Genomic DNA, 227,326 nt, shown 5'->3' on the forward strand with positions numbered 1-227,326 from the left:
TTTTGTTGATAGGTGATAATCTTTAAAATTTTTGATCAATAGTTGTATATTTTAAATAAAATTCTCAAAATTCTATTTTTGGAAAGTTTCATTTTTGTGAATATAGTGTGGATTTGGGGTTTTGATTTAGAAATTAGGATAACAAAATTTTTGTTGATAGATGGAGTATTCTTTTAGATTTTTTTGATCAATAGTTGTATTTTTTAAATATAATTCTCAAAAGTTCTATTTTAGGAATTTTCATTTTGGTGAATAATAGTGTGTATTTGGGTTTTGATTTAGAAATTAGGATAACAAGATTGTTTGTTGAATGATGGAGTATTTTTTTAGATTTTTTGATCAATAGTTGTATTTTTAAAATATAATTCTCAAAATTTCTATTTTAGGAAAGTTTTCATTTTGGTAAAATATTGTAGATTTGGGGTTGTGATTTAGAAATTAGGATAACAAATATTTTTTGTTGATAGATGAGTATTTTTTAGATTTTTTGATCAATAGTTGTATTTTAAATAAATTCTCAAAACTTCTATTTTTAGAAAGTTTTCATTTTTATGAATAATTGTATAGTTGGGGTTGTGATTTAGAATTTAGGATACAAGAATTTTTGTTGATAGATGAGTATTCTTTGAGATTTTTGATCAATAGTTGTATTTTTTAAATAAATTCTCAAAAATTCTATTTAGGAAGTTTTATTTTTATTTGGAAATATTGTAGATTTGGGGTTTGATTTAAAATTAGGAACAACAAGAATTTTGTTGATAGATGATATTTTTTTAAATTTTTTGATCAATAGGTTGTATTTTATATAAAATTCTCAAAAATTCTATTTTTGGAAAGTTTCATTTTGTGAATAATAGTGTGGATTTGGGGTTTTGATTAGAAATTAGGATAACAGAATTGTTGTTGATAGATGGAGTATCTTTTACATTTTTTGATCAATAGTTGTATTTTTAAAATATAATTCTCAAAAGTTCTATTTTAGGAAAGTTTTCATTTTGATGAATAATAGTGTGGATTTGGGGTTTTGATTTAGAAATTAGGATAACAAGAATTGTGTTGATAGATGGAGTATTCTTTTAGATTTTTTGATCAATAGTTGTATTTTTAAATATAATTCTCAAAAGTTCTATTTTTAGGAAAGTTTTCATTGTCTATAGAAAATGTAGATTTGGGGTTGTGATTTAGAAATTAGGATAACAACAATATTTTTTGTTGATGTATGAGTATTCTTTTAGATTTTTTGATCAATAGGTTGTATTTTTAGATAAAATTCTCAAAACTTTTATTTTTAAAAGTTTTCATTTTATTGAGAATATTGTAGATTTAGGGTTTGATTTAGAAATTAGGATAACAAGAATTTTGTTGATAGATGAGTATTCTTTTGATTTTTTTGATCAATAGTTGTATTTTTAAGATAAATTCTCAAAAAATCTATTTTAGGAAAGTTTTTTTTTATTTGGAAATATTGTAGATTTGGGGTTCAGATTAAAAATTAGAACAACAAGAATTTTTGTTGATAGTATGAGCATTTTTTAAAAGTTTTGATCAATAGGTTGTATATTTTTATATAAAATTCTCAAAATTCTATTTTGGAAAGTTTCATTTTTGTGAATAATAGTGTGATTTGGGGTTTTGATTTAGAAATTAGGATAACAAGAATTGTTTGTTGATAGATGGAGTATTCTTTTACATTTTTGATGAATAGTTGTATTTTTTAAATATAATTCTCAAAATTCTATTTTAGGAAAGTTTTCATTTTTGAATAATAGTGTGGATTGGGGTTTTGATTTAGAAATTAGGATAACAAGAATTGTTTGTTGATAGATGGAGTATTCTTTTAGATTTTTTGATCAATAGTTGTATTTTTTAATATAATTCTCAAAATTCTATTTTAGGAAAGTTTTCATTTTCTATAGAAATATTGTAGATTTGGGTTTGTGATTTAGAAATTAGGATAACAATATTTTTGTTGATATATGAGTATTTTTTAAGATTTTTTGATCAATAGGTTGTTATTTAGATAAAATTCTCAAAACTTCTATTTTTAGAAAGTTTTCATTTTTATTGAGAAATATTGTAGAGTTGGGGTTGTGATTTAGAATTTAGGATAACAAGAAATTTTGTTGATAGATGAGTATTCTTTGAGATTTTTGATCAATAGTTGTATTTTTAGATATAATTCTCAAAAAATCTATTTTAGGAAAGTTTTATTTTTATTGGAAATATTGTAGATTTGGGGTTCAGATTAAAAATTAGAACAACAGAATTTTTGTTGATAGGTGAGATTCTTTTAAAAGTTTTTGATCAATAGGTTGTATATTTTATATAAATTCTCAAAAATTCTATTTTTAGAAAGTTTTCATTTTTGAGATAATAGTGTGGATTTGGGGTTTTGATTTAGAAATTAGGATAACAAGATGTTTGTTGATAGATGGAGTATTCTTTTACATTTTTTGATAATAGTTGTATTTTTTAAATATAATTCTCAAAAGTTCTATTTTAGGAAAGTTTTCATTTTGGTGAATAATAGTGTGGATTTGGGGTTTTGATTTAGAAATTAGGATAACAAGAATGTTTGTTTAATGATGGAGTATTCTTTTAGTTTTTTGATCAATAGTTGTTATTTTAAATATAATTCTCAAAAGTTCTATTTTAGGAAAGTTTTCATTGTCTATAGAAATATTGTAGATTTGGGGTTGTGATTTAGAAATTAGGATAACAATATTTTTTGTTGATATATGAGTATTTGTTTAGATTTTTTGATCAATAGTTTATTTTTAGATAAAATTCTCAAAACTTTCTATTTTAGAAAGTTTTCATTTTTATTGAGAAATATTGTAGATTTAGGGTTGTGATTTAGAATTTAGGATAACAAGAAATTTTGTTGATAGATGAGTATTCTTTGAGGATTTTTGATCAATAGTTGTATTTTTAAATAAAATTCTCAAAAATCTATTTTAGGAAAGTTTTATTTTTATTGGAAATATTGTAGATTTGGGGTTCAGATTAAAAATTTAGAACAACAAGAATTTTTGTTGATAGGTGAGCATTTTTTAAAAGTTTTGATCAATAGGTTGTATATTTTAAATAAAATTCTCAAAAATTCTATTTTGGAAAGTTTCATTTTTGTGAATAATAGTGTGGATTTGGGGTTTTGATTTAGAAATTAGGATAACAGAATTTTTTGTTGATAGATGGAGTATTCTTTAACATTTTTGATGAATAGTTGTATTTTTAAATATAATTCTCAAAATTCTATTTTAGGAAAGTTTTCCATTTTGATGAATAATAGTGTGGATTTGGGTTTTGATTTAGAAATTAGGATAACAAGAATTGTTTGTTGAAAGATGGAGTATTCTTTTAGATTTTTTGATCAATAGTTGTATTTTTTAAATATAATTCTCAAAATTTCTATTTTAGGAAAGTTTTCATTTTCTATAGAAATATTGTAGATTTGGGGTTGTGATTTAGAAATTAGGATAACATTATTTTTTGTTGATATATGAGTATTTTTTTAGATTTTTTGATCAATAGGTTGTATATTTTAGATAAAATTCTCAAAAATTCTATTTTAGAAAGTTTTCATTTTTATTGAGAAATATTGTAGATTTAGGGTTGTGATTTAGAATTTAGGATAACAAGAAATTTTGTTGATAGATGAGTATTCTTTGAGGATTTTTGATCAATAAGTTGTATTTTTAAGATAAAATTCTCAAAAAATCTATTTTAGGAAAGTTTTATTTTTATTTGGAAATATTGTAGATTTGGGGTTCAGATTAAAAATATTAGAACAACAAGAATTTTTGTTGATAGGTGAGCATTTTTTTAAAAGTTTTGATCAATAGGTTGTATATTTATATAAAATTCTCAAAAATTCTATTTTTGGAAAGTTTTCATTTTTGTGAATAATAGTGTGGATTTGGGGTTTTGATTTAGAAATTAGGATAACAAGAATTGTTTGTTGATAGATGGAGTATTCTTTTACATTTTTTGATGAATAGTTGTATTTTAAAATATAATTCTCAAAAGTTCTATTTTAGGAAAGTTTCAATTTTGTGAATAATAGTGTGGATTTGGGGTTTTGATTTAGAAATTAGGATAACAAGAATTGTTTGTTGAAAGATGGAGTATTCTTTTAGATTTTTTGATCAATAGTTGTATTTTTTAAATATAATTCTCAAAAGTTCTATTTTAGGAAAGTTTTCATTGTCTATAGAAATATTGTAGATTTGGGTTGTGATTTAGAAATTAGGATAACAATATTTTTTGTTGATGTATGAGTATTTGTTTAGATTTTTTGATCAATAGGTTGTATTTTAGATAAATTCTCAAAACTTCTATTTTTAGAAAGTTTTCATTTTTATTGAAATATTGTAGATTTAGGGTTGTGATTTAGAATTTAGGATAACAAGAAATTTTGTTGATAGATGAGTATTCTTTGAGGATTTTTGATCAATAAGTTGTATTTTTAAGATAAAATTCTCAAAAAATCTATTTTAGGAAAGTTTTATTTTTATTTGGAAATATTGTAGATTTGGGGTTCAGATTAAAAATATTAGAACAACAAGAATTTTTGTGATAGGTGAGCATTTTTATAAAAGTTTTGATTAATAGGTTGTATATTTTATATAAAATTCTCAAAAATTCTATTTTGGAAAGTTTCATTTTTGTGAATAATAGTGTGGATTTGGGGTTTTGATTTAGAAATTAGGATAACAAGAATTGTTTGTTGATAGATGGAGTATTCTTTTACATTTTTTTATGAATAGTTGTATTTTTAAATATAATTCTCAAAAGTTCTATTTTAGGAAAGTTTCCATTTTGATGAATAATAGTGTGGATTTGGGGTTTTGATTTAGAAATTAGGATAACAAGAATTGTTTGTTAATGATGGAGTATTCTTTTAGATTTTTACAATAGTTGTATTTTTAAAATATAATTATCAAAAGTTCTATTTTAGGAAAGTTTTCATTGTCTATAGAAATATTGTAGATTTGGGGTTGTGATTTAGAAATTAGGATAACAATATTTTTTGTTGATATATGAGTATTTGTTTAGATTTTTGGATCAATAGGTTGTTTATTTAGATAAAATTCTCAAAACTTCTATTTTTAGAAAGTTTTCATTTTTATTGAGAAATATTGTAGAGTTAGGGTTGGGATTTAGAATTTAGGATAACAAGAAATTTTGTTGATAGATGAGTATTCTTTGAGGATTTTTGATCAATAAGTTGTATTTTTAAGATAAATTCTCAAAAATCTATTTTAGGAAAGTTTTATTTTTATTGGAAATATTGTAGATTTGGGGTTCAGATTAAAAATATTAGAACAACAAGAATTTTTGTTGATAGGTGAGCATTCTTTTAAAAGTTTTGATCAATAGGTTGTATATTTTATATAAAATTCTCAAAAATTCTATTTTGGAAAGTTTTCATTTTTGTGAATAATAGTGTGGATTTGGGGTTTTGATTTAGAAATTAGGATAACAAGAATTGTTTGTTGATAGATGGAGTATTCTTTTACATTTTTTGATGAATAGTTGTATTTTTTAAAATATAATTCTCAAAAGTTCTATTTTAGAAAAAAAATTTTTTGGTGAATAATAGTGTGGATTTGGGGTTTTGATTTAGAAATTAGGATAACAAGAATTGTTTGTTTACAGATGGAGTATTCTTTTAGATTTTTTGATCAATAGTTGTATTTTTTAAATATAATTATCAAAAGTTCTATTTTAGGAAAGTTTTCATTGTATATAGAAATATTGTAGATTTGGGGTTGTGATTTAGAAATTAGGATAAAAATATTTTTTTGATGTATGAGTATTTTTTAGATTTTTTTTATCAATAGGTTGTATATTTAGATAAAATTCTCAAAACTTCTATTTTTAGAAAGTTTTCATTTTTATTGAGAAATATTGTAGATTAAAGGTTGTGATTTAGAATTTAGGATAACAAGAAATTTTGTTGATAGATGAGTATTCTTTGGATTTTTGATCAATAAGTTGTATTTTTATGATAAAATTCTCAAAAATGTTATTTAGGAAAGTTTTATTTTATTGGGAAATATTGTAGATTTGGGGTTCAGATTAAAATATTAGAACAACAAGAATTTTTGTTGATAGGTGAGCATTCTTTTAAAGTTTTGATCAATAGGTTGTATATTTTAGATAAAATTCTCAAAAATTCTATTTTTGGAAAGTTTTCATTTTTGTGAATAATAGTGTGGAATTGGGGTTTTGATTTATGAAATTAGGATAACAAGAATTGTTTGTTGATAGATGGAGTATTCTTTTATATTTTTTGATGAATAGTTGTATTTTTTAAATATAATTCTCAAAAGTTATTTTTAGAAAAGTTTTCATTTTGGTGAATAATAGTGTGGATTTGGGGTTTTGATTTAGAAATTAGGATAACAAGAATTGTTTGTTGATAGATGGAGTATTCTTTTAGATTTTTTGATCAATAGTTGTATTTTTTAAATATAATTCTCAAAATTTCTATTTTAGGAAAGTTTCATTGTATATAGAAATATTGTAGATTTGGGGTTGTGATTTAGAAATTAGGATAACATTATTTTTTTTTGATATATGAGTATTTTTTTAGATTTTTTGATCAATAGGTTGTATATTTTAGATAAAATTCTCAAAACTTCTATTTTTAGAAAGTTTTCATTTTTATTGAGAAATATTGTAGATTAAGGGTTGTGATTTAGAATTTAGGATAACAAGAAATTTTGTTGATAGATGAGTATTCTTTGAGGATTTTTGATCAATAAGTTGTATTTTTAAGATAAAATTCTCAAAAATTTATTTTAGGAAAGTTTTATTTTTATTGGGAAATATTGTAGATTTGGGGTTCAGATTAAAAATATTAGAACAACAAGAATTTTTGTTAATAGGTGAGCATTCTTTTAAAAGTTTTGATCAATAGGTTGTATATTTTATATAAAATTCTCAAAAATTCTATTTTTGGAAAGTTTTCATTTTTGTGAATAATAGTGTGGAATTGGGGTTTTGATTTAGAAATTAGGATAACAAGAATTGTTTTGTTGATAGATGGAGTATTCTTTTACATTTTTTGATGAATAGTTGTATTTTTTAAAATATAATTCTCAAAAGTTATATTTTAGAAAATTTTCTTTTTGTGAATAATAGTGTGGATTTGGGGTTTTGATTTAGAAATTAGGATAACAAGAATTGTTTGTTTACAGATGGAGTATTCTTTTAGATTTTTTGATCAATAGTTGTATTTTTTAAATATAATTATCAAAAGTTCTATTTTAGGAAAGTTTTCATTGTATATAGAAATATTGTAGATTTGGGGTTGTGGTTTAGAAATTAGGATAAAATATATTTTTTTGATGTATGAGTATTTTTAGATTTTTTTTATCAATAGGTTGTATATTTTAGATAAAATTCTCAAAACTTCTATTTTTAGAAAGTTTTCATTTTTATTGAGAAATATTGTAGATTTAGGTTGTGATTTAGAATTTAGGATAACAAGAAATTTTGTTGATAGATGAGTATTCTTTGAGGTTTTTTGATCAATAGGTTGTATATTTTAGATGAATTTTCAAAACTTCTATTTTTGAAAGTTTTCATTTTTATTGAGAAATATTGTAGAGTTAGAGTTGTGATTTAGAATTTAGGATAACAAGAAATTTTGTTGATAGATGAGTATTCCTTGTGGACTTTTGATCAATAAGTTGTATTTTTAAGATAAAATTCTCAAAAGTGTTATTTAGGAAAGTTTTATTTTTATTGGGAAATATTGTAGATTTGGGGTTCAGATTAAAAATATTAGAACAACAAGAATTTTTGTTGATAGGTGAGCATTCTTTTAAAAGTTTTGATCAATAGGTTGTATATTTTATATAAAATTCACAAAATTCTATTTTTGGAAAGTTTCATTTTTGTGAATAATAGTGTGGATTTGGGGTTTTGATTTAGAAATTACGATAACAAAAATTATTTGTTGATAGATGGAGTATTCTTTTACATTTTTGATGAATAGTTATATTTTTTAAATATAATTATCAAAAGTTCTATTTTAGGAAAGTTTTCATTTAGGTGAATAATAGTGTGTATTTGGGGTTTTGATTTAGAAATTAGGATAACAAGAATTGTTTGTTTAATGATGGAGTATTCTTTTAGATTTTTTGACAATAATTGTATTTTTAAATATAATTATCAAAAGTTCTATTTTAGGAAAGTTTTCATTGTCTATAGAAATATTGTAGATTTGGAGTTGTGATTTAGAAATTAGGATAACAATATTTTTTGTTGATGTATGAGTATTTGTTTAGATTTTTTGATCAATAGGTTATATTTTAGATAAAATTCTCAAAACTTCTATTTTTAAAAGTTTTCATTTTATTGAGAAATATTGTAGAGTTAGGGTTGTGATTTAGAATTTAGGATAACAAGAAATTTTTTGATAGATGAGTATTCTTTGAGGATTTTTGATCAATAAGTTGTATTTTTAAGATAAAATTCTCAAAAATCTATTTTAGGAAGTTTTATTTTTATTTGGAAATATTGTAGATTTGGGGTTCAGATTAAAAATATTAGAACAACAAGAATTTTTGTTGATAGGTGAGCATTTTTTTAAAAGTTTTGATCACTAGGTTGTATATTTTATATAAAATTCTCAAAATTCTATTTTTGGAAAGTTTCATTTTTGTGAATAATAGTGTGGATTTGGGGTTTTGATTTAGAAATTAGGATAACAAGAATTGTTTGTTGATAGATGGAGTATTCTTTTACATTTTTTGATGAATAGTTGTATTTTTAAAATATAATTCTCAAAAGTTCTATTTTAGGAAAGTTTCCATTTTGATGAATAATAGTGTGGATTTGGGGTTTTGATTTAGAAATTAGGATAACAAGAATTGTTTGTTGAAAGATGGAGTATTCTTTTAGATTTTTTGATCAATAGTTGTATTTTTTAAATATAATTCTCAAAAGTTCTATTTTAGAAAAGTTTTCATTGTCTATAGAAATATTGTAGATTTGGGGTTGTGATTTAGAAATTAGGATAACAATATTTTTTGTTGATATATGAGTATTTTTTTAAGATTTTTGATCAATAGGTTGTATATTTTAGATAAAATTCTCAAAACTTCTATTTTTAGAAAGTTTTCATTTTTATTGAGAAATATTGTAGATTTAGGGTTGTGATTTAGAATTTAGGATAACAAGAAATTTTGTTGATAGATGAGTATTCTTTGAGGATTTTTGATCAATAAGTTGTATTTTTAAGATAAAATTCTCAAAAAATCTATTTTAGGAAAGTTTTATTTTTAATTGGAAATATTGTAGATTTGGGGTTCAGATTAAAAATATTAGAACAACAAGAATTTTTGTTAATAGGTGAGCATTCTTTTAAAAGTTTTGATCAATAGGTTGTATATTTTATATAAAATTCTCAAAAATTCTATTTTTGGAAAGTTTTCATTTTTGTGAATAATAGTGTGGATTTGGGGTTTTGATTTAGAAATTAGGATAACAAGAATTGTTTGTTGATAGATGGAGTATTCTTTTACATTTTTTGATGAATAGTTGTATTTTTTTAAATATAATTCTCAAAAGTTATATTTTAGAAAAATTTTCTTTTTGGTGAATAATAGTGTGGATTTGGGGTTTTGATATAGAAATTAGGATAACAAGAATTGTTTGTTTACAGATGGAGTATTCTTTTAGATTTTTTGATCAATAGTTGTATTTTTTAAATATAATTATCAAAAGTTCTATTTTAGGAAAGTTTTCATTGTATATAGAAATATTGTAGATTTGGGGTTGTGGTTTAGAAATTAGGATAAAAATATATTTTTTTGATGTATGAGTATTTTTTTAGATTTTTTTTATCAATAGGTTGTATATTTTAGATAAAATTCTCAAAACTTCTATTTTTAGAAAGTTTTCATTTTTATTGAGAAATATTGTAGATTTAAGGTTGTGATTTAGAATTTAGGATAACAAGAAATTTTGTTGATAGATGAGTATTCTTTGAGGTTTTTTGATCAATAGGTTGTATATTTTAGATGAAATTTTCAAAACTTCTATTTTTTGAAAGTTTTCATTTTTATTGAGAAATATTGTAGAGTTAGAGTTGTGATTTAGAATTTAGGATAACAAGAAATTTTGTTGATAGATGAGTATTCCTTGTGGACTTTTGATCAATAAGTTGTATTTTTAAGATAAAATTCTCAAAAGTGTTATTTAGGAAAGTTTTATTTTTATTGGGAAATATTGTAGATTTGGGGTTCAGATTAAAAATATTAGAACAACAAGAATTTTTGTTGATAGGTGAGAATTCTTTTAAAAGTTTTGATCAATAGGTTGTATATTTTATATAAAATTCACAAAAATTCTATTTTTGGAAAGTTTCATTTTTGTGAATAATAGTGTGGATTTGGGGTTTTGATTTAGAAATTACGATAACAAAAATTATTTGTTGATAGATGGAGTATTCTTTTACATTTTTTGATGAATAGTTGTATTTTTTAAATATAATTATCAAAAGTTCTATTTTAGGAAAGTTTTCATTTAGGTGAATAATAGTGTGTATTTGGGGTTTTGATTTAGAAATTAGGATAACAAGAATTGTTTGTTTAATGATGGAGTATTATTTTAGATTTTTGACAAATAATTGTAATTTTAAAATATAATTATCAAAAGTTCTATTTTAGGAAAGTTTTCATTGTCTATAGAAATATTGTAGATTTGGAGTTGTGATTTAGAAATTAGGATAACAATTTTTTTGTTGATATATGAGTATTTGTTTAGATTTTTTGATCAATAGGTTATATTTTAGATAAAATTCTCAAAACTTCTATTTTTAGAAAGTTTTCATTTTTATTGAGAAATATTGTAGAGTTAGGGTTGTGATTTAGAATTTAGGATAACAAGAAATTTTGTTGAGAGATGAGTATTCTTTGAGGATTTTTGATCAATAAGTTGTATTTTTAAGATAAAATTCTCAAAAAATCTATTTTAGGAACGTTTTATTTTTATTTGGAAATATTGTAGATTTGGGGTTCAGATTAAAAGTATTAGAACAACAAGAATTTTTGTTGATAGGTGATCATTTTTTAAAAAGTTTTGATCACTAGGTTGTATATTTTATATAAAATTCTCAAAAATTCTATTTTTGGAAAGTTTCATTTTTGTGAATAATAGTGTGGATTTGGGGTTTTGATTTAGAAATTAGGATAAAAGAATTGTTTGTTGATAGATGGAGTATTCTTTTACATTTTTTGATGAATAGTTGTATTTTTAAAATATAATTCTCAAAAGTTCTATTTTAGGAAAGTTTCCATTTTGATGAATAATAGTGTGGATTTGGGGTTTTGATTTAGAAATTAGGATAACAAGAATTGTTTGTTGAAAGATGGAGTATTCTTTTAGATTTTTTGATCAATAGTTGTATTTTTTAAATATAATTCTCAAAAGTTCTATTTTAGGAAAGTTTTCATTGTCTATAGAAATATTGTAGATTTGGAGTTGTGATTTAGAAATTAGGATAACAATATTTTTTGTTGATGTATGAGTATTTGTTTAGATTTTTTGATCAATAGGTTATAGTTTAGATAAAATTCTCAAAACTTTTATTTTTAAAAAGTTTTCATTTTTATTGAGAAATATTGTAGAGTTAGGGTTGTGATTTAGAAATTAGGATAACAAGAAATTTTGTTGATAGATGAGTATTCTTTGAGGATTTTTGATCAATAAGTTGTATTTTTAAGATAAAATTCTCAAAAAATCTATTTTAGGAAAGTTTTATTTTTATTTGGAAATATTGTAGATTTGGGGTTCAGATTAAAAATATTAGAACAACAAGAATTTTTGTTGATAGGTGAGCATTTTTATAAAAGTTTTGATTAATAGGTTGTATATTTTATATAAAATTCTCAAAAATTCTATTTCTGGAAAGTTTCATTTTTGTGAATAATAGTGTGGATTTGGGGTTTTGATTTAGAAATTAGGATAACAAGAATTGTTTGTTGATAGATGGAGTATTCTTTTACATTTTTTGATGAATAGTTGTATTTTTAAAATATAATTCTCAAAAGTTCTATTTTAGGAAAGTTTCCATTTTGTTGAATAATAGTGTGGATTTGGGGTTTTGATTTAGAAATTAGGATAACAAGAATTGTTTGTTGATAGATGGAGTATTCTTTTAGATTTTTTGATCAATAGTTGTATTTTTAAATATAATTATCAAAATTCTACTTTAGGAAAGTTTTCATTGTCTATAGAAATATTGTAGATTTGGGGTTGTGATTTAGAAATTAGGATAACAATATTTTTTGTTGATATATGAGTATTTGTTTAGATTTTTGGATCAATAGGTTGTTTATCTTAGATAAAATTCTCAAAACTTCTATTTTTAGAAAGTTTTCATTTTTATTGAGAAATATTGTAGAGTTAGGGTTGTGATTTAGAATTTAGGATAACAAGAAATTTTGTTGATAGATGAGTATTCTTTGAGGATTTTTGATCAATAAGTTGTATTTTTAAGATAAAATTCTCAAAAAATCTATTTTAGGAAAGTTTTATTTTTAATTGGAAATATTGTAGATTTGGGGTTCAGATTAAAAATATTAGAACAACAAGAATTTTTGTTAATAGGTGAGCATTCTTTTAAAAGTTTTGATCAATAGGTTGTATATTTTATATAAAATTCTCAAAAATTTTATTTTTAGAAAGTTTTCATTTTTGAGAATAATAGTGTGGATTTGGGGTTTTGATTTAGAAATTACGATAACAAAAATTATTTGTTGATAGATGGAGTATTCTTTTACATTTTTTGATGAATAGTTGTATTTTTTAAATATAATTATCAAAAGTTCTATTTTAGGAAAGTTTTCATTTTGGTGAATAATAGTGTGGATTTGGGGTTTTGATTTAGAAATTAGGATAACAAGAATTGTTTGTTTAATGATGGAGTATTCTTTTAGATTTTTTGATCAATAGTTGTTATTTTTAATATAATTATCAAAAGTTCTATCTTAGGAAAGTTTTCATTGTCTATAGAAATATTGTAGATTTGGAGTTGTGATTTAGAAATTAGGATAACAATATTTTTTGTTGATATATGAGTTTGTTTAGATTTTTTGATCAATAGGTTATATTTTAGATAAAATTCTCAAAACTTCTATTTTTAGAAAGTTTTCATTTTTATTGAGAAATATTGTAGAGTTAGGGTTGTGATTTAGAATTTAGGATAACAAGAAATTTTGTTGAGAGATGAGTATTCTTTGAGGATTTTTGATCAATAAGTTGTATTTTAAAGATAAAATTCTCAAAAATCTATTTTAGGAACGTTTTATTTTTATTTGGAAATATTGTAGATTTGGGGTTCAGATTAAAAATATTAGAACAACAAGAATTTTTGTTGATAGGTGAGCATTTTTTAAAAAGTTTTGATCACTAGGTTGTATATTTTATATAAAATTCTCAAAAATTCTATTTTTGGAAAGTTTCATTTTTGTGAATAATAGTGTGGATTTGGGGTTTTGATTTAGAAATTAGGATAAAAGAATTTTTTGTTGATAGATGGAGTATTCTTTAACATTTTTTGATGAATAGTTGTATTGTTAAAATATAATTCTCAAAAATTCTATTTTAGGAAAGTTTCCATTTTGATGAATAATAGTGTGGATTTGGGGTTTTGATTTAGAAATTAGGATAACAAGAATTGTTTGTTGAAAGATGGAGTATTCTTTTAGATTTTTTGATCAATAGTTGTATTTTTTAAATATAATTCTCAAAAGTTCTATTTTAGAAAAGTTTTCATTGTCTATAGAAATATTGTAGATTTGGGGTTGTGATTTAGAAATTAGGATAACAATATTTTTTGTTGATGTATGAGTATTTTTTTTAGATTTTTTGATCAATAGGTTGTATATTTTAGATAAAATTCTCAAAACTTCTATTTTTAGAAAGTTTTCATTTTTATTGAGAAATATTGTAGATTTAGGGTTGTAATTTAGAATTTAGGATAACAAGAAATTTTGTTGATAGATGAGTATTCTTTGAGGATTTTTGATCAATAAGTTGTATTTTTAAGATAAAATTCTCAAAAAATCTATTTTAGGAAAGTTTTATTTTTATTTGGAAATATTGTAGATTTGGGGTTCAGATTAAAAATATTAGAACAACAAGAATTTTTGTTGATAGGTGAGCATTTTTTTAAAAGTTTTGATCACTAGGTTGTATATTTTATATAAAATTCTCAAAAATTCTATTTTTGGAAAGTTTCATTTTTGTGAATAATAGTGTGGATTTGGGGTTTTGATTTAGAAATTAGGATAACAAGAATTGTTTGTTGATAGATGGAGTATTCTTTTACATTTTTTGATGAATAGTTGTATTTTTAAAATATAATTCTCAAAAGTTCTATTTTAGGAAAGTTTCAATTTTGATGAATAATAGTGTGGATTTGGGGTTTTGATTTAGAAATTAGGATAACAAGAATTGTTTGTTGAAAGATGGAGTATTCTTTTAGATTTTTTTATCAATAGTTGTATTTTTTAAATATAATTCTCAAAAGTTCTATTTTAGGAAAGTTTTCATTGTCTATAGAAATATTGTAGATTTGGAGTTGTGATTTAGAAATTAGGATAACAATATTTTTTGTTGATGTATGAGTATTTGTTTAGATTTTTTGATCAATAGGTTATATTTTAGATAAATTCTCAAAACTTCTATTTTTAAAAAGTTTTCATTTTTATTGAGAAATATTGTAGAGTTAGGGTTGTGATTTAGAATTTAGGATAACAAGAAATTTTGTTGATAGATGAGTATTCTTTGAGGATTTTTGATCAATAAGTTGTATTTTTAAGATAAAATTCTCAAAAAATCTATTTTAGGAAAGTTTTATTTTTATTTGGAAATATTGTAGATTTGGGGTTCAGATTAAAAATATTAGAACAACAAGAATTTTTGTGGATAGGTGAGCATTTTTATAAAAGTTTTGATTAATAGGTTGTATATTTTATATAAAATTCTCAAAAATTCTATTTATGGAAAGTTTCATTTTTGTGAATAATAGTGTGGATTTGGGGTTTTGATTTAGAAATTAGGATAACAAGAATTGTTTGTTGATAGATGGAGTATTCTTTTACATTTTTTTATGAATAGTTGTATTTTTAAAATATAATTCTCAAAAGTTCTATTTTAGGAAAGTTTCCATTTTGATGAATAATAGTGTGGATTTGGGGTTTTGATTTAGAAATTAGGATAACAAGAATTGTTTGTTTAATGATGGAGTATTATTTTAGATTTTTAACGAATAATTGTAATTTTAAAATATAATTATCAAAAGTTCTATTTTAGGAAAGTTTTCATTGTCTATAGAAATATTGTAGATTTGGGGTTGTGATTTAGAAATTAGGATAACAATATTTTTTGTTGATATATGAGTATTTGTTTAGATTTTTGGATCAATAGGTTGTTTATCTTAGATAAAATTCTCAAAACTTCTATTTTTAGAAAGTTTTCATTTTTATTGAGAAATATTGTAGAGTTAGGGTTGGGATTTTTGAATTTAGGATAACAAGAAATTTTGTTGATAGATGAGTATTCTTTGAGGATTTTTGATCAATAAGTTGTATTTTTAAGATAAAATTCTCAAAAATCTATTTTAGGAAAGTTTTATTTTTAATTGGAAATATTGTAGATTTGGGGTTCAGATTAAAAATATTAGAACAACAAGAATTTTTGTTAATAGGTGAGCATTCTTTTAAAAGTTTTGATCAATAGGTTGTATATTTTATATAAAATTCTCAAAAATTCTATTTTTGGAAAGTTTTCATTTTTGTGAATAATAGTGTGGATTTGGGGTTTTGATTTAGAAATTAGGATAACAAGAATTGTTTGTTGATAGATGGAGTATTCTTTTACATTTTTTGATGAATAGTTGTATTTTTTAAAATATAATTCTCAAAAGTTATATTTTAGAAAAAAAAATTTTTTGGTGAATAATAGTGTGGATTTGGGGTTTTGATATAGAAATTAGGATAACAAGAATTGTTTGTTTACAGATGGAGTATTCTTTTAGATTTTTTGATCAATAGTTGTATTTTTTAAATATAATTATCAAAAGTTCTATTTTAGGAAAGTTTTCATTGTATATAGAAATATTGTAGATTTGGGGTTGTGGTTTAGAAATTAGGATAAAAATATATTTTTTTGATGTATGAGTATTTTTTAGATTTTTTTTATCAATAGGTTGTATATTTTAGATAAAATTCTCAAAACTTCTATTTTTAGAAAGTTTTCATTTTTATTGAGAAATATTGTAGATTAAAGGTTGTGATTTAGAATTTAGGATAACAAGAAATTTTGTTGATAGATGAGTATTCTTTGTGGACTTTTGATCAATAAGTTGTATTTTTATGATAAAATTCTCAAAAGTGTTATTTAGGAAAGTTTTATTTTTATTGGGAAATATTGTAGATTTGGGGTTCAGATTTAAAATATTAGAACAACAAGAATTTTTGTTGATAGGTGAGCATTCTTTTAAAAGTTTTGATCAATAGGTTGTATATTTTATATAAAATTCTCAAAAATTCTATTTTTGGAAAGTTTTCATTTTTGTGAATAATAGTGTGGATTTGGGGTTTTGATTTAGAAATTAGGATAACAAGAATTGTTTGTTGATAGATGGAGTATTCTTTTACATTTTTTGATGAATAGTTGTATTTTTTAAAATATAATTCTCAAAAGTTATTTTTTAGAAAAATTTTCTTTTTGGTGAATAATAGTGTGGATTTGGGGTTTTGATTTAGAAATTAGGATAACAAGAATTGTTTGTTTACAGATGGAATATTCTTTTAGATTTTTTGATCAATAGTTGTATTTTTATAATATAATTATCAAAAGTTCTATTTTAGGAAAATTTTCATTGTATATAGAAATATTGTAGATTTGGGGTTGTGGTTTAGAAATTAGGATAAAAATATATTTTTTTGATGTATGAGTATTTTTTTAGATTTTTTTTATCAATTGGTTGTATATTTTAGATAAAATTCTCAAAACTTCTATTTTTAGAAAGTTTTCATTTTTATTGAGAAATATTGTAGATTAAAGGTTGTGATTTAGAATTTAGGATAACAAGAAATTTTGTTGATAGATGAGTATTCTTTGTGGACTTTTGATCAATAAGTTGTATTTTTAAGATAAAATTCTCAAAAGTGTTATTTAGGAAAGTTTTATTTTTATTGGGAAATATTGTAGATTTGGGGTTCAGATTAAAAATATTAGAACAACAAGAATTTTTGTTGATAGGTGAGCATTCTTTTAAAAGTTTTGATCAATAGGTTGTATATTTTATATAAAATTCTCAAAAATTCTATTTTTGGAAAGTTTTCATTTTTGTGAATAATAGTGTGGATTTGGGGTTTTGATTTAGAAATTTGGATAACAAGAATTGTTTGTTGATAGATGGAGTATTCTTTTACATTTTTTGATGAATAGTTGTATTTTTTAAAATATAATTCTCAAAAGTTATATTTTAGAAAAATTTTCTTTTTGGTGTATAATAGTGTGGATTTGGGGTTTTGATTTAGAAATTAGGATAACAAGAATTGTTTGTTTACAGATGGAGTATTCTTTTAGATTTTTTGATCAATAGTTGTATTTTTTAAATATAATTATCAAAAGTTCTATTTTAGGAAAGTTTTCATTGTATATAGAAATATTGTAGATTTGGGGTTGTGGTTTAGAAATTAGGATAAAAATATATTTTTTTGATGTATGAGTATTTTTTTAGATTTTTTTTATCAATAGGTTGTATATTTTAGATAAAATTGTCAAAACTTCTATTTTTAGAAAGTTTTCATTTTTATTGAGAAATATTGTAGATTTACGGTTGTGATTTAGAATTTAGGATAACAAGAAATTTTGTTGATAGATGAGTATTCTTTGAGGTTTTTTGATCAATAGGTTGTATATTTTAGATGAAATTTTCAAAACTTCTATTTTTTGAAAGTTTTAATTTTTATTGAGAAATATTGTAGAGTTAGAGTTGTGATTTAGAATTTAGGATAACAAGAAATTTTGTTGATAGATGAGTATTCCTTGTGGACCTTTGATTAATAAGTTGTATTTTTAAGATAAAATTCTCAAAAGTGTTATTTAGGAAAGTTTTATTTTTATTGGGAAATATTGTAGATTTGTGGTTCAGATTAAAAATATTAGAACAACAAGAATTTTTGCTGATAGGTGAGCATTCTTTTAAAAGTTTTGATCAATAGGTTGTATATTTTATATAAAATTCACAAAATTCTATTTTTGGAAAGTTTCATTTTTGTGAATAATAGTGTGGATTTGGGGTTTTGATTTAGAAAGTACGATAACAAAAATTATTTGTTGATAGATGGAGTATTCTTTTACATTTTTTGATGAATAGTTGTATTTTTTAAATATAATTATCAAAAGTTCTATTTTAGGAAAGTTTTCATTTAGGTGAATAATAGTGTGTATTTGGGGTTTTGATTTAAAAATTAGGATAACAAGAATTGTTTGTTTAATGATGGAGTATTCTTTTAGATTTTTTGACGAATAATTGTAATTTTTAAATATAATTATCAAAAGTTCTATTTTAGGAAAGTTTTCATTGTCTATAGAAATATTGTAGATTTGGAGTTGTGATTTAGAAATTAGGATAACAATATTTTTTGTTGATGTATGAGTATTTGTTTAGATTTTTTGATCAATAGGTTATATTTTAGATAAAATTCTCAAAACTTCTATTTTTAAAAAGTTTTCATATTTATTGAGAAATATTGTAGAGTTAGGGTTGTGATTTAGAATTTAGGATAACAAGAAATTTTTTTGAGAGATGAGTATTCTTTGAGGATTTTTGATCAATAAGTTGTATTTTTAAGATAAAATTCTCAAAAAATCTATTTTAGGAACGTTTTATTTTTATTTGGAAATATTGTAGATTTGGGGTTCAGATTAAAAATATTAGAACAACATGAATTTTTGTTGATAGGTGAGCATTTTTTTAAAAGTTTTGATCACTAGGTTGTATATTTTATATAAAATTCTCAAAAATTCTATTTTTGGAAAGTTTCATTTTTGTGAATAATAGTGTGGATTTGGGGTTTTGATTTAGAAATTAGGATAACAAGAATTGTTTGTTGATAGATGGAGTATTCTTTTACATTTTTTGATGAATAGTTGTATTTTTAAAATATAATTCTCAAAAGTTCTATTTTAGGAAAGTTTCCATTTTGATGAATAATAGTGTGGATTTGGGGTTTTGATTTAGAAATTAGGATAACAAGAATTGTTTGTTGAAAGATGGAGTATTCTTTTAGATTTTTTGATCAATAGTTGTATTTTTTAAATATAATTCTCAAAAGTTCTATTTTAGAAAAGTTTTCATTGTCTATAGAAATATTGTAGATTTGGGGTTGTGATTTAGAAATTAGGATAACAATATTTTTTGTTGATGTATGAGTATTTTTTTTAGATTTTTTGATCAATAGGTTGTATATTTTAGATAAAATTCTCAAAACTTCTATTTTTTGAAAGTTTTCATTTTTATTGAGAAATATTGTAGATTTAGGGTTGTAATTTAGAATTTAGGATAACAAGAAATTTTGTTGATAGATGAGTATTCGTTGAGGATTTTTGATCAATAAGTTGTATTTTTAAGATAAAATTATCAAAAAATCTATTTTCGGAAAGTTTTATTTTTATTTGGAAATATTGTAGATTTGGGGTTCAGATTAAAAATATTAGAACAACAAGAATTTTTGTTGATAGGTGAGCATTTTTTTAAAAGTTTTGATCACTAGGTTGTATATTTTATATAAAATTCTCAAAAATTCTATTTTTGGAAAGTTTCATTTTTGTGAATAATAGTGTGGATTTGGGGTTTTGATTTTGAAATTAGGATAACAAGAATTGTTTGTTGATAAATGGAGTATTCTTTTACATTTTTTGATGAATAGTTGTATTTTTAAAATATAATTCTCAAAATTTATATTTTAAGAAAGTTTCCATTTTGACAAATAATAGTGTGGATTTGGGGTTTTGATTTAGAAATTAGGATAACAAGAATTGTTTGTTGATAGATGGAGTATTCTTTTAGATTTTTTGATGAATAGTTGTATTTTTTAAATATAATTATCAAAAGTTCTATTTTAGGAAAGTTTTCATTGTCTATAGAAATATTGTAGATTTGGGATTGTGATTTAGAAATTAGGATAACAATATTTTTTGTTGATGTATGAGTATTTGTTTAGATTTTTTTATCAACATGTTATATTTTGAGAATTTTATCTAAAATATAACCTATTGATAAAAAAATATAAACAAATACTTTGAGGAATTTTGATCAGTAAGATGTATTGTTAAGATAAAATTCTCAAAGAGTCTATTTTATGAAAGTTTATTTTTATTGGGAAATATTGTAGATTTGGGGTTCAGATTAAAAATATTAGAACAACAAGAATTTTTGTTGATAGGTGAGCATTCTTTTAAAAGTTTTGATCAATAGGTTGTATATTTTATATAAAATTCACAAAAATTCTATTTTTTGAAAGTTTTCATTTTTGTGAATAATAGTGTGGATTTGGGGTTTTGATTTAGAAATTAGGATAACAAGAATTGTTTGTTGATAGATGGAGTATTCTTTTACATTTTTTGATGAATAGTTGTATTTTTTTAAATATAATTCTCAAAAGTTATATTTTAGAAAAAAATTCTTTTTGGTGAATAATAGTGTGGATTTGGGGTTTTGATTTAGAAATTAGGATAACAAGAATTGTTTTTTTACAGATGGAGTATTCTTTTAGATTTTTTTATGAATAGTTGTATTTTTTAAATATAATTCTCAAAAGTTCTATTTGAAAAAAGTTTTCATTTTGGTGAATTAAAGTGTGGATTTGGGGTTTTGATTTAGAAATTAGGATAACAAGAATTGCTTGTTTATAGATGGAGTATTCTTTTAGATTTTTTGACCAATAGTTGTATATTTTAAATATAATTATCAAAACTTCTATTTTAGGAAAGTTTTCATTGTATATAGAAATATTGTAGATTTGAGGTTGTGATTTAGAAATTAGGATAACAATATTTTTTTTTGATGTATGAGTATTTTTTTTAGATATTTTGATCAATAGGTTGTATATTTTAGATAAAATTCTCAAAACTTCTATTTTTAGAAATTTTTTATTTTTATTGAGAAATATTGTAGATTTAGGGTTGTGATTTAGAAGTTAGGATAACAAGAAATTTGGTTGATAAATGAGTATTCTTTGAGGATTTTTGATCAATAGGTTGTATATTTTAGATGAAATTTTCAAAACTTCTATTTTAAGAAAGTTCTCATTTTTATTGAGAAATATAGTAGAGTTAGGGTTGTGATTTAGAATTTAGGATAACAAGAAATTTTGTTGATGGATGAGTATTCTTTGAGGATTTTTTATCAATAATTTGTATTTTTAAGATAAAATTCTCAAAAAATATATTTTAGAAAAGTTCTATATTATTGGGAAATATTGTAGATTTGGGGTTCAGATTAAAAATATTAGAACAACAATAATTTTTGTTGATAGGTGAGCATTCTTTTAAAAGGTTAGATCAATAGGTTGTATATTTTATATAAAATTTTCAAAATTCTATTTTGGGAAAGTTTCAATTTTGTGAATAATAGTGTGGATTTGGGGTTTTGATTTAGAAATTAGGATGACAAGAATTGTTTGTTGATAGATGGCGTATTCTTTTACATTTTTTGATGAATAGTTGTATTTTTTAAATATAATTCTCAAAAGTTCTATTTTAGGAAAGTTTTCATTTTGGTGAATAATAGTGTGGACTTGAGGTTTTGATTTAGAAATTAGGATAACAAGAATTGTTTGTTGATAGATGGAGTATTCTTTTAGATTTTTTGATCAATAGTTATATTTTTTAAATATAATTATCACAAGTTCTATTTTAGGAAAGTTTTCATTTTCTATAGAAATATTGAAGATTTAGGGTTGTGATTTAGAAATTAGGATAACAATATTTTTTGTTGATGTATGAGTATTTTTTTTAGATTTTTTAATCAATAGGTTGTATATTTTAGATAAAATTCTCAAAACTTCTATTTTTAGAAGTTTTCATTTTTATTGAGAAATACTGTAGAGTAAGGGTTGTGATTTATAATAGGGAAAACTGTTTTTTTAAGAGCAAAAAAATGGTAACTATGTCCCTTTAGACTAATCTATATTTTGTGTCATATTTTCATATAACACCCTTTAATATTTTTGAAAATAAATTTAATAAATAGTTTTACAAACAAAACAAATTTGGAAAAATAATAACTTTTGATAAAATACCTATATGAACTTATTGATATTTTTTCCAGTTATAAAAAGTTAAAATTATAAATTTCATATTATGTTCTAAATAAAGTAGAAATGACATTCTACGAAGTAGATAACGAAATCCACTTTTTTCATTGAATCTACAATGTTTAGAATACGTGATCTACATAAATAGGAGTATTCTAAAAATATTTAGAATACACATTCCGCGCTTAACCTATCGTTCTAAAATCTTTAGAAATCAAAATCTACACATTAAAAATGATTATAATCAACTAAAACTGTTAAAACTCTCACATTCAAATTTTGTGATCCATGGTTTAAAATTTTTGTTATGAAAAAAATAAAATGATTACAAAATCATATAAGTAAAAAGTATAATTTAAATAATTATTAAGATTAATAAATATATATATATATATATATCATTTTAAATTAAATTATAAACCATATCAAATACATAAATATTTTAGTTTCAAAATTTAATCTGAACAATGTTTTGATAAAAGATTTGAATGAACATTAATAACTATATTTTTTAAAAAAAATATAAATTACTAAAACTATTAATCCCATGAAAATTTTGTTGTCAGTAATTTAAAATTTTTACTATAAAAGATACAAATAATCAAACAATCAAATGAGTAGAAAACATCATTTAATAGATATTAATATTAATATTAAAAATTCAATATGTATATTAATATCATTTAAAATTTAATTACATATCATATCAAACAGATTAAAAAAATTGTTTGGATTAATAAATTAATTTAATTTTATGATCTTACTAATTTAATTATATATTTCATAGTTAATGACTTTTAATTATTCATTATATAGTTATTATTTCATGTAGAAACATATAATATATATATAATTATTTATATATATATATAATATATATATAATTATTTATATATATAACCTAGTATAATCATTAAATTTAAATTCATATTTATATTTATATGCTATACATAATCTTTACGTGGTAGTTACAATATTCTAATCGTACATATACATATATTGTAAATATATTATTATAGATATTTAATTGATATAAAAAATATTTGTCAAGACAAAACAAAATTATTCTCAAAGCACTTGAAATAATATATATATATATATATATATACTAATAAAATAGACTTTTGAGTCTCCATAGAGCGTCAAAATCACCAAAAAAACTTCTCCAGAAAGATGCCACATGACATTATTATTAAACACAAAAATAAATAATAAGTAAATATACAATATAAGAAAAAATATATAATAAGTAAATATACGATATAAAAATAGAAATATTACATTAAACATATAACTTAATATTATCATTTGATATAAAAGCAAATTCTATACTAATAAAATGGACCTTTTGAGGCTCCATAGAGCGTCAACATCACCGAAAACTTCTTCAGAAAGATGCCACGTGACATTATTATTATAAAAAAAAATATACAATAAAAAAATACATAATAAGTAATTATACGATATAAGAAATATAAATATTACACTAAACATATAATGTAATATTATCATTTGATATAAAAGCAAAAAATTAGAATAAGTAAATATACAATAAAAAATAAGTAAATATACAAAATAAGAAATAGAAAAACTAAATTAAACATCTATCTCGAAATGTATAGCAAAACAATAATAGGTTAATATACAATTTAAGAAATGAAAATATTACATTAAACATCTATTCTAATATTAGAATAAGTAAATGTAAAAATAAGAAAAATAAATAATAAGTATATATATAATATAAAAAAATACATTAAACATCAATTTGAAAATTGTATAATAAAACAAATAATAAGTAAATATACAATATAAGAAATAGAAATATTACATTAAACATCTATCGTAATATTACAATTTAATATAAAAGCAAACAATCAGAATATGTAATTATACAATATAAGAAAAAAACAAGAAGTAAATATACAATATAAGAGATGGAAAAATTACATGAAACATCTATCTCTATAATATTATTTGATAAGTCAGTTTTTAATGTGTCACACTAACATTAATTCTCATGATGGTTGATTACGCTGATACCCTTAATGAATTAAAAATATTACATTAAAAATTATTATTGAATTTTTTTTATTTAGTTTCATTTAAAAAAAATCAAATAACATATATAATAAAAAGAAAACATTTATAAAGTTAAATAAAACAAATTTAAAAACGAAACTATATGTATATATAATATGATTCATTAAAAAGGAAAGTTCACAAAATAGAAATATTTCATTAAAAATATTTTAAATAATATAAAATATAATTTTGAAGTAATAAAATATTTCATTATATCAATAATTTTTAGATGAAAATAGATATTTGCATATAATGTGATTTCATAAAACAACATTCACACACATAATCTTGATATTAGAAAAAGAAATATTATTTTTTTAATACATAAATTTATACAATACAAAAGTATATATTTTCAAAGTAGTAGAAATAATTTATATATATATATATGTATCTATTTTCTTAGATGATTACATAAAATAATTAAATAATGAAATAATTGAGTCACATATGTTTAATTGAACATAAATTATTTATAACTAGGTCCCTTCCCGGGCTACGCCCGGGTTAATTATTTATAAACCTTAATTTATGAAGAATATTGTAGAACTTTCATGTGAACATATTACTCTTTTTACTGGGTGAATGTTACATATAATTTTTTCTTGCATTTTTATGTAACAAAAATATATATTTTTTAGTTTTCTAAAATACCAAAACTAAGTTATGAATACATAAATAGTCCGGATGATGTTGAGAAGTTGTTATTAGTTGTATTTCTTTGATTATTATCTCATGAGTTATAGATGGAGTAATTTCTTTGTTGTTGATAGAATAATTTCTTTGTTGTTGATTTATTATTATTTTTTTCTCTTGCTACTTCTTTTGATATCATATATGATATATTATCAAATTTTAGTTTTTTTTCATTTTTGATTGAAATTTTGAATAATCTATATTATTTCTGATGAAATGGATTCTTTTTAATAGTGTCGTGAAAATTACTAAACAAATATAATATATATCATATACTCAAGCATACAAAGAAATATTTTTACTTTACCATTGTTCACACTCTTAAAATAAGAAAATTATAAATGTTTCGTCTTAAATTTTTGATTAACTATTCACTGATTACATTATTATTATTTAACGTGTTGAGATTTTTTTATATATGGGTTGAAAATATGTCCCCTTATATTTATTTGATCAAATTTTTGCATCCAAAATATTATTGATACTTTATATATTGTAAATAACTAAATATATAAAATTAATATTTTAGTAATATATGTGTTGATTTAGAAGGGGGATCAAATGTATTTTAACTAACTTAGAAACGGTATAGGTTTAAATGTTCAGTGATTAGTACTCATAATATCATATTTTTTAGAAAATGTCATTTGATTGAAAATAGTAAAATACTTTTCTTTTTGAAACTATAATAGTAAAATACTTGGTTAGTAATAAGTTTGTAAGACTTGTAGTTTCTTTTTCTATTTCGTTAACATAACATTTCCCTTAAGTACAACAAAACTTGTATTATAACAACCAACTTTTAGTTTGGATTTTTGGTAAAAGATTGTCGAGGATCCATGTGAGATTAGCACACTCATCGAACCAAGAAAGGAATTCTTATATTGATCAAAGAGTACTATTACCTTTCTTCACAGTTTCACTTTTGTCTTTCTAGTGACTGGATCAAAAATATTGAATCAATATATAATACCAAGAATAATATTTGTACCAGTTGACTTTCAGTTATAACAATATATCAAACATCAAAACATGAGGAATGGCTTAGACATATATCTACAGCAGGAACTCCAAAACACAATGAATTATTATAATCTGGAATCAATGGTGGCAATGTGTATAGAAATTAACCAGAGAACAAAGAGTTGCGTGGACACTAAATTGAAGAAACCGAAGAAAAAAAAACAAAGCAAGGAATCACACCTCTGATCATGTTTCCGCAGCTTCAGGGGATTCATAAGAGCCTGTGTTACTTGCTCTGCTAGCCAAATCCGGAAAAGAGACAGCAACCAAGAATGAAAATGTTAAGCAACAAAGCAAGCTGTAACATTATTTGTGCTATAACATTACATTCATTTGTTTCTGAACAGTTCTTGATCTCTTTTTTGGTCTTCGAGGAGGTTATCAAGTGAAAACGTTATGCTTCACCTTGTCAAAACGGTTCACAGATTTCCAAAAGTAAAAGCTAATGTGAAACTCACCATTGTTATCTCATGTAGACAATACAGTGCCAAAGTATTTTGACGAAGGTTATTCTGTTTTGGTTCCTGATGTAGATAGAAACATTCAATATTAGGGTATAGAGAAAGATACAGTTCACAAACTGAAAGGAACAACAAACCAAGCAAACAGATCAGCGAAGAACCAATAAAACACAAACATGAAGAAGACAAAGTGCTGGTTAAAAAAATGACAAAGTTTAAAAACAACTGAGACTTTGAATAAATATCAAAACTCAGACTATCAATCTGCGGTGTAGCCGGCTTCAAATTAATTTTGTTTTTGAATTACAAACTCTGAAACGGATAAAAAAGAAACAAAGAACAAAAAAAAAAGATCTCTCTTTGTGTGAGGAACAATAACACAAAAAAAGGAAAGACCTTATAGTTGAGAAGATTGAACCGATGAATTTGATGGATATAACATACCTTTTTATAGTTGAGGTAATCTCCAGGATTCAGAGAAATGAAGTAATGGTATATGCATTCAATGATGGATTGCGTGAGGAGTGGAGAATAATGATTCAGTGTACTTTGTAACGTTTCTAGCATTGTACTTGGTGAAAGTTTTGGAGGATGTGTCATATCCAGCGTCAGCACCAAATGACTGGTGTATCTAGAGTGGCTGTTACATCGATCAATGGGTTCTGCTTCAAAGCTGCGGTACGGAGACTGCTGCATGGTCATGGAAGTACTGGACCTCAAGTTGTTAACAGATTTCATAAGTTGATGGTATCAATCTCAAAACCACTGAAATGCATACACAAAAGGGTTATTACTATTATTTTTTAAACCTTGCCAGAACTGTTGTCAGGGACTTTGAAAGAGACGATGGCTTTTGTCGACGGGAGGATCTCAGTGAATGTAACCGTTGTCAAAACCTGCCAAGCAAAGATTAAGTGAGAAATTAGTGACGGTGTTTTACAAATGTTTACTTACTAATAGTGAACCAAGTCGCACCGTCACTATCCTCAGGCTTGAGAACAATTGAGTAGCCACCTTTAGCAACTTAATCTTGTGTTGTCTTCAAGTGAGCAAGAAAAGGATCAAGTAACCTTGTAGCTATCTTCCTAGGATTTCTATCAGATGTTACCAACAGAGACACATGGTGACAAAAGTTAGCGATTTAACAGTCACTGTCACAAAGCTTAACTAAACATTATGGGATCAATAGCCATTTTAAGGCTTCTATTCTTATCAAGAAACATAAAAATGCAATCTTTTGACTTTTACATAACAATATTTTCAGAAAAGTTACAGTTTCGAACACAAAGTTGAGCATCCGATGTTTGTAACTAAACAATTTTGATCAATTACAACTAAAGAGAAAGAAGTTATTTTACCAGGTTTGAGTGTAAGTGAACTGAAATGCAACCAAATAAACTTATAAAGTCAGTGAGAAGATTTCATCGCAAATCTTGAAACTTTTCAGATTCCAGATCATCGGAAGAATAACCCACAAAGCGAAAATAAGAAAGAAACAAACATTGCAGAAATAGATGGTTCAGCTATGAGGAGAGGAGAGTAACAGAATTGATATACATACCATGATTCGACCCGCTTCAGAGACTGTTGTTTGACCGAACTGGATTCACTGGTAACGCAGCTCCGCTTCTACCAAGCCTGCAGATACATCACTGAAGAATTGGGTGATGGCTATGGTGAATTAGCTGAACCAATAGTAAGCGTATAGAGTCTGAGGGAATCAAATAATCTCATCATAGTTACGGGTCTATACCTGTAAGCATGCCTCTCTCGCCGTGATGTATTTGTCGTGTATGATGGTGGAGCATAGAATCAGAGGATATGTTTATATATTGTGAAAAAGGGAGTTGGAACCTGAAGAAAGGCAGACATGAACATATGAAAGGCATGTGTGTTCGTTCGATCTAGAAATTCGGCATTGCCAATGGCTACGGAAGACTTTCTGGTGGATTACTATCCATTGGGAGGAATGTTATAGAAATTGAGAGGAAGGAAGGTGAAAGGAAGACATAAATGGGATTTCTGGAGGATTCATTGATCAATTATGGAGTAGTGTGCTGATTGATCGACGAACCGTTGAGGAAGATGAAACGATGAATCTTTCAAAAAAAAAAAAAGATGAAACGATGAAGAGAGGATGTCGAAGAAATGATCAAGATCTGCGTTTTAAGGATTCTGGTGTATTGGGCTACTGGACCAAAATATCATATATACTAATTAATAACAAAACATGTGCATTAATAACTAATATAGCCTAACAATATTGTGGGCTTACGGATCAGCAACAAAATCAGCCCAATTAGAGTGTGACATGGCAAAAATAATGAATTCTGATTGGTTGATTATAATTAATCTGAGGAGCAATGTGGGAGCTTTATATGTTCCTTTTAGTATAGGATAGATTAGTAGTATTGAAATGTTTTATCTATTTTTCATATATTTAGTTGACTAGATTATCTTTCAATAAGAGCAAAAAATTCTATAAATTATATATTTTTCTTATATAATATGATTTTTAAAATACAATCACACAAATTTTTTTAAATTTCTTATTTTTAAGAGATATTAAAAAAATAATTAACAATAAATATCTTTTGATCAAATAATTACAAAATATTTTTAAATAACATAACACTATATACTTTAACGAGGTAGATTTATTATATTTTTATCATTATTAAAATTATTTGTTTTCAGAATATTAAATTTTCTTTTAAATTTTCTTTTTTTTATTTGTGGAACTTAATATGACTATAATTAAAATACCAAAGCAAATATGAAGTCTCATTTTTAAGATTATTTAAAATAAATTTTAATTTACCATTTCAGTTTAATTATTGTAAATATTTATATGTGTTTATGAGCTTCCAAAAATGTATTAGTTATTTATATATGTAATTTCATATTAATCATCACTTTATTTTCTAATATATTTTTAAAAAAATAAACATATAATTTGATAAATTTTATGAAACTACATTCATATTTAAAGGATAAATAAAATTAATATAATAATAAAAACAATTATACTTCAGTTTGAATTTGAAAAAATACATATAACTCAATATACTCACAACATGAGTTACTCGACTAATCCAAATTATATCTAAAATCATATATTTAACTGCAATAAGAATTTATAATTTTATAACAATAATTTATTTTATTAATGTAAATTATAGGATGACTCAAAACATATTACCAAATGAAAATAAAATAATTTAGTTCTTTTGTAAAATTTATATATATGCATGAGACTGTAGAATATTATATTTATATTAATTTACATAATTTGGAATCATACACTATATATCTTAAGTTATACATAATCTTCGTCGAATATATTTACATATCTAAGCCAACAATCAACGTAAATAAAAATAAGGAAATTAATCAAAATTTTAATATATTTAAAATAAAAATTATAGTTAAATTCAGAGAAATAGATGCAATCTAATATACCCAAATGATAACTAAATCGACTATAAAAAGAACACAATCGACTAGATATAACATATCTAAAATCATATGTCTAATTAAAGTAATATAGTATTATTAATACAAACTATGCATACAAATTATAAATTAATTTAAAATTAAAAATAAATAACAATAAATTATTATAGTATACTTATTTTGTAATTATTTATACCCGTGCATGAGCACAGAAAAATCACCTAGTCTGAAAAATGTATAGGTTTACAATTTTAATATTTTTATATGTAAATATAAATAAGAAAAGCAAGCATACAATATAAGAAATAGAAATATTACATTAAACATCTATCATAATATTATTATTTGATATAAAATCAAGAAAGCTATAATAAGTAAATATAAAATATAATAAATGGAAAAACTACATTACACATCTATCAGAAAGATTTATTGTTTTACATTTTTTTTATTTTTAAATATTTTTATAAGTAAATATACAATATATAAAAAATAAATAATAAGTAAATATATAATATAAGAAATATAAATATTACATTAAACATCTATCGTAACTAGAATAAATAAATATACAATAAAAGGACAAATAAATAATAAGTAAATATACTATATAAGAAAAAAAATTATATTAAATATATATCGCAATATTATCATTTGATATAAAAGTAATAAATTTTGAATAAGTAAATATACAATATAAGAAATGCTAAATAATAAGTAAATATACAATATGAGAAATAAAAAATTACATTAAACATAAAATGTATTATTTTCTGATTTTTTCTAAGGATATATGTGTAAATATACAATATGTGTAATTAGATACGTTTTGATATATGTCATTCCTTGTGCCATTATTTTCTATTTCAAGAAAAAAATAAATAGTTGAACACCAATATAACTTAGGTTAAGCACACGAACAACAACAAAACTGAAAGATCGCAAAGAATGCTCACATCTATATTATAATACAATAATTTTAACCTAAAAATATGAAAACTTTCTATTAAGCAAACCATAAATACAATTCCTTATGTATTCACACAAACATACAATTCAAAATAAAACGTCTAAAATAATAGTTATATAGTTAATATTTGAAAATCAAAATAACTCTGCGCGGATTAACTCCTAGTACTCTAGAAAAAGATTGCTCTGCAAAGCCGTATCTCTTAGAAATAATCTATTGCGGCTGTAGATTTCAAAAAGATAACCACAGCGTGATTGCTTTTTCTGTAGAAATGAGGCTGTGCACAGCGTCTAAACCTGGTACCAATCACCCCTCTCCAGGGCCTAGGATCTCCACATCTAATTCTTTGACTACAAACCCGATCAGATCCCAGTTCAAGCGATTTATCTATTTATCGGGTTTAAGCAACGGCTTGGGTCGTTTTCCATGTTCTATTTATGGGCCTTTGGGCCCTTAGAGTATAAAGGTGACGGGAATCTAGTGATCAAGAACGCAATCAGCGGCGGGATCAAGAACGCAATTTTCACTCGCTCTTAAAACGTCTAAGCCCAAGTTGACCAACCAACCTTAATCCGTCACTTGTTTAATGAATATTTTTTATAAAGTTAGTTTTACATATATGAAAATATAGATACTTTTATAATAATCGGGATATTTAGACCGAACCCCAACTATTAAAAAAAGAACTAGAATGATCTGCGCGTCTGCACGGCTATTGATTATTTCATTTTTATAAATTACTAGAGATTTTTTCCGTGCTTCGCGCGGATTGTGTCTTATAAATTTATTTTATTTATAATATTATTTATCAGTTTTTTTCTTTTACATTAACTTCTTGTTTTTCCAATGTTAGTTTTTCTTAATTTAAATTTATATGTTTATAATTTTTTATTTTTCTTGTTGTAGATGGAGAATTTTTTATTGATGGTTTTTTGTATGTGACATAAACTTTTTGAAATTTTAAAATAATGTTATATATAGTACGATTAACACATTAAAGAAGAGAACACATATTCAGGCACATTTTACACAGGTTTTATATGCATAATTTTAAACATTATATAAGTATATATTATAAGTTTGAAACATGTAAATGCTTTCTAAAGCTAAATACTTGTTCTGAGTTTACATAACTTATCGAAAGTTTTATCTCTTTTTAAATTCAAATTACAGAAAAAAATATCAAAAAGTTAGTATAGATGGGGTTTTTTTTGCTTTTAAATCAACACTGAAAAATTACATAAATCAGATAACAACAGTTTTGTAAACAACTGGATAAAATTTGATCGAGCCAAAGATTTTCACACAATATGTTCTTTCTTCTTCAAATTGCGAAGAGCCTATAGGCACAAGAAAAAAAATCATAATTTTTGCTTTCACTTATATAACATTTTTTCTCCTTTACACATGGAGTTTATTACACTGCTATAAGCAATGGAGAACTCTATTCATATAAGATTCACATTTATACATTTTGACAAAGAAGAATTTTAGCCATCTTTAGTTTCGGAATGACCCAACTTTAGTCATATACTCTATATTTTCTCTATGATTCAAATCTTACAATTTTAATATAAGTGCAGATTTCCATGTGAAAAAGCACGCACGCCATCTATCATTCAACCTATTACTTTTTCCAAAGTAAACACTATAATCCTCTTTGGTTAGATCCACAAACTAATCTCTTTGGATCAGTTTACTAAAAAATATGGATACTAATGTCAGAAAAGAATATAAACACTATCAACAACAAATATTGGCACAAGACTATTTGGTTCAAGGAACATATTCCACGTAATGCGTTTATATCATGGCTGGCTTTGCGGAGAAGACTGCCAACCAAGGATCGCTTGAGGCGTTGGAGGTTAAATGTCTCAGGAACGTGCGTCCTTTGTAATCTGGAAATAGAGACTCACCATCATTTCTTCTTTGAGTGCTCTTTCTCTCGCTTGATATGGGAGCCTTTTGCTGCTGAAGTTTGGATTTCTCCTCCGGCTGATCTACACTCTGTTGCAGCATGGATCAATCAACCTCGCGTCAACGCAGATACGCATGCTACTCCAGTCATCAAGCTCTACTTTCAGTCAGCCATCTACCTGCTGTGGAAAGAGCGTAATGCTTGTGTGTTCACAGCTGTCTCCTCACCTTCATCAGTCATCCTTGCCTCTCTCGACCGTATGATGCGTGATCGTCTCCTCTCTTATCCGGCAAGTTCTTCTTTCTCCTCTTCTCTACTTATTTTTATCTTTCCTGTATAAGACTTCCTTAAGGTTTTTTCTACCTTGAGTTGTTGTTGGTTGTTTTTGTTTCCTTGCTGTAATAAGTTGTTTAAAAACAATAGTGTAACCTTTCAGAAAATGATATTCTTAATATCTTACAAAAAAAAAAATAAATATTGACTTATTTATGTGAATATATATTTTATTTTAAATCATTATAGTGGAATAAGAAATCACCATAATTTGTACAATAAATTTTCTTAGATTCACCTCATCATACTCACTATTTTTCCATTTTAATTACATAATTTTACATGAGCTTCTTCACCCTCTCCAGTTATTTTCTTTTTATTTATAACTACAATATAAAGTTATAAACTATATATATTATAAATTAATAATTTATTTATCCATGAAGTCTAACGATTAAAAATAGAACATAATTCAATATAAATATATGATTCTATTAATAAATTAGCAGTTACAAATTTAAAAATTTTAGAAATATCAAAAGTCGTATGTTACGAATCAAATCAGATGGTTCCATTTCTCAATCTTTCGGACGTGCTCCTACGGAACCAAGGTCGAAACGATTGAGAAAAATCAGTCATTCACAACCACTGATGAAGGATTCCTCGAAAAGTTAAGGATTAGTCATCCGTTTTAGAAAGGATTCGATCTTATACATACGCGAGGAAAGTAATCAAAAAAGAAAGAAGATGAGTTCTTCTTTACTTTTATCACTTAGGAGCCGTGCGAGATGAATTATCTTCTAAATGACATCTATTTCTAATTTTTTTTGGATGAGAATATTTTGGCTGATGTGGATAGTCCCAAAAGTCTTGAATTTAGTCCCTTTTATATAGTAGGATATTTTTTTTATTATTGTTATATATTTTAGATATCTTGTCCTATAACTAAATGTAGTCAATAGATTAAGATTAAATTGGGTAATATAGTTGTTTTATTATATATATATATATATATATTAGTTGTTTTTAGTACAAATATTCTGACCTGTTTCAGATACATTGGTTATTTTGTTATTTTTAGATTCTTATACATCAGAACTGAATCTTCTAAACCCGAGTATCCATGCCTAACTGATTCTATAAGCAAATAAAATAAAAACTCTTTCTGTGTGTTTGGCTAAATTAAATGAAACAAAAAAAAAATTATTTAGTAAAATAGTTATACGATGTGAAAATTAAGTGACAATATATGTAATATGTTTTTATTATATTGATTTAAGTTATTATATTGTTCACATAAACTCTGTCTTTAAATTATGTATTTGGCAACATAATTTTTCACCGATTGAAATTAAGATAAAAATAGTAAAATAGACTACACCAATTTTTTAACCATTTGAAAAACTCAATTATTTTACATTTCAATTTTATAATTGGTACAAAGTTAATGTTGATTAACTAATAAATAAAATCTGCAATATTACTATTATTATAATATAATTAATAATGTGATGTATTTTTAAAGTAATATAATTAATAAAGTAGTCAAGATGAATTAAAATAAGGAAATAAAAGACGTAATAAATCTGTTGAAAATAAGATTAGTTTTATAAGTGAAATTACTAAAAAGACACTATATTTCTTTTCTTATATTGCTATACATGTTTTTAAACAACATTATACTCTTTTTATGCTGCTATATATGTTTCCAAACAATTTTCAAATATATTTCAGTTTTAATAATATAGATGAAATTACTAAAATGAATGTATACTTATTTTTTATACTGCTATCTATGTTACTAAAAAAATATCATTTATACTATAATCTATGTTTTCAAACAATACCAAAAATATTTCAATTTTAATATAGATACTGACAACTAGTCCGGCTCCACACCACACTTCTAATAAAGCATAAGACATGGTCACATATATGATATATGTCTGGCCAAACAATATCAGCTTGGTTTTTGGCATGATTCAAACTAAGAACTAATAACATCTTGTCCCAAATCTTTTCTTTTACAACTATGCTACGAAATTATAAATACAATAAAGTTTATAGTTAATTTTTTTTTTATCTACTGAGTTAAATACAGAAATTAATAAAATATATACTTAGAACTATAAATACCGTCATTTAATTTTATATTTAATTTAATAAAAAATAATATTAAAATATTAATAGAAAATAACAAAATATAAAATATTAGCAAAATTAATTTAAATATAATTTAATTTTTTATTGTTGCACATAGTGCATGAAAACACCTAATTTACATATATAAGTCTTGTTACTTAAAAATAATATATGTATGTAAGTACCAGTAGTAGGCTGGGTACAGATCAGATATCCGGGTTTTTGGAGGTATTTGTGATTTGATTCGAGTGTTACGAATATCAAATTTTTCTATTTGCTTTGCTCAGTAAAAATACAGATATCCGGAAAATATGTAGTTTTTTGCGGATATTTGCGAATACTTACGGATATATCCTTCGTTTTAGTTAATACAAATAATCTAGAAAAATCGAGATAAATTTGTTCTTTAGAATATTTTTACTTGATATATAAAATATAAAATTAGCAGTGAAATTATATGTTTGTAAATTTTAAAATTAGTTATAAGAAAAAAAACTTAATAAAATGTTATAGATATCATAATTTTTTTAATACTTTTATAAGTAATAATGTGATTAAAATTTATTAAATCATACGTTAAATAACAATTATATAAACTCATACATTTAATCAATATATATATATATATATATATATATATATTTATAGTTGCCGGAGCATACGGGATATTCGTTTTTTTTAATTTTAGCATTTGTGATTTGCTTTGTTTTCAACGGATATCGATTTTTAATATTTGCTTTGCTCCGAAACTTTACAGATATCTGAATTTGTCGGATCGAAATGAAGCAAATAACTGATCGAATCAAATTTAGCGGATAAAATTGCCCAACCTAACCTACAGCCATATAAATTAAAGTCAAAATCATTTTCTGGAGTCAAACTTGATTTAAAGAATACAGCTGGGATTATTAAATGCAATCCCGAAAAGAATTAAGGGTTGACTTCCTATTATTGAAATTTATTATTTATTTGTCACATTTCACTACATAAATGTATCGTAAAGCCAAAATAACATGGGATCGGAGTCTCGGAGAGCTTACCATAGATCTAGCTCTAAAGGCTGCCCCAATCAAACTTATATCTTCACAAAAGATCTCCCCATTGATAATAAAATACACAACTGTTAGAACTTAGAGTAATGATAAAATCCAAAAGTAACAATAGAATAAGAAAGCCCTTTGTCAAAAGAAATAACAATAGAATAAGTAAGAATTCAACGTCGGGAAAATAGAAACGGAAAGAAAGAGAATTTAAATTCGTAGATGCGAAGAAACTGATAGAAATAAGGGATGGTAATGTCGACACGTTGGTAGAATCATGTGTTCTCCCGTGCATGTGGCCCTTAATCTTGGCGTTAATCTATCTTGTTACCTAATGGTTTATATAATCGATGCTCTAGTTAAGGGTCACTAATCTACGTACGTACAACGTACTTTGATTTAACAGAGAACTTAATAACTAGCCATGAACGATAAACGATATAAACGAAGGTAAAGTTAACTGACAATCCAGTGATCGATTAGATCTCAACAAGAACACAAAGCCGTCAGACAAATATATATTTCGATCACTAAAAGAAAATTCTTGTATTGTGACGAAATTTCCTTGGAAACTACTATAAATTAATCAAATTGTAAAGATAACAAATGATTATAAGTAGTTTAATTCGGCACGCGTTATTAAGTCGTAGTATTACAGTATAACTTAGCAAATGGATACACAAATGATGATAATAATATATAAATGCATGTACCGACGCTTTGAAGTGTTGAAATGATAATACTGTAGAAGAGAGTGCAAGTGATCAAATGTTACGATGTTTTGTTTAATGAAAATTTATGGCTGTCTTGCGCTCCACGATGACAAGATGCAGATGCGGAGAACGCAAGTGACTATCATCATCTACGTTCACACTTATATAATATGATTGCCCTACACTATAGTATATTACTATAAAAGAATGATTCCTAGAGAATGTAAGTTTTATAGCCAGTTGGAGAAAATGATTGCGTTGAATAATACCATTAAATGGATCGAATTTACCAGAATTTCAGTAGCAGTGATTTATAAATGTAGCATGAAAACTCATCTTAAGTTAATAAGAAAACTAAAGAGCCAACCACGCATGGTCCAGTGGTATGGCATACTTGCAAAAGTGCTAAGCACCATAGATTCGAAATCTACCATCTCAGATTTATTCGTTTGTGTGACCATGCAACATGGATATTTAATTTACATTACGAATAATCAGGTTTGCCTGACACCAATAAATAGGTTCTTAAAGTATTACTCCGTTGGACCTTAGTCCACCGAATATTCTCCAATCGTAAAAATAAAGAAAAAAAAAACTAAGAATATTTTCACATCGTAAAAATAAAGAAAAAAAACTAATTAAAGAACTAGTTACACTTGTAATTTTGATTGTCCATAGCTAGTATGAAACACATATTTCAGGTTGAATCAGTTTAGTTTTTCAACAGAAACTAACACAATCGTTTACCAAAACATATTGAATAGTAAACTCATCTAAAGTGCTTTACATTAGAAAATCAAATAAGGGCCAAAATCGAAGATAACTTGACGGAGAAGAAACGGAAAAGGAGACGCACACAGCTTGGCAACCGCCCACGTTTACTTATTAACCCCTTGACACATTTATCGATGCACCTCTACTTCCACACACACACACACACATGCTCTTCTTCACCTCTTTATACACACATTCACACGCCTGCACAATACTATTTATATATAGTTACCATATACTCGAATCAACACCAAGTGACCACTTGTGAAGACCAAAACAATGATGTTGCCGTACAACGCACACAACAGCTACCAGCACCAGTTCCCATCGCCAGAGCTTGAAATTCCCGAGAAGTGGAAGGTTCCCTACGGACACGATGAGACTGCTCCACCTTGTCCTCGTTGTGCATCTTCAAACACCAAGTTTTGTTACTACAACAACTACAGCTTGTCTCAGCCTAGATACTTCTGCAAAGGTTGCCGTCGATACTGGACCAAAGGCGGCTCTCTCCGCAACATTCCCGTCGGTGGAGGCTGTCGCAAGAGAAGCAGGAGCAGAAATAACAGTCACAAAAGGTTTGGTCGGAACCAGAATCTGCAGCCAGATGGTCTTATCAACCAAGATGAAGGTTCCCAGTCAAGCCATGCTGGTTCTGATATTGATCTGGCTGCGGTTTTCGCACAGTACGTGACTAACGGGAGCCCTTCGAGTACAGATAACACTACCGGATCTGATCAAGATTCACCGTTAACAACAACAACCACTCATGCTTTAGATTCCTTGACTTGGGATATCTGCCAAGAAACTGATGTGAATCTTGAATTCTATGGGACCGAGAAGATCCAAGATGGTTTTGGCCAGTTTCTCCAAGAAGATGAAGAGGAGATGTTCGAGTTCCAAGGTTTACTAGATGACAAAGAGATTCAAGAGATCTTAGATTGCTCATTCACGGAGGAGCCAGACAAGTTAATTTCTCAAGGGAGCTTCATGATCGATGGTGATCACTGGAGTTCAACAGATCTTGCAACATTCGGGATTTGACCAGGAAGATCTTTCCTTTCTTTTTAATCGCATATACTTCAATTTATTACAAATAGAAAACGTACTACTACTAGTTACACTGAAACTTATTCTTATATATTGTTCATGAATTTATATCACACATGAACCCTCCCACGAGATAGAATCCGTGGAGTAGATTACTGTATATTTCTCTTCAAATAATGAATACAACTTACACTTTCTACATAAGTAATTTTACTGGCCATGCTTTTGAAATTCTTCTGCCTTGCCTTCTCTCCTTTCAGTTTTGATTGTGGAACAAACCTGTGTAAATGTTAAAACTAAAGCTTAAGAGTTCTACTTCTGGTTCTGGTAGAGAAGAAACGAACTTTAGTTGGTTGTGACATACTACAGACCTGAGTATATAGAACAAACAACTCGCCTGAAAATAATGTTACACACAGCCAATGTCTTAGCTCAAGATTGGGTTCCTGGATGCCACTTTATGCTGCAACCAACACTTTAAGAAATACCAAATGCAGGGGTCTCAGTAAGTTATCAAAGACTATAGAGATTGCAAACAAGGGATCAAGGACAAATATGTATGGGAATTTGGGAGTACCTTGGCTTTTGATTCGTTGGTATTGGTTGACAGCTAAGTGCAAGATCAATTGCGAGGCTTAAATCTCTGCGCAAAATGCAAATATAACATGTTAGGTTTTTTACTAATGTAAAAAACACTTATCTGTGATATAATAAGAACATGGAGAACTCACCTCCCAGTTACTGGTGTGTTATTGCTAGGCCGAGAATCATCAAACTGGCCGTGATAAACCAGTTCAAATGGCCTACGACCATCCTGATCGATTTGACAGGAATGGATGAGATAGAGTTCATAAACAAGTCACATTTTTCATAAAAAGAACGTGACATAGCTACTTCAAACGATAGGACCAAAGATTACCTTCTTATATAAGAAAAACTCAGGGGTACAGACAGCTCCAAATTCCTTTGCAACCTCTTGTGACTTGAGGAGGTAAGAGAGAAAAAGATCAAAACATGAGTATAATCAACAAACAAACAAAAAATGCTGGAAAAGAACAAAGAAGCATTGAACAAATAAAACTTACTTCATCATATAAGTAAGGAAACGGGTACTTGAACATTTTTGCATCTTCTGCCATGAACTCTGGCCCATCCTGCCAAAGTAAAACAAAAACAACAACCTTGTAGAAACCTCATCCACAACAACAACAAGCATTGACATTTGAACACTAGAGAAGGAGTCACACTAAACACAAACCTGAGGATGTGTTACTACAGAATTCGAAGATATTGCAACAACAGCAAGACCTTTCTGCAATAAAAAGAAGATAGCTCAGACTCGATCACAAGATATAGCTATTGAAAGAAGAAGCAAGTGTTTGGTACACCTTCATATAGAAATTGGAGAGCTTTACAATGTCTTTCTTCAAGTGAATCACAAACGGGCAATGATTACAGATGAACATAACCTAACAAAAAGCACAAAAAGGTTCAAACTTTATACACAAAACTACAAACGCTAAGATGAAAGATAACACACTCACCAGTAGACATGGATACAGCTCGAAATCATCTAATCTCCATACATTCCCGGTGAGCGGCTCCGGAAGCTCGAAATCCGGAGCCCTAGCTCCTAATTCGACTCCGCCTGACTCAATTCTGGCGGCGCGTACCACGACGCGCCTCGGCGAGAGTGCGTTGGCTCTCCGCTGTAGGTAACTGAGGTTCAGTCTTCTCGATTGCGAGAGTGAAGAGAGTCTATGGGAAGAGATGGCGAATGCGGTTCGTGGAGGGATTAGATGAGATGCTACGTGTGCGACGGCGGTTATGGCGGTGGAAACAGCCATTGTAAGTCAGTGAGACGATGTTTTCTTCCCGGAGCAACAAACCACACGTCGGTATCTTTTTGGATAAATGTAGATAGTGGGCTGAAATTTTTAGGCCCATCTCAATAACTGAGCCCAACAACTTAAAATCTTTGAAGAAATGAACCAAAATGCTAAATGGTATCTTTTATTGGTCTAGCCAATAAACTGATTAACGATTAGCAATGAAATGAACTTAGTTCAGTAAAAGGAATGAAATCTACTAAAATCTTCATAATATCTGAAATAGATAAACATCTACGAATTGTAGTGTTTTAAAGTTCATGATAACAATTTTGTATATTAAGTAATCCATGATAGTTTATTATTGAGTTTCTATTGATGTCAGAGGTGTTGTTAGCCGACCTTTTGATTTCAGATCAACTTGCAATAAATTTGTGAAATATAAATCACCACAATGAAGAATCTTTTACTTCACAGGAGGTTTTTCTTATTTTGACATCAACGTTTAGTAAATTGTAAAACTATGAAACTCCTTAAAAATCTCCTAGGATCTCACTGTAGGTTTTAACTCTTAACTAAGAAGGTAAATGAATCTATTGATATTTTTTTGATAAAATTAGAATCTATAGATAGTTTTTGCTTTTTTCTATATATAAATGCGTGGATGATGTGTCTTTTGGTCATGGACCTAAACGGACATCTTATGCTTTCAAGAAAAAAGAGCTGGTCCAAAATTAAAGCCTACTCGGTAATGAGCTTGTGCTGAGCTAGAAGTGAGTTTGTTACGGTGGGACCCGCGTGTAACAAACTTCATCATCTTCCTTATTAAAGCTTGTAGAGGTTTTACACAGAAATTATCCAATTACAGAGGAAGAAATCTAGAGAGAGTGATTACACAGAGGAAGGAGAAAAAAGAAGATCGAGATAGAGAGATCAACGTGAGATCGTAGCTCTTGAGATTACAGTGCATTCTCCGGTTCACGGTTGCGACTTGCGAGTCTTCGTCGTCGGAAGGCTCACAGGCTAACAGCGAGTCATCCTCATCGCAATCGCTGTGGTAATCCTTTCCGGTGTATGACTTGTATATGTTCTTGTAGTACCTGAGGAAGGAAGAACAAAGCGATATCAAGTTAGATATCACCACTATTGTATCACATCGATCTAGTGGAAATCATGAGAGTTTAGTTCTCTTTCCAGTCAGTAGGAAACGAAGACTAGGTAAACAATTCTCGTGTGTTCTTAATTATTGCTTTAGATCGAACTCAAACGAAATCAAATCAAGCGCAAATCGATTGAACTAGAACAGTTGGAATTGATCGAAATTGAATCTCGGTTCTCAAGATTATATAATGTTATTATTAGAATAAGACTGTATTTATACGAAGGTTCTATATATAGAAATCAGTCAGTATTTTGAAAATGCTAGAGGCAAGACATTCTAAATAAAGATAGCAATTATTAGCAAAAATGGCTACCTTCTTTTTATTTTATTAATTATGGTGTTCTTTCTTTTTCTTCTATTAATAGATGCCTATTAAAACCTAACCCATAGTGGTCGGGACTCAGGAGGACCATAGATGCTACTGTAAATTCAGGTTATAGCCTAATACAATTTCTACTACTATTATATAAATTAAAGTATGATTACTAAACGTGTTAGTGGCAAAAAAGAAATAAGACAACGAAAATGATCATAGACATCAAATAAATTATTCACCGGTAGGTTCAGTTTTGTCAATCGACGGTTTTACTCAGCATAGATGTTACTTTAGATGCATGGAAATTCGAATGGTGGTATACTGGTATGCATATACGTTGCCCAAAAAGATGGTACGGCGGGTATGTAAAGTGTGGACATATGATTGGATATCTTGTAGAAAACCTTTTTAATTATATACATTTTAAAAATTATTTTTCATAAATATGTTGTGAAAGATTATTTTTACCAACATTAATTCAAATACTACTTTGCATATAAAAATTATTTGAGGATTAGTTCTTTAAAATTAAAATCGTAAGAACAAATTTATTGGTATTTGGTATGCTATCAAGAAAACTTGTTAGGTTTGATAATTTGTTTTTATTTTGATAGGTGCGATGTATTTATAACTTATTAAGTTTTTCATGTTCACTAATAATGATTTTTACATGATCTCTAGATCAATATTATAACTTATAAGCAATGTTTGATATAGAGGGACACTATTATCGTATTGGGTAAGGTGATCTGAAGCCAAATAAAGCTTCAAAGGATTATTTAATAAACCGAAACTATATTTCTATCAAAACCTTACATAATTATTGGAGATATCTTTACACATTAATATATTTGTATAGTGGTGCAAATGATTGGATTCATGAACAAAGAGCTGACAATCCAAATGATTAAGAAACCGGGAGAAGATTCCTTTTATTTCATCCTTGCATGCCTTTATGACCAACCAGCACATCTAAACGGAGCCCTAAGCCCTTTTTAATCAAATATTATTAGTTTTTCAACGGTTAGTTTGATCGTTAATCTCCAGCTTTTATTTTATTTTTTGAAACCCTGGTATCGAGTACTTTTCTATTCTAAATTTTAATATAAAATTGATTGGTCAATTTACAAAATGTGGAATCTTTATATATAATGTGTATGTGTGTGTGTTAAAAGCGTCATTTTGCTAATTTTTCTATTTCGATTAGTATCTACTCCCTCCGTTCCTAAAAGATTCATGTTATAGTTTTTTCAGACTTATTAAGAAAATATTTAAAATTGTATTTTTCAATACATTGTTTTTTTTAATTAACTATTCCCAATAACTTTTAACCAATGAGATTTTATTAAACACAATTGTATTTTCTGAAAAATATAATTTTTCATTAATTAATATCTTGAAAATGTAAAAAATGTATATTTTTGAAACAAATTTTTTTTAAAAAAAATAGATCTATAAGGAACAGAGGGAGTATAACATTTGAAGTCTTAGAAAATTTATTTTGTTATGTAGGTATTGAAGATATAACCTCTGAACATAGTCTTCTTGTTTTTGCATCATTTTCTTAAATAATGAATGGCCAGATAAATTTGTAGTTTTGTATATGCACAGTATTTGTTGAAAATTCACAAATCATGTAATAATTCGGTATCATGGGTTACCCTACCCATCTGAACTTAAAGCCATTGAATGGATAGCAAATTACATTACTATATGTGTATATTACATGAGTGCTTGAATCTCCATGTACTCTAATAGATTAGAGCATTTCCGCATTTCCAATGTACATATCTATTTTAGAGGAAATTTAGAAGAATTCTACTTTTTGTTTTCATTAGAATAAATCTAGTTTTATAATCTGAATTTTTTATTTTAGAAAAAGATATATAGATGAAAATAGAAACGGGTTGGAGATGATTTTAAAGCCGCAAACCAAATCAGAGGTCAAAAGTGGATCACCATCATCATGATCTAAGGAATCTAAGTAATTATAGCTGATTAGTGTTTTCATGCCTTGCCGATAAACTAAATTAATATGTATATATATGCATACAAATGAGTTTTATATGGACTTAATGGTCTTTGCTGGTGAAGTTTACTTGTCTCCGCTTCTAACCCAAAACAATAATACTATCATGACGACTAACATATATACAACTATTAGTTAAATGCCTCTAATTCTTATTTTGTAATTCATATATCCCTTTATAATACAAAAGATATAACCAACTTGATAAAGTCAAAGCGATGTTTTGTACTTTGCAGTTTTGTACTACTAACACTATCTCTATATATATATATATGTGTGTGTACGCTCCAGATGTCTTGATTAAAGAGAGAAGAAAAAGAACAGGGAGAGAGATGAAGAGAAAGAGATACGAAATGGAGAAGAAGAAGACAGAGCTTCAAACCACCATAGAAGAGCTATCTCTCATCACAATAACTAAACCTGTAGATGACACTGAAATCACACATATACCCTTGAGGCCTCTTCTCTCCTTCTGCAACTTAATCATCCAAGTTCTTGGTATCCTATTTCATTTTTCGTGGATAATATTCTTAACTAATTGTTCCTTTTTTAAGTTACAAACGAATCTGGATTGTCTCAGCTTTTATATTGAGCACAACTCGATGACTGTCGTGAGCTGTTTGTGTTTGCAGATAAGATAGGACCGACAATGGCTGTTCTAAGACAAGACATCGATCAAAATATTCAGGTAACTGGAGATAATGTAACCATGCATATAAAAGACAAGACGAAACCCTTTATATCATTTTAATTTCTTTACTCTTTATTGATTGAAACTCATCAACATCATGTGTACGTAATTACGTATATATGAATGGTTGGTCTCTTATAATATATCTATGCAAAAAGACTGTTGAACTTTTATTCTGATAAGAACAGGCAATTGTTTCATATAAAGACAGTCCAATAATTAAATTTCAGCCTTGTGGTTCCTTATTTGGTTGCTTTCAAGAGTACTTTAGTCAATTTTGAAATGACTTTCTATAAAATGGATAATTCTTGTTTCCTATCTTTTTTGCATTTCATCATTTCAATTATTTATTCATTTGGGTGGTGTAGAGATTAGAGAAGCTTTGTGAAACAGATCCTTGTGTTTACTCCAATTTGGTTGAGATTCTGAAGAAAGAAAGGAACGAGGGGACATACAAGATGGTTGCTAGTTGCAGTAGAGCCCTTCTTTGGCTCACTAGGTACTCTCGTTGATTAAATATTTTATAATTCATCAACTGTCTTGTTACAAAAAATAAAATAAAAATTCATATCAACTGTTTTGTTACAAAAAAAATAAAAATTCATATCAACTGTTTTGTTTGAAGCTCGTGACAATAATTTTCATGCACAACAGCACTGTAGTCTAACTCATTGTACTTTAGGCAATAATTTACTTGTCCTTCTGGCATATTATCCCTCTTATTACTAGTTACAAGTTTGGACTATGTAGAACGCTAGACAAATACTAAAGAAGTATATGGTCATATAATGTCCTTAAAAAACATGTATCATGTATGTATTTCATATGTTTTTTGTACCCCCAAGTAGTCAGATCAAAATATGGAGAAAACACAGAGATGCGTTTAACAAATTCTTGATTACTGAATGTCAAATCATTCCCAAAATAATATATTCTTCAGTAATTAGACTTATGACTCTGTCTTACTATCTTCGAGCACATAGGACAATGGATTTTTCTGTGGGTTTGTTAAGATTGTTGTCCAAAGAGATGTCGTCAAAAATGGAAGAACTTGTAGAAGAATGCTACATCGCGACTTTAAAACCACACCATGGATGGATCGCGGCTGCTGCTTTCAAAGTATACAACATGATCACTCTCCTTCTAGCTTTATCATAATAGCATCGGTTTTATAATTACATCCCATAAAACATGTTAAGCTTTCTTGAGATTATATGTTTTGATATCGTGTTGAATATGTAATAATGAAGGTGTGCTTGAAGCTAGTGCCTGACAATAACACTTTCATGGACGCTATCGGTGCAAAAGACCAGAGCTATGAGACTCTTAGAGAAGATATTGATACATTAAGCTCATTGTTGACACCTATTCTCAAAGAAATTTCCATTCTTCTGGTAACAATCATCACAGATTTATCTTTATTATATACAACTAAAGTCTTCTTTACGTTTAAGTTCTCTAGGTTGACATATATTGATCTTTGTGCATGATGCTTCATTCTCTCTTTCAGGAACAATTCGGGTTGAACAGATTAAAATCGATGTAAAAGATGGATTCAGAAGTGATCTAATCATTAATTAATGTTTTTTGACATTTTGTTAAAGTGATGATTTATATTTTAACAAAAATGTCTATCTTTGTATGTATATATCAGTTGTTATATACAGTGTGTTAATTTAACAATCCGAACTAAATGATTTCGCCGTTCACCCAGACCACCTCAAGTTTGAGTAATAGAATGGCCGTTCGACGTCAAAAAAAAAAACTAAATGATTTCGCCTTTTTAAAAATTTTAGATTGTACCCAGTACATTAATCTGTAGAATTGATACACGAGTAGAACTTCGTCTGTATACATCAAAATTGTCTTGCGATTTTCGTAGTACTATTCCAAAATAGACATAGGAATATTGTATAATATTCCAAGAATATTTTATTTGTGTCTGAGATGTTTTTTGGTTAAATCAAAGAAGTGATGATAAATTTTATAGTTCGAAAGCATGTCTTAATAAAGTATCATTTTTAAGCCCATTACATTAAAATATTACATGGGCCCAGGTATACAGATCTGGGCTTCAAAGTGTTGAAGATCTCCTCCGTACTCTCTTCCTCGCTCACCTCGACAGAACATGTTTCTGAAGTCGTGTTCAGATCGTTAGCTGTCCTTACAAGTCTTGGATCTTTCCTCAACAAACACCACCAAACTCTCGGTCAACGGATTTGATGCAAAGCTTCAACATTTGGGTTGGATCAAAGTCTACACCTTTCTGGTAATTCTCCCCACTGAAACAAAATTTTGATGATCACACGCATTGATCTCCCTGAATCCGATCTGGGTAAATGCTTAATCTCCCTCATTGGTGTTCTCGATCCCTGGATTTGGTTCTGTCATGAATAAATATCCGTTTGGGTCGAGTAACAATCCTAACAAGGCATCATACTACGCGTACCAAAGAGGTAATAGTGACTTTGATCTAGAGTCAGGTTCCGTCAGAAAATCAAGAAAGCCCAAGACTTTGTTCGCCAAAATGCTCGGAACTCGCCTTCACCACTTGTTCAAACTTCACCCGGTCCTAGTTTTCATCGTCCTTGTCTCCTTTGGGATCACGGTTTTGATCTTTATATCGTCGATATACGAGAGCCAGTTTCGATCTGCGGTTGCTTACAAGAAGAACGATTTGGATAACGATGTGTATCCGTTTGCTAATCTGAAGAACCTCGTTATGGTTGCTGGACATTCTGTTTACACGAGCAGTAACTGCGGTAAGCTTGATAAAGAGGAGTCGTGGTTCTTGGAGTCTTATCAGAAGCATCCGGGGCAAGCTGCGACGTTTTTGAGTCATATAGAGGAAGGCGTTGAAGCTGCAGGTAAAGATGAGGAGGCTTTGCTTCTGTTCAGTGGAGGTGAGACTCGTAAAGAAGCTGGACCTCGCAGTGAAGCTCAGAGTTATTGGGCTGTCGCTGAGTCTAAAGGATGGTTTGGTGAGTCTAATTACTTACTCTTCTCTTTATTACAATTATGTTAATATTCTTTGGCTTTGTGGTAATGGACAGGGAAAGATGATGTGAGGTCAAGGGCATTGACGGAAGAGCATGCAAGAGACAGCTTTGAGAATCTTCTCTTTAGTGTTTGTAGATTCAGAGAGCTCACAGGCTCTTACCCACACAACATAACAGTAAAAGACCTTTTTACTTTTAAATGTCTCACTCTCTATCAGTATTGTGATGTTAATGTATATCCTTCATGCTTGGTGGATCAGGTAGTGAGCTATGATTTTAAGGAGGAGAGATTTGCGCATTTACACCGTTCAGCGATGGGGTTTCCGGAATCAAGATTCAGATACGTGGGAACGCCAGCTTCGCTTGAGTCCAAAGAAGGCGCTCTGAAAGGGGAGGCTATGGTTAGAGCTCAGTTTCAAGAAGATCCATACGGATGCGTTGGTTCGCTTTGGCGTAAGAAGCTGAAGCGTGACCCTTTCCACAGGACTATACCTTACCCTAATGGATGCCCTGAGATTAGAGGATTGTTCAGGTACTGTGGTTCAGCTCCTTTTCCTGGCTCTCTCCCATGGGACTCATCTGGGTCAATCCTATAACTAGACTTTGCTTAGAGGAACAGATACTTGGTCAAGAGCTTTTTTTTTTTTTGTTTACTTTCATTAATGTAAAAGAGAAACTTCACAATCTTTGTATTGAGAGAGAACTTTAAACTGTATTAAAATGCTATTTACCTGGAATATATTACAAGATCTCTATATTTATATAAAAACAAGCTTTTCATCCTCCATGTTCATCAATCAAAGGAAACAAGAACACAAATGAAGAAGAAGTAAAAAGAATGGTAAGAGAGTAATTATTACTAATGCAACAACTGGAGGTTCTGTCTCAAAACGGTTTTGTTGTTCTAATTGTTTGGTTTGGAGGAAGAAGACGATGACTTCCTGTTTTTCGCAAAGTCAACCAAGTCTTTGAAAAGGATATCCTCTGGTTTGTCATCTTTCTTTGGCGGTGTAGCAGCAGCAGTAGCAGAGCCGGTTGGATTCAGAGAAAGATTCCGGGATTGTCCCACGAGATCCTCATAAGAGGAATCAGAGCCACTGCTTGTGCGTTGAGGAACATTATTATGCTGGGAGTATTGTTGCCTCTGGCTGGTTCTAACGGACATTGGTGGTGGAAAAGCCCTGGTTCCTTCAGGATCCCATGGAGCACGAGGCAACTGCTCAGTTTGGTCATAAACTGGTTTGGTGAACAAAGCTTGCTCAGGAGATTTGCTCCGGGGAGCTGGATCGTCGAAAACAGGAGCAGAAGCGTCTCGGTCTGATGAATGGGTACTACTCGGAGGCTTTGAAGTCTCTGAGGCTCCTTGAGGTGTGTAGACATCACCACTGAGGAAGTCCATAGCACCAGATTCAACATGTACTGGCCTCATTGTAGGTGGTGGTGGAGGAAGAACAGGGTTGAAACTCACTCGTGCACTCTCTCTTTTTGACCTGCAGAGTTGAGTTTGATGAAGTTTTGGGATGCAATTGAAATGAGCAAAGGATGGTCATTAGCATTTACCTGTGAGATAGCTGAGAAAAATCATCATCTGACTCATCATCTTCGTCATGGTTGATGCTAACAAGCGGTATAGTAGGAGCTGTTGCAGGAACAGATTTTCCCTTTGCCTTATCATCATGTTGCTGAAGAACACGCTGCAGATTGTCGTTCAATGCCAATCCTTGACACAGAAGTTCCTCATCTCTGCAAAAAAGGAAGGAGACTCTCTCTCTCAACATTAGCGAATTCTATCAAATTTAGTAACGAACAGGAGGGTGAAGGAGAAAGCAAACGAATCCTTACGATGTAGTGTTGACCAGAGTCATTACACGTCTCTGATAAGTACGGCATTGCTCTACCAAATCAACTATAAGCTCTTCCTTTAAACCCTGTCACAACAGAAACAGCAGTGAGTGTTTCAAATCAAATCAAACAACAGAGACACCATGTCTAATCATGTAATAATATCTTACCTCAGGATGGCTTGGATCAAGAGCCCCAAGCATGTCCGTCAAAATATCAACTGATCCCTGAGCACTTTGAATCTCTTCCAAACTAGAAAAAACAAATACACTTAAAAGTCTACAACAAGCTTGAGACACAGAATATAGATGTATTTATCAGAAAAAAAAAGTAGAGAGTACCTGAGTGCAGAAGCATCATCACTTTGCAAAGAGGCCTGAATAGCAGCATCTTCATCAGACGCAGCAGCGTGAGCAATAATAGGCTGAGTCTGAGGTGGAGTAAAGAATGGTACACTGCTCTCGGTTCGAGGTGGGAACTCAATTCCAGCAGACTAAAGTTTCCAAAAGGTAAAACCGGTTTATCAAAACTTTGATACACAATAACAGAGTTTTGTATATACATACATAAAAGGCTCAAGGTACATACCCTGAGTTCATTATAAGCATTGTAATACTGAGGGAATCTTCCACCGCTCCCACCGAAAGCTTCTTGCCATGTATCTAATAAACTAAGTATCTTCTCCCTAACACTCAGGTCCGGCTACATAAGTGAGTTTGGTAAATTTCCAGAGTAAGCGAATTTCATAATAGAAATGAAATATAACAAGCTCAAAGTGAGGTGAGAAATGGTTTAGGGTAAGAACCTTTTTCTTCACTATCTTGACCATATCAGGCAAAATCTCACGTTCCACGATAAGCTGGTACACGCTCTCTCCACAATTCTTACTCAGAGTTTCCAAAGCCTGAATCAAAATCCACCGAGTATTCATGGATAAGAAGATCAGTACAATAAACGGAACCAAAGTGTATCAATGAAAGAGTGTAAAAAGAGGACTTACATAAAGAGCGAGAATCTGAACTTTAGAATTTTTACTTGCTAACCGTTTCTTGAGCACTTTCACTGCTTCTTTTGCTTGACTACAGAAACAAAAATAGCCTCAAGAACTTAGCCTAAACTCAATCAGAGATAAGTAATTTCAAAATGCGTTGTTATGAGAGGAAGAAGAAGACATGAGACGAAGTTACCTACCTAGGATCCATGTTGATAATGTCACAGAGCTCAATGTTGATAGCCCAATCAGGACCAATCAGCATATCATTCGTAGCCCTCTCAGCACAAGCAGCCGCGTTATTCGCCATATAGCAAGATTCGATCTTTCAATAAAAATCCTAAAAGTTTCAAGCTTCCTACAACTACCAAGTATAACAAAACATCATTATATAACTTCTTAATTATAGACTGTAATTCACATCATTGAGATCAAAGACTAATAAATAAATAAAGACAAATAGTAGCTATCACGACGTGTTTGTTTTACAGTCCCAGTAAATCCAATCAAGAGGAAATAAAACAATCAAGAAAGTAGGAATCAAATTCTTACCTGTCTGTGGACTCAATTTAATTGAGAAGGGGATGATAGACCGAGCGAAGATTTGTGCGTCTCACGATCGAGAAAACGAAGACAAGTTTATGAAGAAGAAGAAAAGTAATCTAAACTTGGTATGTGAACACGATCGGGCTTTTGTATCAGCAGGTCAGGTCATCATCATCGTCGTCATTAGCCAGCCGTCCATAAAATCAACTGCGTCTTCTTTGTTCTATTACTTTTCTTGCAAGATGCCAACTTCTATATCACTACTGCTAACGTAACGGTCGGTGACAGAAAAATATAATGAATGTCGATTATTCTTAAGTTTAGGTCGAAAGTAATGATCATTAGTCACTAAAATATCCTCATTTTGTTTGTTTGATTTCATTGTTGACTTTGCGTTTCCAAAGTCACCGAAAACGCGTTTCCAAACTCACCGAAAACGAAGACGCGCGTTTCGACGAGACAGCCACTGGACACACAAAAGAAAATTTTAAAACGCTACTTTTCAGGCAGAGATGATATTATTATTAGTTTTTTAGGCTTTTAATGCATATAAAGGAAGGATAATAATGTTAAAAAACAGGAAGAATAATCAAGTGGTAGACCATACGAGAAAAAGTTAAGCTACATATACTGTACATGAAGGATTCAAAATTCCATAGTTGAGAGAGACTAATCAGATCGCATTAAACTCTAATTACACAAATAAAACCGTATCCAAAACCATAGACAGGCTTACAAAAACAAAGCAAAAATTTAGGAGTGTCATCAGAAAAGTTTTATCTTCTTATAGTCGCACATTCAAAGGTTTTCATTCTCTCTGGTATCATCTCCTCTCTTCTTGGAAGATTTATTTTAGCCAAGAAGGGTCACCAGAGGGAAAACTTGTCTTTTAGTCTCGTGAACGTACACACCAGAGGAAAGACAACAAGCAGCTACTCTTTTTATCCCTGCGTTTAAGATAACATGGTTTATGTTATGATGCTCTATGAATCATTCAGACAACAACAGTCCTATATATTAACATTTAAATTCTTTATAATTTCTTTGGTATAATATAATCTACAGAGTTTCATTATTAATCTGACATGATAAAGAAGTCTTAAAACTAGACAAGAACATTTCAGTTTCCAATTAACACTTGACATGAAGAAGAGAAAATAAAAGATGAAACCTTTTCAAACATACCTTACGATGTTACTGCTGTTGCTATTGCTACTACCGCTCCTCTTTGTGCTCCCACTTCCACTAGACTCAGACAATCTATTCCACCAATCTCTATCCTCTGTTTTCACAGACTCATCCGAGATCGAAGGTCTCGGTGAAACCTGTGAATCTTTAACAGAATCCTTCCCCTTTCTCTTCTTCTTCTTCTTCTTGCTCGTATCTTTCTTAGATCCAAAGCTAAACGGAAACATCATTTTAAGAAGAAACCCACTATTGTTTCCACCACTGTTTCGACTCGGTTCAACTCGCTTGCCACTCTTCGTCTTCCTCACAACCTTACTTGTTCTCTGAGGCAACTCATCGAAGATCTTCCTCATGTCATTCTCTTCACTCCCCCTTGCTTCGACAAGATCCTTCAAGGAAAGCTCGTAACACGACTCGGGCATCTTACTAACCATCTCCATAAGCTCCCGTTGTCCACGAGCAATAGCCTGAGCCTTTGAATCCGGAGAAAGGCTCGAGTAATTTTCGGGACGGTGATGAGTACTCCTCGGTGGACTTGTACTCCACAGAGTGGGAGAACAGACGCCGGAGTCTGAGTGATCATTGGGAATACTTGGGAAACACAAGTGGTGACTGTAGGTTTTAGCTGAAGGATCTAACATAGCGATGTTGCAAGAACGAGAGAGACAAGATCCGTAAGTGAGTTATGTTCGGAAACAACTCGTTGGTAGTTACAAAAAGAGAGAGATATATGTATCTTGCTTGACCCGTTCATGGGAATCTGTAGTGGTATATACTTGAATATATATGAGAAGGGTTTTGATTTTATTTTTAAGTATGATAAAGTTTAGGTCTGAACATCTTTAAAAAGATTGTTGGCTTTAATTTGAATGTCACGTTGTAATTTCAGAGTGGTTAAGTTTAGTAGTATTTAATTTAATAGGAAGAAGGTTGTTGCTGTCAGATGGGGTTTAATATGATTGGCAGATCGTCACGGGATATCAGGAAGGTTAAGGGATTGGGACTCTTGAAAGTTGAAAGTCAAGCCCTTCTAGATTAGATGATGGATCATCCTCCTCAAAAAGTCTAGGATGGCCATATGATAGTTTTTTCTTTTCTTCTTTTGTTTCGTGGACTCAGAGGCCGTAACTTAGACAACGGTCCATCAAGCTAGAAAACGATCTATTTTATTTAAAATAAATTATATTATGATGTGACCGTAATCTAAAATGTGATCATAAGAAAGAAATTTTCGTATAGAAAGAAAGATAAGTAAAGCCCCTTAAAACAAAAACAAACAGGAAGATGTAAGTAAGTAGTATTCAATGAATTTGTAAATTGTAATTGGTTGACAACATAAGAGTACAACAAACAATTCGTGGCATTTGAGATTTGTGCGTTTCGATGAGCGTTGGCCTTTGTATATTTAGTCTTTTAATGTTTGTTAAAAGCATGCTTGATTAAGCGTGTGTAGTATAATACAGAGAAAAAAGCGTAGTTCATTAGTTTATTCCTTACAAATCCAAAACAAATCTCTTAAATAATCACTTACTAATCAGCAGTGAAGAAAGAAGGACGGGGAGATTTACCAACCATGAAGCATGCATGTGAAGTGCTTGTGAAAGTATTCCTTCTCCTGGACTCGGTGAACGCTAAGCAGGTATCGAGCTTTTTACATACTTGGTAGGCCGTTTGGCTACGACCAATCTGATGAATATCATCATCATCATATAGTCCATCCATTTTTTTCTGCATTATAAGGGAAAGCTAAATATCCTTCACCAAACATAGCTATTCTTTTGATTCATTGCGTCTAAACCTATGTTTGTGTAGCTAAGTAGCAATTTGGGTAAATCAAGTAGTATCTACACCGAGAATGTTTTATGATATGTTTCATAACAACAAATAATGAATTTGCTCAGAGGAAGACATTACAGAAAAATCAACAACAATCCGAGATTAGTTAACTCTGTTTAAAAAATTTCTTCATAAAAAGCTCAAGGATATGATATGACACTTACGTTATTCTGTTAGTTCACTCCCTAGGCTACTAGTGATGGGACTAGTCTAGGTTAAGCCATAGATCTGCGTTAGGTTCAAGAAGGCTTTCTTGGGTAGGCTACTTGTTTTTTTTTTAATCATCAGTAAATCTTGATTTGGGATATTCCAAATCGTCATCATCTAAAAATAGATTAAATAATATTTGGTGATTGCTGTGTAACCTAACTAATCTAAAAATGGAAATATTTTCACGTGGTGTCAAGATAAATCTTCTTTTTCTTCACATAGAAAAGGTTTTTGTTCACGGACGTCATGGTAAATTCAAAGAAAAGACAGAAATGACACGCAACCAGGTGACTATACAACTTGGTATAGTTGGATAAAGATCAAAAGCAATTAAAAGATGCATAGTACAGTTTGGTTTGGTGGTTGAAAAAAATCTTGAAATGATTTTCTATGTAGGTAACGCAACTTCTCTCAATATAATTCGTTTAATTTATTTTAATTTTCTTCGATAATATTAATCCACTATAATTAGTGAAGAAACTAATCCCAAAAAGCGAGGATGATGATAATTGTTAGACGTTTTAATACTTGAAAGAAAACAAAAAAAAAATTGGAGATGGATACGAATGACATGTCAAGTCCGACAAGGAACTACATGCACTTGTCGTCCTTCTAATCCATTGCCCACAAACATCGTTAAAGACGCAACTTCTTTCTTGTTTCTTCTTCTTCTTCATTACTCTTCACCATTTTCTTCTTGTACTTTTTCTTTTGCAGACATATGGCTATGTTGTTTGCTAGATCCAGAAACCTCGTTTCTAGCTTGAGACAGAACCTAGGTCTGTCGGCGATTCTCATCAAGCGCAATCACTCTTCTCCTCGCCCTGTTTTTACAAACTATCAGTTATCTTCGAGGGTGTTTTTGGATCCCTCCACGAGTTTCCGTCACGAGTCGACGGCAGTGGAGACACAGCCTGATTTGGTTCAACAGAGTGATCATGAGGATGATGCGCAGGTAATAATACTTTATTGGGTTATAATATTTATACTAGCTTTCACGTGGTTATACATACTTCATTATAAAACATTTGGATCTAGCTCATAAAAAGAAAGAATGAATAACGATCATTTCAATTGTACAAATCCAAGGATTTAATTAGTTCTTCCAAGGAGACGTTAGTTTTTCTTTCTTTCTAAACTAGTAGATATTTTCGGTTTAATGGCATTCAATCCGGTTTAGTTTCCTCATTTCAAAATTGACGATTACTTGATTCATGATTCATACTAAATCCAAAATCAAGGTGAAAATGGTTTTCATTTTGGCATGTTATTATATTAGTAATTTAGTATCAAAGATTTCTACCGTAAGAAAAATCAAAAATATCTTATCTGGTGTCGGTAAGATCCGGTACGAGATCCCATACTTCACAACAACATTTGATTCATAGCCGCACAAGTCATGAGTAAAAAAAAGTGGGGACCACTAGTCATACGTATGAACAATTGAATGGGACCATTCTAGTGCTGTGCGGGTCCCACATGGGGCCGTCTGATTAAGTACGTGTCATTTATGTAATAATCCATTCACAGACTCACAGTGCGGACACTATTTACAACTAGGACCCCTGTTCTTATCAAACCTTTTTACATATGCCCCAGTAGTTTTTATTCTTCACACATTTAAGAGTTGTAAGTATCATATACCGATTACTATCTAAACCGTATTTTGAACTTTACCAGGAATTGGATTTTCCGGGCGGCAAAGTCGGTTACACATCTGAGATGAAATTCATACCGGAATCATCTTCTAGAAGGATTCCATGTTATCGAGTTCTTAACGAGCACGGAAAAATCATCTCCGATAGAGATTTTATTCCGGTACAGTTTTGAAAATGCACATAATCAAAGTTGGTATAGTTTCGGTTTAACGCTGACCGATACATTTTTTGTTGAAGGTGAGCGAGAAACTTGCGGTTAGAATGTACGAACAAATGGCGACGCTTCAGGTGATGGACCACATCTTCTACGAAGCTCAGCGCCAAGGAAGAATCTCCTTCTATCTCACTTCCGTCGGCGAAGAAGCCATCAACATCGCTTCCGCCGCCGCTCTCAGTCCAGAAGACGTCGTGTTACCTCAGTACCGAGAGCCTGGAGTGCTTCTATGGCGCGGCTTCACGTTGGAAGAGTTCGCGAATCAATGCTTTGGGAACAAAGCTGATTACGGCAAAGGCAGACAAATGCCTATCCATTACGGCTCTAACCAACACAACTACTTCACTGTCTCCTCTCCTATCGCGTAAGAAACCAATCTTTAATTCTTGTTTTGAATGGAGCATTTTGCTGACTCTGTTTTTATTTGTTCAGTACACAGCTTCCTCAAGCTGCTGGAGTAGGCTATGCTCTGAAGATGGAGAAGAAGAACGCGTGTGCAGTAACATTCATTGGAGACGGAGGCACAAGCGAGGTTTCTTTAATATAATTCTCATTTCTTGCGTAAGGGGCAACCTTTCAAGAATTGAAAATTTATATATTTTTTGGGTTTGGATTAAAATGTATAGGGAGATTTCCACGCCGGGTTGAATTTTGCGGCGGTGATGGAAGCTCCGGTTGTGTTTATATGTCGGAACAACGGTTGGGCTATCAGCACTCATATCTCAGAACAGTTCAGAAGTATGAAACTAAACGAACTTCCTCTGTTTTTCTTTTTCAGACTAAACAAATCCTCTGCTTTTTTTTTTGAGTGAGCTTGTGTGGTTTGATTACAGGTGATGGAATTGTTGTGAAAGGTCAAGCTTACGGTATCCGAAGCATCCGAGTGGACGGTAACGATGCACTCGCGGTTTACAGCGCGGTACGCTCGGCAAGAGAGATGGCTGTAACAGAACAAAGACCTGTTCTCATCGAGGTAACTAGAGAATTATCACAAAGTGTACAACTTTTTCAATAGTAACGTGTTGGTGAAGTTTGTTTTTTTGCTGTTCTTTTTGCTTACAGGCGATGACATATAGAGTAGGACACCACTCTACATCAGATGATTCAACCAAGTACAGGGAAGCCGATGAAATCCAGTACTGGAAAATGTCGAGAAACCCAGTGAATAGGTTCAAGAAATGGGTGGAGGATAATGGATGGTGGAGCGAGGAAGATGAATCTAAGCTAAGATCTAGCACAAGAAAGCAGGTAGAGATTCCTGAAACACACACTACATTCTTGATGTTAGGATTGAAGTTATTTAGCCGTTTTTGTGTGTTTGTAGCTGCTACAAGCGATTCAGGCGGCGGAGAAATGGGAGAAACAACCATTGACAGAGTTGTTTAACGATGTGTATGATGTTAAGACGAAGAATCTTGAGGAGCAAGAAGTTGGTTTAAAGGCATTAGTAGAGAAACAACCTCAAGATTATCCTACTGGTTTCCATATCTGAGTCTAGAGGAACTGTGAAGTTGAAGATCTCATTCTCATGTATGATGTATCATGTACATATTGACTTCTCATCGCAGGCTATTTATATCGTTAAAACTCAAAATTACGAGCCTTGAGAAATGTATTTTCGTCATTTAATAAGATTTCATGGTTTGTCCTATGTTCATATTTGACTTTTGACTCTTATCCAAATTTCAGAATCTTCTCTTAACATCTTGTTTTATATTTGGTTCATCAGGCAGGATCTTCTCTTAACATCTTGTACTATTGTCTCTATCCAAATTTCAGAAACTTCTCTTAGCATCTCATTTTTGTTTTAATGAACCTATACTGCCGAATAATAATCTATCTTCCAATACATTCTACCCCGTAGCTCATTCACACACGGGTTAATATGCAAAATAGACCATTTTAGTATTGCGTTGTTGATGGCTATGAATGTAAATCGGAGAACAACCGGTTGCCCTATGTACGCTAAGCAGCGGCTTTCATTTGGATAATCTTGTTCATGTGTGTGTCTTTATCGACAATATTTAAGATTTTGGCTGCTGATGTGCATCATCAACACTTTATTCGGCCTCTGAATCTTCTTTCACATTCCTTAGTAATATATATCTTTTAGGATCCTGAAGAGAAATGTAAAACATCAACCCTTCCCAAATTCTGGCAAAACGCGTAGCTGCGCATATGAAACATATTTTTAATTTCATTTGACCATAGTAATAAGACCCATAACACCAATCCTTAGACCAAACAAGACGGCACAACCATCGCTACACAACGAAATCCCAAAATCTTAGCTCACTGCCTTAATTAGGTGTTCACTATGTGAGCTAGACAATAAAAAATAGAGGTCCTACCGGGAGTCGAACCCAGGTCGCTGGATTCAAAGTCCAGAGTGCTAACCACTACACCATAGAACCTGTTGGTATAAAACTCATACTTTTCTTTAGATAGCCCATTTGAGAATACTAAGACACTACTCCAATTTGGGTCCGGTTGATTCAGATTTTTGAATTCTTTGGTACTATAATAAGTCTCATTCGATATTTTTACTAATTTTGGATTAGTTTTGATTCTTTCCAATTGGATTTGGATCGAGTTATAACCAATATGTGATATAACTTAAAAACATGAAAAAATAATGAAAGCGATAAAAATACTCACAACTAGAAATAATTCAAAAATCTAATTATTAACTAGTTAAACTACCTAAGCTTTAAAAAAATTGAATAGAAAACTATACTACAAAATCTCTAAAATACTCTAAAATATCTAAATTATCTTGACATATGTAAGAGATTAATAAATTGAACTAATTTTAGATACATTAGATCCTACTTCAGATTTTAATTTGAGTTATTCTTGAATCCAAAAGAACCTAGTTTTTAGACCCGTTATGATATTTTTAACTGTTAAGATCGAATTTTAATTTTTTGGTTTGATTTCGGTTCAAATTTTGGATTTAGCTAAAATGCCAAGGCCTGCTTATTAGTGAACTACCTGAGATAAATTGAAATGGAACCTTTTTATTTAATTACTTTAATTGTTTGTAGAAAAGTTTATTAATTTGAACATCCATTTGAAGCTACTTTGCTCTGTTTTTCTTTTAATTAATACTCCCTCTGTTTTTTAATATAAGTCGTTTTAGAAAAAAAATTATGTTCCAAATTATATGACGTTTTCGGTTTTTTATGTAAAATTTATTAACAGTTAATGTTATATGAACAATGATAATATATATTCTATTTTATTATTGGTTGATTTGTGGTTAGGTAAATAATTAATGATGTTTTTGTTTAGAAAATGTAAAAAATTAATAATTTTTTTTAATTTGTATGCACAATTCTAAAGCGACTTATATTAAAAAATAGAGGGAGTATATCTTAAAAAATGCATAATAACAAAAATAAAAGACAAACTTCGTTCTTTGGTCAACACGTGATTTTAAGTTTTTGATAGACAATCAGCTTTTATCTTGTTGATAGCGATACTACCAGCTAATATGACATATATTGAGTTTTATACAATAGGCCTTACTATTGGCCAACGTTTGTCCAGCCAATTTGGTTAAGTGTTATCGCGGTGATACGATAATTACGCGGACTTGAGTTGTAATTAAGATGCTTTCAAGTCCCTATTAACGAGTATAATAGATACCATGATTCACCTAAAGTAGTTTTTTCATGTAGGACGGTCATTAATGAACACTGGCTTAACACTTAACAGCTTTGAATGTCAATCTCAGAGGACACTAATAAAAACCGACAGTAAGCAACACTCTGTCTCCTAATCATTGTATATCCCTACTTATAGTCATATAGATAGAGCTTCATTTTCCGTACATATACAACTTTTTAATGGTCTCCTGGATATAATTTCCTTAAAAATAATTAACTGAAAATGTAATTAATAACTAGTGAGTAATTAAGGAAAGCTTAAAATGACGACCGTGTGTTGACTCAGTTCAAGATTACTTCCACATAGCAAATCACTTACCATAATAGCAAAAACAACAAAGACTATAAGCTTGCCAACATATCCTATGATTCACTTCTTAGAACTAGTCAAACTTATAACTTAGGAATGTACGTAACTCCAATCATTTAATCACCCAAGGACTTTCAGTGATGTATATATATAAAGCACACTCCAATCCAGTCCTTGACAGTACAGCATTGCAATTGCGTTACACTACGACACTAACAAAAACAAAAATGGAGAACGAAATGATCAAGACTCAGGCTCTCATAATCGGTGCAGGACCAGCCGGTTTAGCTACATCAGCCTGTCTAAACCGGTTGAACATACCGAACATAGTGGTGGAAAGAGAGGAATGCAGTGCCTCTCTCTGGAAAAGAAGGTCTTACGATTGTCTCAAGCTTCATCTCGCCAAGCACTATTGTCAACTCCCTCACATGCCTTTCCCTCCAAACACTCCTACCTTCGTCTCCAAGTCAGGTTTCATCACTTACCTTGACGAATACGCCACACGTTTCAACGTAAGCCCTAGGTACAACCGCAACGTCGAATCCGCGTATCTCAAAGATGGTAGATGGATCGTGGAGGTGGGGAAAGGAGCGGAGAGAGAGGTTTACTCGGCGGAGTACTTGGTCGTGGCGACGGGAGAGAACAGCGAAGGCGTGATCCCGGAGATTCCGGGGCTTGTGGAGAGCTTCCAAGGTGAGTATTTGCACTCAAGCGAGTACAAGAACGGTGAGAAGTTCGCCGGAAAACGTGTTTTAGTCGTCGGAAGTGGAAACTCCGGGATGGAGATTGCTTATGATGTGTCCAAGTGGGACGCTGATGTCTCCCTCGTCGTTCATAGCCCTGTACACGTGCTGACGAGAGAGATCGTACGGATCGGTATGTGGCTGCTCAGGTTTTTCCCGGTAAAGTTAGTCGACCGTTGGTGTCTCTTACTCGCGAAGCTGAGGTTTGGTGATACTTCGAGATATGGGCTTATCAGGCCTACTAAAGGCCCATTTATGAACAAGATTGTCACCGGCCGGTCGCCTACTATCGACGTCGGCTGCGTCGACGAGATAAAAGCCGGCAAGATTGAGGTTGTGCCCTCTATTAAGCGTATAGAAGGGAAGAAAGTGGTGTTCGTTGATGGAAACACCAAAAGAGTCGACTCTATTGTCTTTGCAACAGGTTACAAGAGCAGCGTTTCAAAATGGCTTCAGGTATGTTTTTTTGCAACTTAAGATAAATGTCTTAATGGCTTGGCTACAGTATGTTCTTGTTTTAATGTGCTCTGATGTGACTACAGGTTAACGATGGAGACTTGTTCGACGAGAATGGGATGCCGAAAGGAGAGTTACCGGATCATTGGAAGGGGAAGAACGGCTTGTACAGCGTTGGATTTGGGAGACAAGGCTTGGCTGGTATCACAAGAGATGCTCAGAACGTTGCTAGAGACATTGCTTCTCTCTGATTTTTAAGAGAAGCGTGAACAAGCTCTTCAACTAAATCATAACTTTTTAAGTTTTAAAAAAAGTCAAGACTCTTCTGTAATTCTTAGAAGAAGTTGACATTAGTCTCTTATTAAAAATATGCTAACAACATAAAAGCATAATGTTATTACATAGCAAGTGAAAAAAAGAAGATTAACATTATTGATAAACACACACGAATCTCATGGTTTAGTTGTTTGTGCCAAGAGCGTTTCTGAGGTTAGAGTACTTAGTTTCGAGCTCATACCATTCACCCAAGTTAACCAAACGATTAAACTCCTCGAAAGTAATCATCTTTTCCAAATGGTCTTTGGTGGTTCCTTTTTCCTTGAGGATCTTGAGGACGTCCACAAGAGCTCGAGTTGATGCGTAGAGTGAGGTAAGCGGGTGAGCGATCAAATGAAAGCCCATTTCTTTAAGCTCATCAGGTGTATGCAATGGCGTGCGCCCACCTTCAAGCATGTTACAGAGTCTGTAACCTTTTGTTCGCTTTCCGATCTCCTTAAGCTCATCGTCGTCTCTTGGTGCCTCAACAAAGGAAGCATCAGCTCCTGCCTGCAGATTTATCCATTATATCATTTTAAAAGTTAAAAGCTTAGAGTGTTATCAACATAATATGATTAAGTGTTGACCTCCATGTAGAGATTAGCACGGTCAATGGCGTCTGAAAGCCCTGTCTTTGCAGACAGAGCACGCGCATCAGTCCTAGCGATGAGGAAAAAGTCGGAATCTCCAATGGCGTCTCTGGCTGATGCTATTTTAGCAGCGTGCTCCTCTGCAGGTATGACCTGTTCTTCCCCCAAGTTAGAAGCCAAATGTCCAGAACTTAGAACCCCACATCTATTAGGAATATAAATAAAACCATCTGCACTCTTTGAGTTTTATTAGGAGCAAAGGATGAAAGTGAAACCAATACCTCTTTTCCACGCATATGTCCTACACGAAAGACAATAGAGAGTAATATAAAGAGTTAATAGCTTATATCTATGCGGAGAGAGGAAGAAGAAGAAGAAGATGATGATGTCTCTTACCACACCTCTTTGGCCATGCCTGATCCTGCACAATAACACCCCAAAGTAACATTAGTAAAAGTCAAGACTGACAGAAGGAAGAAACTGTCTCGGGGTTACTCTAATGAACCCCAATTAATATATCACAAGAGAGTAACAAAAGACGACTATATATGACCAGGCTAATTAACATTAAAAATACATTAAAACATAACAGAGTTAGAATCATTAGAGATTCATTCAAACATCACTAGAAGTTTGAAAATAGTTTTTACCTCAAGGAAGCAACCAGCAGCACCAGCTGCGATTAAGTCCTTAACGGTTCTTTGAACATTGAGTGCATTGCCTCCACCAGTATCTGCAAAAAAATGTCAAATAACCAAATCTTTAAAAAACTCTCATGAATAACATGATACAACTTCTCATATATAAGCATTTTAGATAACAGCTCAGATATAATAAATAAAAAAACATATTTTGTTTTGATGTTTCAAATTCTAAGACTTGCCTGCATCTGCAAGGATGGGTATGCCTGGAGCAGCGGAACAAACCGATCTAGCTGCTGCTGCCATCTCCGGCGGTCTGTCAAAACGACAGAATAAAACAAATAAAACGACAGAAGAAGTAGCTTCGGTCTAAAAAAGACAAGTGAGTAACTAAAAAGGCAGAGAGGCTTTACGTTATCAAACCGAAATCCGGTTTTCCCAAAATAGAGGCGGAGAGAGCGTAACCGGAGATCAGCGCGGCGGAGAATCCGGTCTGCTGCACTATAGCCGCCGACAATGCGTCGTAGACACCGGGAATGAGCACTGCGCCTTGCTCTTCGATCAGACGGTGGACACGCGACTGCATTCTCACCGTCGGATAAGCATATCTGACGGCGCGTGGGTTTTGCTTGGTTCTGGACGAGATTGAAGGGTTTGAGTAGCAGAGCTTAGTGGATTTAGCGGCCATTAACATCGACATTGTCCAAGGTTTTGATTCTCAGTGAAGAGTGAGTGAAGACAAGAAAATCAGTATCAACAAGATAAATAGGAAGAAGGATAAGTTACTGTGTCTGTAATGACATCACGTGTCGCATGTTTGTTAGCCTCTTAAACCATAGTTTAAACAAGATTAGCCTTGTGATTAATGTTGTTGGAAAAAAGTAATTAAAAAGCAGCGCTGCAGAGTCTATGGTTAGGTACGCGAACGCACGTGTGCTAGTGTTCATTTTATGGATGGTTGTGGTGGAGTTTTGCTCTCAATCACGTGGAGTAATGAGAAGTTAGTCTATGGGCCGAATATGGGCCTAAGAATATGTACCATGGAAAATTACAAACCAAAACCCAATACAAATCTGGTTTAGGTGAGAACTTTCATGTTTTCAATTTCTTACATACTTTAAACTTTGTATTCATTGAAAGACAAACAACACCAGCACTACATCTCACAACAACCGTTCTTTTTCAATCTAAAATATACGGTAATGATATATTTATATGTATATGCTTCTTCTTTGTTCTGCTTTTCTTTCTCATCTGGTTTTGGTATTGAAGAATAAGTTCATTTGGAGAATGAAGACGCGGAAACTTTAGAAAAATAGATAAATGAAATTCTATGTAGATTTGATAAAAAAAAAAGGTCTATGTAGACAACAGGCACGTATTTGGATTTTTCATAAGTTTATCCAATCGACTAGTGCAAAATTTACGTAGATTTGTCTTATAACTTTCTGCAAGTATTATTATATTAATAATGACTAAATTATTAGAGCTTTTGAAAATCATGGGACATGCTGTCCGGAGACTAATGAATATGAAACCAAAGCACAATTTTTTTTACATAGCGCGTCCGTATTGGCATGTGTGTTTAGGACCAAACATCCCACTCCTTAGTGAATATCATTTCTTAATTCATTAAACTAAACAGGAAGAAATAAACCTTATTAGCATGTGTACTAGTGTACCACCCGTTTCACTTCAGCATATTACCTATAAGGTTCGATTAGCGAATTGGTATCGTCTCCGTAATTTATCAAAGACTTTTCTTATAAAGTACAAAAATATCTGAACGTATGAGGCTATAGAATTGGGTGAAATAACCAAGATTTAATACATAGCTACAAGTGAAAAACTCAAGTTGAATTTATAACAAGCTATCCAGCAATCTTGAATCCTAAATCATACTTTTGTTAAACTTCAGTTACGCGTGTAAATGAATACATAATTAAACTGCAGAAGATTATTCCATCCACACTTTACTATTTCGTCAAAAGAAAAAAAAAACATTCATCAGCCAACTAGCAAGCAACATCATTTGCTTAAAGAAACTTCCATTTGAATTCCAATGGTAATAATCACACTATAGCACAGGAAGCACATTTCGTCAATGACATTTCGTCAATGGAATGTATAATATACAGTGCTGAGATAATAGTAATTAATACAATATATATAGTGGAAATTAAGGTTATATTGTAACAATTGGAAATAGAAGTTACGTAGTGGATAAGATTGAGACTTGAGAGAGAAGAAGTCTTCCTATGTGGGTATTGCGAGGATAAGGTTGATAAAGACCTTGTCAATTGTTAAGTAACTTCACCATATTTAATTTTAAATACACTATTCTTCTTCCTAGTAAAAAGAAAATAAGCAAACTGTGATTAGATTCTTTACACATTGATTTACGATCATTACTTATATACGTTAAACGAGGCATCTCCTCTGGAGCCCCCAAATATAAAAAGGCAATCTCAGAAAGATACCTATATTAACAGAAAGATAAATATTTATTTTTAAAATCGAAAATGCGGAAATGACAAAAACCCTGGAATAAATGAAGTATTTACAAGTTGTACAAGGGTATAACCCATCTGCAGTGATCCGACCCGGATGTATAGTCAATTCAATTGAACCAAATCGTTGAACCGTTTAACCAATCCCTGGAAACCAAACCAATCCCTCAAAACCAAACCTATCCTTCGAAACCAAACCAAATCTGTCGGTTTTATTAAACCCTTTACAATTTCCCTAAATCCTCCAATTGATTAATTCATTCGACTTCATTTCTCCCCTCCCATTTCTCCCCCTCTTTTCACTCCACTTTAAACGAGAAGAAACCCTAGTTTTGAAAATCAATCGGTGAGTTCAGAGGAGCCAACAACGATTACGATATGGTGGTCGAAACGAGAGGAGGGGGTAAGAGGAAGGATAATCCAACGAAGGAAGAGGTTCGGAAAGTGAAGTTTGTAAAGACGACCTCCGATAATATTGAGAAGACGACGACGGAGAATGTTGAATCGACGGGAACGGCAAAGACGACGGAGATTGTTGACTCGAGGGATAAGACGACGGATGTCTCGACGGAGGTGACGACGGATGTCTCGACGGAGAAGATGACGGATGTCTCGGCGGAGAAGACGAATGAGGACGCGAGGGAGAGTACGGCAGAGATAACGGAGGCGAGTGATGTGGCTTTAGAAACTGCTCTGGCGACAATGAACAAAGGTCCTGCTGGCCCATCTCCTCCAGCTCCTCCAGCAACTCCGACGATTGGGACTGAATCTGAAGAAGAAGAGAATGAGGAAACCCCTTCTTCTGGAGATGAAGAGAATCAGAAAGCCGGTTCTGGAGAGGAAGAGAATGATCATGACGACCGTTCCGATGATTCTAGCTAGGAGAATGAAGATGCTGAAGAAGAACAAGAAGAAGCAGATGAGAAGGAAGATACTGAAGGTTCTGGAGAAGGAAATGGTGACAGAGAAGGAAATGGAGACGGAGAAGGAAAGGATAATGAGAATGAAGGTTCTGAAGAAGAAAATGACCGAGAAGAGTTAGCAAATGTAGACGACAATGAGAATCCACCTGAACCCGGGAATCCAACTGAACCAGAGGTAACAAATTTTCAATTGAGTGTGTTAATGCTAGTAATACTAAGGGAAGTATAGGAATAACATGTTAGTTTTGGTAGAGATAAACTGAAATTGTGTCAACGGATATAACTTGGATATAACTTGGATATAGCTAACTTGGATATAACTTTAGTATGACTTGGATATAACTTTGGTATAACGTGGTGAATACTTTGGTATAACATGGTGAATACTTTGGTATAACTTGCAGGGTTTGAATGAAAATGTGGCAATCGAGGCAACCAAACCAACCAGCATGTTCTTCAAGCCAACCGAGTACAAAAAAAAAATAAAGCTAGGGACAAGGTGTATGATAGCTAGCGCGATTAAGACGCTAAAAAATCTGAAACCCAAGCTGTCTAACGCGGAGATGAGCTGGTTCACAGAGCATCCTCAATTCAGACACATTTTCCACATGAAGATAGAGACTAACCACAGGGTTCAGGGAATGTGGATGTTGTTGTTGCGTACTGCTGGTATCGAGAAGCTGAGAGAAGTGTGGTTCATTGTGAATGGGATTCCAATCCGTTACGGGCTGAGGGAACATGGTTTGATATCTGGGCTATTCTGCCAGAACTATCCTCTCGGCTACAAAGAGCTTGGTGGGACGAGGTTCGTTGATCGTCATTTCAAGGAAGGAGAACCGAGAAGGTTAGAGGATGTTAAGAAGAAGCTGGTGAACATGGGACCCCACAAAGACAGACTGAAGATGGCGGTTCTATTCTTCTTAGCTTCAGTTGTTTGTGCGCAAACGAAGGTTGGACACAAGGCTAATGATGTATTGGAGGTGTTCCAGAGAGCAGTGGATGATCTTGAGTACTGCAAGTCCTTTCCGTGGGGGAGATTTTCCTATGATTACATGCTGAAGGAGATCTCTCACACAATGAAGCATTATGGCCGCTACCAGGTTTCTGTGTTCCATTAGAGGTATGCAAAATCCCATTAAACCAGTCTGACAGCATTGTTGTTTACTAATGCAAAAATGTTGTGTGTAACAGCTTCTTGCATTCGAGGCAATTCCGAAGCTAGGAATAGCGTTCAGAGAGACTGTGGTTGGAGCTGGTCGCGACTGTCTGAGGATGTGCAAGTCCTACTTTAAACGAAATGGAATGACAGGGGTGTCACTTTCTGTGATAAACAAGGAACTGGGTAACACAACTATAAGTCTTCCTGTGAACTGTGGTAGAACTAGGGTAGGAATAAAGTGAAACTGTGGTAGAAGTAAGGTAGTACTAGAAAGGGAACTAGGGTAGGAATAAAGTGAAACTGTGGTAGAAGTAAGATACTACTTATTTTCTTTTTAGACATTAGAAATTGCTAAGTTTTAAAATTATTTATGTGTGTGACAGGATATTGACAGCATCATCCCCACCAAAACTTCACGAGAAGATAGCCTTTTGGATGAGATTATGGAAGATGAAGACGATGTTGATCAATCTGATATAGCTGTGGACAGTTGGGAGAAGTGTCTGGATGCAGGGCAGAAAGTTTTTTTTAAAGACATGTTCGACGAAGATGTAGCTGGACGTGAAAAACAGCCAGAACCAATTGAAGATGCAACAGGGGATGGAGTACAGGTAGGTGAGCAGTCTATTCAGCTGGGAGATGTTATGAATGTGCTGAAAAAAACAATGAAACTGATGAGGAAAATTGACAAGAAAGTTGACCAGCTGGATGGGAGATTGACCCCGCTTGAGAAGTTTGTCAAGGAAGCACAAGGCAAAGTAGTAGAGGTTGAAGAAGCAGAATCACAAGGAAAAGGCAAAAGAAAGAAAACCCAGAAGTCTATGGGGAAAGGCAAAAAACAGAAAACCAAGTGAAGTCGAGTGGAGTTGAGTGAAACAAAGTCTGTGGATGTTTTATGTTAAATCGTTTTTTTTTGTTAAAGAAAAACGAAGTCTGAATGTTTATCTTGATTGTGATGTGGATTTACAACTTTAACTATGTTATGAATATAATATTAGTGTTGTAATATTGTTATTAGATTTGTCTCGTTTTAGGTGAATGATAATTATATGACATATTACCAATTGAAATGAAATCCACTAAGCCAACACTCAAGACAAACAAAGTTCTTAACATAACCACATAATAAGTCTAACATTAGATAAGATTCAAAGACTTAACAGAACAAACCTAGTAGTACTTATACAAGTCTTAACAGAACAAAAAAAAAGACTTGTAACCGAAACTGGAAATAGATAGGGAATACAAAGCAAAGTTCTTATTTTTAGCACATCCATAGTAAGAACTTGAGATTTGAGAATCTCATGGACGAGAGGTAGAGGTAATAATCCTCTTAAGCTTAGCAATCTCTTCAGCCATATCATTCACCTCCATCTTTAGGCGCCTCACTTCATCCTCAACACCAAAAGCCCATGGCTGACGAAAGTGCATCCCATCATCCTACACAGTTTCACGCATAGTATAACTCAGTTTTACCCAGAGTATAACTAGGTTTCACTTAGTAGGATTAAAACAGTTTTACCCAGAGTATAACTAGGTTTCACTCAGTATAACTAAGTCTCACTAAGTTTAATTAAATTTATTTTACCCAGAGTATAACTAAGTTTAACTTAGTTCTACAAAGAAGGAAATTACCTCATAATTCTTGTAGGTGAAGTACCTACTCCCAGGCAAGGTATCGAAATCGTGGCGATACTTAGGATTTGGAGAAACATATGTCTTGATTTCACCGCTACATGGACAACGGGTAGGAATTCCATACTGGACGTCGCAAATGTAGCCTAACATGTCGTAGTGTTTCTTCATGTCCTTCATCTCTTTGTACGGGTGAGTCATCGTCAGTAGAGGGAATTTTGAAATAGATAAGATGAAGGAGGGAAGAGTGTGAGGAGTGTGAGGAGGAGGAGGAGTGGAGTAGATAAGATGAGGAAGGGAGGTCGGTAGATATCAACGAGATGAGAAGAGAGTAAAGAGAGAGAGGAGAGGATTTGTCTCAGAGGAGAGAGAAAGAGAGAAATAATTGACTAAAGTGAGACAGAGCACAGTAGACGAGACGAGACGGAGAGCAGAGAGGGAGTCTACTTTTTGACCGAAATAATTGAGATTTTTAGAATATTATCGATTAGGCGCGAAATTTTTTTTAGTTTCCCCCCCCCCCCCCCCCCCCCCCAAAATATTTGCTCATAGTTATACTGAAGTCTCAGGTGTTACCAAATTTCTTCATAGTTCTATTTTTCGTGATTTCAACATTTTTTAGTTTTACGTATAATTTAAATTGGTTAAGAAGGTTTTACTTGTTATTTTCCCTTATTACCATTCAAGTTTAACTGATAATTGCAAGAATATTTTCGAAAGCAGGAGAATTGTAGAATAGTCCTTTGTAAGCTGCTCTTATTAAGAAAATGAACTTGGAAAGACTATACAATGCATAATAGAAAATGTGATGACGATGAATTAGTTTAGTTTTTTTCACTAATATAATTTCAGGAGGAGTTTCTGTTGATGAATTAGGGGAGTAGTGAAGTGAATGTGTTTGTGCATTAACAATTTTGTGTTGGATTAGAGGGGATGATGTCAAGTAAATATCTGTTATTTACGATCATAGTAACACCTTGTTTTACTAATTTTCCGTAGTTTTCCATAGTTGCAACATAAGTTCGACAGTGCACAAACTTAGAAAATACATAGGTTCCAATACAGGGAAACATAAGTAAGTAAACTTAAAATAAAACTTTCTCACACCATTAAACGTAGAGATTTTGAAAGTCTCTAACAATTTCCTCTTCTTGTTGGATCCTCTCCAAATTAATTGTGAGTTCTGCAATGGTTTGGTTTAACTGCTCGATCACCCTACTCTTCTCTTGGATCTCATCTCGGGCTTCAATCAAAGCCATTTTTTGCCATTCTGTACCATCTTCTACATCAAACCATCTGAAGTAGTTGCATCCATTTTTCTCCTGCCAAAAATTCCATTGTAAATAATTTCTTTATTTTTCAATCTTGGATCACAATTTTTATCATCAGCTGGGATACCTTATAACGCGGACAGCCATAAAATCGTCGCCCCGGGTTCTTGTCTGTCCAAGCTTGTCTTATTTCGGCATCTAAGCGACAGAAACACAATTTTCTCGCAGAATTTTCCCTTCTCCTTGACGAACCCGAACCATCTCCTTGCATATTCGATATTTTGTCCTCAGAAATTAAGCAGAAGAGTCTCGAGAGAGAAAAGTGAGAGAAGAGAGAGAGAGAAGATGGAGAATTTATATCATTTATTGGATATATAAAAAACCAAATTCGGGTATATTCAGGAACAATTATACTTAGTTATACCAAGGTTCTCAGTAGTTGTCCAAACCCGATTAAAATTAACAACAACAACATTCCAAGTTCAACATACCAAAAGCAACATAGCAAAAGCAACATAGCAAAAGCAACATTCCAAGATTTAGTTTGTTTCACTTGGAGGATTAGAACGCATTCCAAACAACAGCCAATTAAAACCAAAATTTGTTCTCGCTCGCCTTACGTTTTGTGTCCTTTTACGCCGTTCTCCAACTGATGGATTCCTATTAACCTTTTTCCTTCCCTTCCTTGTCAGCTTTTTCGGAGGTATGATCTGGAGCTCTTTGATGTGATCCGGTACAATCCATTCAGACTTGTCCGGCACAGAATAAATGGTCCTGTAATAAGCCATTTCCCAAAGTTCTGTCCAGTAATACTTTGAGCACAACTGATGATACTCTATGTTGACCTCACGTCGACGACCATTAGCATCAGGAACCTCAAGGAAATATAAGTAAGCAACAAGTCCGTGAAGACAATGATACTTTTCATAATCAAATACCTTGCAGCTACACGACTTCGCTATCAAATTCACCAAATAAACCTTCCCATTGTCAGTGTCGGTAACCTCGTACTCAAGATCATAACTATTCAGCTCACGCACTGGCGTTTTCTCAGCTTTGCCCCATAAGTTGTGCAAATGGATCTCAACCAGAGGAACCAGTTTGGTATCAAGTGATCCAGACACGGCGTCCTTCCGATGTTCATTAAGCCAGTCAGATATTTTTTTGAAGATTGTATCCAACAATGGTATCAAGGCATACCTCCTTGCGTCCCTAAACGCGCCATTCATCGACTCCACACTGTTGCTAGTGTCCAAGTTGTATCTACAACCTGGAAAGTAAACCCTAGCCCAAGTTGCCCTGTTAGTGTTCTCCTCCAAATACTTGCAGGCTGAAGGATATCTCACCTTAAAAGATGCATAAGCAGCCTCGAACTCAGGCACTGTGTAATACGTAGCCAACTCCATAAATCTCCATGGCACTACGGCTTTGATGGTGTTATAAGCATGGTTTCTCACATTCTGAGCTCGAAGCCATATACAATGGCCATGGTGAGATTGTGGATACACATTAGCTACAACAGTGATGAGGCTCTGATTTCTATCGCTCATAAAAACTATTTCAGAAGAGTCCGGTATAACAGTTTTGAGCATCTCGAAAAACCAAGTCCAACTAGCATTATTCTCACCGTCAAGTACCGCAAACGCGAGGGGATAATGGTGACGATTAGGATCTTGAGCTTTAGCACATAATAGTACCCCACCATATCCGTTCTTCAAAAATGTAGCATCCACAAGAATCACTTTCCTCATGGCCTTAAACCCTTCAATGCAAGCTCCTAAAGCTATGAAAAGGTACTTGAACTTACCTGCCTCATCCAACTTCACCTCTGTTGTTGTTCTGGAATTAACCTGCTCTAACAAGTACAAGTAGCTAGGCAACATCTTGTAGCTGTCTTCTGAATTACCTCGCAACTCACGTATAGCTAGATTTTTCCCTCTCAAGGCTGTGGAGTAAGATACTGATACACCCAGCCTTAACTTAATTAAGTCTATGATATCTCTCGGAACAGGAGTCATCAGTTTTCCAGGATATTCCTCATTCAAAAAAGTTGCAACTAATTCTGCAGATCCTTTCCTCTTGCTGTTGCAGCTATTACTTTGATTAGTCCGAGAGCACGTATGCACACCCCAGTACCTCCTAATAGAAAAAATTTCCGTCTCTCGAATCCTCGCAGCTCGCAATCCCCATTTACAGTTTGCTTCACAACATTTTAACACCAACCGTTTTCGATCAGATTTTTTAATAACATAACGAAAGTTGCAACCAAATGCAGCTCTATCCACCACCTCTTGAAGTGATCTCTTGTTTGGAAATTCCTGCAGAAGGTACAGACCCATAGCATCTCCCCATTCCTCTATAACTTGACTACATTTTACTAAAGGTAGCTGCTCAACATACATATTACCACTGCCATCCATATTAGCTGTGATGTCCTTCTCAGGAGCGGTTTCTGTCTCAGCTGCAGTTTCAGTCTCAGCTGCAGTTTCCGTCTCAGCTGCAGTTTCCGTCTCAGCTGCGGTTTCTGTCTCAGCTGCAGTTTCCGTCTCAGCTGCGGTTTCTGTCTCAGCGTCTGTTTCCATAAAATCATCATGTCTTCTTTCGTCATCATTCTCTACCTCTATCTGCTTCTTCTGTTGATCTGCCTCCCCGTTTTCTACGTACAGAATCAGGGCTTTAGGTCCGACTTCATCATCATTTCCCTGCAATGCTTGGTAATTCATACCAACAGAACTTTTGCACACTCTTGACACCACCTCTAACTGATCCGATACACTAGTCTCCTCCACTAACAAAAGACTTCTACGGTTGTCTTTATCAATTGTTATTAGGTAACCAAACAAATCCTCATCATCACAAATAGTTAGCTCTGCCTCACATCCAACCACCATCGGCATGTACCTCAGCACCAGTTTTACATTCCTTTCATTCAACGATAACTTTTTATACAACCTTTCTTCAAGCATTGCCAAAGTTATATCATCCACTGTTGTCTTCATGGTTACACTATAGACTCGATCTTTGAATTTGAAATGTATGCTCACGTGTTTCGACATTGTATCCTGCAAAAACAACAAATTCAAGTCACGGTTATACTAGTGTTATCTAGTTATCTACAGTTATACATATTATACTTGGGGAATTGCCACTAATACCACTTTGCTAATACCACTTTTCAACTTTACAATTTTCAACTTTACCATTAAAATTTTAATAGACAAAGTACAATTATACCCTTGAATAATTAAACCTAAATTACTCTCTTTCTCCCCCAATTCTAAATTTGAGAGTTCCCAGATTGATTTCGAATTTGACGGTAATCAAATCCGACGACACTGACGAGTTCTTCGGACGGCGCTGGCGAGTTCTCCGGCGGATTTGACGGTGCTGACGAATTCTCCGACGAAGCTGAAAAACTCTACAAGCTCAGGTGAACAAGACGATCTGTCACTTTCTCCTCCATTGAGAAATAATGACGATGGCGACGAGCGTTGATTCGCTTCTGGAGAAGCTCAAACAGGAGGAGCTTTACCTTTCCACCAAGTAATTGGGAATCCTTACATTCTCAGAGCCGCCAATTTCCTCCTCCAACTCGTGCTTCTCCTCTATCTTCTTCCTTTGTCTCTGTAAGTTTACCATTTACGCTTTTCATGTTTGTATGCGTGGAAACATGAGCTTTGCATTTTGCTTGAGTGGCTAGGATCTGAAACCTAATAAGGAATGATTTGGGAAAAAAGAAGTATCATTTTTTTATTTGAGTTTAGTACTCTGTGTACTGTATTGAGTTACAGCAAAATCATTATTTTTGGGAAGATTACGATGTGATGTTCTCAGATTTCTATTCTTAGTAATTAATTACAGAACAATGGAATATCTTTAGTGCTTAGATGAAAGACGTATATTGAGACTACTTATACTTTTGGCCACATTCTCTGACAATTTTGTTGCTTTTTAATAGGAATTAAGTTTGGTTAGGTTGGTGTTGAATGCCCTGCAAGGTGTTGAGTCTTCTCTTATTAGGATACATAAGCTCTCTTATGTATTATGCTCTGAGCCAGCTGATAGGACAACCCACCAAAGTCTGAGCTTGTGGCATCGGTTATCAAGCACTGACGCCTTGGGACAAATTCTTTGAAACATATGATGCTTTGGTTCTTTGGTCTTTCTTCTCCATAACTTCGTAGACCCATTTCATAAACTTCAAGTTGGAAGTTGAGGGACAGGGGGGAGCTGTAAAGTAGGTGAAAATGAAGAAGCCAATAACAAGAGCTGCTATACTCTTGTTAATCAGACTTTTGCTATTGCTGTGATAAAGGTTCTAGAAGGCTATATATCTGGTCTGGATATATTATGTGCATCTGCAGAACTGAGGCGTTCATCTAACATTGTGGTTTTATAAACCCATTATAAATTTTTATAAACCATTATAAATTCAGAAACCCCAAGTATCTCTCAATGAATCATCTCAATACTCAATTGTACCTTTTTATAAGGCCTTATAAAAGAAACTGTAAAAGAATGATGTTCTTTAATAAGCAAAGAAATGGTGGAAAGTTGGTTAATTTGGTGATTTATAAACTCTTATAAATAGATTTATAAACCTTGTAAATTAATTTATGAACACTTATAAATAAATGTAAAAACTCTTATAAATAGCTTATAAGTTCTTGTAAATAGTTTTATAAACTCTTTTAAATAGCTTTATAAATATTTATATATGTTTTAAAAACTTTATAGATGGTTGATACAAGGTTTTATAAGCTCTTATAAAATTTATAAGTGATTTTATAAAGGTAACCCGCTTGAAGAATTTATTACCATTTTTATATTTGTAAGGCCTTATAAAAGAAACCGTAAAACAATATATATATTTAGCCTTATGTTTTTATGTTTTCAGAGGGAAACACAATTTTCAAGAAGATTGGAGTTGCAGAAAGAGAGAAAAGACACGTGTTTTTATGTAATATATATGTTCTTGACACATATAAGAGAAACAAGACACATGTCTTTCTGTAATATATATGTGTAACATGTGTTCTTATAAGTGATTGTAAGGTGTAAATCATTTGTACTTTACATTTACTCTAGTTTCTTTTTTAAGAAAATTAGTAACAAGCATCTTCATGTATTTATATCACCGATTTTAATTTTTAAACTTATAATAGCTTTATGAATATTTTACTTCTAAATGTAAAGATTTATAAAATCTTATAAAAGATTTATAAACTCTTGAAAAAGATTTATTTTTCTTACAAATTGTGCGATGAAGATTATTAAATTCTTATAATATTTTTATAAACCCTTATATACAGATTTATAAGCCTCTATAAAATGTTATAAGACTTCATAAAATAATTACCTTCATAAACTCTTATAGACTGCAGTAGATATTTTATAAAGTATTACAAATCTATTTATAAACCTATATGAATCAATTTATACATTCTTGTAAATCAAAATAAAATATCCCAAGTCTACTGATTGCTTGAAGAGCTCATCAACTTGGTGCTCCCCAATCCGCCATGGCTCTATGATGATGATGCCTTCTACTCCTCTTGCTTGGCGGTTTGATTCAGCTGAATTCACACTCAAAGAAGACTATAACGATTTCTTTCTGAATGTATGTTTCTTAATGTCTCAAGAAGCATTCATCCTTCAGATTAAGTACTAGTAACAAGCAAGTATCTTTTAATAATGCGTCATTTCTTAATATACTTACAACGCTTTGTCATACACTTTATACCTGATTTCATGAAATAAAAAGTTGTAACACTTCAAAATACCACTAACCTGATTCTTCTGATATGTTTTTTGGCTGAATAGATATTTCTCTAACAGGTTAAAAAGACTCTCTAAACTATTTATAAATCTTATAATAAAGTCTTATAAAACCTTTATATTTTTTTGTAAACCCTATACAAACTCTTCAAAACCCATTAAAATCTTTTATAAACCCTTATAAATCTTTTTTTTGTCAACATTCTTTTCATTTAAGCCTCATGGGCTGAAATTATGGGCACAAGTCTTTCGGCTTAAAGCCCAACACTTTGATACACAAGATTAAATTTATAAAAATAAAGAACACGTGCATGTTTTATAAAGAGATGATGATACGTGGCAGATTCTGAGGCACATGTGGACAGCGAACAATGCTCCACCGCTTCAGACCCCACCGCTTCAGCTCCACGAAGAAGAAACCTCCTTTGTCGGACTTACAAATCTTATATGTCTTTATAAATGGTTTATAGACTCCTACAAATAATTTTACATACCCTTATAAATTATTTTATAATGGTGTATCAATTTTATAAATTATTTATATAAACCCTTATAAACTATTATACAAACCATTATAAGTTGTTTTATAAAGCTTTCTAAATGGTTATAGACTCTTTTAGTTGATTTATAAACCTATACAACTCTTATAATACCCCTTATAAATTGAATATATGCTTTCATAACATTTTTATAAACTTTTATTAATAGTTTATAAAATGCTTTTATAAACCCTTATAAATTATTTACATTCATCAATAATCATAGATCTACCCACATTAGTTGATCTGAGAAAGTGAACCATAGATCTTAGAGACTCTTACAAATAATTTATAAACATTTATAAATCGCTTATAAACTTACAAAAATGTTTTATAAACTTTTGTAAATGATTTATAAACTCTTATTTGCCCTTTAAATTTCTTTTCTCTTCACTTTTATCTTCTTTCATGTGTTATTGCTCTATATCATATACTGCAAAAAGTAAATCCACAAAATTTTGTTCCCATTAACTTTTCTTCTTTTTATATCCTTGCTGAACTAATTGTACAACACTGTCAAAATCTATGTCATTAAGATCTGGAAGCGTTGGGGTCACCAAATGTTTGTATTCCTTAGAGAATCCAAACATTGTATTAACCAAAAGATGTAACAAATAATAAACAAGTTTTATAAGTCTCCCAAATCTCTAATTTACAAATTTATAAAACCCATATAAAACTACATTTATAATCTTTTATAAAATGCTTCACATTATTGACCAAGACACCGATTGGATAATCACTTTTGGATTGTCTAGTGGATCTGTTCCAGCTTCATAAATCCTCAGAGGAATCACGAAGATGTGCAAAATTCATTGCTATCTAACTGCCTGACGAAATAAAAAGATAATGTTAACTTTTAATCGTGTAAAGATACGTTATCGAAGCATAATGTTCATGTATTTTGGTAACAGTCTTACAAAGAATATATGATAACACAACACAAGACTTCTCATGTTCACACGTTTATATGTTTTTCTATAGATATATACGATGAACTCTTGTTTAAGAACTTCTTTTATAACACCTTGTAAATCGTTGAGATGTATTATCAGCAATATCCTAAAACCCAGATTTATAAGAGGTTATAATTCCTTAATATGCAGTGTACTATTGGAAAATACCTCTCTTAAATCGACATGTTCAAATGAGAAGTCTGAAGCATCAATGATATGAACTTATTAAAACGATGATATGAACTTCTAATCGTGGTCTAAGATGGATAAGCATAGTGTTCATGTATTTCGACAAAAGTCTTACAAATAATATAGGATAACACAACAAAAAACTTCTTGAGTTCACACATTTATATGTATAGACATATACAACTCTTGTTAAAAATACTTCTTTTCTAGAACCCTGTAAATCGTTGAGTTGCATTATCAACAATAACCTAAAATCTAGATTTATAAGGGGTTATAATTCTTTAATATGCAGTGTTTTCTATCGATAATCTCTCTCTTAGCCAGAATCCTTCAGATGACAAATCCAAATTAAATGTATTCTATTTTTGGATAACAGAAAAGAGAAACCCCTAAAATTACTTAAAACCCAGATTTATAAATGGTTCTAAGTTGCCAAACTCAATATTCACTATCAAAACTGTTTCTTTTAGATCAACATGTTCAAATGAGAAGTCTAAAGCAATCTTGTTTGATTGTTTCATTGGAAACTTTTTCAGAAATTATAAGGAACCAAGATAGACAGAACTGTCACTAATCAGCCAAAAAAAAAAAACTAAATCAACATATTTGGAAGAAAGAGAGAAGCTAATTTAAAAAGTCTTACTTTCATAATTCATCGTAAAAAGAGCAATTGATACTAAAACACAAACTCGTTAAAGACATACACACTGAATTTCATGAAACGACGACGGCGGAGCTCGATGAAGAAGACGACGAACTCGTTAAAGACAGACACGGTGAAGCTCATAAATACAACAACGACATGTTTGAGGAAGACGAAAGAGAAGCTTGACGAAGAAGACGATGAACTCGTTAAAGACGGACACCGTGAAACTCATGAATACAGCGACGGCGGATCTCCACGAGTGAGAAGATAGATCTGAAAAGAGGTGTTTATGGTTGAAGATAAGGAAAGGTTAATTTAGTCTTTTGCCATTTAATGAAGAATGTATTTTTAAAAAAGTCCATTTAGTAGTGGTAAAAGTGAAAAGTGGTACACCACAAAGTGTATAATTGAAATTTCCCCTATATACTTCAATTATCAGTTCTACTAGTTTTACCAAGTTATGCTTCAACTACATATCAAATTGAGGTTTCAGGTACTATAGGCTCAAGAACCTCAACTCAACTCAACTCAATTCCATAGAGGCAACTCAAATCAATCAACCAACCATATGCTTTAATTAATTCACATTTCCAATTACACACCTTAAAAACAATTTTTATCCAATGCAGCTTGGGGAGGAGAACAACTAACCTGCATTCACCGGAGAATCCAACGATCGAGCTTTCTGGGGAGCTGAGAGATTTCTCGGGAGCTGCGAATTGAATTCGACGAGCTGGAATCGATCGAGCTTGGGGCGGACTCACGATGGGGGTAATTTATTTCTCGTTTTAATTTCATATTTTTTGTTTTATTTTAATTTTTATCTATTTAATTGACATTGAATCAGAATCATATAACCAAACCGCCCAATCTATAAATCCGCCATAACCAAAACCGAAATTTGTGCCGAACCAGAACCAGAACCCCTCCTCTCAACCCGACATCTCTGATTCCCTCAATTTTTGATTTTTCCATTTTTTTTATTTCACCCACAGAAGGGTATAAACGACATTTCGCGACTCATTAATGAATGAGGGGTATAGGTAGTTGATAGAGCCCATAGGAGATTTTCGAACTCACGTTTGGGGGCTCCAGAGGAGATGCCTCGCGTTAAACAGTCATGTTATTTGAAGATTTCTATATACAAATGGCCCATTAAACACCAGAAATTTGTACTATTTATAAATAGTAGTTCAATATTGCATATCCAATTCCACTTTTTATTCATTCTAAAATAAAATAAGATTGGAACAAAACTTATTACTACATAGTACTCATTTAAAAAAAGAAAAGTTAACATTAGGAATGCTCTAAATCACATAACTAATAAGCTACTATAACTGGTGCAAGATATAGTGCATCATTATAATGACTTTTATTCTATATTTAATGTTTAGAAGGAAAAATAAAATATCGTTGGCTCTTAGTATACATATAACAAATATATGCAACTTAGGATAAAGTTCAATAACCTGAGTTTATGTTGTGGGTTTAAAGTTAAAATTGTAATCAAACTAATTAAACTGAATCTGCTATCTCTTATAATCACAAATCAGTATAATACATATATTGAGTAATTATCTGGTAAAACAAAGTTACAAAGGTACTTTTCCAAAGTTGACAAAGAGAGAAAAGAGCGTTTGAACATTTCATAAAGAATCAACACGCCAAAACTGCACTAACAACAGCATGAAATCGTGAATAAATTAATCAAAATGTCAATTAGTGGGATCTGTCGTAGGCACCCTCGTCACCCCACGATCGCTTCCGTCATGGCTTCCATTCATATCCAACGATCAGTAATTTTCTTCTAATTGCTAAATAACAATATCATAAATCGAAAATTACCAAGAAAGAAACCGAGCGATAATCAATATTGGTCAACACGACAAAACCAAAACCGACACGTAACTGCTAATTATCGTATTCTTTTCGGGACCCTATTCTTTTCCAATGATATTTTAAGATATTTAATCATTTTATTCAATAACCTTCTGGAACAGTAGAACTTGGAAAAAAAAACCAATTTATTTATTTTTTATTCATGTAAGGAATTTATAAATTTGTAAGCAATTTCCTCAAAAAATCAAGTTTGGTTCTCTCAGTCTTTCTAATCAATCTTCATATTTGCTTGCTTAAAAATCTGAAAGTTTTTCTTTTTAATAAAAATTTCAACTGAAACACCTAACACCACAAGAGTGATCTTTTAAAAGGGTTAAAACACATCTTAAAACAAAGACCACAGAGACAGAGCCAGAAAATCAGAACACAAATAGTGGTTGTCCTCTTATGTGTAAACAGTAGAACCTAAAGGTCAAACCTTTGAGGCTTTTGACGACGTTTAAATCAGATTTCTTCTTTGTCAAATCTCAGTTTTGTGCATCTCCAGAATCATCGAAGACCCATCTGCTCTTAATCTCTCCCTGGTAAATTGACTCTCACCAACCCGATTCTTCTTCTTCTTATTCAGCTTTGCTTACGTATTCCTTAGAATCTCACTAACCTAGTTTTGCAAGCGGTTTGAACTGAGTCAATATGCAATTGAAATCATAGATCCTTGTGCCCGGGGTTCTATAATTCTTTTTAATCAACCCAAAGTCAATTTCAAAGGAACAAACTTTACATGATTTGGGTGAATTTGGATAATAGTTTTTTTTTTGTGTTAATTAGTTGCTTTGGATCATAAAAGCTCCATACTTTGTTTATATATGATGATGGATGATTAGTAACAAAAAGGAATAATCCTTAAGAAAAATCTCTTTTTTGTTTTCTTTCTTTTTTTTCTGGTGAGATTTGGATCATAAACTTTCATATTTGGTCTACATATCATGATGATATAGTAACTAAAAAAAGCCTAATCTTTATTTTTTTTTAATTTTAATTTTTGGTTTTGTTTTTGCATGATTCAACATTCTTTTTTTTATTGTTAGAATCATCAGTGGCTTGATGTTATTTTACTGTGACATTTTTGTAGTGGTGGTACAAAACTGTGGCTAGAGAACACTAATATCAAAGCGAGAGTCATGTCATTGGTGAGGTCGGTAGAGCTATCTGCTGCAGCTGCATACAGGAACCCGAAGCTTTACTCATTGAATGAGAATGGTTACAACACTGGTGGTGGCACTTCAGTTGAAATGTTTGATCCAGACAGGTCCAAGAACACTTGCCTGACTGATGATTCTTACCCAAGCCAAAGCTATGAGAAGTACTTTCTCGATTCCCCAACAGACGAGTTTGCACAACAACAACATCCTGTTGGCTCTGGTGGTGCCTCGGTTAGCTCATTTGGCTCTCTGGAATCGTTTCCTTACCAGTCTAGACCGGTTCTCGGATGCTCCATGGAGTATCAGTTACCTTTTGATTCAACCTCAACTTCCTCAATGAGTCTCTTTGGAGGTTACCAAGTGGCAACTCAAAGTCCAAGCATGGAGTTTGATGATGAACAAATGAGATCAAAGATTCAAGAGCTCGAAAGAGCCCTTCTCGACGACGAAGACGACGACGATAAGATGATTGGTATAGATCAGCTGATGGAGATTGACAACGAATGGTCTCCCAAAGAATCCTCATCCGAAGACTCCAACTCTCACGCAAGCAGCAAAGAGGTAATCTCACAATCAACAACAACAACAACTCCAAAGCAAATCTTGATCTCTTGCGCTCACGCCTTATCCGAAGGCAAGTCAGAAGAAGCTTTGTCAATGGTGAACGAGCTTCGACAGATAGTATCAATCCAAGGAGACCCTTCTCAGAGAATCGCAGCTTACATGGTCGAAGGCCTCGCTGCAAGAATGGCTGCTTCGGGTAAGTTCCTCTACAAAGCATTGAAATGCAAAGAGCCTCCTTCTGACGAGAGGCTAGCTGCAATGCAAGTCCTCTTCGAGGTCTGCCCTTGCTTCAAGTTCGGTTTCTTAGCAGCTAACGACGCAATAATCGACTCCATCAGAGGTGAAGAAGAGGTCCACATAATAGATTTCGATATAAACCAAGGGAGCCAGTACATGACGCTGATCAAAACCATTGCTGATCTTCCTGTTAAAGGCCGTCCTCGCCTGAGGTTAACAGGCGTTGACGACCCTGAGTCAGTCCAACGCTCAGTCGGCGGGCTGAGAATCATAGGCCTTAGACTCGAACAGCTCGCTATAGACCACGGAGTGTCCTTCACATTCAAAGCAGTAGCCTCCAAGACCAACATCGTCTCTCCCTCCACGCTCGGCTGCAAACCGGGAGAGGCATTGATCGTCAACTTCGCGTTCCAGCTCCACCACATGCCTGACGAGAGCGTCACGACGGTGAACCAGCGCGACGAGCTGCTCCACATGGTCAAAAGCCTGAACCCGAAGCTGGTCACGGTCGTGGAGCAAGACGTGAACACGAACACTTCCCCGTTCTTCCCGAGATTCATGGAGGCTTACGAGTACTACTCCGCGGTTTTCGACTCGCTGGACATGACGCTTCCGAGGGAGAGCCAAGAGAGGATGAACGTGGAGAGGCAGTGTCTCGCTAGGGACATTGTCAACATCGTTGCTTGCGAGGGAGAGGAGAGGATAGAGAGGTACGAGGTTGCTGGGAAATGGAGAGCGAGGATGATGATGGCGGGGTTCAGTCCGAGGCCGATGAGTGGGAGAGTGACGAGCAATATAGAGAGTCTGATAAAGCGAGATTATTGCAGTAAGTATAAGGTTAAAGAGGAAATGGGTGAGCTTCACTTTTGCTGGGAGGAGAAGAGTTTGATTGTTGCTTCGGCTTGGAGGTAAAAAAGAGTCGTTATGTTTCTATAAAAACAAAAAGACTTTATTTTATGTTTTATTTCGAATGTTTTGTGTTATATTTAAAACTGGTTAGGTCAATCCATCTCTCCATGTATTATTATTAACCAGAGATCAGGGATATGATCAGAGGTTCTTAAGCTAACCTAACACTTATGGTTACAATTATTTGTTTTTATCTCTCTTATATATAAAAGCAGAGTTTTTTGTTTTACATGATTGCATGTCACAAAGCCGTGGGCATTTGGTTCTCCAGTTCTCTTTGTTCGTTCTAGAGGTTTAGGATCCGTTCGGGTATTAAGGATTTAGTTTAGGTTTGGTTATTTTGGTTTTGGGTGATAAAATTTATTGTCTCTCTTAAATAGAAGCCGAGTCTTTTTACATGTTTGTATGTCAAAGAGGCAGTAAGTAGTCATACTTCAATCACACTTATTAGTAGGAAGACATTAGGAATCTGACATTTTGTTCAGCATAGTTATTTTTAAATCTTGTTACATCCAAACTAAAACTCTAAAAGCAAGAAGAACAAATAGAGAGAACAAATCATTGAAAGAACTAAACTTGCTGCTCTTGCTGCTTTCCATTAACCACATTTTGCTTCTTCTCCTCACCTTTCATCTCCAGTGACTTGTCATCCTTTTCAGCAGACTTCTCGCCTTTGTTTCCGCAGTAGATGACGTAGAGAATCAGTTGAAGTGTCCCTAAAGCACATCCAAACCCATTTGGTATCTTCGCACACACAAAAAAAAAAGGAAAACGTTTTTAGTAGTCAAGTTTTGTTTTTTTTTTCCTTTCTAAAAAGACAAAAGGGAGAAGTAAATTTACTGCAACAAAAGGGTCACGACCGATAAGACCATAGATGAACCAAGAAGTACCACAGAGGAAGACAAAGAGTGACAAAAAGAACGGCATGTACTCTACACTCTTCGTCTTTATCACCAACCTCTGTTTATCCAAATTCAAACATATCAATAAATTGAGGAAGCAGAATCAAAGAGATCTTTAGTTTCTTGATTTTTTTTTTTTGTTTGCTTACCATGATTGAGAGTGGAGAAGCGTACATGATGATGGAGAAAACGGTAGCTGCAATACCACAGAAGAGTTTTCTAGCGTTACCATGGAGGGCAAAGAGAGAGACGAGAGCCACCGTGGCGAATACGGCCAAGACGGCAGTGAAGACGCCAAAGATCTTAGCTTTCTCCTTCTTTGGCGCGTAGAAAAGGAAGATCAACACGTAGACTGTTTCTATCAAGGCTCCTGTTCCGTTGATTGTGCTCACAAGCGTGTTGTCCTTTGACACAAAGGGAAGTCCGTACCTGAAAGAAACAGAGGAGACTCAGAAACAGAGTTGTTAAAGAGACGGACGTTAAGATTTGATGAGAGGGTTTTAACCAGGCGGAGAGGAGACAGTTGAGGAGAGTCATAGGGTAAGGGATGCCAGAGAACTGTTCGGTTGATTTGTTCTTGATGATTCTCTTGAATGTTATCCTAATTTTCATTAACAAATAAATTAAAAAAAAAAAGAATGATTTTCAAGAAGATAACAGCTAAGAAAGGCAAGAACTTGAAAGAATCCAAAACAGAGTCACGAGCTGTAGAAAAAGGAGGAAAGAGGGAGGATGAGAACGTACGAAGGAGCCAAGAACAGAAACAGAGCAGTGGCATTTCCTGTAAAAGCATAAAAAGATAGTCTTTCAGTGACTTCTCATGGAGAAGAGAGACGAAGGAAAGAGAGAGAGAGAGAGAGATCGAGGGAAATGGGTTACCGAAAACGCCGAAGATGGTGTGAGCGATGTTCATCTTTTGATCTCTAAAGAGTTTCTCTTTTTTGTTCGTTTCTTGTACTGTGAGAAGAGAGAAAGCGTGAGAGGGAGAATGTGGTGAGTGTTGTGTATCAGAAAGCGTCTTCCTCAGGGGTATATATGAAGAATCAGCGTGTGCCAACCGCTTCACCGCGAAAAAAAAAACAATTATTATCAAATTACAAAGAGTAATGGTCCACATAAATTAGTGTAATTATTATGCTATTTGGTTTATTTTTAAAAATACCAAGACATAAAAAAAAATTGTAGCCTTACTAATTAAATTTAAATATAAGAATAGAAACTAACAAAAATATTTGTTTGTTACAATTTTCTGTATTTTTGGAAATGAAAACTTTTAACAAATTTTTTGTATTAATATTTTGGAAATGAAATTTTCATCTTTACTTGTTCGCCTGGGGAAATGAACCACACATTCTCTAAAATTCTAAATATACACTCTTGTAACCATTTTCCAATTTTCTGTATTAATATTTTGGAAATTAAAATTTTATCTTTATAACTGGTTCGCCTGGGGAAGTGAACCACACATCCTCTAAATATACACTCTTGTGACCATTTTTGTTTTGTTTGTTTCCTCTTAAACGAATTTGTTAATAGTTTATGGTTGTATACTAATCTTTAAAAAATATACCAAAAAGAGAAACTTTTTTTAGAAAACAATTATTTGTTTTTTTTTTCTAATGAAAAGAACCTTGTGAACAAGCCAGACTGTTCAGAGCGTGACGTTTTGATTGTAACTCGAGCCTGTATTTTCTGCGGTGCAGTGGCTGGTATCCCTTTTCACAATATTATACTTCTGTTAATAGAGATTCTAAGTAAATTTCGATAACTAGAAAGTTACTGGCTACTTAGCGAAACCAAACCTAACCAAAAACTAAAAGGCAAACTTAAATCCAACGGCATCGATAAATCGATTAAGGTGTCATATCATTCACTCAATTCATTAGTCTGCCTCCCACTTACTCTTCCATTTTTACAGGTAAGATAATTCATCTTTGTTACACATAAAGATTGTTGTTTTATATTTTATTTCATTTTGAAAAATGGTTGTATATTTCTTATTACATTTTGATACTTTTTAACTTTTTATACAAAATTGTGATTTTTTTAGTTTGTTAACAATACGTAAAGAGTTCTTGCTGACGTCCTTTATTGTTATTATTAATTTTTTTTGAACTTGTGTTACTATTGAATTTTTGTTAGAAGCTGATGCTCTTCATTAGCATAGTGATCAAGCTGGTAATGTTATCCAGTCACCAGTAAGTCAGTCATCAGTCACCACGAGCACATAGCTTAGATTATTCTGGTCGACCCAAGCCATCGGTTTACGACAACTTTTTTTTTTTTTTTTTTTTTTTTTTCGATAACTCTGGTATCTGGGCAGCCACAATCTCAACTATCCCCCGAAAAGGGTCCAGCGGTTTACGACAACTTTAACCGGGATAATGCCAACAAAATTTTTATTCGGTTTGATTATGAGGCTAAGGTTAATGGACGATCAACGTCAGCAGTTGAGTTGATTACGGAAGATGACCTAAATAGTCGTTTTGTGTAGGACAAATTAAATCATGAAACTGGGGCTTTCATTATTTAGATACTTCAATACGTATAATATAAGACAAGATATATAATTATGTACTTGCATTAGCTAAAAATTTTAAAACCTAACTTAATAATTGCCAAGAAAAGCAAAAAATCCCAAAGATAAAATAAAATTTAACATTCTTTTATCTGGCTTTGTATCAAATGACAAAACTTAATTTGTATGTCGCTGTTTAGGTCAATATCTGTTGAGATTCTGACATTTACGTGGAACAAAGTGATGTAATAATATGTAGACAAAAACAAAAGTATAGCGCAGTGGACTGTGCATGATATATAAGTATGATTCAGTCTGCAAGCAATGTGGATACTTTATTATGCGTGCTCAGAATGGACACCAATGAAATTGTTATACACAGTTTTACGTTTATATCCGAATCTAGCATGCATGTAGAAACTTAATATATTTGGATATGGATCAATTAGTGGATTGATAGCTTTTGTTTCAAATTAAAATTGAAAAACGTTAAAATTGTTTATCAATCAATGTTTAGTTACTACATATAACCACTACATTACACACAACAATTCTCATAAATATAGAGAAAATCGCATTTTTGAGGTTCGTTTTGAGTCCCACGTCAATGATTGAAAAGCAAAAGACTTGAGAATTAAGGAGAAGAAACGAGAGACAATAATGCTTTATAAAAGGTGAAACGATGACGTTAGGATACGATTCTTTTTGGACACCACATGGCATGGCACAACTCTTCACGAGTCACGTAGTTTTTTCCTTTTCCAGACATATCGACCTTCCATCTACTATTTTAAATTCATTTCTCGAAGAAACCTGGACCATTATTGTGTACTTTTTTGGTTACAACTTAATTATAACTATCGTTAGCATCGAAAAATCAGAATGAATGGAACAAGAAGGCCATGTAGACTGATTTGCCAAATGCGATTGATCAAACGAAACTGTTACTACCTACAAGATAAGCTCTAGAGACGATCAATAAATATACACAATCTCTCTATGTCAGTCTTCATCCTTGATGTAACAATTCAACTGATACTGTGATACAGTGTTTTTGATAGGTCCCTTGCCAAGAGATACCAATGTTGATCACAAGTAACAAGAACACAAGTAGTTTTGGGTAGATAAGTCTACCTCTTTTTGTCTTTTTCATTGATTTAAATAGGGAAGTACATGAAGCAAATAACAGAATAAGAAGGTGGAGTCATTGACTCCTACATTGCAGGAAACATGGAAATGTGGAGAACGTTACGGAAGACTCGTTCTCCTTATTGATAACAGAAATAAATAAAAGATATATCTTTAAGATTTAAAGATATTTGTTGTTTGGCTTACGTAGTCTAGTTGACTTTCTTGGCGCCATTTCAATGTCTTCAAATGGATCTTCTTGTATCCTATCAACACTCCCATCTTCAGAAAGAACCTTGTCCTCAAGGTTCATGGCGAAAGTAGGGAAGCTGGTCGCAATCTGTTGCTTGTCTTCCCAGGTTGCTTCACTTGCAGGTAAGTCAACCCATTGAATTAATATCTCCTGTAGTTCTTTTCCATCTTTCTGAATGTGACGTTGTTGCAGAGCTTTGGCTGGAGTTAAACGTAAGAGACCAGACTCCTTCAAGGGCGGTAGCTGAACTGAGGCAGGTTCATCATCGCCAATTCGTTTCTTCAGTAGTGAGACATGAAAGACTGGGTGGATTCGTGCGGTTGTGGGAAGAGTGAGGCGGTAAGCGACTTGTCCGACGCGGGCTTCGACTTTGAAAGGGCCAAAGTAGCGGTGTGAGAGCTTCTGTGAAGTACGGCGAATGACAGTCTTCTGGCGATAAGGTTGCAGGCGTAAGAAAACCCAGTCACCAACCTGAAACTCCACATCTCTTCTTTTGGTATCTGCTAGCTGTTTCATTCTGTTGTTCGAAGCTTCCAAGTGTTGCTTCAGTTCATCTAACAACTCGTCCCGATGCTGCAGTTGTTCATCTATTTCACCAACAAGAGTTGAACCTAGTTCATACCGTGGAATGGCTGGAGGAGGGCGGCCGTAGAGAGCTTGGAAAGGAGTTGTTCCCATGCTGGAGTGAAAGGTGGTGTTGTACCAAAATTCGGCCCAGGGAAGGAAGGAACTCCAGTGCGTTGGACGTTGCTGGACAAAGCAGCGGAGGTACTGCTCGATGCAGCGATTCACGACCTCTGTCTGTCCATCGGTTTGGGGGTGATAGGCTGTAGACATCTTCAGTGTTGTTCCCGAGAGGCGCCACAGTTCCTTCCAAAAGTGGCTGAGGAAGATTGGGTCTCTATCGCTGAGGATTGTGCGAGGCAGTCCGTGCAATTTGACAATGTTGGCCACGAACTGTGTAGCGACGATGGAAGCGGTGTATGGATGAGAAAGAGGTATGAGATGCGCGGACTTACTTAATCTGTCGACAACTACCATAATTGAAGTGAAAGCACCAGAGCGAGGCAAACCGTCGACGAAGTCCATTGATATGTCTTCCCAAAGATGTGTAGGAACAGGTAAGGGCTGAAGAAGGCCGGCAGGAGACATCGTTTGGGATTTAGCACGCTGGCAAGTGTCGCAGTGAGATATGTAATCTACAACGGTCTTATGCATCGAGGGCCAATAGAAGCGATGAGAGAGACGTTTGAATGTGCGCAAGACACCTGAATGCCCACCAAGAGTAGTATTATGATGCTCGTGCAAAAGTTGTTTGATAAGAGGGGAACCTGGTGGAATCACAACCCTGTTGTTGTAGCAGAGAAGGCCGTCTCTCCAAGAGTAAGGGAGACCCGGTTTCTCGTGTGCCGCTGTGCCAATGCGAATGAGGTATGGGTCAGAAGAGGTCAGCGCACGAAGATCAGTCCAAAGTGATGTCTGTGGGGCTGAGATTGCGTTTAATAGAGGGCTATCTGGTACGCGAGACAAGGCATCAGCTGCAGAGTTTGTTTTGCCTGGCTTGTACACAATGTCATAATCATACCCCACCAGTTTAGCCATCCACTTCTGCTGCTCGGGTGTGAGTATTCGCTGTTCCAGCATGTAGCGAAGGCTCCTTTGGTCTGTCTGGATGGTGAACTTGCGTCCCAAGAGGTAAGGTCTCCACGTTCGTATAGCTACGATGATTGCTAACATTTCTCTCGCATAGGTGGACCAAGCCTTCTTTGTGACGCCTAAAGAACGACTCATAAAGGCAATAGGTTGGCCATTCTGAGAGAGGACCGCACCAATACCATCACCAGAAGCATCAGTCTCAATCACGAAAGGGTTGGAGAAGTCAGGGAGGGCCAACGTAGGGGTGGATGTCATTGCCTCCTTCAACTTATTGAAGGCAGTGTCGGCGTCGGAGCTCCAAGTGAACTTGCCTTTGCGAAGGAGGTTGGTAAGCGGCCGTGCGATAAGCCCATAGTCTCGTACGAACTTGCGGTAGTATCCAGTGAGGCCAAGGAATCCACGGAGCTCAGTAACAGACGTCGGAACCGGCCAATCGGTCATAGCTTTGACCTTAGACTGGTCCACTGTGACGCCTGTGTTGGAAATAATGTGGCCGAGGTACTCGAGCTCTCTCTTCCCGAATTCACACTTCTTGAATTTCACCGAGAGTTGGTGATGTTGGATTAAGCTCAATACCTCTCGAACATGCTGCAGGTGGGACTCCCATGTCGGACTGTAAACGAGGATGTCATCGAAAAAGACGAGGACAAATTTCCGCATGTAAGGCCGGAAAATATCATTCATGAGCGATTGAAACGTTGATGGGGCGTTGCAGAGGCCGAAGGGCATGACAAGGTATTCAAAATGCCCGTGATGAGTACGGAACGCCGTTTTGTGGATGTCGGTTGTGCTCATTCTGACCTGGTGGAAACCGGCGGTGAGATCGAGTTTTGTGAAGTAAGCCGAACCATGGAGCTCGTCTAGCATATCCTCCACCGTAGGAATGGGGAAGCGATCCTTGATAGTGGCGGAGTTAAGAGCTCTGTAATCGGTACAGAACCTCCACGAGCCATCTTTCTTCTTGACGAGTAGTACAGGGGAGGAGAACGGGCTAGAACTGCTGCGGATGATACCTGCGTCGAGCATTTCAGTGACCTGTCGCTCGATCTCATCTTTCTGGAAGTAGGCGTAGCGGTAGGGTCGAACGTTGATAGGATCTGTTCCTTCTTTGAGCGTGATATTGTGTTCGATGTCGCGAGGAGGGGGAAGACCTGTCGGACACTGAAAGATCCCGTTGAATTCGTCCAGAATTACTCGCAAATCGTCGTTAAGCTCCTTTTGCTCCGAAGAGATCTCCGGCGAATAAAGAGCGAAGAGATGGTGGCCTTGTCTGGCTTCTTTCTCGAGCTCTTCTTTTGTTGTGGGCCTTATTGTATCGCGTGGAAGCCCAGTTAGTGTGTGGGTTTCACCCTCCCAGTCTAGCTGTAATGTTTGGGCTTTCCAGTCTGTGAGGACGGGCCCAAGACTCTGGAGCCATTGTATCCCCATCACCAAATCAAGGCCCACTAAGGGGAGAGCGTAGAGAGTGATTCGGAAACTAGCGCCGCCGATCTGTACCCTGACGTCGTCAAACCTCCGTCGACAGCGAAGTGGAGATCCGTTAGCAACCCGAACGTCGAAAGGTTTGGTTTGCGTTGCTGGAAGTTGTAATTCGGATGCCATCTTTTCACTGATGAAGTTGTGTGTTGAACCGCTATCAACTAGAGCCTGAAGTTTGTGGTTGGTGATGACAGCGAGGAGACGCATTGTGGTCGGAGAATCCCAACCAGATAAGGCGTGGAGTGTAATTTCGGGTGCAGGATCATCCTCTTCGTCCTCCTCATCGGTCTCGGTATCCTCGATCCCTTCCATGATGAAGAGTTGCGGTTTAGCGCACTTATGACCCGGAGAGTACTTCTCGTCACAACTGAAGCAAAGGCCCAGACTGCGCTTTCTCCTCATCTCCTCCCAGCTGAGTTTGCGGGGTGTTTGCACAGTTTGTGGTGATGTCGCGGCAGGTGCTGAAGCTGAAGCTGGGGAATTGGAAGTGGTGAATGATTGGGTTCGTGGTGTGAAGCGCTTTTGTTTCTGCAACTGATCGTCTTTCATTCTAGCCAAGTTGATGACTTCTTGTAATGTCTTTGGCTGGAACATACGTACATCGTCAGCGATTGTATGGTGTAGTCCTCCTAGGAAAGTTCCGACAAGCGCTTCCTCGGACCAGTTAGTCACTTTGTTGCGTAGTCTTTCGAAAGCACGTTGGTATTCGCGGAACGTCCCCGTCTGCCGTATTTTTGACAGCTCCTCATGGAAGTTTGTGCTACGAGTTGGACCGAACCGTGTCCACAATTCGCCTTCGAACGTCTCCCATGTTATCAGAGTCTGATCAATGCCGAGCGCTCGTACCGTCGCTTGCCACCACTCGTTAGCTTCCTCCGTAAGATGATAGGAGGCATAGTTCACCCTCTGGTTGCCGGTGATATCATGAAAAGCGAAGTATTGAACTGCTTTAGTGAGCCATTCTGTAGGATCTCCATCACTGAACCGTGGAAGTTCGATCTTAATATGTCGACGTTGGTTAGGGGCAGCTGCAAAAGGGTTGACAGCATCGGTACGGTTTGGATTTGTGACGTGATGTGGTGGGGGAATCGTGTCATCTCTGGGAACCTGTGATGCGCTGGATCCGTGTTCACGGGTGCCGACGATAAGCTCACGCATTTCCTTCAGTGAGTCAGCCATCGTTCGTTGGAAAGAATTCTCCAAGCCCCGAATCCTATCGTTAATGCCGGTCGTTAGGTTGAGGAGTTCATCTTGGACCATTCCCATGCTTGATTCGAGATCCTCAAGTCGTTCGCGGTTGTTGGCCATGGTCTCTTTCCGTAGATTTTGAGCCACAGCCTTGCTTTTTTGTGAGTTTTTGGTGATGCGAGGCGGAATTGTGATTGAGTGGGGTTGTAACGGTGGGGGAAAAAAAAAAATTTAGGTTTCTTGCTAGACGTTGATTCCTGAGAATGCCGTCAAGAAGAATCAAGAGAAAAAAGGGTAGCTCTGATACCACTGATAGGTCCCTTGCCAAGAGATACCAATGTTGATCACAAGTAACAAGAACACAAGTAGTTTTGGGTAGATAAGTCTACCTCTTTTTGTCTTTTTCATTGATTTAAATAGGGAAGTACATGAAGCAAATAACAGAATAAGAAGGTGGAGTCATTGACTCCTACATTGCAGGAAACATGGAAATGTGGAGAACGTTACGGAAGACTCGTTCTCCTTATTGATAACAGAAATAAATAAAAGATATATCTTTAAGATTTAAAGATATTTGTTGTTTGGCTTATGTAGTCTTGTTGACTTCCTTGGCGCCATTTCAATGTCTTCAAATGGATCTTCTTGTATCCTATCAGTTTTTATTTTATCCAAGTTCAAAGAGTTTTCTTGTATGATCGAATCAAAAGAAAATGATATATACAAGAACGGTACTTACATATTCATCGATTGGGGACACAATTTTGTGAATAGATTTGATTAGAACTCCTCAGAATTAAATACTTGCTTGCCCTAAAGGGTAGGGCTTTCTTCTCGACCTTTCTAACCTTCCATAATTGATTTTCTTTGAAAACTTTGTACCTTCGAATGTAATAGTAATAATGTCGTTGCACTCTTCTTACCTACTACGCTTCTGGCGTCTACCTACTTAAGATCCACTTGTATTGATGGACTCTTAGTAGCCACCAAAGAACCCAAGTCCTATCATCATCAAAATGATATAAGATCATTCAGAAAAATTCTTGAATTCTAGCTTTAATGTTTTCTGGTATGTCATATTGTCATTTGCCAAAAGACGGCTGCATATGAATACACTAGTGTAACCCCAAGGCAGAGTTAACTATTGGGAAGATGTCATATCTTTGATGTTACATAACCATGGCTTTGTAATGTATTTACCTAAAATAGAAAGTTCTTATTTATTGTGGAGAGCTGTGTTTATACACGGAGGCTTGTTTTTCGATAGATAACGTACATACCAAACAAAAGGATTTGGATCCATTTTGATAAAAGGCTGATCTATACAAACATGGCATGATCATTTACGTGTGGAACTCTGTTCCGTGTGATTATATTATTGGTTTCTTGTGGGTAGATTACTGTAGCAAAGCGTTTGTCCTTCTACAGACAAAGCATCTTCTCATCTTTTTGGTTGCTTCTGTTAAGTCCGATGAAATGTCGGCCAAAAAATCTCAGTTCCTTTGATCCGTCAAGAAAAATATAAATGTAAATGTTTACCAGCAGAAAATATCTACATAATATTCTTTCCCCCCTGACTATTGCTTGCACACATTTCATATTTTTACTATACATTCGAAGACAAAGAATGGATTAATCCAAGTCATATATATATACTATAGTTATTTCCTAGCATCTTCGGTTAGGAACCGAATGTATTAAGAATTAAGTACACAGGGTTAGGTATTTGTACATACAAGCACCTCCAAGATGCTAGAAATTTACAGATTAATTTTTTTCTTAATACACTCGGTTCAGTTATCTTATGTGGGATGGAACAAGTGTATGTATGTACAAATATCTAACCTTTTGCTATTATTTTGCTAGAGCTCTTAGATAGATACGATACCCCCTAGACAACACAGTAGGATGATTTGATGTTCTGTTCTCTCTACTGTTACGTGGAACGTAACGATTCTTGTCAAAAGCACACGATCTCAAGATAATAAGATGATATTCATAGATTAAAACTGAGTACAAGGTTACAGAGATGATAATGGAGTCTCTTCCCTCTCTTTCTCTCCTTGGTACTACTTACTAAAACACGAGATACCCTCCCCCAAAACCCTCACAGCTAATATATAGATAAAGCATAAAGCTAAAGTAACCAAACCATGGTTACTCATTACTAAACTAGAGTTACTTCTTCTTATCCTCTCTTAACCGATGGCCCACTCGTATCATCTACTTAGAGAACACCATTGCATTTGCCAAATTGCCGTTTATATGATGATTTTGTTTGTCCCTATCTTAATCACCAATTATATTCATATCAATAGTTTCCACGTGTAGAATAAGATGCTATCTCATGTTAGATTACAGAACGTGGTTTCAAGGTACAGCCTAATTGAACCCAAATATTAAGCGGATTGTTGGTTTCTGATCCAACTAGGTTTCTTTCAAAGCTTTCAGAAATGTAAATATCTAAATAGAACCATTATTTTATCGGTTTCTTCGTATCCCTATTGAGTTTTAGTCAAATAAGATCTTTTGTACAGTCACTAATTTTTTCCCCCTGGTATGTACAAAACAATTATGTTCACAAAAACTATTTAAGCTATGTAAAGACGTTAGAAAAAACTCAAGTTCATCATTGTGGAAACAAGAGATTCTTGTGGGATGTTGAAACCTCAAGGCAGAGGCATAGGAGGTCTCCAGCTACTGAAGTGGACCAGTTCTCTATTCACAAAACTCCCATTGTGCAGCCAAAACGTCTCGGTCGATTGCTGGAAATGTCTCACTTTGCGTTGAAGCTCCCACAGAATCCCTTTAACCGCACTGCATGGTGCATAATCTGGACCGTAGACAAACAAACATCTAATCTTACTACCACGGGATATCATTTCTTCTATGTCTCTATCTGTGAAAGAGAGACATGTCTTGTTAAAGTTCTTACAACTTGAGAATCTGAGGAAACCAAATGAGAAAATGCAGCTCTGGAGTAAATTATTGTTACCGGGTATTGAAGCTAAGTAATCAAGAAGCTCTGCTCCTATTCGAGATGATGGCCATTTGATGGATACTTGAGCGTAGTCGATGACATTCTGGAAAGGTAGCTCGGCGTGGTCAGATAAGAGAACCGGGACACATTCCTGAACAAGCAAAACCACAATGTTTCTGAGTACATAAACCAAGTTATTAGGTGAAAATAAAATGTTTGGGTAAAGAGATGATAGATCAGACCACAAAGAATGATTCATAAAAGCGAAGAGTCCATGATGATTCCCCACGAGGAGCGAGGCAGAACTTGGCGTTCCTCAGATGTTCAAAATATGTTGTTCTTCCAAACTTTTCAGTTCCGCTAAACTTCAAGTCTGGACATTCCAACTGTTCACAAAACCACCCATAAGAAACAAGCAAGCAAGGAAAGCACAACCACATAGATATTGCTTCAAGAAACAATGTGAGACTAAACCTTATCTGGATACTGCTTTGAGAGATCTATCAATTTAAGTCTACCAGCTTTCCCTTGAGCACGACCCAAATAATTAGCTAAATACTTCCTCTTGGACAAAGGCAAAGGCTGAACATCAGGTTGTCCATTTCTAGTCATGGCATCATCAACGTTGCCTGGTATGATTATATCTTTCCATGTATTGAAAGCAGTAGTGTCTTTCTTGTCAGTCCTGTCCCCCTGCATCCGCAACGCATTCATTTTTTTGTAAAACAAACTCCAAGAACCTGGCTCAATCCTTTCCACGCATGATTCTATAAGTAGGCACATAGACCATCTAATTTACTAGAAACAAAAAAAAAACTCAAAAGAGAGAGTTTTCACATAGACCCTTCACAACCAATAAACTTCAAAAGACGAGAAATTCCTCAACAGAGAGCAAGTGAAGTACCTCGGGAGTGAGGATAATAGAATGGTTGATAAATGTTGACCATGATCTAAACAAGTGAGCTCCAGCACCACTACAAAAAGAAACCTAATGTCACAGACAGCACAAAACAATACAATTCACAGAAAAGAAAAAAAAAAACTTTACTTCTCGATCATGTTCCACACACGAAAACAATTACAAATAACAACTAGTGTATACCTTGGAAAAACAAATATATGATCACGACCACCAGATCTTCGAAAATACGGCATTTGACTCAAAACCTAGTGGATCACAGAACATGTGAGAGTCAGACATAAGCACATCCACAACTGAATCAGTGAGTCACGACTTGGTTTCACCTTGACATAGGTCTGGTTAATCTCCTTGTCATTAAGACCACCCAACATTCTCACACACTTAACATAAGCTGGCACAAAGAACAGATCCGCCTCTTCTTTCTTACTTGTTCTAAACTTGGACTCCATAAGCAACTTGTGTATCTTAACCTAATCATCATCACCATCATATTCATAAGAATCAAAACGATGCCGTTTAGCTAACACATCTCCAACTTAATAACATAGACACTTGCGATTGATAAATCTAATCAAAACTGAATCAAGTAGTCACCTGAGATCCCCACTGGCCTTTCAAGCACGAGGCGGTTTTGACGCCACCGTCCCTGCCGTACATAAGCTCTTTCAGTCCGTCGATCTCGTTCTCGTCGTACACGTAGATCTTCAGCGAGAGATGGGATCCGTACCCTCGCTCCGGCCACCGTAGAGCCCCGTTATCGCTCGTGGTGACGGAGGAATCAGTGCGGTGGAGATCGATCGCCGGAGAAACGGAGTACCACTGGTCGAAAAGCCTGGTGAGGAAGAAGGTGGAGACGACGAGAAACAGAGCTCCGATCTGGTGAGTGCGGGTGCAGGGAGTGGCGTAGTGACTGCTGTACGCACCGAAGTTTCTAGGCTTGCTACTTAAGCTCGCCATCTCTCTGAGTCTCTCTCACTGTTTATTCGTTTGTTTCTTTGAAATTAAAAGCTTTTTCTGGGGAGATTTGTTTTTTTTTTAATTTAGATCTTGCAAAGACGTCGAGATCATAGCCGTCGGGTGTTAGCTAAACGGCATCGTTTGAAATTGGAAATAAGAATGGCCCATTGGGTTTAGAAGGACTTGGTTGCCGGCGGCATCATTCTAAACCGGCAAACTAAGAGTGAAAACACTGAAACTGTATCAAACTAAGGACTTGGTTATAGGGATGTTAACGTAGGGTAAAATAACCCAGCCCAGCCCAACCCAGTTTATACCCAACCTCCAAAAACCCAGAAACATCAACGTTGAAATCCAAAACCAGAAAATAAACCCAATATGGTATAAGTTTACCCGTGGGTATCCAAAGTATTATCTTATTTATTCTGAAAATCATGTAAAATATTAATATGACTAATGTGAGCATTAATATGTAAACAAGATTTTGCAATTTTATAGAAAACTTGTTTTAGCGCAAACGAGTTTTTGCAGAAAAAACTCGCTTTTTCGGAAAAAAAAAATATTTTGCAATTTTAATCGGGAAACTCATTTTGCAGTTTTAGCAGTAAACATCGTTTTGACAGGAAAACTCATTTATGGTTTTAACGAGAAAACTTGTTAAGTTGTTTTTGTGGTTTTAGCGGAAATTTTTCTTTTTGCGGTTTTTGGTCGGTAATTTTATTTTGTGGTTTGGTTGGAAAACTCATTTTTGCGGTTTGCGGGAAAAATAATCTTTCTGGTTTTGACGGAAAAACTCGGTTTTACGGTTTTTGCGAGAAAATTCGGTTTAGCAGTTTTGGCAGGAAACCTCGCTTTTGCGGTTTTGGCGGAAAAACTCATTTTTGATTTTGACGGAAAAACTCGTTTTTACGGTTTTGAGGAAAAACTCGGTTTTCGGCTTTGATGGGAAAACTCGATTTTTCGATTTTGGCGGAAAAACTCGGTTTTGCGGTTTTGGCGGAAAAAACTCGGTTTCTCGGCTTTGGCGGGAAAACTCGATTTTCGGTTTTGGCGGAAAAACTCAGTTTTACGGTTTTGGCGGGAAAACTCGGTTTTACGGTTTTGGCGGGAAAACTCGGTTTTGCGGTTTTGGCGGGAAAACTCATTTTTGCGGTTTTGGCGGGAAAACTCATTTTTTGCGGTTTTGGCGGGAAAACTCATTTTTTGCGGTTTTGGCGGGAAAACTCGGTTTTTCTGTTTTGGCGGAAAACCCATGTTTTTCGCTTTCGGCAGTAAAAATCGTTTTGGCGGGAAAATTGAGTTTTACGGCATTGGCGGGAAAACACCTTTTGCGGTTTTGGCGGAAAAACTCGATTTTGGAGCTTTCAGTCGGAAAACTCGATTTTACGATTTTAGCGGGAAAACTCAGTTTTGCAGTTTTGGTGAGAAAACTCAGTTTTGCGGTTTTGGCGGGAAACTTAGTTTTATGGTTCTGGCGGAAAAACAAGTTTTGTGGTTTCGGTAGAAAAACTCGATTTTTTGGTTTCGGCGGGAAAACTCGTTTTTGGTTTCTGTGAGAAATATTATTTTTAGGGTTTTTGCGGAAAAAATCATTTTTTGGTTCTGACGGAAAAAAACGTTTTTGCAATTTTTTTATAATTTAATTAAAATGGTGAAAATCTATATATATAATTGAAAACCCATGGGTACACCATTACCCTTTTGTATTTACCCAACATAAATATGGGTTTTAAAATTAATACCCATGGTTGACCCAATTAATTTTAGATGGGTAAAAACCCAGCCCATTATTAGTGGGTTTGGGTAAACCCATGGGTAACTACCCATGTTAACATCCCTACTTGGTTATCATGATTCATGACTCACTTTAACTTGAATTTATAAAAAAAAAAAAGGAAACTAAGAGTGAAACTGTATCAAACCAGTGTGAGGTTTTGGCATCATTCTTAAACTGTATTTCCAAAATTAAACAACGAACCTCACCAGTATCGTTCCTTGCTTCCAAAGTGGCAACAACCTTCAAGAGCACCCACAACAACAGATCCTTAACAACAAATCCTTAACAACTTTTTGAATATTTTTTTTTCTTTTTTTTCGTCCGAACTAAAAAAAAAACAAAAGATTGGCCAATCGCGGGTTCCCACGCGACGGTGGAGCCTGCGCACGGTTAAGAAGCTGCCAGAAAAGAGATCCGTAAATTGGGACTTCAAGAGGTAATTGTGGCACAGATTCTTAAATATTTGGGCTCCACATATTATTATAATAATTTGTTTTTAAGGATTTGTTGTTAAGGATTTGTTGTTGTGGATGCTCTTAGATAGCCCATTAATTTCATCAAAGACTTAAGATATCACAGTGTAAAGTCTTTGAAGACAACTAATATCATCATACATACACATATCACACCACTAAGGACCTCTTCATCATGTATACACTTATATACATACAAAAAACATGTCTTTACCATCTAGAACGACCAAATCTCATATACCAAGCTCATATACCAACCATTGGCAGAGATGAAACACACCACCCATCGTTCAAGCAACAAAGCTAAACACACATCATTCAAGTAACAACTAAACAAGAGCAGAATCTAATAGCTCATTTGGGTTTTTTTTCAAACCACAATCTCAAGAAGCTAAGAGTGAGAGCTATAAGCACAGGCCATCAGAGACCAAACATAACAACAATGCTCAAAAGATATCTCAAAACAAAAGATCTAAGACCGCAAATGAATCACATACTGTCTTGAGTAATGAGGGGATAATCCAAGGCACTAAGCTCAATGAACCAGTTCCAAGAGCGACCAAGCTTCAGCAAGATTGACACAGCGTGGAGGGTAGCAGCCGTTTTAGAAGCACCACTGTCAGAGAGAGGATCAATTTTCCCCAACACATCAACATTCCCAAAGGCACTCACTTCAGGAACAGTTTTCAAGTGGGAGAGAATAGATGAGCTTCGAGATCAATAGATCGAGAGAGAGATAGCCGGGTTCGAGAGAGAGAGCTGGGTTCGAGATCGAGAGCTGGGTTCGAGAGAGAGGGAATGGTGAATGTGTGACACCGTGCCATAAGAGCATGATTAACGGTATGCGATCCTTATGCGATCCTTTAAAAAAAATTGATTTTTTTTTGTCCTTAAAAAAAAATTGAAGTGAACTAATTGCGGGCCGCTACGTGTCGGTGAAGCCCGCAAACAGTAAAAAAACTCTCCCAAATTCGATCCTTATCTGGTGACTTTCAGGACCGATTTTGAACATTTATGTGGTGCCCACATCTTAATTTTGTGCAGAAACCACTTTAAGAAACAACTATATTCATGGCCTAAGACCCGTTTCTTCTGAGCCTTAATTAAGCGATGTTTCTTACTTAATTACATAATTTTTTTTAAACCTAAAAACACTAAATACACGGGTTAAGAACCCGTGGTAATGGTGCTCTAAGGAGTATAAGGACCACGAGGCAACTCCTAACAGTAGATTATTAACATGGTTCTAACTTCTAACCAATAAAAAAAATGAAAATCAAGAAACAAATAATTGTGTCGGAAGAAGTCCTTGCAGTAAGCTTTTGGAAGACCGTTTTTAATTGAACCATCTTTTTATAGAATACAAAAACTAAAGAAAAACTAAACCATTGTTAAAGCATAAGACTATGTACATTGAGACTATTGAGAGTGTTGAAAGATTATTTTCAATTGTTAAAGAAAAAAAAGAACAAAACAATGGGGTTGTTGAATGGTGAGTTGGATTTTTTAACCGTTGAAAGTAGAAACAAATGGAGTCCACTTTTGATATGTGAGTATGTGACTATTTTCTATTATTCAACAACAATTATTTACAACTAAATTATTATAAATTTATTTTTATATATCAAAATTCTTAATTTTTTCTACTCCATAGATAAAGATTTAGTTCATTTGATTTAGATACAATTTTTTTTTTGTCATTTTACCCTTAAACTCATTATAACCTTTGACTATTTTATTTTCTGAAATGGATCATAACAATAACTTTTCTAATACCCAAAATTTTTGACCATCTATATTCTCTATTTTGTATTTGTAAAAAAGTAATTAAAATTAAAAAAAAATATAAAAATGTTTTAATTCTTCATGATTTAAGTTAAACTAATTGAGAACTTTTATTACTATAAAAAGATGAGATAGAATGTTGAATTTTATCAAACATAACTATCATAGATTATAAAAAAATGAGTAGGTGTTGAATGTTAGGTGGAAGAGAGAAAAGATGATGTAAAATATAAAAAGTAACAAATAGAGTGTTGAATATTTCACACCAATGTACATAGTCTAAGAAACTAGTGTGGGTATTTCACCATTGGAGGTGCTCTGACAAACCAGCTTAGGCCTTCAATTACTTCTGCGCCGCGCCCACTTTCTGGTATGATAAGTGTTGGTGTGACATTCGGTTTTGGAATGTGAAGCAACTCTAAGTCTCAGGACGTCTCCTTAAGCTATATGATGCTCTCACACACCAAGAACTCGCTGCAGAGAAGAGATAAAAAAAAACAGAACACACTTGAAGAGTAGAGTATTTGAAGAAGAGTGCAAGACACAAGATTGTTAACCAGTTACATCCATTAACGAAGGTGTTAGTCTGGGTCAGGACCTGTCTCCCGGAATCTACCAGAGGTTATAAGAGAGTATTCACACAACCTCAAAGCCCTTACAATGCTTTTCTTGGTTTCACTCTATACCCCTTCCGAAAAACAAAGATACAAGTTTATGTTGTGTGTACAATGTTCTTACTTCTCTCTGTCGTTATTTCTCTACACAATGTATCATTATATATGACTCAGTGACCTAGATGCATCTTTGATTCCATGTATGGAATCAGTCAATGAACTCTGTCTTATCTTCTTGTTCATTACCCGAGAAACATCAGTTTGCTTTTGCCTTTAAGAGCTGCGGCAAACGGCTAGTCTTTGTGGTCCTGCAAAGAGAGAGTCACGTGGTCTTGTCCATAATACATTGTTGCTTCCTTTCCATATCTAAGTCTTCTTTCTTCTTCATTAAATCTCAACATGGACAAATGACGCCAACGATGCCAAAAGCTGGAGTGCACAGGTAACATTCAGGCCATGATCTAAGTGATTGATGCGGTCACAACGTAAGCTCTTTCCGTTCATTTAATGGATCAACGGTTTCACAACTACATTATGATCAAGATGAAGTCTAGTTTCAGTCTACGTACGCCTATCGTATTTCAGGGTTGGGGTGCGGCAGACCTTGTCAGTGTCCCCAACAAGAATTAACTTGTTGAGCCAGAGGACGCTCGGAGGTACTTATTAAAAATTTAAAATTAAAACGTCGATGTTCTAGGGGTATTTTAGCCGCGGTCGCGTGGAAGCCACTGGTTAGTAGAGGAAGTAGAGGCGGCGCCGCAGCAGAAGCATGAAATTCGTATCAACATTCTCTTCACTACTCTCAGCCATGGAAAAGTTTCATAAATAACCCGACCATTAATCTCTGTTGGATCATTGAACACTAATCTATCTGAGCAATGAGATTTCTTCTTGTGTATCTCAGGGGAAAACACCATTGTGTTGCCAAGAAATTCAATGTGAGAGAATTCGTGAACCCAAGGGACCATGATAAACTAGTCCAAGAGGCCCTCTGTATCTACGTCCACTTTCTGGTGTTATCTTCAGTTTTTGGATACATGATCGCATAGATGACAGAAGGTGGAATGCACCGGAAACATCCAGGCCATGATCCAAGGCTCCAAGCTATTCGTTTCGACTTTTTCGGGAAAACCGGTCTTCGGGTATCTAGGCGAGCTCAAGCTAAAACTACCTACAAGAGAATCCATACCCAATAATAAAAACCAAACAAGTGCTAAGTTTCAATGCGGTCACAGCCTAATCTTTCCATTCATAATATGGATCAATGGCTTCACAACTACCTTCTAAAAAAAATTATGTTCAAAAGGAGATATTGAATTAACTTGCATAAATTGTTTGGATTGTATTGACTGAAATACCAGTAGGGTTTTGACTGAAACCGTAATCCCCAATTATGAAACCATATTATTTGACTATATGACCTTTAGATTTTGCATATAATTTTTTTTTTTTTTTTTGCAATTGAGCTAAGCACATTTGATTGAATGACCAAGTTTGTTTTTTTTACTACAAGACTTTTGTACGAAAACGTGCTGGTGTTCGTGCAGGCAGTTGAAACAAAAGCTAAGATGGATATTTGTCTCTGTAAATATAATATGGATCTGAAAGTATCATATATTAAGGAATTGCATAGAATATATTGAGAAAAATAAATGTACGTCTTACAACGACATTAGAGTCTCTATGTGATTGGGATAAACAGCCAAGGTACGTAAAATGTTGTTGTCTCCAATTCCATTACGTCGCCTAAACTGGTCATCCGCAAGTCCTTCAACTACCACTCTCCTGTAGACGTTTGTGTTCAGATCATAGTATAGAAGCCGAACCGGATTCACCAAGTCTAATGGTACATAGATCAACTCACCGGCATCATTGACCCCTTTCATATCTAAACAGGCATGCGAAATTGGATCATAGCGAGAAAAAGGTAGATGAATTTTTTTATACGACCACTCGTGTTTCTCCGCGTCCTCCAAAATCCATATTTCAATATCATCAACTTTTGTAACATCATTATCTTTTGAAGAAACACAAGCTAACTTCCCTTCGTAAAGTACGGGGAAAATCTTAGGAACACTAAGATAATTCCATGGTACTTCGATCATACTCATCTTTTCAGATCTGACATGGAAGCTCACCAGGATATAATCACTATGAGATTTAAGAGAGGCTACGTAATATATAACCCCGTTAATAATGTGTTGTCCAGGACAGTAAGGGACATGTTCAGTGATCCCTTGGATGACTCTCCATGACTCCTTATGATCTCCAGTCAATGTAAGGACCCGAGGTCGATTGTCTCCTTTACTACATGGATACCTAGGCATAGACAGCACTTTGTACGTACCATCGATTGGGTCGAATCCTAAAAAGCAGCTCATGTTACTCCAGCCTCTTTTGGGATGGGGTAAGATTACGGTGCGTCTCGTGGTGGGGTTCCAAACTTCGAGCTTGAGAGATACACTGGAGCAGATCATGCCATGGACGGACACGTTCCAAAACACGCTACAATTTCCTGGATACGTCAGCGCATAACTCTCCACCAGTTGAGGCTTGTTATCAGAATTCTGGTTTTGTGGTATGGAGAAACCAAACAGCTTGCCGTTTTTCTCTGACAAGATGAGAAGACGGGGACTTGACCGAGCTGCGAAAGAGCTAATGAAAGATGGAAGAGTCGTGATCGAAGACCAGACCTTGGAAACGCAGCGAAACTTCACAATAGATTTGGCAGGCAGACGTAAGAGTATATCCGAGACTAAATCCACAGGTAAGTAAGTTGCTTCCGATTGTCTTGTTCTCCCAACTTTTATCTGTGGGTGCGGCTTCTCTGATTCCATCGCTCTACCCTAATTTTTGTTTCCTCGTTCTCCTTTCCAATAAAAACACATGTACATATATATATATTATAAAATAAAATAATACGCCGACGTTTTTCAGCGGTATTTTAGGGGCGGTCGCGTGGGAGGCAGGGAAGCCACTACTCTCAGTCTTAGACGGATATCAACAAAGCTTTATGAAGAAGGTACTCATTGTAATCGATTCTCGTGATGTTTTAAAGCATGAACTTCAGTGCACAACATCAAATTACATTCACTGGGTCCATCAAAGGTATGGAACTCGACATCTATAACGGAACTATGGCTGTGGTATACCCATAAAAGTAAAACTATACGGTAAAGAAATAACAAAGCTTACAGTGAAGAAAGAGGAGTTTTAAGTGCTGGTGGCGGTGATAAAGTGTTAGTAGAATTGTCAGTCCAGTTCTTGTCACCCCAGTGCCAAAGCATACTCTCCCAGTAGCAGAAATCTTCATAACAAGTCTCTAGTCGCTTGTCTTTGATCTTAATCTTCCAATGTCCATCTGTGTAGTTTCCTTTCTCAGCTTGCATCCTGTCCCATTCCAGTTGCGCCTTCTGTTTTGATCTCAGCAGGCAGAATTTCTGCAAGTTCTCAGGCATGGCGTCGTGCACTCTCCACCAGGTTTTGTGAGCTACATCGCTTGCAAACTCCTGCAGAATGTCGACATTCCAGTTGCAGTCGTAGTCCCTGAAGCATAGCCAAGGTTTGTTACCAAGGTAATGGAGGACGTAGAGAATAGGAGGATCGGTTCCAAAGAGACGCGTCTTCATCTGCTTTATCTCAGGCTCATCACCTTCCCAGAAATGCTTCAGAAAGTTCATGTGTTTCGGGATCCGATGCCACCATGTATATACTTCGTTAAGGTACCCTTGGTCTCCTCCATTGTACGACACGATCTCATTAATGTGATCCATAAGTAGCTGGAATGTGGAGTTTGATGGCTCAACCACCATCACACCGGAGTTGAAGAGGGTCGCGTTGTTTCCAGTAGCAGATATCTCAGGCATCTCAAAGAGGAAGTCAATGTTCCTAAGGATAAGCATATCAGCATCAATGAAGATGATCTTGTCGTACTCAGTCAATTGCCAAAGACGAAACTTGCTGTAGTTCCATTCGTTATATGCTTCTGCTTCAGCTTTCGGATTCCTGATCCTTTGAATAGAATAGATCTTCCATCCAGCGGCAGCCAGGCCACTTCTATGGTGCTCAGTTATCGAGTCATCAACAAGTATCACCAGGTCTCGCGTAGAGCCAGCCATGCGAATGCTCTGTGCCGCTGTTATGGCTCCACACACATAAAAATTAGCAGAGTGCAATATGGTGGCATATGCTTCTCTCTTTGCACTTGCTGAGTAGAAAGTGTCTGCAAGAAAATATTGCCAGGTCAGAACTCTTGTCTCATTTGCGATGCTAAGCCAGCCAGGCCCGAATGTTAAATGAACATTTTCAGATTAATGCTTCCAGAAAAGGAAAACAAAAATGTTGCGGAATGATAGACGTATGCAGATAGTCATCTGGTCAAATCAACCAAGTGGTACAAAGTGAAAAAGGTAAAGAAATAGAAAACTGGTACTGACCTTTAGCTTTAAGTGGAACTGTGAGTGCACAGGAACCAATAGGCAGCTGCACCTTTTGCCTCAGCTGGTGAAGGTTAGGCTTGAACAGCCATAGGTTTCCTTGACGGACAACAAGCTCCTTTCCAATAAAAAGATTAGGAATGGGAAAGCAATCAGTAATAAAAAGCACATGCACATCGTGAAGCCCTTTAGAAGAGGCCGCCACCCGGGCTGCTGCAAGTTGCAAGTGCAGTCTAACAACATCCCTCGACCACTTTCCTGCTTTGTTGCACGGAAGCTTGACGACAACAAGATCAAGCCGAGGCTTGCCAGGAACTTGAATCCAAGGAAGGGAAGGGCAAGTGGGGACTTCGAACTGCTCCTCTTCATCGATCCATTCAGGGTATAAGGACTCCCAAGTTATGTTACTTGCCATATGTCCCAGGTGCAGTGCAACATGGTCACAGTCAGGTATGAGATCCTTCCACTGAGCAACCTCATCATCGTTAAGATTTATAAAGCCAACTCCTTGATACCCGCCTTTTCCAGTCAACTTCTCTACAACGTCTGACATATGGTCCCAGTTTATCTCAGCTGTAGATACATAGCGAGGATCAATTGCACTTGACTCTATCATCCATCTGTTGACGAAACTAAAAGTTAAGAAAGCCTCATCAATCAACAGAAAACAAGCATAAGTGTGCAGGGAACAGGAGATACCTAGAGTTATTATTGGAGGGATGATCTGCAATGTGTACTGCTGGTGAACGGTAGAGAGTATACACAGTTCCGAGGACAATGAGAAGCAACACAACTTTCAGAGTAGAGAATTTGGCAGTCCAGTTTCTATAGTGAAAGGAGCCGTGTAATCCTCCCTTTTCGAGATCTTTAGCATCTCGATTTCTCAGAGATCTCCTCTTGCTTGACTCATCGCTATCAACACGACGAAGCAAGCGAATACAATAAGGATCAGTAGTCATGGAAAGTCAACTTTGCTACAGAGAACTCAAAACACGAATTTCAATCACGCAAAGCACGAATAGTTCAGCTGAATCGATAGATACATACAAGAGTCAGATCTCGATTTAACAGAAGTCGGAGCTCAAATTGATACAATGGAGTAATATAGTGATCCGATACCGTCAAATCCACCAAGTGCGGAAGCTTCAGGTAACTAGTCTAGTCTAGTATAGTCGAGAGAATGATCGAAAGACGGAAGAAGAAGAAGAAAGTGGCGGAGACTTACGTTTGACTTGATAAACGGTGCCTCGGCTCAACGGGACTAGGGGAAGGAAGCCTCATACTCTGGGATCGATCAGTCGAAACGAGTAGCTGCTGCTGCAGCAGGACGAATGAATAGCTTCAGATTTTCTTCGTCTTCTCTGTTTGATTTTCCGAGAAAACTGCCTCCAGAAAATAATTAGAGAGCGAGAGAGAGAGAGAGGAGAACAAATCAAATAATTTCGTTTGTTAATTGTATGCGCTGTGTTATTGACAAGTTGTTTGATATTTTTCTGTTAATACTATAGTAATATACTGGAGATCTTAAATGAGACTGGTGACCAAATAGCTCTGATATAAGATAATCAATTATAATGCTATAAACTTTGTGATCTAACTACCATTCACTGACGAGCAGTGCCCATTGGAAAAATACTCAAAAGAGCAAAGTTTCAGCATTGTTTCCATGTCTACGAATGCACAATGTCTGCTTAGTTTCTAATAACTTCGTCTTTAAAGTTAAATTTCCTCTTGAGAAAAAAATTTCGTCAAAACATATGATTTAGTTTTCAGAATATAAATAGTAGTTCCGAGTTAGTTATTATGCCTTTCTAAATGTGAAAAGTGTGTATTGTTGTATGGGCTTATGTTTTGACTCTCCTGGGTCTATCTTCATGGGCCGTCCACTATCAGAAAGAAGAGAAAGCTTAGGTTATTGGGTTTCAGGAGTATGGTTGAACAGATGTTGGGCCGTCGTCTTTATAACCTGCAACAGAAAGGAGATGCTGTTAAGAGAGTTTGTTACACACACTCAGAGCAATCAAGAGAGAAAAAGAAAGATCGAGAAAGAAGCTGGCTTACCTCGAGCGTGGAATCGAGTTCAGCAGGAGATAGCTTCATCGATCTATAGTCCTTGATTGTAATCTCTTTTCCTTATCTCTATTGTAACCTGTAAACAAAGAGATAGTGAGATCGGAGCAGTGTAATCACGCCGGAGGCTTATTCCCGGTGATCTGATAGTGGATTGGGAGCAAAAGCCTCCCCCCAGACGTAGTGGTGGATCCACGAACTGGGCAAACAAATTGCTTTGTCTTTCTTTTACTTAGCCAAGTCAAGTCGAACGGAATCAAAGATACAACGATCAAACGTAACAAGTGGTATCAGAGCGAAGGTTGCAGTATCAACATCATCGCCTCAAGTTCTCATTCGGATCAGTACGAGAAGCAAGGTCGTCAAACCAGAGAATCAAGCAAGCAAGAAGAAAGATCAGGTCAAGGTTCGAAACTTATCTGGTTTATCTGTGTGTGTTGTTTGCGTTGAAGAATCTGCAGGATCGATCAGTAGCTCTTGTGGATAAGGTCTGTTGTTTCCAAAACTACACGGAGATCTTCAGTTTTCAGACTGTATACTGCAAGCTTGAAGATCGAGATACAGAAGGTCAGTTATGGAGCCAACTCGGGGGAAGTTTGAGGTTGAAAAGTTTGATGGACAGGGAGACTTTGGCATCTGGAAGCACAAGATGCTGTGCGCGCTAGAGATCCTCGGTTTAGACTCAGTTCTTGAGGAAGAAGTGGTCAAAGCTGAAGATTCTGAAAAAGATGGAGATGATGCAAAGACAGAAGTTGATCCCAAGAGAGCTGTAAAAGATAAGAGAGCTAGGAGTCTTATCAAGATGAGCTTGAGTGATCAGATCATAAGAAAAGTGATGAAGGAAGATACCACCCTTGGTATCTGGAAGGTTTTGGAGAAGGATTATCAGACCAAGTCTCTCCCAAATAAAATATACCTGAAACAAAGGTTTGCAAGTTACAAGATGGATGATCGAAAAACAATAGAGGAGAATCTAGACGTTTTTCTGAAACTAGTTAATGACTTGGAGAGTCTTAACATCAACATCTCAGACGAAGATCAGGCTATTCAAATACTCACGGGACTGCCATCAAAGTTCGAGCCTTTGGTCCATACCTTGAAGTATGGAAGTGGCAAAGATACGCTCACGGTGAGTGATGTAATCACCTCAGCATACGCTAAAGAGACAGAGTTAAGGGAGAGAGGCTTACTGCACAAGAACAAGGGTGAGGCTGAGGGGTTATATGTCAGTGACTGAGGTAGAAATGATAAGAGAGGAAATCATTCAAACCGAAACCGTTCTAAGAGCAGAGGAAAGAACTTCTCAAAACAAAGCAACTCTAAGAATGATAAAGGATGCTTCGTTTGTGGAAAGGAAGGTCACTGGAAGCGTGAGTGTCCCGACAGGGGAAAGAACCGCAGCTCAAATTTAGCGAATGTAGCTGCTAAAAGGGAACCGTTGATATTAACTGCGAGTGTTCAGGACACTAGAAAGGAGTGGATAATGGACTCTGGAGCTAGCTTTCACATTACACCAGACAAAGAAGTATTGTTTGACTTCCAAGAAGGCGAAGGAGGAAAGGTATTAATGGGAAATGATACCTTCAGCGAGATCAAAGGCGTGGGAAACATTAGAATACGAAATCCTAATGGTTCTATTGTTGTGCTTACTGGAGTTAAGTACATGCCTACAATGGGAAGAAATTTGATCTCTTATAGATGTCTAGAGAAATCTGGATGCAACTACACTGGAGATAAGTTCAAAGTAAAGTTCTACAAAGATGGTAGAGAAGTTGTAACAGGCATCTACACTGACGGATTATATTTTCTTCAGGGAACCGTGCTAAAGGGTGAAGCACATGTGTCTGTTCCTAGAGTTGATGCGACAAAGAAGTGGCACTCTAGGTTGGGTCATCTAAGTTTGAAAAATATGGAAGCTCTAGTCAAGCAAGGCTATCTGGAGAGCAAGGATGTGGGATCACTTGGATTCTGCGAGGAATGTGTGTTAGGAAAAGCACACAAGCAAAGCTTCAAGAAAGGAAAACATACGTCTAGAGAGGTCCTAGAGTATGTTCATTCGGACTTATGGGGAGCACCGACAGTTGTTCCTAGTTTAGCAGAGAAGCGGTACTTCATAACGTTCATAGACGATTACTCAAGGAAGGTCTGGATCTATTTTCTGCGAACTAAAGATGAGGCATTTTCAAAGTTTAGAGAGTGGAAGCTCGAAGTGGAGAACCAGACTTCTAAGAAGGTGAAGTGTTTACGCACAGACAATGGTTTGGAGTACTGCAATACTAGATTCGATGAGTTCTGCAAAGAGTCCGGAATCAAGCGACACAGGACGTGTGTCTACACCCCGCAACAGAACGGAGTTTCAGAGAGGATGAACAGGACTATTATGGAACGTGTGAGGTGTATGCTTGCAGAAAGTGGAATGGAAGAAAGCTTTTGGGCTGAAGCCGCGTCTACAGCTGTATACCTAATCAACAGGTCACCAAGTTCAGCTATAGATTTCAAGATTCCAGAAGAATTATGGAGTGGTTTTAAGCCAAGTCTGTCCCACCTGAGACGGTTTGGGTGTTCAACTTACGTTCATTCAGTTAAGTCAAAGACTAGTACTAGAGCTACTAAGGGATACTTTGTTGGCTATCCTCAAGGAACAAAGGGATTCAGAGTCTGGATGCCAGAAGAGAGGATATGTGTGGTTAGTAGAAATGTTGTCTTCCTTGAGGAAGAAGTCTTCAAAGATTCTGCTAAGCAAGAGCCCAAGCGTGACAATGATGCCGGAGAACAAGTTCAGATGAAGACAGTTGATAAAGGAAAAGGTAAAAGAGTTTCTTTCAGTCCAGATTTGATTGAAGGTCCTACGGGTCGTCTACATGATGCTGAGGCATCTACCTCAGGCACTACTACGGAGTCTACAGTTTCAGGTGGAGTAGTTTCAGGTTCAGTTACTGAAGAAGATTCAGTATTGGACGAGCCAGATAGCAGCACAGAAGAAGGACAAGATCTAAGTAACTACATTCTAGCTAGAGACAGAAGTCGAAGAGAGACTAAGATGCCATCTAAATTTGATGACTTTGATGTTGTGGCTTACGCTTTGGCAGCGGCACAAGATATTGAGATAGATGAACCACGTTCCTATGCAGAGGCTATGAGAACACGTGAGAACAAGGAATGGACTGCAGCAAATGTAGAAGAGATGATTTCTTTGGAGAAAAATGGAACTTGGGTTTTAGTGAAGCGACCTGAGAAGAAACGTGTCATTGGTTGTAGATGGGTCTACAAGAAGAAACCAGGGATTCCTGGAGTTGAAGATCCGAGGTTTAAATCTAGATTGGTGGCAAAAGGATACTCCCAAGTGGAAGGGATAGATTACAATGAAGTTTTTGCGCCGGTTGTAAAACATGTATCTATCAGACTGATGTTGTCTCTAGTCGTGAATGAGGACCTAGAACTAGAGCAACTAGATGTCAAGACAGCTTTTCTGAATGGTTTCCTAGATGAGGAGATCTACATGGAGCAACCAGAGGGGTTCGTTGTAAAAGGGAAAGAAAATTGGGTGTGTCTACTGAAAAAATCATTATACGGACTCAAGCAGTCACCAAGACAATGGAACAAACGTTTTGATGAGTTCATGAAGGATCAGAAGTTTACACAGAGCAGCTATGATCCGTGTGTTTACATTAGAGGCAAAGAAAATTCAGATAAGATTTATTTGCTTATCTACGTGGATGATATGTTGGTAGCTTCGAAGGATGTTAAAGGAATTCAAAATTTGAAGGAAAGTCTGAATCGAGAGTTCGAGATGAAGGATTTAGGACGAGCATCTAGAATCCTTGGAATGGATATTTTCAGAGACAGACATAAAGATCTTCTGAAGTTGTCTCAGGGAAAGTACTTGAAGCAAGTACTCTCAACCTTCAACATGTCAGACTGCAAACCAGTTACAACTCCTATGGGATCTCAGTTTAAGTTGAAGAGTTTAGACAAGGAAGAGAGTGCGATCGAAGCGGCTTACATGGACGACATCCCATATGCGAGCGCAGTTGGGAGTCTTATGTACGCTATGGTGGGATCGCGACCAGACATAGCACATGCTGTTGGTTTGGTTAGTCGTTACATGGGGAATCCAGGACGTGTTCATTGGGAAGCAGTAAAGTGGATTCTAAGGTACATTAAGGGCACTTTTAACTACAGCTTAACGTTTACTAAAGATTCAGAATTCAAAGTGGAAGGATTTTGTGATGCGGATTATGCTACAGATTTAGATCGAAGCAGATCAGTTACTGGGTATATTTTTCAAGTGGGAAGCAACACAGTTAGCTGGAGATCAGGCCTCCAACCAGTTGTGGCTTTATCAACCACCGAATCAGAATACATGACACTAACAGAGTCATCTAAAGAGGCGTTATGGCTTAAGTGGTTCTGTGAAGAGTTGGGTTATGTACAGCAAGCAGTCAAGATTAATTGTGATTCACAGTCAGCAATTTTCTTAGCTAAGAATGGTGGTTATCATGAGAGGACTAAACACATTCGTACTAAGTTCAATTTTATCAGAGAGGTGATCGCAGCAGGTGAAGTTATAGTTATCAAGGTTCACACAAGTCTAAATCTAGCAGATATCCTGACTAAGTATGTACCTGGTAAGACTCTGGAAAAGAGTCTAGTGAACGTCAAGGTTCTGGAGTAGGCTTCACTGCCTACAGCTGAGGAAGATGACAGAGGGGTTGTCTGGCAGCAGGAAGAGATATCTCAGTTGTTATCTCGCATGTTTAAAAAAGGGACAGAGGGTCATTTTTGGATCGTCAGTAATCAGTGAGTTAAAAAGCAAGATTTGAGGAAAAAGGTGGAGTTACCTGAAAGTTCGAGCAAAGTGACGTGAGCTGATCGATCTAGGGATTAAGAGCTGTTTCCGGGAGGTTTAGAGGGTAAACACTGAAGGAAGGGCGTTTTTTAGCTTCGAGGAGGAGCTTGATTGAAGATAGAGGGTGAAGATCGTGACAGAGGTTGAAGAGATGAGAAAAGTCGAGAGTTGCGACTGGAAGCTAGGTTGTCCGAATGAGAAGGTAGAGGGAGAGTAAAGCCAAGGTGGAGAATGTTGTATGGGCTTATGTCTTGACTCTCCTGGGCCTATCTTCATGGGCCGTCCACTATCAGGAAGAAGAGAAAGCTTAGGTTATTGGGCTTCAGGAGTATGGTTGAACAGATGTTGGGCCGTCGTCTTTATAACCTGCAACAGAAAGGAGATGCTGTTAAGAGAGTTTGTTACACACACTCAGAGCGATCAAGAGAGAAGAAGAAAGATCGAGAAAGAAGTTGGCTTACCTCGAGCGTGGAATCGAGTTCAGCAGGAGATAGCTTCATCGATCTATAGTCCTTGATTGTAATCTCTTTTCCTTATCTCTATTGTAACCTGTAAACAAAGAGATAGTGAGATCGGAGCAGTGTAATCACGCCGGAGGCTTATTCCCGGTGATCTGATAGTGGATTGGGAGCAAAAGCCTCCCCCCAGACGTAGTGGTGGATCCACGAACTGGGCAAACAAATTGCTTTGTCTTTCTTTTACTTAGCCAAGTCAAGTCGAACGGAATCAAAGATACAACGATCAAACGTAACATGTATGCTAGTGTTTGTAAAATGCATAATATGGTACCAGAATATCCAAAATAAAATTTTTATACTTAAATATATTAATTATATTTAGTATTAAAAATACTAAATATTCAAAAGTTACTACTTATATACCGAATTATCTAAAAAATCGTAATACTAAAAAAATCGAAATACTCAAAAAATTGAAAAGTTTAATTAGATGGGTTTCGATAGTACATTTGCATCAGTTTGCAACTTTGCATCAATTAGAGATTTGATATTTAATATTTTATAATGTACTAAAGGATTCTTTAATATGATCAAGTAAGTTAGTTACTCGGATGCCGGTTTAGAGCCTAAGTAAGAAAATTTCCATTGGCTTGCGACTAAAGAATCTGACGTAAGTTATGGATCTGATATCACAGAGTCGCCATAAGAATATAACTTGAAATACAGTAGTGTGAATTAACATGATAGGAGATGAATGTGGTAGAGAAGATGACTACTAATCTTTACATTTCTTGCGTGGATGCTATTTATTGTTCAGAAGAAGATGGTTCTTCTTCAACAACAGGTTTGCCTCTCTCTCTAAGTTTGGCCATGGAGGCCTTCATAGCTTCTTTACGCTTCTTGCTCGCCAATACCTTCGCCTGAACTCCACTCACTGTCGGATCATTCTTCTCCTTAGGTGGTGGTGGAGGTGGCCTTCTTGCTGCCGCCATTGCCTCCTCCTTACCGTTCAGAGCGTTCCAACTCCATAGCGCACCGCCTAACCCAACAACAATCGCCCTGCATAGACACTTCATGTAATAACATTAATTTCACACTTTTATCAAATAGAAAACTAATACGGTTCATAAAAATTAGCACTTTGTCTAATCGATCGGTTTTAATATAAAAGGACAAACATAGACAATTACCTGCGGTTAATTTGTGGAACTTGAAGGATGATGGGGGGAGTCTGCGACGGTGATCGTGGTGATGGAGAGGAGAGGCTGCCGGTGTGAGTAGCCGGTAAGAGAGGAGAGAGTGAATGTGTCATGGCTGATCCATGGAAGTGATGTAACCCAAAATTGGTAGACACTAATATAAGATAGAGTGGGATAGTGTTGTTGCCTTTGCAATTTATATCTGCCTGCTCATTGGTTGGATTTGGATAAGACATCAAAATTATATTTTTTTTTGTCTACAAAGAGAAATAAGGCTTTCAGGAATCAAAACGCTGCGTTTTCTATAAATGTGGCTTTCTTTCAAGTGCAGTTTCTCTTCTTTTGACAAATTTAAATCTTTGAAACTTAACAAGTATGATTAAAAATCATTACAATAATAAGCTCCTTTTAGCTGTATTCATTTCATTACAAACTATTTCAAATCCATACAAAAGTAAGTAGATTTCAAAACAAACAAACAAAAAGCAAGTATGAGACTGTTGATCTAGTTGATCATCTCACAAACCATAAGTTAAAAAAAAAACGAGTTATACAAATACAGAACCTATCTGTACTGTGCACACAAACACATCTTCAACAAGAAAAAACTGAATCGTTACAGAAAGATGAAGCAATCCAAATCAATCAACGGGTTGCCGATCTCTTCAAGCATTGGAACAACCGGTTCCATGTGGCTTTCGACTACTTCTTTGATAGTGGTTGTGTTGATCTTAGAACTTATACGATGAATCCGAGTCGTCTCTGATCTGCTGTTCTTAGGAAAAGTCTTGAGACGAGAGAGATCTAAGCTATCTTTCCTCAAACTAGTAGAGAGTGAAGTCACCTTCAAGTCTCCCTCTGCCATAGCGAATCTCCTGCTTGGAGATGGCGAAGATCTTTCAAATCTCCTGCTTGGAGATGGTGACTTGAAGAACTTTCCCTTGGTTAAAGAAGAACTTGATGAAGACATGATAACACTTTCTTGATCTTTACGAAAGCTCTTTTGTCGCGTCAACGCACGGTGGTTAGGAGATGGCTCTCGGGTTCTCTTAGAACCATACGTTCCTCTTTCCGGGGTTGCATTAGCTCTGTTTGGCGTTGTTGAATACCGGTTTGGCTTAACCGGGGAATTAGACCGGTTAGGATGCCCGTTTTTCAGAGAAAGAGAAGATTCTCGTAAGGAACTGATCCGAGCAACATGTGAATTCTCTTGGTAACAAGCACGCAAGAAGTCGTTAGAGAAAGATCTCTCCTTTGACACCGAGATTGAAGAGGCCGTAGAAAGCGACGAGCTTGATGAGGTCAGAGAAGAGTTGCTTGTGGTGGAAGGCTGGACGTTTGGAGAGAAAGATGCCAGCTTTACATGAGGAGACGGAGGAGGAAGTTTGTCCGAGATGTGGATAAACTTATCCGGGACAGGAATGGGGTTAAACCGGTTCTTGTCGGGAACAAGAAGTGGAGATACTCGACTTGGACAACGAGACATGAACAGCTTCTCTGGCGCATAACAGTACTTCTCTTGAGGTTCTTCTACTTGCTTGAAATCTTCTGTCTTTGGAGAGAATTTGCTGATGCAACAACCCATTTCTTGGTGTGAGTTTGAATTTTCAAAATATCTGCAGAGAAAGAAGAAAAATAAAATGTATTTGTTTAAACGAGAGATGGAGATGTATATTGTGTATATATGTAATGTGTCTTTTGTAGACTTTTTTTGTGAAGCATGTCGTAAAAAGGGATTTAAGGAAGGAAAAAAGTGGAAGAGAGAAAAAGTGAGGTAAGTTTTGAATTTTAGTTGGCGGGTCTTTCGAGTATGAAGCCGTTAGTGTTAACAGTTATGGAGGCCCAGGCCCATTTATCGAGTTCCTAAAGCGTTTAAACGGGTTTGTCAAATATATCAAAACATCTATCTACATCACTGCATTAGACATCATTGAAAGCCTAAACATCATTTATAATCACGGAAATTATGTGAATAAGGGATCTCTGTATGTTCAAACCTTAAATCCGTCGTCATCAATGATAAATCCATTTCATAACTCACATCGAAGATAACCATTCAGCATATGAACTGAAAACTCCGATGTTATCCCGTATATATATCACACAAAGTCGGGTTGACCCACAAGGGCCACATCTTACCGTTATATTTAAATCGTGTGATTTACATCTTCATGTCTTATTTTCACATCATTAATGGAGTTTGGGTGCCTTAAGATACACGTAAATATGCATTAACACATATGAACTGGAAACATTGATTTTATCCCCTAAAATGATTTGTTTTACAAACATTTTTCAATCCCATTAACAGAACGAAAAAAATTACTCCTTGATATTTTTTTTATTTAAGCAACGGATTTGTTTGCTTTCTTCTTTAATCATAGTTATTATATTTTATTTTTAATGTATGTTAAATTTATTGGTATAAAGAAAAAAACATCTTTACAATGAATGCGTCCTTTGTCTGAGTTTTTTTTTTTTTTTTTTTATCATCGATTTTTACAGACTCATACTGACTCTGTAAACCAAACCGGGTGATCCGTGTCCATGTGAACGACGAAAGACGGCTGCTTCCTAACACTGCGTGCTAGTCTATCCGCCTTTATATTTTGCGTCCGTGGTACATAGATAATCTCTGATCGGGTGAAACTCTCTTTCAGGATCTTGACATCGTCCAAATAAGTTGCAAAAGCTGGTCATTCTTCTGGTTCCGAAACCATCTTCACCAATTGAGAACAATCCGTTGCAAACGTAACCTGAAATTGTCGTAAATTTTTCATGCATACAATTGCCCAGAGTAGCGTTTCCATCTCCGCATGAAGGGGAGAGAGACTAGCCCGAACATTCCTTGCCCCCAACAATCCATCAAATCCTTCTAAAGTGCTGTACCAACCTTGTCCTGAAAAAGTATCACCCTTTTTCCATGAGCCATCCACAAAACACCATCTTCCTGGGATTGACGGCAAGGTCGTATCTACCAGTTGTGGTATTGTCCTCTGCTCTTTCAAAATTTATGCCTCAACCCACAGTGTTGATTCTGTTTCTGCCAACTTAAGCGTATCCAAAGGATCAATATCCAAATTACTGAAAACTTTATTATTCCTAGCTTTCCAGATATATCATAATATCCATGCAAACTGATGCTCTTCCATCTGCGGAATAACTCTCCAGAACAAATGATCCAAATTTGTGAAGAGAGCACTTGTCGGAAAGATAGTTGGATTTGATGGTATCTTCGATAGAGCCCAAACCTGAATAGCTGGAGGGCATTCAAAAAACACATGATTTATGGATTCCTCGTGGGCTCCACATCTTCCACAACAAATATCCCCTTGTATTCCCCTTGCCTGTAAATTCTTCTTCACTGCTATACATCCTGTCACTAATTGCCATAGAAAATGTTTTAACTTTGGTGGGCAACGTATTTTCCAGCAGTGAGCCTTCATGACATCTACTGTGAGACCAATTAATATTGGTGGCCTTTCTCTATCTGGATAAATCCGTTCTACCTGATATCTTGATTTGACCGAATATTTTCCGTTCTTTGTGAAGTGCCATCCATCTCTATCTATCCTCTGAGTCCTGCTCAGTGGTATGCTTTCTATAAGTTTTGCATCCATTGGATCCACCAAAGCCCGAATTACTTGTGAATTCCAAGTGTGTGAGGTAGAGTCTATGAGAGACTCTACTTTAAGATCCGGATATAAAGTATGTTGATTTTTATTTGCTGGTCTCGGGCGAGTGGTTGGGAGCCATGGGTCATTCCATACAGAAATAGAAGAACCTGATCCCACCCGTTTAATTAGTCCTTTGCTTACCAGAGATCTAGCAGAAACAATACTCCGCCAGCCATATGACGGAGAGTATGAACGAATCGGTTCCAAAGGTGAAGCATTTCTGAAATACCGCCCTTTGAAAACACGAGAAAATAAAGTGTTTGGCTTCTCTACCAGACGCCAAAACAGCTTACCAAGCATCGCTATATTGAAATCAGTGATGTCTTTAAATCCCAAACCGCCCTCATCCTTGTCTACACATACCTTGTCCCATGATTTCCAATGCATACCCCGTGTGCTTCCCCCTGGACTCCACCAGAATTGTGAGACCGCGCTCGTCAATTTTTTCACAGTTGCCTTAGGTAATCGATAGCAAGACATTGTATGATTTGGTAAAGCTGTGATCACTGATTTAATGATCACTTCCTTTCCGCTTTTTGTGAAAAAGTTGAAAGTCCACCCATTAACTCTATTTTTTAATCGATCTTGGACAAAGCTAAAAACTTGGATCTTTGAACCCCCAAGTTTTCTGGTAAACCAAGATAGGATCCCATTCCTCCAAGATTCTGAATACCCAAAATATCCCTTAATTCCTGTCTGACGGGTTCGTCGATCTTATGTCCAAATTGAATTGAGGACTTATCAAAATTTATTAGCTGCCCTGAAACTACTTCATATTCCTTTAAAATCTTGAGAATAGTTTGACACTCTTCCTTTTGAGCTTTGCAGAAAAATAAACTATCATCCGCAAAAAGCAAATGAGATATTGGTGGGCAAGCTCTAGCCACTTTCATTCCTGTTAGTTGTTTCCCTCTCTCTGCCTTTTTTATATTTGTAATCAACGCCTCAGTGCAGAGAATAAATAAATATGGCGATAAAGGATCTCCTTGACGTAAGCCTCTATTTGGAACAATGAGGCCACGTGGTTGACCATTTATAAGAACCCGATACTGAACCGAGGAAATACATTCCATCATCAATTTGATCCAATGAAGATCAAATCCCATTTTCTGCAGTAAGGCCCTAATAAAGTCCCATTCCACCCTATCGTACGCTTTGCTCATATCCGTTTTAATTGACATATACTTTCCTTGATATGCTTTATTGGTCCGTAGTCCGTGAAACATTTCCTGAGCGATGAGAATATTATCCGAGATTAACCGTCCTGCCACGAATGCCGATTGAGTTTCGGATATAAGTAAGGGAAGATAAATTTTCAACCGCTGGCACAAAACTTTAGAGATAATTTTATATCCGACATTACATAGACTGATTGGTCGCAGCTCCGTCATCCTTGTGGGTCTCTCCGTCTTTGGGATCATACAAATATTAGTAATATTTAATCTTGCATCCATTTCTCCCGAAACCAAAAAATTGTTGACCATTTCAACCAAATCATTCTTAATAATATGCCAGGAGTGTTGGAAAAAAAGGGCGGTCATGCCGTCCGGTCCTGGTGCCTTTTCGGGATGCATCATAAACAAAGCCTCTCGAACCTCCTCCTCTGTCGCTAGCCTCAATAATCGTTGATTCATCTGAGGAGTAATTCCAGGTGTAACCTCTACCAGAAAACTATCAAATTCCGATGGGGACGTTGTACTAAAAAGATTTTCGAAATAATCTATTGCCACCTTTTCCACACCATTATCCTCGGTAATCCAATTTCCATCAACATCATGTAAACCCACAATCCTATTACGAACCCGTCTTTGCTTAGTTAAAGCGTGATAAAATTTTGTGTTAAGATCCCCAGATGAGTACCACATATTCCTACTTTTTTGATGTCAGTAGTCTTCTTCATCCTTATATGCCTCTTGTAATTTCCTAGACACCTCCAAAATATCCTCTTGTGACCTGGTATTATCTGTTTGTACTTCTTCCAGTGCTTGTTGTAACTCATTTATTTTTTCTTTCCCATAAGGTGGATTATTTTTCCGCCATTTAGCAATTTCATGGCGACAATTGCTAATTTTTTCCACAATACCCCCTGTTCTCCCTTCCACTCCTCCTTCGTTGGAGTCTGCCCAACCCATTGTAATCGAATCCAGTAGGCCCTCTTGTCCAATCCATCTCTTATCGAACCGAAATTGTCTTTTCCTCCTGGGAACTTTGTCGTCCAGATAAGCCACTACCGGTCGATGATCAGAGGCCACCATCCCCAGATACTCTGTAAAAGAGCAAGGAAATAACGTATGCCACTCTTCATTTGCTAAAGCGCGATCTAAACGACAGCGGACCATCACTGCTCCTTTCCCTTTTCCTCTTCTCCCTTGCCATGACAATTTATTTCCCCGAGCCGGAAATTCCAATAAACTACTATTTCGTATCATATTATTAAAAGGAATAAATGAATTCGCACTCCTTATAGATCCTCCTTCTTTTTCATGATTTCCACGAATCTCATTTAGATCACCAATAATGAACCAAGGTTCGGATCTCGTTAGACCATATCTAGTTAAGTGCTCCCATACTTGTTCCCTCATTTCTTGAACTGGGTCCCCATATACAAAAGTAAGATACACCTTCTTGCCTAGAGCCTCTGCTTCCACATCAATCATTCGGTTACTAGAATATAATACTTTCACTTGATACTCATTATTGTAAAAAAGCGCCAATCCCCCACTTCTTCCCACTGGATCCACTGTGACCAAATTATCATAACCAAAGTGCGCCTGAAACTTTTGGACAAACTCTGACTCCTGCTTTGTTTCTGATAAAAATAGAAAGTCCGGTTTATGTTTATGTCTTATCTCGCTTAAATAACTTATAGTCCACTTACTGCCCATTCCTCGGCAATTCCAACTTAATATCCTCATATAAAAAATTTGTTCTTCATTTGCTCCGAAGAGCCAAATCGGCGGGTGTAATGGTACCCTCTTATCACACTCCACCTAATATCCTTCTTTTGTGTCCTGAAACATTGCACTGTATTCCAAGAAAACTTTAAAAAATCATTTTTCCAAACTTTACCATTGTCGTTCTTTACAGAGAACACATAACGTACAATAAACCGACACAAAGGAAAAAAATTAGCCCTTGCTACTATCAACAAAATTAGGAAAAGACGAATCTTTACAATAATCTGAACATTAAAACCACATGACCTCCAATCCAAACAACCACGTATCCCAAAACGTGATCTTTGAAATAAGTCAAACTCTATAGGACACCACAGCTCCATCAATATAATAACAAACAAACCAGTTACACCACTCAAATCATTTGCTATTTTTGCTATAATTGAAAACCGTGAACTCTCTGTCTCCCTCCATCCATATACCTCATCCCAAAAACCTCTGCTCCTTGAAGTTTGATGACTTTGAATCAAGGATCTCTGACTTGAATTCCTTGTTATTATGTTGATCACCCTACGACCTGTGAAGCTCCCCGCTACCCTGCTCAATACCATGAAGATCATAATCCCAATAATCAGTGTTTGTACTACATCAGCCTCTTTCCCAAGTAACCAGCAATATTCTAGTTGCAGCAGAAGAGAAAGCCTGTTGTTAAAGAAGCTGAATGTGTTTAAAGAGACAGCATTCAGACTTCGTTCTCCCCTAGCTTGATCTCGTTCCAGTGATTCAAAATCATAGGTTCCCCATTTGTATCCCTCACTGCCTCTCTCCTTACTCCAATAATCCTTAAAACAAAGTTTGCACCTTGATCCAAACTCACCAGCTACACCCCGTTTGGTACGATCAAACTCTCCAGCTACCTGTAAAACATCAGGACTCCAAATTATATTTATCACCAAACCAAAGATGTTCCATACCTCACCATCAAAGCAAGACCAGTGAACCCTGTACGCAACAGATTGGAAAGCCCCTCTTTTCAACCATACTAACTCTGTGTCATTAAAACTAGAAACTTTAGAGACAACAGTCACAACGAAATATAAACCTCGTACCAGCCAATACTCATCCCCATGATTCACTATCAGATATGAACCAAGACCCAGAATACTCGCCATCCCCAATTCATTACCACAGAGAAATTCAATCCATAGAATTTCATTCCAGATTACACAAATCACTAATCCCACAAAACCATATCCAAAATAGATCCTCCCAATCTCATTGATAAGTAAGGAAAACCATGCAATTGAGGGATCCGAGATGATACCTTGATAGCCTTGCGATTTGATCTTGATGATGATCAAAGTCTGATCCTTTCTGATATTTTGTTCCCTTAATCCCTTTGAAAACCTCTTTCCCATCCCCATCACAATACCTCTGAGATTTGAAATAGATCTCCATTCCATATATCCATGATCCTTGTCTGCCCTAATCAAGCCTCCGTCACCAATACCCGGTTCCCATCGTCGCGAAACCATTGAAGTCCTAAATCACCATAAGCATCGTCTGAGTTATTTTTGAATTTTTGAGTCTTGGACGGGGAAGAGGGTCCAAGCTAAAAGGTACAAACAAAGGCTAGTTCCGCGCCTAGGAAGATTAGGGCCGAACGCTCGAACTTTCTGGTTCTACAAAAAAAAAAGAATCATCGTGTACCAAACCATAGATTCATTGCATCACTAAGCCGTAAACAAATCTGTTACTTAAATAAAATATCCAGAAGTAAATAGTTACTTCCTACGTTCCACAAAATAGATGTTTGAGAAAAAAAATTGTTTCATAAAGATAATTTTTTTGTGTTTTTTATTGAAAAATTTATAAACTTAAAAAAAAAATATTGAATTATCAAAAAATTAATTGAATTACTATTGGTTAAAATTATTAAAAATTATAAACTACAGAAAACGATACATTTGTTATAGTGATTTAATGTGTTTTTAATAGTGAAAACACTAAAAAAATCTATCTTTGTGGAACATAAGAAATATTTTTTTTTGTAGTACATTTAATCTGATTTATATCTTTCTTTTTTTTGTAGTATGGAATTTCATCAATAAATTTTTACAGCACGTTTAATCTAATTTATATTTAACGGACATAACTTAAGGAAAGTTTAGCTATTTAAGTATATGCAGTGCATACATCTCTCCGTCCAGTCCCCAGTCTCCACATCCTTCTTTATTTTTATATTTTTGTGTTTACTATCACTATCACAAATTCCTTAATAATTTCGAGGCAGCACGTTTGCATACTATATTTGAAAATTCATCATATGATAACAATACAAGAGTTTTTTTTTTAAGACAAGTGCGGTAATTAATCACAACGCGTTAATCATTTATGAAATGGGTTTTACACAATGAGGATCAAATATCTCCCTTTCAAAAAAAACTAAAAACTCAAATAAAAAACAGAATCTATCAAGCTTCCTTCTACTTGCAATATTATAACATAACAATAGAAAAACAGAGGAGAACCCATATAAGATCATGACCGATAATATCTTCAACTCCATGAAAAAAAACCGATCATGGGCGAGTTGGGTACACACGTTTGCCGTCACCGGAATGTTCAGAAATTTGTTTAGTAACGGAGCGACGGAGGAAAGAGAGAATGGATTTGAAGATTTTGGTCTTCACCAACTCTCTCTTCTTGGGGATCACACTCCCTTGTTTCTTCAACTCCTCGAAGCTCATCTTCTTCAAAACTATAGAGATAATGTATCAGTGTGTTCGTGAATATATATATGTGTTTATGTTGCCTTGCAGTTTTGCTGAGATGCAAAGATGTGGAGTTTTATATGGAGAAGAAATGATTCCACAAATGAGTACCCTACTATTAATCGAGAAGAAGACTTTCTGCTTTTAAAGCACTTTATTAACGAAAATAAATAAATACATTGCTATCAAGTTGGCCAAGACTAGTTCACACATGTGTCCGCAGCCCATTTGCTCTAACACAATTTTATCAACAATTTCTACATAAATGTTTTAAAAATATTCTATAAAATGAAAATACGATTTTCATAAAATATCGATATTTGTAAATGTATGTGGATTTACATTCATCACCCCTGCCACTCTAAATCACTACTATAATTTGAAATTTCCATGGATCCTCACCACATCACTTTCTCATTTTCTTTCTAGCCAAGGGATCCGCGACATTGATAATCTTTAATTAACGTGTATCAGATATTTGTTAAAAGGCGCGAACTTAGATCTCTACGGTTCACACTACCATACGTGCAATATCCCTTATATATTAATTGAGGAACATTTGAAAAGATGTAACCTCAATTTTGTATTAATTAAAAGAGGCTCCAATGCATAGGTGGCACTCAATTAGGTAGTCAATTACATTCAATTGAAAAATAAGTAGGTCCACATTCGATTTTTATATGTTGTTAGATACATAAGTTGGTCAAACTATATGATATAGTGATATGATATGATATTTTCTTTCATTAAATAAAACCTACGGAATTACCATAAATGACTAATATATATATGACAATTAATGAGGTTAATAATAAAGATTTGATAACAATGTATATCTCCTCCATCATTTTTTGTTTAATTTTATATTATTAAAATAAATTAAACAATCAAATTGGCTATAAAAATAAAATTTAGATTTTTTCGTATATGTTATATTTTGAATTTTTAAAAACGACAATAAACGACTAAAACTATTAAAATTATTATGTTAACAATTAATGATCAATGGCTTAACATTTTTATTATAAGAAGATACACATGATTTTAAAACCATATGAGTAAAAAATATCATTTAATAATAAAATAAATATATATATATATATATATATATTAAACACTATATACCATAAGATTACATAAATATTTTAATATTAAAACTTTCAATGAATTTTCAAGAACATTTATAAATTATAAACTTATTAAAGATTTCAGATTGAAAATTTTATTATCGATGATTTAAATATTTTGTTATAAAACGATATGAACGATCATAGAACCGTATGATTATAAATTCTTATTTAATAAATAACTATACAAAATATACTATTCCTAGAAAAATAGGTTGGTCCATCTTAACTTATATTACACTTTTTATTAAACTAACTATCGAATTGATAAATAACGTACCAAAAAATGTTTTGCACTTTCCTTAAATAAAAGCTACAAAATTACCTAATATGATTAACGTATATGTGAAAATTAATTATAATGAATAATAAATATTTGATAACAATTTTTGTATCTTAGTTCTTTTTTTAATTTTATATTACTAAAATATATTTAAAAATCACATTAAATATATAATAAAAACATTTATAATTTTTCTTATATGTTATAATTTTTAAAATTATTAGAAATTTGAAGATCCCCAGTCTGAAAATTTTGTGATCAATAGATTATTTTTTTTGTCATAATAAGTTACAAATGATCATAAAATTGTATTAATATGAACTTTTATTTAATATTATAAGAAGATACACATTATTTTAAAACCATATGAGTAAAAAATATCATTTAATAATAAAACTTATATATTTATATATATATATATATACTATATACCATAAGATTACCATATTTTAATATTAAAACTTTCAATGAATTTTCAAAAACATTTATAAATTATAAACTTATTAAAGATTTCACATTAAAAAATTTGTTATCGATGATTTAAATATTCAGTTATAAAATGATATGAATGATCATAGAACTGTATGATTATAAATTCTCATTTAATAAATGACTATATAAAATATACTATTCTTAGAAAAATAGGTTGGTCCATCTTGACTTACATTATATTTTTTATTAAACTAACTATCGAATTGATAAATAATCTACCAAATTTTTTTTTGCACTTTCCTTAATTAGAAGCTACGAAATTACCTAATATGATTAACGTATATATGAAATTAATTATTATGAATAATAAATATTTGATAACAATTTTGGTATCTTTGTTCTTTTTTTTTAATTTTATATTATTGAAAGATATTAAAAAATCACATTAAATATATAATAAAAACATTTATATTTTTTCTTATATGTTATATTTGAATTTTTCAAAACGTCTATATATTATTAGAAATTTGAATATTCCCACTCTGAAAATTTTGTGATCAATAGATTATTTTTTTGTTATAATAAGTTACAAATGATCATAAAATATAACGCATATGAATTTTTATTTAATAAATATTCAAACTAAAAAATATATATATATATAAACACTAATGATTTAAAGCAACAAGATTGGCTGATCAATTTAGTCGTCCAGTTGAAATCTTTCAAAAGTATGTGAAAGACTAAAGTCAAAGTAAATATGGATTTAGAATAGTAGTTATATTTTACTAACCAAATACCGAAAAAAACCGAACCGAACCGAAACCAACCCGATATCCGGGTTGAACACCCGTAATCCAAATAAAGCCAAACTATTGTTTCATTCTCCAAAATATAATAAAAATAATAACTTAATCCCGTGCAAGGCGCGGATCTTATCCTAGTTTGTAAGTTATTAGAGAAGTTTATGTATTATTTTATGGACAATATGTGAAGTTTGTACACAAAAGGAAAATTTAACTATGTAGTATTTACTGAATAACAAGTAAGATAGAAAAACGAATGTTCAGTTAATGTGACTAGGCTTGTCTCTTTTGTGGTCTCTCCTTTTTTGGCATTTAACATCAAACCACGATGTTTTATTCCTTTCTTTCTACTACCCGAATCCAGTTTTTTCAACGACACGAATTCATGACTAGCTTCACAACAATATTTACAAAAGATTCTGACGTTGACTGTTGACTACTGACTTTGACAGAAATATGATTAGCAACATGTGTTAATTAAGTAAAATTTAAGAGGACAATAGATGAGATGAGACCTTGTGGAAATTGTGTATGAACTATGAACATAGCTATTAGCATTTTAGTCGTTACCAGTCTTTATTGTTTAGTGAATCTAAACAATAGTATCATCTTTTGTATGTACCAATCATGTCTAAAGTGTAATATTATGTTTTTGATCCTAGTCTATTGCTATATACAGGTGTTTTCCCTTTTGAGTATATACTTTGCTTTTGCTATATCCTAACTAGCTAGGAGTATATTGCTTTTCTTCCTGGCTTTTTTTGATCAGTCCCAGGAACATTCCCAGAAACATTATAGAAGCCATCGCCCAATTTATTTTGTGTGTGTGTGTGTAATAATATATATAGGTTTTTCTATTAATAGTTTTTACATAAACGTTACTACATACTGTAAGTGTATATGTATGATACCGTATGAGCGTGAAAGCTAACTTAGGATGTGGTCCTTTTTCGAAAAAGGGCATTAGTAATTTTGGAAGATTCGTATTTGCATTATTGTTAAACAGCTGTAGAGGCAAAGACCTGACTTTTTATATAAGGCCAAGACAATTACTTTCTTATGTAAAGACCAAATGCGAATTGCATCCACTTCTATAGATCTGAAAACGTCCATAACTTTATTTTACTATCAATAGTAAGGACCAAATATCTAGCATTAGAGACAAGTTTCGGTTTAAACCTGGTTTGGTTTTACCAAGTGTTGTGTTCTGGTTCATTTGTTGCTAGTAAACTCAGGCTTAGGATCTTTGCATTTAAGTTCGTCGTATTGTAAGTTGCAATTATGTTTCAGGTGGAATGTATACACAACATTCTCCAAAAAAATATGTTAAAACCTAATTAAATATACCCTCTCTAAACTTTTACGAATCTTGATTATCCAGATAGCACGATAGTTAATACAAACCATCAATAATCAATGTGATTGTAACTAAATGATAGTTAAGGGAAGCGAGTGTTTAAGGCTAATACCACAACTTAATCGGTTTATTTACAAAGAGGACATCATAATCATCGCCGTTTGTTACCCCTACCGGAAACTGAACAATAGAAACATTTAATTTAAAACATAAAAAAAAAAAAGAGAAACAGAGGTTACACGGTGAGAACACCAACATATTACATCTACATATATATCAAACCCACAAAATATCATGGCGGCGCAAATACCCTAAACCCCAAGAATAGAACCGGTCAAGGATGAGTTGGGTACACGCACCCTCCGTTGCCCTTCCCGTGGCCGTTGCCATTAGAGTGATCAGAGGTCCGGCTACTACAGGGAGAAAAGGCAGAGATAATGGCTTCGACGGCCATAGTCTTCACCAGCTTCCTCTTAACGGGAATCACACTCGCTGCTTCTTTCTTCACCTTACGCTCCGCAGTAGAACTAGAAATTTCTCCTTTGGAATTCATATTCCTATTAGCCTATTTATTTGTATCTATGTGTGTGTTTTGTACTTTTGTTCTTGTGTTTGTTTGATGCTTTTGTAATTGAGAAGGCATGCAAAATGTGGGCTGATTTATATAGGCAGAGGAGATGCCTTTAAGTGAGAACTGTTAACTTCTGCTCTAAGTTGCTCCATGTCGTGTCAGCCAACCATTTGCTGTAAAGAGGAAATTTAAGTTAACACCTTCTACTTTTGATATAAGTTCCGAGTGGAATAACAAAACCAAACGAAACTTTCCTTAAATTTCGAGAACATTTTAATATTTCTGGAGCATACGTGGATGCGTGGATACATATTAATCTAAAAAAGAAATTGATTAAGATTAACAATTGAATTATAATAGGCAATTTCCATGCAAAATTAACATTAGCAGATGAGGACAGCAACTTGGGAACCAAGCAACGGGGAAAACGACGTTCGACACATGTTATTTAGTGAGGAGCTCTTTTCTATTCACGACTCTTGTCTCACTACAAGAAAAATGCGTTTTAATAGCGGACGAATAACGCTATATAACGATACTATAGCGGTTTTTGAAACGCTGTATCATCGCCCGTCATAATAGGTAAAAGACATTACATAGCGGTTTTTTATGCTGCTATCTTTTCTTCCGATACCATAACGTTTTCTATCTGCAATTAAATATTATTTAATAGCGTGTCATAAATGCTATTACTTATATTAAAATTTTTTATTTTAAAAATTATTTATGGAAATTTAATTGCTTGAAAATAAAAACATAATTAAAATTTAAATTGGTTTATATATTTAAAAATTTGTTTATTATTTAAACTGATTTATAATAAAACTGGTTTACAAAAAGAATATGGTATACAAATTAGAAAATAAATCAAAACTAAACCAAAAACTTAAACCAAGATTTAACCTAAACCTATTTACTAACTAAACCTAATACGGTAACGACTAAACCAATCTTCTTAACTCCGCCGTCTTCGACCTCTGGCTTCCGCGTATTCGTGCCTCCGCCTCCTCATGCCCCCGCCTCAAATCACCTTGCTCTGAACCACATCTACCTCCGCCTCCGTCTCTGGTTCGTAACACCTCCGGCGCATCTCCGCTATGTCAACCTTCACCTCTGGCGCGCATCCCTTTCATCATTATTCCAGATCTTTGAGCAAAAGTAATAGATTTTATTAGAAAATAAAAGATGAAAAGAAGATGAACACGAAAGAAGAGACAACCCAAAGAGGAGGAGGCGAGGTCATGGTGATGGTGGTGTGCTTGAACCCGTTACGACAGAGGACGAGTTTGAGAGATCGTGAGATGAGGATTGAATAGGTGATGAAAGAGGAGAATTGATAGGAGAAGATGATTGCAGGATATGAGATGATGAGAGAGGAGGATTTCAGATGAGTTATGAGCAAGAAGATTGAAGAGATGGTGAGAGAGGAGGAGACGAGAGATCGTGAGAAAGAAGATGAAAGAGATAATGCAAAAAAATAAAATATTAAACTGAATCACTTTTGTCCGTTAGATTGAGTTATATCAACGGTGGAGATCAAATATATTAGCTATCCTCACCATCCTGTTTTAACCAATGAAATTTTTTACTCTTTGTTTTATTAATTGACCAATGAGAAAGAAGGGAAAGGATTAACAAAAGAGTGAGTAACCATTGGATTAAAAGGAATCAATAGTCATAGATTAACTAATCAAAACTGTTTTATTTAATAGATGTTTTAAAAATTATAATTTTATTATGTAACTAGTTTTATTTATGTAAAAATTAAATTATCATTTACAATTATAAAGTTACGATAAGAACTATTGAATTTCAGATTTAACATATAAGATTTTAAAGCAAAGGTTTGTGTGATAGGGTTCAAAGGTTATATTTAATGTTTGAAAAAGAAAATTTGAAAAGATCATATATTTATAATAATTTTTAATAGTTGTTTGTTTTATTAAAACTTGGAAATATTAGATCTGGGATTTTTCATTTAAAGTTTAGGGTTTATATGATGTTTGAATAGGGATATAGAGTTTAGGGTTTGAAAAGATGTAAAGAATTTAGGGTTTGAGGTTTAGATTTAAGATTTGAATTGAATATTAATTTTGAAAATATTAAAATTTAAATTTAAAACTTAAGACTAGAATATGAAAATATTTGAGCGTTAGGCTTGTGTTTATAATTTAGGGTTTAAAATATGTTCTAAGTTTAGGGTTTTAAATAACCAAACATAGCATTTTTAATTATGTTTTGCTATTAAAACTAAGTGTTACGTTAAAACTATACACTATTATAGCGTTTTTAAATATGCCATTCTATCATAGCGTTTCAAAATGTACAAACGCTATCTAAAACTAAGGTGTATGTCAATTATAGCACAAAGGCAAAAAATGCTATCCTTTACTGCTATTAAAACACATTTTTCTTGTAGTGTCTAAAGAACAATATATAAAATTTTAACGAATATACATACATAGTCATAGATAATATTCTCTTCATTGAATAATAAATGATGTTTCAGTATTATATTTCTGTTTAAAGATGATCTCTATATTATCTTTCAAATACATCAAAATTTAAGAAAAGGTAAAATGGTTTGTATATTATCTTTATATTTTACTCTTATTATTATGTTTATACATCTTTATATTTTACTCTTATTATTATGTTTATACATCATATTATTTTGGCATGGGTGGATCTTTTTTATCCTAAAGAAGAAGGAGGTATTGGCGTACGAAAGCTCTGTAACTCGTCTATGTGTTCGCTATGAATTTAATTTGGAAAATTTCTTTGCATACAAGTTCTCTGTAGGTCTCTTTGATTCAACAATACTTGCTAAAACAAAAAAAAATCGGGATATAAAGGAGGACGGTAAAGGATCTTTGATATGGAGAAAACTTTTGAAGTTGAGACCTTTGTGTCAGTTCATTCGGTTTGAGGTAAATGATGGTCAGGCTGCTTTCTTCTAGTTTGATGATTGGCTACAAATGGGGAAGCTTATCAACATCGCTGGTGCTGTTGGCATTTGTTATCTTAGAGTTGCACGTAACGTGTGTGTCTAAGAGATGCAATTTTGCACTCTAATTGGAACATAAGGGGTCATAGAAGTCGCTATTTCCATGCTCTTTACGATAACATTCAGAGTGAACAGGTCCCTCACGACACTCTTGGCAGCAATATTGTGCTCTGGAAGCATTTTGATGATACCTATAAATTTTGTTTCTCATCGGCCAGGACTTGGGATCAAATTAGGGCGAGAAAGCCACTGTTTTTCGAAGTTAGAGTGTATGGTTTTCTTAAGGAGGCCCGCGTTCTTCATTTATAATGTGGTTGGCAATTAAAAATAGATTGTCAACAGGTGATAGAATGAGAGTTTGAGGTATTCGTCAGGATTGTGTCTTATGTAGAGAGAGGGATGAGACACGAAACCATATTTTCTTTGCTTGTCCTTACTCCTTTATAGTCTGGGACAAGCTTGCGAATCGATCGAGTGGGAGATAGGACTGGCCCAGACTGGATGGCTACGCTGCAGTTTGTAAGTGGTAATACTCTTTGAAGCATGGACAAGATTCTAATAAATATGGTGTTTCAGAGCTGCATCTACCATCTATGGAAGAAGAGGAATTAGAAGAAGCATCAAACTGGTTGTCGGACAATGAATCAAGTGGTTCGGATCATTGATAAGGCGATGCACAACATGGTTACTTTTCTTTGATATAAGGTTGACCATAAGTTTGCAGGCTTGTGTCATGTGTTTGAAGTATCAGCTTCACATAGGAGATTAAAATCATTCTTTTACAATATTGTATATTTTTTTTTTTTAGTTTCTTTTAGTCTTGTATAAATGCTTATATTTTATTCATTGATCAATAAATTTCACATTTCATCCAAAAAATTATATTCATGGTGTTAACTAATCTAAATTTATGGTTTAGATTTGAGAGATGTGGTTTTGGGATAGAGTTTAAGATTTTAAAAATAAATAAATAAATACTAAACTTTATAAAAGTAGGTTTGTATATTAATCTAGATTTATGATTTAGTTTTTGTGAGATGTATTTATTAAAATAATCGATCATTTCTATTATATTAATCGATCATATAATAGAATTGTCGTACAATCATAATGTTTCTGCTTTCTAGCTTTTAATGTCCAAATAGGATCAAGAGATGTGATCTTGTTGATAAATAGCGTAGAGACATAACTGTACATGTAGATTCGCTTTGGATCTCGGCTAAATATCATTTTTCCATGAAATCGTATATTCGTATTGGGATAACTGAAGTCATATCCTCTCTTTTTGTGTATTTGTTCATTTGTTTTCCACATCTTTGTGGTTCTGTACTCTCTGTCTATAGTATTAAAATAAATGCGTTCAGACCACAACATCTACACTTGGTCGCTAGGAACCACGCAAAGATCAGCCAAGGGCCCATTTATGTTCCTAAATTTTACTTTTATATGATCTAAAGATTTTGTTGTCTGACATTTGTGAAGAAAAACGAACGAAACGTGACGAAATTACAGAACAACACACAATTATAGTCTTTAATAGATAGATACAAATACAACCATGATTAATAGCGACTGTGAACTAGGATACTAACATTACCATGAAACAGCTGTAGAGTACTAGTTAGACGTAGACGTTATTACAGTAATGAAGCCATAATCCAATAAACTGTTAGTTCTTTTTCCCATATAAATCATGACAATATTCATAAAACGGATGGATCAAAGATAGTGTCACTGTATAAATTTACAAATTTATATTATAAAGAGCATTAATCAACGGAATATTTAGCTGTATTTAACTAGACTTCGAGGATAAATGAATGAACTGGCAACGGGAAACGGTTCAATTAAACTTCTTTGCCAAGACAAAGACAATGTAAAGTGATGTACAATTAAGACGACACAACATACATGAACATGAGGCTATTTCCAAATTGTCTACTCCATTTATTTATTTTATTTTTTTGAATTGAATGTTAAATTTAATTAAAAAACATTTTTACAAGGAGAATTGAGCTAGATAACCTTCAAACAAATTATAATTCACCAACTATCTAAAAATTCTCATTTATCGGTATACCATGTCCATAATATATATTATTGCCATATTGCCCACATATTCAACCGGTGAAACTTATTACCAAAAAAAATTAAATAAATAATTAATTAATGTACCAAGTAAAATATATGGCCAAGTTGTATTCACTCTTACCTCTCAAGATAATTAGATAACTTTAAGGAAGATGAAGATGAACGTGGTCTTTCATTATGCACACATCTTCTTGAACTGAATTTCTTCTCATGAGAAGAACAAAGAACAACGATGAAAGCGTATACGATGAGCAGACATAATTCACTACAAGAAATTAGGTGTATTGTTACTAATTTCTCTGTCACAATATTAAAAATTCTGTCACAATATAACTATTGTGACCAATTTGTTACTGTTATAAATGGTTACAATAGCGTCGTCACAAATTTTTATGGGTAACAAAAACGTTACAAATGTTGTGACTAACTTAATAGTGATAATTTCATCACAAATCATGACTATATACAAAAGTAATAATATGGTCATAACTATCGTCCAATAATAACGTAATAAAATCGTCATATTATGCGACTAACATAACGTTACAATTTCGTCTTAGTTGTGAGTCTCGTGACCGAACAATAGTCTGAAAATTGTTACAATTAGAGACTGGTAATTTGTCTCCCCTCCGTACTAATTAGTGGCCGATATACAAATTAACTCTGTCACGCTTTATTACTAGAAATTCTCCACAGAACGTCTTAATGAGCTACTCGTTCCACATGTATTATACGTCAATTATTTATGAGAGCTTTTTGCGATTTCATCGAAATTGGATGCTAATAATTCATCCTAATGTTAAAACTTTGACTAAATCATTCTAACAACCAGTGTAAGCAAGAGTACACTATATTATTACTATTCATTAATAGTATTTTGTTTAGTAAAAAAATAAACAATTACAGTATAAAATAAACAATTACAAAAGAAAAATTAATCACACAACGCCTTTGTCTTTGCCTTTGTGGTCCCCGCCGCTAGTGATGAGGGAGGCGCCTCCGGTAAAGAACACTCGAGGCGGTGCTTAATGATGAGCGGTGGTGATGAAAAGCGACTCATCCGGTCTCTTCCCATTCTCTCTCAGATCCGCTGCACAGTGATAATAAGAATAAGGTGACGCCATTGATGTCCGGTAGTTCCAGTGGCTACAGAGTAGCTTATGGTGGTCCGAGGAAGCTCAAATGATGACTAAGGTGACGGCTGAGTCTTGTATTATCCGAAGGCAAGGAGAAAAAGCTGAGCGGAGGTGAAAAGATTAAAGAAAACGGCGGCTACTACTCTCTCTCTATGGCTGCTAGGGTTATTCAGTGAAGAGGGTGATGCATATATACATATATAGTACGATTAGTAAAGAAATGAAAAAAGAATACTGGGCTTTTATTGGCCTAAAGAGTGTTAATAAGACTAAACCATATTTCAGTTTCACTACTCTCTTGCGTGGTGTTTAAAATGTTTATACAATAGATATATCACATCTCTCATATATCCCTTTTTTACCTAACTGCTTGATTTTACATCAACATAATAATAATCAAACGCTAAATATCACAAACATAATATGTAAAAAGTTTAGGATTTTGGTATGATAAATTATGAAAAATGATGCGTAAGCTAAATTATCATCTCTTAATTATTGGAGTAAATACTTATGTAATATTAACTCATAGAAAGTCTTAAAAACTTCAACTATAGCAAAAGAAGTAAAATGTAAATATAATAATTATTAAAAATTAAAAATACATATTTGTACATATATATATATAATGGTTTGTGACTAATTGTTAGTAGCTAAATTATAACAAATTGTTACATAAAAAAAACGTTAATAAGTTAGTAAAAATTAGTTACAGCAAACATAGTTACAATGACGTCACAAGTAGTGTGTTGACTATTTCCATTACATTAATGTTACTAATTGTGACAAATTTTTGTTACAACTTTGATCGTCACTGTATTGAGACGAAATAATTACTAAACTGTGACGTAAAAATATAGTTAAAATAACGTATCTTTTATGTCACAAATTTGTCACCAATAAATATTGTCACAAAATTTCGTAACAATATCTCATTTTTCTTGTAGTGTAACAACTCTTTCATTTCTTTTCTTCTTTCTCTTAAATCATTGATTTTCACATCATGATTTTGTTTTCATACTTTGTTTTCGTTTTTTTTTTTGTTTTAGTGATCCAGTGGTGAAGAATAACGACGGCGGACCGGTAAAAGCGTCGCCGTGTCGGAAAAAAGGAGAAGAGATGAAGATGATCTTTATATGGTAGTGAAGAATAACGACGGTGAACGAAATGAAGGTGTATCAGCATGTTTGACAAAAGAAGAATTGAAGAAGATGAACTTATCGTCTATATTATATTCGGGAAAGGAATAGTATAGTACATATTCTTTAGTGTAGTTATTTATGTAAAGTTACTATACTATTTGAATATATATCTAAAAAATCCCTTTAAAATGTAATCATCTACATATTTACAAATTTGATAATTTTCTTCTATGTCATTTTATGAAATTGATTGTAATATGAAATTCATACTATATTGGTTTAAACGTAATGATTAAAACCAATTTTGGATAGATGACAAATAAACTCTTATATTAGTGTACTATACTACATTTCTACACTATAAATAATATTTATATAGTATAAATTAATATTACATAATTTTATGTATTATTTTTTATTTTGATATTTGGATTTAGAGTATATTTGAGTTTATGGTTTAGTAATTAGTGATTAGGGTTTAGTATTTAGAGTAATAAGGGTGAGTTTGAGGCCATTATTAGATTTTGAGATTTGGGTTTAGAGTTTAGGGTTTATGGTTTATATTTGGGTTTAAGCTTTATACTTGGATTTAGGGTTTAGTGATTAGGATTTAGGGTTTAGTATTTAGAAAGGGCGGGGTTGGGATTTGGGTTTAGTGAACATGTATCGTTTCATTTGACGATTAATAAATAATGTTTTATTTTGTTCACTAATATGTACTATACTATTTATTTTATTTCGTTCTATTTGGGTTAGAGGCTATACTTGGGATTAGGGTTAAGTGATTAGAGTTTAAAGTTTAGTATTTGGAAGGTGTGGAGTTAAGGTTTGAGTTTAGTGATAGCAGTTTAGGGTTTAATATTCAAAATGTGCCTTCAAGTGTCCAATATTGGAAAACAATTTATAGATTGTATTTGAGTTTATAGGTTCCTGCCTAGGGTTTAGATTTACTAAGTAGAGGTTTGGGTATAGTAAACCGTATTATATACTATTTGGGTTTATGCTTTCTTAATTAGGGTTTAGCTTTAATAATTAATGGTGTGTCTTGTATTGTTGTATTTTTGCGGGTGGAGAGGATTTACTATTTGCATTCCATACTATGGATACACCACTGAAATTTTTTGATTATTTGAAACATTCGTATACTATACTACTATGACTATATGGAATAGAAGATATGTAACATGCTAACCAAGTAAATGTGCCTTCAAGTAAATTTATAGATTGTATTTGGGTTTATAGGTTCATGCATATGGTTTAGATTTAGTAAGTAGAGGTTTGGGTTTAGTAAACTATATTATATACATTCTATTTGGGTTTATGCCTCTTTAATTAAGGTTTAGCTTTATTAATCAGTGGTGTGTCTTTCTTCTTATTTGGATCATTTCTTTCTACTTTTGTACCAGCAACTTGCATATATAGAAGGTATAATCGGATAATATGAAGCCTAAATGTTAGTTTGTTCATTTAGGGTTTAGTGATTAAGATTTAGAGTTTAGTATTTGGAAGGTGGGGTTTGAGATTTGGATTTAGTGACCCTATCATGTATCGTTCCATTTGACGATTAATAAAGAGTGTTCTATTTTGTTTACCATTATGTTTTATACTATATTTTTTGTTCCATTATATATGGGTTTAGGGTCTATACTTGGGTTTAGGGTCTATACTTGGATTTAGTGATTAAGATTTAGGGTTTAGCGATTAGCAATTAGGTTTTAGTATTTGGAAGGTGGGGACTGAAGTTTGGGTTTAGTGATAACTGTTTAGGGTTTAGTATTCAAAAGTTAGGTATGAGTTTAACATTTAAGAGTTGTGTGTTGGGTTAGTCATATACTATTTCTCATATGAAATGAAACCATCCTTTTATTTTTCATTATGCACTAAATTCATTTCAGTTTCTACACCGTTAATTCATTTATTTATTTCATGAAACCACATCACTAATCTAATTTAAAATTGTATGTGGTAATAAACACAAGTTACGTGTATGTCATCCATATCTCTCATTCTGAACAGTTATCTATTAAAGTGTTCACACCTTAAAACGACAACGTTATCTCTTTCTTCTTTTTTCACCGGTTACTTGTAATTAAAGAGGGTATAACCGGATAAATTATAACATAAATGATAGTTTCTTCATTATGTCAACATCAGTGCCATCCACCTCATTTCTATTATGAATTTGGTTATTGGACAAATAAACCCTTTTTACAAACTAGTGTACCTTTTTAAAAGTAAATAAAAAGATCTAATTCTTTCTAATGATTCTCAACAATTTATCAATATTATGATCTCTCTATCTGGTTCCAAACCAATACTCCATCCCGCCCGCGTACTCCTCATCATCTCTTTTCAGAATCACAATTAACATATTTCTCATATTTTTGTCAAGCCTTTTTATCAAAACTGCAGCAGGAGAAGGAGACTCTCCATGTCTCTTTTGTTCTTTTCTATCCAGATCATATGCACCGCTGACTGAAGCATATATCTCACCGTGAAAGTCTGGATTTTACTCCACCCTGAGCCACCTGTGATCATACCAATAAGATTTCCCCAACTCGCACGGTACTGGTCCTTTAAAACACCTTTCATTAGTGCTTCCCACACCTGAGCCGAGTAGGTACATTAAAAAAACAAGTGACTCAGAGACTCCATAGACTACTGACTGAATTTACAAGTTGTATCAACAACCGCATTCCAACATTTCATTTGATCTCCTGTTGAAAGTCTCCCACGAATAGTGATTCAGGTCATGAATGAGAATTTTGGAGTAGCATGTTTAAACCATACCGCTTGATGCCAAGAACAGAGTTGATGCTTCTCTTTAATGCTGAGCCAAGTTTCTCGTGTTGAGACACCTTCTTGTATTTTCCTTTCTCATTCTTCCATAATGAGATATCCTCCCCTTGACTCCAATTCTCTTTGTAATTTTCAATTTCCATTTCAACTCTGTTTAAGATTTGCACACAATAATTTCTTCTTCTATGACTTCTACTATCCTCCACAGTAGCATTGGTTGGAATTCCCATATCTATATATCCCCCTTCTCGCAAGATATCCTGTAAACAATCCATTGAAGACCATTTTTCGTTCTAGAATGACTCTTTTCTACCATTGCGAACCTCCACTTTGTAAAATTGCTTAGCTATTTCCCGACACTTAAGAATCTTTCTCTACATCCATGAACCATCTTGAGAATTCTACTTAACCGTCCATATAGAGCCTTTTCTGATAAGATAAATCTTGATCCAACTAATCCATAGAGACTGAGCTGAAAGAATCCTCCATATAAGCTTGAGACAGCATACCAAATTCATTCTTTTAGCGGCCTCAAACCCAATCCACCTTCTTGTTTTGTTTTACAAATGTCTACCCAAAATACATTTGCTTACCTTCCATTCAAAACCGGATCCGACCACAGAAAAGCTGAGCATATTCTTTCTATTTCTTTGATACAGCCACTTGGGAACCGGAAAGCAGACATCCAAAAAAGTTGTTAAACTTCTTATGATAGAGTTTATTAACTGCAAACATCCAGGATATGAAAGGAATCTCCCCGTCTAGGAGCTGATCCTCTTTATAATCTTTTCAACCAGAGGAAGAAAGTCTGTAACAGTCATATTCTTTGTTAGGAATGGGAGTCCCAAGTATCGTACCAGAAGCTTTCCTGTTGTAAACCCATGTCTAGCAATCTCTTCTTCTCTTACTATTCTAGCCATAAACAAGGTTGACTTCTCCATACTGATCTTCAGACCGCTAATCTTATCAAACTCTTCAAAAATTCTTAAGATCCCTTCAATCGAATGTTTTGTTCCATCAGCAAAAATCATCAAGTCATCCGCAAAACACAAATGTGTTAGATCGAGATTCTTACACTTTGGATGATATCTTATCTTCCCTCTTGCAGCCACCCCATCTAGCATCTTTGATAAGACATTCATACAAATCACAAATAAGTAAGGCGAGAGAGGCATCCTTAATCCTTGTTTACTTTGAAAATACCCAACTAGTTCCCTATTGACTTGTATCGAAAATGAAGCTGATGTTATACAGCGTGAAATCCAACTTATAAACTTGTCTGGCAAACCCAAGCTTTCAGCGTGTTCAGAAGAAAACTCCATTGCATTGAATCAAAAGGCATTCGAAATGTCTATTTACAGAGCACATCTAGGTGATATATCATCTCTATGATAATCCTTTACCAATTCAGTAGCAAGAAACAGATTCTCCATTAGCAAACGCTCCTTAATGAAAGCCGATTGGTTCCAGGTAATAAACTTAGGCATAATCCTTTTGAGCCTATTAGCAATGATTTTTGATATTATCTTATACAACACATTGCAACAGGATATGGGTATGTAGTCCTTCATCATCTTCACTCCTTCCGTATTTGGTATGAGTGCTAAAATTTTAGAGTTTAAACCTTTAGGTAGAAACTCTGTAATGAAGAACAATTGAGCAGCCACTGTGATATCTCCTCCAATAATTTCCCATGCCTCCTTAAAAAATTCAGTAGTAAACCCATCTGGCCCCGACGACTTATTGCTAGGCATTCTGAATATTATTTCTTTGATCTCATCTTTTGTTACCTCTCTTTACAGCTTAGAACAATCCATTTCACTACATTTGAAATCCAAAAGCTCTGTTAAAATATTCACATAGACTCCTTCAAAGTCCATTGATTATCTTCTCATGAACTCATCAAAGAAATTCTCAGCTTCTACTTTATCTCTTCACCAATTTTTGCAACCGATCCATCCGCCCTTTGAATTTCATGGATAACATTCTTAACTTCTCGGATCTTTGCTGAATTATGGAAAAATTGATTATTCTCATCTCCCACGTCCAGCCAATAGATTTTAGATGTTTGCTTCAGAAATTTCTCTCCAAGTCAGCCAATCTTTGCTACTTGACAGTTGCAATCTCTTCTCGCATTGCTTCCGGTATTGGGTTCTCCAAGGTCTCTTTTTACTTTATACATAAGACTTTATATGCTTCCTTTGTTCTTTTGGGTAAGTTTCCAATTTGAACTTACTAAGTTCTCTTGATGGTTGCTTCCAGAGTTTTTAACCGTTTTATAAACCTAAACATCGCAGATGTCGAATGATATAGAGTTTCCCCTGTTTGAAACTACGTTAGGCGCTAGTTGGGCGGTTATCCTAGGCCTAGCGAGTTACCGAAAAATTGGGGATTAAGCGGGATTTACGCGGGGCCTAGTTATTATATAGTTTAGCATATAAACTAAATTGTTTGTTTGGTGCAGTAGTTTCCGTCATCTTAAACGTCCCAGCCACCTGGGTTCGAAGGCAAGTTAGCGAAATTTTGTCATATTTTTTTTGTTTTTCTTTAATGAAGGGTATAATTGTAATTCTCACTTCATCTTCCTCATTTAGGGCTGTGATTCTGCAACTCAAAAACACAGCCGCATTCTTTAGTTTTCTTAGCTACATCACTTTTCTCTGTTTCTTTAACCTAATACTTACGGATCTTGTATATATTGATTGATTTTTAACTTTAAATGGGCAAAAAACGAAGTTTATCAAAGTCTCCGAGTTTTTGTCCGATTAACGCCAAATCGAAACGCTGCTTGAACGCCGAGCGTTTATTCACCGCGTTTTCGGGTTCGGCGGCCGCGTTTTCGAACACGGAGAGTTTCATATCCTCTCCATTGATCCTCCCTAAGTGGTTGAAACATACTCCACTTATTTAAATTTAATAGAAATATTTGTTTATTTGTCACCTTCGAAATTTATTGTATCTGCTTAATACTCATACTATTAAAGAGTTTTTATTTTATATTGAAAAGTAATGTCTGAAGTAACTGGGAAATGAGTTGGTGTGACATATTGGGAGGGCAGGGGCCACCAACTTCTTAATTAAGATTGGATTTCCATTGCAAACAGCGAAAGAAAAACAGAGATACTATTAATCGGAATTTTAATGAACCTATTAGGTGTTATCTCCATTGGTAGAATTATAATGGGTGTCTCACAAATAAAAATGATTTGAAAGAAGCAAAAAGAAGAATGAAAATTTCTCATGAGATTATTTTATCTGAGAATTTTCATCAACCTCATGAAAACTCTCATAACTAATATATCTTTCGTTTATTGGTTTGTTTCTTATTTTAGATAAACTTTAATTCAAGAATGGAAACTATTACTATTATTATTACATGAGATACTCTAAAAATTCGGTCTTCTCGCTTTCACTTTTTATATCGTCATGACATACCGATCATAACCACACAACTTTATTCCATTTGTTTAATTAAATGTCTTCAGTTCTATGATCTATCTCATCTTCTATTGATTTTAAACATAAAATGTGTTATGTCGACTAAACTTCTAGAAAATGAATACTTATAATTTTGTTTGACTGCTTATATATTTAATCATTATCTTGTGTAGAAATAATCATTTTCTAGGTTAGGATGTACAAATTATAGGTTTATGATCATATCTTATCAAGAAATTTATAAGTCCTATAAATTATTTTATGGGGGTAGTAAATAGGGATGTAAAGTTTATAGCGTTGGCACTAGCCAAGATGTAGATCTCCATGTAAATTGTTTGCGTTCTCGAATCTCGTGGAGCTATTGAACTTTTAAATCTGAAAGTCCTTTTGAACTTTACTACGATAATATAGTGTTTTTGGAACAAAATTAACAATTAGCATAAAGTATAATGTTATTTTCCTTCTCAGAATAATAGAAAGTTGAAATAGCTCCAAGACACTGAGGTTAAGTCCGCAAACAATTATGATTATGAGACACAAAAAGAGTACTGTTTTCATAGTCATAGCTTAATCAAAAGTTCACAACCCATCATAATAACAACAACCTGTTTATTTATCTTACAACAGAGGATGAATCATCATCACGCTACCGGAAACTGAACAGTACAAACATTTAAATTTAAGCAGAAACAAAGAGGCGCAAAATTACCAAAAACTTAGACAACAAGAACACCTTATATGTATACAACAAGAACGAAGAGAACAAAAATTTCATAACGCCGGCGCAAATATCTTTAACCCCAAGAAGAGGACCAATCATTGACCAGTAGGGTGCACGCGTCCTCCGTTACCGTTTCCGGTAGGCTCAGAGCTCCGGCTACTACCAGAACCGGAGGGGGTGAAGGCAGAGATAATGGTTTTCACGACCATGGTTTTTACCAGCTTTCTCTCAACGGGAATCACACTCGCTGTTTCTTTCTTCACCTTCCGGTCAACCGCAGAACTGGACCCTTCTCCTCTGGAACTCATCTTTAGCCTACTTATTTTTATTTACGTGTATATAAGTTTGTATGTGTCTGTGTTTGTTGCTGTTGAAATTGTTAATTCCATGCAAAACGTAGGTTAGTTAGAGTTTATATAGAAAAGGTGCCCTTAAGCGAGAATTAAACTTGTGCTCTAAGTTGCTCACGTCCATGACCATACCCATGTGTTGGCCAGCCACTTGTTGTAACGAGGAAATTTACATCTCCTACTAAGAATTTGAGAAACACTAATAAAACAAAATATTACAATAATATGAAATTTCCATGCACCATGATGGCAAAAAAAAGAAGGTATTTATTAGACATGACGAAGAGGCATCAAGATTGGAAACTAATTAAGGGTTTCCCATTAATATTTAGTATAGGAGTACATGTAACCGGGAATTCAACACCAGAGCCGGGTATGATATTTTCGGAGTCCTATTTGGAACAAAAAAAATTATTACTATTCATAAATTTTACAAATTTACATAGTTTCATAGTATATAATTTATTCAAATCTCAATCATACCAATATAAAATCCATCAAGATTTTATAAACATTTTTGTAAACTAGAAATTATTATCTAGTTTTTACAAAATTTAATATTTTAAAGTTATTATATCAATACATATATAATTTTTTTTTTTGAAAATGGAGACCCCAAAAGTTGGAGACCCATTTGAAATGTTTAAAAAGAATATGCACAAGTCCGGCTAAGTTCAACACTAAAAGTATACATATGAACTAGCAGTCTTGCACGGATCACATATGAAAGAATATGCTTCTATATTCTTGGAGTAGTCTAACATATTATCTTAGTATCCCTTGTAAAATGTAACAAACACAACCACCTGTATGTATTTAAACATTGTATCTACGATAATGAATGACAAGGGAATTACAGCTGATTACACGGTATCAGAGCCTTCAAAGCTCCCGAGATCCTCTCTTCTCTTCTCTTAAATCAGCTCATCTCTCTTCCGCTTCTTCACCTCTCTCTCATCCCAATTCTTTCTCTTTTCTTTCCTATCAATGCCTAATCAAAACCCCATTGAAAGGGCTTTCAGCGTCAACAACATCAAATCGCACATCCCTCTGATCTTATATTACGAGGAACACAATTACGATGCGTGGCGAGAATTGCTTCTTACCCACTGTTTGGCATTCGTCGTTGTGGGACACATCGACTGAACCAGTTTACCGGAGAACAACGACGATGCTGCTTGGATTAAGCGCGATGGCCTTGTGAAACTGTGGCTATACAACACACTGGCTCAGCCTCTGTTTCGCAGCATCTTCAAAATTAGTAGAACCGCAAAGGACGTCTGGCTCCGCATCGAAAATCAATTCAGAAACAACAAGGAGGCTCGCGCACTACAACTGGATCACGATCTTCATACTACTGAAATTGGCGACCGCACGATCCATGACTATTGCGAAAAGCTAAAATCCATTTCGGATCTCCTCGCAAACCTTGATGCTCCTGTAGGAGACCGGACCCTCGTCTTGTATCTCCTCAATGGCTTGAACGAAAAGTATGACAATATCATCAACGTCATCAAACCCAACTTTCGAAACAGCCAAATCGATGCTCTTGAATGAGGAAACACGACTCAAGCGCGGCCACAAGCCACGAGTCAACAATGACACTCCTTCATCCTCTACCGTCTTGACTGTAACCAATGAGAAACCGCAGCCACGCAAACAACATAACAACAGGAAGCAGGGCAATCACGGAAGAGGACGAGGTGGCTACAACAATCAACGCCCCTGGTACAACAACTGGAACCAACCGTGGCAACAACCACCCTTCCCAAGCATGATGCAATGACCGCAGTATTCAACCCCGTGGCAGCAGACAAACCCGAGGGGCATTCTAGGCTCAGCTCCTCACCCTCCTGCCCAAGCAAACGTTGCTGAGACCATGTTACAACCAACAACGGACTTCACCAGTGCTTTCAACACCATGACCATTGGCGATCCTGGCGCAGCAAATTGGTACATGGACTCGGGTGCCACTGCTCACTTGGCGTCCTCCTCAGGTATACTAAACACTGTTCTTAAACATAACACCGGAAATTCGGTCATTGTTGGTAACGGTTCCAAGATCCCTATCTTTTCCATTGGTTCTTCTTCTCTTTATACACCATCTCGTGCCTTGTCTCTGTCTAACGTTCTTGTTGCTCCAAATATTATTAAAAATCTTATCTCTGTTCGTCGGTTTACTAATGATAATTGGTGTTCGGTCGAATTCGATCGTTTTGGTTTTTCTATTAAGGATCTCATCACCAAGACAACACTGCTACGCAGTAACAGCACGGGGGATCTTTACTCCATCACTTCCAGTCATAATAAACCGGCGGATTCTCCTTCAGCCTTCATCGTTTCTATTCCTTCTCTCTGACACAAGAGATTGAGACACGTTAACAATGCTTCCCTTCGCTCTCTAATTTCTTCTAAAGTTATTTCTTGTAATAAAGGCTAGTTTCCAACTTGTTGTGAAGCTTGCCAGTTGGATAAACACCTCAAACTTCTGTTTCATGAAAGTAATCGAATTATTTCTTCTACTTTTGAACTAATACATTCAGATGTCTGGACCTCACCAGTCCCCAGTATAAGTGGTATCCGATATTATGTTCTATGTTTTGACCATTTTTCTCACTTTGTTTGGGTGTATCCTTTAAGAAGTAAATTTCAAGTTTTCTCTAAATTCACTCACTTCACTTCTTATGTGAAAACGCAGTTCAAAAGTACTATTCGTTCCTTTCAATGCGACAACGGTGGGGAGTACAACAACGCTCAGCTTCATAACTACTTCTCTTCCAATGGTGTTGAAGTTCGGTTCTCCTGTCCACATACCTCTCAACAAAATGGACGGTCAAAACGTATGATACGAACCATCAACAACACCATTCGTACCCTTTTATTTCAAGCTCGCATTTCACCCATCTATCGGGTGGAAGCTCTTCATACCACTGCTCACCTACTAAATATTCTTCCATCCTCTTCTATTGATAACCAAATTCCCTTCAAGAAATTGTTCAACAAAAAGCCATCGTATGATCATCTTCGCACCTTCGGCTGCCTTTGCTTCCCAAACATAAATCACTCCTTTCTTCATAAACTAGCTCCCCGCTCTACCCCTTCTTTGTTTCTCGGATATCCCACAAATCATAAAGGATATTGTTGCCTTGATTTAAAGACCAGAAAGATCATCATCTCTCGTCATGTGGTCTTTGACGAATCCATCTTTCCAGCTGCTGAAAATATTCAAAACAACTCAGCTTCTTCTTATCACTTTCTCGAGACAGAGACATCACCATTGTTCAAAACAATATTGGAAACGCCAATTCTTCCAGCGCAACCTACTTCAGACTCCGCGTCACAGCCTTCTCAAACTCTCCCCACCGTCGTACCACGACCTGCCCTATCAACCTCTTCACGTCATCCTATGATTACAAGAAGCAGAGATGGTACTATAAAACAAAAAGCTATTCTTTCTCTAAACATCTCTACTGTTTCTCCTCTTCCAAAACGCCATCTTCAAGCCTTGTATGACCCAAAATTCGAACCTAGCAATGGGTGATGAGTACGGTTCTATGGTTAAGAATAAGAAGTTTACGCTTGTACCTCGACCCCCTGACACTAATATTGTCCGTTCAATGTGGCTCTACAAACATAAGACATGTCTAGATGGGAAGCCGCAACGCCACAAAGCCCGCTTGGTTGTGAATGGTAAATCTCAGAAACATGGCTTAGACTATGACGAGACATTCAGTCCCGTAGTGAAACCAGTAACCATTCGATTGGTGCTTTACTTAGCTCTCAGAAAAGATTGAGAGGTCCACCACCCCAAAGTTAAAAATGCATTTTTGCACGGAAATCTCGAGGAAACTGTGTATATGCATCAGCCCCCAGGAATGGCAGACACCTCCCACCCACATCACGTTTGGAGACTTGACAAGGCCCTCTACGGCCTTAAACAAGCACCTCGTACTTGGAACTCACGGTTCTCCACATTCGTAGAGAAACTCAGCTTTGTAAAGAGCTCCAGCGACACCTCCCTCTACGTCTACGATAAAAGACCTGATCGAGCCTATATCCTTTTGTACGTTGATGACATTCTTCTCACCGCTTCCTCTCCTCACTTGCGTCAGACGCTGATTTCGTTACTCAAACAAGAGTTTGAAATGTCTGATGAAGGAAAGCTCTCATACTTCCTTGGCATCAAGGCCTCGAATGACTTCAAAGGCCTGTTATTGAGCCAAACAGCCTATGCAGAAGATCTTCTCCTCCGTGCCAGTATGCAGAATTGCAACCCAGTCTCTACTCGAGTGGATCTCAAATCAAAACTCTCTGCTGAAGATGGAGATAAAGTTGAAAATCCAACTTTTTACAGAAGCATTGCAGGTGCTCTCCAATACCTCACGCTTACACGTCCAGATATTCAGTATGCATTGCACCAGTTGTGCTTGTACATGCACGATCCCTGACTACCTCACCTCCATGCGATGAAACGCATCATCCGTTACCTCAAAGGAACACTAAGCCACGGCCTGCGCTTGAACAAGTCATCCTCAAATGCTTTAACAGCATATACCGATGCAGATTGAACTGGCTGTCCCGACACAAGACATTCGACATCAGGCTACTGCGTCTACATGGGTGATAACCTAATATCTTGGTCCTCAAAACGCCAACCTACAGTCTCCCGCTCCAGTTCGGAGGCAGAGTACAAAGGAGTGGCAAACGTTGTGGCTGAAACTTGTTGGATAAGAAACCTCGTGCTGGAACTTAAAATCCTGATTACTTCTGCAACATTGGTCTACTGTGACAACGTAAGTGCGGTTTACTTGTCTACCAACGCAGTCAAGCATCAAAGAACCAAACACATCGAAATTGATATTCATTTCTTTCGTGAAAAAGTTGCTATGGGTCAGGTCTGAGTCCTACATGTTCCTTCCTCCTCTCAATATGCAGACATCTTCACGAAAGGATTGCCATCTTCCCTATTCGATGAATTCAAAGCCAGTCTATCCGTCCAAGCACCCAACGATTAGACTGAGAGAAGGTGAAAGAATATGTTCCTATATTCTTGGAATAGTCTAACGTATTATCTTAGTATCCCTTGTAAAGTGTAACAAACACAACCATCTCTATGTATTTAAACATTGTATCTACGATAATGAATGGTAAGGGAATTATATCTGATTACAGCATATTGTGTTTTATATAAATATTGCATCCATATATACGTGTTCGTGCTGATGACGTAAATCTATGATTTAAACCCAAAAAGATTTAATCCAAAATGTATTTCATGGTTAACTTCTTAGGAAAAATATATTCTTACTATTTTTTTACCTTTTTCTACTAAAAATGGATTCTTGTTGATATAGTTATTTGAATCTCAATCTTTTTTTCACGATGACCACAATATAAACAGATTCTTAATTAGAATCTTATAAACAGAGGCACTGAACCTTATTGAAATTAGTTAGTGCATATGTGTGAAACCGATTTTTTGTCAAAGAGCATGTGTGAAACCATAGCTTAGTTGACTTCGCTTGTACGTGATCTTGTGTCAATCGAGCCAGAATGACTAAAATCATTGGCTTTTCTATATTTGTGTTATTTTTGCTTTTTCCTAAAAAAGTTTCTGTCCACTATAATATATGTCAACAAGAAAAATAAGATAATAGAAACAAAAAGAGAAAGAAACAAGATAATGTTGTCAACGTAGACAACTTTCTGTTTGAAGTTGCATTATATTTCCTATTTGTATTGCATAATAAAATTAATAAACAATCAAATTTCTTATGGAATAGTAAAAAAAAAAAAATCACTACTCTGAATTTGAGCCTTACAAACATACGTTCATGACAAATAAGTTGTGTGGTCTGTTACATAACGCGTAATGTGTAATAGTATATATTAATTTTCTTGGATATTATACTGTATTTATTCAGACTTCAAGTATAAATAAATGAACTGACAAAGGGTAGGTCAGGCGCAGTTGACCTTCTTTGCCAAGAGTCAATTACCTAAGACGACACAACATACATGCATGAATGTTATTCTCAAACTAATTTCGTACTTCTTAATTCAACTTATAATAGAATATATGTTACTACAGGCTTTTATTCATTGAATTTTTACTGTGAGAAACATACATTCATAATGGGTCATTAAAATGATATAATTTGGTTGAGAAACAAAAAATGATATATTATACTACTAACATCATACGTGACACCAAATGTTAGCAAAAAAAAAAAAAAAAAAAAAAAAACATCATACGTGACACATACCTGATATAATTTCCAATTAATTTATTTAACTTAATTGTTAGATTCAATAGAAAGTATAGGTTTATTTGTGGGGGCTGGGAGCCACCAACGTAGAAATTAAGTTAGGATGTTAGTCTCCAATCAGCAAAAGGGGGAGGCTTATGTAAATTCGTTATCAACTATACCGTGAGTAGTTACAAAAAAATACTATACCGTGAGTATTGTTATGAAGTAATTAGGGAGTGTTGCAACTTTGTAAGTACAATCTATTTTCTCGACGGCATAATTTTCTTTAGACAGACCAGTATTTACGACATCAATTGCAATATAGTAACTGAGTGTAGAGGGTAAATTCGACCATCTCTCAAGACCTGAAGAATAGATGGTCCGGCCCACATAAGATAAAGTAACGGTTCGGCGCGGCAGTTCGAAGGGCCGATCTCTCGGCGTAACATAAGGGAGCTTTCATTCAGCTTCTCGACTAAGCGCCCCAATGAAACGACTCTTCGAGATAGTGTGGGCTTCTTGGCCCAACGAGTTAAAAGCCCACAAAGATGACGCAAACTAGATCAGGAGAGAGAGTGAAGTCAGCTATAAAAGGAAAAGAAGATGCAACGTAAGGGGGATCCGAAATCATTGATACACACTTGGCGGCTAGATTAGGGTTTTTACCTTTGTTGTCTCGTCTTGTTGTATCTCTCCGGCAAAGCCTTTCAGGCTCCGGTACCTTTCCTTTCACGCATTTCCTTTCCTTGTAACTGACGAAACACTCATCCGACCATTAATAAGACGTCTTTGCTTAAACCCACTTCTAAAACCGAACGTTCTCTCGTTCTGTACCGTTTCCCGATCAAACACTGAGCTATATATGTGTGTGTTAAACAACTAGAAGTGTGACAATGGTTGTGGATCCAGAGTTGAGAGTCCATGCCATAGTCTTTCAAGTTTCAACCAAGCAGTAGAGTCAATGGCATATGCATAAATCTTGTCATTTTGATACACCATATTAGATTCTGTTCTGTCTTTCTGTCGATTTAAAATGATATTGTTTGTAGATATGAAACAATTAGGTTGTGTTGGTTTATAAAATAATCTTGTACGGTCCGTTCTTATCATCTTCCGAAGAGACTACCACGAGGACATCACCTTTCATTTTGTATAAATTTATTTCACCGCTACTTATCTATTTCTCAATTCAAGGCCTACACTAAACAGTTAATAAGCCAACCAATTACTAATTGAACAAATGTTTTGTTGGTTTACTTGTTCAAGTTTATTTTTATTTTAACGTGTTGTGGTTTAAAAATGATATGAACCATTTTTAGCAAAAAAAAATGTTATGAAGCATCAGTTAAAAGTGACCATCCATTGGTTTTGCAGTTTATCGAGTTTGAAGGTTTATAAATCTATAAATATAAAGAAATATTCGCCTCTCTCCCGTGAAGCCACGTCATCAATTCGTGCGTTCTGGGAGTGACATGTGTCCCATTTTATATTTAGGGCCAAAATTAATGAATGCAGTTAAGGGTAATTGAACCTATCACCTCTAGCACTGGTAATTTCTCTTAGAACCACTAGACTAAAGTTACTTTTTATAAATATGTGGCTGCGAAAATACTTATTATCGTGTCAGCTGGAAGCCCATGCTTCTTCTGCTTGTGGCCAGGACCGACACTGAACTGACGTCAAGATGAAAATTGTGAAGTTAAAAACTTTGCTCCAAACAGTTTTGCAATGTTTCTAACCTTTATAACTTGATGCATATAATATATATCAAAATACATTTGTTGTACACGTTTTTATTAGTTTTGCTTTTAAAAGAATGTATTTACAGTTATAAATGTTTTGTGTCAGTGAAGTAATGGTTGAAAAATCTCTATACATATGTCATTTTAAAATAACACCCAACTTCTATATATAGTCAATATGTATGTCCATGTTATATTCTACACTAAATATTTTCTCTTTTAAAAATATAGAAAACAATTTTTTTAGTCTACAAGCAAATGTTGTAGAGCAAGTATGCATTATACAAAATAATATATATTTAAAATCCATACACAAAAACATAAAAGTTGTTATAGGCCTCTTTCTGACACATGCCACACTCCACTATTAATAAGAATTAAAAAAAACAATATTGTCATCAAACTTTATCACAAATCCACATTTGTACATCTATAATTATGAGTTGGACAATTAGTTAATTTGATACAATACCAAAGCAAAAATAATCGAAAAACAACTATACCACCATATACTAATAAGTAAGACATAACAGATAACCAAATTCTTGAATCTTAAAACAAATTTCAACTCGAACATTTAGTGAATATCAAATTAACTAATATCCCGTCCGTAGGGCAGACAGACCCTAGTCTTTTTATAAAAATATGCATCTTAAATGATATGTAGCAAATTATAGATCTTAAATTAACATGGATACACAAAGAAATTAGCAAAATTAACAACACACGCATCTATACTTTTCTTAAAGAAGCCAAAGAACACACAAACTATGTTACAAGAGAGACACACAACATATTAGGGGAAAATACTACTTTAACTTGTTATAGTTTACGATCCAAATAGTTTCTAAGGTACTTCACAAAACATCACTTGAAGTTGAAGGCTACCGGAGAGTGGACTGTAGCCGCTTTATACGCGGTGGCTCTACTATCTGCTTGGAGTTGAAAGAAGGTCGAGATGGAAGAAGAGCCTCCAAGATCATTTTCTTCACTAATTTCCTCTCTTTTGGGATAACACTCCCTTGTTTCGGCCCAAACCGTCGTCGCCGCCACTCTCCATCTTCTACCGCCACCGCTTTTTCTACCGAGCTCATCGCACTTTACTTATCTGTGAATTCTTCTCTCTTGTCGTCTTAGTGAACACTTACACTCCCCAATTTATCAGTCCATGAGCCTTATCTTACACGCTAATAATATGTATATTTTAATATGTAAATGTTCTTATTTCGTGAATCTTGTTCTTATTTTTTCCCACGTGGCCTCGTTCATTAATTTAGAACCAATTATGCTGCAGTTAAGGATTTAACTAATCGAGATACTGATTAAAGCCACTTCTTCTTTTCCAAGTTAGGCACGATATAGATTGGCCGCACTCTCCTTTATCTACCTTTACCTATTATTGGTCGTTTGAATAATTTATGAGACAGTTGCATCCTAATAATACATTTAATACCACCACATGAACCATGAGCCCAAATTAAGTATAGGATTCGTTACGAAACAAATTTTATAACAATTTCAGATCAGACTTTATCTGATATCTCTGATCAAAAGATAATATACCGATGAAAGAAAATAGAAATATTTATGTTGTTACTTGATACGACGTTAATCTATCTTATTAAAACTCAAGTACAAAATTGGAGTGTTTGGAGACTTGAATAGGATTATTAAAAAAATTTGGAGTGTTTGGAAACATGAATTGTAGTCTTTTTAAAAAAAATTAATTTTGTTTGGAAACAATGATAGTAGTATTAAGAAAAAAGTAATGGGCTTATGTAATTAAGAAAAATTAAAAGTCCATCATATTATAAGAAACTATCTATCTGGGCCAGATTTAAAATATACGAAAACGGGTCAATCTAATTGTCTAAAACTTTTTCTTTTCTAAACTAACCATAAAACAAAATATAAACTTTATACACATATTTCAAATCAAAATAATAATTTAAAGTTGATTTATATCAAAAATTGATTAAAAAATAATACATATATTCAAAAATGGATTTTTACTAAACTATTTTTCAATAACCATTATAAAAAAATGTTGTCAATATATATAATAAAAATACAATACAAAGCCCAATTTGAAACACCAACTCAAATTATGGTTTTTATATTTCATATTAAGTTTTAAAAATATAATATATGTAATTATTTATATGATGGTACGTATAAAATACGATTAATTATATAATGACAGTATACGATATATAATAATGAATAGGGATGGGATTTCGGGCACCCAAACGGGTTTGGTTCTGATCGGTTTGTGTTTTGGGTTTTCGGGGTCAAAGATTTAAGTCCTGTTAGGATGTTTCTAAATTTTGGTTTGAGTTTGATTCGGATCTCTGCGGGATTGGTTCGCGTTTGGATAATCCATTTAAATTATTTTAAAAGTTTTAAATCATTACCTATTTTAAATTTCTCAAAATATATAAATAAAATAATATATTACCTATAAATTTGAATAACATATGTCAGAATACCTAAGCTTAACATATCAATTGGCTTGATTTAAAATTTTGGATACTGAATCAATAATTATTTTAAGTATTTTTGGTGATTTGAGTATACTTTAACTATTGTAGATATTTACTTTTGACTATCTATATATATATATATATATTCAAGTATTTAAACCAATTTAAAAGTATCATTCTTAATGTTTTATATACGTTAAATCGAAAAATAATTAATATATACAAGTACATAAATCTATTTTTAGATAAATTCGGGTACCCGAATACTTCGGTTCGGATCAGATTTGGTTCTCTAAATAACAAAATTTTGAATAATTTGAATATTTAATCAATTTATGTTCGGGTTTGGTAATATATTTTCGGATCGGTATCGGTTCTGTTTCTTGGATTCATTTTGTAAAACCCTAATAATTACATGAAAAAACAAATATCAACATATTTTTCAAAATATATACCCGCGCGCCTGCGCGGGTCAAAATCTAGTTAGTATTATGGGGAAAAAAAGAGAGATTATCAGAATGGTCCAACATAGCTTCTTATTTTGCGCGAATTTGTTTTCACTTTTCTATACATAAATTATTATTTTTAAACATTAGTGGTATATATTTTTAAAGTTAATCATATACTTAAATGTTTATATAATTATTTTAAATACAATAATTTTATAATTTACATGTTATAATTAATCAATTGTTTAAAACCGTATGTATTTTCATTTATTATTATATATTTATCTTATTAAATTTGCATTTAGTTATTAAGAAAATTAATATATTCATGAGAAAATATATTTGAAAATTATTTTGTATTTAATTTATGTTAAATTTTGACCCGTGTTTCAAAGTTGTATTTTTTTTTACTAATATTTTTATGCTTATTCATTTTAGATAATATATTATTGTATATACAAAAGTCTAAGATATGTTAATTTTTAGACATGATTATATGGTTTGTTAATTTTAAGCTGTTCTATCATCATATTATATTTTTAAATTAAATAATTTATATTTATAAAAATTAAATTTATAAATTTATCAATTGAATATACTTTTATCATATTTATTTAAGTATAATAATTGTATTTTAACATGATCATGACTATAAAGTAGATAAAATAGGATATAATTTATTTATTTTCATTTTATAAACGGTAACTTAAAATACACTAAATTATTGTTAAAATATTTTTATACAAATTTATTAGAATTTTTAAAATATAATATATATATATATTATATTTAAAATGAAAATATATTATGATTAAAGTAGTTACAAAGATTCTATATTATAAGCTTTAAAGAAATACATGTTAATTTTTATACATGTATTATATAGTTTGCTAATGTTAACCCATCTTATCAACGTATTTGATTTTATTTTTGAACATAAATATTTTATACTTACGAAAATAAAATATATAAAATTTATAAATTTAATACAATTTTATTATATTTAGCTCAATATAATAATTTTCTTTTAATATGATTGATTATGATTATATAATATATAAAATATTACATAACTTTTTATTTTTCATTTCATAAACGATTACTGAATTTATTAATGTATAATAATATTTCAAAATTTCAAAATTAGTGAAAACAGTTAAATATAATTTCGAAAATGAAGATCTTGTAAAAATATTTTAAAACAGATTTGTTAGAATTTTAAAATAAATATATTTATATTTAAAATAAAAAGATTTCAAAAGATATTATGATTAAAGTATTTTAAAGATTTTATGTATTATTAATCTTAATAAAATATATTTAATAAAAAATTTAAGTGATGGTCCAAATTAAAAAAAATTACACATGAAAAAAATCATGACTTCTATTTTAATATATAAGAAGTTAACAACACATATTCTACAATAGAAAACAATTATATAACAGGAATTCATTTAAGGGGAGAAGAAAAGCAAAAGTGGAATAAACGAAGCACTCAGAAGAAAAATAATTAGTTAAAATTTAAAACGGATGGAATATAAAATACGTAACAAATCATTTTAGCCGATAAGGTTACTTTCATCACTCATCAGTCCAGTCTAAATCAAATATTCCATATTATATGAAAATATCTTTGTTTTTCAAATCTCTATTTGCTATATTATTATTTTAGCTACGGAACGTGATACGTGCCTACATATCTTTTCATCTTTAATAGTCTTCGAACAACGGACCTGGCTCACTTGGATCATCAGATCATGGTTGTTATCTGGGAATAAAGGATTCACGCCTTGGTTATTTAAATCTCTTATGATTCAAGGTGTGACATGAATAGACGGTAATGAAGAAAAGTGTTTAAGAAAACATCAATCAATACTATTAAAACTGAAGGCCTTTTTTGAAGTCCCCTTGGAATTTTGAAGTATTTACAGATATCTGCCACTTGATTATTTAAACCTATGCTTTTAATTAAATATTAGAATCTTTTTTTTTTAGTTTAATTAATTTACCATAACTAAGTATTTTTTTTTACTGCGTTGCTAGAAAGAAAAAAATAAACCTAAAACAGCGGAACGGCGATAGGAATGGCGATTTTGAAATTCTGAAGATGAGAGTCGAACTTAGCATAGATCTGATTATTGTGTCGGTTCCTATGGCTCATTATCACAGGTTTTGTCCTCCGGTCATTCTGATTATGAAGAAGATGGTGAAAATGTTTAATTTGGGTTTCACGAGATTTGATATTATGGAAAAATATGAGTTACGATTGAGGATATATCAATGGGATTACCAGGATCTCATTAGAGATTTTCAGAAAGGAGTCAAGGAAGATAGAGGAGTTTATCGATCAATTCTTTGAAAATATGGACATTTTAATTGTGAAATCAAAAAAAAAAATTGTAAGATCACAGTTTTCAAAAACTAAGGAAGGAAGATTCATAGTTCACTAAATGCTACACGTTTTATTGCTAGGAATCATAAGGGTTGGGTTTCTTTAACAGGAAATCAAAGATCTATAAGCTTTAGCGTTTGGATCTGGCTACTTTTGGGAAAGAATGATGGAGATGTATCATGATCGTACTCTGGTTATACACAAATGGTGATGATTCTGGGTTCTCTAAACAAATCATACGAGGTGATGATTCTGGGTTCTCTAAAGGAATGGCGTTTTAATGATTCAATATGATTATTGGTTCTCTAAAGGAATCATATGAGGTCAGTTATGGTTATGGATTGTTGTTTTTGAACGGAACATATATGTATTGTAGTTGCTGGTAAAAATATAGTTATGGGGTGGGTGATGTATAGGGATTCTCGGTATGGAAGTTATTGGAGTTGTCGCTTTAAAGTCAGCTCTAGCTTATGGTTTTTTGGCCTTTACTTATGCATAATGCAGAATGCAGTTCGTCTTTTTGAGTGCTCATATATGGTATCTTATGATTCTGAATGGGGTTATAAAGCTCATTCATTCGGTCAAGTGAAATACATTTTAAGAAGGTACTTAAGCCAAAACCATCACATGAATGAAGGAGTTAGTGAGCTGGGAAATGAACCAGTTGGTAGCTTTTAAAATTTTGAATAAAATTGGTAGATGGTGGTTGCAGAGTACTATGATTACTTTTTTCATTGGATTTACGTAGCTTTTTAATAGTGAGATTATGCACTTTGACTCTGTTGTAATACCAGTTCGTTATGAGATTTAGCCATATATTATCAATGACACTATGCCAAGAGATTTTATTGTAGTAACCAATATTTAACTGTATACTAGATTTTGACCCGTGCAACCGCACGGGTGTTTGTTTTTACTTTTCTATACATAAATTATTGTTTTAAAACATAAGTGGTATATATTTTTAATGTTAATCATATACTTAAATATTTATATAACTATTTCAAATACAATAATTTTATAATTTACATGTTATAATTAATTAATTGTTTAAACCTTATTTATTTACCACTTCTTATTATATATTTATCTTATTGTATTTGCATTTAGTTATTAAGCAAATTAATATATTCATGAGAAAATATATTTAAAAAATATTTTATATTTAATTTATGCTAAATTCTGACCCGTATTTCAAAACTGGATTTCTTTTTACCAATATTTTTATGCTTATTCATTTTAGATAATTTATTATTGTATATATAAAAGTGTAAGATATGTTAACTTTTAGACATATATTATATAGTTTGTTAATTTTAAGCCATTCTATCATCATATTATATTTTAAATAAATAGTTTATATTTATGAAAATAAAATTTATAAATTTATCAATTGAATATAATTTTATCATATTTATTTTAGTATAGTAATTATATTTTAACATGATCATGACTATAAAAGTAGATAAAATAGGTTATAATTTGTTTATTTTTATTTCTAAACGATAACTTAAAATACATTAAGTTATTGTTTAAATATTACACAGATTTATTAGAATTTTTAAAATATAATATATAAATATATATTATATTTAAAATGAAAATATATTATGATTAAAGTAGTTACAAAGATTTTATATTATTAACTTTAAAGAAATACATGTTAATTTTTATACATGTATTATATAGTTTGATAATGTTAACCCATCTTACCAACATATTAGATTTTATTTTTGAATATAAATATTTTATAATTACGAAAATAAAATATATAAATATATAAATTTAATACAATTTTATTATATTTAGCTCAATATAATAATTTTATTTTAATATGATTGATTATGATTATATAATAAATAAAATATTATAGATTTTTTTTTTTTCATTTTATATAACTGAATATATTAATGTACAATAATATTTTAAACTAATTTCGAAATTAGTGAAAATATTTAAATATAATTTCGAAAATGAAGATCTTGTAAAAATCTTTTTAAACAGATTTGTTAGAATTTTAAAATAAATATATTTACATTTAAAATAAAAAGATATCAAAAGATATTATGATTAAAATATTTTAAAAATTATATTTATTATTGTGAAATGTGAATTAAAATATAGTATAAATTGCTATGAATAGGTCCATTAGGTTCATTTTTAAAAAAATCACACATGAATCAAGGTTGTGACTTCTGTTTTAATATATAAGATTCAAAACAATCAATTTTAGAAATATTAACATAATAATTAAAAATTAGTAAGATTCCTAATTAACCATAAAATATTCCTAATATATAGGAAGATATATATCGCTATTGTTTTGGTATATGATTAGATTTTGAAAAAAAAATATGTTCATATTCCCCAAACAAAGATCAATCCTATGATCACTCTTAAAATTTTAAAAGATACTATCAGTTTTAGAAATCAACCATAATTTTTAATTTTATCAAATGTAACAATATGAAATTTTACGATGTTGAAAATTCATGCATCACATTTTAGAATATCTAATCTATTAAAATAGAGTCTTATTTTTTATCTACTAATATAAGTTGTGATTTAAAATTGGACCATTTCTAGAGTGTTACAATAATATTACATAGACGATCATTTGGTACTTAATGATTAAACCAGAATATTAAATCAGACCACGATAAGGTGATACAACAAAACCGATGTTGTAAGCTATAATTAATTTAAACCAACCCGTCGGTTATCTAATATTATAAGAACAATACAATTAATTACACAATCACACCCTGCGCTTGGACAGCAGGATGATAGTGTAGGATAGTTTAGATGAACATGTTTTCTTGACTTCATTTCATTACTTGCACCATAACAAATTCTTCTGAGTTTGCTTCTGTTCAGATCATTAACTGGAACATAACAAATTCATATAAATTCATATATTGTCCATTTTCAACATACTAAACAGCCAAAATTTGAAAGAGTTTCAACCTTCAATGTGATATATGTACATTTGTATCTGTAATATTGCATACTACCCAAAATCACTTTCTTATCTTATAAACTTTCAGAAAACTTATCACTGGTTTCGAATTATGTACATTTATAAATAGTAGTTTTTAAAATAAATAGTTATATATTAATATATTAATATCTTATTATTATATATTTTTAATCATGATCTAGAAATATTCTAACAATATTAACAATATATTTGATCAATTTTACAATAACGTGTCTTCCAATCTAAATAACCTCTAACAACTTAAATTTTGTGTCGTAGTTTCCTGATATATTCCATGCCAGAATATTCTAACCACAACAATAGATTTGCTCAAACCTACGTATCTTGAAAGGAAAAAATCGAACAAGTAACAATTTAATTCGGAGAACGGAGAAGAAAAAGAAAATCAAGTGGTTACAAAATTGAGGTTACACATTACAAGTAAAATATGCAGGCTTAATTTTTTTTTAAACTATAACTAGGGTCGCGCAGGTGTATTTTATAAAAAAAAATATGATGCTATTTACTTTTCTGTCATTATCTAGGGTTGGAAAAAAAAAACTCAAATTCGAAGAATCGAACTGATCCCAATCCGAATAAGTAGTTCCAAATCTGAACCGAAATTGATTAAATATCCCAGTTATTCAAAATTTTGGTATTTGAAGAATTGAACTCTAATCCGATCAGAACCGAAGTATTTTGGGTATCCAAAATAGATTTATATACTTATATATATTAATAATTTTTAGATTTAATATATATAAAAACATCCATAATATATATGATACTTTTAAGTTCGCTTAAATACTTGAAAATATATATAAATAATCAAATGTAAATATCTAAAATAGTTAAAATATACTCAAAAATCCAAAAATACTTAAATAATTATTAATTCTATTTTCAAATATTTAAACCAAACTAATTTATATGTTAAGTTAGGTACTCTGACATATGTTATTCAAATTTATATGTAAAATATTATATTGTTTATATATTTTTTAAATTAAAGCATATAATAAATTTCAAATTTTTTAAAATAATTTAAATTGGTTATCCAAATCCGAATCTAATTCTCAAATATCTGAACAGAACACAAAATCCCAAACAGACCCGAAAACAAACTTGAACGTCCATCCCTTATCACTATTATATTTCATATATGTGTCATCATAGGTTACAAAATATGTGTTATCATATAATTAATCATATTTTATATGTACCATCAAATAATTAATCTTATAATTAATAATATTTTATATGTACAATCATATAAATAATCACATATATTATATTTTTAAATTTCAATGTGAAATATAAAAACCATAGTTTAAGTTGGTGTTTGAAATTGGGTGTATTGTATTTTTCTTATATATATTGAAAACATTTTTATAATGGTTATTGGGAAATATGTTAGTAAAAATCAAATTTTGAATATATATATGAATAATTTTTTGATTTAAATCAATTTTAAATTTTTATTTTGATTTGAATATGTATATCAAGTAACAATTAGAAACATTTGTTCAAATAATTTCCGCGCACAGCGCGGATTAGTATCTAGTCAATACTATTAAAAGGGAATCAGTCATAAAAAATCTACCTATAAAAGTTGTTTGGACTCTTTTATTAGACTAATAGTATTAAGTATTATGATCTACCTTATATTTACTAACTAACATAATATCTGACGTAATCTACTTTCTTTAAACAATTTTAAGTATACTTTCATCTATTATATATTAAAGCATTTTAATAGATCAATTATATTGACGGTAACCATGTTTTAACCAACATCTTTATGATAAGAATTGCCTTTTTCTTGAAAGCTCGCTCCAACATCTCTATTGCATATGTATTCCTCCTATTTTTTTAAATGTCACTGCATATGAACACGTATACTACTATACTAATTACAGAACTATCAAGATATATTTCACCATTCTATTAAATCATTTCTTTTAAATGATGCTTCTATTTCCGTGAAACCAACCATTGAGATTCGAAATATCTTTGTATTATGAATCTCTCTTGACTGATCGACATAACCAAATATTCTACATTAAAATATCTCATCAACAAACTAACAGACTAATACTTCAAAACATATATGCACATCAGCACATAAGATATTCCTTTTAAATATACTCAAACCCAATAATCAAGCAACCTAAATTTTAACTATGTAGAATCAAAACAACATATATTTTAATTAACAATTTATAATCTTCTCAATTACGGTTTAAACCTAGCTTTAGATTCTACGTAAAATATTACAAATAGGCCATTATAATTTTAAAGGATATAATTTTTAGCAATATAACTTTCATTGCTCTATTTATCAATTTTTTTTAAAATAAGATTTTTCTGGATTTTTATCGGTTAAACGATGTTGGTTCACGGGTTAATGACATGTTTTTACTTATATCAATTTTTTAATTAATAGGTTTTCATTAAATTTGAATTTTGTAGAAACATATAAATTGGGTTCTATGAAGAACATAAGCCAATCCAAATTATATACGGTCACCGGGTTTACCGGTTCGACCGTATGTCCCAATCGAATATAAAAACACTGCTTATATCTTAATTTATCTATAAATTGCATATGTATCCCATATATAAGAGTTAAATAATTTGTAAAAATATAATTTTTTCTTTGTACCAATTAAATGTAGATGGACTATTACTCCCCAATATTTGGTTTCGGTTCAGGTATTTTTGTTTTGGTGTTTTTGGTTTTATAAACGTAGGAACCGTTCATGTATTTATAAAATTATTTTTTCAACTTGGTTATTTCGGTTTTTAGTTCAGTTCAGTAGTAAAGTTGGAACTGGCTAACATACAAAAACATTTGGATCCAATTATGTTCTGGCTCAATTCTTATTTTCCAGACAATTACATATTTATAGATAAAAATATCAGATAATTTGGAGTTTTCAGTTTAAATATCAAATTACAGATAATTCAGATAATTTTTAATAGTTTGAATAAAATATTCAGTAATTGAGTGTTTTTTTGGTTAATTCGGTTTATAAATAATATTTAAGGATATTTAGTTATTTAGAAATTAGATATAAATATTTGTAAGTATATAATTTCTATTTTAAAAATTTAGGTACTCATTTGATTTAGGTTTTTTAGTTTCAATTTTTTTTGGTTCTAGAAATATACTATTTACTCGGTTATCTATGAAATTCAGTTCTATTCGATTTTTTTTTAGTTTGGTACGGTTTAATTCTCGGTTTTGGATATATGTGGCAAAACTTATACACTATATATAGATTTTTTAATAAGATTTTTTTAAAATTTTGAAAAGAACCCGCGCTTCCGAAGCGCGGGTCAAAATCTAGTTTTCTCTATTAAAAGAGAATTACCATTTTTATCTACCATAAAAAGTCATACTAGTCTTATTAGGTCCATTTCATTAATTACATTTATTTAATTATTTACATTAATCTATTAAATATATAAAGATATTAATAATAAATCAATTTTAACTGTAAATTTAAATTTTATTTTTAGTTAAAACAAAATGTTGAGAACAAATCTAACAAAATCTTTCTAAAAATTTAAAATATTTTATTTAAATTAATACTATTGATTAATTTCGTAATTAATAATATATACTATTATACATTAATTTAAATAAGATTTTATTATAAAACAAAATAAAATAAAATTGTATGGTATTTTCAATTTTTATAATTATATTATATATTTTCTTTATTAAAAGAAATACCATAAAAAATTCATACTAGGTCTATTTCATCAATAACATATATTTGATTATTTAAGTTAATCTATTTAATATATAACATTTTGAAAAAAAATATTATAAATTATATAGATATTAATAAATAAATTTTAACTGTAAATTTAAATTTTATTTTTACTTATAACAAAATATATCTAACAAAATCTTGATAAAATTTTCTTTTTTTTTAAATTAATGCAGCGATTGATTTTATAATTAATAATATAGTATAATTATAATGTATTTACTTATAATGTATTTACTTATAAAATCCCACAATATACTAAAATAAATAACATAGAAATATAAATTATGCTAAGAAAATATCAGTTCTATAGTATAACTAAATAAAATTTTAAAATATATTTTTTTGAGTCTGTAAAAATTAGAAAAAAAAAATGAAGGAGATTCTCAATTTGTTTATTTTATACTATGAATTCATTTTACCAAACTCAAAAATATATTAATATAAAATAACAATTAATAATAAAGTAAAATGTATAAAACAAATCATTATACATTAATAATATCGAACTAGATTTTGACCCGCGCTTAGAAAGCGCGGGTTTATTTTTGAAATTAAATAAATTCTTCTTATATAAGAGATAATGTATAGGTTTGAGTACATTTACCCGAGTACACTGAACCGTACCAAACTGAGAAAAAAATTCAAAATTAAGCTGAATTTCATAAATAATCGAGCATATAAAAAATATAAACCAGGACCAAATGAGTACTTAAATTTTTAAAAGGGCAAATCTCCAAAATAGCACATTTCTAAGTTTATATCACAAAAATAGCACTCAAAAACTAAAATGACCAAAATAGCATTTTATCTTTTGAAAAATTTAAATTTTTTTATTTTTCAAACTTTGAAATCTTATCCCCAAAACCTCACGTCTCAACTCTAAACCCTAAAACCTAAACTCTAAACCCTAAACTCTAAATTATAAACCCTAAACCCCACCCCTTGAGTGCTATTTTTGTGACTTTTGGACTTGAGTGCTAGTTTGGGAACAAAAACTTGATTTAGTGTTATTTTGGTCTTTTTCTCTTTTTAAAATACAAATTATATACCTATTAAACATAACTACCATTAAAAGTTTATACTATTAATAGAATTATATGTGGTAATGATCACATTTGAATAATCTATCACATATTCATATGGATTTATTGTTAGAGCAATTATATAATAGATTATGAGAAAATAATAAATGAATTCATTTAAATTATGTAAAGTATTTTTATAGTTAGAGAAATATAAGTTAAGACCAAATAAATACTTAAGTCTAATGAAATGGTCCAACAACCTTGTTTAAGTAGATTTTTTAGGAGTGATTCCCTTTTAATAGTATAGATAAGAAACATAACCAATAACATTATAGATTTACACAATATATAACACTAAAATGTAAATTGTATCTTTGAAAGTTTTGTGATGGTATATGTTATATATTTATAAAATAAAAATCTACCCGCACATAAAAAAAACCAGTGTGGTATGAAAAGATCTTCGACATAGTTTAAGTACTATCTTCATGCAATAATTTTCATAAAGTTGACTATGGTGTATGTGAATTTGTCAAACCTTTATATTTAAATTGTTAACCGTAAAATCGTCGATATATTAACTTTTTTTTTTATCAGTGTTAAAAAGGCGCTATTAGGCTACAATGTACTGTACATGGTATTATGGTTATGTTTGAAAGAAGGCAACCAACATAATGATGACCCTAAACTACTACATATATTGGGTCTGAGGGATCGTAAGTAATTAAAAATAAGCCCATATTATAGCTGTAAAGGCCCAAACGTTTTAACTAGCCCGGCCTGTTTAGAGGAATCGTGATCGGTGTTTTCTTCCGACCAAATATTTCAGATAAGCAGAAGACGAGAGAGATTGCCGAAGCCGAGGAAGCTAACGATTAAGAGGGTAACCAAATGTGAAATGGAACTGTAGAAACAACCATGGGTTGTTCGATTTCCTGAAGGTAGGAAATTTCTTAAATATGGAGAGTCGTTTTCTTATTATTATTATTATTATTATTTCTTTTTCTGTTTGATTCATAGGGATGTTCTGAAATTGGTTAGAATCACACTCTGGTCAGAAATTAATCTCATTGTCTCATGGGTTTACTTAGTTTTAGAACTTAGCTGATGAAATGTCGTTGGACTAAGTGGACTTAGGTTGATAAGCTTATTTTATCATCAAAGTATTAATGAAATTTTGAATATTATAGCCATTGTCGAACCTATGTTCATTGTAGGAGGGGCAGTTGCCCACCATGGATTATTTTTTTTCAAATTAGTGTAATTTTGTACAAAAATTTGATAATGTCCCTTTTGTAAATTGTATGCAAAGATATTAAACTGTGTTTATAAGTTTGCACCAGATAAATTTTATTTCTAGATAAGCCACTGATTATAGCCATTTGCGAATGAGACTAATTTGTACAAACTCTTTCCTAATGCTCTGTTTCAGAAGCAAAGGGTGCCTTGTTGTGCGGCTGCTAAGCTTCAGTGAGTCACACCGTGATATTAAGATTTATGGAAGGCCATTGACTATCAAGTATCAACATAAGCTTTCTTAGCAAGGACAGTTAGATGAACCACACTTGTAATAATAAGATTAGAGGGTTATTAACTTGTAAGTCACACTTTCTTAGCAAATCTCATTACAATTAACTCAAGCGTGTTACATCAAACTTAGAAACTAATCCCTTCTCAAGGGTACATTAATACATCACCCAAGATAAATACACTTTATTTTACTTCTTAGAGTTTCTTCATATACTCAATAACTCAAACCAGATCATCAAGGCAAGGACTTAGCCATTTGTCTGAGAAGAAACTTCTGAATTTTACCAGTAGATGTCTTCGGAAGCTCCTCCTGAAAAATCACTTTCCTTGGAACCATATACTTAGGTAACTTCGTCTTACAAAAGTCCCTTATCTCCCTCTCAGTCACCGACCCATCACCATTATTACCATACTTCAAGCTCACGAAAGCACACGGCGTCTCTCCCCACATCTTATCCGGTTTAGCCACCACCGCAGCTTCCTTCACCACCGGATTAGTGTATAGAACAGTCTCGACCTCAGCGCTGCTTATGTTCTCTCCTCCGCATATGATCACATCCTTTGACCTGTCCTTCACCTCCAAGTAACCGTCTTCATGTATAACCCCCACATCTCCGGTATAGAACCATCCGTCCTCCCTCATACACGCCGCAGTTCCTTCAGGGTCTTTGTAGTAACCCAACATAACTGATCCTCCTTTTAACACAATCTCTCCAACTGAAACTCCGTCGTGCTTCACACTTTGGCCTGTTCTCTTGTCCCTAACGTCGACTTCAGCAAATCCAACGGTTCTTACTCCTTGTCTTGACTTCAGTCTAGCTCGCTCCAAGGGATCAAGATGATCCCACTCAGGCTTCCAAGCACATGAGATAACAGGGCCTCCTGTCTCCGTTAAACCATACCCATGACCGACATTGAAACCGAGGGTTTCTGCTCGAGAGATGATGGCTGCAGGAGGTGGAGCTCCAGCCGTCATCACCTGATTTAAAAGTTTACCATCCCTCAAGATCAGTGGCGGATCCAGAAATTTTTTGGATCGGGGGCACAAATATTTAAAATAATATATATAATTTAATAACATATTTTTATAAAGATTAAATAATATGTATGATTAAAATAAACTACCAAAAGTAAGTTCAAAGTATATAGTACATTTAAATTGGTATCCTATAGCATACATAAAGTATAACTAAACACAAATCTTAAAAGATTTTGGATTTTAATATTTATTTTTAAAATTATTTTAGTTGTTTTGTATTGTTTAAATGTTTTTATCCAAGGGTGTTAATTAAATTTACTAGTAGTGTAAATTAGTGTAAATATATAAAATGAGTTAGATTAGTTGTTGAAACAAAATAGAAAGGAAATAGTTGGTTGAAAAAAGCAAACAAAAAATCTACATAAACGTGGTAACAAAGTAATACACGAAGAGATAACATCCATACATTACGTCTAATACTCGATGGAATGAGAAAATAAAATTGAAAGAAAAAAGAAAGAAAAGGTAAAAAAAATAGACGTACAACGGAAGAATCAAACTGTCGCTCTAAAATTTAATGGGGGCACTATAAGCAACTGAGCAAATTAAGTGATAATGTTTAGGCTGGAAACAAATATTATCTAGAATTAATCGGGGGCACGTGACCCCGTAGTCATTAACGTGCATCCGCCCCTGCTCAAGATCTTAAATTCTAGTGAATCGGTAGCTTCTTTTTTTTTTTTTTGTCGAGAATTGGTAGCTTAAACTTAAAACCTATATTGGAACTATAATATTTTATTACTACTTTATAGAAAATTTTCTTTTTTAGAGTTATATATTTTTAAATATAATTTATGTAATATTGTTTCCAAAAAAATTATATAATATTAAGAAGAATAATTTATTTTAACGGTATAAAACTTAATTGATTTACAAATATAAATTTATATTGGTAGAAAGAAAATATATACTGTAAATTAATATTTATTTTAGGTGTAAAATGACAAAATTACAATTAAAGATGTAATTCAAGTAAATAAAAAATAATAATACAATGTTTTTTTAGTACTTATATAAACGCTATATAAATTAATTACTAATTTATATTGGGACTATATATTTACATATATTTTAAAATTTTATTATGTCATAGTTTACACTAACCCAAAATCTATTAATCTGTTGTGGTTATTAATTTATCGTTGAATAAAGTATAAATCAAAGTCTTGAGCCATCGTAAATCAAACCGGCAATCAAACGAGGATATATAGAGTACCTGAACCGGGTTCTTGAGCGGTTGACGGGAAGGATAGTTAGTGAGCATGTTGAGAACCATCGGTGCAGCACACATGTGAGTTACTTTATGCTTATCGATCAAGTCATATATAGTTGGCGCGTCAACTCTCCGTGTGCAAACGTTAGTGGCTCCAACGGCAGCGGTTCCCCACGTGTAACCCCAACCATTAGCGTGGAACATCGGCAACGTCCAAAGGTAAACCGGACGGTTTGGAAAGGACCAGTCAAGCAAGGAGCTAACAGTAAGCATGAAAATTGCTCTGTGGCTAAGCACCACTCCTTTGGGAGACGACGTCGTTCCGGAAGTGTAGTTAAGCACCATCGGTTTCCATTCAGTTTGTGGACGTATCCACTTGAATCTTGAATCTCCTCTCTCCATGATCCCTTCGTACGTGTCAAGAAAATCAGACGCGGCTGAAGTAGAGGAAGAATCGTCATCATCGTTGAGGAGGACGAGGTGAGGCTTATCATGTTGTCCCAAGAACGAGACTGCTTCGAGAACTAAAGAGATGGAGCTGTGGTCGACAAAAACGAGCTTGGACTCACTGTGACGCAGGAGGACAGAGAGTGCATGTGCGTCTAAGCGAGGGTTGATGTTGTTTAAGATGGCTCCGGACATTGGTATAGCGAACTGAAGCTCATAGACGGACGGGACGTTGGGGCCCACGACAGAGACGACTTGGCCTTGGTTAATGCCTAGGGAAGAGGAAGTGAGAGCCGAGGCTATTCGGAGACAACGGTTGTGGGTTTCGGACCAAGTGTGGACGGTGTTTGTGGTGTGGAGGATGGATGGACAGTCGCCGTAGACGGAGGCGGCTCGGTCTAAGAAGCCGAGGACGGTGAGTGGAGTTGAGTTTGATGGGTGTGGAAGTAAGAGTTCCATTGTTTTGATATTGTTTAATGTCTTGTTTTGGTACGTGATTTGTTAAAAGACTCGTGAAGGGTCTGTATTTATAAAATATTTGAAAAGGTTTTAACATTTTGATGTCTTTTTCTTTTACAACTATAATTGATTACATATGGCCCACAGTATCGGCTTGATGAAATGAAGTAAACAAATCTTCTTTAGTTTCTTAACTAATAAAAGTACTAAATCTGGTTAATATATAGAGAGAATTTTTTTTTTTTTTTTGACAAAAGGAGATATATAGAAGATAATTGTCTCTATATATATCTAATATATAGAGAGAATTATCTTTTATTGTTTTGGGAAATAAGAGTTTGTAGAAAACCGAAGTTAGGTATTGAATGAAGTGCACACAAAAAAAAAGGTATTGAATGAAGACAGTCATCTAATAAAGTTAGAACCAACGAGCATTCTATAGTTTCCAAGATTGTGGCGACAAGTTTTTAGTTTGGACTACGGTCGAATAAGTTACCTAAAATAATGATCCTTCTTTCTAATTTTTTTACCATAACAGAATATATGTTTAAATAAGATTAAGACGATAATGCTTTATGCATGCAATTCATGGATACTTGATACTACCTTAAATCATATTAGTAAATTATTTTCTGGATAATATGATTTAGTATTCTAGCGTAATATTATAGTAGTATTTTCACATTTGGTACTAGAGGAACATCTCAAAACATTTGGTAGTATAAATCACATTTGGTATTATATGGAAATTTTTTTTTTGCTAAACTCCCTATATGCAAATTATAGCCATGCATGCTCGTTTAGCTGACGTACCATTGATTTCTACTGTCAACGTCCACATGATATGTTAGTTTTGCTTACGTATATCAATACTCAACTGTATCTTGGAAGGATTGGTCGCTACCGTCGAGCGACTTGTACTTTGTGACATTTATAACTTAAAATCGGTATTGTTAATTTTTTTTCCAAAAAATGTATATATAGATATAATTCTGGTCTTCAACCGTCAAGGTTTGAGCTAATGCTAGCAAAGTGTCACCACCTATATTCAAATCCTCATAATACATTGTGTACTTTGAACTTTTAGTAATATAAGATGAATCCCTTATATATTAATTGAGGATCTTTTAAAAAATTAGAACCTTAATTTTGTATTAATTAAAAAAAACCTCAATTCTATGTGGCACTTCTAAATGCCTTCTAAATCCTATTTCTAAGAATTCTAGAGCACCTAATATAAACCATAGTTTAATATAACGTTGTCACGTATTTCCATAATTATATAACATAAGAAAAGTCGATTTTAAAGTGGAGATTAATACCCGTATGAAAACATTGGCGACTGTATGTATAATACATATGAAAACCGGGCCGTCTGTATTAAGACCTGTTTGGCATTATTTGCATAACTACTAATGGCGGACAAGATTTATTAGGTTCAATGAAGATGAAGGTATAATAGCTTTAACAAAAATACAGTATCAATGAACCTATAAAAATGGCGGAATAGAGTTATTAGGTTCATCATTATCATTAGGTCCTTGCCGACAGCCTTATATATCAATAAGGTTCGTGACTGTTATTAGGTTCATCATTATTATTAGGTCCTGGCCGAGTGCCTTATATATCAGTTGTTTGTGTGTTTCGAGTAATGTTCTTGCCTGTTTAACGAATCTTCCAAAAGCTGAACAAATCACATGATTATAAATGGTAATCAAAGAAGTCTGTTGCGAATGTTAAATCTTTTTGGATAAAAATATACATTATCTACATTCACTATAAAAGTCTAAATATTCATCACATATAAGTACCGTATACTGGAATCTCTACAGTAGTTCAATTTTTGTTATTCTCTATGTTGAAGACAACAATATAATTGGAACTCTATAAACATATATATACTCCAGTGGACTTTTAATCTCCTATATACAGTATAGCAGGTAAGAACGAGTATGTATATAACTAATCAAACCGTCAAATTACCATTAATAATCAATAAATTAACCAGATCGTCGGTTCGAGTTAAATAAGGAAATACAGAAGTGGTTGTGATCGTATGTGTTTAAAAAGTTAATTTTGTATTTAGTAGAAGATTACTTTTGCACCAAGTCTTCCATCGAAATTAATTTGGAGTTAGAAAAGGAACATACATTAAGGAACTGACGTTTGAGAAACAAGAAAGATCCACTTTCCGTTTTAAAGGTGGAAAATATTAGGCGAATTTATTTGCCTTCATAAGCAAGCGTTTATTTGTACAGAATACTGTAGTTACTCCCTCCGTTTTTTAATATAAGTCGTTGTAGAGAAATTTTTTTGTTCCAAATTATATGTCGTTTTCGGTTTTCTATGTAAAATTTATTAGTAATTAATGTTGTACGACCAATGATAATATATCTTTTATTTTTCTATTGGTTGAATTGTGGTTAGGTAAATAATTAATTATGTTTTTGTTTAGAAAATATAAAAAATTAATGGTTTTCTTAATCTACGTGCATAGCTATAAAACGACTTATATTAAAAAACGGAGGGAGTAATAATTAACGATCTTGTTCAAATAAGGCTACTACATGCACATATATTCATTATGTCTATAATTACAAGCCGTAATCTGTGTGGATATATCTACATATTGATTACATAAATCAATTTTATTAATTATATGTTTGACGTCTACATATACTCACGTTTACATTACCAAAGCTAGGTAATAATGATGACATCAATAAATCAGATTTTCGATTTGAAACCATTCAAATCCATGAGTTCCATTCAAATCCATGAGTCCATATAACTTGCTTCAAGTCATCCCCTATATATTGACTGAAAAAAATTTAAAAGGTTGTAATTTTAAATTTGTATTAATTAAAAAAAATTATTTAGGTGTCACTTAATTAAAATATCAATTAATTTTATGTGGCAGCATGACAAGCAATTTAAAGTAATGTGTAAGTCCAAAATCAATTCGCTAGAGAAACTAATACTAACCCAAACATAAAAGTATATGATAAAAAGTATAAATAAACCAAGCTCGAGACCATATAAATGAGAGTTTCTTTATTAAAATACTTTTAATCATTGTTTAAGAAAATAATCTACCAAGAGCGTGGATCTTCTACTCCAAATATCGACAGTTACGTATAAATGATAGTTCCTTTATTATATATAGATTTCAATACTATTAACTTAATACTTTATGCATAAATATCCAATATAATTGCCTTGAGGTAAAAGAAAAGTGAAAATATGAAAAATTAATATTTAAGATGCAAAAACTTTGTCAAGGCAAGAACTAAAAATATTTTTTGGGGAGTTAAGTAAAATTATAGTAAATGCAAATCATATTAGTTAATAGTAATTATAGACGATGTTAACATATAAGCTAATCATATTTAAACGATAAGTAACCATCATCTTTCCAACTAGCAATCAGCCAAAAAAAACCTGTTTGGTTTAGTCCTTTGGAAAAAGAGATCTATTTTTACAAATTATTTTTAGATTTAATTATAAAATACAAAAAAAAAATTGACTATATTACGTACGATTCAGTACAAGAAACATGTTTGCAAACTATCTACGATTTAGTAATTTGAATTAATGATGTTCAATTCGGTAAAAACTGGACCAACTAAAACCGAACAAAATCGAAATAGAAAAATTAGTTTATTTGGTAACACCACATAAACCGAATATATGTTATTTCTAGAAACCGTGGTATATAGATATGGTTCAGAATATAAACTGATCAAACCATACAAACCGAATAAACTGATTAATTAAAATATAGTAGTATAGTTTTATGCAAATTACATAATATAGTTATATACATGTAGTTTATTTTATTTATATGATCTTGATATTTGAGACGTTAATATGAATAATTGGTTATTCTTAAGTAAAGGCTTTCTTTGACATATATTTGTCTTAAATTTAGTATATTGTTATTTTTTTGTTTTCATCTTATAAATCTATAATAACTAATTTATTTAACAATTATTTTTAATCCCATATATATTAACTGATGATCATTTAAAAAAAGAAATTTTGCTTATGTGTCACTTAATTAGGATGACAATTTAGCTTACGCGGCAGCTTAAGAATCAATTGAAAAAATGTTAGTCCAAATCCAATTACTATGGAATATTATATTAAGCCAAAATATAAGAAAAGTGTAATCTTTCCTTAAATAAAAGCTACGAAATTACATAATATGATTAACATATATAAGACAAGTAATGACTATGAATAATAAATATTTGATAACAATTTTTATATCATTCTTCATTTTTGTTTAATTTTATATTATTAAAAAAAATTAAACAATCACATTAACCATATATTAAAAAATATGTTTTTTCTTATATGTTATATTTTTAATTTTTTAAAATGACTTTAAATTACAAAAATAAGGAAAACTTATATGTTATATTTTTTTTTGAAATGACTTTAGATTACAAAAATGAGGAAACCTTATATGTTATTTTTTTCTTATATGTTAGATTATTTCTTATATGTTATATTTTAATTTTTTTAAATGACCGTAAATTACAAAATGTAAGTTTTTTAAGCATACGACTAAAAACATTAAAATGACATGTATCAATTCGATGGTTGATGTGAAACTTTTCAAAACCATATGGAAGATAAATGCCAAAATAATTCAACTGTAAAAACAAATTGTTTACTTTTTTTCAAGAATGTGTTCAGGGAAAAAAACTAAAGTTTTTGTGTCATAATTTATTTAATGTCCAATCCAACCAATCCATGATATATTAATTATAGTTTAGTTCAACAGTTTTTTAAAAAAAATTGATCCGGTTCATCGGAATAAATGATATAATATCAACAAAACATATTATATATGTATAAATAAAATAATCAAATATAAAAAGAAAGTTATCGATAATATATACAAATAAACTTACCCTGCGCAAAGCGCAGGTCTTATCCTAGTAACACATTATAACTTAACCCAAACAAGTTTAGAATATGGAAAACAAGACTTAACTCTATATTCTTATAAATTTATAATCCACCAGATCAGACCAATATTAATTTAATAAATTTGAAATATTAGAAAAGAACTACATATGCAAAGACACAACTTGTACACTTGTAAGGATCCCCGTGACGAGTACCGACTAGTCATCATCAGGGATTCAATTGAAAGTGAAGATAAAATGCAAAGGGGTTTTTTAATCAAGAGATCTAACAAAACTAATGTACATACCGAAAATGTTATAATTAAATTGAGGGTCTGGTGTCTATCAAAATAGCAAGTTACAGAGCATACTCTTGTAATTCATGTGAATGTTGGTGTGTATACAAAAACTTTTGAAACACAGAGAGATATGAACATTTGCAGTGGGTGGTGAGATGATTTAATGTGGATGAATATGGGTAGTTTAAAAGTCATATGCATATTTAATGAATTTCTGCATCACCCAACATGTACGTATTCATTAACTGTACATATGCCTAAAATCAAATGCTATGTACTTGCCAATATTGGCATCATGAAGGTTTTGCAAATTTAGATAAAACTGTAGCTTTCTCTTACATAAATACTAGTTTACTCACATGGTCTAGTTTCAATTAATATGGCAACATGTGTCACCTTCAAAACATAAATACTTATGCTTATCAACTTCTGTAGCACCATAGATAGATTACTACTTTGAATTTAAGATTTCATAGAGATAATAGATTCGTTTACTAAACCGGATGTACCACGGGAACCAGGAATACCGAAGTATTGTCCAGTTTAACTTTCCTGGCCAACAAGATAAGAAAAGCCCAATAGAAACAACATAAGAAACTTCCAGTACAATCATATGAAACAACTGTCCAAATTATGTTATACGCCAAGTCCATACATACTTGTTCGGTCGATATGCCAAGTCCTTGTTTTTTTTTTTTTTTTGTCAAACAGATACTTCATTAAATAAGAGACTTGGACCCGTCCAAAGTTAAAAGTTCAATACAGCAGAAACAGAAGACAGATAAATAGGATGGGCTGAATGAGCCGAAATAGAGGTTGACTGGGCTAAGTCCCTTTCTGCGAGGGCATCAGCGTCTCGATTCTGAGCTCAAGGGATGAAAGAGAACGTGATATCGGAGAAAGCGGACGAGATCTGTTGAATGCCAAGTGCTTGCCTCTTTAACAATTGTCAAAGGTATACTTTACATTTTTTATGTACCTTATTGGTTGATCTAATTAGTTCCAAAAAACGTATCTAGTGCTATAGAATAGGTTAGCTATACAATATTGCATGACCCAAATTTGGAGTGTTTTCCAACTAATGTCATAAGATAACCGGATCATCTATCACCGAACTACAATGTAAACTCTATAAGTCAAAGACAAAGTCAAACTTTACATGGCTATTGTTCTGTTTTAAAGGCTCGAACCCCGGAGAGAGTGTTACAGCACATTCACAAGTCTTGCTTACAACTTAATCACACAACCATGCAGGCTATACTTAACGTATGATTATGCAAAAAAGTGACAGAGATGTATATTTTTTACATTAACACATAACAATATATATATAAGCATATATACTTACTTTAAGGAGTTTACACACAACACATAAAACATGTCACACGGACTATACACACATATGCAAGCATCATTGGACATGTAACATCATGTTCTTGAACTCTTCAAAATCAATAACACCATCAAGATTCTTGTCATGGGCTCGAATCATCCTCCCACAATCCCAACTCTTTGTCTCCTCCTCGAATCCGAGCCGTTCCAACACCGTTCGAAGCTCCTCCGACGAAATATAACCATCTCCGTTCACGTCAAACACATTAAACGCCCCCACGATCGCATCATCATTATCAACAACACTATCGTTCTTTGTTTCCTTCCTATCCGAAACGGCGTCGTCGTAGAACCGAAGGAACTCGTCTAAGTCGAGACTCTGTTTTCCAACGAACAGTTCGAGTTCTTCGGGAGTGTGTTCGGACCAGCCGAGTCTCTCTAGTATCCAATGAAGCTCGTCGAGGGTCACGAGACCGTCTTGGTTCTTGTCGAGCTTGTGGAACATTCTTTGGAGATCGTTTATGCTTATGAATGAACAATCCATACCTCTCGGTGTTTCTGTTTCTGATAGTTTTAGACGTTTTGGTTAGGGTTGGTGAAAATATGGGTACTCTGTTTCTGAATAAAGTTTCAAGCTTTATCGGCTATAGACTCTTCATAAGTACGTACGGACGGGGAAGGTGTACTTGTAGACGGAAGCGATTGAAGCGGGAAACTTCGGAGAAGATGGTTATGAAAATGACAATTGTTTTTTTCTTCTTTTAAAATGACGTTTCTAGAAGAAAAGTTATTAAAACACGACATTTCTCTCATTGTTTTTTTATAGAATTTATTCGTCAACTATGACATTGTCAACGAAAATATGTATTAATGACTCGTCTAGTTCTAATCTAATACTGTACTATTTTGTTCAATTTATTTAACTTTGAATAACGGGTGTGATTAATAATCGTTGATGATTTTACAATTGCGAAGCTTACTATTCTGAATAAATATAACTTTAAGATATTTTGATAGATTAGTATTATATAGTAGAGTGTTGTAGTATATGATTTTGACGTATGGAATGTTCGGTAATGTTCTTGAGTTACGCGGCATTAAGACCGTCCACATATACTAGAGATTTATCACCGGCCGCATACGTTAGAGCATGAGCATTGGTGAACCCCATGAACAGTTATGAACCCAAATTTGTTGTTTTCTGCATTAGTGAATCCGAAGAACGAGTTCATATGAATAAAATAATAATATTTTTTATTTGTTTTAAAATTTAAAATTATTCAGAATACATGAATAAAATATTAAAATATATTATAAAATTTATGAAAACATTTTATTCAACCTATGTTTTAGTTTTGGAGTTTAAGTTTAGGTTTTGAGATATGTTTTAATATTTTGGTTTGTGTTTTCAGATGTAGAAAAGCTATGTTAGAGTTTTGGAGTTTAAGTTTTGGCTTTCGAGATATGTTTTAATATTTTGGTTTGTGTTTTCAAATGTAGAAAAGCTATGTTTTAAAATTTTATGTTGTTTCTTAACTTAAATTCAATTCATAGAAACATTTTGTTCGATGATCAGTCTACGCATTCAACAAAGGATTTAAGTTCGAGAATGTTTAACTTAGGATAAAAGTACACATAGAAATACCATTCAAGTTTTACAAACTGAAATACATAAGTTGATAAGTTGTTAATGAAACAAAAAGAAACAAGTTAAGATGATAGAGAGGAAAGACCGCAAAAGAGCCATCTAATTTCGTGAGGTAGAAGCAATGCTACCTGTAGAAGAAGAGAACACAAGTTAAAGCAGAACCAAAGTAGTAACATTGAAGATATAGACAACACAAAAAAGTCAAATGAGAAGACTTACCATCGATTCTGCTGAAGTGCTTGATCAGTAGTTCAGTACACTCCTTCCTTTCCGGACATACACACAGTAATGGAGTTGTCGTCCCGTCTCCAACCACGTTGAACACAAACAAATCTCCGTTGGTGCATCTGTTATCACGACAGAATTTTCTCCACCCTCTGCTGATGTAATATGCGCCGTCTGATTCGCTAAATCCGAAGCGCGCAGTCCATGACTTTCCCTCCTTGTTGACAAGTTTGACCTCTTTGCATTGTTGGTTCAAAGCACCACACCTCATAGCTTCCACAGGAAGAAACTACAAACACATACATAACATCAGCCAAGAAGCAGTACTAGAATCACACAATAAATAACTAAATTTTACTCACCATTTTGTCGTCCTTTTGATTTGTAGGAGTAACCTCAGCCAAGAAGCAGTAGTCGTATGAGAAAGTAGGAGCATCATCTGCGTCGGCTTCTTACTTAACGATGTGAGGATGTGTATACTGAATCTCACAACAGCTAGGACCAAAAGGAGTCACATGAAAGACCATGTCTCCTTCGTGTTTGAAGATGACAATGTCACCGATTCGAAGATCATGTGCTTCAGTGAACTCTTTCCAACCTTTGGTGAGTGTCCTGCTTTCTCGGATCACCTCCCAAATTTGATCCGAAGCGTCCGATCTTAGCTTCCATGGTTTATTGATCTCAGCCCCTTGTATGTGTTTTGAGTAGAAGTCAAGTGGTATTGTGAAGCCACTTTGAAAACCAGGAAGAAGAGGCTTGAAGAAATGAGGTTCTCGGGGAGTTTCCATCTGCAACAATCGAGTTCCAATTACATGTATTAATCGAGTTCCAATTTAAAAAAATGGCATCAAACTACTATAGACCACACAAGACCACAGAACTATAGAAATCAAAAATGTGGTTTGTTTTTCCATTCAAGAAAGCATACTGAAGCTGTTAATCGACTAGTAACCATTGATGCTATCTATATTGCTATGTCAAAAATTCGGTTCAAAGGTCTAATCCTATCATGCATGAAAACAATTCTAAAAGAGCCAAGTCCGGTTATATTCATGTCCTAAATTAAAACCCCCTTTTACATTTCGAACCCTTACACGAAACCCCCAAATCGAAATGAAATCCATGATAAACAAACCCTAAAAGGAAACCGTATGTCCATTTTGACCAAGAAATCGAAACCCCCTTCTCGATTTCCCACCCTAAGACGAAACCCCCAAATCGACTTCCTTAACCTAGAAACCTCTCGAGATCAAATCGAAGCTATTTCGTCCTCGGAGTGATTGAGACTCACCTGAGAGCGTTTACGAGTGACTCCGACGACGAATTGATCGAGAAAATCTCCGGTTCTGGACTCCGACACGAAATCGCCTCACAGACGGAGAAACCCTAGATTTCGAAGAGAGAAGGGAAAATGGGATCTTTCACGCGAAACCCATTTTTTCGCACTCAACCCGCGCGATCGCGTAGCCACTCCCTCTGCGCCGCGTGGCATGACCCCGTATCATACGGGCTCACTTGGAAGACCCGGTTGACAGGTTGAAACCCATTTATTTATTTTTTTTAATCGATAAGGCCTATGATACCGAGCCCATGACTCTCTCATAAACCCCCGATGCGGGTGGTATTACGTACGAACACATTCCAATTGATTTTTCTTTTGGAGAAACAAAAAACGACAATTTTATTGTTTTCATGTGTATAATATAAACAAAACTATAGTGTATCATCGCCGATTCCACACCATTCCATACGGTATAAAATGAAAAAAATACTTTTAAAATCAGATAATGTATTTTATTTTTTTGGGGTCAACGATAATGTTTCATTTTACGATAGAAAATTGTTTAATATAGTTAAAGATTATGAAGGCCAGAATCTGAGCCCAATTCAGATATTTGGGCCTTATCCTTTAGTTCGGCCCAAAATGAAAACATATAAGGTTGTGTAATAATGAGAAGCGACAAAAGCGGAAACGCTCTCTTCTCGAGTTGGCGCTTTATCTACTGACCCTCTACCTCACTGATTTTGACACTTGGAGTTCATTGGGAGCCATGACGAGATCTTCGATGAGACCAGTCAATTGCTTTTTCTAGCCACTAAAATTTAGAGTAACATAGATCTTTCTCTCCTCCTTTGATTTGACTGTTGAGAGACTTCTAGAGATGGCAATGTAAGTGAATCTCTATGGTGATCTGTTTATAGATGCAGAAGTCCCAAATAGCTTTTGAGTTTGCGTGGTCATTAGCTATATATCTTGAATATTTTTCCCTGGCATCTTGTTTTTTTACAGGACTGTGACATGAAGTTATAGTTAATCTCTGCCAGTTAAGATGAGACCTGTGAAGAAGGAGCCTATTGTGATTGACTTAGACAGTGACGATGGTGAAGATGTTCACTGTGGTGAATTGAACGAGTGTATGATGGATACTGATGTTTCATCAGAGTCTGAAGATGCTAATCCCTCCAACATGCAAATGACCTTTCCTTCTAATGCTGGTGCAAGTGATGATGATGATTGCGACAACAAAATTGATGATCAGTATCTCAAGTTGTTTGATAGTCTCATGGACGATGGAAACTCATATCTGAGAGATAATCCACTGAGGTGTATTAGGTATGGAGTAGATAACGGAGGATACGACATACGCGAGTTTAAAGGTAAGCGTAAGAGCAGAGAAGATCTAAACACTGGTGGTCGTGCGACTAAGAAGAATGTTGCTGTGTCAATGCCTCCTCGTCGTGTCCAAGCAAGTAAAAAGAAGACAAGGGAGTTTGTGTTGAAGAGAAGAGAGAGTCCTGTGAATGATAAGAGTGTTGACGCAACAAGTCATGCGAGGAGAAGCTCGCAGCACAATGTCGAAGCTCGCGAGAAGGAGATTAGGGAAGCCGAAATGGTACCTGATGAGCATTACAGATCTTATCTCACATCGTTAGTGGACAAGTGGAAGAGCTCAAGAACTAATCCTGAGAAGGAGGTACGAGTAAAGTGTGAGAAAGATGTAATGTCTCTGTCTGATTCCGACAGTATTGAGATTGGTGATCGTCCGTTTCTTGATGAAGAAGATTCTCCGTTTGTGCCATCAAAGAGTTATAAAGTGGTTGTAAGTATATTACCTTCATTCACCTAAGCTTTTGCCGTTTTTTAAATGTTATCTTTTGACATGATCTTTTGTTGGTCTGTAATAAGGATTTGGAGGAAGAGAGCGATGATGAGGGTGACCAATGCAATTCTTGGTTTAGGAAGGAGATAATGAATGTTCTCAAACAACCATACAGTGAAAAAGAGTTCAAAGAGCTTGAGCATGAAGCATCGGTGTGTAGATGGTTGATCAAATCCAAGGAACTGTTAGATGGAAGGGATTTTACTTATACAACGAATCAAAAGAAACCTTCATATCTCGATCAGTATCCAGGTTAGCTATATACCATATCACACATGTTCTTGGAAAGTTATGCTTTGCTTCTTCTAGAAACAATATGGATAAACTGATAGTGCTGAATCAATATGGATAACTTCTGCGTGCTTTCGATCTCAAAGATTTTGCTGTGTGTTCTTTACCTTCATGTCGAGTTTTGCTATGGTTTGGTTTTCACAGAGTTCAAAAGGATGTTCGAGAAAGCTTTATATGGAGAGAATCGCCATAGAGCTCTGAACCTGCTGCGTGGCTTCATCTTTTATTTAACGGTATATGTGTGACCTGTTTATCTGTTATTTGAATCGTTATAAAGAGTAAAAAGATGCTTTTGTATGTGATCATCACTCTTATTGTTGGATGTTTTTTTGTTATCTCAGAAAGTTGCTCGCCATGATGCATTCAAACCTTGGCTCGACTATGAATGTTTGAAGATCACATGTTTCTGAAAGAGAGGCTCTTCAACTGATTAAAACCGACTCCACTTCCAGTTCCATGCGAGACCTTTGTTTTAACTTTTATGTCATAATCTCGATTAGGCTTTGCTTTTATTGTGTAAAATTAACTTGAATCATTGTGTAGTAGTATTAGTTCTATCTCAAAACTAGCCGAATGTTTCAAGTTTCTGTAATGTGAGTTCTCTCTCCCTCTGTTTATTGGATGCAACTTCGACTTCAGAGATTAAAATTTAAGTAGAAGTTTCAAGCGAACATATAAACAACAAAAGAGGAGAGACCACCAAAAAACAAATGTATTCAAATTTTTGGATCAATTACAAAACATATGTACAATTCTTCTCTGTATGAAGTAAAGAGTATATCTAGAAGAGAACAAAAGCTAACTAACTAAAAGAATACAAACAAACGTATCAGAAGACCGTGTAGTTTGTCTTTCTACCAGAGAAAGCTTACCTTTGTACTCGACCAAACAAAAACTGATACCTGTTTCTTCTTACCGCATCAAAGCTACTGGTTTGATTAGCTCGTATATTGAAGCAGGTTCTTCACTCTCGCTGGAGATAGATTGCTCGGTGGCTTGATCATTGTTTTCACCGGCTTCTTCCTCAGTAGCCCCTAGGGATATAAACTCGAAGCCTTCTTTTCCAAAATCTTCACTCTCAGTGGGATGTCTATCCACTACCATTGGCTCAGACTCGGAAAAGAGTTTCTGAAGTGAGCCAAAGTAACGCCCACGGGCATTTTTCTCTAATGGTTCGCTTGGTCTTTTCCTCTTTCTTCCTTTGCCTTGGCTCTTGGGGTGGTGGAGCTTGCATTTCGATCCTTGAGGGCATGATCCAGTTGCTTCGAAATCTGGGCAGGTGTATGAATGCTTCTTCCGACACTGTTACCATTATGTAGAGACAACAATCCGCAATCTTTAACTTCATCAAGTGTTTGCGAGTGAAACGAGAGGGATAAGTAAAATATGTGACATAAAGCCCATGTATGGATCTCTCTTTTCCTTATACTCCTTGAGGTACTAATCAACTTAATATGCAATTTAATTCCTCAAAGAATTATATTAGAAGGAGGATCGCTAAAAGATCACTAGTAATGCATAAGAAACGAGCATATGCATGTGAACCGTGGCAATGAATTATAAGTTGAAACCTTACCTCGTTTCCGTCTGAACAGTATCCCTTTAAAAACCCATCACATATAGCAGCACTCGGGTTGACATGCACATGCCTATATGGACATGCCTCATTGTTGCATAGGCCTGCATTGTAGGTATTAGTATTGTGTGTACCCGCGATGGGATCTTAATACAATTGGAAACTCTTACCTTGCAGAAAATAAGAGCAATCAGGCATCCTTTCTGGAATGACCTGTGGAAGAAATACGTCAAGCAGTTAAAGATTTCTGTGAAGCAAAAAATCTGCAGCAATGACTTCGTAGGACGACCTTGTGAGTCAATTTGCAATTATCATTCGCACACAATCCATTCAAAAACTTGGTGCAAACTGCAATTTTCGAGGGGTCGTGAACATATGGACATTTCCCGTCATCTTTGTTGCATTTCCCGAATCTTGTGAAGAACTGGCAGTACTTCTTCTTCTTCTTAGCCAACCGCAACCGAACATTGTGCAGGCTCCATCTGACCTTCTCATTAGCCAACGCACGGGTTCGTTTCTTTGGATCTCTGACAAGCTGGTTACCATTTCCCACACGTACATATCTGCAAAATTGATTCAAATGTTAGATTGAGGCTCCAGAAAGATGAGTAAAATTATATTATATTTGAATCAAGAATAACATACTCTTCATGGCCTATCACCAATCTCTTTGGGATGAAAGGTCTTTTCGCGCCTTTCCCATTTTCAGTAGGTCCAGAGCACGGTGAATCAACATCTAACAAAGAATCATTTCTTAGCTCAGCAGAGAGATACATTAGGTTAAGACTCTCGTGCAACTAATGAAAAACTAACAGTTCCAAGCCTAGAGAGTTCTCACAATCCGATCAAAACCTTGGTTGAGACTCATCAACCACCTAGAGGGAGTGAATAAGAGATAATACATGTGTGTATGATCGGATTATTCATATACTACAGAATAAGAAGCTCCAGATAACGGATCTTTGTCCCTGCTCGAGGTTCTGTTCTCTAAATCCTATTTTGATATTATCACTGCTCATCTACAAAGCGTTTATGAGTCTTAACTTTAGGATATCCTACCAGATATTCTCTGAAGAGTTCGCCTTGAAGGATCCATTTTATAGCGCAGAGAACCAAACCTGAAAATGCGCCCCCCTGAAGAACAGAAGTCGATAAGAAAAAAACCTTTGAGGTTTGCTGAAATAGAGGCTCAAGAAAATAAACCCAAGGTAAACTGACCAGGAGGCCTCCAAAATTATAGAATAATTCGTCCAAAATAACTGGCCATGCATATTTTTTTACCGTGAACCAACTTACGTGCCAGATGGTTTCTGCTCGTCTTCCTAGTACTACTTTGTCCAGAATGCTTTTCATTTTCTTTCTTTGAAAATGCAGCCACAGCCAAAGTGGCTTCCTGTACAAACAGAGGAAAAACAAAGTTGTATACACCACTTTTTCGATTGTGCTAAAGACACTTCAGTGAAGAAACTAACCTCATTAGCTTTTCTCGAGTCTCTCTCAATGGACTTGGACCATTTTAAATGCGACCCACCAATACTTAAGACCTTGGATTTTCTAAGTGAATACCCGTTAGTTGATCTTGTGTATACAGTATGTCTCTTCCTCATCGTTGACAACTTTTGGCTGAAGATCAGAACGCCCTGTCATCAAGTTTGCAAACACAAAAACGAGAGCGTCGCAGCTCAAGGAATATTGAGTACATTAGAATGTAGATACCTGATATTGGAGAAAGAACCATTTCGCAAAGCGGAGACTGAATTCATTAATCGTCTCCAGTATGTCACTCTTTTCCAAGGAACAAGTTGTGGCAAGATCCTCCGATAGCGCATGTGACTTGAGGGCAAGTCTGATTGTTGATCATTTTGCGTCCAAACCAGAGAAAATTTTGACCGCTTATATGGTCTCGTGACAGCTACAAAAAAAAAGAAAAAAGAGAGGACCAGTTACTTCATTTCTCACATCTAGTTATGGGTGCAAAACCGCAAAAACATATGTAAGTATATGGAAAACGGAATCTGATACTTGATAGATGTTCAAAGAGCGCTAAAAGATATTTATTTCTTTACATACCAGCGTCGGAGAATGCTGAGCTAGATGATCTTTCCGACACCATGGTTGCAGATGCTCGTGAATCTAATGCATCATCAGGTGAGTGATTGACACGACTCTCGGAAGTCCTAACTAGCTGATTTTTATTTCGCTTGAAGTAGCCATCAGAGGTAGAAAACTGGCTCCTACTTTTACTATGAATATCTGAAGCTGCAACCAACTGATTTGCCTTCCTCTTGACATATACGGTTCTCTTCAAATCTGAAGAATCCAAGTTAGGAGGAATTTTCTTCTGCTGGCAATTTGAAGCATAATCTGTCTGAATTGGTATGTCAGATGTCTTAGATGTATCTCCACCAGAGTGCGGAACACTAGCTTCTCCAGATGTAGCAGAATCCATGATAGACTCAGGTAAACCAGTGGTGGGGTGATCCATGCTGTAAGATAATGCACATTTTCCTGAAGGAGCATCAATGGCATTTGATACTTTGGAGGTGCTGCTGTCAGAGGGAGGCTTTGACTGCTTCTCAAGAGTGGGTATTTCTCCTGCTTTAACAAGAAAAGAATCGTCACCTACAGCAACCTTACTGGCAGATCCTGTGCTTTTGTTTTCTATACGGTTTAATGAACCACGCTGTGGGATTGAACTTTGCCTAGCTACAGACTGTGCAACTTCGGGAGCCACAACAGTTCCAGTAGAAACAGATGAGATGCCCATTGTCGACGTAGTGCCAGTAGTATGTTGTTTTGGCTGCGTGGAAGCAACTGAAAACACATCTCCGAAAATTGAGTCAGAGGGAAAACCGTTTCCTGATGCAGCCAGTTCCTTGGCTACCAATTGATTGGATGGAGCATCTAAAGGAGCAGATGCAGGCACTGGTACTTGCGGTCTGGTTGTTGTAGAGCTTATTACTGCAGGTGTCATATGAGGCTGTGGTATATTGTTGGCAATTGAGTTAGGTGCTGTCAAACCATATCCACGTTGACTCGAAGGAATTTGTAAATTCACTTGCCCAGAGGGCCCAACACTTCTGCCGCTGATCCAATTAGATGGCACAGGTTGGTTTGCGGTACGAGGCGCAATAGTCCCTCCAGGTGGCATACCCTGGCTTTGAAAATTTTGCGGTGGTTGAGATGGAGGTGGCCCAGTAAATTGGTTCTGCTGGCCGGGGACTACTTGCTGATTGCTAGTGCTTACGTTTCCACCCATTTGAGGTCCTCTCATACCAGCGGCCACTGATGTAACCCCCGGAGTTTGTGCAACAGGTCCCCTGGGCTGTGGAGAAGGTGTTGCAGCAAGATTTATTTTGGGAGCAGGGATATTGGCTGAAGCAGGACTATAGATTGCAGCCTTGACAATCTCAGGAGTCAATTCCCGTCTACTTTGTGCGACAGTCACCAACTTTAGAGCATTGTAAAACTCCGCTCGACCAAGGTAACCAGCCTTTTTTGCATCTGCGTAGGACCATACCTACAAGGATGAAAAAAGAAGAAGCTACACCATTAACAATCCAAAGATTAGTTGCTCAGAAACGTGTGAAATTATTTAAATATGCAGTATTCCCTCATTGCACGCGAAGCTCTATGCATATGCATGTCACAGACAAGTAGATACATCTAAATTGCTTCTGTATCATTAAAAATGCTATATGAACATATCCACTAGACCACAATGCATTATCTAATAGCAGCAGTATAGATTACAATTACATAAACTGGAGTACGAGCTTCAGAATGAAGAGAGAGGTCCCTCAACCACCCAGAAGAGAACAAATTTGATAAAATAACGTCACACTTCTACCAACGATCACACAGATCAAAGATCCAATCCAAAACCTATAGGAACTACAAGTATTCTCCACCGTTTCATAACAATCAAAAGAAACGAAATAGATGCAGATAAGGGGAAAGAACCTGAGCAAGGACGGGTTTAGGCAAATTGGAGCCTTGGAAGAAACCGACAGCCTCAGCTCCACTGATACGGCCATCTCCATCCAAATCTGCTCTCCTGAAATACGTATCGAACAGATCCTGTCCCCCCGTCGGCCTCGGCGCCGCCATTAGAGGATGATCCGAAATCTAGCAGCGAAGGCAGTCTCCAGAAGCTTTCGCCATAAAAAAAAGCACAGAAGAACGTGTAAAACTGATGTTTTATGGCAAATCTATCTATTTGAGACACAACTAATACGAAATCACACAACAATTTGATGTTTTGCATGAAATTAGCCGATGGCCGCCATGGAAATAGCTCTTCAGAGTCGAAACCCTAAAAAAAAAATCTGGGGAAGATAATGAGAATTACGACTATGCCGCTAATTAAAAAAATTAAATAAAAAAAGAACCCAAAATGCGCTTGGATAGCGTCGAACCCGGCGACTGGTGATCAAATTCAACAACTCTTACCACTAGGCCACTGGAAATTAATGGTAACTGTCCAACATTGTAGTTTTGAACATGGGACTCAGGTAAACCAGTAGTGAAGTAATTCATGCTGTAAGATAACGCACATTTTCCTGAAAAAGCATCAATGGCTTTCCGGATCCAACATTATATAATCTATTACAAAACGTATCCTAAAAACTGAAAATAATACAAAAACTAATATCTGCTTAATTTTCGGTTAATTTCTGATTTTTTGCTAACTCGCTAGGTCCAGACCAGCCGTCCGATTAGCGCCTAGCGTAGTTTTGAACATGGACTCAGGTAAACCAGTGGTGGGGTGATCCATGCTGTAAGATAATGCACATTTTCTTGAAGGAGCATCAATGGCTTTTGATACTTTGGAGGTGCTGCTGTCAGAGGGAAGCTTTGACTGCTTCTCAAAAGTGGGTATTTCTCCTACTTTAACAAAAAAAGATGCGTTACCTACAGCAACCTTACTGGCAGATCCTGTGCTTTTGTTTTCTATACGGTTTAACTTGATAGCAGATAAAGGCAGTCCAAGGGTAACACCAGGAGAACCATAGGGTTTTCAAAGAAGGTTATTCCCTTTACGTACATAACTATTACAAGATTGGACAGTCACTATGGGGAAATTCTGTTCTGTAGAAAAAGTAGACGACAAAGGCAGTAACAAAAGAAGAGGCAGCATGACTAGGCTTTCGATGCCAATTGTGATGCTTATTGGGAGGGTTAGCATTTTTCTTAGTGTCAGACACCAAAGGCAGGAACGGGGATAACTTTTCTGAGTAAAGTAACTGGAATTATTTTTCTTCTTTTCTAATTCATACCTAGAGCTCAAAGATGTCTTATTTTGGGGATTCCGATCTGGCACATATTTTACATGATCGTTAACATGTGTCAATGCAAATTTAACATCTGCACGTGATGACAGATGAACTCCTGAATTACCAAGAATTTCAGTTCCAACAACTTTCCCATCAGCTGACAATGCTTCACCATCAAATATATCATTCTTAATAATGTTCCGTGAGTATTTCTCTAGACCGCCAACATCAGAATTTACATCAATTTCCAGAGTTCTGTACTTAGTGGTTCCACCGGATGGCTTTGCTTTCTCATTATAGTTGTTAGAGTCATCAACCATAGAAGCAACATGAGTTTCACTCTGTATCGGTCTGTACAGATTTGGAGAGTTGGATAGAGAATCAAATGGAACTTAATCCCCACAAAAAGCAACAATATCAGCTCCTTGAGTTCTGTACTCATTGGTACCACCATAATGCTTGGATTTTTGTTTAACGTTGTAAGTTTCATCAACTTTAGCAGCAACGTGCGTTTCACTCAGTATCTGCCCGAAGCTCTGCCCGATGAGCTGGATAAAGAATTACATGAAAACACTGAATCCCCAGTAACAGCAACAATATCAGTTCCCAGAGTTTTGCACTTCAAAGTTCCACCGGACGGGTTTGTTTTCTCTTCTTGAATATCTATAGCAACATTCTCAGCACAATTATTTTTCTCATGCTTGATACCAATTTGAGATTCACTTTAGTTAGTTTGAACATATGTTTTGTTTTGCATCTGCTCATTCATTGCCATCAAGAAAGAAAAATGGCATGGACTAACAGAATTATCAGATACTAAGCAAGCACTAACCCTTGAAAGATCCACCTCCAGATTTTTCTTCACAGCGAAATTCCAGACAGAACCAAATGCACCAGATGATCTACATCCACCTTGATCTTCAGGCAAGAACTTGCCTACAGGCGAACAGGGTTGCCTTTCGTGGGGACCAGAGTCGGCTTTAGTAACAGTTTCATTAGCAAACATGCCATTAATTCCAACTGCAGGGTTTGTTTCAATTACCAATGCAGGCGAGCTAGGTAAATTACCACAAAAGTGAAAGCATTTTGGCTAACGTCTCGCTGAACAAGCCCCTCGCTTGAACCATAAGTAATATCTTTGTTTAGAGAAACATTTGGCTCTGGTAAACAAGTTTTCAAGTTTCTATTATTTGAACCACTTAACTTATCTACGGAAGGAATTTCGGAAGGTTGATTAGATGTTAAACCCAGGTCTTCAACAGGCGCAAGTCTCTCCGCACTTAAACTTTCCATACCCTCTTCAGATGGTACTGCAATATCTAAATCTGATTCATAACTACGTGAATAGCCATCAGTTCTCTCAACAGGCAACACAACCAATGATCCCTTCACATCAACCTTTGAATGAGATGAAGAAGTACCTTTTACACAGGCCTGTATACCTTCATCACTCTCACTCTCGAGATTATCAACAGGCGCAAGTCTCTCCGCACTTAAACTTTCCATACCCTCCTCAGATGGTACTGCAATATCTAAATCTGATTCATAACTACGTGAATAGCCATCAGTTCTCTCAACAGGCAACACAACCAATGATCCCTTCACATCAACCTTTGAATGAGATGAAGAAGTACCTTTTACACAGGTCTGTATACCTTCATCACTCTCACTCTCGAGATTATCAGCCATTTCTGCAACACTTCTGAGAGGTTTAGTTTCCATGGATTCTTTTATGCTACCATTCTCAACTGATGGGTTGGCCGTGTCTTCACAATGAGTAAAATTTTTACTTTCATTCATATCAGGTGAGTCGACTATGGTACTGGGATATGTACCAATGGTAAAACTGTGAGCATTAGCAAGATCCCCTGAAATATTATTATTTGCATTAGCAAGCTCCATTGAAACACTAGGAATTTCCAGAGATGCAGAGAAAATTAGACCCCTACAACAGTCATTTTCAGGAGACAATGAATTTACATTCTTATTGATCCCATTGCTGCCATCTTCAATACCACATGTATCTAACTTCGTCGCCTGGTGGCCAGGGTCTTCTTTATTAAAATAGATGGATGCGTCTCGAGATGACTTTTCCAAAACTTTGTCCACATAATCTAAAGATCCAACTGATGAGCCAATAAATATCCTTTTCTTCGGATCATGTATTTAACTCCTCCATTGGTGTATTCCTTGATGGTGAACAATCCATAGCCACATCTTCACAATGATGAGACTCAACACTATACATGGACTTACGAGCAAAACGAACTACTGCTTCAGAATACTCAGAAAGATCAGCCGCTGTTGACACTGATAAAAGTAATTTAGTAGGAGACCTATTGGTACTCTCCTTTACAATGTCTTCCATCTCCATGACTTTCGGCGGAAGAGCTTCGCCAGCATTACAACCAGTTCTGTTCAGCACATCTTGAGAGTTCAGTATACTTTTGCCCCTCTCAATAACATCTTCGATAATGGAGCAAACCCCCATATTGCTATCATGTTCAACATCAGAGTCATCCTTGGCCTCTTTCAAAGCCTCACAAACACTAGAGTTCTTTTCTGCAGCATCTACAGTAATAATAACTTCACGAGTTAAAGCTTCAGGACCTTCATCAGTGATTTTAACTTCGCAATCATTAACGACACCGTCAACAAAGCTGACATTGTTCATACCCCACTGGAAGACTGAGTTGAGTGATTACCAGGTTTCTTTTCAATTTCAGATGAAATACTTTGCTTTTTAGATGGTCTGGATCCTTCAGAAACCGATGCCTCATCTGAAAATTGTGTTCTCAACTTTCCATTTCCTTCAGTTACAGAAGGGTTCTCACTTTTATCAGGCACCAATGCTCTTCTAGCTTTAAAAGATCGAGGTGTCACAGACCGGCTTGGGTGGATGCCTGCACCGGTAGGTGATGCTATGGGCTTAGCTACCGGAAGATTCAATTCAAATGAAACATCAAGATCCACTGGAGTTCTCTCCCTTTGCTTCTCCACCAATCCACGATCAGAATGACCCAAATGTTCTTTACCCCTAAACAAGTTCGAGTTAAACCTTTTCCCATTATAGTTACTATGATTCCGACCATTCTCTCTACCCTTCTGATGGTTTCTTGTTGTTTCACGCCTAAGCAGAGCACTCTTCTTCAGCATTTGTTTCCTGGGAGTTCGATTCAGTTCGCTGCTCTCTTCTCTCCTTCCACGATCAAAATATTGTTCAGTCTCGGAATGATAGTAGTCATCCTTTTTCCGGGGATAGAGAATCTTCCCTTCATTCCACCTCTGGTTTCTAGTCCCTTCATGACTTGCATAAGGCCTACCCATATCACGACTCACTGTAACACCATATAAATCAGTACCATAACCAACACGTGAAGCTAGATTCCTATTACATTCACCTAGACCCCTAAAGCACCTATCAGACTTTGTTTTTAACTGACCACGGTCTTGATAACTCCCTTCTATTCTAGATTCTTTTCTCACATATCCAGTATTACGAAACTCATCTCTAGACCTAAAACTACCATCTAAACCACGGTTGATGCTAACACCAGATGAATCCCTCGACGAGCGGCTGTAGTCATACTGATAGTCATGGCTCGGACTCGGATCCAATCGTCTTCCACTAGTATACATTCGCCCCGGACCAGCGTCTGTCCATGAATCAACTCGTTTATCCTTGTAACCAGCCCAGGGAGACTGAGGAGACATCTCGAGATTCAGTGAATGGGATAGTTGAAGATGAAGGTTGTGAAGCTCTTTGTGACTCATAGCTAACTTGCTGAGGGATGTATGGTTAATGCTGTTGCGGCGGTAGCGGCAGCGGATGATGTTGATGAGACGGTGGCGGATGCTGAGGATAGTACGAAGACGACTGATTAACCGTCGGATTGGGTGGAAAATATTGGCGATGAGAGTAGTGGTGGTAATCCTTACGTTGCCCACCGTTATGAGTTGATGGAACATAGAAATTAGGGCTATCGGGATGAGATTGGCGAGGAGGCGGCAGCAGCGGCAGAAGGAGAGGAGCAGGAGGAGGATGATGAGGAGAGTAAGGAGAATTCCATTGGTCGTAACTCTGATTGTAATGAAATGAATCCATTGCTAATTTTGCATGAGAATATTTCAAATCTTTTTAAAACTGCGTCTTCATTTTCTTCTATGCTTTCTGCTGAAATCGCGAACCCAAGCAATACGATAGATAACGCCGGAAATAAAATAATAGTACGACAAACGATTTTTTCCCCCGAATCATGGCAGTTACAACTCCTTTTCTTACTTATTGGACCTTGGACTTTATTTATTTTGGGCCCAAGATATTTGTGTCATCTATTACTACATAACCTTGATTGATTCAGTGCCACACATAGTTTTTTGTCTTTTTCAGAGTTGAGTTAAGAGAAGATAATCTTTAGGATTGTGATAGGCTATGAATGAAATAATGCATTTCAACAAGATAATGTTAGATAGTGACAGGTATGAGCAAATACATGACAAAGAAAATTCACTTTGATCCATTAGGATCAAGGAATGCACATATAGTTGTAAAACATACCCGCATTACAATTAAAAGCTGCATTTTATAACTCTAAACCAAGGGAGGGAGGAGGGGGAGTAGAACCCACACCACAACACATCCACCAACCTATCCAAATGAAAAGAAACACCTTTTCTTTCACTATATAATATACACTCACTGGTACCTTGCGAGTCACATACAAGAGAGAGAGAGTCTTGACCATCTTCAGCTTGGACAGTTTTGCCATTGTGATTTGTTGTTGTCAATAGAACAATGCTCAGTTGAAGCTTGATGAGCGGCTTTCCCTGCCTTTAAGATAATCCTCCACGGAGATGCCTTGATCCATGCTTACCATGGAGTGTGCGTCGTCTTCCATGTCAAGGAACGCTAGGTTTAGATGTGACTGTAGATTTGACCTATGCAGTTTCTCGTCTTTGAGTAGCTTTGAATCCTCTAAACCGCTACTAATCTCTTCCTTTGCCCACTTTAGTATCTCCATGTCACCTTTAACAAGGTTTAAGACCTGCATATTGTCACAACATTAACAACCGTTATTACTATTGTACAAGCCAAGATCCGAGGATAAGAAGTCGACTCACCATTCCCATATCTGGCCTAGATTGAGGATTATGTCTTATACAAAGAGTGGCAGCTAACGCCATCCTCTCCATCTGGTCACCATCGTTGTCATCTAGCAAACTAGGGTCCAGTAACTGAGAATAATCTCCATCTTCCAGAATTGGTTTCGCCTGCAAGTGTAAAAGCATATCTGTTAATTAGCAATAGCATAGAAAGACCATTCAATGTAGTAACTTCTTCTATATATCCACATACCCACATAACAAGACTCTCTCGAGCCTTTGGAGATTCGCTATTTATAGGTTTTCTTCCAGAAAGAAGCTCGAGGAGTACAACACCATATGCATACACATCTATCTTATTGTTCATCTTACCATACATAAAGTACTCTGGAGCTAAGTACCTGCACCAAGAAGCGCATAACCGTTTCAAAATAGTCATCTCTTAAACAAATTTCATCCAACAAAATTTGGTTTTGTATTTTTGTTTCTCACCCAAAGGTGCCTGAGACATCAGAGCAGATGGTCTGCGTTGTAGATACCGACGCCCACTTTGCAAGCCCAAAATCAGAAAGCTGTGAAACAAGATCTCCTTTGTTTTAGCATCTCACTTTTTTATGAAAACTAGAAAACTGAAAAAAAAAAAAACCTTACTTGTGGCTCAAAATCATCAGATAACAATATGTTTGATGACTTAACATCTCTGTGAATGACAGCTTGTGGAGCACTGTTATGCAGATAGTCCAACGCCTCAGCTATTCCCACAGCCACCTTATATCTCTCGTTCCAACCAAACGCAACCGAATCTCTCTTGTTGCCTAATCTCAAACCATGCAATGTTAGAACCACAAACATTAAGAGAATCTGAAGGTGGCTACTGGCTAAAAAGGGTCAGAGTCTTACCATGAAGATTCTCTTCAAGGCTTCCTCTTGAGAGATAATTGTATACAAGTAAGAGGTTATTGTCTTCAAAGCAGTAACCTAAGAGGGAAATAACGTTCTTGTGGTTTAAGGTTGTGATAATGTCAATCTCTGCCACAAAATCATTCAATACTCCTTTGGTTTGCTTGAGAATCTTCACTGCAACCTCTCTTCCATTGGGCAGGGAACCTCTATACACCTTGCTGCTTCCTCCTTTTCCAATGAAATTATCTGAAAATGACATTGCTTTTCTTAATCAGGCAAAATCATATATTACAATAGAGTCTTAAAATGACTTTTTGTAGCTCATCTGAGGAGGAGAGGAACAAACCAGGACAAAAGTTTGATGTCACTGACACAAGCTCATTGTACTTAAAGGACTGGCAAGATGTGGAGACCCTCTCATGAAGCCCCTCTAATTCCTCTGGAATATTATCAGGAGAAGACACCACGATCACAGAATCATTACCATCAGGAACAACTGCTGGGCCTTCAGCGTTCAAGCTAGACAACTTACCATTATCATCTTCAGATTCAGAAAAACCAAAACCAATCTGCTTAGTGTCTGAACTCCCAACAGCAGAGTTGGTCCTAGAGGGCAGCTTCAGCACCCACTGAGCAACTGGTATTTTTCTGTACGAAGAACTTCTTGGAACATTACTTAACACATCTGAAGAAGGTACACGACAAAGCAAAGGCCAGCCTGGTCTAAACTCAGGAATCTCCTTTACCAGAAGATTGATGAATCTGGTCAAATCTTCCGGAGCTTTTGCCGGTTCAGAGGCCATTGACTTGTCGAAATCATCAGCGTTTTCATCTTGATCAACATCATAACAGGACGATCCAGATACATTTCCACAAACAGAGCGATTCCCAACGCAGGAAGGCACTAAAGCCTGTGGCCGTAGACTATGGCCATTGGAACGATCCTCCTCTTCTTTTTCCTCTCCCTCCTCCGAGTTGTTAACTACTTTTGTATTCTTTTGCAATGTGACAGGCATCTGAAAGAAGCTAGACAATGTGTTCCTACGAGCATTACCTTTCCCTATGACAAAAACCAAGCCCAAGAAAGAAGAGTTTCAAACACTAACACACACACAAATAACCACCACATGAAAAATTTAGAAACTCAAAAGAGGAAAAAGAAAGGCCAAACCTTTAGATTGGCGAATGGTCAATGGGGAACCATCTTTCTGAAACATGACTTTCCCGTTGTCAACAGCCATAACCCAGCAGTCTTTTGATAGTTTCCTGGCTAAGTACTTAGCCACTGAGACAGAAGAATGAATTGTATGGTAACTTTTGGAAACTCCAACCACAACTTTGGATGCATTACACAGTTTTGCTTCTCTAACAAGAACCTTTCGAGAAGAAGAGCCCCGGCATAGCTTCAGCTTCAACTCAACCTATTAAAAAAAAAAGGAATCTCTTTAGAAACTGATGACTCGTGAAGGAAGCAAAAGTTGTCAGCTTTTTTTTGTATATTATTATTACCTGTTTCAATTTGCAGAGACCTTCATAGACTTCACGAACAGAGTCGAGAGTTTTAACAAGGGAGAGAAACGTAGAGTTGACGGCTTGATCGGTGATCTCTACATAAAATCCAAATTCAGAGAGTAAACATAAGGAAAAACCATTTCCAAAAAAATCGAAGCTTTAAGAAACAAAAAAGATACCATTGGTGAGAATGTGAAGAGCGATGATGGTATCACCCGGTTCAGCGACCTTAACCAAAGCCCAATCCAGCAGCTCACTGCTCGACGTATCAAACTTCACGCCAACAATAACAGTACAACCTCCTCCTCCTGTAACGACGTCGTTTTCGGTCATCTCTATCTATCTGTCTCTTGCACGCTTCTTTTTTTCTCAGTTTTGTCAAAATGGGTTTCTGAATTTCAGGTGAATACGTTGAATCCTTTCAGGAAGTGTGATCCCTGGAGACACGAAATGATTATTAGATGGCTACGAAGAGAAACTCTTCTCTCTCTGTGGTGGCTTTGATTTTGGTTTCAGCAGCCTCTGAGAAAAGAGAAGAGTGAGGAGAAGAATGGAGGAGGAGCAGACATTTTAGAAATTTCATTTGGATAAATGCATTAATTATATTTTTGGTCTTCATTCTCGACATTAATTATATTTTTTGGTCTTTATTCTAGCTAGCTTTTAAGTATTTTCCATTTCTTTTGAAATATCCTTTCTTGTTTCAGTCAAAGTATTAGTTTTATAAAATTTCAGATATTTCCATCCAACGAATATATTAAAGTCTAAAATGATGGAGTGGAGTTTATATGTAAATTCTGTGTGTTTAGGAGATAAAATATGCATTCACTTACTTATAAATTTTACCCCTAAATAAAGATCACTTCACCAAGAAAACAAATGAAAATTAAACCCAAAAAAAGGGAAACAGGTGAAAACTCATTAATATTACCACGTGTATATAATATAGTACCAAACCAAGCAGCATAAAAGAAATCTACGTATTAAATACGGCATGTTCCACCGTTATCGGTTACTTTTATAGAACGTAGTGCCATGTAAATGAGTGGACAATACTATAAAGTAAACATATGATTTTCATAAATATTTTGTATCTATTCCTTTTTTGTTTTATATGATTCGCTCCTTTAATTATTTTCGTTGTCGTCAACGATTTATTCTTAGTCTTTTGTTTGATTCTTTTTTTTTTGGTAGGGTTGGCGATTCAAAGATTTAAGTATAGATAAATAATTAGCAAACAAATGGGTCACGTTGTTTCCCTTTTTTGGTTTTGACCTCAATAGCTGAACTTATACTAATAAGCTTCATATACATTATCACGTACCTTCTTATGGTCCTCTTACCGTTAATTTAATCCCATTTTGAGTCTTTGACCAATGCTGCTTCACGACAATCTTCTTTTTATGTTATCCTGCAATTCCTTTTTATTCAATTTAATTCTTAGACAAGTCTTTGTTTTTCTTCTAAAAGATGATTTATTATAGTTTATAACACTTAATAACGTGTGAATATATGTTCCAGTCTACGGAAGCATGTATATATTCAATGGATTATTACATTCATCATTTTTTCAAATCTCAGTTGAATTCGATTATAACGTGTACTAATAGAATGGTTTAATAACAATATTGAACACATTCATGGTATACACGTATTATGCTTAACGAATCCCATACATCATCGATCACGGAACTATGGGTGTTTTTTGTGTTTTCTATTTTTGCGTGTCGTCTGAAGTAACATAGAGGTGGTGAATGAATAAGGAAGTTAATGTTTGGTCACAGAATGGGCCGATGGAACCGCCCACCCGACATTGAAAGCTACTGTCGGCTAACTCTGCCATGTGTCATCCCATTCACGTGAATTGAAAACCAAACGATCAGACATGACACCGTACACGTGGTGAGAATAACAGAATACCTGCCGTTTTAATGCCTTCGTATCCTAATAAAACGACACGCCGGCTAAGTTTCATAACAATCAATCGTGAATATCTCCTCACTAGATCACGAATCAAACACCGTCGAAACACCTTAGTTGCAAATAATGAAACTGTTGTTAACTAACAAAACACATAATCTAGTTTCTCTAGTCATTGAACAAAGTTCATTAAAACTATTGCATCTGCATACACTCGTTCTATTGTAGAGCCTATATGATCCACTCACGCACGCATTCAACTCTGCTGCTAGCTAGTAAAGTACATTATGGGGTCAGAAAACATTGTCTACCATGGAACAACACATCTTTGGCCCCTCCATCTGCTCTCGTACTCCATCCCAAGAAGAAAATTTTACTGACTTGTCGCTTGGTTCATCTCGGAATTTTTTAGAACCAATTTGAGACACTGAAGTCTCGTAGCTTTCTGAGATGTTTCTCCATGTCTTCTCGAGTTTTAGTCCACTCTTCCCTTTCTATTACCGTTGTCGGGTCATCTCTTTCCCCCTGAAAGAAGCAAAAATATATAAACATAGATAGAAGACGGATAAAGCTAGGTGAAGTAATACAAATGACTGCCCGACGAAACGTGTTTGGAAATGGAATGCTACCGCGTGTATGATTTTAAAGGAGTTTCCATTATCACGTATCACAAGCAAGTCATCCTTCCTATCCCTTTTTCTTCCTCCCGGAACTGTCACCTGAAAGTGAAACAATCCAAAACCTTAGAATATGGGAGGGACAATAGTTATGCAGCTTCGAACCACACATGGAATTTCAAAAATTAACAACTCAAAACTATGTGATTCAGTACTAGATATGGATGTACCATTATAAATTTATAATAATACACCAGCTTTGTAACACTATAATAACATGAGACATGTTTGGCTAAGAGAATATGTCAATCCATCAAAAATACCCAATTGGATACGGTCTACATTTGAGGTTTGTGCTCAGACTATGAACGGAAACTTGTTAATAATGGCTAGATAGATAAACTGGAAGACAACAATGGTTCATACCAGAACTCTGGCTCTGGTGATTGACTTCGTCTTGGAGTCAATAACATAGATCTCTTCAAGGTCTAACACAAACTCTGGGTCGTTTAACCTTCTGTTCCGATAATGCTTTGTCAAGAAAACCTGCAAAAATGAATAAACACGATAAAGACAAGTGTAACTACATAGCTAAACTAACAAGTTTCGAATAGATGTCATCCCTGAGGCTTTTCTTGGTGCATTTCGTTCCCAAAACAGAACTAAGTGCTTCCTTGTCAAAACATGTTGCTTAAGAATCTATGCATCAAAGACAACATCAACTTCAATACCTTGGATATCTCCCTCACAGATTTGTATAGTGGATCTCTGGGAGCATCAATAGGCGGTTCGGTGACATCGTAACATCCATAGTCACTCATCGCACATCGGATATACTGTACTTGTTGTAAACAACATTAATACAAAGCCGTTACTATCACCATACAGACAAGACTACTGATACGTAACTAAAACTTGGATCCGATTCCGACCTTTTGAGGCATTGGAGCAAGAACTCTTGGAATTGAGTAAATATCTGTATCCGGAGGAGTCACATACATCTGCAACCACCACATCAAAAACGCCGCCGTATAAAAACAGGAGACAGTGTGAATCCAACGTTAAAAGCAGAGAGAACTTCTTCACAAACCTCTCTGAAGTCATAAACATCGTTATCAGGATCAGGCGGTTTCCTGATGAAGAAGTCGCAGTCCAGCAAGCTGATCTTATGGAACTCGTCTTCGTTTATCCTGTAATCAACCACCATCTCCGAGTCCCACCCCTGCGTCGATATGAAGCTCTTGCTCTGCACGAACGCGATATCCCCGTCGCCGCCGCCGCCGCTTGCGGCTGCCATCGCTGCGGCCAAGGGGTCGTACTCGACGTCGTAGTCCTTCTTGTTGTCCACTTCCTCCACTTCCTCGTCGTCCATGTCGTACTCGTCCTGACCTCCGCCGTCGGCATCGCCGTCGTCTACTTTGACGATGATTGAACGGCCGCGGCGGGGGTTTAGTCTCAGAGGCGCGAAACCGGCGTTGGTTCTGAATGAAGGGAAAATACGATGCGTGGTGGCGGTGGCGGAGGAGGGAGATGGAGGAGGTTTTGAAGTGAGTGAGAGTAGAGATAAGGAGGGAGAAGCGGCGGAAGACGCCATGGGAAGTGGATAAAGCTCTCTGAAAGAGCGTTGTAAATTGTGGATTATATATTTCGATAAATATTTAATTCCACGGTAAGAAATTCCAGTATTTTAAGAACCAGACCGGACCGGTCAATTAAACCGGTCAAACCTTATTCATTTTCTATCTGTTGTGAATTGTGTTAAAAATCAGATTTAAATTAAACCGTTAAAACCGGTTTAAAACTAGTCAAACTCACCAAAACTGCTGGTTCAAAATTCGACATTTTTTTCGTTTTATTTACAAAAGACTAAAAAAAAATTAAAATATGGTTGATCATTAACCCAATTTTACCATACCGAACCAAGATCTGGACCGGTTTTGAAAATTTTGTCCGTATTATTATTAGCTGTATCCGTATTATTATTATTTGCATCTCGAGGCTGTTATACGATCTTTGTTGCCACATAACTTTCCCAAAATCTGCTCGTCCATCGCGCTGTACCGGTATCCATCTCAAATCCCGGATTGTTTCTCTGTCGGCGAATCATCACCGACATCCGTTACCTCTCTCTCTCCTTCTCCTCGCCGTCGCTCTCTCTTCACCTTCACCGATCCCATCTCGCCTTCGCTTTCAATCTCGACTCCCTGCGACGTTGGTGCTCTCCCTCTCCTACCGATCTACGATTGCGATCGGTTAGCCTTACGAATTAGGGTTTTTCCACGATTGGATCGCGTTCTTCTGTGCTTTTTTTTTAATGGCGAAAGCTTCTGGAGACTGTCTTCGCTGCTAGATTTCGGATCATCCTCAAATGGCGGCGCCGAGACCGACGGGGGGCCAGGATCTGTTCGATACGTATTTCAGGAGAGCAGATTTGGATGGAGATGGCCGTATCAGTGGAGCTGAGGCTGTCGGTTTCTTCCAAGGCTCCAATTTGCCTAAACCCGTCCTTGCTCAGGTTCTTTCCCCTTATCTTCATCTATTTTCCTTCTTTTGATTGTTATGAAACGATGGAGAATACTTGTAGTTCCTATAGGTTTTGGATTGGATCTTTGATCTGTGTGATCGTTGGTAGAAGTGTGACGTTAATTTATCAAATTTGTTCTCTTCTGGGTGGTTGAGGGACCTCTCTCTTCATTCTGAAGCTCGTAGTCCAGTTTATGTATTTGTAATCTATACTGTTACTATTAGATAAGGCATTGTGGTCTAGTGGATATGTTCATATAGCATATTGAACGATACAGAAGCAATTTAGATGTATCTACTTGTCTGTGACATGCATATGCATAGAGCTTCGCGTGCAATAAGGGAATACTGCATATTTAAATAATTTCACACGTTTCTGAGCAACTAATCTTTGGATTGTTAATGGTGTAGCTTCTTCTTTTTTCATCCTTGTAGGTATGGTCCTACGCAAATGCAAAAAAGGCTGGTTACCTCGGTCGAGCGGAGTTTTACAATGCTCTAAAGTTGGTGACTGTCGCACAAAGTAGACGGGAATTGACTCCTGAGATTGTCAAGGCTGCAATCTATAGTCCTGCTTCAGCCAATATCCCTGCTCCCAAAATAAATCTTGCTGCAACACCTTCTCCACAGCCCAGGGGACCTGTTGCACAAACTCCGGGAGTTACATCAGTGACAGCTGCTATGAGAGGACCTCAAATGGGTGGAAACGTGAGCACTAGTAATCAGCAAGTTGTCCCCGGCCAGCAGAACCAATTTACTGGGCCACCTCCATCTCAACCACCGCAAAATTTTCAAAGCCAGGGTATGCCACCTGGAGGGACTATTGCGCCTCGTACCGCAAACCAACCTGTGCCATCTAATTGGATCAGCGGCAGAAGTGTTGGGCCCTCTGTGCAAGTGAATTCACAAATTCCTTCGAGTCAAAGTGGATATGGTTTGACAGCACCTAACTCAACTGCTAACAATATACCAAAGCCGCATATGACACCTGCAGTAATAAGCTCTACAACAGCCAGACCGCAAGTACCAGTGCCTGCATCGGCTCCTTTAGATGCTCCATCCAATCAATTGGTAGCCAAGGAACTGGCTGCATCAGGAAACGGTTTTCCCTCTGACTCAATTTTCGGAGATGTGTTTTCAGTTGCTTCCACGCAGCCAAAACAACATACTACTGGAACTCCGTCAACAATGGGCATCTCATCTGTTTCTACTGGAACTGTTGTGGCTCCCGAAGTTGCACAGTCTGTAGCTAGGCAAAGTTCCATCCCACAGCGTGGTTCATTGAACCAGCATCCTGTTGGTGTTCAGAATCAGCTTACTGGAAATTTAGGGCAGTCATTTGTTCCCGCCGGTGCAGCTTCTGGTACAACTGGCTCTACTGTTGGAGTTGGGATTTCAGCTTCCAGTCAGTTGACCCAGCGTCAGTCTCAGCCACCCCAGCCCCAACCGCAGCCCCAACCGCAGCCCCAACCTCGCCACCAACCCCATCCCCAGCCCCAACCTCAGCATTATCCCCGGCCCCAACCCCACCACCAACCCCAGCCCCGACCCCAACACCAACCCCACTACCAGCCCCAAGCCCCTTGGCCAAAAATGACTCCAGCTGATGTCCAGAAATATACCAAGGTTTTTGTGCAAGTTGACACAGATAGGGACGGAAAGATCACCGGGCACCAGGCTCGGAATCTGTTCTTAAGTTGGAAGCTCCCGCGAGGTAGGCTACATTTACTTTTTTGCTGCTTCATCCGTTGAGCACTAGTTTAGTTTCAGTTTGAGCTTGTGTTTTATAATGGTAAACATGCATGATAATTAAGTGGCACTTCTCTAGTTATGTATATTTGTTTGTATAGCACTGATCAACTACCCTACCATTGTAGGTGCATCTTTAGTTTTCTTGTTTTGTTCCATGTTTTGGCTATAAGTGGATAATTATATTTATGTTGTCTCGAGCAGAAATTGTTATACTTTACCTGGGGAGTATAGACCGTTTTATGTGTGTTTTCAATGTTGTTTCCTGGTATTACAGAGGCTTTGAAGCAGGTATGGGATTTATCCGATCAAGATAATGATAGCATGCTCTCCTTGAGGGAGTTCTGTATTGCTGTTTACCTAATGGAGCGTTACAGAGAAGGCCGACCTCTTCCCCCAGTGTTCCCAAGCACTATAATATCTAGTGAGAGCATGTTTACCTCTCCTGGTCAATCTGTGGCACCACATGGCAATGCATCCTGGGGACATCCACATGGTATTGCATCACACCAACCTTTTTCTGTATTACTTCCATTATTATTCTGAAGTAGGCAGATTCATTCTTGGACCAAATATTGTAGGTCAAGTTCATGGGGGCTCGAGGCCACCAGCAATTCCCAAAGGAAAGCCTCCAAGGCCGGTTCCTCTCTCTCCTAGTGATGGATTGGTCCAGCCCACTCAGCCAAAGCGTAAAATGCCTGAGTTGGAAAAACATCTGGTGGATCAACTTAGCAAAGAGGAACAAGATGCACTCAACTCGAAATTTGAAGAAGCTACTGCTGTTGATAAAAAGGCACTCTCTGATTTCTCTCTGATTTTAATGTGCTAATGTGGTGAATTTATTTGGTTAGCGTGAGACACTTTTCTTCATATGGGAAGGTCACTAATATGAATAATTGTAGATTTTGGTAGTCATATTCCAGATTATAAGTTTCCAAGTCCTTTATGAATGGAATAAACAAACAGCCTCTGAGAACTATGCATAGTTCTTATTTTACTTCTAAACCTGTTTGAAGCTAATTACTACAATTTGTGTGCTTTTCTTGCATACGTGATCAGTTGTCCATGTAGTCTTTATTGACGTAACCTATAATTTCGTTTGACTGCCGTTTCTTTTTTTTTTCTCAACTTCTTGTATTTTGCTATTCAGGTGGATGAGCTTGAAAAAGAAATAGCTGATTCCAAGCAGAAAATTGAGTTCTTCCATGCTAAGATGCAGGAACTTGTAAGTATAACTTCTCATTATTATTACCAACTATCAGTTTCTATAACCTTCTCCATTTGGTCCTTGGGTGACAGGTTTTATACAAGAGCAGATGTGACAACCGGTACAATGAGATTACGGAGAGAGTCTCGGGTGATAAACGTGAGGTATAGAGTTTCTGTTGCACCGTACTTCTATAATTGTATCGGAGATCCAATTTGATTACCTAACAAAAACTACCTGTAAACCAGCTTGAATCTCTAGCAAAAAAATATGAGGAGAAATACAAGAAGTCTGGCAATGTAGGCTCTAAATTGACTATTGAAGAGGCCACATTCCGAGATATACAGGTAGTTTAGAAGTATCATCTCAGGAGCATGGTGTACTTTGAATTGTCTGTAGCTGGATGTCGCCTTCAAAAATATGATAAACTTCCCTTTTTGAAATGCAGGAGAAGAAAATGGAACTGTACCAGGCTATAGTCAAATTTGAAGAAGGCAAGCTTGATGACAATATTGTTAAGGTAAACCCAACGTGCTATCTAGCTGGTTTAATGTGATTTGGTAATTCTATTTTACTGAATGTTGTCTTGTAGGAGCGTACTGAACACATCCAATCGGGACTTGAGGAACTGATTAAAAATTTGAATGAGCGCTGCAAGCAATATGGAGTACGTGGCAAACCCACTTCTCTGGTGGAGCTTCCTTTTGGTATAAGATTTACCCCTTCTCCTTTCAAGTTCATCTTTAGTATTATATTTTCTTGATCAGTGGTGAAAGGTTACCATTCTGGCTGTAAATTTAAAATTTAGTAATTTTATCATTCAAGAATTTTATTAAACGTTGATGCTTTTGTACAACACGAAACTCGGTATATTTGGCCCTTTATGTATTGTTGCCAGAAAGACTTCTATCTATACAACTTTATACCGGTTGTATCTTCCTTTCGATATATTCATGGGATTTCCTCACGTTTTACAGGTTGGCAGCCTGGAATCCAAGAAGGTGCTGCTGATTGGGATGAAGACTGGGATAAGCTAGAGGAGGAAGGTGAGATTATGGAGGAAGCATGGTTTTAGATGTTTAAACAAAATTCTTTTTTTTTTCTTTATAATTTTGGTTTTTGCTTTTGGGCTATCTGTCTTCCAAAACAGGGTATGCATTTTGAAGTTGAACCCTTGAACTTTGCCTACTAATTTTTCTCTAATTCCAGGGTTTACCTTCGTCAAGGAGCTTACACTTGATGTCCAGAATGTCATTGCCCCACCGAAGGAAAAATCATCTGCTTGGAAGAAGGAACTTACTGTCTCTTCAAATGAAAGTGCAGACGTTTCATCCTCAGATGTCGTGTCTAAAACAGAGAAAAAGCCAAGCAGTGGTGAAGAGGCATCTGAACATTCAGATGGTAAAACAGATAGAAACGGATCTCTGGATGATTCTAATGTTAGAGAGAGTATTGAAGCTGACGGTTCACCCCGTACCAAAGATTCGAAGAGGTATGCTTTTTGTTTTAGACCGTGTGTGTTATGGATTGCATCGTTCTTAACTGTGGATTTTATGTGCTTTCATAAAATGAGGAAAATAGAGTGTTATATGTTCTTACACATCTCGGGTGACTAACATTTGTCTTCATTTTACTCAAATTTTTTTATCAGTGAAAATGGCCATGATGATGGTGAATCTACTGCTTCTGCTGGCAAAACTGTAAACTATGACTCTCACGATGAGACAGATTCAGTTTCAAGCTTCAACCCTGACAACGGAAAGGTATAATGTGGTCACGTGCTCTATGTTATCATTTTGGCATTAATATTTGATGCTTTGTAATCTTAATTTAACTATTTTGAATGTTGTTTGTTTACGCAGGACAAGGATCATGAGAAGCGTGATAATGACTTTGGATTTGGGTTCGGATTCGATGACTTCAGCATCAAGCCTATAAAAACTGGCTCCACCCTATCAAATGACTTCCTCCCTCCTAAACTATCTATATTTTCTGATTCTGTCCCAAGCCCCCCGGCTAATGCAAACGACGGTTTCACTGCAAAACCTTCTTTGTTCGATGGTTCTGTCCCGAGCACTCCAGCAACAACCACTGCCTCTTACTCAGGCAATAAATCATACTTTGATGAGTCTGTTCCAAGCACCCCTGCTTACCCAGGAAACTTATTCTCCGAGAAGAAAACATTCTTCGACGACTCGGTTCCAAGCACTCCTGCTTATCCTGGAAGCTCGTTTCCTGAAAAGAAATCATTCTTTGATGACTCAGTTCCAAGCACCCCTGCTTATCCTGGAAGCGTGTTTCCTGAAAAGAAATCATTCTTCGACGACTCTGTCCCAAGCACTCCTGCTTATAGCACGTCTGATTTTGGTGGGAAACCGTTTGCGTCAGAGACACCTCGTTCAGACAGCTTGTTCCCAGGAAGAAGTCCCTTCATGTTCGACTCTGTCCCAAGCACACCCGCAGCACACGACGACTTCTCTTCCAACAGCTTCTCCCGCTTCGATTCATTCAACAGCAATAAAGACAACGACGCGTTCTCTCTATCCCGCTCAGACTCGATGCGCAGCACAAGCGAGCCAGACCCATTCGCATCCAGGTTTGATTCTTTCAATTATCAGAGATATGATTCCTTCAATGCACAAAGCTACGACAACAACAACGCATCCGAGACACCTAAAGCCTCATTGTCGAGATTCGACTCGATTGGAAGCACCAGAGACTCTGATTACAATCACGGGTTTGGGTTCGATGACCATGACCCGTTCGGTTCTACGGGGCCGTTCAAAACAACTACAACAACAGCTGAGACACCTCGGAGCAATGATCATTGGAATGCCTTCTAGCCCCCCACAAGCCCCACGTGTGATACGAATATGATCACATATCATATAGTTTGCTGTCTTTTTACAGTTCGAGCTTACCAAGTCGGAAGAGTTCTATGTATTTGTTTTGTTTGCCATCTGCTTGCTTCATTTTTATTGTTAATATATAATAGTTCTTTTGCCATTTTTAAAGGATTTTTTTTTTTTGATGAGTGTCCTTTGGTAGCGTTTCTTTCTTTGCTCTTTCTGTTGATGATGAATAATGAAATTTCATGTGTCCCTGAGAAACCGAAATCTATATTATTTATAATCATCTGATATGTGTGGATGGATTATTTTCAGATGTTTTTATATTAGAAATCAATTTTTGTGGAATAGTTCGTATTTATCAACAATTTTCTTTTCTTTAAATCTATCTTTTATAAAGTGATGGTAAGTTTGTTAACATATACAAAAATCTATCATTTTATGTAATCAATTTCAGTCTGGTGAAGCTGTTCAAATTTCAAAATGATTTATTTACAAGTATGTCTTGCCCACGGTAGTATAGTAAAAAGAAGAAATGAAAATGCGAGTTGAATCTTTCTGGTCACAAATCTCTAAAACAGACACGTTAGCGCGTGGAGGCCAATCGCAATCTCAAGTGTCAATCCAGTCACGATCAAAGAGGAAAGAGCAGAGTCGTTACTGAAAACCCCTTCGGCCATGAAGAGGACGAAACCACGAGGTCCACCAAAATTCAGCAAAACTCCAAAACATTATCCGCCACTGCGGTGAAGCGGCTCCCTCGTCGTTATTGCGTTTGCGTGTACGCCACTCTCTCCCATGCTCCTATGCTTCTGCGCTTGCCACACACCTCACTTCCTCATGAGTCGGTTATCTCCGGCCACCGGAATCTCTCCCCGCCTCCACTGCTCCGTTGATCGTGGCTCCACCGATGGACGATTCAGATTCGGATTCCGGAGAAACGAGGTTCCGTTTAAACGCCGCTTGAGATTCGTAATCAAGGCGGAGCTCTCTGAGGCCTTTTCTCCCGATTTAGGTTTGGATTCTCAGGTTATTTCGCTTCTCTCCGACTTCCTTCTTCATGTTCGATCAATTTGAAGAATCGAATCCCGTCTATGCTTTCACTTTGTTTGCTGGTTAGGATTCGATGTTCTTCTTTAGCGTAGATCTTGAGATAGTTCGAATAGAGTAATCATTTGCTGATCATAGTTGCTTATATGTTAAGCTAGTTTGTTCTTTGATATGAACTGTTCGCGTCTAACTTCAGTTACTTGGATCTTTTGAAGGCTGTGAAATCTCGCGATACCTCAAACTTGCCTTGGATCGGTCCAGTTCCAGGGGACATTGCTGAGGTTGAAGCATACTGCAGAATCTTTAGATCAGCTGAGCGACTCCATGGAGCTTTGATGGAGACGCTATGCAACCCTGTTACTGGTGAATGTCGAGTTCCGTATGATTTCTCGCCTGAGGAGAAGCCGTTGTTGGAGGACAAGATAGTATCGGTGCTTGGCTGTATATTATCTCTTTTGAACAAAGGGAGGAAAGAGATTCTCTCTGGGAGGTCATCTTCTATGAGTTCGTTTAGTTTGGATGACGTTGGGGTTGCGGAGGATACACTTCCACCGCTTGCTGTTTTCAGAGGTGAAATGAAACGGTGTTGCGAAAGCTTACACATTGCTCTCGAGAATTATCTGACGCCTGATGATGAAAGAAGTGGGATTGTGTGGAGGAAGTTACAGAAGCTTAAGAATGTCTGCTACGACGCAGGTTTTCCACGCAGTGATAGTTACCCTTGCCAGACGCTATTCGCGAATTGGGACCCTATTTACTCGTCAAATATGAAAGAGGACACTGACTCCTACGAGTCTGAGATTGCTTTTTGGCGGGGAGGACAAGTAACCGAGGAAGGATTGAAGTGGTTACTTGAAAAAGGGTTTAAAACGATTGTTGACCTGAGAGCTGAAAACGTGAAGGATACATTCTATCAGGCGGCACTTGATGATGCAATCTCCGCTGGGAAAATTACATTGGTGAAAATTCCAATTGAAGTCAGGATGGCTCCTTTAGCTCAGCAGGTCGAGCTGTTTGCTTCCGTTGTATCAGACACCAGCAAAAGGCCGATATATGTTCACAGTAAAGAAGGTGTTTGGAGAACTTCTGCGATGGTTTCCAGGTGGAAGCAGTACATTACACGTCCGGTGACGAAAGGAATTCCAGTTTCAGAAGAGTCGCTGCGTCAGGAGGTTTCTGAAACTAAGGTTGGATTGAATGTTGTAGTATCTGGTAAGGGTGGGCCTGCTCAGCAGACTGATAATGTCTCTGAAATCAATGAGATTGATAGTAGCTCTGCTTCAAATCAGAGCAAAGAATCTGGAAGCAATGAGCGTGATACACCTGAATTTAATATGGTGAGTGATCCTCTTAAAGCTCAAGTTCCAACGGGGAATATCTTTTCAAGAAAAGAAATGTCTAAATTCCTGAGGAACAAAGGTATTGCTCCCGCTGGTTATCTTAGCAATCAGTCCAAAAAACTGGGAATAGTGCCAAGTCCGCAAGTTTCATATACTGAAGTGACAAACGGATATCAGATCACTGATACTGTAAGAGAACTTGCGGAGACAGGAAACTCCAATGGGACTTTTCTACCTGCAAGCTCTCAAAGTTCAGATTTTGGCAATGGGAAGCTTTCAAATGGAAATGTGAATGTTTCTGATAACATCAATACAAGTATATCGGGTAACCAGGGAAATGGCCTCTCTGCAGAGCCTACTGTGGTGCCTCCAAGTGATAACGTAAATCGCATTGTGAAAAGAAACAATAATGCTTATTCGTCGGATTCCAGTGATGATGAGGCTGGAGCTATTGAGGGAAATATGTGCGCTTCATCCACTGGTGTGGTAAGGGTGCAGTCGAGAAAGAAAGCAGAGATGTTCCTAGTTCGAACTGATGGAATCTCTTGTACAAGGGAAAAGGTTACAGAATCTTCGCTAGCCTTCACACATCCGAGTACTCAACAACAAATGCTTCTTTGGAAAACTACCCCAAAAACTGTCTTACTGCTGAAGAAGCTTGGGCTAGAACTCATGGAGGAAGCTAAAGAGGTAGCCGCTTTTCTTTTCAGATCTAAAAGATTATATAATTCCCTGTTGGGTATTGAAGTCACATTTAATTTAGGAAACCCGTGAAAAAATGTTGTTCTTTCGAATTTGGTTTCAGGCTGCATCTTTCTTGTATCACCAAGAGAAGATGACTGTTCTGGTTGAACCTGAGGTGCATGATGTATTTGCCAGGATTCCAGGGTTTGGCTTTGTCCAGACCTTTTACATTCAGGACACAAGGTATAGGAATAAGTTAAGTGAACATAAGCTAGACTAACGATCAACGGCTTGATTATGACCGACTGTGTTTTGCATTTGTTTGAATATCAGCGATCTCCATGAAAGGGTTGATTTTGTGGCATGCTTAGGAGGGGATGGGGTGATATTACATGCATCAAACTTGTTCAAAGGAGCTGTCCCTCCCGTTGTATCATTTAACCTGGGGTCCCTTGGATTTCTCACTTCACATCCAGTAAGCCTTTCGACATGTTTCTGTTTCTTGACTGTGTCGTAATACTCTTTTTCCATCGACAGCCTTCTTATTGTTTTATATTTTTCCATTTAGTTTGAGGATTTCAGGCAAGACCTCAAACGGGTAATTCATGGGAACAACACGCTAGATGGGGTGTATATAACTCTTCGAATGCGCCTTCGTTGTGAAATCTATCGTAAAGGCAAAGCAATGCCTGGTAAAGTGTTTGATGTTCTGAACGAGATTGTTGTTGATCGAGGATCCAACCCATACCTTTCTAAGATTGAATGTTATGAACACGACCGTCTTATCACCAAGGTTTGTACCCATTTAGTTCCTTTTTCGTACCATATATACAAAATCGGCTAAATCTTTAAGCAAGTGAAAATAAGTGCATGTTGTAAAAAAGTAATCCCCTTCACTGTTAAAGCTTTACTCTTGTGTGTTGACGAATAATGTTATAATAGGTACAAGGTGATGGAGTTATAGTAGCGACTCCCACAGGAAGTACTGCTTATTCTACAGCAGCTGGAGGTTCCATGGTAAGCTTTACAACTTAAAGTGACGTTCAACTCTGCATTACATACCAAAAAGATAAATTAATCTCATTGGCATCTCTGAATAGTATCTTGCCGTTATAAAATTATAGTGAGTTTGATATTTATAAAAATCCGAAAATTGCAGGTGCATCCAAACGTCCCTTGCATGTTGTTTACTCCGATCTGCCCACATTCCCTCTCGTTCAGACCAGTCATTCTTCCAGATTCTGCAAAGCTTGAACTGAAGGTCAGACGTTAGATCTTTATAGCAATACACTTTAAATAGTTATAAATTTTAGCTTTAAAACCATCCAAGAAACTCTATAAGCTCATATTTTAATCAAGACCACGATATGAAAAACAATGTCCTTTCATATTAGCTGTATGAAATTGCTCACAAACTCTCTCTGAACAAAAACAGATTCCAGATGATGCCCGAAGCAATGCATGGGTTTCGTTTGATGGAAAGAGAAGGCAACAACTTTCAAGGGGAGATTCGGTGAGAATATACATGAGCCAACATCCACTCCCGACAGTCAACAAGTCTGATCAGACCGGTGATTGGTTTAGAAGCTTGATCCGTTGCTTAAACTGGAACGAGCGCCTTGATCAAAAGGCTCTTTGATGATTGATTCACTTCATCAACACATACATAAACATAGAAGGGTACAAAGTTCTATTTGTTTCACCCATCCCTCCTTTACTGTACAGATTCACATTCTCTATAATTCTCACTACAATCTTCACAAGGGGTTATCTTGTATTGATCATTTGATATCAGTTCTAAGAGAAATAAGAAAACTTTGAATTACATGTATTGCATATCAACAAATGTGACAAAAGATTCATATGTACACACGTGATTGTTATTTAGATATTACACATCATCTTCTCTCGAGATTGGAATCTTCAGGAACAAGATGAGAAACTGAAGTTTTTGTTAACGCCCACTATAATATACCTGGAAATTTCAGACAAAACACTTTTGTTACAAACCATTCTCAACAACAGAACATGATTTGAAAGTGAGTGGCTATCAACCTTGATGATTTTATCCGCAAACCCTGCAAAGAGCTTGCCTTCCCAATATAACAAAGATGTGACTACTGAAGAACCCGGGATCGATCCCACGTGAGTACACTCTAAAGATATCTCATCCCCAGATAATTCCTAGAAAACAGTGTTTAGATGTTAGGAGGAAAACCCAGGCTCAAATTTCATACCAGGTCATAAGGTATGTGTATCATCAGGATTACCTACCTGAATATTGACAGTTCTGTCCCAACCTCCAGTGAACAACCATTTACCATTCAGGGCAACGCTGAGAATTGCACTACTTTGTATTTGCATAGACTTCATCGATGTGTCATCCCTCCATATCTGATATAAGTAAGAAGAGAATATGTTTAGAAACTGAATAAGACATAATCGAAGCAAGCCGAGCAAAATGTTTTTTTTTAGAACAAATGAAAACCTGTATATCTCCGTTTTGATAAGCTGCCACTAAGGTGCCTTCATCTGCAGCAAGAGACAGAATAGACTTTACAATACCTTGAGTCTCTTCCCCCAACACCGTCAAAAAACTGTGGTCACTTAGACTCCACAGCCGCACGGTTCCATCCCAACTTCCACTGTACAGTACTCCATTTAGCACAACAAGCGTTGATACTACAGATTTGTGACCAGTCATTGTGCAAACAAGCTTTCCATCCTGAGAAAAACAATCGATCTCTTCAATAACATGATTCAAGATCTTATCAACACAAGCTATACAGAGTGTAAATGAAAACTAAACTTACTTGCAGTGACCAAGCTTTGATAGTGTTATCTCCACTGCCACTGTACACATACCCATCTTCTGAATATGCCAACGCATGAATGCCAGAATATCGCCAGTCTTTTGGCTCGTACCACTTTCTTAGCGGCTGTTCTTCCAGAGGGAAACTTGTGCTCCATACAAATATACCTCCTCCACCATCGCCACTGACACATACTGTTTCTACTCCCTTGATGTATATCAAAGCCGTTACTTTATCCTGGTGACCTTTAAATGTATGCACATGGGAGAAATCCTGCATACAGCTAGAGTTAGCTAGTACATATGGGAAGGAAAACTAAGCCGCAGAAACCTTGCTTTACAGTTCTCACAATAAAGGATGATGGCATATGTACCTTAAGAGACCATACATGGATATTTTTATCAAGCGAAGAGCTGAACAGAAACCCACCTGCACATAGAAAAGAGAAACAATATACAATCTAAGCATATAAGGTAACAGAATATAAACAATACTCTTGGAAGAATAATGTGTACTTTTTGACATTCATCTGAGAGTCAAACTAAAAGGTGTACCTCCGACGGCTAAACCTGTGACACTGTCTTGGTGTCCTCGCAGGTCCTTAGATTTTATTTTACCTTCTGAGAGTCTCCCAACAAAATCTTTGTCAAGCTTGCCCTCCTCTGCTCCATCGCCACTTTCCATTCCAGGTAAGTCTTCTTCTAGTTCTTTGGATCCCACTACTACCAGGCGGCATAATTCACCTAGAACCAAACAAAACTCTTTCCTTTTCCTTGGTTTCTTCTTTTCCAATGCAAACATAGAACTTAATCTATGATTCATGATCAGCTCCCTGTTGCATTTCCACAGATCAGTTAAAACTGGACGTGTCTGGGGATCAAGACAGCAACATTGGCGGAGAATTCCAACCATGGATTTAAACTTCCCACTAAGTTTAGATTCCAGAATATAACTTAGTTTCTCCATAAGACCTGTGTACAACACCAAGAGATCCTCACTTTTCTCTTCGCATTCTTTTGCATCCACACCACTTACACTTTCAATCAGCTCCTCAGAAAATTGTTTCCCACCAAGAAGCATGAGGAGAAGAACACAAACTGGCAAGACATCGGAGCTACATGCAACCATACATTCTGAGCTGGCCTGTGTTATCAGCAAGTTCTGTTTTTTCAACAATTCAAACAACACCTCGAAGCTAACGAAAATACCATTCTCCACTAATCTCTTCAAAACCAATCCCATTTCCAAAGCACCAACTGGTTTGCTGCAAGAGCTAGTTTCTTCAGATATAAGTCCATACACGTTCCTTCCAGTTTCCAGCAACTCAATAAAATCAACAAAAGCATTCCCAAACTCGTCAAACTTCACACAAGAAACGCTCAAACACCCTACAAATATCCCATCCTTATGCAAACTGAGAAGTGCCTCACATAACTGCATACCAATCACTGCTAAACACGACGCATCATCTTCACTGATATCCTCAAACTCCTCCAAGGAGAAATCAGTAAGCTTCTGACCAACTAAATACAAAACCCCACTCTTCAAATCACCCCACAAGCCAAAAACTTTAGAGACACCTCTCTCTTCAACACGCATTATCACATCAAGCTCGTCTCTTTCCCCCTCTTCCATCCCCCACAGACAACTAATCATCCTCAGGAGATAACTAAACTCGAAAACAGAATCACACCCATCATCACGACGCTGGAACGAACCAACCCGTAAAAGACTAACCTTTGAATCACCATCACCATCACCCTTGTTCAGACATCCACACAAACGCGAAGACGAAGCAGATTCAGTACTACCTTCTCTCTCCACGGAGACGGCGTCGAGAAGCAAAACCCGATCTTTCCAAGCGGCGTGGAACTCGTCGGGCCATGATCGAGTGACGAATTCAAAGGAGGAGTTTTTCGAGTTCCGGGTGGAGTCAGGCGTAGGGTTTGAGCTCGAAGGGAACAATCTGAGGAGATCGATGTTTTTGGGGAGAGCCGATGGGCCCTGAGGTGGGAACTTGACGAGAACGGTGCACGCTGGACATCGGATTGTGTCCGGAAACTTCTTGGGGATGTTCGTCAGACATTCTTCGCACGCCGTGTGGCCGCAGGAGAGCACGCGCGGAAGTGTGGATTCGCCGTCGTATGATTGTAGACACACCGGACACTCCGGTGGCTCCATCACGACCAATTCGAATCGAACCTCTGATAAAACAACTGAGTCAACACGACAACGTTTTAGCTGTTAAAAAAAAGCTGGGACGTAAGGGTATTTTCGTAATAATAACGATAAAGATTGGGTTTTGTGGTCATTTTAAGTGTCAAAATCCCAATTCTAATCGAAAACCTCTGATTTATAATACGACAACGTTTCAGCTATTAAACAAAATTCGGGGAAGGGAATTTCTGAACTAATACGGCGACGTTTTATCTGTCTTCATGCTTCATTGCGATTTACCGTGGAAAGTGAGGACGTGACAAGGGGGGCGAAGATCCGATCTGCTACTGTGTTTGTTACAAGGTAATCAATCACGCAGACGTTTCTGCTTTAGATTTTGATGTTTGATTGTATCGAATGCGACGTTTTTTTAGCGTTTGCTGACGCGATCGATCATTTCCCGATGCGTGTTTAGAAGAAGAATCAATGGCGGGAGTTGGAACATCAATGCTTGGGTCTGTTCTCCTGTTTACAGTGGTGCTCTCGCTCCAAGAAGTGTACAGAGGGAAATTAGCTTCCTCTGAGCTGCACACGATCCTTGGAGGCTTCACTAGCTCCCTCCTCTTTCTCTTCTCTCTCACTGTAAGCTCCCTTATCTGCAACTCTCCCCGTAGTCTATTTCACAAACTTGATCCGGTTCACAAATTTGAGATCTCTCGAATAATAGTCTGGGTCAATGCGTTTACTTACTTTTGCAGTTCATTGGAAATCTCCAAGAGTCTTCTGGCATGAAGAGTGGCTGGGGTGCAGGTAGGTTTCTCCACTGAACCAGTTTCTAGAACCTCCAATGTTGTTAGCAGCTGTCTTTTGTCAATTTCTTGGCATGCAATAAAGTTCGTTTGTTTGTTGGTTGATACATGTAGTAAGTTCTGCTAGTTATTAAAGTCATTGTTTTCTCGTTTTTTTCCACGGCAGTGGTTTTTGCGGAAATCATAGCTCTTGTTGCCGCTAGCACGGTGCATCGAGTGTGCATTACGACCTGGTAACAACATTGGTTCTGTTTAATATATAACATCATTTCATAACTCTCTCGCTAAAAGCTTACTCTGTTGTTTGATTTGTTTTGTGTTGCAGTTTCTTGTTCTCTGCTGGGCTGTTATACGAGATGAGCAAGATCTCAGGATACATGCTCGGCAGGGCTGAGTCCAACAAATCTAAAAGGCACTGAATCAGAGAAGGGGATTATTAATAAGTTAGATGATGTTCTCGAATTTGATATATGGTTTAGCACTTTAAAAGTCTCGAGGATACTTTACAACTATTAAAATTAGGCTTTTCCGCGCATCTTATGTTTGACTTGGTCGATATCGCAGTTGTGTGTTATGACTTTGTGTTCTGCGTTCTTATAGAAACTAAGACAAATGGTCAGATCCAATGCCCATATCTCTATAAAATTAGGCCTGTAAACCCCAAAATGGTGAAATAAAATAGACATAGACATATGTAATTTGAAATTATAAAATATTGGGGTATTATGAGTCGACCAAAAAAAATTATGATAAATATAGTAAGAATATTAAGAGCTTTTCAAGTTCATGCCAAACGAAGTTGTAAATGTTTGTAGGTGTGGTTTGGTACATGTGAAGTTTGGGTTTCTTTTAGCCTAAATATTCTCATTAGCTAGGAAGCTGATTAATATATACATTGCTGAAGTCTGACTATTCTGGGTGGTATGGTATCTCCAAAATTCTAAAAAAAAATATGTATTAAAGAATGTATGCGCCTTAAAAAATTAAACCAAGCCAACTAATGATATACAGAGTAGACAGGGTGTACCAATTTATGTGTTCTGTAATGTGACTGCAATAATCACAATTTAAGCTAAAATAAAACTTACAAAATTAAAATGATTTATTTTAGTGGGATCTTTTTGTGTGTTTGAAAAAAAGAAGAAAATAGTATGGGATGGGATATAAAAAGGGGAAGGTGGGAATTTAAAAAAAAGGAAAGCCATCTGTCTCGGACCCCACACCAACCCATTCATTTGTGTGTGTGTGGGTTAATCAATCAATCGTCATCGTCGTCGTCGGTGCCTTCCTTGTCAGATTTTTATTTGTAGAGAGAGAAAAAAGGAGACGACGATTGTTTTCTTTCCATCTTTCTACATTCTCTCCGTTAATCCACTATTCAGAGATTCCCTCTCTCCCATCTTCATCATACGATCCCTGATTTTCACGGGATCGATCCGGACTGAATCTGTATTTCTCAGATCAATCGGATCCAATGGACGAGTTTGGTGTTCTTACGGAGCGCTATGGGATCAAGCCCCAAGGCAAATCTGCTCCAATGGCTGCCTCCAAGCGTTCTCACAACACTTCCGATTGGAAATCGTACGCTTCTTCTTCTTCTTCCAATAAGGTATCTGGTAACGGTGACGACATTTTCTTCACCTCGAGCTCGACTACTACTACCATGAACGGCGCGAGTTCTGGTGATTTCGATGTTTTCGGTGGGATGAACAATAAGAATAGCAAGTCGTCATCTTCAGCGCATGCTGATGACTTGTTTGGTGCTATGCCCACCGCTCCCAATAATGATGATGATATTTTTGGATCATTCTCTTCCTCTACCAATCAATACCCTCCCGTTGATGATTTGTTGGCTGGATTTGGTGCTCTTAAATCCCAGACCTTCAACCTCAACAATTCATCCGCTTCTGATGAATTGATTCCTGGTTTTGGTTTTGGTACTTCTCACAGGTTTGTATGAGATTCTCATCTTTGGGATGTGCTAATCTCTTGTGATTTGGTATTTTGGAATTTTAGATCACCTTTGGAGATGAAATCGTTTATTTAGTGTTTTTTTGTTTGTTGTTGACTTTTCAGCAAGACTACGGCATCCAACTTTGTTGATACTGACCCTTTTGTGGTTCTGGAATCATCTATGTCCGGCGCACATTCTTCTTCCGGTATCTTCGTGGATCCACTGGATGCATTTGCTGCTTCCGTCAGCTCTCAGGGGCAAAAACCATCTAATAATACCACACATTCTTCTACAAAGCTCAAGCCTCCCCCTAAACCAACGCAAAAAGTGAACAGAGGTTAGTAGTCTCTTTGATGTTGAGTATTTATTTCACTGGTATCTAATTAGTCTGAGGGATTATTTGCACAGCTAAAAGTTCTGTGATGTCTTCAGTAGACGAACTTGACGACTTTGCCATGGGTGGTACCATGCGCCGTAGTGCCTCGGCCTCTGACGCTGCTAGTAAATATAGAGAAGCTCAAGAGACGAAACAGTTTGGTGTTGATGACCTTGACTCCTTTTTCAGCTCTGGGCCTCGCTCCAGCAGTGTGCCCAAATCTCGGACAGCAACTGAAGTAAGAACGACTTTTGAAATGTTTCTATATTCCATTTTTCAAATAAAGAAAAATCTGTTCTATATGTGTATCCTTATTCTTTCTTTCTGATGCAAAGGCACTTCGCAAGCCAGCAGTCAACGTCCCAAAAAAGACGACTAATGGGGTTTCTAGTGCAAAGAAGCCTCCTGCTCCAGCAGCAAATCTGGTGGATGACTTTTCTGCGCTTTTTGGAGGTATGTCTTGTGAAAACATGTCTTTTCCAGCAATTGGTTGCTTTCTTAGAAATGTTTCTCTGTTTACAGAGGATCCTCCTATATTTAAAGAATTTGAGGAAATCCCAGGGGAGACCGAAGAACGAAGAAAGGCCAGATGGGATCGTGAACAGAGAACAAAGAGCCGTGTGGTATGTTTTGGTCATTTTTATTTTCTTTTGAATCTTCTGGTGCAATCCTTACTCTTTTTCTCGTCTGCAGCCTATGATGATATCTAACTAAGTTAAATACTGGTACTAAAACCTATGTTGAATTTTATTTGTGCTTGAAATTACCCCTTCTCATTTCAAAATTTGTGATATTATTGTGAATTCTGCAACGAAATTATACGTTCGATTTTGCTATATGCTCATCAATGTTTAGCTTGTACTTGATGCATAGTTTTTGTTCTAGATGGTTTTACACTATTTGGTGGCTTTGATAATGTAGGCACAAGCTGTAGCTGATATGAACAACCGTGATCATCAATCTCGGATCGAACAAGAACAGAGAACTGTAAGTTATGCTTTTCTTGACATTTATGTCTTAGTCTATGTACATTGACCTTTTTGAATTTATCAGTCTTCATTATGATAATGCTGTCTGTCTATGGGCAATGACCTTTTGGATTTGTTAATCTTCACTATGATAATGCTGCTTTTGAAATATTTTACATTTCCTTTTGTTGTCTAAATCTACTTAGAGTCTCTTTGTTCGTGTGTTAATTAAATACCATTACCAAATACCAACGATGGTTTCCTTGTTAAACTTGCTTTTCAGAGAATTTCTGAGACTGCTGATGCTGAGATAAAGCGTTGGGCAACTGGAAAAGAAGGAAACATGCGTGCCCTGTTATCTTCCTTGCAAATCGTGAGTTTTTAAATAATTTTAAGTTACAAAAAAATGTACTGCTACAGCTGTTTATTCTTTTGGTCCTCCAAATTTCACAGAGTTCTGGTTTTGGCTGAACGATGACAGGTACTCTGGCCTGGATGTGGTTGGGAGGCTGTTTCTCTAACAGATTTGATTACTTCTTCAGCAGTCAAGAAAGTCTATAGAAAGGCAACGCTGTATGTCCATCCCGATAAAGTTCAGCAGAAAGGAGCCACCCTTGAACAGAAATATATTGCCGAAAAGGTTTTCGACATTTTGAAGGTATTTTCTCACTAGACTGCACGAGCAGCTCTCTTTCTGGAGTCAATTGTATACAAAAGTTGACAGAAGCTTAGTAGCTGGACCACAACCTCTGTTAGTAATTTGAAGGAATCTTGGTTTCTTGTATCTTGCAAAGATCCACAAAGCTTACACTCAGCTTTAAGCAAATTGCCTTATAGTAGAGTGTTTGAATGATGTTGTTGCTTAACTTCATAAAAATGTGCAATGAACAGGAAGCCTGGAACAAGTTCAACAAAGAGGAGCTCTCGTAAGCCCATATATGTTTCGGATCTAGTTTCCCCCAGAGTTCTTCGTTTCAGGTTTGAGAACAGTTTCCTTCCAGTTGAGCTTGAATCAGGACAGAGTACGTCTAGCAATGGTTGAGTAAGAGGTAGAGACACTTAACAAGACTGGGTAACTGCTTTTTTGTGTCTCTATGTATCTCTACCCAAAATCGTCTGCGAGTCTCTCTCTCTCTCTTTCTCTCTCTCTCTCTCTCTCTCTCTCTCTCTCTCTCTCTCTCTCTCTCTCTCTCGCTCTCTCGAGAGGAGCTCTCTCTCTCTCTCTCTCTCTCTCTCTCCTCTCTCTCTCTCTCTCTCTCTCTCTCTCTCTCTCTAGCGCGAGATTAGCTCTCTCCTCTCTCTCCTCTTCTCTCGAGAGAGTCTCTCTCTCTCCTCTCTCTCTCTCTCTCTCTCTCTCTCTCTCCTCTCTCTCGCTCTCGCTCTCTCTCTCTCTCTCTCTCTCTCTTCTCTCTCTCTCTCTCTCTCTCTCTCTCTCTCTCTCTTCTCTCTCTCTCTCTCTCTTCTCTCTCTCTCTCTCTCGCTCTCTCGCTCTCTTCTCTCTCTCTCTCTCTCTCTCTCTCTCTCTCTCTCTCTCTCCTCTCTCTCTCTCTCTCTCTCTCTCTCTCTCTCTCTCTCTCTCTCTCTCTCTCTCTCTCTCTCTCTCTCTCTCTCTCTCTCTCTCTCTCTCTCTCTCTCTCTCTCTCTCTCTCTCTCTCTCTCTCTCTCTCTCCTCTCTCTCTCTCTCTCTCTCTCTCTCTCTTTTATTCTTTAACATAACCTGGTACTTTTCATCTTTATGTTACACCATTTTTTTTTTAAAAGACCATGGGGATATTGTTAGCCCCAAAAAAACAATAGATTTACTTTTATATGAATATATGTTGAATGTTCTTAACAGCGCAGAGATAGCTATGTTACTATTCATCACCATACCCTAAAGATAGCATCACGCATAAAGTGAAGTATAAAAACGGCATTATTACGAACACAAGCGATGCCGGATGGTAATTCTCAGTGGCTGTTTCAGAAAATATTTAATAGTCATAATTTGAATAAAATATTATTATATATTTAATATAATAGATTTCAAAAATGTATATTATTGTCACACTTTAAATAATAATATTATCAATAAAACAAACCTACAAAAGTTCATTTCGAATATTGTTATTATATAAAAAACTGTGCCAAAAAAATAAAAAAGTAAATAAAAATGATAGTGGTAACGAAAAAAACAAGTAGCTTTAAATTTTGTCAATTGAAGTTTTGGTGAGGCGAAAATATATTAAGAGGAAAACATAATTTATAGAAGCATATCTGCTAAAAGCAATGTTTTGAAAACCGGACCGGTCACTGACTCGGAATTATCATTGGGCGACTGGTCAGATCGGTCTAACCGGTTCAACCGGGTTTTATATATATACATAAATTTAGAAACCTTTAGTATTATAAATGAAAATATAATTAAATAACTATTAAATAAAAATTAGGCGTGATCACTATTGTTTTTAGGCGTGATCACTATTGTTTTTAGTGGTGTATATATAACTTATAATAAAATGATTGACCATGAATGAACAATAATTTATAGTATATATGTATAACGAAAAGAAGGAAACAAATGTACTACCAATCTTGAAAAGGGAAAGAAATTATTATGGTTTTCAAACGAAACGCTAAGAATCTTGAATCAGTTAAGAAGTTACCATTTCTATTTCAAAACTAATGAAATTACGTAAGTATTTGTTGAACCGGTTTTTTTCACTGACCCGAGTCACCGGTTTAGCCGGTTTTTAACCGGTTTTGGCGGTTTAGTTCAAATCCGAGTTTTAACTCAACCCGGACTCGGTTTACTTAACGATTCACGGTTGGACCGGTCCAACCGGCCGGTCCGGTCCGGTTTTCAAAACCCTGGCTAAAAGTAAAACAAATTACGAGAACAATAAATGATGTTTTAGTTTTGGTGAAAACGGAAAGATAATTATGTGGCAGATGCTTTGTAAAAAAAGAAATGTAACTTACAAAAACTAAAGAACCAATTTTAAAAAGTCAAATTAAATGTATGGTCATAGAGTGACTTAAACGCATGTTAGAGAAGTTAATAGAGGATAATTACACCAAATGTGGCATTGAATTTAGATAAACCAACTAATTTGATTTCTGATATTTAACTTAGACTAGTAGCGGAGTCCCGCCCAAGCACGGAGTTTTTCTAAGTTTGTTTATTTTAAGTTGTTATTTTTCTGGTGATAGTCAGACTATTGGTAATTTTTGCATTGTATTCTTAACTTTCTAGATTTGTATATATAGTGATGGAGATGTAGGAGTTGCCAGCAGCTAAGGGAAAAGTATGTTATTGTATTAGTACATAACACTTTGATATATGACTACCCTTTGTGGGTCGGTGGTTTATTCTCCTTTTGTTTTTTTTACTGTCACCCAAAATAAAATACATATTATATCCATTTCACTTATTGTATTGTGTTTCAGTGTGAGGTGACTTTTTTTTTTTGTGTTCATAGATGCCGTTTTTTTTTATTTTAACTGAACTTTTTCTTATCAACTCCCCTAACTAGTAATTGGGCAGTGACTTAGACCAGTGAGTATAGTATTCTGATATGCAATAGGAGGGAAAAAAGCAGCCATGTAAATGAATTGTTGCTGCTAGAAAAGTAAGTCTATGGTATTAGTTAGTCTGGCACCAGTGAGTTTTGTCATTTGGTATTGAAGGCAAAATATGTAGCATTGTCTTTCCATCTTTAACAGCCAACCCAATTTGATACCTGAGAAGTTGTGCGTTTAGTGTGAATTTTTATTCAAACTTGGACATGGCTTGGGCTCTGAATATATATATGATTACTTGGTACCTAATGACACTGGTGATATTGGGTAATACACATTTGTTGCAGCGTAATGCAGTCCTAGATTTTACCAACTTTGTGCTGCAACCTGTGGAACCATCCATTTTATTGCAGGATCCTAGCTTTACAAACAAAGTCAGCTTCCTAAGGCTTCACATATGGCAATAGAGGAAAGTTTGGTTAGGACATGTTTAATGCTTATTGTTTTGAGATTATATGAATTTATAATGATGAACACCTGGTCATTTAACTTGGAGAGTTACGTGTAGAGGTCTGCAACTGACCACTGTTACTTCTTCTGAATTCCCCCCATTGTCTTAACACATGGGAAAGCCTTTGTTGCTGCAACTCCCAAGCTGCGTCAGAAAGTAGACTGTATGAGACATACCACAAATTTTAAGAAAATATATCCTAACAACAGACAGCAGTAGAGGTGATGTTTGAAGTGCAGAGCATAACCCATCGTGTGAAATGCGCTATAACGCGCAATTGTATATCGAATGTGAGAAAAAAAGAGGAAGAGGAACACGGGCGTACACATGCATTTCCATGAGACTTCCCTGGCCTATTGGTAAACTCTAATGGCAGGAATGTTTTTCTATATTTTTAGGGAATTCATTCTTTAAAAATCTTGATTGGATGAATAATAGTTTTTGGAAAAACAAAAACAAAAAAATAATCCAAAAACCACAAACAATGATCCTCTAAAATATGTTCTTTAGTTTTTGTAGGTTACGTTTCCTTCTTTCTATAGGGCATCTGCCACGTATTTTTCTTTCATTTTTCTCCAAAATTAAAACATCATTTATTGTTCTTGTAATTTGTTTTTTTTTTTGCAGATATGCTTCAATAAATTATTTTTTCCTCTTGTTATTTTCCACCTCACCAAAACTTCACTTGAAAAAATTCAAAACTACTTATTTCTTCACTACCACTATCATTTTTATTTACTTTTTATTTTTCTGGTACATTTTTTATATAATAACAATCCAAATGCATGTTTAATAATTTCAGGCAATGGACTTTTGTATGTTTATTTTTATTGATTATATCATCATTTAAAGTGTGATAATAATATATATTTTGAAATTTATTATATTAAATATATAATAGTATTTTTAAAAAATTATTATCCCCGTTAAATTATTTTCTAAATCCGTCACTAAGCTGCATCAATTAAATATCATAAATCAAATTAATAGGCCTAATTCGCCTGAATTCAATGACACATTTGGTGTAAATATCATCTATTGACCCCCTTTACATGCGTTCAAGTCCACTCTCTGACCCCTACATTTAATTTTACTTTTAAAATTTGTTATTTAATTTTTGTAGGTTACGTTTCATTTTTTTGTATAAAGTATCAGCCATATAGGTTTTCTTTCCTTTTTCACCAAAATTAAAAACATCAATTATTGATTGTCTTTGTAATTTGTTTTACTTTTGCAGATATGCTTACATAAATTATTTTTTCTTCTTCTTGTTATATTTTGCCTCATAAAAACGTCACTTGACAAAATTCAAAGCTACTTATTTCTTCATTACCAATATCATTTTTATTATTATTATTTTTGTACAATTTATTATATAATAGCAATCATATGCATGTTTAATAATTTTAAACAGTGAACTTTTGTATATTTATTTTATTGGGATTTTCATCATTTAAAGTGTGAATAATATATATTTCTGAAATTTATTATATTAAATATATAATAGCATTTTATTTGAAATATAACCCCAATTAAATTATTTTCTGAATCTGCCACTGAGCGTTTTAAATATCAGAAAATCAAGTTAGTATGCCTAGTTCACATGAATTCAATGACACATTTGGTGTAAATATCCTCTTTTGACCCTCTTAACATGTGTTAAGTCCACTCTCTCACCATACATTTAATTTTACTTTTTTAAATTGGTTATTTAGTTTTTATAGTTATCTTTTTTTATAACTACTATGTGATCTCAAAGGCTTTCTATGCTCAAGGACTAATCACACGAGATCCATAAAAATCCATGTTTTCTTGCAACTTAACGTGTCTATGGGTGGTCAAGGAGAACCAAGGGCGGAAGCTCCAGCCGAATCTAGGACATAAGCTCTAGCTGGAACTCTTTTATCACTAAGCCAAAACCACTTGGTTTCGTTTTTGTAGGTTATGTTTCCTTTTATGTATAAAGTATCTGCGATATAGTTTTTCTTTCCTTTTTCACCAAAACTAAAATATTATTCACTGTTCTTGTAATTTGTTTTACTTTTTGCAGATATGCTTCTACAAACCTCACTTGACAAAATTCAAAACTACTTATTTTTTCATTACCAATATCATTTTTATTTACTTTTTATTTTTTTGTACAACTTTTTGTATAATAACAATCAAATGCATGTTTAATAATTTTAGACAATGAACTTTGTATGTTTATCTTTTTTGAGATTATCATCATTTCAAGTGTGATAATAATATATATTTTGAATTTATTTTATTAATATATATTAATATTTTATTTTATTGAATTTATTTGATCAGAAATCAAATTAGTGGGTCTAGTTCACTTAAATTTAGTGGCACATTTGGTGTAAATATCATTTATTAACCCCCTAACATGCGTTGAAGTCCACTCTCTGACCCATACATTTAATTATACTTTTAAAAAATTGGTTATTTAGTTTTGTAGGTTTAGGTTCCGTTTCCTTTTTTGTATAAAGTATCTGCCACATATTTTTTTTTCTTTTTTTACTAAAATTAAAACATCGTTATTGTTCTTGTAATTTGTTTTACTTTTTGCAGAATATGCTTCCATAAATTATTTTTTCTTCTTGTTATATTTTCGCCTCCCCAAAACCTCATTTGACAATATTCAAAGGGCTTATTTGTAAAAACCAAAAAAAAAGCAAAGTTAGTTTTTTAAAGAGATGCTAGAGAGAGATAGAAACAGAAAAGTAGAGAGTGTGTGTGTCTTTGGTTACTTAGTCGATATTGGTTTTTTTAGTGATGATCTTATTACTAAATTTTACCGTTAATACTGCATATATTCCTAAATTTTACTGTTAATACTGCTAATATTCCTAGATTTTATGGGTGCAATTTCTCATATTCAAAACTACTTATTTCTTCTTTACCACTATCATTTTTATTTTTTGGTACAATTATTTATATAATAACAATCAAATGCATGTTTAATAATCTTAGACAATGAACTTTTGAATGTTTATTATATTGATTATATCATCATTAAAGTGTGATAATAATATTTTTTTAAATTTATTATATTAAATATATAATATCATTTTATTTAATTATGTCTCCGGGTAAATTATCTTCTGAATTCGCCATCAGAAAGAAATTAGAGATATGGACAATACCTAGTGACAAAAAAAGAAAAAGAGAGATATGGATAAGACCACTAGGAGAAGTAGTAGCAACAAAGTTCCAAACCACAAGTAGTGAGTGCAAAGAAAATATCTATACACCGTATGGAAAAAAATGATCTCATAAAAGAACGTAGATGGTATCATGCCGTAGCGATATCTGGGGGTAAATCATTTCGTTATTAATGTTATCTTTATCGATCTATCTAAGCCAGGATTATCTAAATGTGCTAGAAGGATTTGTACCACTGCGACATGATACCATCCAGGTTGTATCCAAACCATAAGAGTCCACGGAAACAACTAGACACCCAATAATTGGAGAGTGGGATCTTGTAGGCATTTTTTGTTCCCTTCGGAGCTATACAGAAAGAGATCATATATTCAGTAGCAAGCATCTTTCAAATTCAACAAGGCAGATCCGTAAAATCACATAGCAGTTAATCTAGCCTAGTTTAATGTCATAATAATTGCACACTGTTCATGCATTTTTAGTATATACTCATTCCGTTTTATTTTAATTATCGTTTTAGATTTGGACACACAGATTAAAATATATTTAATTTTGTATATTTACTAAATGAAAATACTATTACCAATACATCTAACCATATTTTAACCAATAAAAAATAGATTAAAATATAAAGTCAATAAATTTTGTATTAAAAACTATAAATGACATTTATTATGAAACAAAAATTTTATTCTATAATGAGTCAATGACATTTAAATTGAAACAGAAAGATAATAGTTTGGTACTTTTTCTAATTCAAGTAAGACATGCTTGCTGATTTGTGTGATTAACCTCTGTTTATCTATAATTGAATATTTAAGATAAAATCTAAGAGATATACACATTTATTTGGATTTAAATCTGATGATCTGTTACTAATTTTACTGTTAATACGCTAATATTCGTAGATTTTATTTGCCTCAAATCATTACTTCCCCGGTAATGTCAAGATCCTATCCTGTAATGTTCCCAGTGTAATCATCCATGACCTTCAAATTCAGATTGATATTTTTCCAAAACTACCACCAATCATATCAATTTCATCCCAAACAAACAAGGAAATTGAAACTTTTTTTATCACCTAAAAAGGAAATAGAATCAAATAAATAAACTTAAAAGGCAAGGAATCTTCTTATTTAGTTAATAGAATATAAATTTCCCGAATTAGTCAAAAGCTTTAAAAATAAAAATGTTATCCTCGTCAGCACTTACAACTATTATATAATGCTCCCGCCAATTGCCAAATCCCAACATTCAGACAACCCATGAAAATCATGGAACTCGACTC

The 227,326-nt window shown here is 34.5% G+C and overlaps 30 protein-coding genes, 2 long non-coding RNA genes and 1 other non-coding gene across 43 annotated transcripts; 13 read left to right on the forward strand and 20 right to left on the reverse strand.

The window, feature by feature from the left end:
• The first annotated feature begins 38,068 nt into the window (after positions 1 to 38,068).
• LOC106376440 (dof zinc finger protein DOF1.2) lies at positions 38,069 to 39,238 on the forward strand. Its single transcript, XM_013816519.3, has one exon. It carries the CDS (start codon positions 38,189 to 38,191, stop codon positions 38,948 to 38,950), a length of 762 nt encoding a protein of 253 aa, XP_013671973.2. The 5' UTR covers positions 38,069 to 38,188; the 3' UTR covers positions 38,951 to 39,238.
• Positions 39,025 to 40,851, reverse strand: LOC125610275. 4 transcript variants are annotated; one of them, XR_007340336.1, is made up of 9 exons: positions 40,501 to 40,851; positions 40,345 to 40,425; positions 40,215 to 40,268; positions 40,042 to 40,110; positions 39,876 to 39,938; positions 39,688 to 39,770; positions 39,534 to 39,599; positions 39,328 to 39,431; positions 39,025 to 39,235 (listed from the first exon to the last, which is right to left on the reverse strand). XR_007340336.1 is itself a non-coding variant. In XM_048782559.1 (9 exons), exons 1-8 carry the CDS (start codon positions 40,801 to 40,803, stop codon positions 39,389 to 39,391), a joined length of 762 nt encoding a protein of 253 aa, XP_048638516.1. In that variant the 5' UTR covers positions 40,804 to 40,851; the 3' UTR covers positions 39,025 to 39,235; positions 39,354 to 39,388. The 4 variants fall into 4 exon arrangements, 2 of the variants coding, with proteins under 2 accessions (XP_048638516.1, XP_048638517.1); XM_048782559.1 differs by having other exon boundaries at positions 39,354 to 39,431; XR_007340337.1 differs by lacking the exon at positions 40,345 to 40,425.
• Positions 40,852 to 44,460: 3,609 nt separating this feature from the next.
• Positions 44,461 to 46,696, forward strand: LOC106351613 (glycolipid transfer protein 2-like). Of its 2 annotated transcripts, XM_013791392.3 has the most exons (6): positions 44,469 to 44,790; positions 44,925 to 44,980; positions 45,352 to 45,482; positions 45,967 to 46,102; positions 46,234 to 46,377; positions 46,494 to 46,696. In XM_013791392.3, exons 1-6 carry the CDS (start codon positions 44,511 to 44,513, stop codon positions 46,527 to 46,529), a joined length of 783 nt encoding a protein of 260 aa, XP_013646846.2. In that variant the 5' UTR covers positions 44,469 to 44,510; the 3' UTR covers positions 46,530 to 46,696. The 2 variants fall into 2 exon arrangements, with proteins under 2 accessions (XP_048638520.1, XP_013646846.2); XM_048782563.1 differs by lacking the exon at positions 46,494 to 46,696 and having other exon boundaries at positions 44,461 to 44,790; positions 46,234 to 46,473.
• A 384-nt stretch (positions 46,697 to 47,080) lies between these two features.
• Positions 47,081 to 48,719, forward strand: LOC125610276 (uncharacterized protein C57A10.07-like). Its single transcript, XM_048782562.1, has 3 exons — positions 47,081 to 47,964; positions 48,037 to 48,158; positions 48,243 to 48,719. Exons 1-3 carry the CDS (start codon positions 47,373 to 47,375, stop codon positions 48,576 to 48,578), a joined length of 1,050 nt encoding a protein of 349 aa, XP_048638519.1. The 5' UTR covers positions 47,081 to 47,372; the 3' UTR covers positions 48,579 to 48,719.
• LOC106347352 (TOM1-like protein 3) lies at positions 48,687 to 51,669 on the reverse strand. 2 transcript variants are annotated; one of them, XM_013786874.3, is made up of 10 exons: positions 51,368 to 51,669; positions 51,016 to 51,173; positions 50,825 to 50,903; positions 50,630 to 50,728; positions 50,413 to 50,526; positions 50,166 to 50,317; positions 49,995 to 50,076; positions 49,825 to 49,910; positions 49,543 to 49,725; positions 48,687 to 49,472 (listed from the first exon to the last, which is right to left on the reverse strand). In XM_013786874.3, the coding sequence occupies exons 2-10, from the start codon at positions 51,123 to 51,125 to the stop codon at positions 48,887 to 48,889; spliced, it is 1,491 nt and encodes a 496-aa protein (XP_013642328.2). In that variant the 5' UTR covers positions 51,126 to 51,173; positions 51,368 to 51,669; the 3' UTR covers positions 48,687 to 48,886. The 2 variants fall into 2 exon arrangements, with proteins under 2 accessions (XP_013642328.2, XP_013642327.2); XM_013786873.3 differs by having other exon boundaries at positions 51,016 to 51,179; positions 51,368 to 51,668.
• Positions 51,670 to 51,941: 272 nt separating this feature from the next.
• Positions 51,942 to 53,435, reverse strand: LOC106347355. Its single transcript, XM_013786879.3, has 2 exons — positions 52,547 to 53,435; positions 51,942 to 52,308 (listed from the first exon to the last, which is right to left on the reverse strand). The coding sequence occupies exons 1-2, from the start codon at positions 53,188 to 53,190 to the stop codon at positions 52,251 to 52,253; spliced, it is 702 nt and encodes a 233-aa protein (XP_013642333.2). The 5' UTR covers positions 53,191 to 53,435; the 3' UTR covers positions 51,942 to 52,250.
• A 1,542-nt stretch (positions 53,436 to 54,977) lies between these two features.
• LOC106347356 (2-oxoisovalerate dehydrogenase subunit alpha 1, mitochondrial) lies at positions 54,978 to 58,124 on the forward strand. Its single transcript, XM_013786880.3, has 8 exons — positions 54,978 to 55,550; positions 56,276 to 56,413; positions 56,491 to 56,831; positions 56,900 to 56,999; positions 57,094 to 57,205; positions 57,301 to 57,440; positions 57,530 to 57,715; positions 57,792 to 58,124. The coding sequence occupies exons 1-8, from the start codon at positions 55,317 to 55,319 to the stop codon at positions 57,957 to 57,959; spliced, it is 1,419 nt and encodes a 472-aa protein (XP_013642334.2). The 5' UTR covers positions 54,978 to 55,316; the 3' UTR covers positions 57,960 to 58,124.
• A 685-nt stretch (positions 58,125 to 58,809) lies between these two features.
• On the reverse strand, positions 58,810 to 58,881 carry TRNAQ-UUG. The gene has a single exon. It is a non-coding gene; the product is annotated as a tRNA-Gln (tRNA).
• Positions 58,882 to 59,845: 964 nt separating this feature from the next.
• On the forward strand, positions 59,846 to 61,898 carry LOC106352498 (probable indole-3-pyruvate monooxygenase YUCCA11). Its single transcript, XM_013792121.2, has 2 exons — positions 59,846 to 61,647; positions 61,734 to 61,898. Exons 1-2 carry the CDS (start codon positions 60,589 to 60,591, stop codon positions 61,896 to 61,898), a joined length of 1,224 nt encoding a protein of 407 aa, XP_013647575.2. The 5' UTR covers positions 59,846 to 60,588.
• Positions 61,899 to 61,978: 80 nt separating this feature from the next.
• On the reverse strand, positions 61,979 to 63,944 carry LOC106347357 (carboxyvinyl-carboxyphosphonate phosphorylmutase, chloroplastic). Its single transcript, XM_013786881.3, has 7 exons — positions 63,607 to 63,944; positions 63,436 to 63,509; positions 63,203 to 63,285; positions 62,949 to 62,973; positions 62,834 to 62,853; positions 62,550 to 62,705; positions 61,979 to 62,472 (listed from the first exon to the last, which is right to left on the reverse strand). Exons 1-7 carry the CDS (start codon positions 63,891 to 63,893, stop codon positions 62,107 to 62,109), a joined length of 1,011 nt encoding a protein of 336 aa, XP_013642335.2. The 5' UTR covers positions 63,894 to 63,944; the 3' UTR covers positions 61,979 to 62,106.
• Positions 63,945 to 66,589: 2,645 nt separating this feature from the next.
• Positions 66,590 to 68,639, forward strand: LOC125609916 (uncharacterized protein At3g43530-like). The gene is made up of 4 exons (XM_048781530.1): positions 66,590 to 66,712; positions 67,031 to 67,726; positions 67,818 to 68,012; positions 68,169 to 68,639. Exons 1-4 carry the CDS (start codon positions 66,590 to 66,592, stop codon positions 68,637 to 68,639), a joined length of 1,485 nt encoding a protein of 494 aa, XP_048637487.1.
• Positions 68,640 to 80,885: 12,246 nt separating this feature from the next.
• On the forward strand, positions 80,886 to 83,782 carry LOC106347358 (scarecrow-like protein 1). The gene is made up of 2 exons (XM_013786882.3): positions 80,886 to 81,225; positions 81,774 to 83,782. Exon 2 carries the CDS (start codon positions 81,823 to 81,825, stop codon positions 83,554 to 83,556), a length of 1,734 nt encoding a protein of 577 aa, XP_013642336.2. The 5' UTR covers positions 80,886 to 81,225; positions 81,774 to 81,822; the 3' UTR covers positions 83,557 to 83,782.
• Positions 83,783 to 83,977: 195 nt separating this feature from the next.
• Positions 83,978 to 85,505, reverse strand: LOC106347359 (bidirectional sugar transporter SWEET1). The gene is made up of 6 exons (XM_013786883.3): positions 85,335 to 85,505; positions 85,200 to 85,236; positions 84,961 to 85,056; positions 84,605 to 84,884; positions 84,394 to 84,513; positions 83,978 to 84,297 (listed from the first exon to the last, which is right to left on the reverse strand). Exons 1-6 carry the CDS (start codon positions 85,366 to 85,368, stop codon positions 84,124 to 84,126), a joined length of 741 nt encoding a protein of 246 aa, XP_013642337.2. The 5' UTR covers positions 85,369 to 85,505; the 3' UTR covers positions 83,978 to 84,123.
• A 9,721-nt stretch (positions 85,506 to 95,226) lies between these two features.
• Positions 95,227 to 97,630, reverse strand: LOC111198605 (probable glucuronosyltransferase Os04g0398600). Its single transcript, XM_022687352.2, has 8 exons — positions 97,171 to 97,630; positions 96,900 to 97,046; positions 96,757 to 96,821; positions 96,559 to 96,628; positions 96,129 to 96,347; positions 95,897 to 96,040; positions 95,670 to 95,805; positions 95,227 to 95,573 (listed from the first exon to the last, which is right to left on the reverse strand). Exons 1-8 carry the CDS (start codon positions 97,531 to 97,533, stop codon positions 95,344 to 95,346), a joined length of 1,374 nt encoding a protein of 457 aa, XP_022543073.2. The 5' UTR covers positions 97,534 to 97,630; the 3' UTR covers positions 95,227 to 95,343.
• A 6,213-nt stretch (positions 97,631 to 103,843) lies between these two features.
• On the reverse strand, positions 103,844 to 105,019 carry LOC111198607 (putative F-box protein At1g47730). Its single transcript, XM_022687355.2, has one exon. It carries the CDS (start codon positions 105,017 to 105,019, stop codon positions 103,844 to 103,846), a length of 1,176 nt encoding a protein of 391 aa, XP_022543076.2.
• A 177-nt stretch (positions 105,020 to 105,196) lies between these two features.
• Positions 105,197 to 109,046, reverse strand: LOC111198606 (putative UDP-glucuronate:xylan alpha-glucuronosyltransferase 3). 2 transcript variants are annotated; one of them, XM_048782564.1, is made up of 5 exons: positions 108,680 to 109,046; positions 107,844 to 108,584; positions 107,318 to 107,530; positions 106,619 to 107,250; positions 105,197 to 106,404 (listed from the first exon to the last, which is right to left on the reverse strand). In XM_048782564.1, the coding sequence occupies exons 2-5, from the start codon at positions 107,897 to 107,899 to the stop codon at positions 105,374 to 105,376; spliced, it is 1,932 nt and encodes a 643-aa protein (XP_048638521.1). In that variant the 5' UTR covers positions 107,900 to 108,584; positions 108,680 to 109,046; the 3' UTR covers positions 105,197 to 105,373. The 2 variants fall into 2 exon arrangements, with proteins under 2 accessions (XP_048638521.1, XP_048638522.1); XM_048782565.1 differs by having other exon boundaries at positions 106,619 to 107,238; positions 108,680 to 108,767.
• A 5,615-nt stretch (positions 109,047 to 114,661) lies between these two features.
• LOC106347363 lies at positions 114,662 to 115,356 on the reverse strand. The gene is made up of 2 exons (XM_013786887.3): positions 115,186 to 115,356; positions 114,662 to 115,054 (listed from the first exon to the last, which is right to left on the reverse strand). The coding sequence occupies exons 1-2, from the start codon at positions 115,305 to 115,307 to the stop codon at positions 114,802 to 114,804; spliced, it is 375 nt and encodes a 124-aa protein (XP_013642341.2). The 5' UTR covers positions 115,308 to 115,356; the 3' UTR covers positions 114,662 to 114,801.
• Positions 115,357 to 115,622: 266 nt separating this feature from the next.
• On the reverse strand, positions 115,623 to 117,405 carry BNAA06G15220D (uncharacterized serine-rich protein C215.13). Its single transcript, XM_013791393.3, has one exon. The coding sequence runs from the start codon at positions 116,777 to 116,779 to the stop codon at positions 115,811 to 115,813; it is 969 nt and encodes a 322-aa protein (XP_013646847.2). The 5' UTR covers positions 116,780 to 117,405; the 3' UTR covers positions 115,623 to 115,810.
• A 2,735-nt stretch (positions 117,406 to 120,140) lies between these two features.
• On the reverse strand, positions 120,141 to 123,619 carry LOC106351617. The gene is made up of 2 exons (XM_048782566.1): positions 123,093 to 123,619; positions 120,141 to 122,685 (listed from the first exon to the last, which is right to left on the reverse strand). The coding sequence occupies exon 2, from the start codon at positions 121,784 to 121,786 to the stop codon at positions 120,755 to 120,757; it is 1,032 nt and encodes a 343-aa protein (XP_048638523.1). The 5' UTR covers positions 121,787 to 122,685; positions 123,093 to 123,619; the 3' UTR covers positions 120,141 to 120,754.
• A 5,034-nt stretch (positions 123,620 to 128,653) lies between these two features.
• On the reverse strand, positions 128,654 to 131,203 carry LOC125610277. Its single transcript, XR_007340338.1, has 2 exons — positions 130,338 to 131,203; positions 128,654 to 130,264 (listed from the first exon to the last, which is right to left on the reverse strand). It is a non-coding gene; the product is annotated as an uncharacterized LOC125610277 (long non-coding RNA).
• A 21,249-nt stretch (positions 131,204 to 152,452) lies between these two features.
• Positions 152,453 to 153,362, reverse strand: LOC111198867. Its single transcript, XM_022688209.2, has one exon. The coding sequence runs from the start codon at positions 152,887 to 152,889 to the stop codon at positions 152,680 to 152,682; it is 210 nt and encodes a 69-aa protein (XP_022543930.1). The 5' UTR covers positions 152,890 to 153,362; the 3' UTR covers positions 152,453 to 152,679.
• Positions 153,363 to 164,729: 11,367 nt separating this feature from the next.
• Positions 164,730 to 166,623, forward strand: LOC106347366. The gene is made up of 2 exons (XR_001270697.3): positions 164,730 to 165,850; positions 166,342 to 166,623. It is a non-coding gene; the product is annotated as an uncharacterized LOC106347366 (long non-coding RNA).
• On the reverse strand, positions 166,500 to 169,653 carry LOC106347365 (probable acyl-activating enzyme 9). The gene is made up of 2 exons (XM_013786890.3): positions 168,695 to 169,653; positions 166,500 to 167,418 (listed from the first exon to the last, which is right to left on the reverse strand). The coding sequence occupies exons 1-2, from the start codon at positions 169,595 to 169,597 to the stop codon at positions 166,675 to 166,677; spliced, it is 1,647 nt and encodes a 548-aa protein (XP_013642344.1). The 5' UTR covers positions 169,598 to 169,653; the 3' UTR covers positions 166,500 to 166,674.
• A 6,413-nt stretch (positions 169,654 to 176,066) lies between these two features.
• LOC106351618 (probable calcium-binding protein CML44) lies at positions 176,067 to 176,933 on the reverse strand. The gene has a single exon (XM_013791394.3). The coding sequence runs from the start codon at positions 176,689 to 176,691 to the stop codon at positions 176,227 to 176,229; it is 465 nt and encodes a 154-aa protein (XP_013646848.2). The 5' UTR covers positions 176,692 to 176,933; the 3' UTR covers positions 176,067 to 176,226.
• Positions 176,934 to 179,993: 3,060 nt separating this feature from the next.
• Positions 179,994 to 182,110, forward strand: LOC106347367. The gene is made up of 5 exons (XM_013786891.3): positions 179,994 to 180,190; positions 180,311 to 181,121; positions 181,208 to 181,433; positions 181,617 to 181,705; positions 181,814 to 182,110. Exons 2-5 carry the CDS (start codon positions 180,351 to 180,353, stop codon positions 181,880 to 181,882), a joined length of 1,155 nt encoding a protein of 384 aa, XP_013642345.2. The 5' UTR covers positions 179,994 to 180,190; positions 180,311 to 180,350; the 3' UTR covers positions 181,883 to 182,110.
• A 55-nt stretch (positions 182,111 to 182,165) lies between these two features.
• On the reverse strand, positions 182,166 to 192,583 carry LOC106350089 (uncharacterized protein At1g21580). Its single transcript, XM_048782568.1, is given in 19 exon segments — positions 182,166 to 182,774; positions 183,049 to 183,152; positions 183,219 to 183,261; positions 183,338 to 183,611; positions 183,694 to 183,784; positions 184,108 to 184,182; positions 184,345 to 184,441; positions 184,521 to 184,671; positions 184,765 to 184,960; positions 185,119 to 185,709; positions 187,569 to 187,588; positions 188,016 to 188,165; positions 188,167 to 188,266; positions 188,269 to 188,848; positions 188,851 to 189,401; positions 189,404 to 190,472; positions 190,474 to 191,000; positions 191,003 to 192,029; positions 192,031 to 192,583. Coding segments are annotated over 19 exon segments (6,435 nt in total). The 5' UTR covers positions 192,430 to 192,583; the 3' UTR covers positions 182,166 to 182,384.
• A 169-nt stretch (positions 192,584 to 192,752) lies between these two features.
• On the reverse strand, positions 192,753 to 196,442 carry LOC106347368 (protein kinase STUNTED). Its single transcript, XM_013786893.3, has 10 exons — positions 196,022 to 196,442; positions 195,840 to 195,937; positions 195,502 to 195,751; positions 194,677 to 195,390; positions 194,328 to 194,576; positions 194,079 to 194,242; positions 193,920 to 193,999; positions 193,681 to 193,828; positions 193,446 to 193,595; positions 192,753 to 193,369 (listed from the first exon to the last, which is right to left on the reverse strand). Exons 1-10 carry the CDS (start codon positions 196,173 to 196,175, stop codon positions 193,124 to 193,126), a joined length of 2,253 nt encoding a protein of 750 aa, XP_013642347.2. The 5' UTR covers positions 196,176 to 196,442; the 3' UTR covers positions 192,753 to 193,123.
• Positions 196,443 to 197,855: 1,413 nt separating this feature from the next.
• Positions 197,856 to 200,007, reverse strand: LOC106347369 (PLASTID TRANSCRIPTIONALLY ACTIVE protein 6, chloroplastic). The gene is made up of 6 exons (XM_013786894.3): positions 199,470 to 200,007; positions 199,312 to 199,380; positions 199,111 to 199,215; positions 198,806 to 198,925; positions 198,392 to 198,481; positions 197,856 to 198,287 (listed from the first exon to the last, which is right to left on the reverse strand). The coding sequence occupies exons 1-6, from the start codon at positions 199,971 to 199,973 to the stop codon at positions 198,171 to 198,173; spliced, it is 1,005 nt and encodes a 334-aa protein (XP_013642348.2). The 5' UTR covers positions 199,974 to 200,007; the 3' UTR covers positions 197,856 to 198,170.
• Positions 200,008 to 200,372: 365 nt separating this feature from the next.
• Positions 200,373 to 207,055, forward strand: LOC106347370 (epidermal growth factor receptor substrate 15-like 1). The gene is made up of 13 exons (XM_048782567.1): positions 200,373 to 200,894; positions 201,338 to 202,616; positions 202,929 to 203,147; positions 203,233 to 203,444; positions 203,802 to 203,876; positions 203,951 to 204,022; positions 204,107 to 204,205; positions 204,307 to 204,378; positions 204,451 to 204,565; positions 204,836 to 204,904; positions 205,068 to 205,350; positions 205,510 to 205,621; positions 205,721 to 207,055. The coding sequence occupies exons 1-13, from the start codon at positions 200,748 to 200,750 to the stop codon at positions 206,699 to 206,701; spliced, it is 3,735 nt and encodes a 1,244-aa protein (XP_048638524.1). The 5' UTR covers positions 200,373 to 200,747; the 3' UTR covers positions 206,702 to 207,055.
• Positions 207,056 to 207,343: 288 nt separating this feature from the next.
• LOC106347372 (NAD kinase 2, chloroplastic) lies at positions 207,344 to 211,606 on the forward strand. Its single transcript, XM_013786899.3, has 8 exons — positions 207,344 to 207,736; positions 207,973 to 209,787; positions 209,903 to 210,024; positions 210,115 to 210,256; positions 210,350 to 210,574; positions 210,724 to 210,798; positions 210,941 to 211,042; positions 211,217 to 211,606. The coding sequence occupies exons 1-8, from the start codon at positions 207,506 to 207,508 to the stop codon at positions 211,418 to 211,420; spliced, it is 2,916 nt and encodes a 971-aa protein (XP_013642353.2). The 5' UTR covers positions 207,344 to 207,505; the 3' UTR covers positions 211,421 to 211,606.
• LOC106347373 lies at positions 211,536 to 214,819 on the reverse strand. The gene is made up of 7 exons (XM_013786900.3): positions 213,149 to 214,819; positions 212,968 to 213,023; positions 212,595 to 212,867; positions 212,270 to 212,506; positions 212,056 to 212,175; positions 211,837 to 211,965; positions 211,536 to 211,756 (listed from the first exon to the last, which is right to left on the reverse strand). The coding sequence occupies exons 1-7, from the start codon at positions 214,773 to 214,775 to the stop codon at positions 211,736 to 211,738; spliced, it is 2,463 nt and encodes an 820-aa protein (XP_013642354.2). The 5' UTR covers positions 214,776 to 214,819; the 3' UTR covers positions 211,536 to 211,735.
• A 130-nt stretch (positions 214,820 to 214,949) lies between these two features.
• Positions 214,950 to 216,186, forward strand: LOC106351619 (keratinocyte-associated protein 2-like). Of its 3 annotated transcripts, none has more exons than XM_013791395.3 (5): positions 214,950 to 215,114; positions 215,227 to 215,393; positions 215,510 to 215,561; positions 215,727 to 215,793; positions 215,886 to 216,186. In XM_013791395.3, exons 2-5 carry the CDS (start codon positions 215,238 to 215,240, stop codon positions 215,977 to 215,979), a joined length of 369 nt encoding a protein of 122 aa, XP_013646849.1. In that variant the 5' UTR covers positions 214,950 to 215,114; positions 215,227 to 215,237; the 3' UTR covers positions 215,980 to 216,186. The 3 variants fall into 3 exon arrangements, with proteins under 3 accessions (XP_013646849.1, XP_013646850.1, XP_022543931.1); XM_013791396.3 differs by having other exon boundaries at positions 214,965 to 215,114; positions 215,186 to 215,393; XM_022688210.2 differs by having other exon boundaries at positions 214,980 to 215,114; positions 215,230 to 215,393.
• Positions 216,187 to 216,816: 630 nt separating this feature from the next.
• Positions 216,817 to 220,026, forward strand: LOC106350090 (auxilin-related protein 2-like). Of its 3 annotated transcripts, none has more exons than XM_048782571.1 (9): positions 216,817 to 217,510; positions 217,637 to 217,851; positions 217,950 to 218,128; positions 218,226 to 218,343; positions 218,413 to 218,513; positions 218,812 to 218,877; positions 219,142 to 219,231; positions 219,340 to 219,516; positions 219,750 to 220,026. In XM_048782571.1, exons 1-9 carry the CDS (start codon positions 217,035 to 217,037, stop codon positions 219,786 to 219,788), a joined length of 1,461 nt encoding a protein of 486 aa, XP_048638528.1. In that variant the 5' UTR covers positions 216,817 to 217,034; the 3' UTR covers positions 219,789 to 220,026. The 3 variants fall into 3 exon arrangements, with proteins under 3 accessions (XP_048638528.1, XP_048638527.1, XP_048638526.1); XM_048782570.1 differs by having other exon boundaries at positions 217,947 to 218,128; positions 219,750 to 220,025; XM_048782569.1 differs by having other exon boundaries at positions 216,818 to 217,510; positions 217,923 to 218,128; positions 219,750 to 220,024.
• The last annotated feature ends 7,300 nt before the right edge of the window (positions 220,027 to 227,326 follow it).

The sequence above is a fragment of the Brassica napus genome, chromosome A6, assembly GCF_020379485.1.
Source record: "Brassica napus cultivar Da-Ae chromosome A6, Da-Ae, whole genome shotgun sequence".
Classification (NCBI taxonomy): Eukaryota; Viridiplantae; Streptophyta; class Magnoliopsida; order Brassicales; family Brassicaceae; genus Brassica; species Brassica napus.

Coding starts and splice junctions, on each gene's coding strand:
- LOC106376440 (XM_013816519.3), top strand. CDS start 38,189: ATGATGTTGCCGTACAACGCACACAACAGCTACCAGCACCAGTTCCCA.
- LOC125610275 (XM_048782559.1), bottom strand. CDS start 40,803: ATGGCTGTTTCCACCGCCATAACCGCCGTCGCACACGTAGCATCTCAT. Junction 40,426..40,500: donor AGCTGTATCCATGTCTACTG/GTGAGTGTGTTA, acceptor GCTTTTTGTTAG/GTTATGTTCATCTGTAATCA. Junction 39,771..39,875: donor AGTTTTTCTTATATAAGAAG/GTAATCTTTGGT, acceptor CAAATCGATCAG/GATGGTCGTAGGCCATTTGA.
- LOC106351613 (XM_048782563.1), top strand. CDS start 44,511: ATGTTTTGTACTTTGCAGTTTTGTACTACTAACACTATCTCTATATAT. Junction 45,483..45,966: donor GCCCTTCTTTGGCTCACTAG/GTACTCTCGTTG, acceptor TCGAGCACATAG/GACAATGGATTTTTCTGTGG. Junction 46,103..46,233: donor TCGCGGCTGCTGCTTTCAAA/GTATACAACATG, acceptor GTAATAATGAAG/GTGTGCTTGAAGCTAGTGCC.
- LOC125610276 (XM_048782562.1), top strand. CDS start 47,373: ATGAATAAATATCCGTTTGGGTCGAGTAACAATCCTAACAAGGCATCA. Junction 47,965..48,036: donor TGAGTCTAAAGGATGGTTTG/GTGAGTCTAATT, acceptor GGTAATGGACAG/GGAAAGATGATGTGAGGTCA. Junction 48,159..48,242: donor CTTACCCACACAACATAACA/GTAAAAGACCTT, acceptor TTGGTGGATCAG/GTAGTGAGCTATGATTTTAA.
- LOC106347352 (XM_013786874.3), bottom strand. CDS start 51,125: ATGGCGAATAACGCGGCTGCTTGTGCTGAGAGGGCTACGAATGATATG. Junction 50,729..50,824: donor TTCAGATTCTCGCTCTTTAT/GTAAGTCCTCTT, acceptor ATTTTGATTCAG/GCTTTGGAAACTCTGAGTAA. Junction 49,473..49,542: donor TTTTCTCAGCTATCTCACAG/GTAAATGCTAAT, acceptor TCAACTCTGCAG/GTCAAAAAGAGAGAGTGCAC.
- LOC106347355 (XM_013786879.3), bottom strand. CDS start 53,190: ATGTTAGATCCTTCAGCTAAAACCTACAGTCACCACTTGTGTTTCCCA. Junction 52,309..52,546: donor AACAGCAGTAACATCGTAAG/GTATGTTTGAAA, acceptor TCTTAAACGCAG/GGATAAAAAGAGTAGCTGCT.
- LOC106347356 (XM_013786880.3), top strand. CDS start 55,317: ATGGCTATGTTGTTTGCTAGATCCAGAAACCTCGTTTCTAGCTTGAGA. Junction 56,832..56,899: donor ACTGTCTCCTCTCCTATCGC/GTAAGAAACCAA, acceptor TTATTTGTTCAG/TACACAGCTTCCTCAAGCTG. Junction 57,716..57,791: donor GATCTAGCACAAGAAAGCAG/GTAGAGATTCCT, acceptor GTGTGTTTGTAG/CTGCTACAAGCGATTCAGGC.
- LOC106352498 (XM_013792121.2), top strand. CDS start 60,589: ATGTATATATATAAAGCACACTCCAATCCAGTCCTTGACAGTACAGCA. Junction 61,648..61,733: donor GCGTTTCAAAATGGCTTCAG/GTATGTTTTTTT, acceptor ATGTGACTACAG/GTTAACGATGGAGACTTGTT.
- LOC106347357 (XM_013786881.3), bottom strand. CDS start 63,893: ATGTCGATGTTAATGGCCGCTAAATCCACTAAGCTCTGCTACTCAAAC. Junction 63,510..63,606: donor CCGGATTTCGGTTTGATAAC/GTAAAGCCTCTC, acceptor TCGTTTTGACAG/ACCGCCGGAGATGGCAGCAG. Junction 62,974..63,202: donor CTGCTGGTTGCTTCCTTGAG/GTAAAAACTATT, acceptor GTTATTGTGCAG/GATCAGGCATGGCCAAAGAG.
- LOC125609916 (XM_048781530.1), top strand. CDS start 66,590: ATGAAGATGCTGAAGAAGAACAAGAAGAAGCAGATGAGAAGGAAGATA. Junction 66,713..67,030: donor AAAGGATAATGAGAATGAAG/GTTCTGAAGAAG, acceptor TATAACTTGCAG/GGTTTGAATGAAAATGTGGC. Junction 68,013..68,168: donor TGAACTGTGGTAGAACTAGG/GTAGGAATAAAG, acceptor TGTGTGTGACAG/GATATTGACAGCATCATCCC.
- LOC106347358 (XM_013786882.3), top strand. CDS start 81,823: ATGTCATTGGTGAGGTCGGTAGAGCTATCTGCTGCAGCTGCATACAGG.
- LOC106347359 (XM_013786883.3), bottom strand. CDS start 85,368: ATGAACATCGCTCACACCATCTTCGGCGTTTTCG. Junction 85,057..85,199: donor TTTCTGTTCTTGGCTCCTTC/GTACGTTCTCAT, acceptor AATGAAAATTAG/GATAACATTCAAGAGAATCA. Junction 84,298..84,393: donor GTCGTGACCCTTTTGTTGCA/GTAAATTTACTT, acceptor GTGTGTGCGAAG/ATACCAAATGGGTTTGGATG.
- LOC111198605 (XM_022687352.2), bottom strand. CDS start 97,533: ATGGCGAGCTTAAGTAGCAAGCCTAGAAACTTCGGTGCGTACAGCAGT. Junction 96,348..96,558: donor CTATTATCCTCACTCCCGAG/GTACTTCACTTG, acceptor TTGCGGATGCAG/GGGGACAGGACTGACAAGAA. Junction 95,574..95,669: donor TTACTTAGCTTCAATACCCG/GTAACAATAATT, acceptor TCTCTTTCACAG/ATAGAGACATAGAAGAAATG.
- LOC111198607 (XM_022687355.2), bottom strand. CDS start 105,019: ATGGAATCAGAGAAGCCGCACCCACAGATAAAAGTTGGGAGAACAAGA.
- LOC111198606 (XM_048782564.1), bottom strand. CDS start 107,899: ATGAGGCTTCCTTCCCCTAGTCCCGTTGAGCCGAGGCACCGTTTATCA. Junction 107,251..107,317: donor CCCTCCAATAATAACTCTAG/GTATCTCCTGTT, acceptor CTTAACTTTTAG/TTTCGTCAACAGATGGATGA. Junction 106,405..106,618: donor AGTTCCACTTAAAGCTAAAG/GTCAGTACCAGT, acceptor ATTTTCTTGCAG/ACACTTTCTACTCAGCAAGT.
- LOC106347363 (XM_013786887.3), bottom strand. CDS start 115,307: ATGACACATTCACTCTCTCCTCTCTTACCGGCTACTCACACCGGCAGC. Junction 115,055..115,185: donor GTTCCACAAATTAACCGCAG/GTAATTGTCTAT, acceptor GTGTCTATGCAG/GGCGATTGTTGTTGGGTTAG.
- BNAA06G15220D (XM_013791393.3), bottom strand. CDS start 116,779: ATGGGTTGTTGCATCAGCAAATTCTCTCCAAAGACAGAAGATTTCAAG.
- LOC106351617 (XM_048782566.1), bottom strand. CDS start 121,786: ATGAGGATATTAAGTTGGAATTGCCGAGGAATGGGCAGTAAGTGGACT.
- LOC111198867 (XM_022688209.2), bottom strand. CDS start 152,889: ATGAGCTCGGTAGAAAAAGCGGTGGCGGTAGAAGATGGAGAGTGGCGG.
- LOC106347365 (XM_013786890.3), bottom strand. CDS start 169,597: ATGGAACTCTTACTTCCACACCCATCAAACTCAACTCCACTCACCGTC. Junction 167,419..168,694: donor CGCTCAAGAACCCGGTTCAG/GTACTCTATATA, acceptor CTTTTAAATCAG/GTGATGACGGCTGGAGCTCC.
- LOC106351618 (XM_013791394.3), bottom strand. CDS start 176,691: ATGGATTGTTCATTCATAAGCATAAACGATCTCCAAAGAATGTTCCAC.
- LOC106347367 (XM_013786891.3), top strand. CDS start 180,351: ATGAGACCTGTGAAGAAGGAGCCTATTGTGATTGACTTAGACAGTGAC. Junction 181,434..181,616: donor ATATCTCGATCAGTATCCAG/GTTAGCTATATA, acceptor TGGTTTTCACAG/AGTTCAAAAGGATGTTCGAG. Junction 181,706..181,813: donor GCTTCATCTTTTATTTAACG/GTATATGTGTGA, acceptor TTGTTATCTCAG/AAAGTTGCTCGCCATGATGC.
- LOC106347368 (XM_013786893.3), bottom strand. CDS start 196,175: ATGACCGAAAACGACGTCGTTACAGGAGGAGGAGGTTGTACTGTTATT. Junction 194,577..194,676: donor GACATCAAACTTTTGTCCTG/GTTTGTTCCTCT, acceptor TGTCATTTTCAG/ATAATTTCATTGGAAAAGGA. Junction 193,596..193,680: donor GAGAGAGTCTTGTTATGTGG/GTATGTGGATAT, acceptor TTACACTTGCAG/GCGAAACCAATTCTGGAAGA.
- LOC106347369 (XM_013786894.3), bottom strand. CDS start 199,973: ATGGCGTCTTCCGCCGCTTCTCCCTCCTTATCTCTACTCTCACTCACT. Junction 199,381..199,469: donor ATGTTTATGACTTCAGAGAG/GTTTGTGAAGAA, acceptor TGGTGGTTGCAG/ATGTATGTGACTCCTCCGGA. Junction 198,288..198,391: donor CCTTTAAAATCATACACGCG/GTAGCATTCCAT, acceptor TGCTTCTTTCAG/GGGGAAAGAGATGACCCGAC.
- LOC106347370 (XM_048782567.1), top strand. CDS start 200,748: ATGGCGGCGCCGAGACCGACGGGGGGCCAGGATCTGTTCGATACGTAT. Junction 204,023..204,106: donor TCTCGGGTGATAAACGTGAG/GTATAGAGTTTC, acceptor CCTGTAAACCAG/CTTGAATCTCTAGCAAAAAA. Junction 205,622..205,720: donor TCAACCCTGACAACGGAAAG/GTATAATGTGGT, acceptor TTGTTTACGCAG/GACAAGGATCATGAGAAGCG.
- LOC106347372 (XM_013786899.3), top strand. CDS start 207,506: ATGCTCCTATGCTTCTGCGCTTGCCACACACCTCACTTCCTCATGAGT. Junction 210,025..210,114: donor TTTTACATTCAGGACACAAG/GTATAGGAATAA, acceptor TTTGAATATCAG/CGATCTCCATGAAAGGGTTG. Junction 210,799..210,940: donor CAGCAGCTGGAGGTTCCATG/GTAAGCTTTACA, acceptor CGAAAATTGCAG/GTGCATCCAAACGTCCCTTG.
- LOC106347373 (XM_013786900.3), bottom strand. CDS start 214,775: ATGGAGCCACCGGAGTGTCCGGTGTGTCTACAATCATACGACGGCGAA. Junction 212,176..212,269: donor ATCAAAACGGAGATATACAG/GTTTTCATTTGT, acceptor TACTTATATCAG/ATATGGAGGGATGACACATC. Junction 211,757..211,836: donor TTGCGGATAAAATCATCAAG/GTTGATAGCCAC, acceptor TGAAATTTCCAG/GTATATTATAGTGGGCGTTA.
- LOC106351619 (XM_013791395.3), top strand. CDS start 215,238: ATGGCGGGAGTTGGAACATCAATGCTTGGGTCTGTTCTCCTGTTTACA. Junction 215,562..215,726: donor GAAGAGTGGCTGGGGTGCAG/GTAGGTTTCTCC, acceptor TTTCCACGGCAG/TGGTTTTTGCGGAAATCATA. Junction 215,794..215,885: donor CGAGTGTGCATTACGACCTG/GTAACAACATTG, acceptor TTTGTGTTGCAG/TTTCTTGTTCTCTGCTGGGC.
- LOC106350090 (XM_048782569.1), top strand. CDS start 217,035: ATGGACGAGTTTGGTGTTCTTACGGAGCGCTATGGGATCAAGCCCCAA. Junction 217,511..217,636: donor GGTTTTGGTACTTCTCACAG/GTTTGTATGAGA, acceptor TTGACTTTTCAG/CAAGACTACGGCATCCAACT. Junction 219,232..219,339: donor TGTTATCTTCCTTGCAAATC/GTGAGTTTTTAA, acceptor GAACGATGACAG/GTACTCTGGCCTGGATGTGG.